This window comes from Kogia breviceps, chromosome 1, assembly GCF_026419965.1.
Source record: "Kogia breviceps isolate mKogBre1 chromosome 1, mKogBre1 haplotype 1, whole genome shotgun sequence".
Taxonomy (NCBI): Eukaryota; Metazoa; Chordata; class Mammalia; order Artiodactyla; family Physeteridae; genus Kogia; species Kogia breviceps.
This window is the reverse complement of record NC_081310.1, coordinates 120,863,836-121,102,686: the sequence shown is the minus strand read 5'-3', so window position 1 is coordinate 121,102,686 and position 238,851 is coordinate 120,863,836. Positions and strand designations below refer to the sequence as shown.

Sequence of the window (238,851 nt, the reverse complement as noted above, 5' to 3'; positions counted from 1 at the left end):
CGCTCTGCAGCATGTGGGATCTTCCTGGACTGGGGCACGAACCCGTGTCCCCTGCATCGGCAGGCGGATTCTCAACCACTGCGCCACCAGGGAAGCCCAGTATTTGACTATATTTGTTAGTGCTTAATAGGTACCAGACATTGTTCTAGGTGAAAGAGATTCATCAGCGAACAAAAGAGACAAAAATTCCTGCTCTTGTGGAGTTTACATCCCAGTGGGAGGAGAACAGCTATAAACAATAAACATAATAAGTACACACATTATATAGTATGTTAGAAGGTGACAAATGCTTTTAAAAAAACAGAGCAGGCTAAGAGAGATCAAGAGTGGTTCCAATTTTAAATGAGGAAGTCAGGGTGGGTGGGCTTTACTGGAAAGATGACAGCTAAGATTTGAAGAGGAGAGAGAGTGATTTATGAATATATCTCGGGGGAGAGCCCTTTAGACAGAAAAGCTGATGCAAAAGCCTTGAGGCAGGAGCATGCCTGGTGGGTATGAGAAGCAGGAAGGGGGTCAATGTAGCTGGAACAGTAGAAGCAGGTGAGAGAGAGTAGTAGAAAATGTTGGCTAGGTAATAGGGAAACTGGATCACATAGGGCCTTGCAGGTCATCATAAGGACTTTAGCTTTAATTCTGAGAAAGCTGAGAGCCATTAGAGGGTTTTAAGCAGAGAGGAGACAAAATCCATCTTCTGTTTTAAGAGGATTACGCTGGTTGCTATGTTGAAAAATACTTTAGGGAGCAAGGCATACATAAACAAGGAGACCTGTTAAGATGCTAATGCAGGGCTTCCCTGGTGGCGCAGTGGTTGAGAATCCGCCTGCCGATGCAGGAGACACGGGTTCGTGCCCTGGTCCGGGAAGATCCCACATGCCGCGGAGCAACTAAGCCCGTGAGCCATGGCCGCTGGGCCTGCGCGTCCGGAGCCTGTGCTCCGCAACGGGAGAGGCCACAACAGTGAGAGGCCCGCATACCGCAAAAAAAAAAAAAAAAAAAAAAAGATGCTAATGCAATAATCCAGGTGAGAGTTGATAGTGGTTAAGACAAGGGAGGTGGTCAGGCTCTGGATATATTTTGAAGGTACAGGCAACAAGATTTCCTGATGGGTGAGATGGGGTAAATGAGAGACAAGGTATTTAAATCTAACAATAGGAAAAATGTGAGTTATTAACAGAGATGGGGAAGACTCTGGGTGGTACAGCTTTGCAGGGTGGAAATTAAAAGTTGTCTTGCCATGTGAAATTTGAGATGTCTGTTAGTAGAAATATTAAATAGGCAGTTGTATATACCAATCTGGAGTTCAGGAGAAAAGTTAAGTCTGGAGATAGAAATATGGAATTTGTCAGCATACCGATTACATCTAAAGGCATTAGTTCATGAGATCACCACAAAGTGAATACAGTTGACCCTTGAACAACGCAGAGGTTAGGGGCACAATCAAAAATCTGTGTATAGGGAGACTCAAGAGGGAGGAGATAATGGGATATATGTATATGTGTAGCTGATTCACTTTGTTACAAAGCAGAAACTAACACACCATTGTAAAGCAATTATACTCCAATAAAGATATTAAAAATAAATAAATAAATATATAAAATATAGTAAAGAAAAAAAAAATCTGTGCATAACTTTTGACTCCTCCAAAACTTAACTACTAATAGCCTACTGTTGACAGGAAGCCTTACCAATAACATGAACAGTCGATTAACATATATTTTATATAATATATTGTATTCTTACAATAAAGTAAGCTAGAGAAAATATTATTTAGAAAATCATGAGAAACACATTTACAGTACTGTACAGTATTTATTGATACAGTAAGTTTCCATCATCTGTTTACAAGATGAGTCATCTGTCAGTACCTACATCAATATTGTCTTACATGATACAAAACACTGTGGATGTTATATGTATTACTAACACTAGACATCAAAACTGAAAAGATAATGTGAAAAATAAATTAATTTTTATTTATAGGTATAACAATTCATGCATTGGTAAAGAAGCAGCAATATGATTGTTCTATGGTAGCCTAATATTTTTGATACAATTGCTTCACGGTGACCTAGCCTATATAACACTAACGAATGAATCATTAAAAAATTTTTATGGCATACATTATTGCAGTTATATTCATAATACAATACTGGAAACATTGTTACTTAAAAAGACACACTTACCTGTGATAATAGGCTGATATGCAGTTTCTCCAACTATGAGAAAGAGGCATACTGTATGGTAATGTAACTCTTTGAAAGAAAAGTTATAGAACAGTAAGAAAACTAACACTATTAATTTTACACTAAATATCACTCATGTCTATTTAAAGATAGACTAATATTTACATATATTTTATGCATTCATGACATGCCTAATTTTTTAATTTTTTCAATATTTCTAGGCTAATGGTTTGTGAGTTTTTTCAAATTGTCACAAATCTCCAAAAAGATTTCCAATATATTTATTGAAAAAAGTTCATGTATAAATAAATGGACCCATGCAATTCAAGGGTCAACTATATAGCCAGAGAAGAAAAAAGGTCCAAGGATTGCACTTGGGGTGCTTCCAAGAGGTTGAGTGTTGAGGGAAAAACAATAACGGATGTTGCAAAGTAGCCTGTGAGGTTAGAGGAACACCATGACAGCATGGTGTGGGAAAGCCAAAGGAGAATGTGTTTCCAAGAGGAGGAAGTGATCAACTGCAACAAATGATACTGATTGACCAAGTAAAATTAGTACTGAAAACTGCTGAATTTAGCAAGGACCTTGACAAGAGCAATTTCTGCGGCATGGTGGAAATTTTAAAAAGCCTAATTGGCTTTTAAGAAAAAGCTGTAGAGGTAGGGATGTGGATGTAGGATGTTCAAATCTACAACTTAGGTTTGACCCCCAGCCCTTTTCTCACTAGCTATATCATCATGCCCAATAACTTAATCTCTATGCACTCCAGTTTTCTCATTTTTAAAACGAGAATAACATAAATTTTATAGCATCTATGGAGAATATTAATAGAATCATGTATGTAAAGCAGCTGGTATAGTACCTGGTACAGAGTAGGTTCTCAATAAGATTAGTTTTCCTCTCCCTCCCTATTCTGGTGAGTTGCCCAGAATTTCAGTACCCTCCCCAGAATGGACCCTTCTTTGCACTTGCCAGGTTCCCTACCACAACTGGAGTCTCTGCTCTCAACCCAGCCAAGTCTCCTTGTAATATCACAGTTGAAGAGGGAACTGCTGTCCTGCACTCAGCCCACTGAGACCCTCCGCTGCTTAATCTTGGATGTCTCCCCTACCCCTTTGCTATTAGCCTGCTCTGAAATGTGAGGACCTTCCAAGGAGAGTCCTCCGGCCCACACCAGCTGCTGACACAACTCCTTGAGCTCTCAAACCCAGAAGGTGTGGCTCCAGTCAGGTCCTGACTCTTGTAATAAGTCTTGCCGTGCCTTAACAAACTGTCCAGAGGCAGCAAAAGAGGGCACCGAATTTTAATATCAGTTATAGGAAACTCCACACTTAAAAAAGGGCTACCTCAGAATAATTAATCTGCATTACAAGTGTGCGCCAAAGGACTTGTTCCTGGAGCACTCTTCCCCATATTTTATAGAGTAAGACACAAATAGTTTTGCATTCTAGCCATTAGACTCTAGGCAAATGGTGGCTTTTCTTATTCTTTACTTTTGAATTTTTACAGTTGTGAGCACCAGTGCCTAATAACTTGCTGAGCTTCAGTTAGGTCTGAAAAAAATAGAGTCCCAAGAGGAAATACAAAGGCCTCTATAAGTTACATTTACGGCCATAAATGAAAATGTATTTTTTCCATAATTTGGGTAAACCAGAGGTCACCTTGATTTTATGTTCACAGTGCTACTACAAGAATTGAGCCTAAATTTAAGAAAACTGTGAAAAATCAACTGCAGGCAGTTCAATCTAACATGAAAAATCCCTCGGCTTTTTCTTAATCCCTTACCGCTTGGAGCAAATTTTACGCTCTAAAGAGCGGGGCCCGCTGGGCTGCGGTTCGCGGGGTCTGCGGCTGCGCAGAAGCCCTGCGAGCAGAGGGGGCTGAGGCGGCAGAGCGCAGAGAACACACCTGGGCTTCCTGTTCCGCCCGCGGAGCTTCTCGTGGAAGGTTCTGGAAGTGTGGGAGCAGCGGCGCTGTCCTGGACGCCGTGCTGATCAGGTGTGTTTGCAGGCTTGGGGCTGAGGGTGCCGAGAACGTGGTTCTTCGTGTTTTTCTTTCTTGGCTCTTTTCCAGTGTGGTTTTTCCTCACACGTGCCGAGATCAGATCTTTACCTCAGGGCTTTGGCGGGTGAGAAAGGATCCTCCCCAGCCTTTGCTTCCTTTGGGAATCGTGTGGAAAGGGGTTTTCTTGGGTTTTTCATGTAGGATTGTAGAACTTCCTCCTTTTCCGAAGCTCTGTCTTCCACCCCTTGGATTTATATTTGACTTCGCGCGGTGTTCGTAACCTCTTTCCTCCTCCCACTCCCGAGAGCTGGAGAAAGTCCTAAAAAGAATCGAAGGGGTCGTGAAAACCACTGTACGCCAGACTCTCACTTGACAACGGAGGAGACTGAGCGGGTTAGTGATGTACAGGAGGTTATTGTGCAATGTTGAATTTATTTAAATTTGAAAACTTGGGAAAGACAAAACCGTAATGACGGAAGCCCAGAATATTAGGGCCTTGGACCTGGCAAAGGCATTGGGTCCAACCTGATTTTCAGATGAGGGAACGGGCCACCTGGAGGTGTGGTGAGTGGCTCACAATCAGCGATGAGTGGGGCTTGGTTGCTGGTCTAGGAGCGTTTCCCCAGAGAGATTGAGGGAACCTTGCTGCCTCAGCCCTGTTTATCTGACGCGTTCTCAGTCGTTAATAGTATGCTTCTGGGGGGTTGCGACCCCAATTCCTTTCTCACTTATTAGTGCATGAAATTAGTTAACCTTCTAAGTTTAGTTAAATTAGTTAAAACTGTTTATTAAACCTGTATAGAAGGGTGTGAGGATTTAAATGACTGTACAGGTATCCCTCGGAGATATTGCAGGGTTTGGTTCCAGGCCTTAGCAATAAAGCGAGTCACATGAAGGTTTTTTTTGTTTCCTGGTGCATATTAAAGTTATTTCATACTATACTGTAGTCTATTAAATGTGCAGTAGCATTTTGTATCTAAAAAAATAATGTATGTACTTTAATTTTAAAGTAGTTTTTTAAAAGCTAATCATAGTCTGGGCTTCTCTGGTGGCACAGTGGTTAAGAATCTGCCTGCCAGTGCAGGGGACACGGGTTCGAGCCTGGTCCGGGAAAATTCCCACATGCCACGGAACAACTAAGCCTGTGCGCCACATCTACTGAGCCTGCGCTCTAGAGCCCGTGAGCCACAACTACTGAAGCCCGTGAGCCTAAAGCCCATGCTCCACAATAAGATAAGCCACCGCAATGAGAAGAACATGCACCACAATGAAGAGTAGTCCCCACTCACTGCAGCTAGAGAAAGCCCATGTGCAATAATGAAGACCCAAGGCAGCCAAAAATAAATAAATAAAATATATTTATTTTTTTAAAAAAGCTAATCATAGTCTGACAAGGCAGGGTTGCCACAAACCTTCAATTTGTCAAAAAAATCAAAACAAACAAAAAACACAATATCTGAGAATCACAATAAAGGGAAGCAAAATAAAACGAGGTTTGCTTGTATGTTTTGTGGATGTATTATCAGGTGGATTGTCATTAGCTAGACAATAAATTAAGTTGTATGGGAGAAAATAAAAATTTCAGTCCTTCCGCCAGACAGCCATTTACTCATTCAAAAACAAAGTTTGAGTATCTGCTTTGTGCCAGGTGTTAGAGGTACAGTATTGGATAAAACAGGTGTCTCTGCTCTCATAGAGCTATTAACTTGTCATTCATTCATTCATGCAATGAATGAGGAAATTATAGAGCAGCTGGTTTCAACCCAGCAGGGAGAACTTTCTAATTATTAGAATTGTTCAAAAGGAGAATAAAATTGCCTTAGGAAATATTAACTCACCATCATTGAAAGTTACTTTCACTTGGATTAATTGGTTTCTAAATTTTGCTTTAAACTAATTTTGTATTAAGTAACATGGAGATTATAAATTTGGTTGACATTAAGGAGATTATGATCTAGGGGAAATGAACTACGTTTATAAATAATTTTATTGGGCAAAATATGAGAGGTGCTTAACAGAAGTGTTGTAAGGTGGATTCTGAGGAAGGAGAGGTCTCATTTAGTTTGAGGGAGACAGAGATAGTTTCTTGCAGGAGGCAGAATTTCTAATGGGCCTTGAAGGTGAGGTAGGATTTTTTTTAAAATAAACTTTATTTTTTAGAACAGTTTTAGATTTCCAGAAAACTTGAGATTCCACTTCACATTCCACTGCACATTGCATTCCACTGCAATGTGAAGCCTGCGCACCACAATGAAGAGTAGCCCCTGCTCATTGCAACTAGAGAAAGACTGTGCGCAGCAACAAAGACCCAACGAAGCCAAAAATAAATAAATTAAATAAATAAATTTATTTAAAAAAAGAAAATGTAAACAAAAGTATGAGGAATAAAGTAAAAAAAAAAAAAGCTTCTATGAACATTCTTTTTTTTTTTTTTTTTTTCGGTACGTGGGCCTCTCACTGTTGTGGCCTCTCCTGTTGGGGAGCACAGGCTCTGGACGCACAGGCTCAGCGGCCATGGCTCACGGGCCCAGCCGCTTCGCGGCATGTGGGACCCTCCTAGACTGGGGCACGAACACATGTCCCCTGCATCGGCAGGCGCACTCTCAACCACTGCGCCACCAGGGAAGCCCCTGTGAACATTCTTATACAAGTCTCCTAGTACACATTGCATGCATTTCTTTTGAGTATATATTTAGGATTGGAATTGCTGGGTTATAATTTATGTGTATTTTCAACTTTAATAGATAATGCCTGTCAAGAACTGTGAAAGGTCTTTTTACTCTACTTGCAACCTAACAAGCTAACCTATTACTGTTTTATTAATGCTGGCAGAAGATAAAATATGCCTGGATCAGAAACAAAAGATTTTTAAAACTTTGTGACAAAAGCAGGAACCAAAGTTTCAGGTTCTTGTTGGTTCCTCTGGCCCCCAAATTCCACAGGGGTGTGGGAATAACATAAGTAAACCTAGGTGAATGTACATTCAATTGGTTATGTTAACAGAGAGAAACACTGAAGGGAAGAACACTTGTTAATTAGTAGTAACAAGCCTGCTTTCCCCATTCCTCAATGTTTATTGCAAGTGAAAAATGGCCTTGATAAAGAGTAACCAGGGGCTTATATTTACATACCCAGCAAAAACATGCAGACACTAAAGGCCCCTCACAGATTATCTACCCCAATAATGCCTAATCATCTTCCAAAATGGTTATATCAATTTGCACTCTATCCATGTGTAAGAGTCCTTGTTGCTTCATATCCTTACCAGTTTTTTTTTTTTAATTCTAAGTTTTGTCATTCTAATGCAGCCATTCTCAACAGGAGTTCTATGAGAGAATTAAACCTGTAGAACATGGTTTGAGTGATTATTTTCTCAATTCTACCAAAGTTGGTAGGTGACTAGTACCATTCTAGATGTGTAGAAGAAAAGTAAAGTCATATCTTGGATGTTTTAGGGAGGGCTTGGCAAACTACGGCACATGAGCCAAATCTGGCCCTCTACACTTGGATCCAAGAATAGTTCTGGTTCAAGTGACTAGAAAAAAATCAAAGAAGAATAATACTTGTGACACATGAACATTATATTAAATTTATATCTTAGTGTCAATAAATAAAGTTTTAAGAAATACAGCCATGTTCATTTGTTTACTTATTATCTGTAGCTGCTTTCACACTACAATTGCAGAGTTGAGTCACTGCAACAGAGACTGTATGGCCCACAAAGTCTAAAATATTTACTCTCCAGCCTTTTACAAAAAAGCTTGCTGACCCTGTCTTAGGGCATTAGAGTTTCATATCCCAGGACACTAATTAAGAAGGCTGTCATGCATACAAAATGATACCTCCTTGTAGTCTTAATTTGCATGTAATTTATGATTTTCAGTGTGATGTAAATAAAGTGAGTATTTAAAAGGTAAGTAGAATTTTGGCAGGCAGAGATCAGGGTGGTTGTTTCAGATGGAAGAAAATAGTATGGCATGGTAGTGAGGTGAGAAAGTATAGGGTTTCTTTGGTATAATGGACAGGACTGACTATATAATTTGCAGGCCCAGTGTGAAATGAAAACATCAGACCTCTTGTTTAAAAATTAACATTTTCAAGACAGCAATAGGAGGATAATAGCAATAAGCCAAGTATAGGATCCTTTTAAGTGTGGAGCCTTGTGTGACTCCACAGATTGCATGTCAGTGAAGCTGCCCATGTTAGTGGGAAGTAATTCTGGAAAGGAAATGTGGCATCAGTCTTTGGGGAGAGGAGCTTGAATGCTAGGCTAAAGAATTTGGATTTGATTTCTTAAGCCTTAGGGAGCCATTAAAGTTTTCTGAACAGAACAGTAATCTATGGGCTTCCCTGGTGGCGCAGTGGTTAAGAATCCGCCTGCCAATGCAAGACTTGTACACTGAAAACTACAAAACATTGATGAAAGAAGACACAAATAAATGGAAAGACATCCTGTGTCCATGGATTGGAAGACTTAATACTGTTAACATGTCCATTCTGCCCAAAGTGAACCCATTCATCTTCACTCTGTAGGTGTATATGACCTTTGCCACCATCCTCTGTCAGCCTGAATTTCCTAAAGTTTAAAATTATATAAATACTTTCTTTTCCTTTTCACATTTGTTGCTCAAAACCCAGCCAAAACTGAAGTTCAGTGCAAAATTTCTTGTGTTTTCCTTTGAGCATTCCTTGTAAGATATATATATTTAAATATGTGTATATACACATTCTCATTCCATTTTTTTTTTTTTTTTTTTTTTGGCGATACGCAGACCTCTCACTGTTGTGGCCCCTCCGGTTGCGGAGCACAGGCTCCGGACGCGCAGGCTCAGCGGCCATGGCCTACGGGCCCAGCCGCTCCGCAACATTTGGGATCTTCCCAGACCAGGGCATGAACCCGCGTCCCCTGCATCGGCAGGCGGACTCTCAACCACTGCACCACCAGGGAAGCCCTCTCATTCCATTTTTAACTGACTTTTTGTTTTGTGATAGTTATGTCTCTACTCTGAGCAGCCTTTAATTTTATTATCAAGTTTGAATCACTTCAGTTTCCTCTCTCTCATCTTGTCTCCACAAACTGCCTCTGATGGAAGGAAAAGCCTGGTTTGTGGATGCCAATTAATTCAAATAACAAAATGTTTATAAACTGTCTACTGTGGACTAGTTTGGAAGAAGATCAAAAATTGAAATATCATTAGAGAAGGCTTCATGGAAATGCTGAGGCATAATCTAAACTACAACATAACCATAGGATTTGAACATTCTAAGAGGTGTGAAAGTAACAGACATGAAATTCTGTTACTTATAAACATAGGCCAGCTTTCCTTTTACTGCTTTGAGCACCCAAACATTCTCTTTAAAAAAATTAAAATTAAGTTCAGACTTCTGGACTCTAGAACTTTAAAGGAACAAATTTCCATTGTTTTAAGCTGCTAAGTTTGTGGTAATTTGTTAGGAAATGAACATAAGTCTACTTCACAGTCTTGTGATTAATTTTTGCTGTTTTTTTAACTTGTTACTTGTTAATTGTTTTTGTTAGCTGTTTTTCTTTCAATGAATGTTTTGCAGACATCAGAGAAAAATTATATATTTAAAATGTGATAGGCAGAGTCAAGATGGCAGCTGGGAAGACAGGAGTTCGTGTCTCCCCACAACTAGGGTGACTGCCAGATGCTAGTGGGGGACCTCAATGCCCAAGGAGACAGGAGGAAACCCCAAGCGAACCAGTAGGACGTGGGGGGACTGAGGCAGAAGGAGAAGTGGCGGCCGGACAGGACCAGCACCCCTGAAGGGTGGCTGGGAGGGGGGAGGGGTTTCCGCGCCTGGAGGGACCCTTGGGGGCTCAGATCAGGGGTGGAGCATTTCCCCTGCCCAATCATCCCAGGAAGCCTGCTCGGCTCTTGGTCCTATGCCCTCAGAGGCCCCCTCCAGGCTGCATTGGCCCTGGGGGCATAGGAGGGAGGCCAGAAGAGAACAGGAGAGGCAGGTGGGAGGGACCCTCCAGGAGGAGCGGGAGAGGCTCAGAAGGCATTTGCCTAGCCCTAAAGCCCAGGAAGCCTTCCAGGCTCCCAGTCCAGATCCCTGCCCTCTGAGACCAGAGGCCTAGGCCCCTTCTGTTGAGCCTAAGCCCCACACCACCCCATCCCCAGGGCCTTTTCCAGCCCTGTGGATCCGAAGCATAGACCCTGTATGCCTAAACCCCACCCCTGCCTAAGCCCCGCCCTACAGCCAAGGCCTTTTCGGCTTTTTTTTTCCTCTTTTTTACTATTGTAGTTCTATTTTACCTTCTGGTTGTTATTTCATCTCTATTTTTATTTTTATATTCTTTCTAACATATCTGTTAGTTTCCTAGTCTAATTTTATTTTTTCTCTTTGTTATTGTTCTCCTGTTTTTCTTTTTTTTTTCTTTTTTTTGCCACCCTGCAGTTTGTGGGATCTTGGTTCATGAGCCAGGGGTCAGGTCAAAGCTCCTGCAGTGGGAGCTCTGAGTCCCAACCACTGGACTAACAGAGAACCTCAGACCCCAGGGAATATTCATCAGAATGAGGTCTCTTAGAGGTCCTCATCTCGGCACAAAGACCCAGCTCTACTCAAAAGCCTACAAATTCCAGTGTTGGAAGCCTCAGGCCAAACAACCAGTAAGAAAGGAACACAATCCCACTCATCAAAAAAAATGAGATGTCAAAAATATATGTCACAGATGAAGGAGCAAGGTAAAAACCTACAAGTCCAAATAAATGAAGAGGAAATAGGCAATCTACCTGAAAAAGAATTCAGAGTAATGATAGTAAAGATGATCCAGAATCTCGGAAATAGAATGGAGGCACGGATTCAGAAAATACAAGAAATGTTTAACAGAGATCTAGAGGAACTAAAGAACAAACAGAGATGAACAATACAATAACTAAAATGAAAAATACACTAGAAGGAATCAGTAACAGAGTAACTGAGGCAGAAGAACGAGTAAGTGAGCTGGAAGACAGAATGGTGGAAAAAATTGCCAAGGAGCAGAATAAGGAAAAAAAAGACACTCTCAGAGACCTCTGGAACAACACTAAATGCACCAACATTTGAATTAGAGGGGTCCCAGAAGAAGAAGAGAAAAAGAAAAGGTCTGAGAAAATATTTGAAGAGATTATAGTGGAAAACTTCCCTGACATGGGAAAGGAAATAGTCACCCAAGTCCAGGAAGTGCAGAGAGTCCCATACAGGATAAACCTTAGGATAAACACACCAATACACATATTAATCAAACTAACAAAAATTAAATTCAAAGGAGAAATATTAAAAGCAGTAAGGGAAAAGCAAAAAATAACATACAAAGGAATACCCATAAGGTTATCAGCAGATTTTTCAGCAGAAACTCTGCAGGACAAAAGGGAGTGGCAGGATATACTTAAAGTGATGAAAGAGAAAAACCTACAACCAAGACTACTCTACCTAGCAAGGATCTCATTCAGATTCAATGGAGAAATCAAAAGTCTTTCAGACAAGCAAAATCTAAGAGAATTCAGCACCACCAAACCAGCTTTACAACAAATGCTAAAGAAACTTCTCTTGGCAGGAAACACAAGAGAAGAAAAAAACCCACGAAAACAAACCCAAAACAATTAAGAAAATGGTAATAGGAACATACATATTGATAATAACTTTGAATGTAAATGGATTAAATGCCTCAACCAAAAGACACAACTGGCTGAATGGATAAAAAAACAAGACTCATATATATGCTGTCTGCAAGAGACCCACTTCACACCTAGGGATACATACAGACTGAAAGTGAAGGGATGGAAAAAGATATTCCATGCAAATGGAAAACAAGAAAGCTGGAGTAGCAATACTTGTATCCGATAAAATAAACTTTAAAATAAAGACTGTTACAAGAGATAAGGAAGGACACTACATAATGAACAAGGGATCAATCCAAGAAGAAGATATAACAATTATAAATGTTTATGCAACCAACATAGGAGCACCTCAATACATAAGGCAAACACTAACAACCATGAAAGGGGAAATTGACAGTAACACAGTAATAGTAGAGGACTTTAACACCCCACTTACACCAATGGACAGATCATCCAAACAGAAAATAAATAAGGAAACACAAGTTTTAAATGACACAATAGAGCAGATAGATTTAATTGATATTTATAGGACATTCCACTTGAAAACAGCAGATTACACTTTCTTCTCAAGTGTGCATGGAACATTCTCCAGGATAGATCACATCTTGGGTCACAAATCAAGCCTTGGAAAATTTAAGAAAATTGAAATCATATCAAGCATCTTATCTGACCACAACACTATGAGATTGGAAATCAATTACAGGAGAAAAACTGTAAAAACACAAATTCATGGAGGCTAAACAGTGAGCTACTAAATAACCAAGAGATCACTGAAGAAATCAAAGAAATTTTAAAACGCATAGAAACAAATGACAATGAAAACACGACATCTCAAAACCTATGGAACAGGGCTTCCAGGTGGTGCAGTGGTTGAGAATCTGCCTGCTAATGCAGGGGACACGGGTTCAAGCCCTGGTCTGGGAGGATCCCACATGCTGCGGAGCAACTAGGCCCATGAGCCACAACTACTGAGCCTGCGCATCTGGAGCCTGTGCTCCGCAACAAGAGAGGCCGCGATAGTGAGAGGCCCGCACACCGCGATGAAGAGTGGCCCCCGCTTGCCACACTAGAGAAAGCCCTCGCACAGAAATGAAGACCCAACACAGCAAAAATAAATTAATTAATAAACTCCTACCCCAATCATAAAAAAAAAAAAAACTTCAAAACCTATGGAACACAGCAAAAACAGTTCTAAGAAGGTAGTTTATAGCAATTCAGTCTCACCTCAAGAAACAAGAAAATCTCAAATAAACAATGTAACCCTACATCTAAAGCAACTAGAGAAAGAAGAACAAAGAAAACCAAAGTCAGTAGAAGGAAAGAAATCATAAAGATCAGAGCAGAAATAAATGAAATAGAAACAAAGAAAACAATAGCAAAGATCAATAAAACTAAAAGTCGGTTCTTTGAGAAGACAAACAAAATAGATAAACCCTTACCCAGACTCATCAAGAAAAAAAGGGAGAGGATGCAAATCAATAAAATTAGAAATGAAAAAGGAGGAATCACAACTGACACCACAGAAATACAGAGGATTGTAAGAGACTACTACAAACAACTGTATGCCAATAAAGTGGACAACCATGAAGAAATGGACAAGTTCTTGGAAAGGTACAATTTTCCAGACTGAACCAAAAATAATTAGAAAATATAAACAGACCTATCACAAGTAATGAAATTGAAATTATAATTAAAAATCTTCAAACAAACAAAAATCTAGGACCAGGTGGCTTCACACACAAATTCTATCAAACATTTAGAGAAGAGCTAACACTGATCCTTCTCAAACTCTTCCAAAAAATTGCAGAGGGAGGAATACTCCCAAGTTCGTTCTGTGAAACCACCATCACCCTGATACCAAAACCAGAAAAAGATATCACAAAAAAAGAAAATTATAGACCAATATCATTGATGAACATAAATGCAAAAATCCTGAACAAAATACTAGCAAATAGAATCCAACAACATTTTAAAAGGATCATACACTATGATCAAGTGGGATTTATCCCAGGAATGCAAGAATTCTTAAATATATGCAAATCAATCGATGTGATACACCAAATTAACAAATTAAGGAATAAAAACCATATGATCATCTCAATAGATGCAGAAAAAGCTTTTGACAAAATTCAACACCTATTTATGATTAAAAAAACTCTCCAGAAAATGGACATAGGGGGAACTTAGCTCAATATAATAAAGGCCATATATGACAAAACCACAGCCAACATCATACTCAATGGTGAAAAACTGAAAGCATTTCCACTAAGATCAGGAAGAAGACAAGGATGCCCACTCTTGCCACTCTTATTCAACATAGTTTTGGAAGCCCTAGCCACAGCAATCAGAGAAGAAAAAGAAATAAAAGGAATACAAATTGGAAAATAAGAAGTAAAACTGTCACTGTTTGCAGATGACATAATACTATACATAGAAAACCCTAATGATGACACCAGAAAACTACTAAAACTAATCAATGAATTCGGTAATGTTGCAGGATACAAAATTAATACACAGAAATCTCTGGCATTCCTATACACTGACAACGAAAAATCAGAAAGAGAAATTAAGAAAACAATCCCATTTACCATTGCAACAAAAAGAATAAAATACCTAGGAATAAACTTACTTAAGGAGGCGAAAGACTTGTACTCAGAAAATTATAAAACTCTGATGAAAGAAATCAAAGATGATATAAACAGATGGAGAAATATACCATGTTCTTGGACTGGAGGAATCAATATTATGAAAATGACTATACTACCCAAAGCAATCTACAGATTCAATGCAATCCCTATCAAACTACCATTGGCATTCTTCACAGAATTAGAACAAAAAATTTTACAATTTGTGTGGAAACACAAAAGACCCTGAATAGCCAAAGCAATCTTGAGAAAGAAAAATAGAGCTGGAGGAATCAGGCTCCCTGACTTCAGACTATACTACAAAGCCACAGTAATCAAGACAGTATGGTACTGGCACAAAAACAGAAATATAGATCAATGGTACAGGATAGAAAGCCCAGAGATGAACCTACGCACATATGGTCACCTAATTTACAACAAAGGAGGCAAGAACATACAATGGAGAAAAGAAAGCCTCTTCAATAAATGGTGTGGGGAAAACTGGACAGTTACATGTAAAAGAATGCAATTAGAACACTCGTTAATACCATACACAAAAATAAACTCAAAATGGATTAAAGACCTAAATGTAAGACTGACACTATAAAACTCTTAGAGAAAAACATAGGAAAAACATTCTATGACATAAACCACAGCAGTCTTTTTTGACCCACTTCCTAGAGTAATGAAAATAAAAACAAAAATAAACAAATGGGACCTAATGAAACAAAGCTTTTGCACAGCAAAGGAAACTGTAAACAAGATCAGAAGACAACCCTCAGAATGGGAGAAAATATTTGCAAATGAAACCACAGACAATGGATTAATCTCCAAAATATACAAACAGCTCATGGAGCTCAACATCACAAAAACGAACAACCCAATTAAAAAATGGGCAGGGGCTTCCCTGGTGGCGCAGTGGTTGAGAATCCGCCTGCCGATGCAGGGGTCACGGGTTCGTGCCCTGGTCCGGGAGGATCCCACATGCCGCGGAGCAACTAAGCCCGTGAGCCATGGCCGCTAGGCCTGCGTGTCCGGAGCCTGTGCTCCGCAACGGGAGAGGCCACGGCAGTGAGAGGCCCGCATACCACAAAAAATGGGCAGAAGACCTAAATAGACATTTCACCAAAGACATACAGATGGCCAAGAGACACATGAAAAGATGCTCAACATCATTAAGTATTAGAGAAATGCAAATCGAAAGTACAATGAGGTATCACCCCACACCGGTCAGAATGTCCATTATCAAAAAATCTAGAAACAATAAGTGCTGGAGAGGGTGTGATGAAAAGGGAACCCTTCTGCACTGTTGGTGGGAATGTAAATTGATACAACCACTATGGAGAACAGTATGGAGGTTCCTTAAAAAACTAAAAATAGAACTACCATACGACCCAGCAATCCCACTACTGGGCATATACCCTGAGAAAACCATAATTCAAAAAGAGACATGTACCACATTGTTCATTGCAGCACTGTTTACAATAGCCAGGACATGGAAGCAACCTAAATGTCCATCACAGATGAATGGATGAAGAGGATATGGCACATATGTACTATGTAATATTACTCAGCCAAAAAAGAAATAAAACTGAGTTATTTGTAGGGAGATGGATGGACCTAGAGACTGTCATACAGAGTGAAGTAAGTCAGAAAGAGAAAAACAAATACCGTATGCTAACGCATATATATGGAATTTTTTAAAAAAATGGTACTGATGAACCTAGTGGCAGGACAGGGGTAAAGATGCAGACATAGAGAATGGACTTGAGGACACAGTGGGGGAGGGGAATCATGGGGCGAAGTGAGAGAAGCACCGACATATATACACTACCAAATGTAAAATAGATAGCTAGTGGGAAGCAGCCGCATAGCACGGGGAGATCAGCTCGGTGCTTTGTGACGACCTAACAGGGTGGAGTAGGGGGAATGGGAGGGAGGCTCAAGACGGAGGGGATATGGGGACATATGTATGCATATGGCTGATTCACTTTGTTGTACAAGAGAAACTAACAGCATTGTGAAGCAATTATATTTCCAATAAAGATGTATAAAAAAAATAAAATGTGATGGAGAAATGAAAAAAATTAAACATTTAGGAATAACAATCTCGTGTGCATTGGGTTTGTGTTTACCAGTATTTAACATTTATTGAAGCTTACTATATTTAATTATTTATTAATGCAAAGTTCTTTTCAATAATGACTACTACTTCACTTACTAGGTGCTCCACTGTTTTATTTTAAGTGCTTTATGTATAAATCATTGATCTTCTTAATAGCCCTATGGGGCAAGAAGTATTATTACCCCCATTTTAAAGATGAGGAAACTGAGGCATGAAGAAGTTAAGTGATTTGACCAAGGTCAGATCATTTACAACTGGTAGGTAGCAGAGCCAAGGATTCAAATCAGGCAGCCTGGGTCCAGAGGCCACACTTTTAACCAGTATGCTATCTTGCTACTTTTTGATCTGATTTAATCCTCACAAAATTGTTGTAAAAGAGGGACTGTTCTCTGCATTTTAAAATGGAGACAGCTACGGTTTAAAGAAGTAAAGTAACTTGCCCGAGTGCATGTTAACTAGTAAGTGACAGAACCAGGATTTGAATCTGGGTACTCTAACCCCAGAATCTGCACTCTTGACCATTATGTTATACTGCTCTGAAGATGACTAAGGCAGTCGTTTTAAAAATAACCTTAAAAACTGCATATTTTAGCCTTTTAAAAATCTAAATACTCTCGATCCCATTTACTTTATGTTTTGATTTTATGTTTGAGAATTCCCAGTATCTGTAGCTCCCAAAGCCATACTGGGTAGATCTCCATGCTAGATTGAGCTCTCCTTAGTTTGTCTCAGTTTCCATTCCAGAAAGGTATACTTATCTGGGGCTTCCTTTCTTCTTTTAAGAACTCACCTAGTGCTGTCTTTTCCTTCCCTCCATGTACATAAAACTTATTATTGATATACCCTCACCGTGGTGATTTCTGTGTTTTAAGAACATGAAGAATAGCTGCTTCTTACAAAAATGTAGGAGATTCCTGTTTCAATAACTAGATCTCTGCCATTTCATACTATTGTAAAAGATCTTATCACTGAAAAGAGATGCTGTAGAAGCAAAGACTTTTTTCTAGCCATATAAGCAGTACAGGTTATTTTATCTAAAAGTTGAATGTGTTTTTCCTTTTGGAAAATAATTGGGATATGGTAACTTCGGGGACTTTTTCAGTGACTATCAAAGTGCAAAGTGCTTCAAAATGGTTATTTTTTTACTTTTCCTAACAAAAGATTAGTTTTGCTTTCTTTGCTTGATTTCAGCTGCATGGAATTAATTTTGGTTTGCATTGCTATGGAAAGAGTAAGCAATTGGTAATGGAGTAGCTAGAATTGCTGTAGATTTCAGAACCCCACCATTGGAAGTGTTTGGAATAGCTCCAGTGTTGAACACCTGTGCTTCTTCTTTTGACACAACAGAATTTGTTAATTAAAAAATGATACACTCATTATTATAAATATATATATAGCTATATTGAGGTATAATTGACGTGTAATAAATTGCAGTGTATGATACCATGTTTTGATACATTTATACACCTTTGAAATCACCACCAATCAATATAAGGAACATAGCCATCATTCCCAAAAGTTTCCTCCTACCCCTTCTAGTTCTCCCTTCTGTTCTCATTACTCCTCCATCCTAACCAGTCTGTTTTCCATCACTGTGAATTAGTTTGCATTTTCCAGAGCTTTATATAAAGGGAATCATACAGTATGTGGTTTTTCTTTTTTTTTTTTTTTTTTTTGCCTGCTTTTCATTGCTGAGTAATACCAGTGTATAGATGTATCCCAATATCCATTCATCTGTTGAGGGACATTTTAGCTGTTTCTAGTTTTTGGCTATTATGAATAAAGCCTTTGTGTTTAAGTCATTGTATAGACATATGCTTTCTTTTTGCTTTGGTAAAATACCTAGGAGTGGAATGGCTGGATTATATGGTAGGTGTATGATTAACTTTTAAAGAAATTGCCAAACTGTTTTCCAAAGTGATTGTACCACATATTTTACAAGTAGCAGTGTATGAGAGTTCCAGTTTCTCCACATACTTATCAACACTTGATATTCTTAGCCTTTTAAATTTTAGCCATTTTGTTAGGTGTGTAGTGGTATCATATTGCGGTTTTAATTTGCATTTCACTAATGACTAATGATGTTGAGTATATTTTCACATGCTTATTTGCCATTTATCTTCTTTGGTGATGTATTTGTTCAAATATTTTGCCTATGTTTTAATTGGGCAGTTAGGTTTCTTGTTAATGAGAGTCTACTTACAGAAATAACTCTTTTTTTAAAATTGAAGTATAGTTGATTTAGTTTGTGTTGGTTTCAGGTGTACCCCAGAGTGATTCAGTTATATATATGTATATATTTTCAGATTATTTTCCATTACAGGTTATTACAAAATATTGAATATTCTTCCCTGTGCTATACAGTAAATCCTTGTTGCTTATCTATTTTATGTGTAGTAGTTTGTATTTGTTCATCCCATACTCCTAATTTATCCTTCCCCCCTTCCTTTCCACTTAGGTGATTATAAATTTGTTTTCTATGTCTGAGAGTCTGTTTCTGTTTTGTATATAGATTCATTTGTATTATATTTTAGATTCCACGTATAAGTGGTATCATATATTTGTCTTTCTCTGTCTAACTTACTTCACTAAGTATAATGTTCTCTAGATCTATCCATATTGCTGCAAATAGCAATTTTCATTCTTTTTTATGGCTGAGTAATATTCCATTGTATATATACACCATGTCTTATTAACCCAGTCACCTGTTGATTGGCACTTGTGTTGTTTCCATGTCTTGGCTATTGTAAATAGTGCTGCTATGAACATTGGGGTACATGTATCTTTTTTAAAAAATAAATGTATTTATTTATTTTTGGCTGCATTGGATCTTTGTTGCTGGGTGTGGGCTTTCTCTAGTTGCGGCAAGTGGGGGTTACTCTTCATTGTAGTGCACAGGCTTCTCATTGTGGTGGCTTCTGTTGTTGCGGAGCATGGACTCTAGGCATGCGGGCTTCAGTAGCTGTGGTGCATGGGCTTAGTTGCTCCATAGCATGTGAGATCTTCCTGGACCAGGGCTCAAACCCATGTCCCCTGCATTGGCAGGAGGATTCTTAACCACTGTGCCACCAGGGAAGTCCCATGGGGTGCATATATCTTTTCAAATTAGAGTTCCCATCTTTTGCAGATATACGCCCAGGAATGGGATTGCTGGATCATATGGTAGCTCTATTTTTCATTTTTAAAGAACTTCCCTACTGTTTTCCATAGCGGCTGCACCAATTTACATCCCCACCAACAGTGTGGGAGGGTTCCCTTTTCTCCACACCTTCTCCAGCATCTATTATTTGTAGACTTTTTTTTTTCTTTTTGTAGTATGCAGGCCTCTCACTGTTGTGGCCTCTCCCGTTGCGGAGCACAGGCCCCAGACACGCAGGCTCAGCAGCCATGGCTCACAGGCCCAGCCGCTCCATGGCATGTGGGATCTTCCTGGACCGGGGCATGAACCCGTGTCCCCTGTATCGGCAGGCGGGCTCTCAACCACTGCGCCACTGGGGAAGCCCTGTAGACTTTTTGATGATAGCTATTCTGACAGGTGTGAGGGGATAACCTCATTGTGGTTTTGATTTGCATTTCTCTGATGATTAGCAAGTTGAGCAGTTTTTCATGTGCCTGTTGGCCATCTGTATGTCTTTGGAGAAATGTATATTTAGGTCTTCTGCCAATTTATTGATTAGGTTGTTTGGGTTTTTTATTATTGAGCCATATGAGCTGTTTGTATATTTGGGAGATTAAGCCCTTGTCAGGTGCATCATTTGCAAATATTTTCTCCCATTCTGTAGGTTGTCATTTCATTTTTGGTTGTTTTTTTTTTAATTTATTTATTTTTGGCTGCTTTGGGTCTTCGTTGCTGTGCATGGGCTTTCTCTAGTTGTGGCGAGCGGGGGCTACACTTCACTGTGGTGCGCGGGCTTCTCATTGTGGTGGCTTCTCTTATTGCAGAGCATGGGCTCTAGGCTCACGGGCTTCAGTAGTTGTGGCACGTGGGCTCAGTAGTTCTGGCATGCAGGCTGAGTAGTTGTGGCCTATGGGCTTAGTTGCTCCGAGGCATGTGGGATCTTCCCAGACCAGGGATCGAACCCGTATCCCCTGCATTGGCAGGCAGATTCTTAACCACTGCACCACGAGGGAAGTCCTGTCATTTTGTTTTGTTGATTTCCTTTCCTGTGGAAAAGCTCATAAGTTTGATTAGGTCCCATTTGTTTATTTTTTCTTTTATTTATTTTATTCCTTGGGAGACTGATCTAAGAAAATACTTCTCCTCTTTAGGTCAGTTAATGTTTTGCCTATGTTCTCTTCCAGGAGTTTTATGGTGTCATGTCTTATATTTAGGTCTTTAAAACCATTTTGAGTTTATTTTTGTGTATGGTGTGAAGGAGTGTTCTAATTTCATCAGTTTACATTGTAGCTGTCCAGCTTTCCCAACACCATTTGCTGAAGAGACTGTCTTTTCTCCATTGTTTATTCTTGCCTCCTTTGTCGTAGATTAATTTACCATAGTTGTGTGGGTTTATTTCTGGGCTCTCTATTCTGTTCCATTGATCTGTATGTCTGTCTGTGTGCCAGTACCACACTGTTTTGACTACTGTGTGTTACTTTGTGTTTTCATATAAATCTTAGGATTATTCTAGTTCTGTGAAAAATGTCATGAGTGTTTTGATCATCTTTTAGATGGTAGGTTAGGTTGTTTATTTGAGATTTTTTTTGTTTCTTGAGGAAAATCTATATCACTACAAACTTCCCTCTTAGAACTGCTTTTCCTGCATCCCATAGATTTTGTAAGGTTGTTTTCATTTTCATTTGCCTTGAGTTATTCTATGATTTCTTCTTTGATTTCATCATTGATTTGAGAGTCTTTAAATATATATTATGTATACATAATATATACAACTGATATATCTTATAAACAACTGATAAATTTCAGTTGTTTACAAGATATACATTTTTCAAGTGTTTTCTTCCATTCAGTGGCTTGTATTTTTACTCTCTGGTGTCTTTTGAAGGGGAGAAGTTTTTAATTTTGATGAAGCCCAATTTATCAATTTTTTTCTTTTATAGATTGTAATTTTCATTTCATATCTAAACATTCTTTGCCTAACCCAAGGTGACAAAGATGTCATTTTTTTTCTAGAAGATTTATAGTTTATGTTTTGCTCATAGACCTATGATCCATTCTGAATTAACTTTTGTGTATGATGTTACTTATATATCCAAGTTCTTTTTCTTTCTTTTTAATGTATTGACAATAAATGTTCCATCACACTTTGTTGAAAAGACTATCTTTCTCCATTCAGTTGCCTTGGTACCTTTGTCAAAAATCATTTAACCATAAGTGGAAGGATTTATGTCTTTATTCAGTTCCCATGATCTATATCTCTGTCCTCATGCCAATATCACAGTCTCTTGTTTGCTGTGGCTTCATAGTAAGTTTTGAAATCAGGTACTATAAGTCTTCCAGATTTGTTCTTCTTTTCCAAAATTGTTTTGACTATTCTAGATCATTTCCATATGAATTTTCGGATCAGCTTGACCAGTTCTACAAGACAAACAAACACCTACTAGAATTTTTTAAATAGGGATTGTATTTGTTGAATCTATAGATTGATTTGGGAAGAATTGCCCTTACTAATATTGAGTTTCCAATCCATGAACATTTATTTAGATCTTCTTTACTTTTTTTTTTCTCATTAGACTACCAGTTTATTATAAAAAGGATTTAACTCAGGAACAGCCAGATAGAAGAGATGCAGATGGGGAAAGGGCATGGAACTTCCATGCCCTCTCTAGGTATACCACTCTCCCTGCATCTCCACATGTTCACCAACCCAGAAGTTCTCTGAACCCCATCCTTTTGGGTTTTTATGGAGGCTTCATTATGTAGGCATAATTGATTAAATCATTGACCATTTGTTACTCAGATCTTCTGTAATTTCTTTCACAATGATTGGTTGTTCTCAAGATATCTTACACTTATTTTGTTAAATTTATTTTTAAGTATTTTATTCTTTTTCATATTATTGTGAATGAAATTGTTTTCTTAATTCCATTTTTAGGTTTTCATTGTTGGTATACATTGATCTTATATCCTGCAATCTTGTAAAACTTGCTTATTCATTTTAGTAGTTTGTGTATTCTTTAGGATTTTCTAAATCAGGATAATGCCATTTGTAAATACAGATAATTTTACTTCTTTCCTTTCCAAATTATATTCTAAATGCATATAAAGTGACCAGAGCAGGTATCTTTGCCTTATTTCAGATCCTAGGAAGAAAACATTTGGTATTTCACCATTAAGTATGATGTTGGCTGTAGCATTTTCGTATGTCCCCTTTATTAGGTTGAGGAAGTTTCTGTTCCTGGATTGTTGAGTTTTTGTTTGTTTGTTCGTTTTATAAATTTATTTATTTTTGGCTGCATTGGGTTTTCATTGCTGCATGCAGGCTTTCTCTAGTTGCAGTGAGCAGGGGCTACTCTTCGTTGTGGTGAGTGGGCTTCTCATTGCGGTGGCTTCTCTTGTTGAGGAGCACTAGCTCTAGGTGCACAGGCTTTGGTAGTTGTGGCACACGGACTCAGTAGTTGCGGCTTGCAGACTCTAGAGCACAGGCTCAGTAGTTGTGGCACACGGGCTTACTTGCTCTGTGGCATGTGAGATCTTCCCAGACCAGGGCTCGAACCCGTGTCCCTTGCATTGGCAGGTGAATTCTTAACCACTACGCCACCAGGGAAGGCCCTGTTGAGTGTTTTTATTATGAATGTATGTTGGATTTTATCAAATGCTTTTTCTGCTTTTAATGAGATGATCATGTAATTTTTGTCCTTTATTTTATTAACATTTTATATTACAATAATTTTTTGTAACATAAAACCAATCTTGCATGCCTAATGTAACAGTCTTGCATTCCTAACATAAATCCCACTTGGGTTAAAAGGTCTATCATTCTTTTCATATTAAATTTTATATTAAATTTCTGGATTCAGTATGCTAGTATTAAGGAGTTTTCAGTCTATTTCCATGAAGGAACATAGTCTCTAGTTCTCTTTTCTTGAGATGTATTTTTTGGCTTTGATATGGGAAATACTAACCTCAAAAAGTGAGTTGGAAACTGTTTCCTTCTCCTCTATTTTCTGAAATAATTATTTGATAGGATCCACTAGTGAAGCCATCTGGATCTCAACTTTTCTTTATGGGAAGGTTTTTCATTACTAACTTGATTTCTTTACTTGTTTGTAGACCTTTTTAGATTTCTATTTCCTTATTTCTATTTCTTCACTATTGGTAATTTATATCTTTCTATAAAAGTGTCCATTTCATGTAAGTCATTAAATTTGTTGACACAAAGTTGTTTACTTACTATAATCTTTTTAACTTCTGAAATGTTGGCAGTGATTATCCTTCCTTCATTCCAGTCTCTGTAGTGTATATCCTGTCTTTTTCTCTTGGTTATTTTAGCTAAATGTTTGTCAATTTTGTTGACCTTTTCAAAGAACCAACTTTTAATTTCATTAATTTTCTCTGCTGCTTTTCTGTTTTCTAGTTCATTAATTTCTGCTTTAATCTTTGTGACTTCCTTCTAATTGTTTTGGTTTAATTTGTTCTTCTAGTTTAAAAAAAAATGGAATAAGGTACTAACTTGAGACCTTTCTTCTTTCCTAATTTAGTATATTAAAGCTATACATTTCTCTCTGAGTACTGCTTGAGTTATATCCCATAAATTTTGATGTGTTTTGTTTTCATTCAGTTCAAAATATTATCTGATTTCCATTGTGTTTTCTTGTTTGACTCCTGAGTTATTTATAAGTGTGTGTTTAATTTCCAAGTATTTGGAAATTTCCCAATTTTTTCTTTATTTATATTGATCTCTAATTTAATTCTTCTGTGGATAGAGGACAGACATTTGTTTCACGTATTTTGTATTTCTGTTAGATGAACATACATTTATAGTTGTTACATATTCCTGATATGTTTGACCCTTTTATCATTATAAAGCATCTGTCTTTCTCTCTAGTGTTATTTCTCATCTTAAAGTCTGTTTGTTTTTTACTAATATAACCACTTCAACTCTCTTATGGTTACTGTTTGTATGGTGTGTCTTCTTCTGTTCTATTTCTTTCAATCTACTTATATCCTTGAATCTAAAGACAGCATATAATTGGATTTTGCTTTGACTGGAACATTTTCTTCATGTTAAATGTTCCTTTTTCTTTCTTTTGCCTTCTTTTGGATTTCCAAAGTTGTTTTCTTTGTGTATATCTATTTTTCTCTATTAGCTTCATCCTCTTTTACCATAATTGGATGGCTAACTCATATTTCAACATGCGTTATTGACTTATAAAGGTCCAACAAAATGACTACATTTACCACTTTATGAGCAACTTAAGAACCTAAAACACCTTAGATATATTTACTATTCTCCTGCCTTTTTTGCTATTATTGTCATATATTTCAGACCTACATCTGTTTTAAAATCCACTATATGTTATCATTCTTATTTATAAAGCCATTACTTATTTAGAGGTACCTATATATTTTATATTTACCCTTTCCATTACTCTTCATTTTTTATGGCATCTTTGTGCTTCCATGTGCTGCTTGCAGAAGAATTACCCTTAGTATCTCCTTTGAGTGTGGATCTACTAGTGACAAAGTCTCTGACTTTATTTTTGTCTTAATTTTTTTTCTTTCTTTCTCCCTCATTTTCAGAATATATACCAAATATAAAATACCATGTTGGCAATTATCTTCTTTCAGCACTCAGAAGTTATTATTCATTTATGTCCTAGCTTACATTGTTCCTACTGAGAGGTCAGCTTTCAGTTTTATTTTATTATTCCCCTTTCAAAGTAATATGCTTTTTGCACTGGCTTCTTTTTTTTATATATATACAGCAGGTTCTTTTTAGTCATCAGTTTTATACACATCAGTGTATACATGTCAATCACAATCACCCAATTCATCACACCACCACCACCACCACCACCACCCCTGCGGCTTTCCGCTGTTGGTGTCCATACGTTTGTTCTCTACATCTGTGTTTCAATTTCTGTCCTGCAAACCGGTTCATCTGTACCATTCTTCTAGGTTCCACATATATGCCTTAATATATGATACTTGTTTTTCTCTTTCTGACTTACTTCACTCTGTCTGACAGTCTCTAGATCCATCCACATCTCAACAAATGACCCAATTTCATTCCTTTTTAGGGCTGAGTAACATTCCATTGTATATATGTACCACATCTTCTTTATCCATTCATCTGTCGATGGGCATGTAGGTTGCTTCCATGACCTATTGTAAATAGTGCTGCAATGAACATTGGGGTGCATGTGTCTTTTTGAATTACGTTTTTCTCTGGGTATATGCCCAGTAGTGGGATTTCTGGATCATATGGTAATTCTAGTTTTAGTTTCTTAAAGAACCGCCATACTGTTCTACATAGCGGCCGTATCAATTTACATTTCCATGAACAGTGCAAGAAGGTTCCCTTTTCTCCAGACCCTCTCCAGCATTTGTTGTTTGTAGATTTTCTGATGATGCCCATTCTAACGGGTGTGAGGTAATACCTCATTGTCATTTTGATTTGCATTTCTCTAATAATTAGTAATGTTGAGCAGCTTTTCATGTGCTTTTTGGCCATCTGTATGTCTTCTTTGGAGAAATGTCTATTTAGGTCTTCTGCCCATTTTTGGATTGGGTTGTTTGTTTTTTTATATTGAGCAGTATGAGCTGTTTATATATTTTGGAGATTAATCCTTTGTCTGTTGATTCATTTGCAAATATTTTTTCCCATTGTGAGGGTTGTCTTTTTGCCTTGTTTATGGTTTCCTTTGCTGTGCAAAACCTTTTAAGTTTCATTAGGTCCCATTTGTTTATTTTTGTTTTTATTTCCATTACTCTAGGAGGTGGATCAAGAAAGATCTTGCTGTGATTTATGTCAAAGAGTGTTCTTCCTATGTTTTCCTCTAAGAGTTTTATAGTGTCTGGTCTTACATTTAGGTCTCTAATCCATTTTGAGTTTATTTTTGTGTATGGTGTTAGGGAGTGTTCTAATTTCATTCTTTGACATGTAGCTGTCCAGTTTTCCCAGCACCACTTATTAAAGAGACTGTCTTTTCTCCATTGTATATCCTTGACTCCTTTGTCATAGATTACTTGACTATAGGTGCATGGGTTTATCTCTGGGCTTTCTATCTTGTTCCGTTGATCTATATTTCTGTTTTTCTGCCAGTACCATATTGTCTTGATTACTGTAGCTTGGTAATATAGCCTGAAGTCAGGGAGTCTGATTCCTCCAGCTCCATTTTTTTCCCTTAAGACTGCTTTGGCTCTTCAGGCTCTTTTGTGTCTCCATACAAATTTTAAGATTTTTTTGTTCTAGTTCCATAAAAAATGCCATTGGTAACTTGTTAGGAATTGCATTGAATCTGTAGATTGCTTTGGGTAGTATAGTAATTTTCACAATATTGGTTCTTCCAATCCAAGAACATGGTGTATCTCTCCATCTGTTGGTATCATCTTTAATTTCTTTCATCAGTGTCTTATAGTATTCTGCATAAAGTTCTTTTGTCTCCCTAGGTAGGTTTATTCCTAGGTATTTTATTCTTTTTGTTGCAATGGTAAGTGGGAGTATTTCCTTAATTTCTCTTTCAGGTTTTTCATCATTAGTGTATAGGAATGCAAGAGATTTCTATGCATTAATTTTGTATCCTGCAACTTTACCAAATTCATTGATTCTCTATAGTAGCTTTCTGATGGCATCTTTAGGATTCTGTATGTATCATGTCATCTGCAAACAGTGACAGTTTTACTTCTTCTTTTCCAATTTGTATCCCTTTTATTTCTTTTTCTTTTCTGATTGCCATGGCTAGGACTTCCAAAACTATGTTGAATAATAGTGGTGAGAGTGGACATCCTTGTCTTGTTCCTGATCTTAGAGGAAATGCTTTCAATTTTTCTCCATTGAGAATGATGTTTGCTGTGGGTTTGTCATATATGGCCTTTATTATGTTGAGGAAGTTTCCCTCTATGCCCACTTTCTGGAGAGTTTTTATCATAGATGGGTGATGAATTTTGTCAAAAGCTTTTTCTGCATCTATTGAGATGATCATATGGTTTTTCTTCTTCAGTTTGTTAATATGGTGTATCACATTGATTGATTTGCGTATATTGAAGAATCCTTGCATCCCTGGGATAAATCCCACTAGATCATGGTGTGTGATCCTTTTAATGTGTTGTTGGATTCTGTTTGCTAGTATTTTGTTGAGGATTTTTGCATCTGTATTCATCAGTGATATTGGTCTGTCATTTTATTTTTTTATAGTATCTTTGTCTGGTTTGGGTATCAGGGTGATAGTGGCCTCATAGAATGAGTTTGGGAGTGTTCCTCCCTCTGCTATATTTTGGAAGAGTTTGAGAAGGATGGGTGTTAGCTCTTCTCTTAATGTTTGATAGAATTCCCCTGTGAAGCCATCTGGTCTTGGACTTTTGTTTGTTAGAAGATTTTTAATCACAATTTCAATTTCATTACTTGTGATTGGTTTGTTCATATTTTCTATTTCTTCCTGGTTCAGTCTTGGAAGGTTATACCTTTCTAAGAATTTGTCCATTTCTTCCAGGTTGTCCATTTTATTGGCATAGAGTGGCTTGTAGTAGTCTCTTAGGATGCTTTGCATTTCTGCGGTGTCTGTTGTAACTTCTTCTTTTTCATTTTTAGTTTTATTGATTTGACTCCTCTCCCTCTTTTTCTTGATGAGTCTGGCTAATGGTTTGTCAATTATGTTTATCTTCTCAAAGAACCAGTTTTTAGTTTTATTGATTTTTGCTATTGTTTACTTTGTTTCTATTTTTTTTTTCTTTACGGTATGCGGGCCTCTCACTGTTGTGGCCTCTCCCATTGCGGAGCACAGGCTCCGGACACACAGGCTCAGTGTCCATGACTTACGGACCTAGCTGCTCCACAGCATGTGGGATCTTCCTGGATCGGGGCATGAACCCGTGTCCCCTGCATTGGCAGGCGGACTCTCAACCACCGCTCCACCAGGGAAGCACCCTTTGTTTGTATTCATTTATTTCTGATCTGACCTTTATGATTTCTTTCCTTCTGGTAACTTTGGGTTTTGTTTTTTATTCTTTCTCTAGTTCCTTTAGGTGCAAGTTTAGACTGTTTCTTTGAGATTTTTCTTGTTTCTTGAGGTAGGCTTATATAGCTATAAACTTCCCTCTTAGAACGGCTTTTGCTGCATCCCATAGGTTTTGGATCATCGTGTTTTCATTGTCATTTGTCTCTAGGTATTTTTTCATTTCCTCTTTGATTTCTTCAGTGATCTCTTGGTTATTAATAACGTATTGTTTAGCCTCCATGTGTTTGTGGTTTTTTTCCCTGTAATTTATTTTTAATCTCATATCATTGTGGTCAGAAAAGATGCTTGATATGATTTCAATTTTCTAAAATTTACTGAGGCTTGATTTGTGACCCAAGATGTGACCTATCCTGGAGAATGTTCCATGCGCACTTGAGAAGAAAGTGTAATCTGCTGTTTTTGGATGGAATGTCCTATAAATATCAATTAAATCTATCTGGTCTATTGTGACATTTAAAGCTTCTGTTTCCTTATTTATTTTCATTTTGGATGATCTGTCCATTGGTGTAAGTGAGGTGTTAAAGTTCCCCACTCTTATTGTGTTACTGTTGATTTCCTCTTTTATAGCTGTTAGCAGTTGCCTTATGTATTGAGGTGCTCCTATATTGGGTGCATATATATTTATAATTGTTATATCTTCTTCTTGGATTGATCTCTTGATCATTATTTAGTGTCCTTCCTTGTCTCTTTTAACATTCTTTATTTTAAAGTCTATTTTATCTGATATGAGTATTGCTACTCCAGCTTTCTTTTGATTTCCATTTGCATGGAATATCTTTTTCCATCCCCTCACTTTCAGTCTGTATGTGTCCCTAGGTCTGAAGTGGGTCTCTTGTAGACAGCATAGAGATGGGTCTTGTTTTTGTATCCATTCAGCAAGCCTCTGTCTTTTGGTTGGAGCATTGAGTCCATGCATGTTTAAGGTAATTATCAATATATATGTTCCTATGACCATTTTCTTAATTGTTTTGGGTTTGTTTTTGTAGGTCCTTTTCTTCTCATGTGTTTCCCACTTAGACAAATTCCTTTAGCATTTGCTGTAGAATTGGTTTGGTGGTGCTAAATTCTCTTAGCTTTTGATTTCTCCATCGAATCTGAATGAGATCCTTGCCAGCTAGAGTAATCTTGGTTGTAGGTTCTTCCCTTTCATCACTTTAAGTATATCAGGCCAATCCCTCTGGCTTGTAGAGTTTCTGATGCGAAATCAGCTGTTAACCTTATGGGAGTTCCCTTGTATGTTATTTGTCATTTTTCTCTTGCTGCTTTCAATAATTTTTATTTGTCTCTAATTTTTGCCTATTTGATTACTATGTGTCTCAGCATGTTTCTCCTCGGGTTTATCCTGTATGGGACTCTCTGCGCTTCCTCGACTTGGGTGGTTATTTCCTTTCCCATGTTAGGGAAATTTTCAACTATAATCTCTTCAAGTATTTTATCTGGTCCTTTCTCTCTCTCTTCTCCTTCTAGGACCCGTATAATGTGAATGTTGCTGCATTTAATGTTGTCTCAGAGGTCTCTTAGGCTGTCTTCATTTCTTTTCATTCTTTTTTCTTTATTCTTTTCCGCAGCAGTGAATTCCACCATTCTGTCTTCCACGTCACTTATCCTTCCTTCTGCCTCAGCTATTCTGCTATTGATTCCTTCTAGTGTGGTTTTCATTTCAGTTATTGTATTGTTCATCTCTGTTTGTTCTTTAATTCTTCTAGGTCTTTGTTAAACATTTCTTGCATCTTCTCAATGTTTACCTCCATTCTTTTTCTGAGGTCCTGGATCATCTTCACTATCATTATTTTGAATTCTTTTTCTGGAAGGTTGCCTATCTCTGCTTCATTTAGTTGTTTTTCTGTTGTTTTATCTTGTTCCTTCATCTGGTACATAGCCCTCTGCTTTTCATCTTGTCTTTCTGTGAATGTGGTTTTTGTTCCACAGGCTGCAGGACTGTAGTTCTTGCTTCTGCTGTCTGCCCTCTGGTGGATGAGGCTATCTAAGAGGCTTGTTGCACTGGCTTCTTTTACCATTTTCTTCTTTGTCTTTGGTGTTCAGTAGTTTTACTTTGTTAATCCATTACTTTGTTTAATCTGTTTGGAATTTACTATGAATCTTGAACCTATGACTTGATGTCTTTAGTCATTTTTAGAAAAATTTTGGCCACTCTATTTTCGTATATTGGTCCTCTCTTATTCTCTTTTTCTCAGATTTCAGTTATTTCTGTTAGAGCATTTCATATTTTGTGCTAGTAATGTCATGTATATATATTTTTTCTGTATTCTCCATCCTTTTGTTTAACCTACTTTGTTCTGCATATTTTCTTCTGACCTATCTTCTTCATTTGTGTTTAATCTGCTACTTAACCCATCCACTGAGTTGTTTCCAATTTTTGTACTTTTCTTTTATAGAATATCCATTTGCTTCACTTCTGTGGTTTCAGATTCTCTGCCAAAATTGTCATATAATATCTTGAATATATCAGTCACAGTTACTTTATAGTCTGGGTAGGATAATACCAGTATTTTAATCTCTTGTCAGTCTCTTCTTTATAGTCAGCTTTTTCTCTAGGCTTTCAGTCTGTTCTTATCTTTTTGTATTCTTGGGTATTTTATATTATGTGTTTCATGTTATGATAGCAAAATTATAGTGTTAATTTGTAATTGGAGGCTCCAGATGATGTTATCTTCTTCTGTAGGGGATTTATTTTTTGCTCTGGCAGGAAATTTTGCTAGATAGTGTGATTAAGTGAGACTCTTCAAAGTCCTAAGTGAAAGCAAATCACCTCCCCACTTCCCACCTCTAACCACTTGAGACTGCTGAAAGGTCTCAGCTTCTCAGGCTCTCAGCCACAAATTTCAACCATAAAATGCCATCAGGGAAAAATGGCACCACATGTTATGTTTCTCTTTATGATTTAGTTCTCTCTAGGATCTTGGTTAGCAAGGTCTTGAGATCTAGGCTGGGCCATTTCATGAATATATTTGGTCTTATGGTTCTCAGTGGAGGCAGCCTACTAAACACTTGCTTTCAAAGTTCAGTATTTTAAATATCTATTGAGTGTCTACTATGTGCCAGTCATTGTGCTGAACCCTGAAGGTCAAATATGAAGACATAGTCTCTACCCTCAAGGAATTTACAGTTGGAAAGCAAAACAGGTGGATTAACAGGTGATCTCAATACAATGTGGTAAGTCACAAAACTATAAAATGAAAAGCTTGACCTGTAGAGAGTTGTTGTAAAAATGAGTAAGATATGTGACATGCCTAGGACAATACTTGGCAGTAGGAGGTGCCTTATCTCGCTGAGAGATGTTAGAATAAGTTATATGAGGTGTTGCCTACAGTTGAAATCATTTCCTTGGTTACTAAAAGCTTACTCTTAATATTAACAGTGTATCTTATCACTAATGTTGTAGGGGCATAATTCATTGACCAACTACTTAATAAACAGTGCTGTACTAAGTGTTAAGGAATTATAATAAGAAGGTAAATTCATATACCAATTAGAGGGCAGCTTTCTAATTATACCGGTTAAAGAAAAATACTTGTGGAATAATATTTGTCTGGGAAGGTTTTGTAGTTTGAGATATGAAATTTGGATTTGTAGAGATAAGGGGTGTTTTGAGAGAATTTTGGTAGAGTTTAGAATAGGGATGGTATATATAAGTGATAGCAAGGGAAGTAAAGAAATTAATCGAGATAACACATGTTTCTAGTTTAAAATGGCAGATTGACTCCATTTATTTATCTTCTCTGCTTCTCCAAACACTTCTGAAATGATAGTAAATAATTTAAAAAAAATTAACCTACATAGACAAAGATATTGTGAGGAGTAAAATAGCAAATGGGAGATTTATTTATTTATTTTCTTTTTGTGGTATGCGGGCCTCACTGTTGTGGCCTCTTCCGTTGCGGAGCACAGGCTCTGGACGCGCAGGCTCAGCGGCCATGGCTCACGGGCCCAGCCGCTCCGCGGCATGTGGGTTCTTCCTAGACTGGGGCACGAACCCGTGTCCCCTGCATCGGCAGGCGGATTCTCAACCACTGCGCCACCAGGGAAGCCCCCAAATGGGAGATTTAAATGAGTTTTGAGAAGCTGGAAACCAGAGAGGAGTGGTAATTGATTTGGTTATAAAAGAAAGTTATCTAAGTGCCTACAAAAGGAGAAATTAATGAGAAGAGAAGAGGTTTGCCTTATGAACCCCTTGAGAGGCTTAGTACTGTACTTAAGTATCAGGTATTTGTGCACATTGGGAGCAGGACATGGAAGGAGGGAAGATTAGTTGAAAGTTTATATACAAATGCATTAGAATCGCCCCAGGTTCTCTCCTCTATCCTAAATATCTAGGCAACCTTACCCCACAGTTTTCCTGTGGAGGAAGCTGGAGGTTTATTTTCTGGAGAAGCTGAACTGGGAAAATAGATTTGGGAATACCAGGCACAACAGAGGCTTGGGGTGAGGTCTGCGGCTGGAAACATAGGAATTAAGTGAAATATGTGCATTAAACTATTAAATCCTCAGAATCCTTGCTTTCCACCTTTCCCAGAAAGTTTATAATCCCTTAGGTAGGAGATTGGAAGATTATTCTCCAGAGAAACTAAACAACACTATTAAATAGAACTCTACACATTAACTTGGGGAAATTATCTGTGAAAAGGCTGATTTGCTGCCTAATCATTCTGTTGTATGCAGTAAACTCCAATTGATAAGGCATGGCCAAAAAATAAAAATCTAGGGCTTCCCTTGTGGCGCAGTGGTTGATAATCCACCTGCCTATGCAGGGGATGCGGGTTCATGCCCCGATCCGGGAAGATCCCACATGCCGCGGAGCGGCTGGGCCCGTGAGCCATGGCCGTTGTGCCTGCGGTCCGGAGCCTGTGCTCCGCAACCGGAGAGGCCCGCCTAGCACAAAAAAAAAAAAAAAAAAAATCTAGTTTCCTTTTTAATGGCTCAATTTAAAATTTTTTAATTTATTTTTTATATAATTTTTAAAGGTTATTTTCCATTTATAGGTATTACAAAATATTGGCTGTATAACCTATAAAAATTTTGAATCAATATGTTGTACATCTGTGACTAATATAATATTGCAAATCAACTAATATAATATTGTACCTCACTTTAAAAAAAGAAAGTATTTTGGATTGTTGTAAATGTATATTGCAAACTCTAGGGCAATCAGTAAAAAAGAAAGTTTTAAAAAATTTCTTAAGAGTTGATTAGGGAAAACACATGGAAGATGACCCCAAAAAATTGAAAACAGGAAGACTTTAAAGATCAAGATACGAGTCTAATACCCAACTAACAGCAGCTGCAAAAAAGAGAAAAAACAGAAGAGTGGGAATATCAAATAAATATTCTAAAACAGTTTCCTAGAAATGAAGAACAAGAGTATTCAGATTGAAAGGGCACACTGAGTACTCAGCGCAGTGTAGGTAAAAAATTCTACCCAAAGGCACATTTCTCTGAAATTTCAGAACAACAGACATTAAGAAAGACACCAAACATTAAGGTATAACTGTCAATTAAATATAGAGATAGGATAAAGACTTTTCAGACATGCAAGGGCTCAAAGTATATCTCTATATCTACAGATAAGTATATCTGCCATGCATCATTTTTTTTTTTCAGATAACAACTGAAGAATGGTTCAGCAAAACAAAAGAATAAATCAAGGAGAGGGAAACATGGCTCTAACATAGGAGAGAGGTGAAAGGAATTCCCAGGACCACAGCTAATGAATCAGGACCAGAGAAATATCCAGTTTATATCGAAGAGGGAAGACTAGAGTCTGCAGGAGTGAGAAGAGATCTCTAGGGGAGAAAAATGTAACTGAGACATAATTTGTGTTGGAGCATTTGAAAAAAGTACTGAAATTCTTATGAAAGTGGTTTATTGTTTTGGTTTGGTTTAAGGAGTTGACAAAAGTATATAATGATGGTAATAATACAATATATTTATGCTTTAATATGTGTTATATCATGTGATTTTCTTAACCATTCTCTGAGATAATGGCAAGCCCAGTATTATTATTCTCATTGTTTGTTATTGTATTCACGTGAAAATAGGCTCAAAGACATTGAGTGATCACAGTGGTAGATAAAAGACTAGATTCCTGGTCTTTCCACTACACCATGGATCTTCTACCAAAAGGTCTGAATGTGTGCCTTATGTTATTCTTCTAAACTAGCTTAATCCATCTCTGTACCACAGATCTCTAACACATAAGAAAGGCACATGACAAAAACCTCCCTCTTCTTAGCAATCAACGAGGAACCCCCTTAATTGCTCCCAGTTTGCTGTGACCTTTATTTTGCTTCTGACCTCTGGACTTATTGTTTGAACTTGGTAAAAGTGCCAGGCACTGTGCTAGGCATTGGGAATGCAAAGATGAATAATACATGGTCCCTCTCCTTGAGGAGCCTCCAATGAGAAGTCTTTTCATTGAGAATACAGCTATGTAAACAAATATTATAACTATATTAATGATTGATATAATAAAGATATGTTCGGACTACTGTATTTCCTAATTGCCTGTAGAGAATAGGAAAAGCACAAACTGCTCATTATTAAAATTAAGTAGGAATTGACAAGGAGAGGAGGGGAGTTTTAGTTAAAATATGTAAAGGGATGAGGTGTGAAAAAACATCTTGTTTTGGACTACAAGGTCTTCAGAATAGCTAGAGTATATGTAATATGTTGGGGAATGGCAGGATGTGAGGCTGAAAAGGAAAGAATTTGTATACCTTGAGTTTAGACTTTGTTCTATAGGCCACGGAGAGTTATTGAAGGATTTTAATTGGGGAGGAATATGATATTTGTGGTTTTGAAAGGTAATTCCATGTTATTTCAAAGTCAGTTATAATTAGAAAAATTTGGAAGCAGATCAAATGCCCAATTTAAATTACCAATGATAATTGAAGGGTAGCAGAATATGCCACCTTATAATATGCCTATTTGGCATAAGGATTATTCTGAGCTGATTATTTTTAAGAAACAGGCACAGAAGAAGTTCTGAAAACAGAGTAGAAGTTACTCTTTTGTGAGGGGCATTTACATTTATGAAGGAAACCTCCATTTGTAAGTGTCTCCTTCTCTTTGTCTAGAGGAGAAGGATGACTCTAAATCACAAGAAACTCCTATCAGTGGAAATAGCACCAACTTAAATCTGCATAACAAACCTTACCCTTGCTTACTGTGCTTTTCCTGATACCCTTCCATAACTGGCCTCCCTCACAACATCTTTCTTTTGTCCTTAACTGAAGATGGTATTTAAGGTGGTGGCTTGAGCCATCTCAGGGATTTACTCAATTTTTCTGGGTATCTCTCAGGTATACATGAGGTATACATGTTAACAAAATTCTGTTTGTTTTTCTCTTATCTGTCTTTTATCATAGGGGGTCTAAGCCAAGAACTCAGAAGGGTGGAGGAAAAATTATTTTTCCTTCCCTACATAATGGTCAAATAAAGTGTGGCATATCCATACAACAGAAAGTTACTCAGCCTTTACATATTTTTTTAAATATGTAAGGAATGTTCTGTGACACAATGTTAAGTGAAAACACTTGAGAATAAGTCCTAAATATATGGAGAGATATATTCATAGATGGAAAGTCTCAAGTTCATAAAATGTTTAGTTTTGGTACTTGACTGGCAGTCTAGTGGTTAAGACTCCACACTTCCACTGCAGGGGGCATGGGTTCGATCCCTGGTCAGGGAACTAAGATCCTGCATGCCATGAGGCACGGCCCCAAAAAAGAAAGAGTTTAGTTTTTTCCAAATTGTTTTATAGAGAAATGCACTTCTAATTTTAAAAAGTCCCCCAATAGGGTTTTTTGGTTTTGTTTTTATTCTTTGGAATTTTATTTATTTTTTTAAAATATTTATTTATTTGGCTGCGTTGGGTCTTAGCTGTGGCACACAGGCTCAGTAGTTGTGGCGCTTAGGCTTAGTTGCCTGGCAGCATGTGAGATCTTAGTTCCCTAACCGGGGATTGAACCCACATCCCCTGCACTGGAAGGCAGACTGCACCACCAGGGAAGTCCCTATTTTTTGACATTTTAAGTTTAGGTTGTTTAATGTTAAGTCCCTTTTAGGTTGTTTAATGTTAATGTGTTTCAAACAATACAGATTCTGCGTCTGTGCCTCCAGTCAGATAACCACTAGTACAAATTAGCTTCAAGATACACACACTGACAGATGGGGATTAATGACATCTGCGTGTTCTACTGTGTGAAAAATCCAGAATATATTAATTTAATTTTACCAAGAATTAAAAGAGGCTTTAAAAAATAAAATTAAAATGAAATAATTTTCCTTTATTAAAAAAAAAAAAGGATACACACACTGAACAAAAGAGGTTGAGGGAGCTAAGCAGGGGAGGGGGGAGCCAAGGGGAGAAGGAAGGAGAAGGAACAAACAATTGAACACATATGCAGTCTTTTCCATACCACCTTCAATGCTAACCTGCTTCACAGGGAAAGTAAAAGTAGGCAGGAGTGAGCAACCATGAACTGTTGAACTGTTACCAGTACCATGCTTTTCAGCAACATTTCAGCAGAGTGTGAAACACTTTTTACAGCAAAACCATTACAACAAACTCCCCAAACAACCTTTAACCAACAGGGTTTTTTAAAGCAACTGACATGGTGACTCAAAGTTTACAGGGAAGAAAAATGACCAAAGAATAGCTACAGCACAACTGAAAAAGAATAAGATGGAGAGACTTCCCATAAAGATATCAAGACTTTTTATAAAACTATGATAATTAAAAACAGTGTAAGTTTGATTTAGGAATAATCAAACTGAGCAGTTGAATAGAGAACCCAGAAATAGACCTATGTATATATGGAAATAATGTATGACTAAGGTGGTATTATAAATGACCAGGGGGAGTAAGGACGACTGAATAAATAGTATTGGGACAGCTAGAAAGCCATATTTTTAAAAAATGAAATTGGGTCCCTACTTCAAACTCTATACAAACATCCAGATGGACTAAAAAGACTTAAATTTGAAAGGCCAGACTAAAAATTTAGAAAGCAACGAAGGAGAATATTTATGACTTTGGAATAGGGAAGGAAAAGAAACAAAAAAGCACTAAGCATAAATTAAAAGATTGATAAATTTGACAATAATGAAAATTTTAACTTGTGTATATCAAATACTACCATAAAGAAGGGGGAAAGACAAGTACAAACTGGGAGAAACCACACATAGCTGATAAAGACTGATATCCAGAATACATAAAGAAATCCGACAAATGAATGAGAAAAGGAAATCTAATAGAAAAATAGGCAGAAGACATAAGCTTGTCACAGAAGTGGAAATATGGCTTAAGAGTGTTTAGTCTCAATAATCAGAAAAGTACCAAATTTAGACCACAGTGAAATTCAATTTAATGCTACTAGCTTTGCAGTAATTAATTTTTACCTTTCTTCCCACCCACCTACCTCAGACATGTATGCCTTCAACTTTAATGCACTGAACTTCTTAAAATTCTGGTATTACATCATTTTCTTTTATTGTCTGGTTGCCAGTGTACAGTGCTGTGTTGTTATTGCCGCCTAGAATGCTCTTTCTTCCCTTAGTGCAGTGGTTCTTAAAGTGTGGTCCCCAGACCAGCATCAAGCATCACCAATGTATTTGTTAGAAATGCCCCACCACTGAACTGTCTTTTCAAGGATGTTTGTATAGTGAATAACTATAAGTTAGAGATAGTATTTCACTCTAGAGCAGAGGGCAGGTTTCCTTGCAGCCCCATTAAAAAAGGTTGGGATTTCTGAGCTCAGGGTTCCTTTCCTATAATGCAACCCACTGTGTGTACTCAGTGTTACCTGGCTTTTGTCTCATCACCCGACGGAACTGCCCTTGGGGAACTGTTGGAAGAAAATGATGATACTCTTATTACTTTGAGTAGAAAGCTGTCCTTTGTCTCTAATCCAAGAGTCTTATGTCTTTTGTTATACCCATGAAACTCTGGCAGGCTAACTTTTTAATTTGCAAGTAGGATAAAATTTCAGACCTTTCATAGTCCTTGACACAAGTCTTCCTTCTTTAAGTTAATGCTCTGAAATGGGAACCATTGCTTTTAATAATTCTTAATAGGAAGCATAATATTGAATGAGCTTAATGTATAACAAGACAGATATTTTTTCAGTGTCAATTTTTTTTTTTTTGGCTCTGTTGGGTCTTCGTTACTGTGCGTGGGCTTCCTCTAGTTGTGGCAAGTGGGGGCTACTCTGTTGCGGTGCGCAGGCTTCTCATTGCAGTGGCTTCTCTTGTTGTGGAGCGCGGGCTTCAGTCGTTGTGGCACACGGGCTCAGTAGTTGCAACATGCGGGCTGTAGGGCATGCAGGCTTCAGTAGTTGTGGTGCACAGGCTTAGTTGCTCCGTGGTATGTGGGATCTTCCCAGACCAGGGATCGAACCCATGTCCCCAGCCTTGACAGGCGGATTCTTAACCACTGTGACACAAGGGAAGTCCCAATTTTTAAAATATATATATTTATTTATTTATTTGGCTGCACCAGATCTCAGTTGTGGCACACGGGATCTTCGCTGCCGCGTGTGGAAACTTCATTGCCGCATGCAGGCTCTTAGTTGCAGCATGCAGGATCTAGTTCCCAGACCAGGGATGGAACCCAGGCCCCCTGCATTGCGAGTGCGGAGTCTTAACCATTGGACCACCAGGGAAGTCCCATCAGTGTCAAATTTTGACTTTCAAATATTCTTTAGAATGTGTCCATTACCCTAATTTTATTTCTTTCTGTAATTTATTCATTCATCAAGCAAACATTTCTATGTGTTCTTTTTGTTATTTTTCTCAGATTGTTGGCACCACCAGAAGCTGGTTCGATACAGAGAGATGGCTGAAAGTGATGGAAAAGAAAAAATTAAATGGACAACCACCATTATTATTAGCTCATCTCTTAAGGTAAAAGAGGCATTTGGGCCATTGATCTTGAATTTAAAATTTAAAGCAATAGAACAATATTTTTAAATATCTTTAGCTTGATTATCCAAACTTGTGTGAGTCAGCAAGTACATAATCTAAAATGTATTTTAAATATAAATTACAAATGTCCCTGCATCCATTTTCCTACTTCTCTAAATATTTGAAGGTTGGAAATTTTCTAAGTTCCTTTTTTTTTCTCACTAAGCCTACTCTAATAGAGATGTTAAATGATTACAGAAACAATGCATATGCACATATATATTACTTAAGGTTTTTTGAAAGGTAAACAACAGAAACTGATCTGTCTAGACTTAGTGGCCTTGGGAGGAGGCTGTCTCCTTACAGTTTGGATGGGGAGGGAATGGGAGTTAAACGCCTGAGGACAGTTGGTCAGTCCACAACTGTTTTTAACTCCTCAGCCAACAGAATTTCTCCATTGCCCTGATGTTTATCTTATGGACACCACCTAATGTCTAGAATGAAGGGGCAAGAAATGATTATTCCATGGTAAAGAAGAGAGAGGCTAGAAAAAGACTCTGAATACTTTTTTTATTCACCCTATCCATTCACTGCTGCCTCAAGCTGCACTTTGCTCTGTTGGCTTTAGCCATCTAGCACCATACCAAATACCCATTTAAGACAGCCTCAAGGTTCATTGGAATTTTTCATGCTTCTTTTTGTTAGGTTTCTGGAATCCATTTTTCTCTCTTGTTTCTTTAGCTTTTCCAGACTGATTTTGAGAGAGGGAGACAGCAACCCATGCTAATGTGCTTGTTTTGTGCTTTCTATTTGTCCCACCTTTTCTTTTTTTATTATTTATTTGTTTATTTATTTGGCTGTGTCGGGTCTTCGTTGCGGCACGCGGGATCTTTCATTGTGGTGTGCAGGCTCTTCATTGTGGCAAGCAGGCTTCTTTCTAGTTGTGGCGCGTTCGCTCCAGAGCGTGCAGGCTCAGTAGTTGTGGTGTGTAAGGCTCTAGAGCACACAGGTTTAGTTGCCCTGCGGCATGTGGGATCTTAGTTCCCCAACCAGGGATCGAACCTGTGTCCCCTGCATTGGAAGGTGGATTCTTAACCACTGGACCACCAGGGAAGTCCCATGTCCCACCTTTTCTCTGTTTCTTTTTTCTCTTCTTTTTTGCCTCCTTTTGTATTGTTTGGTAATTTTTTCTCATTTTTTTTTTCTTAACTAGCTTTGAAACTAGCTAGTTTCTTAACTAGCTTTGAGGTAATTTTTTTCTCATTTTTTTTTTTAACTAGCTTTGAAAAGTTTTTGTCTTAACTAGCTTTAAACAGCTCTATTTCTGTTTTTTAATAGTTACCCTAGAAAATTTAACATGTATACTTAGCCCCACAAAATCCAAAGTAAATAATTATTTTTATCTACCTCTTAAATGACAAACAAATCTTAGAACACTAATTCCAATCACCCTTTTCTGTATTATATTTTGTTATCATATACAGTTTAATTCTATCAATTTTTTAACTCAACAAAGTGCTATTATTTTCTAAAGTTAGCATTTGTTTAGATTTACTCATGTCTTTGTTACTTTCTTTGCTCTTCTTTTCTTCTTTTGGCTCAGACCTTCCATTTTGGATCATTTTCTTTTTTATCTGAAGAATATAATTTAGAAATTATCTAAATGAGGATCTTCTCAGTCTTTGTTAGTATCAAAATACAGTTGACCCTTGAACAATGTGGGGTTATAGGCAGTGACTCCCTCACAGTCAAAACTTCACGTTTAACTTTACATTTGGCCCACTGTATCAGCAGTTCTGCATGCGAGGATTCAACCAACCTCAGATTGTATAGTACATATATTTATAGAAAAAAATCCACATAGAAGTGGATCCACACAGTTCAAACCTGTGTTGTACAAGGATCAATTATATTTTTATCTTCCCCTTGATCTTGAAAGATGTTTAAAAAATCAATTTAATTCAGGTATAACTTACATACAATAAAATACACACATTTAAAATGTACAGCTTAATGAATTTTGACAAATGTATATACCTGTGTAACCATAACCCCAATCAAAATATATAGAACATTTTCATCACTCCAGAAAGTTCCTTCATGCCCTTTTGTAGTCAGTCCTTTTCCAGTTCCCCACCTCAAGCAACCATTGGTCTGATTTATCACTATAATTAGTTTTGCCTGTTGAAATGGAATGATACAGTTTGTACTCTTGTGTCTGGCTTCTTGCATTAAGCATAATGCTTTTGAGATTCATCCATGTTGTTACATATAACAATAATTTGTTATCTTTTCTTTGTTGAGTAGTAGTGTGTTGTATGAATGTATGCCAGTGTACCTATTCACTAATAGATATTCGGGTTGTTTCCAGTTTTTGGCCATTATGAGTTAAGCTGCTCTGAACATTCATATATGTCTCTGTTAAGACAAGTTTGAATTTCTCTTATAAATACCTAATAATGGAACTGCTGGGTCGTATGATGAGTGTATGTTTATAAGAGATTACAAACTGTTTTTCAAAGTTCACTACAAATGAACACAGAATCCATTTAACTATATAGCTAAACTAAAACTAAATGCAGGGATTATGGTTCTATATTCCCATCAGCAATGTATAAGAGTTCAAGTTGCTCCAAACTGAAAGATATTTTCCACTAGATTTACAGTTATTTTCTCTCACTGTACTGAAAATATCTTCACTGGATTCAGGCTTCTATTGTTTTTTCTTTTGTTTGTTTTGTTTTAATTTTTATTTTTTAAAATATCTTTATTGGAGTATAATTGCTTTACATTGTTGTGTTAGTTGCTGCTATATAATAAAGTGAATCAGCTATACATATACATGTATCCCCATATCCCTTCCCTCTTGCCTCTCCCTCCCACTGTCCCTATCCCACCCCTCTAGGGGGTCACAAATTACCAAGCTGATCTCCCTGTGCTATGCAGCTTCTTCCCACTAGCTATCTATTTGACATTTGGTAGTGTATATATGTCAGTGCCACTCTCTCACTTCATCTCAGCTTCCCCTTCCCCATGTCCTCAAATCCATTCTCTACGTCTACATCTTTATTCCTGTCCTGACCCTAGGTTCTTCAGAACCTTTTTTTTTTTAGGTTGCATACATATGTGTCAGCATACAGTATTTGTTTTTCTCTTTCTGACTTACTTCACTCTGTATGACAGACTCTAGGTCCATCCACCTCGCTACAAATAACTCAATTTCGTTTCTTTTTATGGCTGATTAATATTCCATTGCATATATGTGCCACATCTTTATCCATTCATCTGTCCATGGACACTTAGGTTGCTTCCATGTCCTGGCTATTGTAGATAGAGCTGCAGTGAACATTGTGGTACATGACTCTTTTTTTTTTTTTTTTTTTTTTTTTTGCGCAGGCTCAGCGGCCATGGCTCACGGGCCCAGCCGCTCTGCGGCATGTGGGATCTTCCCGGACCGGGGCACAAACCCGTGTCCCCTGCATCGGCAGGCGGATTCTCAACCACTGCGCCACCAGGGAAGCCCCATGACTCTTTTTGAATTGTGTTTTTTTCAGGGTATATGCCCAGTAGTGGGATTGCTGGGTTGTATGGTAGTTCTATTTTTAGTTTTTAAAGGAACCTCAATACTGTTCTCCATAGTGGCTGTATCAATTTACATTCTCACCAACAATGCAAGAAGGTTCCCTTTTCTCCACACCCTCTCCAGCATTTATTGTTTGCAGATCTTTTGATGATGGCCGTTCTGACTGGTGTGAGGTGATACCTCATTGTAGTTTTGATTTGCATTTGTCTAATGATTAGTAATGTTGAGCAGCTTTTCATGTGCTTTTTGGCCATCTGTATGTCTTCTATGGAGAAATGTCTATTTAGGTTTTCTGTCCATTTTTGGATTGAGTTTTTTGTTTTTTTGATATTGAGCTGCATGAGCTCCTTGTATATTTTGGAGATTAATCCTTTGTCAGTTGCTTCGTTTGCAAATATTTTCTCCCATTCTGAGGGTTGCCTTTTCGTCTTGTTTATGGTTTCCTTTGCTGTGCAAAAGCTTTGAAGTTTCATTAGGTCCCATTTGTTTATTTTTGTTTTTATTTCCGTTTCTCTAGGAGGTGGGTCAAAAAGGATCTTGCTGTGATTTATGTCAAGGAGTGTTCTGCCTATGTTTTCCTCTAAGAGTTCCATAGTGTCTGGTCTTACATTTAGGTCTCTAATCCATTTTGAGTTTATTTTTGTGTATGGTGTTAGGGAGTGTTCTAATTTCATTCTTTGACATGTAGCTGTCCAGTTTTCCCAGCACCACTTATTGAAAAGGCTGTCTTTGCTCCATTGTATATTCTTGCCTCCTTTATCAAAGATAAGGTGACCATAGGTGTGTGGGTTTATCTCTGGGCTTTCTATCCTGTTCCATTGATCTGTATTTCTGTTTTTGTGCCAGTACCATACTGTCTTGATTACTGCAGTTTTGTAGTATAGTCTGAAGTCAGGGAGCCTGATTCCTCCAGCTCCATTTTTCATTCTCAAGATTGCTTTGGCTATTCGGGGTCTTTTGTGTTTCCATACAAATTGTGAAATTTTTTGTTCTAGGTCTGTGAAAAATGCCAGTGGTAGTTTGATAGGGATTGCATTGAATCTGTAGATTGCTTTGGGTAGTAGAGTCATTTTCACAATGTTGATTCTTCCAATCCAAAACATGCTATATCTCTCCATCTGTTGGTATCATCTTTAATTTCTTTCACCAGTGTCTTATAGTTTTCTGCATACAAGTCTTTTGTCTCCTTAGGTAGGTTTATTCCTAGATATTTTATTCTTTTTGTTGCAATGGTAAATGGGAGTGTTTCCTTAATTTCTCTTTCAGATTTTTCATCATAAGTGTGTAGGAATGCAAGAGATTTCTGTGCATTAATTTTGTATCATGCTACTTCACCAAATTCATTGATTAGCTCCAGTAGTTTTCTGGTAGCATCTTTAGGATTCTCTATGTATAGTATCATGTCATCTGCAAACAGTGACAGTTTTACTTCTTCTTTTCCGATTTGGGTTCCTTTTATTTCTTTTTTTTTTGTGTGTGTGTGTGTTTATTTTTTATTTTTTAACATCTTTATTTGAGTATAACTGTTTTACAATAGTGTGTTAGTTTCTCCTTTACAACAAAGTGAATCAGTTATACATATACATATGTTTCCATGTTCTTCCCTCTTGCGTCACCCTCCCTCCCACCCTCCCTATCCCACCCCTCTAGGTGGTCACAAAGCACAGAGGTGAACTCCCTGTGCTATGTGGCAGCTTCCCACTAGGTATCTAATTTACATTTGATAGTGTATATATGTCCCTGCCACTCTCTCACATCATCACAGCTTACCCTTCCCCCTCTCCATATCCTTTTATTTCTTTTTCTTTTCTGATTGCTGTGGCTAAAACTTCCAAAACTATGTTGAATAATAGTGGTGAGAGTGGTCAGCCTTGTCTTGTTCCTGATCTTAGTGGAAATGGTTTGAGGTTTTCACCATTGGGAACGATGTTGGCTGTGGGTTTATCATATATGGCCTTTATTCTGTTGTGGTAAGTTCCCTCTATGCCTATTTTCTGGAGGGTTTTTATGATAAATGGGTGTTGAATTTTGTAAAAAGCTTTTTCTGCATCTATTGAGATGATCTTATGGTTTTTATCCTTCAATTTGTTAATATGGTGTATCACATAGACTGATTTGTGTATATTGAAGAATCCTTGAATTCCTGGGATAAACCCCACTTGATCATGTTGTATGATCCTTTAATGTGCTGTTGGATTCTGTTTGCTAGTATTTTGTTGAGGATTTTGCATCTGTATTCATCAGTGATATTGGCCTGTAGTTTTCTTTTTTTGTAATATCTTTGTCTGGTTTTGGTATCAGGGTGATGGTTGCCTTGTAGAATGAGTTTGGGAGTGTTCCTCCCTCTGCTATATTTTGGAAGAGTTTGAGAAGGATAGGTGTTAGCTCTTCTCTAAATGTTTGATAGAATTCACCTGGGGATCCATCAGGTCCTGAGTTTTCTTTGCTGGAAGATTTTTAATCACAGTCTCAATTTCAGTGCTTGTGACTGGTCTGTTTATATTTTCCCTTTCTTCCTGGTTCAGTCTCAGAAGGTTCTGCTTTTCTAAGAATTTGTCCATTTCTTCCAGGTTGTCCATTTTATTGGCATATAGTTGCTTGTAGTAATCTCTCATGATCCTTTGTATTTCTGCAGTGTCAGTTGTTACTTCTCTTTTTTCATTTCTAATTCTATTTGAGTCTATTTGAGCCTTCTCCCTTTTTTCTTGATGAGTCTGGCTAATGGTTTATCAATTTTGTTTATCTTCTCAAAGAATCAGTTTTTAGTTTTATTGATCTTTGCTATAGTTTCCTTCATTTCTTTTTCATTTATTTCTGATCTGATCTTTATGATTTCTTTCCTTCTGCTAACTTTGGGGTATTTTTTGTTCTTCTTGCTCTAATTGCTTTAGGTGCAAAGTTAGGTTGTTTATTCGAGATGTTTCCTGTTTCTTAAGCTATGATTGTATTGCTATAAGCTTCCCTCTTAGAACTGCTTTTGCTGCATCCCATAGGTTTTCAGTCGTCATGTCTCCATTGGCATTTGTTTCTAGGTATTTTTTGATTTCCTCTTGATTTCTTCAGTGATCACTTCGTTATTAAGTAGTGTATTGTTTAGCCTCCATGTGTTTGTATTTTTTGCAGATCTTTTCCTGTAATTGATATCTAGTCTCATAGTGTTGTGGTCGGAAAAGATACTTGATATGTTTTCAATTTTCTTAAATTTACCAAGGCTTGATTTGTGACCCAAGATATGATCTATCTTGGAGAGTGTTCCACGAGCACTTGAGAAGAAAGTGTATTGTGTTGTTTTTGGATGGAATGTCCTATAATTATCAATTAGGTCCATCTTGTTTAATGTATCCTTTAAAGCTGTGTTTCCTTATTTATTTTCATTTTGGATGATCTGTCCCTTGGTGAAAGTTGGGTGTTAAAGTCCCCTACTATGATTGTGTTACTCTCGATTTCCCCTTTTATGGCTGTTAGCATTTGCCGTATGTATTGAGGTGCTCCTATGTTGGGTGCATAAATATTTACCATTGTTATATCTTCTTCTTGGATTGATCCCTTCATCATTATGTAGTGTCCTTCTTTGTCTCCTGTAATAGTCTTTATTTTAAAGTCTATTTTGTCTGATATGAGAATTGCTACTCCAGCTTTCTTTTGATTTCCATTTGCATGGAATGTCTTTTTCCATCCCCTTACTTTCAGTCTGTATGTGTCCCTAGGTCTGAAGTGTGTCTCTTGTAGACAGTATATATATGGGTTTTGTTTTTGTATCCATTCAGCCAGTCTACGTCTTTTGGTGGGAGCATTTAATCCATTTACATTTAAGGTAATTATCACTATGTATGTTCCTATTACCATTTTCTGAATTGTTTTGGGTTTCTTATTATAGGTCTTTCCTTGTCTTGTGTTTCCTGCCTAGAGAAGTTCCTTTAGCATTTGTTATAAAGCTGATTTGGTGGTGCTGAATTCTCTTAGCTTTTGCTTGTCTGTGAAGTTTTTAATTTCTCCATCAAATCTGAATGAGATCCTTGCTGGGTAGAATAATCTGGGTTTTAAGTTCTCCCCTTTCATCACTTCAATATGTCCTGCCACTCCCTTCTGGCTTGCAGAGTTTCTGCTGAAAGCTCAGCTGTTAACCTTGTGGGGCTTCCCTGGTATGTTATTTGTTGTTTTTCCCTTGCTGATTTTAATATTTTTTCATTGTGTTTAATTTTTGATAGTTTGATTAATATGTGTCTTGGCGTGTTTCTCCTTGGATTTATCCTGTATGGGACTCTCTGCACTTCCTGGACTTGATTGACTATTTCCTTTCCCATATTAGGGGAGTTTTCAACTATAATCTCTTGAAATATTTTCTCAGTCCCTTTCTTTTTCTCTTCATCTTCTGGGACCCCTATAATTCAAATGTTGGTTTGTTTAATGTTGTCCCAGAAGTCTCTGAGACTGTCCTCAATTCTTTTCATTCTTTTTTCTTTATTCTGCTCTGCAGTAGTTATTTCCACTATTTTATCTTCCAGGAAACGTATCCATTCCTCTTCCTCAGTTATTGTGCTATTGCTTCCTTCTAGAGAATTTTTAATATCATTTATTGTGATGTTTATCATAGTTTGTTTGCTCTTCCGTTCTTCTGTGTCCTTGTTGAACATTTCTTGTATTTTCTCCATTCTATTTCCAAGATTTTGGATCATCTTTACTATCATTACTCTGAATTCTTTGTCAGGTAGACTGCCTATTTCCTCTTCATTTTTTTGGTCTGGTGGGTTTTTACCTTGATCCTTCATCTGCTCTGTTTCTGTGTCTTTTCACTTTGCTTAACTTACTGTGTTTGGGGTCTCCTTTTCGCAGGCCTCAGGTTCGTAGTTCCCGTTGTTTTTGGTGTCTACCCCCAGTGGGTAAGGTTGGTTCAGTGGGTTGTGTAGCCTTCCTGGTGCAGGTGACTGGTGCCTGTGTTCTGGAGGATGAGGCTGGATCTTGTCTTTCTGGTGAGCAGGACCGCGTCCATGGTGTGTTTTGGGGTGTCTGTGACCTTATTATGATTTTAGGCAGCCTCTCTGCTAATGGGTGGGGTTGTGTTCCTGTCTTGCTAGTTGTTTGGCATAGGGTGTCCAGCACTGTAGCTTGCTGCTCTTTGAGTGGAGCTGGGTCTTAGTGTTTAGATGGAGATCTCTCGCCATTTGATATTACGTGGAGCCAAGAGGTCTCTGGTGGAGCAGTGTCCTGATCTTGGCTCTCCCACCTCAGAGGCACAGGCCTGACACCCGGCCAGAGCACCAACACCCTGTCAGTCATACTGCTCAGAAGAAAAGGGAGAAAAAAAGAAGGAAAGAAAAATAAAATAAAGTTATTAAAATAAAAATTATTAAAAATAAAAGAATTAGAAAGTAGTAGTAAAAAGAAAAATAGAAAAAAAGAAGAGAGCAACCAAACCAAAAAAGCAAATCCACCAATGATAAGAAGGGCTAAAACTATGCTAAAAAAACCCCAAAACAAAACCAAAAAACAAAAAGCGGACTGAGAGACCCCTAGGACAAATGGTAAAAGCAAAGCTATACAGACAAAATCACACAAAGAAGCATACATATACACACTCACAAAAAGAGAAAAAGGAAAAATATATATATATCATTGCCCCTGAAGTCCACCGTCTCAATTTTGGGATGATTCGTTGTCTATTCAGGTATTCCACAGATGCAGCGTACATCAAGTTGATTGTGGAGATTTAATCCTCTGCTCCTGAGGCTGCTGAGAGATTTCCCTTTCTCTCCTTTGTTCGCACAGCTCCTGGGGTTCAGCTTTGGATTTGGTCCCGCCTCTGTGTGTAGGTCGCCTGAGGGCGTCTGTTCTTCACTCAGACAGGATGGTGTTAAAGGAGCAGCTGATTCGGGGGCTCTGGCTCACTCAGGAGGTGGGGAGGGAGGGGTGCGGAATGCAAGGCGAGTCTGCAGCGGCAGAGGCCAGCGCCAGCGTGACAGTTGCACCAGCCTGAGGCGCACCATGTGTTCTCTTGAGGAAGTTGTCCCTAGATCACGGGACTCTGGCAGTGACGGGCTGCACAGGCTCCCTGGAGGGGAGGTGTGGCTACTGACCTGTACTTGCACACAGGCTTCTTGGTGGCTGCAGCAGCCTTAGCATCTCATGCCTGTCTCTGGTATCCGCGCTGATAGTGCCCATCTTTGCAGCTTGTTTAGGTGGTGCTCTGAATCTCCTCTCCTCGTGCACCCCGAAACAATGGTCTCTTGCCTCTTAGGCAGCTCCAGACTTTTTCCCGGACTCCCTCCCTGCTAGCTATGGCACACTAGCACCCTTCAGGCTATGTTCATGCAGCCAACCCCAGTCCTCTCCCTGAGAGCTGACCTCCGAAGCTTGAGCCTCGGCTCCCAGCCCCCACCCTCCCTGGTGGGTGAGCAGACAAGCCTCTTGGGCTGGTGAGTTCTGGTTGGCACTGATCCTCTGTGCGGGAATCTCTCTGCTTTGCCCTCTGTACCCCTGTTGCTGCGCTCTCCTCCATGGCTCCGAAGCTTCCCCCCTCCAACACTCGCAGTCTCCACCGGCGAAGGGGCTTCCTAGTGTGTGGAAACTTTTCCTCCTTCACAGCTCCCTCCCAGTGTGCAGGTCCCATCCTTATTCTTTTGTCTTTTTCTTTTTTCTTTTGCCCTCCCCAGGTACATGGGGAGTTTCTTGCCTTTTGGGAAGTCTGAGGTCTTCTACCAGCATTCAGTAGCTGTTCTGTAGGAGTTGTTCCACATGTAGATGTATTTCTGATGTACTTGTGGGGAGGAAGGCAATCTCCACTTCTCACTCCTCCACCATCTTGAAGGTCTCCCTCAATGTTTCCCAGTCTTATTTTAATAAGGAACACCTTGTAATATCTCATGGGACTAATATTTAATTAAACATAATTTGGAAAATCTAGTCTTAGCTCCTTGTTATTTTGAAAACTTAACTCTTGAACTTACATATTTTTTCGTAATTCAATACTAATTTCATCTTTATTATTTTCTTCTACTATTTTCTTTATACTTCTCTTAGGTGGCTCCTGGATAGGATAGAATTGAAATTCATCAGCGTGGCATACATGGTCCTAATGATCTGCCATCAGTTATTCCTAACACTGTCTCCAAATTAACTGACTCATACACAACTAACACACTTAAAAGAATCATACTTTCAGGTCTGAATGCCTTTGTCTGTGTTTTCTGTCTACGTTCTTCTTACATTTGTCGTCTTCCTTCACTTGTCTGCTTAATAAACTGTTTTCCATTTAAAAGATTTGTCTCAAATTCTATGAAACTTTCCTGACTCTTTCATATCTGTTACATCCTTTATATAGTTTCTGGTTCTTTGCCAAAATTCTCAACCTTGCCTTTCATCTCCTTGAACATAGTAAACAGCTATTTTAAGGTATATACATGATAAAACTTTATTATATGTATCCCCTATGACTCTGCTTCTATTACCTGTTATTTTTCATAGTTCTCTTTCATGTAATTTTGTTTCTGTATGTCTGATTATTTTTAACTGTGTTGGAATTTGTATTTGAAAAATTGTTTGTAGAAATAATTTGAGGCCTAGAATAGTGTTATATTCCTCTAGAGAAAACTTAATTCTGTGAGAGAATTAAACCTCTAATGTCCTAAGCAGGGTTGCCAGATAAAATACTGGACACTCAGTTAAATTTGAGTTTCAGATAAACAATGAATTTAGTGTAAGTTCATCCCAAATATTACACAGGACATACTTATACCAAAAAATTATGTTGTTTATATGAAATTCAAATTTAACTGGATGTTCTATTTTTTATTTGCTAATCTGGCAACCGAAGCCCTAAGGCTTCTATTGTATGTAATAAAGGAGCTTATTTCCTGTTCATTTAGATATTAGTTATGTGAGAATTGAGAAAACAGTCATTCAGATAATTTTCTTTGTTCTGTAGTTGAAATGAGGAGACCTAATTGCGAAGGGTTGCTCTAGGGAGTGCTTCTGCAAGGTACTTGGAAGCACTAGTAATACAGTATCACTTTAATACAATTTTAAGGATTGAAATGGTTTGAAGCTAGGCTGCAGCCCGTGAGAGCTGTTCTACTTTCGTCAAAAGCTCTGTTCAGCCTCTCATCTATCTCTTCCTGAATTGACAGATGCCCTCAGGAAAAAAATCACCTAAGTGCTGATCTCTTATCTTTGAATTCTTTGAATTTCTGTATAGGTCTTGGTCTTGTAATTTTTCACTATCCTGCTAACTCTCTGATGCATTCAAGCAGATTTTTAAAAATTTCCAGCTTTTCTAGTTGCGTTCAGCAGGAGGGTTGGCCTAAATTACTTAATCTGCCATCACTGGAAGCAATGTGTAATTTTAAAACAGAAGAAAACTCATGTGAAGAGTCTTAATTGAACTCTAGGTCAGGATCTGTTTGAGTACCATAAAATACTTTTTAGGAAAAAAGGAAATCAAGTATTCTGTGTCTAATTCCGACCTGTGTGCTTAAAATATACATGTTCTGAGGCTAAATATAAAGTTTATGTAAGGGATTTTTATCTACTTGGAAACTAACAAGCTTGAGTTTTAACCAATCCATAAATAGTATAAACCACTTATATTTTAGTGCTTTGGGTAATATCTAATTACGTGGGTAGAATAGGAAATGAGATGAATTTTGAAACGCTTAGTATTTAAACCAAAAGTCCTATTGCTGTCTTCATGTTTTCTAACTCACCTAAGGCTTAAAACATTTGAAAAGTACACTAAAAGTAACTGTAATATAAACATGAATTGGAAAATTGGTTGTCTCCTTGTGGTACTCTGTATGGCACTTCATGGTTCTGTCAACCATCTAAGAAACACACCACCATACACCTTCTATTTATACATTAATGCATGTCAGAATCTATCTTCAAGTTGTTTTTCAAAGAGAAGTTTGTATGCTCTTATAGTTTAATTCTTTAATACTGTCCTTATTTTCTTCCCTAAGTAACATAACTAGTACACAACTCATTTCCAAACCACAGCGTGTTTCAAAACTAAATATTTTTACCTTTTTTTTTTAAGTTTATTTCTCCATAGAGAGAGAGCACATTTGGTATCTCTGTTGATGATCAAATCTTTAAGTGGTATAGTTATAAAAGAAGCTATTAAACTTATTTTAATTTTTTTATTAGCTTTAATTAAACTCTTTAAAACATGTCTTAAGTTTGTATTTCTGAAAATTTTTTTAAGAGTTATGAAGTTGCAACTGCCCTAGAAAATCGAAGCCATAAGGTTCGGTATTCAGATTCAGTGGAAAATGGATCAATTATATTTTCTCTTTCTGGTACAGTATATTTGCTAACTTCCTTGATTTAAGTTTCTTAATAAATAAGTATAAATTCTAATAATTTGGTAGTTCAGTAACTAAGTAATAAGCTTAAGGTGTTACCTTTTGGGAGAGATAAATGTATAAAACTTTGTTACTGCCGCAAAAACAGCACATATGGCCAATTACAAAATATATTCCTTTTTAGATTACAATTGTTGAACTAAAGCTGAACCAGTGGAGTCTGGTAGAGGATGGTACAAACTACTTGCTTTGGAACGAAGTTGAAAATAGAACAAAGCCACCCTCCCCAACAGTCAATACTTAAAATATTACCCATATTAACAGAGGCCAACATCATGATATTGGTCAAAATCCATATACAAAAACAATATAGAAGAATGTTTTTTATGATTTTGTACAAGAGTTTGCTGAACATAATATTGATATAAACAAATACTAACTAAAGGAAACAAATGGGGACAAATGTTCCTGAAATCATAAAACTGTACAACTGTGAGTCATGGGCAAAATACAGGAAGGAATAAGATTAGGATATGAGAAACCTGGTGACATGGGAAGGAGGCAGCTTCACTTGTGCTTGAAAAATGACAGAAGTGATTAAAAACATGGAGGTGAAGGATTTTATTAGGATGGTTACCAACAGACCTGTATTCTTGCAGAGATTTTGGAAGACAGGCACTTTCCAAAGCTCCTAGAAACAGACTTCCAGGCTGAAAATGGTCCAACCTCAAATTCATCTTCCCCGGTTGAATAGAGAGCCCTATATGCATTCTCTTATTTAATCCTTTCAAAAAACGTATCAAAGAACTATTATTCCAACCTTACAGATGAAGAAATTTAGGTTCAGAGATGTTATATAAATTTTTAGTTCACATTGATTCAATTAGTATAATCACATAGTTGCTTTCCTCAGATTGTGTCTTCCTCTCATTTTTTAAAGAGCTAAGTAGATTGTTTCCCTTCTGGACCATTCTTATAGGCCTCATACTGTTTCAGAGATCCTAGATATCTGCTTACTGTTTTAATTTATATAATAGTTTATGTTCTGATATAATAGATTCTCCAAGAAATAACTAAAGGCTTGCTTAAAACGACTTTTCTTTAGTTGATTTCCAGCTTTTAAAAATCGTTAACATGAAAAATTAACATGTAACTAAAATTAGGCATTACTTTCATTGTGGACAGTGCCTTAGAGTAAAAAAAAAGGTTACTGACCAAGGGTTTTTCCCTTAAATATTTAGATTGTCATCCTTTTATACATAGCACTTCAAAGAACTACCTAATTATTTTGTCATGTAAGACTTTCATTATGGTAATTTCCATTTGTTATGGTAAACGTTTAGGGCCTGGACACTTACAGCTATGTTTTACTTATAGTCATTTTTGTTGATTTTACTGAGTTTACAAAAAAAAATTTTATCAGTATGACGAAGTGACATTTTATATTACACTCACTTTTCCTAGGAGTTGCATTTTTATTGATGGATGCTAAAAAATGCTTTATGTCTGCTGAAGAAACATTTCTAGCCAAAATTGAGAAGTTTATTAACATTCACCGAAATAGTTTTTTGGTTCTGTCTGCTGCCCTGCATGGTCCTGAGGAATGGAAACTGATGTTCAGGATTCAGCAGAGGTATGGACAACAGCACTACAGACCTATTTTCCTGAAATTTTACTTACTTCAGTTCTGAATTATTTTAGGCAAGCGAATTATGTTTTGCCAAAAGGTAAACTTTATAATGTTAACCTGTCATATTTAATAAAATTCAGGCCAAATAGCTAGTCTATGAATCAGTGAGACAAGTTTCAGAGTGCATGCTGATTTATGGGATTCTCCAGCAAGACTAAATCAGAAGTGAACACTTTTTAGTCAATTAAGTGGCTGTAAAGCCATATCAAATCCTCTGTGAAATAAGGCAGGCATGAATGAATAAACAAATGACAAACAATAAGAGGTTTGTCTCTTCTTTCCACTTAAGATAACAGATGTAAGTCATATGAACTATTTAACTTTTGAATTTTTTTTTCCAGATTCCTGGGTAGTAACCTACGGATACTTCCAGTACACAACACAATAAATGCTATTAATCTTATGTGCACCATAGCTAAGGTAAGTCACCTGAGGAAAATGACATACATACATACACACTGATACACTTTAAGGTTCTTGACTTCAAAATGCACACCCTCTTCGGTAGAACTGACTAATATTCTACTTCTGTTCCCCTCAGAGAAGTTGCTATTTCCGAACACACGCACTCTTTCCCAAGCCTGAGCTTAGCCTCTCAAGTCTTCTCGAATTACTTCCAGTACCAACTACCAGGATCACTCATTTAGGGCCAAAAGAGCATTTGGCCATATATACAGTGTTGGCCCTGTTGGTTACTTAAATCTTTCAAATTCTAAAGTTATAAATATTGGTAGTCATGCACTGTCAGAGTGCATACATACTATTTTATAACTTCACTGGTTATCCACTTTCTTTTCATACTTATTCTCCTCTGTAAAGTGTGCTCCCCACTCCCATAGGCAGAGTTAGGTGTTCCTTACTCTTATACTTGGAACAGATCCCTGTTGAAACAATTCTTAATAGTATTCTATTTTTGGCTTGCACGTCTGAAATCTCTTAAAGACAGAGATCAGGTATTTTTCTATTACTCTAATAACCCATACACAGTACTGATTGACGCTTGTTGAATAAATAATGTTAGGTATTTTATGATGTGACCCTGTAAAAATACCTTATTTCTCAAATAATGTTGCATGTTTATATCTTCTTCCAGATCACCTCCAAACCACACACAGATAGCATCTGCTACAGAATGATAACAACTAAAGCTTACATCATTGAGCAAAGTCCAGTTTGGAAAACACTTCAAAAGATAAAACTGAGTAGTGATACATTTAACCCAAATTAGATTATCAATTACAAATGTTCTTTTGGAAGAATATTAAAATAAAATACATACATTACAAATGATTTTATTTTTAGGAGTTCTGTTACTTCCTTTAATAATGTTCAGAAAAGGGACTTCCCTGGTGGCACAGTGGTTGGGCATCCGTCTGCCAATGCAGGGGACACAGGTTCAATCCCTGGTCCAGGAAGATCCCACATGCCATGGAGCAACTAAGCCCATATGCCACAACTACTGAAGCCTGCACGCCCTAGAGCCCATGCACCACAACTACTGAGCCCACGCACCACAAATACTGAAGCCCACGTGCTCTACGGCCCACGTGCCGCAACTGCTGAGTTCATGTGCCGCAACTACTGAAGCCTGTGTGCACCCAGACCCCATGCTCTGCAACAAGAGAAGCCACCACAATGAGAAGCCCACACATCGCAATGAAGAGTAGCCCCTACTCGCTGCAACTAGAGAAAGCCCGCGTGCAGCAATGAAGACCCAATGCAGCCAAAAAAAAAAAAAAAATGCAGTATCTGCAAAATGCAATAAAAAATGAGGTATAAAAAATTTTTTTCTAAAAAATTGGTACATATATTATAAAACCCAGATGCAGTTTCTTTCTTTCATTTTTTTTTTTTCTAATTTTTTTTTTTTTTTTTTTTTTTTTTTTGCAGTATGCGGGCCTCTCACTGTTGTGGCTTCTGCCGTTGCGGAGCACAGGCTCCAGACGCTCAGGCTCAGCGGACATGGCTCACGGGCCCAGCTGCTCCACAGCATATGGGATCTTCCTGGACCAGGGCACGAGCCCGTGTCCCCTGCATCGGTAGGCGGACTCTCAACCACTGCGCCATCCGGGAAGCCCTGAGATGCAGTTTCTTAATGATACAAATTAAGTTGGATGAACAAATATTTAATTGCAAATAAATATACAGCATTTTCTAATTAGCCCCTTAGGGTAAAGGAAAAGTCATATATACTTTTTTATAATACAAGCCACCCAGTAATTCTAAAATTAATCTTCACAGATGCTTTCACATTGTAACTACTGCTGGAGAGCTGGTGATAGGACTCTGCCCCCTAAGACTCCTGAGGCAGGGAAAAAGGAAATTAAGAGAAGTAGTCAGCTGGTCCAAAGTCAAAATTTCTCTCTAAGCTGTCTTAGCTCTTAGTGGTGTGATAGCCAATTTGATACTAGGAGTTCTAAAATGTAACACAGCATCTAACTGGAACATAAAGTATATCAGTATTTTTATAAACTCACTACAACTGTATGAATGAATAAAGGCAATTCCAGTACAGAAGTCATAATATAAAATTATTGATTTGTATTGGATTTGTATTGATTTGTAGTATTTAAAATACACATGGGCATTATTTACCATTTAGATATCTTTTTAAAACCAAACAATACTACTGATCCATAATGTGTCACTGCTGAAACGGATAAATGAGAAAAGCTACATTTATTTTCTATCAGTGTGTTTTACAGAAACGCTTTTATAAAGGTATTAAATAAACATAATGGAAAATATAGTATATTACTAGATTTTATTTAGGGGATGGAGCTTTCACTTTATCCCATATTTTCCTCAGAGATAGACTTTGTTTTTATTTCAATGAGTTCTTCTACTCGAGCCAGAACACTTTCAATCAAATCGAATGTGAAAAGAGCTGAATGTAGGACCTACAATGCCAAGAAAAATTAGTGTTATTAAGGCTGCCTTTAAAGCAAAACAAAGCAAAAAAGAGAAAAGACTTCAGCTGTATGTAGCTTAGGAAAATTTCATATCTACCTTAAGCTGCATTTCAGGAGGCATATTTGGGATCTCTTCTCTACCTACAGTTACAGAACAAAGATCTTTAGATTTCTGGACTTCTGTTAAGAGAAAAAAAAATTGTGTCACACTTAATCATTACAACAACTCTCAGATTTCAATAATAAATTTATAAGCTACTTTAATCATTTACTAACTTAAAAAAATGCCAGTTATTTGTATAAATTAAGCCTTATTGTTTAATAACTCAGGGATGCTAAAATCAAGCTATCAACAAACAAAAAGATTAAAATTCTGCAACATGTGAATTAATGTTTTTTTAGGTGAGTAGTATTTTGGCATGTATAGGATGAGTGAAAATTTTAAAACTTTTTTCTTCAATATAAAATCAGAAATATACCTGTCACACTAAAAAAGACCCATTTTTAGTAATGCCTACAGAAATACCACCATAGTGAAGTGGAAAAGACCACAAGATTATTATAATAGAATTGCTGACTTTAAAAAGTAATTCTGGATCTAAGATTCTTTTTCATAATTTGTACAAACTAAGTAGAGGGTGAAGTGGGGGATGGACCCCACAATACTAAAGGAAGTAAAATGATATCCAAACAGAAATACTTGTGATACAATTAGATTCTTAATCAGACCTTGAGGTTTGAAAACAGAATATGCTTCAGTTTGGTTTAAATCTTTGTTAACCCAATTTCAGTGTTAACTGGCATATAGATTTGCCAAGAAACATTTTAATTATAAATAAAATGACTTAGCTATCACAGTTCCCTGTTTGCTCTAAGTTAGACAAGGACAAGATAAAGCTCTTTATTTTGAATATAAATGACAGTTCAAAAAAATATGACTAATTTTTAGACCTAACTGAAAATGAAACTTCACATTACCAACCTTGGCTATTTTTAATTTCTGCTTCATAATGTGCTTTTGACATATTAAGACCTGTATGGAGTGGTTTTAAGAAATTATTCTCAATCTTTTCGAGTTCTGTCCATAATCCAGTCTGTTTGGAAGAATTAATGAAACAATTAGTTATTTGGTTCAAGATGTATTGATTGCCTACAAGTATTAAACATGTGCTGACAGTTGGAGAAAGAGAAATGAGTAAGACATGATCCTTGCCTTTCAAGGTAGAGTTGACTGTTTAATAATACATTCATTACTACATCTAGTTATTTTTATCTATACCAATGAAAACAAAAATGAACTTGTTCATACACTCATTACTGTGCCATTTGGATAGCTCCTGGTTTTGAGATTTGTAACTTAGAAGTTTTATCCATGAGAAAATTATTTGAGAATAATCCACACGGTCTGAGACATTTATCTTTCCTTATAAACCATCCCCACAATGACTCTACCTTATAAGTCCCTTCAACTCTTTATCTTTCAAATGATATTCCTGTCACATATCTAGTTCCAAGGGATTCTCCTCCTCCTCTATTGATGGAAACTTTTCTAACACAAAGCTGATACAGACTTTCTTGGGGACCAATATACATGGAGATTTTACCTACCTAGGACAGCTTAGGGTTATTCTGTCATTTGTATTAGAGGTTTTTATTCCAAGAGCATTTCCTCCTATAGTACTAAAGGAAGGGAATCATAAAGTCTTAATTTTAAAAAAAAAAGAAAGGAAGGAAGACAAAGAAAATTCATTGGTATTGCTAAGTTTCCAGGTACTTATTACAAAGGAAAGTATCTTAGGCAAAAAAGGGAAACTTAGGAATCCAGTTATCCTTAACTAGAACTGGATCACATGAAAATCTATATTGTAATGAACTTATTTTGATCCAGGTAGTATATAACATTTAACATATATAGCCCTCCAAAATAAAATCTACACATGTCTGTGTTGAATAATTTATAATTTCACTGTCACATACATTCTTTTAATTTAAATCTGTCCTTTCTCATTATTCCTATATTGCTAGGAAAAGTGGAGTTCTTGAGAGGAACTATCAAGAATCCAAAACCTAAAAAATATGCATACTTTTTCACTCAATCTATGAACTTAACTTGGGGAAGAATTAAATATGTATGTTATAATGATTCCACTGAAGAGATGTTTATAAAAATATGTTTAAGTAGTGAAAAATTGTAAGTAATGACAATTTTTCACAACAGGAGCAGGGTAAATTGTGGTATATCCACACAATGGAAAACTACACAGCCGTTAAAATAGTGTTCTTCAATACATATTGGTGAGTGGAAAAAAGGTTACAGCATGACTCGTATAATATGATCTTTTTTAAAAAAGAAGTATGTACAGATTTGCTGGTATAAAGCCTAAAAGGGCATACACTATAATGTCAAAAATAAATGGTGAGATTTTGATTATTACTTTTCTTTTTGCTTATTTATCCTGACTTTTAAACAATGAACCTGTTTTAATTGTATACTTTAAAAAACATTTTTTAATGTTTTTAAACTTCCATTGAAATTGTAAGTTTTCTTGTCCTCACATGGAAACATGGGTTACGCATTAGTACAGCAAAAACTTCAACCAGTAGTCACACAGGATGTCAAGCATGTTACTCTACCACATGCACCCACTGCTCTCATTTCTCTTATGTTCCTCCCTCTCTCACCAGCGTTTTCTTTACCTTTCTCTATCCCGCCCCCACTTTTTAAAACCTTGTTTCCCTTTACCTCTAAGCTGAAAAGTAGAACCCACTACTACTGGCCAATATCACGGATGGCTTTCAAGGCTACAGAGGTTACTGATGACCCTCTACAGATAAAAACACATTCAGACATAAAGAATATAGAGAAAACACCTTTTTACTCATACCTAGCTTTGTCAAATGTAAACATCCTACCATATTTACTTTACAAAATACATTAGATATGGTTGAAGTTCTCTTTATCCAAGAGAAAGCCATTAACTAAGCTATGTAACATTTTCTAAAACTTGAGGTTTTAGCATTCTTAATTTATACAATATATCACAATTTTGCATGTTTAAAACTTATACAAATGATATCACAGTGTACATATCCTGCATTAGCTCCCTTTTGTTCAATCCTATGTTTTTGAGGGTTATTTGTGTTATAGTTCTAATTCTTTCATTTTAATTGGTATATAGGCATCCCATTATACTATACCTTTTATCCTGTTACTAGTTTTTTTAGTACTTAAAACAATGCTCACTGAAATTGCTGCATATGTTTTCCTATTCACATGGAATAAAAGTTTTTCTAGGGTAGCATCTTTCAAAATATTTTAACCATGGCCCACAGTAAGAAATATAATTTACATCACAAATCACATTTATTTATATAGTTGAAACAAAAGTTTCACAGAATGTCCTTTCTATTTATAACATCAAATATAGCCTGGTCCTTTCCTTTTTATATATTATTTTTTAATGTCAGGTGTATTGAGGTATCATTTACATACAGTAAAATAAACATTTTTTAGCTGTACAGTTCTGAGTTTTGACAAAGATATATAGTTGTATAACCACCACCACTATAGTTTCATGACCCCAGAAGTTCCCTTGTGCCCCTTCGTAGTCAGTTTTCTTCCCCCACCCCCAGAGAATCACTGGTCTGATTTTTGTTTATATAATTTTTGCCTTTTCCAGAATGTCATATAAATGGAATCACTACTGTGTAGCTCTTCATAATAGAGTGATATTGTGATTTATAGCAAATATTCGGTCTCCATCCTGTTCCTGGCAAAGAGTTCCTAAAACTCTTGAATTTCCTAAGTGAAGAACAGTAAAACTGTCTTTTGTTATTTATAACAAGCCCTTTCAGCCATGAATATGACTTTTGGAAAGCCCCTAATAAGAATGGGGGCTGGTTGCCAGAGGAATCAACCATGTGATTAGAGGGTTCCAACTTTCAGCTCCTCTCACCACAAACTCCTGGTAGGAGAGAGGGGCTGGAGACTGAGCTCAATCACCAATGGCCAGTGATTTAATCAATCATGCCTATGTATTGAAGCTTCCATAAAAACTCAGAAGGATGGGGTTCAGAGAGCTTCTGGGTTGGTGAACACGTAGAGCTGCTGGGACAGTAGTTCAGGAGAGGGCATGAAAACTCAGCACCCCTTCCCTCATACCTTGTCCATGCATCTCTTCCATCTGGCTGTTCCTGAATTACATCCTTCTATAATAAACCGGTAATCTAGTAAGTAAAATGTTTTCTTGAAGTTCTGTGAACAGCTTTAGCAAATTAATCGAACCTGAGGAAGGGGTCGTGGGAACCTCTGACTGATAGCCAGTCTGTCAGCAGCACAGATCGATACCTGGACTTATGATTCGTACCGGAAGGGGGCTAATGTTGTGGGACTGAGCCCTTAGCCTGTGTAATCTGATGCTATCTCCAGGTAGAGTGTCAGAAGGGGACTGAATTGTAAGACATCTACTTGGTGTCAAAAAAAATTGCTCGCTATGGGAAAATCGCTACACATTTGGTGACCAGAAGTGTAAAAAATGAAGTGAAGTACTGAGAGTACAGCAGAAACACCGGAATGTTTTTCCTCTACAGGTAGAAACAGACAAAATTATTCTAAAATTCATATGGAGAAGCAAAGGATCTAGAACAGCCAAACATTTTTTTAAAGAAAAAAGTTGGCAGACTCACAATACTTGAGTGTAAGACTTAACTATAAAGCTACAGTAATCAAGATAGTGTGGTACTGGTGAAAGAAGAGACATAGGTCAATGGAACAGAACAGAATACAAAAGTATACCCATACTTATATGAGAGACTGATTTTTGACAAAGGTGCCAAGACAATTCAAGTTAAGTACAGCCTTTTCAACAAATAGAGCTGGAGTTGAAACAAAACCTTAAACCATAGTTCTTCACCATATAAAAAATTTACTTGAAGTGGATCATAAATATAAAATCTAAAACTATAAAACTTCTATTAGAAAATTTGTGACCTTAGGTTAAGCAAAGATTTCTTAGAACCCAAAAAAGCATAAATCATTTAAAAGATCAAAACTGATATGCTGGACTTCATCAGAATTTAAAATTTCTGCTCTTTGAAAAATTCTATTAAGATAATGAAAATACACGCCACAGACTAGAAGAAAATATTTACAAAAACCATACCTAATAAAGGACTTATATCCAGAATACAGGAAAAAGTTTCCTTTAAAAAAAGTTGGTCTAAGTTGAAAAAATTTTCTTTCACTCTTACTTAGTAATAGAAATTATTTGAAATCTTATTCCCAAAATGATAAATTTAATCTTATATTCATTCTTTGGTGTAAATGAAGAACTAAGCTTCACTAATTCTCTTCAGCCAACAGGTTTAACCTAACTACTGATTCAGGATTTTTAAAAGGAAATGTATCTTTTAACAAACATTTTTCTTGAATGTTTTAAATTTCTCCTTTAGAAAGTAATGATTAAAAGTTTACAACAGAGAAATGAGATGTAACAATATATCTAACTTTATATTCAGACTGAATTCATTAATAAATTCTATTCAGTAATGTCAGAAACATATACTAGTTAAAGCAATTACATTTAAGCCTTCCTTCTATAACAGTAATGTCTTCTGCAACCGATAGATAAGTTTAACATACTGAAATATATAATCGTGTCTTCCTGCAGTTTCAGATTTCATTTCTTAGGCATGCCAGAAAATCAGACACATAATGTCAATTTTGCCACTCAATATTATTTTTGAAAATATCTTCCACATAAGATTGCTTTCCAACTAGAAAAACATGAATATTATTCCTGAGTTCTTATGCCCTACATAGAACTTTCCATAGGAACAATAAATGAATTTTGATATGATGCAGTGGTCATGCTTAGCTCTAATCACTGAAAAAAGTTTCAAGAGTTTGGTTAATCAGTGAACCTTAAAAATTAACAATTTTCACCACTTTCACAAGATATTTATAATATCCAGAGGGATTTCCTTGGATACCAAAGCTTTCCAAAATAAAATACACTGACTTCAAACAACTTTGGTAGTGCTTCTGACTATTTAAAAAGATAATTGCCCATAGTTCTGCTCTGTTACTTGTCATTCCTGTAAAAAATTTTCTACTTTAAGTTTTAATGACCCGCAGTGTGTTTCCAATTCAGTAAATGTAGGTAATCTTTAGGTGTGTGTAAGGTTGAGCTGAAACAATACAACATCATATTGTTTTGCAAATACCAGATATCAATTTAAGTGTTGCACAATTTATAAGTCTCATCAAGAAGCATCATAACCTTTGCATACGTTTTGCAATACAGATTTGATAAAACATCAAGTTACCATTAAAACATACTTCTAAATAAATCTAGACAATTAAACACTGTATATGTTGGGAAAATAATCTTTCCAGGTCCAAATGAGCCATTTTCTCATTTGCCAAATAATATGCAATTATATACACTGATAATAAGGTTTCTTTTCTACCTCTATGGAGACTAAAAGAATGTTGGTAACTTTTCATCTTTCAAAACATTAAGGGGCCTCATTCACAAGTTCAGCATGTTGTTTCTAGCTGTCTCTAATTTTGAAGGTATTAAGCTTTCATTTGCAAGAAAAATTATACTTTAGACTATCATTTTCATTGGGTATTTACTTTTGATGAAACTATCTTAAATAGTCTTAGCTTTAAAGTCTTACACTCATTTTCTTTCTTTTTAGAATGTGGCTCAAATTAAGGCTAAGTTTACTAATTATAGAGTCAATACTTTTTTGAATATTGTCACTCTTTACAATTTCAGATACAGTTGAATGTGAACATGTTTCTGTATTTTTCACTTATTTTTGTTATTGTCATGAATTTGAAAAAAAATATATCTCCCTCAATAAAAGTTCATTCTGAAAATACAGATTAAAATAATTTGCTTGTAAAACTTCACAATTTTACTGACAGCAGGTACAATTTATTTCCCAATTAACTACATACTATGTTATATGTTACTATAAAGTTAAACTGTACAGTATCATAGCCTTTCTGCTAACTGACCACTAAATACATAAGAGATATTGGTAAGCAACATGCATCTTATTCCTAGCCAATCTGTCATATCCCCTCCACTTTCAAACACTGTTCTTTGCAACTGACCACAAAATTTGCTGCAATATCCATAACTGTTACTAAGAATCTGTGCAAGCAACCTGATGTTTCAATTATATTCTATTTCATTTTGTAAAAATCGCCAGTCTGAACCACTAAAATGATTTAATGACTCTCTAATATGCTTGGTTATGACCAGCAGTTTGAAGAACACTGCTCTAATTATATAGCTTAGAGAGAAGTTGCTGAGTTAAGAGTATTTATTCTTCAACTCCACTGGATAATGCCAAATTGCCCAAAAAGGATTATCCACTTTGTTTCATCACTGTGCTGGATCCTAACCTATGCTACCCACCTTTTTTAACATTCACCATTTTGATGGGTGTGCAGTGGTATCTTACTGCAGTTTTAAGTTACACTTCCATAAACACTAGTGATACTGGGAATCTTGTCTTGTGGTTATTGGCCATTTGGGTTTCCTCTTCTGTGAGCTGCCTTACAATATGTGTATCCTTTACCTATTTTGCTGATTTGTGGTCTTTTTCTTCTTGCTTTGTAGTTATTTTTTCAATACTAACTATTGGATGGAGAAAGGAAGACTTTTTTTTTCTCTTTTTGTGGCTTTTTCAGTTTGTACACATTTTCTTTTCTTTAGGTTTTAGTTTCAATGTTATTAGGTTTATCAATCTACTTTTTTGTGGTTGGTGCTTTTTTACTTAAGAAACCCTTAGGTCATACAGATCTTCTCTTATAATGTGTTCTAAAAATTTCTAAGTGTCTTTTCAATGTTAAGTCTGTTTGGAATTTTGTTTTGTATATGTGAAATAGGCATCTAATCCCCCCTTCCCCATACATATGACAAATTACCCAGCATCATCTATTGAAGAGTCCTATTCTTCCTTTCCAATTTGTAATGGCATCTCCATTTCAGACAGGAAGTTCAGTGCAATGGTGTAATTAAGAATGTTAGCTCTTGGAGATTGCCCAAGTCCAAAAACTGGCTCCTTCACTAGCTATGTGACTTTGAGCAAGTTCTACTTACCCTCACTACGCCTCAATTTCCTCATCAGTAAAATGAAGAAAAAAGTAATACTTACCTTGCACAGGATTAAATGAGTTAATACGTGCTTAAAGCACAACTTGGCAAATGGTTCTTAATAAATATAAGCTACCATTAGCAGCAGCATCATATATATCTATTATATATATTTTCCACAGATATCTATTTTTAGGTTCTCTACTGTTTTCTACTAGTCAATCTATCCAGTCCCATGGCAATACTACTCTAAACGACTGTGGCTTTATAATAAATTATGATATCTTGCAAGTTCCTGTCCACACACCTTGCTCCTCAAAGTTGCTGTGGCTATTCTCGGCCCTTAACTGTTCCATATGAAACTTACAATCATCAGATTCCATTTTAAAAAACTAATGGGTATTTTGAATTATACTGAATTTTTAGATTAATTTGAGAAGAACTGACAACTTTAAGATACAAAATCTTTCCATCCACATACATATTCAAATCTCTACTTAAATCTATTTTTATATCTCTCTATAAAGTATTATAATTTTCCTCAAGAAGTTTTACACATATTTTTACATGTTTTCCTAAGCATCTCATATTTTTGTTGCAATTATAATAAAAATATTTTCTGGTTGACTAAGAATTTTTATCACGATTATGTATTAAATGTATCAAATGCTTTATTTTTTCCTGTAACTATGTATTTCCTCTACTTTAACCTATGAATTACATTACCTTGCATTACTGGAATAAAACCAACTTAGTCCAATGACTTAAAAAAATTTTTTTTTGCTAGATCTGGTTTGGAAATATTAGTATCTATATTCATAAGTGAGATGAGCCTGTAACTTTACTTCAGCATACTATCCTAGTCTGTTTTGGTATTAAGGTCATATCTTACTAAACAGATGCATAACATTAAGCACAACTATTCTTTTTCTAGTCTTTTGAACATTTTATATAAGACTTGAGTATCTGTTTCTTGAAATTATGGTAAAAATTATCTGACCTTGTGATTTCTCTTAGTAGATTGTGGCAGTTTTGTTAGATTATATTTTCTAACAAATTCCATTTTATTGAAGTTTCCAAATTTACTGGTATATTTTCATGTAATTTTCTTCCTGTTTTTCAATCTGTGCTGTATTTATACTTCCTTTTTAATTAACATATTATGTCTTCATGCATTTTAAAAATCAATCTAAACAAGTATGTATCAGGAATTTTTACAAATCAAATTATATATAAGATACCCAGCTGATTTTGATTAGGATCATATGCTGAGAAACAGTAATCTAGAATGGCCCTGTCCAATGCCAAGAAGGAACTGAATTTTTAATTAAAAATTTTAAAAAATTAAAATTTAAATAGTCACATGTGGCTACTGCCTATTGGACAGTGTAACACTAGGAGGTCTTTATTAAGACTTTAGTTGTTCTTAATGGCAATAGTTTAATACACAGCCCATAATCTAAAACCTATAATAAGGTAATAAAATGTGCCAAAATTAGGCTAAAGAAAATTTGTGCACATTCTTTTCAGCATAATTCCACAAATTTTTCATGTGACGAACAACAGTAATATTTTTAGAAGCACGTAGGAGTGAAGAAGCTATGGAAATAAGAATATTTTCTCTCTCCTACAGTAAGACTAATAGATCTTTAAAAAAAACACTACAAAGAAAATCATCTTAACATTTGTTTTATCTTCAGTGTCTAGAAAGTAATAAGATGTTAAAAAATAGTACTAAGGATAAAAATTTGAAATGTTCATAAATGCTTACTTTAAAATTTTATACCCAAGTAACTCACTGGTGGAGTAGTTCTGAGATCTTTTCAGTTCTAGAGCTTAACTATACATTTCAAATTTCACTGCAGCCTGTCTCACAAAAGAGAGAAGGCAGTTTTATATCACAGTGAAATTTATTGCCAGAACATACAGGGACCTTGCAAAGGACACAGTCAACCATGATAATGAAGAAATAAAAAGAAGGAAATGAATAAGACCCAGTTTTCCCTTTTCTAATTTGTGTATCACTTCTTATTTATGAAGTAATATCGTAGAACTTCTATCACTTGTAATATTAAGGAATGTGCATAACCTTCAGTCACTTGGATCTGCAAATAACACACAAGGGATACGTTTTAATCTTGGAGAAAGAAACAATTTAAATGAGAACCTAAAATGTGGATTATATAGGACTATAAGTATGTGTTTGTATGCCAGATATTTGTTGTGTTTTCCTAAATGAAAAGCATATATGCATACATTACATAATTCAATTTTTAAAAATTCTTGATACATGATTCTGGCCTTTACAATCTTTTTTTGCTTCCCTTGACCCTGCTCCTATTCTACATATTACAATCACAAATTATTTAGGAAAAGAATAGGTAAGCAGGTAGACAGGAAAGGATATGAGTAGATGGGACAGAAGGTGAGGGATAAATTATTATGGGCTATGTATTAGAATAAATTACTATAATTAAACAATTAACACTTACTTAAAGATACCTACCAAATAGTAGGGAACACTAGGTCTAAAAATTAAGTTGGTTTTACCAGTACAGATAGATGGAGGTTCAAGGTCCAAGAAGTTATGTCAAACTGAAGTGCGGGAGAAAGTGCCTTCAACTTATGCAAAGAGATAAAGAGACATGAAATAGTAAAGTAAGGAGGGGAATGATTTATGAAAAGAATAAGTCAGTTGACAGTAACCCAATATAGCAGGGAAAGAAGTGGATTATTATTCAATTATGAATCACTTTTTTTTTGTATTTTAATGATTCTGTTCTTATTTAATTTTTCTATACACCTTTCTGATTGCTTTTCAGCTTTTCATCTGACTAGTTACCACCTCAGCACACTTAACTGCTCAAAAATAGGTACTGGTAGGAATCCTTTTGAATAAAACTACCCACAATTCAGCATCACTAGAGTATCATTTTGTTTCTCCTTTAATCACAATTTCTAAAACTCAGAAGGCGCTTATTTTTTGATTAACCACAGCAGACAGATTTGCCTCTCATTTATATACATGACTTACTGTGACTGCACTTGGAAGAAATGCTTCCATAATAAACAAGCTGCCTCAAAGATGTTAGGTTGCCATCTTGGACTGATTTTTTGGCCAATTTCCTTGGTATAATTCTTACAGTAACTTGTATGGCAATACTATGGAAAATTTATTCCCTAAGAAAAAATTTTAAATAAGAAAGCAATCTTATAAGCTGGTTATATCCTTTTCTTCACTGTACAATGTTCAAGCCAAATAAATGTGAGGCATTATCTGTGGATATCATAGTAGACATTGCACAATGCTAAAACTGCTTTGCCTTCCCTCTCTAGGCAGAGGCCTGTTTGCTGCCCCTGTGCTCAATCTTAATCAAAAAGATTCTTTTTCGTCCTGTCAGGCAAATCAGATCATTTCTAGGTATGGCCTCATCCTGATGAAAGTAACAACTCATACCATACTCTAAGGACATCTTCCTGAAGCCTCAGGGATTCCACTGCCACTGAATTTACTTGTTATCTTTCTCTTTTTATCACAAAAAAGGAGTCAGGATTTAGTTTGTGATTCAAAGGTTCTGGTCACTGCCTGGGGTCATAGCTATTTCTGCCACTTAGTATGCCCTTGTGCAAGTTAAAGATCCTTCCTGTGCTAACACTGTCTATGAAAAATAAAAACTAAAGAGCACTTATAGCATAGTGAAGAATAAATGATAGCACCTGGCCAGAATAGAGCTGCCACTGGCAGGGGCTAGGGATGGGTGTGGAATGATGATGTCAGAATTAACTGGGAGGAAAAAAGGGAACTTATTGTGATGATAGTAATGTTCTATATTTGGATAACAGATCTAAGCATTTGTTAAACCTCAGTGAATGTACAATTTGGGCATTTCACTTTATGTAAACTTTAACTCAAAGAAAAACTATAGATAAATATTTAACTCTTCCTAATGATATACATGCTGAAATATATATGGTAAAGTATGCTGATGTTTGCAGTTTACCTTGAAATGCAACAAAAAATAAGAGACTAATGGATGGATAGAGGGTGGAGAGATGGATAAGTGATAAAAGCAGAGTAAAATGTTAACGGTAGAATGCTGGTGGTGGGTAAATCAGTGATCGCTGTAAAATTTTTTCAACTTGGCTTTATGTTTGAGGGAAGGAAACTACTACTTTTTCCATAAACTTTTGATCCCAAATTATGATTTACTTAAATTAAAAAAGAAAAAAAAAACCCTCTGGCATTCATATATAAAAATCAATTACTTCGGGGCTTCCGTGGTGGCGCAGTGGTTGAGAGTCCTCCTGCCGATTCAGGGGACGCGGGTTCGTGCCCCGGTTCGGGAGGATCCCATGTGCCGCGGAGCGGCTGGGCCCGTGAGCCATGGCCGCTGAGCCTGCGCGTCCGGAGCCTGTGCTCCGCAACGGAGAGGCCACAGCAGTGAGAGGCCCGCGTACCACAGAAAAAAAAAAAAAAAAAAAAAATCAATTACTTGGGCTTCCCTGGTGGCGCAGTGGTTGAGAGTCCACCTGCCGATGCAGGGGACACAGGTTCGTGCCCCAGCCCGGGAAGATCCCACATGCCACGGAGCGGCTAGGCCCGTGAGCCATGGCTGCTAAGCCTGCGTGTCCAGAGCCTGTGCTCCACAATAGGAGAAGCCACAACAGTGAGAGGCCAGCGTACCACAAAAAAAAAAAAAAAAAAAAAAAAACAATTACTTGCATTTCATTTATTACTTTCTAAAAAGTTTAATCACGCATGTAATTCAGGTAGTTACAGTTAATAAGATGACACATATACAGAAAGCAACTATTAGAATAGAGTAGGTAGGGACTTCCCTGGTGGCACAGTGGTTAAGAATCTGCATGCCAATGCAGGGGACACGGGTTCGAACCCTGTTCCAGGGAAGAGCCCACATGCCGCACAGCAACTAAGCCCGTGTGCCACAACTACTGAGCCTGCGCTCTAGAGCCCAAGAGCCACAACTACTGAGCCCGCGTGCCGCAACTACTGAGCCTGCGCTCTAGAGCCCCAAAGCCACAACTACTGAAGCCCGAGCACCTAGAGCCTGTGCTCCGCAACAAGAGAAGCCACTGCAATGAGAAGCCTACTTGCCACAATGAAGAGTAGCCCCCACTCTCCGCAATTAGAGAAAGCCCAAGCACAGCAACGAAGACCAAATGCAGCCAAAAAAAAAAAAAGAATAGAGTAGGTAGAAAGAGAGAAGATAAAAAGCAAGTGTAATTTTACTGTATGACAAATCTCCCTCAAATAGTTTTCTACTTATTGAATACCTCTAATGGTGCACTATTTCAAAAAATTTCAACTGCCTACACATTATTCAAAAGGTGCTGTTAATGGCTTTAGTGCTGAAAATGCTTCAATTTGTCATTTCTGATGAGGGGATATCAAATGATCAGATAATTTTATTTTATATAGCTCAGACTTAAATCATGAGCGATAGGTGGAGGTTAATAAACAAGATACGCAAATATATGTTGAGTTTCAAAAGGTTAATTAAGTTAGGAGCTGCAACTTATCTACCTAACAAGGTTAAGCAATGTTTATAGCAAGAGAGCAGAGGTACAACAGGAAAAGAAAAGGGAAAGCTGGATGTGGGGTGGTTAAGTGCTCCTGGGAATTAACTTCAAGTTGAAAGAATAATTGTTGGCACTTATCGGAGCTTTACAGCTGGGTAAATATTAATTATGGCTTAAGTAGGTATTGATAAGAAAATACAAAATGCTCCTTATGCATTTGAATAAGTTTCTTTTTCAAAAAATTCACTTACTTGATTGTCATTTTCATTATCTTTGATAACCAAATACCTCAGTAAGTTTAATGAAGCCATTATCCTGTTAATTAAAAATATATAATTTGTTACATACAGTACAGTTTCATATAATCAACAACTTCAATGAATAAGTTAAAATATAACTTAAAAATAAGTTAAAACCTTGGGTATATTTCTACAATTATGTTTGCCATTAGAAACTTCTCCCTTTAAAATATCTTATCACACATCTCACCCCCTTAACATAACGTATTACTTTTGTTCTCCAAATTCACAAAATATAATTGTGAAAATTACTATTCGTTTTTCCCCCAAGGGAGACTTGTTATCTTTAATGTTCGAGAGTACTGTCTTTTGTTTCCTGAATTTTAAGATTCCTTTTAAAAATGCTTACAACCATTTCTCAACGTTCATTCGAGTATACTGAAAGTAAAATTACACGTTGTATATGAAAAAAGTTGATGTTTGTTCTGGAAATAAAACAATAAAATCCAAATGTATAAGCCTTTTATAAGTTATATACACGAAATTCTTAGTGTTTAGTCACCAGTGCTATAGTCCCAAATCTCTATGAGCTAGGTACATCAAAGGTACAAAATCAGGGGCTTCCCTGGTGGCGCAGTGATTGAGAGTCCGCCTGCCGATGCAGGGGACACGGGTTCGTGCCCTGGTCCGGGAGGATCCCGCATGCCGCGGAGCACCTGGGCTAGTGAGCCGTGGCCGTTGGGCCTGCGCGTCCGGAGCCTGTGCTCCGCAACGGAGAGGCCACAGCAGTGAGAGGCCCGCGTACCACAAAAAAAAAACAAAATAAAAAGGTACAAAATCATACTGTTAGTCATAGTTCTGGAAAGAAGAATTTTTTATATAATATCTAATTACTTAAATGTGAAAATCTTTATGTAATTTGATGAACTAACCATTGATTATAAAATCACAGGAAAATACGTTTTATTTTAGTTTAGGTTCCCAAAGCAGGGGTTTCACATTTTATTCTGAACTTACTATGTGAACCTTAGTAATAGTCACCTCACCTATCTGAGTTTTGCAGTAGATCTGTTTCGGCACCCTCTGGGAGAAAAAGTACCAAATCTAGAAGGGAAATCAGCTGCGGTCCTGTAAACCATTTGTTATATGTTCTCTGGGAAGCAAAAGAAAAATTGAGAAAGGCTTTAAATAATAGGTTGTTAGATATATGTGGTTTTTTAATACCTTGATACTACAAAAATAAGCTATTACACGTTTAAAATATGTATTTTTAACTTTAATTTCCATTCTTTCATTCACTGTTTCTGGACACCTAGAACAAACCCTGCTAGTTTGAAAGCACTGGTATACTCTTTCTCTGTTCTCTATATGGAATTACTGAGTATTCACAAATAGACTTCAGTTTCCATTAACGTTTCACAAGTATACAGCAAAACAAAAAAGTCATATTATCAGTTTAAAAAAATTAATACAATTTAAATCTATAGTTAACAAATTTCAAAATCCAGGTTTTTAAAAAAGAGTAGAAATGGAGAAAAAAATATACAGGCATACCTCATTTTACTGCACTTCCCTTTACTGCATTTTTTACATATTGAAGGTTTATGGCAACTCTGTGTCAAGCAACTCTATCAGCACCATTTTTCCAACAGCATTTACTACTCACTTCACACCTGTGTCACATTTTGATAATTCTCAAAATTTTCAAACTTTCATTAATATATATTTGTCATGGTGATCTGTGATCAGTGATCTCTGATATTACAATCATTAACTCCTTTGGGGCACCAGGAACCACGCTCACATAAGACGATGAACTTAATCAAAACGTGCTGTGTGTGTGTGTGTTCCAACTGCTCCAATGACTGGCCATTCCCCCATCTCTCTCCTTCTCCTTGGGCCTCCCTATTCCCTGAGACACAATATTGAAATTAGGCCAATTAATAACCCTACAAAGTATTCAAGTGAAAGGAAGAGTCATATATGTCTCATTTTAAATCAAAAGCTAGAAATGATTAAGCTTAGTGAGGAAGAATGTCAAAGGCCAAGACAGGCCTCTTGTGCCAAACAGTTAAGCCAAGTTGTGAAGGCAAAGGAAAAGTTCTTGAAGGAAATTAAAAGTGCTGCTCCAGGGAACACATGAATGATAAGAAAGTTGAAACAGCCTTATTGCTGATATGGAGACAGTTTTAGTGGTCTGGATAGAAGATCAAACCAGCCACAACATTCTCTTAAGCCAAAACGTAATCCAGAGCAAGGTCCTAACTCTTCAATTTTATGAAGGCTAAGAGAGGTGAGAAAGCTGCAGAAGAAAAGTTTGAAGCTAGCAGAGGTTGGTTCATGAGATTTAAGGAAAGTAGCCATCTCCAGAACATAAAAGTGCAAGGTGAAGTAGCAAGTGCTGACATAGAAGCTGCAGTAAGTTATCCAGAAAATCTAGCTAAAGTAATTAATGAAGGTAGCTATACTAACCAAAAGATTTTCAATGTAGATGAAAACAGTCTTACACTGAAACAAGATGCCATCTAGGCTTTCACAGCTAGAGGAGAAAATTCCTGACTTCAAAGCTTCAAAGGACAGGCTGACTCTGAGTAATATAGCTGGTGGCTTGAAGTTGAAGCCAATGCTTAATTTTTACCATTCAAAAATTTCTAGGGCCTGTAAGAATCATGCCAAATCTACTCTGCCTTTGCTGTATAAATGGAACAGCAAAACCTTGATGACCGCACATACGTTTATAACATGGTTTACTGAATATCTTAACCCTACTGTTGAGACCTACTGCTCAGAAAAAAGACTACTTTCAAAATACTACTGCTCACTGACAATGTACCTCATCCCCCAAAAGCTCTAATGGAGATGTAAAATGAAATTAATGTTGTCTTCATGCCTGCTAACACAGTATCCATTCTGCAGCCCACGGAAAAAAGGAGTAATTTCAATTTCAACTTTAAAGTCTTATTCTTTAAGAAATACATTTCATAAAGCTATAGCTGCCATAGACAGTGATTCTTTTGATGGATTTGCACAGAGCAAATTGAAAACCTTCCGGAATCATTCCTGATTCATGGGGAAAAGGTCAAAATATCAACCTTCACAGGAGTTGATTCCAACCCTCAAAGATGACTAGGAAGAGTTCAAGACTTCAGTGGAGGAAGTAACTACAAATGTGGTGGAAATAGCAAGAGAACTAGAATTAGAAGTGGAGCCTGAAGAAGTGACTGAATTGCTGCAATCTCAATGATAACATCTGAACGGATGAAGAGTTGCTTCTCATGGGCGGGCAAAGAAAATTGTTTCTTGACACGGAATGGACTCCTGGTGAAGATGCTATGAAGACTGCTGAAATAACAACAAATGATTTAGAATATTACATAAACTTAGTTGATACAGCGGTCGCAGAGTTTGAGAGGATTGGCTCCAATTTTCAAAGAAGTTCTACTGTAGGTAAAATGCTGTCAAACAGCATTGCATGTTACAGAGAAATCATTCGTGAAAGGAAGAGTCAATCTGTGTGGCAATCTTCATTGTTGTCTTATGTTAAGAAATTGCCTCAGGCACCCCAACCTTCAGCAACCACCGCCTTGATCAGTCAGCTGCCATCAACATTGAGGCAAGACCCTCCACCAGCAAAAAGATTACAAGTCACTGAAAGCTCAGATGATGGTTAGCATTTTTTAGAAATAAAGTATTTTAAAATTAAGGTAAGTACATTGAATTTTTAGACATAATATTGCACTTAACAGACTAAAATATAGTGTAATTAACTTTGATATGCACTGGGGAAACCAAAAAGTTTGTGTGACTCGCTTTACTGAGATTTTTGCTGTATTGTGGTGGTCTGGAACTAAACCCACACCATCTCTGAGGTATGCCTGTACCCTAATACTAGAGATATATAACGTCCATAGAGCAAAATTCCACATTAATATATTCCACAAATGAATAAATATATCCTACAAAATAAATTGATAAATGACACCTTAGTTATGCTCTTACCTTTAATGACATGTCAATTTGATTTTTGATATTTTGAATAATAAAGGCCTCCACACCTGAGTGATTACTTGTATTCAATAAGCACCTTTAAAGGAAAATTACAATACATTTGAAATTATCTAGACTGCATTATAATTAAACGATGATGAAAGTTTTACAAATTCAAATGGGGCATGTGCTATTTCTAGGAATACAAAAACCAGCGCAGACAATTAGCAAGGTGATCAACCAATTACAAAGTCACCTATTATGATTTCTGCCCTCACTAGCTAGCAAATTCTATTTTAACTGGGTCTTTCCAACACGAAATTTCTATTAAACCAAATTTGAATCTTTTTATGCATATAGTTGCAATGATTTAATATGGCAAGGATGGTCACTAGTGTAATAGCCTAAAAACTCCCCAAATTATTCCCTGTTAGACTAGTCTGGTTAGACTAACTTAATTGCAAAGAAAGGAAACTCAGTAATGAGCTTAAGAAGAAGGGAGAGATTTTTGGGTAGGAATACAGGTAGATCAGAATAGGAAGCTGGTATAAGACATAAGCATTAAACTGAGGTTTCATAAACCTGCTCTATCACTAGAAATGAAAAAAAGACAGAATCAAGACTGCTAGTATTGGCCAATCCCAAAGAACACTTCTTAGCACTCTGACATTGCCCCAATTTGGTTTTAACTCATTTTATTACCTAGGTATCAACAAACTAAGGTCTGCAGGCCAAATCCAGCCTACTGCCTGTTTTGTTTTATTGGAACACACTTACCCCCACTACAAAGTTGAGCAGCTGCAACAGAGACTATGTGGCCCACAAAGACTATACTTACTTATGGCCCTTTAACAAAGTTTGCAACTCAGAGAGTTGCTAGAATCTTTTCCTCCTCAAACAGTACTATTAATAAGCTCCACTGTTAAAGTGTATATAGCCTGTCAAAAGTTATAACTCCAGAGCCATTAATTTCAACTGTGAATAATGGACATTATTGACATATGTAAAGCTCTAGCAGGAGCCCCACCAATCTCAGATTAATCTTCTAAGTCTATTTTAAGTTTAGTGTATTTCAATGAAACTGAAATATATACTATTATATATTTATATATGTATCCATAATTTTTGATTAACCCTTCACTACCTATCAAAGAGAAGAGAATTTATTATGATATGGCTTCCAAGTAGAGAAGAATTACATGTAAAACATACCGAAATACAGTAACCTAGAATAATCAATGGCATTAATTTGGTTTTTAATCAACCACACATTTTGCAATTAACCATTGATACATACCTAAATAAAGTATATTTGCCTTGTGGATCCAACTTGTTAATATACAGCTGAAGCATAGCTAAACCCTTTTTCCTCTAAAATGGAACAAAAATATTGTTACATAAACTAAAGATTAAATTATTTATTAAAATTTCTCACTGCAACTTATTTAGTTCCAGACATTTACATACCAATGTCTCAGTGGGGCAGAGTGTCATTATTTTGACTAAGCCCTGCAAATAAAAAAAAAATTGAATTCAAACGTTAGATTATATTGACTACAAAAAAACAACTATATTATCAATGGACACTAAAAATTCAGAGAAATGAGGGTAAGAGATTTAAAGATGAAGTAAATTTTTCCCTGAGCCTTTCATTCTACTGTTTTGTCTATAGGGAGCTTAGTACAATCCATTTTGTAAGTGCTATTAAGTGGGTGTTACAAAGTATATAGTTAGAAGTAATTTTCAATTATGTCTAGAGTGGCAAAAAAAATGAAACTGAATATACAGAAATATAATCCATTAATTTAAAATAATCAGGCTTATTATACTAACAAAAGCCGTCTTTTTCTATTTAAATAGTGGAAAAACAATTTTCTACATTGACATCTAAGACCTATTTGGCTATGATAACTAACAAACAGTGTAACTAATAAACAGGTAAAATAAATCACAGGAGGGAAAAAAAAATGTCTTTGTAGTAATGAGTTATACACGCCTTGATGGAGTCCTGAGGACTTGAGTTATGATAGAAGTAAAGGAGCTTCATTTTCCAGGGTTTCTACAGAACCAAAGTGTTGAGGATGCAAGTTATATTTTTCCACTAGATGCTATACTGTCAACTATAGTAGCCAATAGCCACATATAGCTATTTAAGTTTAAATTAATTTAAATTAAACAAAATTTAGAATTCCGTTCCACATTTCAAGTGAACATCTCAAGTGTTCAATGTGACTAGTGGCTTTCAAACTGTATGGCACAGATAATAGGGCAATTTTATCATCACTAAAAGTTCTATTGGACAGCAAGGCACTACAGTTTTCAAAGGATATGGAGAAGAAAGTGGGAGAGGAGTATGAAAAGACCTTTACTTAAGTTCAGAATAGGAAAGGCGCTTTATTCAAGATTAGAATACATACTTTACTTACCTGAGGTACAGTAAGAAAACTCTTGATTTCTAAGTACTGGTGAAGTAGACTGTTGTCCTCTATTCTCAGTAAACCATTCTCCAACAGATCCTACAAATGAAAATATATGCAGAGATACATATATGGTAAAGTCAACAGCTGTATCTGCTAACATGACTATGTATTTAAGTTATAATGGGTGCAAACAAATCTTACCAATCCTTTGGAGAAAACAGACTCCTCTGTTCTGGAAGAGAATATTAAAATTTATCAACATGGTTTTCTAAACTGCTTTAGAATTATTCCTCATTTTAGGAAAAATAAAGCAAAAATTGAAATTTAAATACTTAAAAAATACATATTAAGGAGAAATTCTTAACCCACCTTTGATCTGTCTTTTGATTTGGCTACTGATATCCAAATCTAACCAAAAGCAGCCCACTCAGGGCTTATTTCCTGGTATCAGATCAGTAGATCTTCAACAGCAAGTGCTAAGAAATCAATTATACCTGATATAATACTAAGTATTCTAATCGATTAATCAGTAAAATCTTCTCAATTCTTTACATATATATATATATATATATATATACACATAAATTAGTGCTTTCTATTTGTGATTATCAAGTTTTACAATCATTGTTAACTAAATATTTAAGATCTGTGGCAAAAAATATTATCTCAGGCTCCAGGTTCTTATTCTAACCATACAAGGAATTAAAAATGTTATGTTTTTTGGCTCAATGACTAAACAGTTTGGAAATCTTAAGACTATAGAACTTAAGATTGAAATCAATACATATTCTCATTTTATGACTATAACAGAAGCTAAGTAAAAATGTAAAATCATTAAGACATATGCAGTAAATTTACAGAGTTAATAACTACTTGTGCCAGGAGACCCTTGGAAATTCCTGCCTTGTAGGCCGAGGCTTTGGACATATGCCATGTTACAAATCTTCCTTCACCTGGGAAGAGATGGGATTAATAAACTGTCACTAGTATTCTTAGAGGATAGTACTGAAAGGCCCTGACTGATCTCAAGAGATAATTTAAACATGTTATAGAAAAATAAAACAAAGCATATAGAGTTCTGCAAAATTCTTAAATATCTGTCTGGGAAAACTATGCATACCTGTTACTTGGTAATTTTTTTTTTTAAAGAGAAAGTCTTCCTTCTTATTTGTGCCTCAAATGAGAAAAGCTATTGAATAATATCACTATCAATAATCTAAGTTATAAAAGGTGGAGTTAAGACACTTCCTTTTGATGCAGTTCACAGATTGTGTCCATGAAGCAAAACCAAGGATGAACTTCTTTTATTGACCACCCCTCCTTAGATCGGTCGAGGCTGCAGTGGGATAGAGGTGGTTTAATTTATCAACTTCTGAAATACGCACAGAAACCTTAGAAGCAGATGACTGGAAACCTCCTTAAAAGACAATATTTTAAAATTATCTTTAGTTTAAAACAAGAGATTTTTTTTTTTTTTTTTTTTTTTTTTTTTTTTTTTTTTTTTTTGCGTTACGCGGGCCTCTCACTGTTGTGGCCTCTCCTGTTGCGGAGCACAGGCTCAGTGGCCATGGCTTACGGGCCTAGCCACTCTGCGGCATGTGGGATCTTCCCGGACCGGGGCACGAACCCGTGTCCCCTGCATCGGCAGGCGGATTCTCAACCACTGCACCACTAGGGAAGCCCCTAAAATAAGAGATTTTGTTGTAAAAACCTCTTTGGTTCATTTCTATCTCTGCTGTGAATATCCGCTTCACTATTTTATAAAATAATTAATTAACTAGGGTCCGGCAAAGAGAAAGTAGTCTCCCCTGATCTTGACAAGGACTATTTTAACATTACTATTTAATTCTGAGATGCCATCTAAATGATCTTACCTTTGTAAAAGGACTTCAATATGCCCCATATTAAACTGCAAAAGGTATGATGGGCTAAAATAGAAAAAAAATGTATATATTAACACACACACATACACATGCACTTTTAGAAGTTTTACATACATAAATACTGTTATGGGTTGAACTGTGTCCCCTCAAAAAAGATATGCTGGAGTCCTAACTGCCAGTACCTCAGCATATGACCTTATTTGAAGAAAAAGTCTCTCTTTTTTAAAAAGTTGGGATAGTGATGGGCAGGGACAGAGCAGGAACCCCCCCACCCTGGGGACAGGATCTTTACAGAGGTAATCAGGATAAACTGAGGTCATTAATATGAGTCTTAATCCAATATGACTGGTATCCTTATAAAAAAGGGAAATGTGGACAGAGACAAGCACACAGGGAGAATTCTATATGAACATGAAGGCAGAGACTGGAGTGATGCATCTACAAGCCAAGGAACGTCAAGGAATGCCAGTAAACCACCAGAAGCTAGGAAAGAAGCATGGAACAGATTCTCCTTCACAGCCCTCAGAAGGAACCAATCCTGACCACACCTTGACCTCAGACTTCTAACCTCTAGAATGATAAGATAATAAATTTCTGTTATTTTAAGCTATCCACAGTTTGTGGTACTTTGTTATGGCAGCTCTAGCAAACTAATATACATACCTAAGTCATTTTGGTGGTAGAGTGTGATTAAGGGTATATGCTCTGGGGTCAGACAGAACTATGTTTGAATTCCACCTATCCTACTAACTAGTCGTATGATCTTGGGTGGTATGTATCGTAACTTGTCTAAGCTAGTTACTTTCATCTGTAAAATGAGATAGTGCTCTATTTAGAAGGGTTATTATAAAGATTAGATAATGTATACAAAGCTGTTATAGTGTTTAATACATGGTAAACATGCAAGTGGTAGCTATTATTGCTATATTTACATACAACTATATCTCCAGGTATATTCATACCTAAATATACAAATTACACAAATACACCCAAGGCCTGCAACACAAATACACAATCCTTATTATCATGGACCTTAAAGTCTAAAAGGTGTTACATTATAGAAATATATATTTATTTTTTAAAGTTTTGATTAAACTTTATGGGAAATGAAACACAAGGTCAAGCTCATTATAACAGGAAGATTCAGCCTAAATTGGGTGGTAAAGAAGGCTTTCCTCAAAAAGCTATATTTAGGATATAGATGGTTCTAAGCATGTACAAAGGTCTTATATCAGGAAGGTTCATGACATATGTGAACAAGAAACCAAAAGAAGACCTGTGTTACTGGAGCACAGTAAACAAGAGGAAAGGTGGTAGGAGATCAATCAGGACAATAAAGCAAGGACCAGATCATGCATAAGCTTGTCTCATGGGAAGGCATTTAAGACTTTATTCTTAGAGTCATTTAGGAAGCCACTGAAGGGTTTTCATTAAGGGATGACTCTTAAAAGCTTCACTTTCTATGTGTTGAGAATAAATTGGATTAAAAGGGATTGAGAGCAGATATATAAATATCCACTCAGGATTACATTAATAATCCAGTGAAAAGATGATGGCAATTTAGACCACCCTATTGGTAACTGGCCCAACAGCTTCAAAACCAAGCTCAGTTTAACACTTTGTGACTCTTGTCCCAATCATTCCTTATGTCTATTTCAACCCACCCACCCAACCACTTTCACTACTTGATGACTATTGGCTTTAACAGATTATATGCAGTAATATTTAGCATAAAAATAGGTTTTGTTTATACTTCATTGAAAATGTACTAGTACATTAATAAACACATATTGGACATTAGATAAATAAGTTTGATGCTATTCCTTTCAGAATACATAAATAAACAATAACTCCTACCTTAAGACCATTGGAAGCTGATCAATACTGATGCCCTGTACAAATACTAGATATGCCAGAGAAGCCATAGAGTCTGATAACTGTTTGTCTTCTTCTTCCTCAAATTCAAGATAATTCCAAGTCTTCTTTTTCCTTCCATGATTAAAAATCATTTTGAGGAAAGGGTGTCCAATTGCTGATAAAAATCCCTGTGAAATGGATAAAAAAGGAAGCTATAGCAGACACTCTACTGTGCCCTCTCCCACCCCATATTCACATCTTATAAAATCCCCATCCTATAAAATTCCCTCCTCTTGAGTGTGGGTGGGACCTGTGAGACTTGCTTCTAACCAACAGAATACATATGCCACCCCTATGATTAGATTATATGACAAAAGTGAAGGGATTTTTGCAGATGTAATTAAAGTCCCAAGTCAGCTGATCTGAGTTGAGAAGAGACACTATTCTCCATGGGCCTGACTTAACAGGAAGAATGTTTTTAAACAGGATCCAGGCCCTAGTTAAGAGTCAGAAACTCACCCCTGCTGGCTTTAAAGAACTAAGCCACCAAGTTATGAGAGGGCCTATGAAGAGGGCTGTCTGTCAGGAACCACAGGCAGCTTCTAGAAACTGAAAGTGGTCCCTGGCCAGCAAGAAAATGGGGACCTCAATCCTACAGCTTCAAGAAGATAAGTTTTTGCCAACAACCTGAAGGAACTAAGTGGGTGGGAAGATGAAACAGTTCTGGAGATGGATGGTGGTGATCGTTACACAACAATGTGAATGTACTTAATGCCACTGAACTATACAATTAATGGGTAAAATGGTAAATTTTATATATATTTTATCACAATTTAAAAAATGCTTCAGAGATATTTGAGAACAATCTAAAAGTGTGAGACATACAAGTATCATGAAATGACAGTAAACTACTCAAATGAAGAATACTCTATGAATGCTCTACTGACCACTGTCTGCCTGGATATGGAGTGGGCAGGAGGAACACTGGCCAGTGGCTGAAGAGACAGAGGAAACAGTACTGATACCTCAGGTCATATGGGCTTTTGTGTTGTAAGAGAAAGAGAAGCATCCCTGCCTGAGTTAACTGACTACAGTTTTATGTTTGTTCATTTGTTTTAAGGGGGGAAGGAAAGAGAAAAAGAGAGACTTAAGAAATACAAGGTCACTCCTATGCCTCTTATACCATTTCCAATTCTAGTGTGCTGGAAAGCACCTGACCTTCAGTATCCAATGAAATTAATCTGAGTTTTGGCTCTACCACCTATTAGCTGTTAGATACTGGCTTAGTTACCTAACCTCCTTAAAGCCTCAGTTTCCTTATCTAGAAAACGACATAATATGTATGTCAATATTTATTGAGAAGCTCCACAAAAAATGTTTAAGAAAGTTAAGGTCACAACAAACTACTATATAGAAGTCAAGGGAATGACAGAAACAGCTAAGGTAAAGCTGACCTTCCAGAGGTTGCAACAGCAGAGCCTCGGGCCTGAGTTCACGGTTCCGTGAGCTGCCTGTGGTGCTTGCAGAACCCCAGCCCATCCTCTCCTGGACACTCGCCACACACCCGAGGCCACGTAGCACCCCCCAAAGCTCCAGCCGTGCCCTGTTTGCCCTCCTGGGGAACCCCGCTCCACGTGCCCAGGCCAAGCCCTATCTGGGGCCTGCCTACGACCTGGCGGAAAAGGAATCAATAAATGCTTTTGCTGGTTTCCAGGAGAAGTGGGCTGGATGTCAGAGAGTTGTTATCATCGGTTCTCTGCAGTTTGGGAACTTCTGACCTGTATTCAAGCTTACTGACTCAGCTGTGACCAGTCTATGGTTGAGCTCGTCCAAGGTGTTTACAACCACAAATTTCCCTCTGAGCACTGCTTTCACTGTAACCAATAAATTCTGCGAGGACTTCCAATACTATATTAAATAGAAGTTGCAAGAGTGGGCATCCTTATCTTGTTGCTCATTTTAGAGCCGTGTGGATAAAATGCTCTTGGTGCTCCAGCCAGGCATCAGGGCTGTGCCTCTGAGGTGGGAGAGCCAACTTCAGGACACTGGTCCACAAGAGAACTCCCAGCTCCACATAATATCAAACAGTGACAATCCCCCAGAGATCTCCATCTCAACACAAAGACCCAGCTTCACTCAACAACCAGCAAGCTACAGTGCTGGACACCCTATGCCAAACAACTAGCAAGACAGGAACACAACCCATTAGCAGAGAGGCTGCCTAAAATCATAATAAGGCCACAGACAACCCCCAAACACACCACCAGACGTGGACCTGCCCTCCAGAAAGACAAGATCAGCCTCATCCACCAGAACACAGGCATCAGTCCTCTCCACCAGGAAGCCTACACAAGCCACTGATCCAACCGTAGCCACTGGGGGCAGACACCAAAACCAACGGGAACTACGAACCTGCAGCCTGCAAAAATGAGATCTCAAACAGTAAGTTAAGCAAAATGAGAAGAGAGAAAAACACACAGCAGATGAAGGAGCAAGGTAGAAACCCACCAGACTTAACAACTGAAGAGGAAATAGTCAATCTACATGAAAAGGAATTCAGAATAACGATAGTAAAGATGATCCAAAGTCTTGGAAATAGAACAGACAAAATGCAAGAAACATTTAACAAGGACCTAGAAGAACTAAAGAGGAAACAAGCAACAATGAACAACACAATAAATGAAATTAAAAATACTCTAGAAGGGATCAATAGCAGAATAACTGAGGCAGAAGAACAGATAAGTGACCTGGAAGATAAAATAGTGGAAATAACTACTGCAGAGCAGAATAAAGAAAAAAGAATGAAAAGAACTGAGGACAGTCTCAGGGACCTCTGGGACAACATTAAACGCACCAACATTCGAATTATAGGGGTCCCAGAAGAAGAAGAGAAAAAAAAGGGACTGAGAAAATATTTGAAGAAATTATAGTTGAAAACTTCCCTAATATGGGAAAGGAAATAATTAATCAAGTCCAGGAAGCAGAGAGAGTCCCATACAGGACAAATCCAAGGAGAAACACGCCAAGACACATATTAATCAAACTATCAAAAATTAAATAAAAGAAAACATATTAATAGCAGCAAGGGAAAAACAACAAATAACACACAAGGGAATCCCCATAAGGTTAACAGCTGATCTTTCAGCAGAAACTCTGCAAGCCAGAAAGGAGTGGCAGGACATATGTGATGAAGGAGAAAAACCTACAACAAAGATTACTCTACTCAGCAAGGATCTCATTCAGATTTGATGGAGAAATTAAAACCTTTACAGACAAGCAAAAGCTGAAAGAGTTCAGCACCACCAAACGAGCTTTACAACAAATGCTAAAGGAACTTCTCTAGGCAAGAAATGCAAGAGAAGGAAAAGACCTACGATAACAAACCCAAAACAATTAAGTAAATGGTAATAGGAACATACATATCGATAATTACCTTAAATGTAAATGGATTAAATGTTCCCACCAGAAGACACAGACTGGCTGAATGGATACAAAAACAAGACCCATATATATGCTATCTACAAGAGACCCACTTCAGACCTAGGGACACATACAGACTGAAAGTGAGGGGATGGAAAAACATATTCCATGCAAATGGAAATCAAAAGAAAGCTGGAGTAGCAATTTTCATGACACACAAAATAGACTTTAAAATAGAGACTATTACAAGAGACAAAGAAGGACACTACATAATGATCAAGGAATCGATCCAAGAAGAAGATATAACAATTGTAAAAATTTATGCACCCAATATAGGAGCACCTCAATACATAAGGCAAATACTAACAACCATAAAAAGGGAAAACGACAGTAACACAATCATAGTAGGGGACTTTAATAGCCCACTTTAACAAATGGACATATCATCCAAAATGAAAATAAATAAGGAAACACAAGCTTTAAATGATACATTAAACAAGATGGACTTAATTGATATTTATAGAACATTCCATCCAAAAACAACAGAATACACGTTTTTCTCAAGTGCTCACGGAACATTCTCCATGATAGATTATATCTTGGGTCACAAATCTAGCCTTGGTAAATTTAAGAAAATTAAAATTGTATCAGGTATCTTTTCCGACCACAACGCTATGAGACTAGATATCAATTATAGGAAAAGATCTGTAAAAAATAAAAACACATGGAGGCTAAACAATACACTACTTAATAACGAAGTGATCACTGAAGAAATCAAAGACGAAATCAAAAAATACCTAGAAACAAATGACAATGGAGACATGACGACCCAAAACCTGTGGGATACAGCAAAAGCAGTTCTAAGAGGGAAGTTTATAGCAATACAATCTTACCTTAAGAAACAAGAAACATCTCAAATAGACAACCTAAACTTATACCTAAAGCAATTAGAGAAAGAAGAACAAAAAAACCCCAAAGTTAGCAGAGAAAGAAATCATAAAGATCAGATCAGAAATAAATGAAGGAAACAATAGCAAAGATCAATAAAACTAAAAGCTGTTTCTTTGAGAAGATAAACAAAATTGATAAACCATTAGCCAGACTCATCAAGAAAAAAAGGGAGAAGACTCAAATCAATTGTATTAGAAATGAAAATGGAGAAGTAACAACTGACACTGCAGAAATACAAAGGATCATGAGCGATTACTACAAGCAACTCTATGCCAATAAAATGGACAACCTGGAAGAAATGGACAAATTGTTAGAAATGTACAACCTTCCGAGAATGAACCAAGAAGAAATAGAAAATATGAACAGACCAATCACAAGCACTGAAATTGAAACTGTGATTAAAAATCTTCCAACAAACAAAAGCCCAGGACCAGATGGCTTCACAGGTGAATTCTATCAAACATTTAGAGAAGAACTAACACCTATCCTTCTCAAACTCTTCCAAAATATAGCAGAGGGAGAAACACTCCCAAACTCATTCTATGAGGCCACCATCACCCTGATACCAAAACCAGACAAAGATGTCACAAAGAAAGAAAACTACAGGCCAATATCACTGATGAACACAGATGCAAAAATCCTCAACAAAATACTAGCAAACAGAATCCAACAGCACATTAAAAGGGTGATACACCATGATCAAGTGGGGTTTACTCCAGGAATGCAAGGATTCTTCAATGTATGCAAATCAATCAACGTGACACACCATATTAACAAATTGAAGGAGAAAAACCACATGATCATCTCAATAGATGCAGAGAAAGCCTTCAACAAAACTCAACATGCATTTATGATAAAAACCCTGCTGAAAGTAGGCATACAGGGAATTTTCCTCAACATAATAAAGGCCATATATGACAAACCAATAGCCAACATCATCCTCAATGGTGAAAAACTGAAATCATTTCCACTAAGATCAGGAACAAGACAAGGTTGCCCACTCTCACCACTACTATTCAATATAGTTTTGGAAGTTTTAGCCACAGCAATCAGAAAAGAAAAAGAAATAAAAGGAATCCAAATCGGAAAAGAAGAAGTAAAGCTGTCACTGTTTGCAGATGACATGATACTATACATAGAGAATCCTAAAGATGCTACCAGAAAACTACTGGAGCTAATCAATGAATTTGGTAAAGTAGCAGGATACAAAATCAACGCACAGAAATCTCTGGCATTCCTACATAATAATGATGAAAAATCTGAAAGTGAAATTAAGAAAACACTCCCACTTACCATTGCAACAAAAAGAATAAAATATCTAGGAATGAACCTACCTAAAGAGACAAAAGACCTGTATGCAGAAAATTATAAGATACTGATGAAAGAAATTAAAGATGATACAAATAGACGGAGAGATATACCATGTCCTTGGATTGGAAGAATCAACATTGTGAAAATGACTCTACTACCCAAAGCAATCTACAGATTCAATGCAATCCCTATCAAACTACCACTGGCATTTTTCACAGACCTAGAACAAAAAATTTCAAAATTTGTATGGAAACACAAAAGACCCCGAATAGCCAAAGCAATCTTGAGAACGAAAAATGGAGCTGGAGGAATCAGGCTCCCTGACATCAGACTATACTACAAAGCTATAGTAATCAAGACAGTATGGTACTGGCACAAAAACAGAAATACAGATCAATGGAACAGGATAGAAAGCCCAGAGATAAACCCACACACTCCTTTATCTTTGATAAAGGAGGCAAGAATATACAATGGAGAAAAGACAGCCTCTTCAATAAGTGGTGCTGGGAAAACTGGACAGCTACATGTCAAAGAATGAAATTAGAATACTCCCTAACACCATACACAAAACTAAACTCAAAATGGATTAAAGAGCTAAATGTAAGGCCAGACAGTATAAAACTCTTAGAGGAAAACATAGGCAGAACACTCTGTGACATAAATCACAGCAACATTCTTTTTGCCCCACCTCCTAAAGAAATGGAAATAAAAACAAAAATAAACAAATGGGACCTAATGGAACTTAAAAGCTTTTGCACAGCAAAGGAAACCATAAACAAAACCAAAGGACAACCCTCAGGATGGGAGAAAATATTTGCAAATGAAGCAACTGACAAAGATTAATTTCCAAAATTTACAAGCAGCTCATGCAGCTCAATAACAAAAAACAAACAACCCAATCCAAAAAATGGGCAGAAGACCTAGACACTTCTCCAAAGAAGATATACAGATTACCAACAAACACATGAAAGAATGCTCAACATCCCTAAACATTAGAGAAATGCAAATCAAAACTACAATGAGGTATCACCTCAGACCGGTCAGAATGGCCATCATCAAAAAATATAGAAACAATAAATGCTGGAGAGGGTGTGGAGGAAAGGGAACACTCTTGCACTGTTGGTGGGAATGTAAATTGATACAGCCACTATGGAGAACAGTATGGAGGTTCCTTAAAAAACTACAAATAGAACTACCATATGACCCACAATCCCACTACTGGGCATATACCCTGAGCAAACCATAATTCAAAAACAGTCATGTACCAATATGTTCATTGCAGCTCTATTTACAATGGCCAGGACATGGAAGCAACCTAAGTGTCCATCAACAGATGAATGGATAAAGAAGATGTGGCACATATATACAATGGAATATTACTCAGCCAGAAAAAGAAACAAAATTGAGTTATTTGTAGTGAGGTGGATGGACCTAGAGTCTGTCATACAGAGTGAAGTAAGTCAGAAAGAGAAAAAGAAATACCGTATGCTAACACATATATATGGAATCTATGAAAAAAGGGAAAAAAAAGGTCATGAAGAACCTAGGGGTAAGACGGGAATAAAGACACAGACCTGGGCTTCCCTGGTGGCGCAGTGGTTGAGAGTCCGCCTGCCAATGCAGGGGACATGGGTTCGTGCCCCGGTCTGGGAAGATCCCACATGCCGCGGAGCAGCTAGGCCCGTGAGCCATGGCCGCTGGGCTTGCGTGTCTGGAGCCTGTGCTCCGCAACGGGAGAGGCCACAACAGTGAGATGCCCATGTACCGCAATAAAACAAAAAAAAAAGAAAGACACAGACGTACTAGAGAATGGACTTAAGGATATGGGGAGGGGGAAAGGTAAGCTGTGACAAAGTAAGAGAGTGGCATGGACATATATACACTACCAAACGTAAAATAGATAGCTAGTGGGAAGCAGCCGCATAGCACAGGGAGATCAGCTCGGTGCTTTGTGACTGCCTAGAGGGGTGGGATAGAGAGGGTGGGAGGGAGGGAGACGCAAGAGGGAAGAGATATGGAAACATATGTATATGTATAACTGATTCACTTTGTTATAAGGCAGAAACTAACACACCATTGTAAAGCAATTATACTCCAAAATAGATGGTAAAAAAAAAAAAGCTGACCTTCCACATATTCCACTCATTTTGAGTGCCAGGCACTGGGCCTGCCATTGTAGAGAATTAGAAAGCCAAATAACACTTTTCTGATCTTCAGGGAGTTAAAACCTGCCTACTCCAGATGGCTCCATTAGTCATTTCAGAACACAAAATATAAACCACAGAAAATAATCCTCAGTCACTAGAGACTGCTATTCAGCCACCAGATGCTAAATACTGATTTTCGAAGCCCTGCATTCTTGTTATATCCATAACAAAAATTTACTGTATTCAGATTCCAAATGTCCTCTTAATCATGAAGCTCCATTTCTGCATTCAGCCAATGCTAGATGTGTTTTGGGTTTTTTTTTTTCCAGAGTAAGGTTACTAGCCTTTTAAAAAATCATTATATGTAACTAGATCCTACAGTGCTGCTGTAGGTATTTGGGGTCCACCTGTGTCCAATTAGGGTCTTCACTATCTATCCACACACCATCCAGCAGCCTTGCTCAGACCCAACATACCTGCTCCTCTACAATTTTTCATGGCAGTCTTTGCCCTTTCATGAAATGTTCCTACGCTGCTGCCCCTTGGACATTCAAGCAGTTCTATACCAAAACAACTTGTGCCAGAGGGATGGCTGAGGCATGCCACATTTACCTATACTTCTTCAGCATAGAACAGAAGGCACCTCCTTCACTTCACTTCCTACCCTAATTTCACTTCTATTTCTTAACTGCTTTGTGCTTCCTCACTGCTGGCTTTACTTGTAATGTGCCTTCCACTGACTGAGACCTTAGAACCTCTTCCCTATACCCTCAACCTCTTCATAGGATGCTTACTCTATCTCACTGTTCTCATTAAACCTGACTGGTTTCTGGTGGGAGCTGCTCATACTCTCACACCTCTTACATTGCACAGCCAGGAAGGCAGCAGTAGGAAAGGGTGGTATGGGTAGAGGCTTAGTATTATCTTGGTTCTTCCTGCACTCTCAGGCAAAAGCACATTTTCCTTTGAGGCAAGTGCCATACTGCCCTTTACCTGTCCTCATCTCTGTCATACGCTGACTTCCTGGTCATTTCCCCATGTTCACGGAAGACTGGTACCTGCTCACATCCTTTTTCTCTATCCAACTCCTGCTATGATCCTAGAAAAATCGAATGTGCATGTAGATAACTCCTGTAACAGGCCAGCCTCATAGTTTTTCTGACCACTAAATTCTAATGACCTTAATTTCTAATCCGTTTTGGCACCTAATTCCATCCTGGATCTCTATCAAAATTTGCAGCTATTCCATATTAGATACCTAAACTCCAGCATCTCATTTTCTGACCACAATTTCTTATTTTACTTCCCATGCCAACCTACTCATCTACCTCTAACTTCTCTAGTCTTGTTATGCCTTCATTTTAACCTACCTATCTGTCCCCTCTTAAACCCCTTCTTTCCCTAACCAACCAATGCACTATTAGTTATTTGAACTATCTGTACCCTATATGTCCGTTAGCTACCAATAAAATGCCAGCCTTGGAAAAACAGCTACAAACCACCTTCTCTACTTCTACACCCAGGTAGCTGAGTACTGCTCGAGAAAAGCACACAAAAATAGTATTATCACTATAGTTGTGGTCTCCAACCACAGTCGCCAAGTGCTTAGCACTACTAACTAATGTTTTCTTCGTCTTCTACCTCTCTTTTCTTTTCTTTCCACTCAATATTCCAAACCTTTACCAGTTTCCTGAAGCCCCTTGTTCAGTCCTCATTTCCACCTCTCATTCTTAAGGAATCTGAGGACAGTGGGTCTGATTCCCTCAATTATAATATTAATAATTATATAATAATAATAATATAATTCCCTCAATTATAATACTCCATTTCTGCTACAAATTTTTCTACCTGCATACCAGTTCTTGCCTCTTCCTCTCCAGGTGTCCTCAATCCCATGCCCAGCTGTCTGCTCTCCTTGAGCCACATTATTTCAGTTATCCCATAACACTTCTCTTTTCCTCTGTGATGGTTCCCACCCCTTCAGTCTATAAACATGCTCACACCTCCTGTCTCCCCAAATTACCTTCCTGTCTAAGGCCGTGTCTTCTCTATTGCCTCTCTTCTTCCTTATTCATCCAAACTCTTAAAGAATAGCTTATACTAGTCATTTCCTTTTTCTCATTTTTCATGCACTCCTTTATCTAGTCTTTCACACTCCACTCAAACTGCTCTTGCTAAGATTATCAATGCCATCTTACTTCCTAAATCCAACGGATGCTTTTCAACTCCTACTCTACAGACTATCTCTGCTGCATTTAACAGTAGCAATCATTTCCTTCTTCCTGAACTCTACTACCCCAGTTTCTGTGATATTTTCATCACCTCTTTGACTCTCCTTTCTTGGTCTCTTTGGTGGGCTCATCTTAAGTGCTGGTACCCTACAGGATTCAGTCCTGAACGTTTTCCTTTTCTCACATTGATCTACTGCTTTGGGTAATCTCATTTACTCTTTTCCAAAATTTGCTCCTTAAAAACCTGTTCTCTCTGGGTATTAGAGATACATATATTAGAAATTATTGTTAATCTTGTTAGGTGTCATAATGGCATTGTGGTTATGTTTTTTAAAAAGTCTTTACCAAGTAGAGAAGCATACATAAAGAAAGACTCACAGATGAAATTATTTATCTAGACTTTTTATAAAATACTACAGCAAAAAAAGAGGGAGGCTGGGGGTGGGGGGAGGGATGAACTGGGAGATTGGGACTGACATACATGCACTACTGTATATAAAATAGATCACTAACAAGGACCTACTGTATAGCACAGGGACTCTACTCAGTACTCTGTAATGGCCTATTACAGAGTAAGAATAAGAGTGGATATGTGTATATATATAACTGAATCACTTTGCTGTACACCTAAAACTAACACAACATTGTGTATCATATCATTGTGTATACTCCATAAAAATTAATTTTAAAAAATAAAAAAAAAATAAACAAACTAACTTTACATTGCTTATCAACTCAAAAAAAAAGAGGGAGGCTAGATAAGACTGGCAAAAAGGTTGATAATTGTTAAAGTGGGGTAGGAGGTACATGAGAGTATATTATATTGTTCTCTTTATTTTTATGAATGTCTTAAATTTCCATAATAAAAAAAAATTTTTTTAAGTACAAAACCCCCTACTGCTTGCTGTGTATTCTCTATCTTAATTATTGGCAACGTCACCTGTCCTGTTAACTAAGCAAAAAAACCTTGTCCATAACTCAACCTTTTTACTATTCTTCTAAATCCAATCCATTACCAAACTTTGCTAATTTTATCTACCTATGAAGTTCTGAAATCTGCCTTCTCTTCTTTCCATACTCAGGCTCGCATCATTATCACTTAATTCCCAAAAGACACCTAACCCATCTCCCTACTTCCACTCTTAACTAAGTTCATCCTCCAATAAAGTGATGAACTCAAAACAGTTTGATTACATCACTCCCAGGCTTAAAATCCTTAACAGTTTCCAACTTTCATAGACATTTTGGGGTACATATATCACATATGGTGCTGTTTATATTGGATCCAGAGGTTCACACTGTACTCTAGCATTGGCAACAATGAAGAGGCCCCAGGCTCTTATGTGCTCCTGGGAAAATCCCTTCCCCCATCCCTCTTCATCACTCATAACCTCTTTACTGCTACCTTGACCATCAGCATTAACCCCATTAAACTATGTATCTGCTTATATCAGTTACCAAATCATCACTCATCCTCAGAAGCTTATTTCCCCTAAAGTTCTGGCATCTCCTCTCCTAACTCCTCCTATCCCTCCTCAAATTTCAAATTCAGGGTACAGAGGGCTGACTGTAAGTTATACACAGATTTCTGACCGAGCAGAGTTGTGGTGCCCCTACCCCCTAAGCATTGTTCAAGGGTCAACTATATAATATGATAGGATCTTTATGTATATATTTATTTATAAGTATTAGAGCAGAAAAAAGTCTGGAAGGTGTTGTGAGATAACAGAAAATATATATATATTGGTCTCTGCTACTGGTTGCTGGCATGGGGCCCCTGAAACCCTTTTTTTTCCTGAAACCCTTGTAACTTCCTAAGTGATAAGAGCACTAGGAACATCTCTTGTTCTAATGTTTGTCTTTAACCCTGTCCCTGACAAAGAGCTCTAAAACCTCTGTAAACTCTTAAGTGATAAGACACTAGGAGCATCTTTTGTTCTATTAAAGTGACTCTGAGTCACTTTAATAGTGGGTACTAAGATGGTTCCTAGATGGGGGGTGGTAATGAGAAAGACCAACCATGATTAGAAGCTTGGAATTTTGAGCCCCATCCCCCAGTTCTGTAGAGAGGAGAGAGAGACTGGAAACAGAGTTAATATCTTATCATGCCTAAATGAGGAAGCCTCCATAAAATCCCCAAAGCATGGGTTTCAGAGAGCTTCCAGGTTAGTGAACACATCCACATACTGGGAGCGTGATGCACTCCAACATCATGAAAACAGAAGCTCACGCACTTGGGACACTCCCAGACCTTGACCTATGTATAATTACCTCTTGATTTGGTTGTTCTATCTCTTCATTTGGCTGTTCATCTGCATCCTTTATCATATCCTTTAATAAACTAGTAAACATAAGTAAGGGTTTCCTTTAATTCTGTGAGCTGTTTTAGGAAATAATCAAACCCAAAGGGGAGGAGGTCATGGAACCTCTGATTTGTAGCCAAGTCAAACAGAAGTTGTGGGTAACCTGGGGACCTAACACGAGCAATTGGCATCTGAAATAGGGAGCAGTCTCATGGGACTGAGCCCTTAACCTGCAGAATCTGATACTAACTCCAGGTAGTTAGTGTCAAAATTGAGTTTAACTGCAGGACACCCAGCTAGTGCTACAGAATTGTTTCGTGTGGGAAAGAAACCCAATGGGACTTCCCTGGTGGCTGCATTGGTAGGCTGATTCCCTCAGCAGTTAGGAATCCGTCTACCAATGCAGGGGACATGGGTTCGAGCACTGGTCCAGGAAGATCCCACATACAGTGCAGCAACTAAGCCCGTGCGCCACAACTATTCTAGAGCCCATGAGCCACAACTACTGAAGCCTGAGCGCCTAGAGCCGGTGCTTTGCAACAAGAGAAGCCACCGCAATGAGTAGCACACACACCACAATGAAGAGTAGCCCCCGCTCACCACAACTAGAGAAAGCCCATGTGCAGCTATGAAGACCCAACACAGCCAAAAATAAATAAATTAATTAATTAATTTTTTTAAAAAGAAAGAAAAGATTAAAAACCCCACACATTTTGTGACCAGAAATGTCAGAAGTGAAGTGTTCTGAGTGAAAGTAAAGGAAAAAGACACAGAAGGAGAACTGTAGATTTTTCCAATACAGGTGTTAATATTATTTATATCTAGTTATTGAAATTATTGCTGTTTGTTTTTCATCTTTTTGTTTATCTATATTCTATAAAAAATACACATTGCTTTATTAATAAATGTATCAATTTACATGCCCATGTGCAGTATATGAGAATACAGCCGGTAATATTTTAGATTACAGCAGGTTTTATAACATTAAATTAGCTGTACTTACTATTATTTCAGATGCAAAACACCTTAAAGGATCATCTCCAGTGTCATCAGACTGCTCAAAGAATTGTGCTGTCAGCAAAGGGCATTTCAAGCTTCTGAAACAACTAAAATTTAAGAAATGGGTAACGAATACAGCACTTCCTAAGTACAAAATAACTGATTTTCACATGAAAAATAATATAAGCACCAATAACCCAATGGCCTGTAAAACTGGTGATATAAGATCCTTCTTACTAGTAATGGGGAGAGCATGAGAATACCTAGCTAGATTCAATGTAGAGAAAGTCACTTCCATGTCTGGACTATACCAATGGATACTGAATATTTGTCTTAGGACCAGTTCTAGTGTATACGTAGTTTTCATTAGTTTAAGGAAAATCAGGACAATGCAGTAATTTTTTCATAAAGCTATATTTGTTTTATTTAGAAAATCAAGTTTATTCTGTGATTAAGCCTTACCTATTTTAGTTAAAATATGTTTTCTTTCATGAAATAATGGGTTTTATAAATGGTAAAAAATGCTTTAATGTCCTAACCTGACAAAATAGAAAGCTAACAGTGGTTTTAGTCTCAAAATTTTAAAAATAAAATTACTGGTCCATGTTGTTCAATATAATCCAGTCCAGCACTATTCAAGAGTCCCATATATAATTAAAGCCCTATATATAGGGCTTCCCTGGTGGCGCAGTGGTTGAGAGTCCGCCTGCCGATGGAGGGGACACAGGTTCGTGCCCCGGTCTGGGAAGATCCCACATGCCGCGGAGCAGCTAGGCCCATCAGCCATGGCCGCTGAACCTGCGCGTCCAGAGCCTGTGCTCCGCAACGGGAGAGGCCACGGCAATGAGAGGCACGCGTACCGCAAAAAAAAAAAAAAAAGCCCCATATATAATTAAAAATTTTTTAGGTGTAAGACGGGAATAAAGACACAGACCTACTAGAGAATGGACTTGAGGATATGGGGAGGGGGAAAGGTAAGCTGTGACAAAGTGAGAGAGTGGCATGGACATATATACACTACCAAACGTAAAACAGATAGCTAGTGGGAAGCAGCCACATAGCACAGGGAGATCAGCTCGGTGGTTTGTGACCACCTAGAGGGGTGGGATAGGGAGGGTGGGAGGGAGGGAAACGCAAGAGGGAAGAGATATGGAAACATATGTATATGTATAACTGATTCACTTTGTTATTAAGCAGAAACTAACACACCATTGTAAAGCAATTATACACCAATAAAGATGTTAAAAAAATTTTTTTTAGTAGTCACAATAAAAAAGTAGTAAGAGACAAGAAAAATTAATTTAAATATTTATCTTATTAACCCATATATCAGAAACATTATTTCAATATGTTACCAGTATAAAAATTATTGAGGTATTTTGGTATTTCTTTTAATAACAAGTCTTCGAAATACAGGGAGGATTTTACACTTAGAGCACTAAATTTGGACTAACCATATGTCAAGTGCTTGACAGCCATACTGAACAGTGCATACATAGTCTACAGCAGGGGTCCCCAACCCCCAGGCCAGGGACTGGTACTGGTCCTCGGCCTGTTAGGAACCGGCCTGTTAGGAACCGGGCCACACAGCAAGAGGCGAGCGGCGGGCAAGCAAGCGAAGCTTGTCTGCCACTCCCCATCACCCCCCATGGCTCCCCATCGTTAGCATTACCGCCTGAACCAACCCCCACCTCCCGCCCCTCCCATCCATGGAAAAATTGTCTTCCATGAAACTGGTCCCTGGTACCAAAAAGGTTGGGGACTGCTGGTCTACAGTACCCCTGGAGTGAATGCTACTGGGTTCTCTGCTACTGTTTTTGTTGTCAAATTGGAAGTTCAACTGTCTGGTGCATCTTCTGCTGCTTTCAAAGGGAGAGTAAAAACATAATTCCCCTGCAGAAATCCAGATTCTTTGAGCTACACCTATCTATTCCCTTCACTGCTAGTATTCACTTACCATGATGAGTAAAGGCAATCCATAGAAGAATATAAGTAAACTAAACAAATGGATTTTGGTTTCCTTTTTTTAAAAAATATCAATGCTTCATTAAATGCCCATGTTATATCAACTGAACCCCATATTCTTCTAAAATTCAAAATTAGAAACTAGATTTAAATTTCCATTGCAAACAAATAAAACAAAGAAACATAAAATAACTGAATTATCACTTAAGTCCATTATGAATTATTCTTAAAAATATACTTACAATTTCAGTATTTCATCCTTTAATTTTTCATTTTCCATTGAGTTTTCCTTGTTATCACTGACGTCTTCCACAAAAGGCTTAGTGAACTCTATTAAGGCCTTGCAGCACTGACAAAGGCCATAGTCATCTGCTTGTATTTGTTCTTTTGAGTATGGAACAGGAAGGAGAGATAGCTGACTCCAAAGCGTAGACAATGCTAATCCAACTGAATATGCCTTGTTGTTACGAAGTTTCTGAATCACTAAAACAGAGACCAAGTTGTTACTTGAGGCAGCCTCATCAAGTATGCTAAACATGGGAGAAGTCCAATAAATGCAGAAGTACAACACATATTTCCCTCCCATATTTTGACAACTCTGATATCAGGATGACATATAGCTTAACTGACAGTATTTTTTTCCTTCTTAGGGGTTCATAAAATAATGGAGCATCTTACAATTGTGGCACTTTACAACAGATGCCATGAAATTTTGTTTAGGTATGTTTATACCACAGGTTACATACTTAAAACGAAAACACTTCTTTCCATATTTTTTGGTTGTTATAAGTATAAAATAGGAACAAGTTTCTTGTAAACTATAAAGCACTGTAAAAATGAAAGGTAGTAGTATTAGATTTTTTTTCTAGAAGACTTTAAAGATTTCAAGTTATACAAAGCTGTTGGGCATTCACATTTAAAATAAGTTTACTCTAGCTTCTGCTTTTGGGTCCTTCTGCCAGACTCTGAGTTATATGTACGTTATAAAATGAAAAAGTGGTCTCTTCCTATGCATAAATACTGTCTGCCTTGGTTGCCAAAGCCCATTACTTACCAATACTGTTTTTGCACTAAGTTATGGAAACTTTTCTTCCCACACTTGTTTCATTGTTCAGTTGTACCTTTGTTATTCCCAATCCCAACTTCCTAAAGCAAAGGCTAAGCAATGCCTTGCCCAATACTGTTCTTAATTAACATACATGACTACCACAATACTATCAAACTGAGCACTGCAGAGGCAATGCTTTAAATATGTCTACGGGAAAAATTCTAAATATAAGTTGCAGATAGGAAGGTTAAGCAAAAAGCTATAGGTCACAACAAAGCACATGAAAAAGAGCATGACATTCAACAAAATATTTACTGGGTACCATCTCTGTGCCAGGTATTGCCATCTTTCTAAGAGCAGCAGGATTCAAACTGGCATTGCTATTACTAGTTTAAGCAGAGTACTAAATAATTAGGCATAAATTATGGGACTTCCCTCGTGGCACAGTGGTTAAGAATCCACCTGCCAATGCAGGGGACACAGATTCAAGCCCTGGTCCAGGAAGATCCCACATGCCACGGAGGAAGTAAGCCCATGCACCACAACTACTGAGCCTGTACTCTAGAACCCACGAGCCACAACTACTGAGCCTGCGAGCCACAATTACTGAAGCCTGCACACCTAGAGCCCGTGCTCCTCAACAAGAGAAACCACTGCAATAAGAAGCCGGCGCACGCAATGAAGAGTAGTCCCCGCTCGCTGCAACTAGAGAAAGCCCACGCACAGCAACGAAGACCCAACGCAGCCAAAAATAAAAAAATTCATTTATATATAAAAAAAAAATTAGGCATAAACTTTGCTATAGTGCTGACATCTTGGAGTAATATCAAGGCACTTACGCAAATAAAACAAGAAACACTTAGATGTCAATATACTCATTACCTGTTTGTAATGGCCGAAGTAAAAGAAGAATAATTTGGGATATCTGTTTTCCAGAGGGCTCTTCAATCAGCTCAAGCAAACCCAACAATAATTCCTTTGGATTACATAACTATAAAAATATTCACAATTGAACCTGTTTAATACAAGTTGTATTTAAAGCCACATGATTATTATTTTTAAAAGGCATATACTGAGATAGTATAATTATTTTTGTTTAACAGTAAAACACCTCATAAAGATGTTTTTAAAAAATACACTAGCAGGGAGAATGGATACATGTATATGTATGGCTCAGTTCTTTTGCTGTGCACTCGAAACTATCACATTATTAACCGGCTATACTCCAATATAAAATAAAAAGTTAAAAAAAATTAAATTAAAAAAAATACACTAGCAAAACACAGAGTCTGAGATTCTGTGAAAGCAAGAAGTCAAGGGTCTCCCAATGGACAACTACATTTAAGAGACTTAAATTCCTGACTAATGGAAAGGTTAGAGAAATAGGGGAAGGGAGAGCCTGAACACCAGAGCTGAGGTTTCCTTTGGGCTTTGCCTGTCTACTCTGAAGGCTGCCTTTGTCTCCCAGGGCTTCCAGCAGGTGGGATCTTTCTGTCTCATACTGCCAGGGTAGTTAGATGAGTACAGAGTCTCTTTTGTTTTTCCTGAACAAAACTTTGCGTTGCTTTCTGACTGGTCATATCTTATTGCCTTACTTGCCTTGTTTTTCTAAAAGCTCTCATAGTTAATAACTAATATCTAGGGAGTTCCCTCTTTTCAAGTACGTATTTGTGTCTATTTACAGCGATTTCTAAGTGGCTTCTTATAATGTCCTTTTTCTTAGAATTTCTCTCTTGTAACCATCATTTTTGGCTTATAACTCTATTAACCTTTTACTCAGAGTCTCTATCTAAGGCTGACAGTCACAAGTAATCTATTTCCTACTCTTATTTCCTCTGTTATCACTGGCATTCTAGGATTTTCATATTCTTTTAGGGAACATACCATAGAAGAACGAACACTCAGATTTGATTTTAGTTCCAGCGTTGCCAAAACACCAGTGTGGCCTGAAACTACCTCTTTAAAGCATGAATTTCACATCTGAACAATAAGCTACTTTTTAAAAAATAGAGCTTTTTAGGTCTCTCTATGAAGATTCTGAATCAGTGGGTCTAAGATGAGGTCAGATAATTCTTACATCCACAAAATTTGGGAAAAATGAAATGGACTGGCCCATCCAATAAATAAGGATGCGCCTTTTCTCCAAAGAGTTCCCACCTATACTTTCATGAACTAAAAGCTTTCTCACCAAAAACATTAAAGGGAACTATAAAATACTGCTGTGTACTATGACAAAGAGAATCTAGTTGTGTTAACTTACCTTTACCAATAAATCAAGCATCAGAAAATAATACTTTCTTTTATCATGTTCCTTATCATTCCATAAAAGGCATCGAACAACAGGACCAACAAGATTCCAGCCCATATTCTTAATGATGACCTGTAAAAAACATTTTCAGAGTACAATAAAGCAAATACTGCCATCTACAGGACTCTTACAGTGAGCTTTCTTAACCTGGAGGAGCTGACAATTTCCTCTAAAACAGGAAAGATGAGGCAAGTGAATCCACGGACATCTCACCATGGATTCCTAGGGTTGGCTGTTAACAGGTAACAGCATTCTAAAATAGTTTTTTATACTTTCACTGAGGAAAGGCAAATGGATCTTTACTTTTAACCAGGTAATTTGGTCTTTCCCAGGATTTAAATAGTTCCTCTAGGGCTTCCCTAGAGGCGCACTACTTTCCTAGTGGCGCAATGGTTGAGAATCCTCCTGCCAATGCAGGGGACATGGGTTTGTGCCCTGGTCCGGGAAGATCCCACATGCCGCGGAGCAACTAAGCCTGTGCGCCACAACTACTGAGCCTGCGCTCTAGAGCCCGCGAGCCACAGCTACGGAGTCCGAGGGCTGCAACTACTGAAGCCCGTGCTCCGCAGCAAGAGAAGCCATCGCAATGAGAAGCTCGCGCACCGCAACGAAGAGTAGCCCCCACTCGCCGCAACTAGAGGAAGCCCGTGCTCAGCAATGGAGACCCAACACAGCCAAAACATAAATAAAATAAAATAAATTTTAAAAATAAATAAATTAAATAAATAAATAGTTCCTCTATTTCCAACAAGGGAGATAATTTGCTTAATATGAGCAATACTTAATTTTCATGGAGAATTTTGCTCCCGATTCATAAAGAAATCCAGCCAACATTCACAAACCTTTTAAAGTTCACTGGAGAATCTCTAAATACAGTATAATCATGTAACTTATGTAAAAGAAGGGGACACCACTTCATTAATTTTCTATTCTACAAACAAGTAGCTTCTATTTTCAAAGATATTTCAGAATGCTTACACAAGTAAAAGTCTATCTTTACAATTAGTGATTCACATTCATTTTCAAAGCCACTGATTTTCTTTTTCTTTTTTTCCAAAGCAATTATTTAATAAGATGTATTATAGGGATTTCCCTGGTAGCACAGTGGTTAAGAATCTACCTGCCAATGCTGGGGACACGGGTTCTATCCCTGGTCCGGGAAGATCCCACATACCGCAGAGCAACTAAGCCCATGTGCCACAACTACTGAGCCTGCGCTCTAGCGCCCACGAGCCACAACTACTGAGCCCACATGCCACAAATATTGAAGCCCACGCGCCTACAGCCCATGCTCCCCAACAAGAGAAGCCACCACAAGGAGGAGCCTGTGCACCACAATGAAGAGTAGCCCCCACTAGTAGCCCTACAAGTAGAGAAAGCCCACGCGCAGCAATGAAGACCCAACGCAGTGAAAAATAAATTTTTTTAAAAATATGTATTATAGGCTGCCAATTGTTTGGAGCAAAGGGAAAGGCTTCACCCCAATTTCTCAACATCTGGCTTTTGGATGACTTAAAAGATAAAAGGAGATACCGGAACATTTTTATGACTGAGTAACAATTTCTAGAAATTTTCCATTAAGTAGAAAAACTTTTTCAGTCATTTGCTTCTCGTGATTAGAACTTGGTGACATGTTTTACTGTAAGTGTTCAGCTTATTGAAATCCAATGCAAAATAGAAAATGTTGCAATGCAAAATGAAATGTCGGTGTCATTCTCTTTTTAAGGCAGGAAAGTCAGTTTTCTAGCCAAACTCTTTTTTCCCTTCAAGTGTATTCGTTTTCCATTTTCCCCTGGCCTATTTTTTAAAGTTCTCTTTCTTAATTTAGGCTTTTTCAAAATCAACTTTAATAAACAGAAATTCCCTACTACCCATTGTAAACTTAGAAATCTAAGTTATAGTTCATAAAGAACTTTTCAAAGGAAAAAATACAAGCCACTCCAGAGCAAAACCACTGATTTTCAAAACCATAACAATATACTCGATTTCTCTGGCCTGCATTCTACTTCAACTCATTAGTATTTATCAAGCATATATGTCAGGTCCCTAGAATATTCTAGATGCAGGAAATAAAGCAAGAAACACATCAGATAAGAAATCTATCCTCAGGACTTCCCTGGTGGCGCAGTGGTTAAGATTAAGACTCCATGCTCCCAATGCAGGGGGCCCGCGTTTGATCCATGGTCGGGGAACTAGATCTCACATGCATGCCGCAACTAAGGAGCATGCCTGCTGCAACTAAGACCCAGGGCAACCAAATAAATAAAATAAATAAATTATAAAAAGAAAAAAAAAATAAGTGCTGCTTTAAAAAAAAAAATCGATCCTCATAGAGTTTACATTCTAGGTTCGTTTGAAAGAAAATACATCTAGGAAGAAGACAAATAGGTACAATACCCACTCTGTGACCCCAGTCTTATAAGGTAGTAAAGGTAGAGTATAAACTATAGCAGGAGGGACTTCCCTGGTGGCACAGTGGTTAAGAATCCACCTGCCAATGCCAGGGACATGGGCTTGAACCCTGGTCCGGGAAGATCCCACATGCCAAGGAGCAACTAAGCCCGTGTGCCACAACTACTGAGCCTGCGCTCTAGAGCCCATGAGCCACACATACTGAGCCTGCATGCCACAACTACTGAAGCCCACGCGCCTAGTGCCTGTGCTCTGCATCAACAGAAGCCACCACAATGAGAAGCCCACGCACTGCAATGAAGAGCAGCCCCCACTTGCTGCAACTAGAGAAAGCCCACGCGCAGCAACAAAGACCCAATGCAGCCAAAAATTAATTAATTAATTAATTAATTTAAAAATGCTAAAGTATAGCAGGAGAACAGTCACTTCTACCTGGGGAAGGCAAAAAAGGCTTCCCAGAATAGGTGATAGCTATGCCAAGGCTTGTTAAAGAAACAGAAGTTTATCAGGCATAGATAGGTGGGAAATACATTCAAGGCTCTGAAACAGCATTGTGCTATGACATAACATGTCCTAGAGGACTAGCAACAGAAAAATGTCAGGGTATGTGGATACATAGTTCGGAAAAGAGGAGATGCTATCTGTTTACATCTTTATTTATCAACTGGAAGTTTTAGTGTTTGTCTTATCAACCTGCATGAGGTCCCTATATGTTAATATTCACTTCACTGTATTTACAACAAATTGTCATTTGGTTTTTTGATTGTCCTAATTTTTGTGTGTGTGTGTGTGTGGTATGCGGGCCTCTCACTGTTGTGGCCTCTCCCGTTGTGGAGCACAGGCTCCGGACGCACAGGCTCAGTGGCCATGGCTCATGGGCCCAGCCGCTCCGCAGCATGTGGGATCTTCCCGGACCGGGGCATGAACCCGTGTCCCCTGCATCGGCAAGCGGATGTGCCACCAGGGAAGCCCTGTCCTAATTTTTTATACAGCAAAATACGGTGATTTTTTTTCTTTGGTCCCTTTTCTAGTGCTTTAAGGTCTAAAACAGTTTTCCCCTTGAGATATATAAACAATCATTTAAATTAGAAAAGAAATATATATATATATATATATATATATACACATATACTTACATATATATACACTTATATATACATATATATACTTATACACACACATATATATATTGCCGTTCTTTTTATTCAGTAAGATTTACATTGGAAACATGGCATAAAATGAAGCCTTAAATTGATTTTTTAAAAATAAATAGCAAAACAATCATGTTTTTTATCTAATGGGATAGTCAGTTCCGTTGATCACTCTGAATATTCTTTTTGCACTAGTTTTTTCTTCTGCCTGGCACACTCTTACCCAGACAGTCCCATAGTTTACTGTGGGACTGTCTCTGCTTCCTTCAAATTTCTGTGCAATTTCACCCAATACAACCCATCCCCCTAACCATGCTGCATTATTCTCTATAGAATTTATCACTTTCTAACCTACTAAATGATTTATCTGTCTTTACTAGAATTTAAGATCCATATGGGCACTGATTTTTGTTCATTACTGTATCTATTCCCAGAATCTAGAGTAGGGCCTGTTACAAAACAGATGTTCCACAAATACAGGTTGAATGATGTCTATTACTTCTAAGCATGACAAATTATCCTCTCCAAAGATTTGATATTATGTCTTGTTTTCTTCTATCTTTTGTGTGGCCTGACTTTTAATATTTAGGTCTTTATTAATCGGGAATTTATGTTATATGTTATTATAACACATATAATTTTTCCAAATTACTAAATATCAACAGTGCTGATGTTGAAAACCCCTGCACTGTAGTGTTTTAGGACAAACTACCATTCCTGTGACTTAAAAAAAATTTTTTTTACACAAAGGAGATTAATAGTAAATCTTGATCAATCTTGATTGTGTCATCTGCAAGTAAACTAAGGTGCAGTTTTAAACTCTGCCTTATCAATATCTGAACCTTTGAATTTAGAAGACCACATTGCAAAGGTGATCCTCAAGCTATCAAGGCTAAGCCTCACTATGCTTAAGTCTATCACAATCACCTAATCTCAAAGAGTGACACACAAATCTACATCTTAATCTTGTATTTCTCTACTGAGCTCTAAACATTACTTTTTGATTGCCTGCTGCATCTTAAACTCAACGTCGGCAAACAATGCCAACTTATTTGTCTTCTGCCAGGGAACTTTCTCTCCCACTTAAGTTGCCTGTTTCTGTTCAGGGTGTATTGTCTTCTCAGAGGCTAGAAACCCCATCATCTTTGTCACCTCACTCTCTCTCACCCTCACAATCAGTCCTCTCTCTTCTACTCTAAAACTTCCTTGCAAGTGCTACACTGTGCTAACCAGAGGCAGAGCAGAATTGTTAAGAGCTCTGGAAACAGGATGCACAGGTCTGAATGCCCGATGCCACATAAAAGCTGATACTTTTGTGCATATCACTTATCATTCAGTGACTCTTCCCTTATCTAGAAAATCCTATCTCACGGGATTCAGGAGAGACTAAGTGAGTTAAAAGATGTAAAGCACCTAAGATAGCACCTGGCACATAGTAGATCTCAATAAATATTATTAGCTTTTATTAATTTTATTATTAGCTAAAAGTAAGGTACTCTCAAAGATAATCTTCTGAGAATGCAATTGGGAAAAATCAAGGAGTTAAAGAAAACATTAAATTTATTTTATTTGGGGCTACAAAGGTATTATAAACACATATCAAAAACAAATGTACTGGGTTGCCCTGGTGGCACAGTGGTTGAGAGTCTGCCTGCCGACGCAGGGGACACGGGTTCGTGCCCCGGTCCGGGAAGATCCCACATGCTGTGGAGCGGCTAGGACCGTGAGCCATGGCCGCTGAGCCTGCGCATCCGGAGCCTGTGCTCCACAACGGGAGAGGCCACAACAGTGAGAGGCCCACGTACCGGAAAAAAAAAAAAAACCAAAACACAAATGTACTGGGGGCTTCCCTGGTGGCGCAGTGGTTGGGAGTCTGCCTGCCAATACAGGGGACATGGGTTCGAGCCCTGGTTTGGGAAGATCCCACACGCCACGGAGCAACTGGGCCCATGAGCCACAGCTACTGAGCCTGCGCCTCTGGACCCTGTGCTCCATAACAGGAGAGGCCGTGACAGTGAGAGGCCCGCGCATGGCGATGAAGAGTGGCCCCAGCTCGCCCCAACTAGGGAGGGCCCTCGCACAGAAATGAAGACCGAACACAGCCAAACAATTAATTAATTAATTAATTAAATTTTTAAAAAAAATTTTAAAAACCCAAATGTACTCAATAAAATGTGCTAATTTTTATTTTAAAAAATTATAAATAAAAAGAGATAAGACCTTTGAACTAGTAAGAGATTCTGTAACAATGTATGACTTAAAAGTTTTAGTAATCTCCTAAGTACAATCAAGGTGCCCTGGATATAATCCTAGGCCAGCATGACTAGATTGTGATATCAACAAAGAAAGAAAAAAATTTTTTTTTTTGGCCATGCCACATACCATGCGGGATCTGAGTTCCCTGAGCAGGATCAAACCTGCGACCCCTGCAGTGGAACTGCAGTCTTAACCACTGGACCGCCAGAGAAGTCCCTACAAAGAAAACTTCTGTATAAATAAATAGGACTATAAATGAAGAAGGATTATGTTCCTGGAAAGAAGATGATCTTCCCTTATATAAGAAGAGGGGTGGGGATGGGGGAGGGGTTCAAAGACACAAAATTAGGCAGTGTTGTCAACACTGTGTCCCAGCTATTCCTGATCCAAAAAACATCCTTTCTCATTGTGCAGAATGATTTCTCAATCGTAGCTGGATGATATTGGCCAGTAAGGTCATCCAGCTCTCCCCAAATATGATCTTACTTAATATTTGATTTCCCATATACACCTGGCTGAAGGAAAAGAATTTGCTGATGACCAAAAATGAATATGTAGCCTGCCTGATACTTATATTTCTTAATGTAAATTGCTAATTCAAATACCACTTTGATCTCTAAACCAGAAGTAATCCCCACTCCTCTAAAGCATTTTACTTATATTTCAACTATAACACTTATTCTGGAGAAGCTAAAGGAGTTAACAGATGTAAAGTATCTGTTTATTCTGCCTCCTTATTGCTAGTTCTTTACATGTTTATCTCTTCCACCAGACTGTAAGCACCTTAAAGTATGTAATTAGTCCTAATTCCTTTTTATTTTCCACAGTTTTCTACTGTGGAAATTTAAGTTGATTCTTAAATGTTTGCTGAAAAAAATAAATGGATGAATAACAGCATCATGTGGCTATTCTCCTCCTAGTGAAGACTGAAAAGTACATACAAAGATTATACTTACCTTATTCTTTTCATTTTGAGTAATTTCTAATAGCTGATCTATGTGCCCTTCATCTATGCATCTTTGGCCTGCTAACTGAAACAGGCCAAAATCTTCCTCTTTAAAGTCTTGCTCTTCTAGAATTTGCTGGTAAAAACAAAATAACAAAAAAACCAGTAATTTTAGGCAAATGGAAATTCAATAACTACTTGACTTATTTTCTCTCTCTCTAAAAAAAGAAATGTTTAAATTCTAGATAAGGTGCACATAAGCGTATATATGAAAATTAGGATTAGCCTAAAAATACGTTAATAAATTATCTTGAAATCCACTGTACCAAAGAAATCTATGAGAAGGATCAGTACTAAAATTATAAAGATTATTTCTCCAAGTGACATACTCCAATGTCTTCCTGCCTTCATGCTATTTATTCATAGGTCAAAAAAAAGCAAGGGGGCTTCCCTGGTGGCACAGTGGTTAAGAGTCCGCCTGCCGATGTAGGGGACACGGGTTCGCACCCCGGTCCGGAAAGATCCCACATTGCCGGCTGGGCCCGTGAGCCATGGCCGCTGAGCCTGCGCGTCCGAAGCCTGTGCTCCGCAACGGGAGAGGCCACAACAGTGAGAAGCCCGTGTACCGCAAAAAAAATAAAAAAATAAAAAAATAAAGGATTAAAGAAGATTAATAATTTGAGTGACCGCAGATGTAATTAAAAGTAATCTGTGCTCTGCCCATATTTTGAAAGATTATTTAACTTCATAAAAAGAAAGAAAAAATTACTTACACATCTCTTTATTATGGAATGAAGTTCCTCCACAGCCATTCCTTCTTATTTTTCCTAGTTTTGATGCTGAAATGTACTAACATAAGACAAACTGTTAACTATCAGTAATACTATATTGAAATATTAATAAGCTGTTTCATTCTGATTAATAAATCCAATAAAGAAAATGGAAAGTTTTAAACCTGAAATGGTTTTACTGAAAGTTAGCATGTTAGCCTAAGAAAATTTTTTTTTAAAAGCCTCCTGTTTCATCTTTTAAGTTTCCTTGGAGCATAATTTTGAAAGATAAACTCAAGGAAAAAAAAATCCTCTAGTGTACTCCCAAGAGGCAGCGCAAATTTGGACTACAAGGGCTTATTTTTCTCCGAAAGGTGGGCCTGAAATCAGTTCTAATCATCAGGGAATTTTTTATTTTTTAACGTCCCACTTGACAGAAAGTGGAGTGCAACACAGCTCACCCGGAGGGGGTGAAAGCTGAGATGTCCTCCACCTCAAGTGTAACCGGGGCATTTGTACGAGATGTAGTCCCCCCAATATAATCAATCGAGCTAGTGAAATCACTGTATCGCACGGAGGCTAGGCAACAGGCCGCCCTCAGGACAACACCGTTGTGTTTCCACAGCCCATCGTTTCCCCCGGAGGGAAGGCCCGTTCCACGCCCCGGCAGGAGGGGTGGGGGTCTGCCGTATCCTCACAGCAGCGCGCTCCAGGGCGGATAAAACCCCAGCGCGCGTGCAGGCGGCATCCAATGGAAGCCATTTCTCCTGGTTCCCGCCTGCGTCCGCCTTCGGGCCCCAGACCTCGCGGGGGCGATCGGCCCGCGGCGCCGGGTCCTCTGAAACTCACCGTCCACCGCGAGCCCCGGCCGCCCGGGACCCCCGGTACGCCCACTTACCCGCCAGGCCTCTCGCCCCTCTCGCCGCGCTCCTCCTCTTCCTCCTCCTCCTCCTCCTCCTGCGGCAGAGCAGGCCCCTTTCCCGGCCCCGCCCTGCCCCAGCTGGCCCCGCCCTGCCCCAGCTGGCCCCGCCCTGCCCCAGCTGGCCCCGCCCTGCCCCAGCTGGCCCCGCCCTGCCCCAGCTGGCCCCGCCCCGCGCTACGCGACGGGAGGCGGAGTCTTGGGGGATAGGCTCCTGGGCCGGTTCCGACGTCGACAACGCTCCCCATGGCTGACTGGGTTGGGATGTGCTCTGCCGGCCGCGAGGCCCGGGGTCCTCGCGCCTCCCGAAACGTCGCAGGTAGGAAGAAGAGCCTGTTCCCACGTTTGGAACTGAGAACTGGTCCCCAACAGAATTCCAGACTGAGGCGTGCGGGGCGCTCCCGAAAGGTTGCCGCAGGGGAGGAGGTCTTCGCGGCAGAGAAGGCCGAGAGATTACCACCGCCGAACTCTGGCCTTCTGGGAAAGACCTTCGGCCAGACCCCCACCTCTTTACACTAGTGTTCCGAGATTTCCCCCAGAATGGGCTGTGCTCCTGGCTCTGAGGGAATAAGCAGTAGAGGTCCTGGGAGCCCGCAGCTGGAGTCGCCAGAGTGGGCAAGTGACCAGGGCAGCGTCGGTAGGGCTAGTGCAGCTGACCTCGACTCAGGCACTCGTCGTCCTTCCTCCAGATGTGCTGCTGCTTTGGTGCCCTGTTTCTCTGAGGTGTCAGACCCCTCTTTACCCGGGAGCGAACATTTAGGGGGACGGAGAGCGGTTACCCCTAGAAGTGCCCAGATCTCGGACTTTCAGGAGTGCTTAGCTATGCAACTGTGATACAAGAAAAAATTCAATCCTGAGAGAGATACATTTTAACCAAGAAAAATAATTAGTTTGCAAAACCAAATTGGATTCCCTTCCCATTTCATTTGATTTTCACACAGGATTGGAAGTGAAATGTGTGGAAAAGAAAAGATGGTATACAGTTTATTTGGGCAAGAATCTGTCCTGTAACCTGGTGTGTTTGTGTAGACTTGACCTACTGTTTTTTGTTTCTTTTAATTGTAGGTACTAAGCAGACAAGTGCCTTGAAACAAGAAGACGCTGTTAAAAGGTATGAGAACTACTCAGACAGCTGCTTTCACTTATCTGTTAATCACATATTAATTGAACCATTTTTAAAAACAATAATGGGTGCTCCCTCAGAGAAAATTATTTTGAGAGAAGGGGAAGCTCTGGGAAGTACGATAAATTCTCACATAGATTGTTATTTTCCCTACTCCATGCCTTAAGAAAGTCCAATGGACACTTTTAGATTGCTGGTGAAGGTATGAGTATCTGTAGAAGATGTCAATGGGAATAAACATTTCTGAATTAACCAGGTACTTATTTTCATCTCTTCACATAGTCTTCTTTTTTTGCATTATATGCCAGAGACTCCAAGAAACCTTTTTTGTTGTTGTTGTTTGTTTACATCATGTCCATATTTTCAGCAAAAAGTCCTGTACTGTTTATAGGCATCTCCTAAAAAGGCTTTATCTCATGTCACAAAAGGTTTTTAGAATAGATATAGTCTATGAGGATGATTGAAGTATACATATCTATAAGGTATCATTTTATAAAGTATTGGCTTTGGCCTTAATTTACTCATTCTTTGAAAAATTATTTACTGAATGTAAGACATGCCAGATGTGTGTTAGGCCCTGAGGATATGATTTTTAAATTTTTAAAATTGAACTATAGTTGATTTATAATATTATATTAGTTTCAGATGTACAACATAGAGTAAATATTTTTGTAGATTACACTCCATGTAAAGTTATTACAAAATAATAGCTAAATTTCCCTGTACTGTACAATACCTTCTTGTTGCTTATTTATTTTATACATAGTTTATATCTCAATCGCATACCCCACTCTTGCCCCTCCCCCTGCTGTCTCCCCACTGGTGACCACTAGTTTGTCCTCTTTATAAGAGATCTCATATAATATTTGTCCTTCTCTGTCTGACTTACTCCACTAAGCATGATACCCTCTGGGTACATCCACATTGTTGCCAATTGCAGAATTTCATTCTTTTTTATGGCTGAGTAGTATTCCATGGCATGTATAAACCATGTCTTCTTTATCCATTCATCTGTTTACAGACACTTAGGGTGCATCTGTATCTTGGCTATTGTAAATAATGCTGCTATGAACTTGGGGGGCATGTATCTTTTCAAACTAGTGTTGTAATTTTCTTCAGATATATACCCAGGAGTGGAGTTGCTGGGTCATATGGTAGTTCTAGTTCCAGTTTTTTAGGGAACCTCTGTACTGTTTTCCATAGTGGCTGTACCAATTTACTCCCACCAACAGTATAGGAGGGATTCCTTTCCTCCACATCCTCGCCAGCATTTGTTATTTGTAGACTTTTTGATGATAGCCATTCTGATAGGTGTGAGGTGATATCTCATTGTGGTTTTGATTTGCATTTCTCTGATGATTAGCAGTGTTGAACAGTTTTTCATGTTTCTGTTGGCCATGTATATATCCTTGGGAAAGTGTCTATTCAGGTCTTCTGACCATTTTTTAATTGGGTTGTTTGTTTTTATATTGAGTTGTATCAGCTGTTTATATATTTTGGGTATTAATTGGTCATATCATTTGCAAATATTTTCTCCCATTCAGTAGGTTGTCTTTTTGTTTTGTGGATGGCTTCCTTTGCTGTGCAAAAGCTTTTAAGTTTAATTAGGTCCTGTTTGTTTATTTTTGCTTTTGCTTCCTTAGTGGTAGGAGACAGATACAAAAAAATATTGCTGAGTTGTATGTCAATGAGCATTCTGACTATGTTCTCTTCTGGGAGTTGTATGGTTTCAGAGGCTCTGAGGATATGATTTTGAACAGAATACACACAGTTCCTGTCTAGTGGAACAGAGAAATACCAATTAAATTATCACAAATAAATACATAATTACAAATTATGATAAGTGCTATAAAGGAAAAGACTGTGATGGAGGAACTAAAAACAGGGTCCAGTAAAGCTGGAGGTTGGCAGGAAGGGTGATAGATTTTCAGGGAAAGGCTTCTCCAAGAAAGTAATAATTAAACTAAGACCTGAAGGCTAAGTAGGCATTTACCAGACCAAGAGTAGTGAGGAGAGACCTCTGGCCAGAAGTGGCAATATGTGTGACAAGAAAAAGCTTAGTCATTTAAAAAAAAGGAGAGATGCTGAGGGTGGTATGCAGCATTCTGAGCAAAGGAAGAAAGCAACATAGGAAAAGGTTAGAGGCGGGTTCCATTCAAACAGTACCTGGTAGGCCATGGTGAGAAATTCATATTTTCTAAGTGCAGATGGGAAAACTTTACTAAAGTAGTAGAATTTAAGTTTTAAAAGTTGTAAGATGTTAGGGATAGTGATCATTTGGGAGTGGAGAAATCAGATGAATTTGAGATCTGTTTTGAACAGTATTCTCCTGTGGAGCAGCATGATTATACTGACTTGGCTTTAGGAAATATTATTGGGTGGCCCAAAAAGTGCCTTCAGTTTTTTAAGGAAAAATAAAAGACACATTTTTCATTTTCACCAAGAACTTTATTGAACATCGTATTTTTTTTTTTTGTTCCACTACCTTCTGCCATTTTTTAGGCAACTTCATAATTCCATCTTACCAAAACTTTTTATCTTTTTGAGCAAAGAACTGTTCCAGGTGCCTTTTACAGTCTTCCAGGGAATTGAAATTTTTTCCATTAAGAGAATTTTGTAAAGACCGAAATAAATGGAAATCCAAAGGTGTAATGTCTGGTGAATTGGGTGGATGAATCAGAACTTCCCAGCCAAGCTGTAACAGTTTTTGCCTGGTCATCAAAGAAACATGCTGTCTTGTGTTATCCTGATGAAAGATGATGAGTTTCCTGTTGGCTAATTCCGGACACTTTTCATTGAATGCTGCTTTCAGCTGGTCTAATTGGGAGCAGTACTTGTTGGAATTAATTGTTTGGTTTTCTGGAAGGAGCTCATAATAGATGACTCCCTTCCAATCCCACCATATACACAACATCATCTTCTTTGGATGAAGACCGGCCTTTGGTATGGTTGGTGGTGGTTTCATTTCACTTGTCCCATGATCTCTTCCATTCCACGTTGTTGTACAGTATCCACTTTTCATTGCTCGTCACAGTTTGTTTTAAAAACAGAATGTTTTCATTACGTTTCAGTTGAGAATCTCATGCGGAAATACAGTCAAGAAGGGGTTTTTTTTGTTTTTTTGAAGGGTTTTTTATGTGTTTTTTAAAAAATTATTTATTTTTGGCTGCTTTGGGTCTTCATTGCTGTGCGCGGCCTTTCTCTAACTGCCGTGAGCAGAGGCTACTCTTCTCTGTGGTGCACGGACTGCTCGTTGCAGTGGCTTCTCTTGTTGTGGAGCATGGGCTCTCGGTGCACAGGCTTCGATAGTTGTGACTTGCAGGCTGTAGAGCGCAGGCTCAGTAGTTGTGGTGCACAGGCTTGGTTGCTGCGCAGCATGTGGGATCTTCCTGGACCAAGGGCTTGAACCTGTGTCTCCTGCATTGGCAGGTAGATTCTTAACCACTGTGCCACCAGGGAAGTTCTGGTCAGGAAGGTTTTTTTCACTTAACTTATGTGGAACCCGAACATCAAAGCAATTCACATAACCAAGCTGGTGCAAATGATTTTCAAGACTTGATTTGGATATTTTGAGTGTATCTTCTATCTCCCGCGTGGTATAATGTTGATTGTTCTCAGTTATTGTTTCGATTTGATTGTTGTCAACTTCAACTGGTCCACCCAACTGTGGAGCATAATCCAGTGAGAAATCTCTACCATGAAACTTCTCAAACCACTTTTGACATGTTCGATCAGTCTCAGCACCTTCTCCATACACTGCACAAATCTTTTTTTGCGTTTCAGTTGTGTTTTTACCTTTCTTGAAATAATAAAACATAATATGCCAAAAATGTTGCTTTTTTCTTCCATCTTCAATGTTACAATGGCTACACAAAAATTCACCAATTTTGATAAGTTTTATGTATGCTGATATGACAGCTGTCACATACAATCTAACAAAATTGTTTCGAATGAAGTTAAAGACAGCTAAGTGCTACTAGAGCCATCTTATGGAAAAAACCTAACAAACCTTTTGGCCAACCAAATACAAAAGTAAAGTTTAGTTAATAATGATAATGTAATTTGCAACCCTCTTCAACATGGATCTGACCACAAGGTTGAGGAGATTATATTTTATTCTAAACACTACGATTTGAAGAATACAGATAAGCTGAAATGTATTTTGAGCAGATCACCCAGGATGATGAAACAATTAAAAATCCTTGGGGTAGCCAACTAGTTGTTGAAAGGAGTGATCCTTCATAAATTTATTCCAACTGAAAAATACTTCTACATTCAATCCAGGTGAATAATATTAAGCCAGAAATTAAAGAGCTTTGCAAAAATATAAAATAATTCCGCTCTTCACAATAAATTTTTCATTTAAAAATATGTTAAGCACTTCCTTGGTGGCTCAGTGGTTAAGAACCCACCTGCCAATGCAGGGGACACGGGTTCAAGCCCTGGTCCGGGAAGATCTCACATGCCGCGGAGCAGCTAAGCCCGTGCACCACAACTACTGAGCCTGTGCTCTAGAGCCTGCAAGCCACAACTACTAAGCCCATGTGCCACAACTACGGAAGCCTGTGCACCTAGAGCCTGTGCTCCGCAACAAGAGAAGCCACCGCAATGAGAAGCTCATGCACCGCAATGAACAGTAGCCCCCGCTCATGGCAACTGGAGAAAGCCCACGCACAGCAACAAAGGCCCAGTGCAGCCAAAAATAAATAATATTCTAAAAAATATGTTAACATCTAATGGGTGCATTCCTATTAAATGAATGCTTGAAATTTTTCTCACCTTTAATCCTAGCATGGTAAATATCAACAGCTATAATCTATAAAAGCGAAAGCTAAGAGTATAAAGGAGCACTGAAACCAAAAAGTTTGAGAACCACTGACATATACAACACTACCTGTCATTTGGGTTAGAGGGCAGCAGTGAGACAGGGCTATCCATGGGAAACAGCTGTAGGTATCCATCAGTTAAGAGGAGTGCAGCTGTTCCTGCTGGTTGAGGTAATTAACTGCTTAAGTTAGCAACTCCTAATGTATCTTCTGTTTTGATCTTAGTATATGACATAGCTTTTAGTGGTAGGCAGCACAATGAGAAAAATAAAATAATGTTTGTCATAAAGCTGAATATATATATTCAATACAAAGAACTGTCTTTTAATCTCTGTCCATGTCTTTTTTACATATTTGACGTAAGATTGGTCTTTATGAAGTGGTGGGAGAACAGGTGTTAATTGCAAGTTTCTTCTTGTTTTAATGTCCCTATTTGTCCCCAGCTGGCAATCTTGTATCATTTCTCCAAATTGTTTTTGTAAGACATATTGCTCCAGGCCAGGAACTAGGGTCTAAAGTCTTGGAAGTCAGTGAAGGAAGGGAGAAAAGGTGAGTACATTCTAGGTCCAGGTATGAGAGCCTAGTCAGTGTCCAAGAGGGCAGCAAAGGTTGTTCTGGTAGGCAAGTAGAAACTAGTGTAGGAAAGGAGCAAATAAGTCACCAAGATAGTTGATATCTTCAGTCCCATGGCAGTGGTTCTCAACCCTGTTACCTCTAAGATTATCTGGAACACTTAAGAAAACACCAGTAACCAGGCCCCATCCTCAAAGATTGTGATTTAATTAGCCTGCAGTGGGAGCTAAGCATGGTATCTTTTTAAAAAATCTCATCAGATGATCCTAAAGTGCAGCTAGACTTGAGAACCACTGTCCTAGGGCCATTGTTTGATCAGATAGCCTCTGCTTTTATATTCATGATGTGTATTCATGGGGCCAGCAAAGGCTGACAGAGTCCCGCTGGTGCCAGCATAAGGTCCAGCCCTCCTAGGAAGATTGTTGTTTTCCTAAACTATATAGTCATATCAATATAGTTATTTAATAAGACTTTACAACAAAAGTAAGTAAATACTTCTTTGCAAATATGACTCTGTCCTGTCAAACTGGGCCAGCCACTACTTAACTTTTGAGAATTAGCGCAGAGAAATTTTTACTTATAAGAACAGCCGAAATCCTCTTTTACCTCTGCAGTCACTTCTGATTTCTAACGACTTCAGGGGGAAAACCTCCATTTTTAGGTACATACAGGAGTGATAGAGTATAAACCCTAACTGGCAAAAAGATTTCCCCTCATTTTCTTTTCTGTAGGAGACTCTAAGTTCTTCCTTGTCCTCTGAGCTCTGGAAGTCAAATAATCCTGTTGTTATGGCAGATATCAATGTGTGCAGTGTAACAAGTAGCTTGTTTCCTTTTTGAAAAGTATTGGATCAAAAGAAACAGCATTTAAAAATATACATTTAGGGCTTCCCTGGTGGCGCAGTGGTTGAGAGTCTGCCTGCCGATGCAGGGGACACGGGTTTGTGCCCCGGTCCAGGAAGATCCCACATGCTGTGGAGCGGCTGGGCCGTGAGCCATGGCTGCTGGGCCTGCGTGGCTGGAGCCTGTGCTCCACAATGGGAGAGGCCACAACAGTGAGAGGCCCGCGTACCGCAAAAAAATAAATAAAAATAAAAATATACATTTAACTTAAATAGCAAAATAGTAAGTTGTTAGTGTTGTATTTTAAAATATAGAAAATTAGCTGTGCTAAAACTTATAGGTAGAATAACCTTTAAATTAAAAATATATATTTTTAATTTTAGGAAAGCCGAACTAGAAGCAGTTGTCAGAAAGAAGATTGAGTTTGAGAGAAAAGCTCTACGTATGGTTGAACAGCTTTTAGAAGAGAATATTACAGAAGAATTCCTAAGGGAGTGTGTATGTGTTGATAAATTATTACTTTTGTAGTATAAGATCTTTAAATATGTGTAATGTGAAACTTCTTTGCATTATTGAAATCTTTGAATCTATTGTCAGCTACATGCTATAGAATTTATGCATTTAAAAATAATCAACTATTATGCATTCCTTATTTTATAGTGACTTTAAAAATGCACTAAAGAGAGGTAACATGCATATTTTACCCCTTCATGCTAGTTCTTTTAACCAGTCTGCTAATCTCACCTGATTTTCATTGCTTTGCACTGCTGATCCCCATGTCACTTTTCATATTCTGTATGTTATCCTGTTTTAGTAATGGAAGATCATTATTTTTGTTAATGTAATTTTATTAATTTTGATATTTTAAAAACCTGAAATATAGACCATTTATAGTTTAACACATAACAAGAGAATTATCATCTGCATTAAAAAACTTTTTTTTGTTTTCTTTAATGGCTTATTGCATTAAAAACTTGAATGGAAATATCTGTTATATCCTCATAATCCTTAAGAGAAAAAAGAAATGGAAAATTAAAGCTCAGCATTTTTATTGCAGAAACAACTCTTAGTGTGGCTTAGAGATTTTCCTAAACAAGAGGAATATAAATATGACAATATTTAAATTCATATAGGTAACTGCATCAGGATCTCCATACTTGATGACTTTAAAGGCAAAGACAGACCAGAAATGTTGGTTTGTCTCAAGAACTGAGATTATTTGAACATGAAAATGTCAAAGGAAAATATTTGGTATTAGCTGATAACTATCACCTCACTGTTCCGTACAGTTTTTTCAGAAGATAGAAGATTTTGCACAAAAATTTGTTTAGGAGTCACAATGACACTTTTAGTATACTTTGTTTTTCAGATTGTGCTTTTAGAAATAGGTAAAATTATATCTTATTATTTTATTTGGTTTATTTTTGAGTAATACTTTTTATTATTATTATTTAATTGTTTTTGGCTGCATTGGGTCTTCGTTGCTGCACACGGGCTTTGTCTAGTTGCAGCGAGCGGGGGGCTGCTCTTCGTTATGGTGCGCTGGCTTCTCTTGTTGCAGAGCACGGGCTCTAGGTGCGCGGGCTTCAGTAGTTGTGGCTCATGGGCTTACTTGCTCCGTGGCATGTGGGATCTTCCTGGGCCAGGGCTCAAACTGGTGTCCCCTGCATTGGCAGGCAGATTCTTAACCACTGTGCCACCAGAGAAGTCCCAAGTAATACTTTTTAAAAATAAAATATACTATCAATATTTTCCTTTGGTATAGCAGTCACTATAGCATTACTTCTTCCTCCTGCCTCAGAACTATTTCATGAATTGTATAAACTACAAGGATGCATAGTCTACCATGGCAGAAATTTTGGGGGCTTTGTGGGTTGTTTTGGGGTTTTTTTTGTTTTTTTTTTTTAATAATAGCTAACATTTTCTGAGTACTTAGTATGTGTCAAGAAGCACTTTTTTTTTAGTACTTTTCCTTTATTTTCTCTTCTGACTCTAACATCAAACTTATGAGATAGGTACTGTTATGATCCCTGTGTTTTCAAATGAGATCGGTAAGGCTTAAAGAGCTGATAAATAAGCTTTTCCAATAATCTGGTGGGGGAAATGCCCCTCTCATTTCTTTATAGGGGAAGTTCATCACACCTGCTCATTATAGTGATGTCGTGGATGAGCGTTCTATTATCAAACTCTGCGGCTATCCCTTATGTGAGAAGAAGCTAGGAATTGTAAGTAACTACTTTTTTTTTAACATGTAGACTTTTAATTTTTATATTTAGCAAAATACTGTGTAGAAAGAACAATAAGTGAAACTGAGGTCTTGAACTAATGATGTGGGTTAGCCAAAGATATGATATGTAGATGACTTAGTCTTGTTAACTGTAAAGTTCATGTTTATTATTTGAATTCTTCTGTAAGCTATACATTCTTTTCTTTAGGTACCAAAACAGAAGTATAAAATTTCTACCAAAACCAATAAAGTCTATGATATTACTGAAAGAAAGGTAAGTTTAAAGGCTATTTTCAATGTGGCAGTTAATTTTTAATATTATACTAAATGGAATTCTAAAAATATCTGTTTAAAATCTTGCCTTTTAGAAAATAGCCATGTTAAAAGTTTTTCATTTATAAATATTTCATTCAAGGTGTAAAAAAAAAACTCTGCTTACACTTTACTTAATATATGAACTTTTAAAAATTAAAAGTGGATATTGGCACAAATTCAGGCGAGTGAATCATAGGACAGAATAGAGAGCCAGAAACTGATCTAAAATAATCCTGATGTCATATGTCCAGTAGTGATACTGGACATATGACATCAGGATTATTTTAGATCAGTGGAGAAAGGATGGATTTAAAAAAATTTTTTTTTTTATTTATTCATTTATGGCTCTGTTGGGTCTTCATTTCTGTGCAAGGACTTTCTCTAGTTGTGGCGAGCGAGGGCAACTCTTCATTGCGGTGCGTGGGCTTCTCACTATCGCGGCCTCTCTTGCTGTGGAGCACAGGCTCCAGACACGCAGGCTCAGTAGTTGTGGCTCACAGGCCCAGCTGCTCCACGGCCTGTGGGATCTTCCCAGACCAGGGCTGGAACGTGTGTCCCCTGCATTGGCAGGCAGATTCTCAACCACTGCACCACCAAGGAAGCCCAAGGATGGATTTTTTAAAAAATAAATTGTACTGGCGTGATTAATTATCCCTATGGAAATAATGAAAACTGACACCTATTTCAGTGTACATACAAAGATCAATTTTAGGTAGATTAAGGACCTAAATGTAAAAGAGATACCTTTTCAAAGAGAGTATGAGAGAGTATCTTTATAAACTTGGACTAGAGAGAATTTCTTAAATAGGATAGAAAATTTTAGACCATAGAGGAAAAATTGGTACATGTTTTTTACATTAAAATAGAAAACATTTGCTCATTAAAAGTTTCTTTAAAAAGAGAGTGAAGGGCTTCCCTGGTGGCGCAGTGGTTGAGAGTCCACCTGCCGATGCAGGGGACATGGATTCGTGCCCCGGTCCAGGAAGATCCCACATGCCACAGAGCGGCTAGGCCTGTGAGCCATGGCCGCTGAGCCTGCGCGTCCAGAGCCTGTCCTCCGCAACAGGAGAGGCCACAACAGTGAGAGGCCCGCATACCGCAAAAAAAAAAAAGAGAGAGAGAGAGAGTGAAAAGATAAGCTACAAATCAGAAGAAGTTATGTTTCTCACATGTAACTGACCATAGATTCCTAACCAGAGTACATCATCTATAAGAAAAAGACAAAAACTTAATTAAAAAAATTTTACGGACGGAACTTGAATGGCTAATGAATATATGAAATGATGCTCAGCCTTGGGCTTCCCTGGTGGCGCAGTGGTTGGGGGCCTGCCTGCCAATGCAGGGGACACAGGTTCGAGCCCTTGTCCGGGAGGATCCCACGTGCCGTGAGTGGCTGGGCCCGTGTGCCACAACTACTGAGCCTGTGCTCTGGAGCCCACAAGCCACGGCTGCTGAGCCCGTGTGCCGCAACTGCTGGTGCCCGCGTGCCTGGAGCCCGTGCTCCACAGCAGGAGAGGCCACCGCAGCAAGGAATGGCCCCCGCTCACCACAACTAGAGAAAACCTGCGCTCAGCATAAGACCCAATGCAGCCAAAAATAAATAATAAATAAATAAATATTTTAAAAAAGAAAAAAAAGCTCAGCCTTTTCAGTAATCAGGAAAATAGCAAATGAAAACACATTGAGTTAAATTTTTACAGTCCCCAGATTAGCAAAATTTTTAAAATCTGACAGCATTAGTAACTCTTTATACTGCTAGTCAAATAAAAATTGGTACAACCTTTTTGAGCAGCTGTTTGGCAAAGTCAAATTTACACATTCTTTGTGACCATTCTTTCTATTCTTTGGTATAAATCCTTGCCCATATGCACAAGTATGTATGTGTATAAATGTTCCTAGTAAGATAAACAAAATGTGGTACATAAATAGAATGGAATAATTATTTGACCTTAAAAAGGAAGGAAATTCAGGCACAAGCTACAACTGAATGTACTTTGAAGACGTTATCCTAAGTGAGATAAGACAGCACAAAAAGAAAAATATTGTATGGTTCTACTTATATGAGGTAATTAGAATAGTCAAATTTATAGAGACAGAAAGTAGAATGGTTTTTGTCAGAAGAGGTGGAAATGGGGAGTTATGGTTTAATGGGTGTGGAGTTTCAGTTTTGCAAGATGAAAAGAGTTCTGGAGCTGGATGATGGTGATGGTTGCAAAACAGTAAGAAGGTACTTAATGCCACTGAACTATATACTTAAAAATGCTTAAGATGGTAAATTTTGTGTATTATACCACAATTTTTTAAATTTAAAAAATGGTTATTAAAAAAGGTTCATAGTAACATTGTAACGATACAAAAAATTACAAACAACTCAACTGTCCTTAAATAGTAACTAAAAGGCAGTATACTTAGGCAATGGAATATAATACACAGTGTAAATGAATAAGCTATAGCTACACAAATGAGTCTTAAAAATATAATGTGGAACAAAAGAATACAAGAATACATAACAATATGATTCCATTTAGACAAAGTTTAAAAATAGGCAAAACCGGGCTCCCCTGGTGGCGTGGTGGAAAAGAATCCGCCTGCCATTCCAGGGGACATGGGTTCGATCCCTGGTCCAGGAAGATCCCACATGCTGCAGAGCAGCTAAGCCTGTGTGCCACAACTACTGAGCCTGTGCTCTAGGGCCCACGAGCTGCAACTACTGAACCCCTCGTGCCTAGAGCCCGTGCTCCGCAACAAGAGAAGCCACTGCAATGAGAAGCCCGTGCACCGCAATGAAGAGTAGCCCCCGCTCACCACGACTAGAGAAAGCCCCCACACAGCAACAAGGACCCAATACAGCCAAAAAATAAAAAAATTTTAAAAAATAGGCAAAACCGAATGATATATTTTATAGGATATGTATGTAAGTAGCAACACTAAAAGAAAGCAAAAGGATGAATAACACAAAATTTATAATAGTGGTTACCTCTGGGGAATGTGGAGAGTGATACCATCTGGGAGGGATACATAGAAGCCTTCAATGGTACTAAATCTTACTTCTTACCTTGGGTGGTAGATGCGTGGGTTTTCGTTTTTTTCTGTGAACTACATATTTATGTTTTATATTCTCTTTGTACATAAGTTGTATTTCACAATAAGAAAAAAATAATTTGCTAGTTTTAAAATGTTCTTTTCAGTGTTTTTGCAGCAATTTTTGTTATAAAGCATCTAAGTTTTTCGAAGCACAAATTCCTAAAACTCCAGTGTGGGTTCGAGAAGAAGAAAGGTAATTTAAATCATTATGTATACATTTGTTTATAAATTCTAATAATTTCTTTCTATTTTTTGAGATATGTAAAAAGGTATAGTTTTCTTTGGAATGCATTTACTGTACACATTTTAATTTGGGGGAAATGGTTATATTTCAAGCAGAGCTTTTGAGGATTTTACACTTAAAATCAGAAAATTAATACATACAAATGTTATGTGTTTGCTGTTTTAGCTTTAAGCACAAAATCTGAACTTTGCTTCAGATTGTGATGGTTATTTCTATTAATTGTGATGGTTATTTCTATTAATTCTATTAATATAATCCTGGGATAAGAATTATAAATTTTTTCAGAAGGTACTGGATTTTGGGATCCAACTGAACTCACTTTTTTGTTAGGAAACTATATACTAACATTAAAAATTCAGGTTACTAATTCATTTAATCTGTATTAAAAATAGGTACAATATAAATTTAAAGAAAGCCAATTTAAAGAGTCATTTTTAGTAAAAAAGTTTATAGATATTCCTGGGATTTTGCCTTTTGAGAAATGTTTAAACATTTATAACATTTTATTAGTTGCTGAATTTGAAAGAGAATTTATTACTGAGGGGAAATTTACATAATATTAAGAAGGTAACAATTATTGTTATGTAACTGAACTGTACTGTCTAGAAATTCCAAACAAAGGCTTAAATTAATGAGATAATGTCTCAAGTAATTCATGTTTGATAGAGAATATTATAACAACACAAGGCAGTGTTATTTGGGATAAAATAGGATCTATGCTAAATAAACTTAAAGTCTTATTTGATACACAAGTAACATGACACTACTGTATGTTCAACTAGCATTAATTTTACTGATGACAGTACCTTTGTTTGCAGACACCTTTGCCTGCTGCTCCAATTCTGTGTGGTTCAGAATATGTAAAATATACTACAGTATGGCCTTTGTTAATTGAATTCAACATAAGGAAGACTAAATTGCTCATCATTTCTCTACCAGCCTATCCACCTTTCTTGTTTGGAGGATAAAAGATTGTAGCATTGTCCAAAGTGACTGGGAAGCTAAGAGCACCTTTCTAACTATCACTTTTTCTCTTTTCTTAACATTTCTTTCTCCAGTGCTGCCCATTACCTCCTCAGTCCTAATGACAGTGACATATTCCATTTCCCAGTGTTAAGACCGGTGTTTCCTTGAGTTGTTCTTAACTTTGCTTCCAGAGATCTCTACTTCTTGAAGTTAGCTCTCTCATTTAGCCCATACTCATATCTGCTTCAAAACCATTTATCAAAGTACCTTTGCTGTCATCTCTATTTTCTTCAGATATAGTTATTGGTACTTCCTTCAGCTAATTTAAAACAGTTCTTCCCTCTAACTTTTTCCCAAAATCTTACCATGCTGTCTTCAGAAAGCCCACTTTTCCCCCAAACATGAAGCTCTGTCATTTTATATTTGTGATTCTTGAAATTCTCCCTTGTCTATATGCCCTTTCTTACCTCACTTAAAAAAGAAAGATGAAAATGACCTTGGTTTCCCTAAACTAATCAATTTAATTTACATTTAAAGTGTATAGCATGCTCTTACTACCCAGCAGGCTACACGTGTAAAAACCAACCTGTGAATTTAAATTTAAATCTCATTGGGATGACAAAACAAATACACATGAGTGAAACAAGTTTGTACTTATTCTAATGGGGACCTATAATGTAAGTTAGTGAGGATAAAGCAGTGCATAATGAAAAACTGTAAGCAGAGGTGAGAAAATAAACTCATAGAAATAGGTTGGTATTGGAAGTAGATAGTGAGAACATTAGCTCACTTGAAATAAGGGATATGTTTGGGGAAAATAATAGAAAATAATGATACGTATTGAGGAGCCAAACTAAGTTTGGTATATCCTCAAGTGCTGGGGAGATATCAAGTGTTTTTGAATAGAATTTAGTCTGGCATTGGTGTGCAAGATGAATTAAAGAGAGGATCATAATGAAAGAACTGAAAGGGTCCTTAGAGAAAATTTAATCCAACCTTATTATCAAACAAGCTCAGAAAGATTAAGTGTATTTCTTAAGCTAGTGATAGATTCTGAACAAGGCTAGGATTCTTTCGTCATATTCCTCTTGATTGGAAGTAACCAGTGAGTAATCTATAAATATACAATTGTCACATTGTACATAGTGTAACTATAGCCCTTATTTATGTATAATACTTGTCTGTATATAATAACCATGTCAGTATTTTTCATATCTGGATGCGTCAGTGTTACCTTAATTTCTGAATTCTTAGGGGCAAGGATTATGTCAGTTTATCTAATCCACTAGAGGTCACTGTGTTTTCACAGAGAATGTTTGATATTTTTATGTGTGCTAATGATCAGAATTCTGGAATTCAGTATTCGTTTAAAAAGCTTGTCTAGCTATTGTACATATAAACTCTACAGAAATGTGGTATTTTTAAAAAAGTCTGTTCACATATAGTATGGGGTATAACATAACCTATCTTCTTTTAAAGGGGAAAAATGGCTTTTTTTTAGATGGCAGCATTAAGTATTTAATGCAGAGATATTTTTATTAGCTTAGAGTGAGGTGTAATAAATAATCTATATCACCATCATAATTTTAAGTTATAATTTTATTAATATTAAGTACTATTTTTATTATAATTTTTTTTTTTTTTTTTTTTGCGGGCCTCTCACTGTTGTGGCCTCTCCCATTGCGGAGCACAGGCTCCGGACGCCCAGGCTCAGCGGCCATGGCTCACGGGCCCAGCCGCTCAGCGGCACGTGGGATCCTCCCGGACCGGGGCACGAACCCGTGTCACCTGCATCAGCAGGCGGATTCTCAACCACTGCGCCACCAGGGAAGCCCTATTATAATTTTAAAATAAGAAAAAATTTTAAAATTCACTCAAAGAATGTTATTTTATTGTAATGACTTCCAAAATCTTTCTTGAATTGAAATATAGTTGACATATAGTATTATATTCGTTTCAGGTATACTACATGGTGATTTGACATTTCCATATGTTATGGAATGATCACCACAATAAGTCTATTAACCATCTGTCCCCATACAAAGTTATTACAATATTATTGAACATATTCCTCATGCTGTACTTTACATCTCTGTGGCTTCTTTATTTTATAACTGGAGGTTTGTACCTCTTAATCTACCCTTCACCCATTTCATCGACATTTGTTTGTTCTCTGTATCCATGAATGATTTCCAAAATTTTTGACCACTGTAATAAATGCATTTTACATTATCCAACACATACATAGAACTGAAGCAGAAGTTTTAGGAAACAATTTTTATCCTCACTACATGAAAAGCCTCTGATATTTTCTACTCTGTTGCTTTTGTAAAATGCTGGTAACAACCCCCTTAATTGGTTGGTCCTAGTCTGTAGTTTTTGTTTGTTTGTTTTCATAAATTTATTTTATTTATTTTATGTTTGGCTGCATTTGTTCTTTGCTGCACGTGGGCTTTCTCTAGTTGTGGCAAGTGGGGGATGCTCTTCATTGAAGTGTGAGGGCTTCTTATTGTGGAGCACAAGCTCTAGGCACACCGGCTTCAGTGGTTGTGGCATGCAGGCTCAGTAGTTGTGGCTTGCAGGCTCTAGAGCACAGGCTCAGTAGCTGTGGCACATTGGCTTAGTTGCTCCACAGCATGTGGGATCTTCCCAGACCAGGGTTAGAACCCATGTCCCCTGCATTGGCAGGCGGATTCTTAACCAATGTACCACCAGGGAAGCCCCTGATCTGTAGTTTTAAGAGCACTGTTTTGTTGGATCTAGCTTAGATTTTTAGTTGTTTTACTGTCAGAAAGTCTGTTACCAGCGCTGAATCTTATTTTCCTCATTTGTAAGTAGAAAGTTGCATTTAACCTTAGTTCCCTTTAGTTCTAATGTTTTACAGTTCTAAGTCAGTCAGTGCTGCTATAGTGAAAGTTTTCTAGATAAGGAAATGTCTCATTGATAAAAATGATGAAAATTAAAATGATCAGTATAAGCCTAGGGAAATTTATACTACCTTGTAGAGAAGTCTGTCTCATTTAAGAGTACAGAATACAGTATTAGAATACAAATTACTGACTAAATAAATTTGAACTTTTCAGTCTGTAAAAGATAAAGACTGATAAAGGATTGAATTAAAGTTTTTAAATTATGAAGAAAAACCAAGAATATTTTACATTTTATAGTATGTCCAAAACAACTTGAAGTTTACATCTTTAGGGCCACCATGGTCTTACATACCATTTGGAAATAGAATATTCAATTTGACAATTGGACTCAATTTGTTTTTTCTTACATTATTGTGAAAGCTAATATAAATTTATTCACCAGATTATAAAATACTAAAACCTATAGTAAAATTTACTATAAGACAAATTTATAAGATACTATTTTATACCATAATAAACTCAGTACCTCATTGGTGAAAACATATAAATCAATTTAAGAAAAACGTAGACAAATTCATGAATTCTAGCTCCATACTTCTGTTGAGGCTTTGGAGTCAAAAAGGGTCTTAGAGGTTTTATAGTCCTTCGTTTTCATTATTAAGGTAAAAATATCTGGAGTATATCTTTAATGTCGTGAATAACAGCAGTGCTTTACACAAAATGTCTCCTGATGCTCTGTCAGAGACAAAACATTGACCGTGACGCAGTATGATGCTTCTCATGTTGTGAATTAGAAATTTTTCACCCACTCGGTGGCCAGAAACAGACCACATACAGTTTTGTTCCTCTGAGACAGTATCCTCGTTTAGGTAGTCATATAGTTACGTTTATAAATCCTGTTTGGTTGACTGTAGGCTCTGATGTCGTTGAAGGAGGGAAATTTCTAGAGTTGTAACATTAAAAAATCAGGAGTTAAAGCTGAGAAGGAAGGACAAATGTTTAGAATCGAATTTTGATTTAAAAGATGAAATTGGGGTGAATGGTTAATGCTGACAGAGCTAAAAGCGCCATCATGTGGCCCAGAGTAGGGGATTTTCACACATGCTTCTTAGCAATAAACAGTATAATCTCAGAGGTGCGGAAGCCAAAAACCTCTGCAGAACAACTTCTATTACCTCTTCCTGAATAGTGTTGCTTGGTAGACAGAATAAAAACTTTCTGAAACAGGTTTTAACATGTTTCATATTGTATTTGAAAAATTCCCACCACGGGGGAATTGTAGCCTGCTGCTTCTGTTGGTTTATATATAATACACATATTCTAAGTGATACACACACACCAAGGTCTTTTGGTATGCTACTTCTAGTTTTAGATGTACTTTGCTAAAGTTACAGTTAATCATCTAATGTGTACTTTAGTGAAAATAATGTGAAAATGTTTATGAAGAATGAGCTTGAAGGTATTCTTTAACTAAGATAGTTACTTATTTTTTAAATTGTGCTTATCTGAATTAAATGTCTCAGGACAACGTAAACTTTGAAAGGAATGGAAGATACTTAGAGTGACGAGAAATGGTACTTTTAACAAAGAAAATCTTTTGAATTTCATCTAAAAAAGGATAGAAAAGAAAAAGCAATGTAACTTTGTGTCTTGTTTCTAAAACAACTCATAGCAAAAACAAACTGAATTTTATATTGAAACTTTTGTCGAGTACTTCATTAAACTCAACTTTGGTTTATCTTAGTGTCAGGTACCATTCTCCCTTTTATAGATTGGGAATCAGAGTATTAAAGTCACTCATAAAGCATCTAGAAGCAATGTTCAGCGTAGTTTCCTTTATGTGAAGTCAGAAAACTGAAACAAAGGAGGGGAAAATAGTAAAGTATATTGAATTCCTTTGGGAGGGGATAAGTAAAGATGGTATCGCAACATTTGGGGTTCCTTTTTCTGGCTTTAATTAGAGGCATCATGTTAGAAAGAGAGAACTTAGACTTTGAAAGACCTAAATTCAAATCCTAGATTTACTACTCGATATGTATAGGGATCTTAGGAACTCAGTTAACCCCTCAGAGCTTCAGTCTCCTCATCCCTAAAAATAAAGTTGTTAGTTATGTGAAGATTAAATGAAATAATATATATAACCATGTAGCAGAAAGCGTGGGAAGATGAAAAAGTCCTGGAGATGGTGATAGTTGCACAACAGTGTGAATGTACTTGATATCACTGAACTGTAGCTAAAAATGGTTTAAATGATCAATTTTATGTAATGTATATTTTACCACAATTTTTTAAAAAAATCACTTACCATATAAAGCAATCAATATGTGCTAATTTTCCCCTTCATTAGAGATTGACTTTTCTTTTAATTCTTAGTGTTTTTCTCAAAAAATATCAAGTTGTATTGCTGGAGATTTCTCACAAAACTACTTAAATTGTATTCATGATTTAGAATAATGTTTACATTTTTATTACACCTTGATTCAGCCATGCTTGGACCTCATTCTTATTTGGAACCATTCTGCCTCCAAGATCTTGAAATAAGAGCTTCCCGTCTCTGACCACAACCTCTATCTCATCTACATCTGTCACTCCTGAGTGTGCTTTGTGACCTCGTTTTGACCTCCTGTCTCTACCTCAGCTCTATTTTTCTAGGTTGGCAGACCCTCATTAAATTTGTTTTCTTGAGTTCCACTGTCAGCAGTTGTAATATCATCCTCTCAAACGATCCCAGATTCTTTCTCCCTTAACTTCTATCATGTCCACCTTCCCAAGCTTCAGTCATCCTTTTCTGTTGCTGAAGATTATTGGGTAAAGTTCTCAGATAAGATCATTAGCACTTTTGATATGCTGTCTCATTTAATTCAATCCTCACAACATCCCTGGGGAAGTACCGTTACCAATTTTATGGATGGTGAAACTGAGGCTTAGAGAGGTTTAGTGACTCTCTCAAGAACACTTAACTTATATATATACATTTGGGATTTAAACGCAGATTTGTCTGGCACCAAAGCCTGCACTCTTTGCATTCCTGTGGCCCTGTTCCAGTTCATTCTGTCTCATCTCAACAGTGTCCTCACGTGTTTATTCTTTGTTTCTTAATGACTATGATACATTCAGACCTTTTCTCCTCTCCTTAAACTTTGAACCCCACCCCCAACTCATAGTAGATATAACCTACTACTTAACTGAAATGATTGAGGGCATCCACCAGAAGCTCCTTCAACATTATTTTCTTCATATGCTCTCTCATTTCTCTGCCTCCTCATATAATACCTCTGTGTTACCGATTCTGTTCTCCTCTCACCAAGGCCTTGCTTTATGGTTTATTCCTATTTTCTTACTCTTTCAAACTCTCCTTTCATTCTAATTCTTTTTCCTGTACTTTAAAAAGGAAAAGAAAAATCCTGAAAAATATCCTTTAGATTTAGCAGTCCTATGGTAATTGGTGATCTTAGCAAGAGCCATTTCAGTAGACTAATGCATACAGATTCCAGGAGGCAGAGGGTTGAGGACTGAGTAGGAGATGTGGAATTGGAAATGATGAGTGCAGACTTCTTTAAAGAAGTCTGACGATGAAAGGGGGAGGGATTGTATGGCTCAAGGACAGGGTTGTTTTGTGTGTTTGTTTGTGTAAGAGATGGGCTAAGTTTAAGCATGGTAGTTTACGGAAAGAGAAAAAAGGGAGAGAGGTTGGTGGAGTAAAACCTCAGAGTAAAATCCATAGGATTAACCTCAAATGCCTTTATATACAAACTATATTGATCTTTATAGGCCCAGCTGAATCTGAAGCTTTTCTTCATTGGCTCAGCCAGAAGTTTTTCTTCTCTAATTTTCTGGAGCAGCTCATCTCTCATGAATTATATGATGCAAGAGTGTAGTTCTTATGAGCCATGCTGGCTGGCTATGATTCCTCACTTTACCACTTACTTACTAGCTGTGTGACTTTCGGCACAGTCGGTCTTTCAGTACTCGGTCTTTTTATCTGTAACATGGGATGGTAGTAGTAGCTATATCATTCTTATGAGGATTATTATTTATAAATCTCTTGGAACACGTGCTTTCCTTCTACTAAATTGTAATGTCCTTAAAAATAGGAACCTATTCTTTGTATTACTTAACATACCCAACATAGTCCATACATATAATAGTTCAGAATTTTATTTTTGAGGGAATTTGTTGAATGATGGAATATACCCTGCATTTGCATGTTAGCCATTTAGTTAGTGTAGGAATCCAATTGAGAGTCACTGTGCCTACAGCTGCATGGTACTGAACCTTGATATTTTAGCCAGGAAGACTTGGGCGGGGAAGTGGGATAGGAAGAGTGAGAGAACTACAAATGGAAGTGGGAGGAAGTAGTCAACAGGCAACAAAACACTCTGTTGTAAACGTTAGCATATTATTTAGTATGCTAAAAAAGCTCTTAATGGGAGTTATAAATATCCCCTGGAGTAGTCAAGGCTAGTCACCATCCAAGCAGTGTCATTTGTTTTCTTTGAGTAACACCAAACCAAGGTAGCTTCTGTGACTAGAGTTTTCATGAGTGGGAAGAAGGAGGGTAAACAGGATAATTTGGATGATTGGGAAAGGACACACCTCGATTGGCTGAAGGACTAAGGAAGAAGAAAAAATAGATTAAATTTTTACTGTCAGGGAACTTACTGCCTATTGCCTTATTTTATCTTTTTCTTCTGAATTTTTTATTATTGGTCTTGGGGGAATTCCTGAACTCTGCAGGGAAATCTCTAGAGCAGGGATGTACACCTCCTGATGTGTGGTACTTAGATGTTTAATGGGAAAGAATGCCTTGATCAGTTAGCAGTGCCTCCCATAGCTAAGGAGAGGATTGGCAACAAATCCATTCCCTGCAGTGCCTTGTATGCTTGCGACTGAACAAAAGATGAATGGATTATCTAGGCAGTAATTATATGATTGATGCTGTGATGTTTAATTATATAGAAAAATACTTGCAACTGATATTTTTGATTGGTAGCCTTTAAATGTCATAACTCAAATGACTTCTGGTTCCATCTATCCATTTAGCTTGACTTTTTTAAAAAAATTTTTATTGGAGTATAGTTGCTTTATAATATTGTGTTATTTCTACTGCACAGCAAAGTGAATCAGCTATATGTATACATATATCCCCTCTCTTTTGGATTTCCTTCCCATTTAGGTCACCACAGAGCACTGAGTAGAGTTCCCTGTGCATAGGTTCTCATTAGTTATCTGTTTTATACATAGTGTATGTATATCAATCCCAATGTCCCAAATCATCCCACCCCTTCTCCCCCCTTTGTGTCCATATGTTTGTTCTTTACGTCTGTGTCTCTATTTCTGCTTTGCAAGTAAGATTATCTATACCGTTTTTCTAGATTCCACATATATGCATTAATATACGATATTTATTTTTCTCTCTCTGACTTACTCTGTATGACGGTCTCTAGGTCCATCCACATTTCTGCAAATGACACAATTTTGTTCCTTTTTATGGCTGAGTAGTATTCTACTGTATATATATATACCACATCCTCTTTATCCATTCCTCTGTTGATGGACATTTAGGTTGCTTCCATGTCCTGGTTATTGTAAGTAGTGCTGCACTGAACATTGGGATGCATGTATCTTTTTGAATTATGGTTTTCTCTGGGTATATGCCCAATAGTGGGATTGCTGGGTCATATGGTAGTTCTATTTTTAGTTTTTTAAGGAACCTCCATACTGTTCTCCATAGTGGCTGTATCAGTTTACATTCCCACCCACAGTACAGGAGGGTTCCCTTTTTTCCACACCCTCTCCAGCATTTAATGTTTGTAACTTGACTTTTATTAATCTTTTTTTTTTTTTTTTTTTTTTTTTTTGCGGTACGCAGGCCTCTCACCGCCGTGGCCTCTCCCGTTGCGGACCACAGGCTCCGGGCGCGCAGGCTTAGCGGCCATGGCTCACGGGCCCAGCCGCTCCGCGGCACGTGGGATCCTCCCGGACCGGGGCACGAACCCGTGTCCCCCGCATCGGCAGGCGGACTCTCAACCACTGCGCCATCAGGGAAGCCCTCTTTTTTTAATAATTGCAATATGACCTTCATTACAGCCCTATTTTGCCCTTTAAATGGGATTTATGTTCAGTGCCTTAGCTTCTCTTTAGTGCACACCTATGTTCTTGTGGTTTTTTTCTATTAATTGACTTTGTTTTTTACTTTTATTAATTTTTTTTAAATTAATTTATTTGGTTGCGCTGGGTCTTAGTTGCGGCAGGCGGGCTCCTTAGTTGCAGCTCACCGGCTCCTTAGTTGTGGCTCACCAGTGCCTTAGTTGCGGCATGGGAACTCTCAGTTGTGGCACACATGTGGGATCTAGTTCCTTGACCAGGGATCAAACCTGGGCCCTCTGCATTGGGAGCTCAGAGTCTTAACCACTGCACCACCAGGGAAGTCCCAATTGACTTTGTTTTTTGAGCAATTTTAGGTTCACAGCAAAATGGAGAGGAAGGTTCAGAGATTTCCCATAACCCTCCTGCCCACACACATGCATAACCTCCCCCATTATCAGCATTCCCCATCAATATGGTACATTTCTTACAATTGATGAGCCTACATTGACACATCATTACCACCCACATCCATGGTTTACATTAGGTTCACTCTTAGTGTACAGTTTTGGGTTTGGACAAATGTATAATGACTTGAATCTACCATTACAGTGTCACACAGAGTAGTTTTATAGCCCTAAAAATCCTCTATGCTCTACCTATTCATCTCCTACCCCCAAACCTCTGTAACCCCTTATCTTTTTACTGTCTCCATAGTTTTACCTTTTCCAGAATGTCATATAGTTGGAGTCCTATAGTATGTAGGCTTTTCAAACTGGATTCTGTCACTTAGTAAAAAGCATTTAAGTTTCTCCGTGTCTTTTCATAGCTTGATATCTAATTGCTTTTTAGCACTGAATATTTCATTGTCTGAATGTACCATAGTATTTATCCCTTTACTAGTGAAGAACATCTTGGTTGCTTCCAAGTTTTGGCAAATATGAATAGAGCTGCTGTAAACATAGCATACAGGTTTTTGTATAGACATGTTTTCATTTCCTTTGGGTAAATACCAAGCGGTATGATTTCTAGATTATATGGTTAGAGTATGTTTAGTTTTGTAAGACGTCTCTAAGATGTCTTCCAAAGTGATTGTACCATTTTGCATTCCCACCAGCAGTAAATGAGAGCTTCTGTTGCTTCACATCCTCACCAACATTTGATGGTGTCAGTGCTCTGGATTTTGGCTGTTCTAATAGGTGTGTAGTAATGTCTCATTATTATTTTAATATGCATTTCTCTGATGATATATGAGGTGGAGCATCTTTTCATATGCTTGTTTGCCAGCTGTATATCTTCTTTGGTGAGGTCTTCTGTGCATATCTTAGTCTGTTCAGGCTTTTATAACAAAATAGCATGGATTGGGTAGCTTAAAAACGAGGAATTTCTTCTCACAGCTGTAGAGGTTTTAAATCTGAGGTCAGGGTGAAAGTATGGTTGAGTGAGCACCTCTTCTGGGTTGAAGACTTCTGGTTATGTCCTCACATGGTAAAATGGGAAGGGATCTCTCTGGCCTCTCTTATAAAGACACTAATCCCATTTAGGAAAGATTTGCCCTCATGACCTAATCACCTCCCAAAGGCCCCATCTCCTAATAGTATCACATTGGGTTAGGATATATATATATTTTTTTATGGCTGCATTGGGTCTTCATTGCTGCGCGCGGCTTTCTCTAGTTGTGGCGAGGGGGAGCTGCTCTTCATTGCGGTGCGCACGCTTCTCGTTGCAGTGGCTTCTCATTGCAGAGCATGGGCTCTAGGCGCACAGGCTTCAGTAGTTGTGGCACACAAGCTCAGTAGTTGTGGCTCACCTGCTCTAGAGTGCAGGCTCAGTAGTTGTGGCACATGGGCTTAGTTGCTCCGTGGCATGTGGGATCTTCCTGGACCAGGGCTGGAACCTGTGTCCCCTGCATTGCAGGCAGTATCTTGTTGTATTAATTTGCATTTCCCTGATGACTTACGTAGAGCAGGGGTCCCCAACCCCCGGACCACAGACCAGTACTGGTCCATGGCCTGTTAGGACCTGGGCCACACAGCAGGAGGTGAGCAGCGGGTGGGCGAGCGAGCAAAGCTTCGTGTGTATTTACAGCTGCTCCTCATTGCTCACGTTACTGCCTGAGCTCTGCCTCCTGTCAGATCAGCAGCGGCATTAGATTCTCATAGGAGCTGGAACCCTACTGTGAACTACACACACAAGGGATCTAGGTTGCACACTCCTTATGAGAATCTAATGCCTGATGATCTGAGGGGGAGCTGAGGTGGTGATGCTAGTGCTGGGGGGCAGCTGCAGATACAGATTATCATTAGCAGAGCGGTTTGACTGCACAGAGACCATAATAAATCAATTGCTTGCAGACTCATATCAAAACCCTATTAGTGGGAAAAAAAAAAAAAACACTATCAGTGAGTGGCAAGTGAAAACAAGCTCAGGGCTCCCACTGATTCTGCATTATGGTGAGTTGTATAATTATTTTAATATATATTACAATGTAATAATAGAAATAAAGTACATATTAAATGTAATGTGCTTGAATCATCCCAAAACCATCCCCCAATCCTGGTCCGTGGAAAAATTAACTTCCAGGAAACCAGTCCCTGGTGCCAAAAAGGTTGGGGACTGCTGTTGTAGGGCATCTTTTCATATGCTTATTTACCATCTGTTTATCTTCTTTGGTGAGATATCTGTTAAGGTCTTGGGCCCACTTTTTTATTGAGTTGCTTGTTTTCGTACTGTTGAGTTTTAAGTGTGCTTTGATATTTGGGATAACAGTCCTTTATCAGATATGTGTTTTGCAAATGTTTTCTCTTAGTCTGTCTTATCTTTTTATTCTGTTGACAGTGTTTTTCATAGAACAGAAACTTTTAATGAAGTCTGACTTATCAATTCTTTTTTCATGGATCATGCCTTTGGTGTGTATCTAAAAAGTCATCAAGGTTTTCTTCTGTATTCTAGGAGTTTTGTTGTTGTGTTTTGTTGTTGATGTTTTTAAATTTTATTTATTTATTTATTGGCCACACCAAGCAACACTCAGGGTCTTAGTTCCCCAACCAGGGATCAAACCTGGGCCCCCTGCAGTGCTGTAGTGAAAGCATGGAGTCCTAACCACTGGACCACCAGGGAAGTCCTTCTTCTAGGAGTTTTATAGTTTTGCATTTTACTTTTCAAGTCTGTGATCCCATTTTTTTTTTTTTTTTTAATTTATTTTTGGCTGCGTTGCGTCTTTGTTGCTGCGTGCAGGCTTTCTCTAGTTGCTGCGAGCAGGGGCTACTCTTCCTTGCAGTGTGCGGGCTTCTCATTGCAGTAGCTTCTTTTGTTGCGGAGCACGGGCTCTAGGCCACGTGAGCTTCAGTAGTTGTGGCGCAGGGCTTAGTTGCTCCGCACCATGTGGGATCTTCCCAGACCAGGGCTCGAACCCGTGTCCCCTGCATTGGCAGGCAGATTCTTAACCACTGTGCCACCAGGGAAGCCCTGTGATCCATTTTGAGTTAATTTTTGTGAAGAGTGTAAGGTCTGTGTCTAGATTAATTTTTTTGCATGTGGAACATCACTTGTTGAAAAGACTATATTTTCTCAATTGTGTTGCCTTTGTTCTGTTGTCAGAGATCATGACTGTATTCCTGTGGGTCTATTCTGTTCTCTCTGTTTTGTTCCTATGATCTTTTTTGTCTCTTCTTTCACCAGTGCCACACTGCACTGTCTTGATTACTGTAGCTTTATAGTAAGTCTTAAAGTCAGGTAGTGTCAATTCTCCAACTTTGTCCTTCTCCTTCAATATTGTGTTAACTATTTTGAGTCTTTGCCTCTCCATAAAAACTTTAGAATGAATTTGTCAATATCCATAAAATAATTTGCTGGTATTTTGATTGGGATTGCATTGAATCACAGATCAATTTGAGAAGAACTAACCTCTTGACAATATTGAATCTTTCTATCAGTGCACATAGAATATTGATCCATTTATTTAGTTCTTTGAATATTTACTTTTATTTAACATGTTTTGTAGTCTTTAGAAGCCACTTTTTCTGAGTACTTCAGAAGCACTTTACAGAGTTTTCCTGTCCTCTTGGATTCATTTGCTATTATATTTGTTCCTCTTTGTATTTGGCTTTTTAAGAGCTTTTTCCTCCCCCTTTTTAATGCCCCGCCATATGTGATTTCTGGTATTGCATAGCAGAATTGTCCCTAGAGTTAAATCACCTGACCTACATACCTCACGTCCATGCTACAGTACAACTGCTTTCTCAAAATTAGGGCAAAAAGTCTTATTGATCATATAAAGGAAATACAGGAGAATTATAATATTGAATAATCTCTGACCTCAACAAGCTTGTAGTCTAGTTAAAAAACTAGATTTAAACATACAAAAAGTAAGATATTTAGATAAAATTTCTGTGTTAGGTCATAGAAGAGCACATGATTAATGTGTATTAACTCTACAGACAATGATGACTCTGGAATTTAGAGAAGGGAGAGATTTACTTTAGCAGGTTAGTCAAGGAAAACTTAATTGGGCTAGTGGAAGTTGAACTTAGTCCTGAAATATAAGTAAATTTTGGATTAGAAAGATTAATTCATATTTCTTGTGGATGAGTTTTATAATATGTTGTAGTTTAATGTTTTTCTTAAAAAATCTTTATGTGAACTATTTCCTTTTAATTATATTTTCTATCCAAAGTGGTTATAATAAACACTTGAAAGTGTTTGACATATCAATTGCTTTCAATTTTTTACTTCTGTGTTTTTGTCACAGATGTCCTGATTTTCAGCTGCTACAGGAAGGACAAAGGTATGGTTGAATCAGTATCACTTACCTTCTATGTATTCTTGTTAATAGAAGCAATAAGAGTAAACCAGGTGATATGAACTCTTGGACTTCCTGTGCTGATGCATTACGTAAGTGCCCATTCTAGCCCACAAAAAGAAATATTTGCCTTGTACAGCTTTTTTTTTCTTTTGTGATGGTAAGATGATGTGTTTGATCTGTATGATTTACTGTACAGCTGTTCCTACCAAGGAAGTCTAATTGAACCTGTTGAAATATGACACAAATACAGCTTCCATCTGAGATATTATGCTTCTTTGTCAACTAGATTGTGCCAATTACATTTGTTGAAAGGTTTTTATAGTTTTATAGAATTTCAAAACATTAATATATCAGTTATTTAATTATTTGAAAGAGTGTCTAAAGCATTAATAGAAATTCCAAGTTGTGATTTTTTTTTTTCTAAACTTTCCTCATGGTATTGCTTGCCCAACCATGATCATCTCTCAAAACATATCCTTTTATCTTCCAGAATAAATTTTCCTAGTTATTAGTCACTACCTTAGTTAGATGAAATTGAACACAAGTGAGAGATATTTATTATTTGCTATAATCTTTAACTTATAGCTTCAAAATAGTATAGAAAAATATAATTACCTACCATACAATTCTAAGAGAAAATATACATGAAAATTGAGTTGTTCTAAGTTTTTTGAAATTGTACAGACTTCAGATACAAGAGACAGTCTGTGGCTATGTAGGCTAGACTCTAACTAAAAAATGTTATAAAATACTGAATGAACTTGTTCTTTTTTTCTCCATTCCCATCTACAACCTTATTTTCAACTGTTTTTCTTCTTTTACACTTCTGCCAAGCATGCTTTTTTGTTTATTGCTGAATTATTTTATTTCATTTTATTTTTAAAAATTGTAATAGGCTTTTGGGGGAATAGGTTTATAGAAAATACCAAAAAAAAATAGGTTTACAGAAAAATTGTGTGAGAAGTAGAGACTTCCCATATACCCTTTCACCACCCTCCAAGTGCTTCTTGACCTAGAATCCTTGCCATCCTGATCTTTTAAAGTTATTATATGTGCATTTGGTTAAGGGTAATTGCTCTCCTATCCTTATTTATCTCAAGTTTGTATAGACAAAGCTCTCTTTGCCTCTGCTCTTTCATATTTTTTAATCTTTTATAAACTTTATCTGAAAATTAAAGGAACATAGTCAAAGGGAAAACTGTTGTCTTACTATTATCATTGTGATTTAACTCTGGGATTTTCAAGTATAAGTATCTTTCATTGATAAATGTTGACTTTCCAACTTTATTTTCTGCTATGGCTTTCTTGAATTTTTCATTCAATGGAATTTTTCTGTGTAACTATCAACCAGAATTGGAAAATGCGTAAACGTCTCTTCTTATTTTTATGTTTCAAAATCTAAACAGTTCCTCTCATTTTTTTTTTGAGAAACCAGTAATGAAGTTTTCAAAAGAATTCTTTTTTAAAAAAAGATATATAAAGCAGTTACAGAAATGGAGAAAGCAAAAGTCAAAGTAATTCAGTAAAATGGAATTATCAAATGTTGGTTTGTGCAGTTTTTGTTTTTGTGTGTATGTGGTTTTGTTTTTGTTTTTTTTTTTATTTTTGCTATACTCTTATAACACTTTTAAAATAATTGGAGAGAAAATAAAAGAGAAGAAAATGGAAAGAGAATTATATCAAATAAATAAGATGTAGAGAAATTATAGAATTATAACTTTCATCTGAAATGTGTATGTGTGTGTGTATATAGGCCTAGGTAAATATAAGCCTATAAATAAGGCCTGCCTAAGGAATAAAAGTTTCTACCTTGAAAGTTACAAAGTATAAATACTGTGGGACATGTTGCTTTTCTGTTAACAGTTGTTTTGTTTCTTTCCCTCAACAGTGGTCATTCTGGAGAAGAAATACAGTTATGCAGTAAGGCCATAAAAACATCAGATGTTGACAGTCCTGGCCATTTTGAGAAGCATGATGAATCTAGTTCTTCTGGCACTCATAGTGATAGTAGCAGTGATAATGAGCAAGACTTTGTTTCCTCCATTCTACAAGGAAACAGACCAAATGCAACCGGTGTAAGGCCACAGCTGCACAAAAAAAGCATAATGAAAAAGAAAGCTGGTCAAAAGGTTAACTCCAAACATGAAAGCAAAGAACAGACAGTAATAGATGTCACTGAGCAGTTAGACAATTGCAGATTAGATAGTGAGGAGAAAGCTGCTGCTTGTGAACTTCCTTTACAGAATGTAAATACTCAGATTTCTTCAAATAGGTCTCTGCAAGAAAAATTAGAAGCTTCAAAAATTTCTGAAAATAAATACAATAGTTCAAAAATAACTCTTGTAGGCATAAGTAAGAAAAGTGCTGAGCATTTTAAGAGGAAATTTGCCAAATCAAACCAAGTTTCTAGGTCAGATTCTAGTTCAGTGCAGGTGTGCCCTGAAGTTGCAAAGGCAAACTTACTTAAAGCCCTGAAGGAGACTTTAATTGAGTGGAAGACAGAAGAAACTTTGAGGTTTTTGTATGGCCAGAATTATGCTTCTGTATGTCTGAAACCCTCTTCAGCCCCTCTGGTTAAGGAAGAAGAACTTGATGAAGATGATGTGAACTGTGACCCAGACAGTCATTCCCCTGCCTTGCAGGAATCTCAGAACAGCTTGGATGAGTCTTTACCATTTAGAGCCTCAGATACAGCCATTAAACCACTGCCAAGTTATGAGAACTTGAAAAAAGAAACTGAAACATTAAATCTAAGGATCAGGGAGTTTTATAGAGGACGATATGTTTTAAATGAAGAAACCACCAAATCACAAGACTGGGAAGAGGTATGTCTTAATGATAATGATTTTTCCATACTGCTAACATGTGGAACACTCACCATAGTAAATCTTGGAGCAGGAAGAAAAGTACTGAAGGAATAATTTTTTTAATTTTCAGAAGACTTCTTTAATCTTTCAGTCTTTTGGTTTAAAATGCCATCTCCAGTATTGACATTATTATTTTCCAAATAAGTTAAAAGTTTGCCCCAGGAAATTTTCATCAATATTTAACATTTTTCTCTAATGTAGGAATAGCCTACAATTGTGGGACAAAATTTTCTTTAAAACCTAATTCTTCATATATCTAGACTCTCTGAAAAGGTTTGTTTTTTCTTCATTGGTATATATGCTTTCAGATTTCTACAGAGGGTGTGTATCTTTGTGTTTTATTTCCAATGGGACTATATGCAGTGGAGTAGACTTACTAATTGAATAGTAAAATATTTGTCTGGATAATATTTGGCAAGCATGCTCACTTAAAATATTATGAATGAAAATTATTTAGTAAAGGAGACTTATTGGGGAAATAGTGGACATAGGAGAAAATGGAAAGAGCACATTCAGGTAACGTAAATTTGATTATCTGCTCTGTCATTTAATAGCTGTATGAAAACTTAGCCTCTTGAGTCTGCTTATCTGTAAATGGGATTATAAATGGCTTCCCTTACTCAATTTTTATGAGTTTTAAAGATAATGCATATAAAGCATTTATCCCAGTGCCTGACATATAATTGGTACTCAGTTATATGTAAATAGTTATATGTAGAAACTGATGTTATGCTGCTGAGATTTAATGATGTTCTTTCATTATTTCCATTACCCATTTTTGGTTGATGTGTAGTTTGGGAAAGGAAGTCATTTGGCATGAAGAGGAAACTCCATAGGAGTTTGTTTTCTGAGTAAATATAGCTCTAAATTTAAGAACATATTTGGAGATTTTAAAAGAGTGTGAAAGTGGAAATACAGTAAAACTTTAGAAATTTCTTATATTTCTACAGAATGTTACTTAGCCCAACACTATATTTGAAATCACTTCAACTGGATTATTAGACAGCATCCATAACTTTATATGAAGCCTAGAGCAACATTATTCTCTGTCACTAAGCTGCATAACTTTAGTATATCACTTGTTTTATTGTTTTTATGCTAATAAGCCTTAAGAAGGAAAAAGTAATCCCTGAAATTTGACTGCTTCTCTGTTGCTAAAACTTTTTCATTGCAGAAACTAACACAACATTGTAAAGCAATTATACTCCAATAAAGATGTTAAAAAATTTTTTTTTAATATATATTAGAAGAAAAAACTTTTTCATTGAAGTGTAACACAAATAGTAAGGGTACCGCTCATTGCATTATCACAAGTGAACACACCAATGTAATCACTACGCAGGGCAAGAAATTTGAGTAAACCAGAAGCCCCACTATGTCTCCTCCAAATCACTACCTCTTTCCCAAATTAATGACTATAATAGCATAGATTAATTTTCCCAATTTTGAACTGAATGTAAATGGATTCACTCAGTATATGTTCTTTGGTATCCAGTTTATTTTGTGCAGCATTATGTTCGTGAGTCACTTGTGTTGCAGATAGTTGTAGTTTATTCTTTCATTGCTGCATAGTATTCCATTATATAAATATATCACAATTTATTAATGTTAATAAGCATTTAGGCTGTTTCCAGTTTGGGGCTATTATGAACTATGCTGTTATGAACTTTTCTTGTATATGTCTCTCTTTTAATGTGTATGCATTTCTTTTTTTTTTTTTTTTAATCGTATGCATTTTTGGTGGGTATATACCTAGGGCTAGAATTTCTGGGTCAGAGTGTACGCATATATGCAACTCTACTAGATAGTGCCAGTTTTCCAAAATGGTTCCGCCATTTTATATTCTACTATCACTGTATGAGAGTTCACATGACTCCACATTCTCACCAATACTTGATATTGTTACTTTTCACTATTCCGATGGTACTGATTTTAGGTTATAATACATTTCTCTGATGATTAATGAGTTGAGCACTGTTTCATCTGCTTATGAACCATTTGGATAGTCTGTTTTGTCAAGTGCCTGTTCAAGTCTTTTTTCCATTTATCTATTGGAATATCAGGAATTCTTTATGTATTCAGGATTCAAGCCCATTTTTGTGTATTACAAATATCTTCCACTCTGAGACTTGCCTTTTCGCTCTCATTAATGGTGTCTTGAGTCCAGTTTACTAATGGTTCCCTTTAGTGACTTCTTTAAGAAATCTTTACTTAGCCCAGGTTATTTCATCTTCTAGAAGCCTTGTTTTTCCTTTAACATTTAGATCTGTAATTCATCTGGAATTGATTATTGTTTAAGGTAAGGAGTATGGGTTAGATTTCATTGTTTCTCTCTGGGGAAATGTGTGCACATTAAAGCACTGTTGATTTTTCTTTTTCTTTTCTTCTCTTTCTTTTTTACCTTCTTTCTTTTTTGTTTTGTTTGTTTCTTTGCTCATTCCTTAAGTTACTGAGAGAGATGGGCAAGGTGGGTCAAAAATCTCTCAGCATAATTATAAATTGATTATTTTTCCTTTTAGTTTTGTGAATTTTACTTTTAATATTTTGAGACTGATCTTGGGTGCAAATGTGAGATTATTATCCCTTCCTGGTAAATCTAACCTCTTAGTATATGTATTGACTTTGCTCTCCATTGATTTTATTTATTTATTTATTTATTTTTGGCTTTACAAGATCTACTTTCCTGACACATTCTTTTCTTGGTATTTTCAAGGACTATCTTTTTTTTAAAATCTAGGTTGATAATCTTTTTCCTTTATGTGGAGAATTTAGTCCATTTAAATTTAGTGTCATAATTGATATATTTGGGTTTAAATCTAGCATTTCACTTGTTGCTTTCTGCATGTCCCACCTGTTCTGTGTTCTTCTCTCCTTTCTTGCTTTCTTTGGATCAGATATTACTCCATTTTTTGCCCTCTGTTAGCTAGTTTTTATACATTCTTTTACTGATCATTAATTGGTTTCCCTAAAGATTAAAAACTGAATCTGTGTCTTATTAAAATCTAATATAAGTTAATACTTTTATTGCTTCCTGGACAATTAGTACCTTAGAAACTTTAATTCCATTTACCCCATCTTGACTTAACGTGCTCTGTTGTTGTGTACTTTTATTCTCTCTGTATTTTTAAATCCTACAAGATTGTTTATAGTTAGTATTAAGTTGGATTTATCCAATTAATTACTCTTTTACTGTTCTTCATGCCTTCCTGCATCTCCATTCTTTCATCTGGGATTGTTTGCCTTGGGCCTGAAGAATATCCTTTATTTCCATTAGTGCCAGTTTGCTAATGATGAATCTTTGCAGTTTTGTCAGGACATTCTTTATTTTACTTTCACTTTTGAAAGATGTTTTCCTAGACATTGAATTCTAAATTAATTCTAAATTAGTAGTAATTTTCTTGCAGCCCATTGAAAATATATATTCATTGTCTTTTGGCTTCCATTTATTTCTCTTATTTGAAAATACTGTTTCTTCCTTTAGCTACTTTTAAGATTTTTTTTTTGTCTTTGGTTACCATCAATTTTAGAATGCTTTGCCTAGGTGTGATTATATTTGTATTTATTCTTTGGGATGTTGTATACTTAAATCTGCAACTTGATTTCTTTTATCAGTTTTGGAATATTCTCAGTTATTATCTCTTCAGGTATTGCTTCTGTCCCATTCTCCCTTTCCTCTCTATATGGTACTCCAATTGCAGATATGTTAGTCTTTTTCACTGGATGTTCTGTGTTTTATATTCTCTTGTGCTTTGCATTACACCAAGCCCGGGGGGTGGGAGGAGAGGGGTATGTGTCTGTGCTTCATTCTGTATATTTTCCAAATCAATATCCTCTCTTCAGTCTTTTCTACTGTGTTATTAAATCTGTCCATTGAGTGCTTTTAAATACTATATTTTTTCAGTTACTAGGAGTTTTGTTTGGTTCTTTTATATAGCTTCTAGTTCTCTGCTAAAATTTTCCATCTTGTTATTTTTCTTTGAATATATTCAGCATAGTTATTCTAAATAAGGTTGATAACTTCATTACATGGATTTCCTAGGGGTTGATTTCTATGAGCTAATGTTTGATTTTGATCATATTGTCTTGTTTTCTTATGGTTTTATTATGTGGCAAACACTGCATAATAAAAATTAGAGATAACTTGAAACCCAGGCTGATGTTATCTTCCTCTAGAACAGATTTGTGTTGGCTTCTGGCAGATGATATGCTGGTCTAGTTCCCTGACCAGGGATTGAATCTGGGCCCCCTTCATTGGGAGTGCAGAGTCTTACCCACTGGACCACCAGGGAAGTCCCCCCCCCCCCAAATCACTTTAATCCAATCAGTGATTAAGGTGATTTGAAGCTGGGCTTCAGTCCCTGCAAGAGCCAGTCTGTTTCCTCTTCATTCTTACTCCTGGACCTTATTCTTTACTACCTTATTAGCTCTCTGATGCTTTCAAACAATCGTGGGTTTTTTCCCAGTTTTTTTCAGTTTTTCAGCAGAAGTGGTTTGAAATATCTTGTCTGCCATTTCTAGAAGTGGAATTTCCCATAATACATTTATAGTATTTGATAATTTTAGTCCTTTAATCTCCTACATTTATATAATATTTAGCATTTTACAAAGTGTTTTTATATACATTTTCTCGTTTAATAAAGAAGGTATTAGTATCCCTATTATACATATGAGAAAATGCTCTCAAAAGAGGGTAGATGACTCAAGCAAGTTCATACCAGCCTACTGACTGAGCCGATACTCAAATTTAAATATTCTAATTCTGAAGTCTAATTTTTATTCTACCATACCACAGGTATGAAGTTTTTGTGTTTTAATGTTTGTTGTTCTTATCAAAGAAAGAATGTAAATTTATGATTTTATTTTACTTTGTTTGAAAATGTGATTCAGCATGATCCCACCTTTCCACTGATAGATTCAAGTTCTCAGAACCAGATTAGAAAACGCATCGTACTTGAAAAATTGAATAAAATGTAAGTATGTAATTATCATTCCATGTTTATAATATTTAAATTAATTTGGTATTTGTGGGTTCATAACTTATTGGTGTAATCCTTGAATTTTGAACAGAAGAATAATGTGTAAAGTTTACATGGATTTTGTCACCTGAGAAATTTAGATTTTTAAGGTGTCCTACCAAAGAATATTGAAATTGTTTTGTGTAGAAGACATAGAGTCACGTAGTAAAGAGGAAGGTTGAAATTATGGGAGTTAGAAAACCAAACTACCTCACTCCCATTTAATAATCTAGTGAAGTCAGGGAAAAGATATCAGAGCTAGACCCATTTAAATACTGATTTGTGGTAAATGTGTCACATCAGTTTCACGTGTAAATAAGATTTTACAAAGGTTTAACGGTTTATTGACTTATTCTGTATACATATTCATAGAACCATTTCACACTCAACAACTTGAGTTTTGCACTTTAGTTTTAAGCTTCCCGTAGTGGAAGTTGTTGTTCTTGTAATTAGCCCAGTCATAAATGACACTTGAAATCTTGGTTTCTCTTTCAAAAGGAGCTTGAAAATCTTTTTTTCAGAGGTGTGACGGCTGTCTTGAACTTTTCAACCAGCATTTTTTTTCTTCAGCAGAAAAGTCACAAAGTGTTTTCAGTCATTATTTAAGGTGCTGTGCACGTGGAGAAGTCTTAATTTTGTAGTAGTTCAAAAATAAGAAAAGCCTATTTTCTAGAAGCCATAGTATTTTGAACAGCTTACTTCTCTAAATTTTACATGTTAAATAAGTGTTTAAATTAATATTTATTGAATGCCTGTTATGTGTTAGACTCTTCGTATATAATAAATTTGTTTTGTCATTTACCAAAATGATATTTTTGCATTTCAGTGCCTCATTCTGTAGCATAGGTTACAAAATAAGAGTGTGGAGTTATTTTGAAATATTGCTTTATGACTTCTTACCAGTTATAACCACTTAATTGTCTCCACCTCAGTGATTCCCTATGGAAAATCCAGACTTAGGCAAGACCCCCAGAAATGTATCTCTATAATTATATTTTAAAGGAAATATAATTTTTTATTTTCAGATTGCCTGGACTTTTGGGGCCTCTTCAGATTACATTAGGAGATATTTACACACAACTTAAAAATCTTGTCCAAACTTTCAGGTTAGTGTTAATATTAGGATTTTCCTTCTCAGTTATTTTGACTTTATGTAATTGCCTTGCAGAATCCGTAGTAGACTACGGCATGAAGAAAATAAATGAGTTACCTTCATTGTCCTAAATCTAAATACTGTTTTATTTTCTCTTCCACTAAACAACATTACTTATATCTTTTGCTTTTTTTAATTTTTATTGTAGTTGATTTACAGTGTTAGTTTCAAGTGTACAGCAAAGTGAATCAGTTATACGTATACACATATCTACTCTTTTTTAGATTCTTTTCCCATCCCTGTGCTATACAGTAGGGAGGTCCTTATTAGTTATCTGTTTTATATGTAGTAGTGTGTATATGTCAATACCAATCTCCCAAATTGCCCCTCCCCCTCCAGCTTATATCTTTTGTTAAATGCAACCCCTTATTTGCTCAAACCTTGATATGTTTAGTTTTGGATAGTTTATTTATGGAATAGCCTAAAATTAAGAAGGAGAATATCTGAGACACAAAGGTGGTTAGTCAGTGACATCTTGGATTTTAGTGAATTAGTAAATATATATCAGATGACCAGCACTGTGGACAATACAGAAGAAGACTAATGCCCAGCCTCGAGGAAGAACTCCTATGAGAAGACAAGGTGAGCACAGAGAGCAGTGCAAAACAGTGGATAATTTAGCTTTGAGTAGTGTGGAACAGACTTAGAGTGATAAGACAAGGACAGGAAGAATAGAGAGTATCAATTATGAAGTGGAGCGGTTGGGATTTTTCTGCAACTATCAAGGTAAAAATATTCAACAGGCTAAGACGAGGTTCTCCACTAAGAAGCATAGAGATAGGCCTCTAAATACGTTATTAGTAGAGGTGTACCAAATACACATTTTGGCCCAGTGCCAGTGACCCAAAGTTAAATTAATATTTGTCTGTGGCTAAAGCCAGATAGCACCAACATAGAATCAATTTCTAGGGTAAAAGAATCATTTCATCCAAAAAATCAATTATTATTATAGTTTATTGCCAACAATTATAGTAAGATTTTTAAAGTTTACAATTATAATACAGGAACAATTTCTTGGCACTGTCAGCAATTAGATTTCTCTTGTAGTCCCTGTATTGTACATAGGTAATACCAAATAGATATACACTTTCAACCAGCACATTTGAAAACATCACTAACCTTTCTGTGTGCCACAAAGTAATTCAGGAAAATGTTTTCCAATAAATTATTTAATAGGAACTAGGATTCAAAGTTTAGACATGTCTCAAAAATTCTTCATCTTCAACTACTACGTGATGGAAATGTTAATTAGCTTGATTGTGGTGGTCATTTCACATCGGATACATATATCAAAACATCAACTTGTGTACCTTATATATATATAATTACTATGTGTCAATTATACCTCAGTAAAGCTGAAAAAAATTTTTTTTTATTATTTTATTTATTTATTTTTGGCTGCATTGGGTCTTCATTGCTGGGTGTGGGCTTTCTCTAGTTGTGGCAAGCGGGGGCTACACTTTATTGCAGTGCACAGGCTTCTCATTGTGGTGGCTTCTCTTGTTGCGGAGCACGGGCTGTAGGCGTGTGGGCTCAGTAGTTGTGGCTCGTGGGCTCTAGAGCACAGGCTCAGTAGTTGGGGCACACAGGCTTAGTAGCTTCGTGGAATGTGGGATCTTTCTGGACCAGGGCTCAAACCCGTGTCCCCTGCATTGGCAGGTGGATTCTTAATCACTGCACCACCAGGGAAGCCCCTGAAAAAAAATTTTTAAAGGAATCTATTGGTTGTCTCGGTAATTATTAGTATTAAAGATTTTTTTTAAGTAATTTCATTTATCACCACTCTAGACCCCAAGTAAGAACTCTACTTGAGAGGGTTCTGTTACCTGTGCCTTCTGTGACACATAAGCCAGCCAAGACAAGAGGCACAGTGTTCTTCAGTTTAGTAAGAGGTAGCCAACAGACTGCAGAAATGAGAAGACTCAAATGTCATTTTCCTTTTATATTTATAAACTTATTTTATCACCTTTTTCTGTCATTCTTATTATGTAAGTATAAGTTTTTTCAAGTTACTTTCTGCATTATTTACACTAAATTAAAATAAAGCCTAGATAAAACAATATGATGTGTGGGATTTGCTTCATAATTATCCAGGGTAGGGTGATGTTGAATATGAGGTTGTATAGATGAAACATGATTGACCAGGAGTTGATAATTGTCCTGTTGCGGAGCACAGGCTCCAGACGCGCAAGCTGAGCAGCCATGGCTCACAGGCCCAGCCACTCCACGGCATGTGGGATCCTCCCGGACCGGGGCACAAACTGTGTCCTCTGAATCGGCAGGCAGACTCTCAACCACTGCGCCACCAGGGAAGCCCTGTTCTATTTTTATATATGTTTGAAATTCAACAAGTTCTGCAGAAATAAGCCAAAAAATGCTTCTTTGTTTTGGTGTAGGGGATGCTATATATAAAAACGTTGTTAAGTTATTTTTGAAAATATTTACTCTTTATTACCTGCAAGTCAAAGTCTATAGCTTCAATAAAAATTGCTTAAATTGACTTTGCTGCTTTTTAGCAAAGTGTCACTTACTTACAATACAGAAAGACCTCTGGTAACATAATGCGTTTTGGGGTCTTCAGATGTGGCAGGACAGTTTTAACAGATATGTGACCATAGGCTAGGTCTTCTAGGTGAAGTCTCTGGGAAAATGCCATGTTGATGACAGTGACTAGTGTTGGGAGATCTTTTCAGTCAATACTGGTGGTGGGAGAGTTGACATAAATAACCATATCTTTCTCTTTGAAATGATAATCAATAATAGGAACTTGTAGAAAGTGATTCTTAAACCAGTTGTGCATCAGAATTACCTGGGGAGCTTTTAACAACTGCAGGTGCCTGGCTCCACCCTTAGAGATTGAGTTTCATTTGGCTGGGGTTGGGCTCAGACATTAGTGTTTTTCAGAAGACCCCCACATGATCCTAATATTCAGCCAGAGTTGAGAGCCTGTTAGAAGTAAACATGAAGCAGCTTTTTCAGCTCTTTGAAGAATCTTTCCCCAGTGAATAGAGCTGTGCTTTCCACTGAATTGCATCATAGTCATTTATCTGGAATGTTACATTGACTTACCTGTCATAGTGGTTCCATCAGAAGCTGCTTGGTAATGATTCACTGTTGTCACTGTTGAAGCAAGATATTTTTCTAAATATGATTTGAATTAAAATTGTATTTTGACACACAATCCTTTTTAAATTTCATCAGTGATGACTATTTTTTCTAAATCTGTATTGAATTTCCAATTATATTTTGAAACTGTGCTTTTAAAATGTTTTCTATGAAATATTACTGTTTTAAGTTTTGAATTATCACTCAGAAAATAGTTAAGTATGATAATTTAGCATCTGTGCTTGAAATTATTTTGGCTCAGCAAAAGGGGAAATATGATAGCAGGTAAAAATTTTGCTGTTCTGCCACTTAAAGTACTTTGAAGTGAAAGCAGAGACCTTGTATTTTCCCCAATGCCTGAAATGGTAGCATAGAGCAGGCACTCACTAGATTTTTTTCTGAACGAGTAAATAAATTCATGAAATCTTAAATTTGTCTTGGCTTTGGGAGATTTGAATACAATAGAAAAGGAAATTCTATTTAACTGTTTTTGACGGGTTTTTTTCTTACATGCTTACCCTTTGGCCTTTTTTGGTTATGTGCTATATTCTGTTTTAGTTGCTACAGATAAAACAGTGAACAAAATGAAAAAAATTCCTTCTCTCATTAACTATTCTAATGGAGAGGATATGTAAAATTTTAAAGACAATATGTCTGTCTGTTATTATTATGTGGTGATATACCTTTTTCTCTTTCCCAGTTCATCCCCCTCCTTTTCTCTAGAAGCAGGGAAAAAGGGATGGTACTAAGGAGGAAGTTGTGATTTTTAAATAGGCTGGTCAGGAAAGACCTCATTGAGAAGGTGCCATCTGTATAAAGACCTAACAGTTGGTGAGGGAACAAGCCATGTTGCTATCTGTGAAAATATATCAGACAGGGAACAACAGGTGCAAATGCCCTAAAGCAGAAGCAGGCCTGGTATGTTCACAGAATATTAAGGATGCTGGTGAGGCTGGAGAAATGAGCAGAGGCAAAGGTACAAAGAGATATGGTCAGAGAAGTAAAGGGCAGGGAATGGCTATAGTATAGTTATATAGTCCTTGGAGCCATGGTCATTCTTTGACTTTTATTCTGAGTGAGATGGAGAGCAGTTTGTGGATTCTGAATAGGGGAAGGATGTGATCTGACCTATATTTTTAGCAGTATCACTCTGTCTGCTGATTTGAGAATTATAGTAGATGGTCAGAGGCAGGAAGACCATTTAGATGTTGTTTAGGATGTTGTTTCAGTAATCTAGGCAAGAAATGATGTTGACCAAGGTGAAAGTAGTGGGAGTAATAAAAAGCGATTTTATTTTGAAAATAGAACCATCAGGATTTGATGACTGATTTGATATGGGATATGAAGAGAGTCGAGGTTACCCACAACATTTTTGGCTTGAGCAGCTGGATTCTAGAAGGATTGGGTAGCCATTTACTGAGATGGAGATACCTGCAAGAGGACCCAGTTTGCAGGGGAAGATAAGGAAATCAATTTTGGCTATACTAAAGTTTTGAGATGCCTATTAGACATTCAAGTGGAAATGAAGGTAGATCATTAGATATAGAAGTCTGTAATTCAAGGAAGAGGTACGGCTAGAGATAATAAATTTAAGAGTTGTGAGCACATAGTTATCTAATATTTAAAACTATGAGATTGGATGACATCACCAAGGGAATGAGCACATATAGAGGAGAGGAGAGACACAAGGGCAGAGGCCCTGGGGTGATCCAAAAATCTCAGAAGGAGTGCCAGTGAGAGGGGAGGGGAATCAGGCAAGGGGAAACCAAGTGAAGAAAGTGTTCCAAGGAGAAGGGAGTGATCAATTGTGTCAAATGTTCCTGGTAGATTAAGGTGGGAACTGAGAAATGTCCATTGGATTTGTCAACATGGACATCGTTTGTACGTTTAATCCTCACAAGAACCCTGTGAGGTAGGTAGTACTATTGTCCCCATTTTACTAAATTTTAAAAAAAAGTTTTAAAGCCATTGAATGTGTCCAACATAAAACACTACTACTGACAGATCTGAATATTGAACCCACATCTGTCAGAGTGTTTAACCACTATACTGTACTTTTTATATCATACAGACTTTTAACTATGGAAACATTTGTAGACATTTTAACTATGGAAAAAATTCAGAGTAATGTAGCAAAGATACACATATTCTCCACTCAGAATTAATAGATTTTAATATTTTATTAGATTTGATTAAGACATTTTTAAATAAAATAAATAAAATGTTATAAGTTAATTCATTCATTCAGAAAAATATAATTGAATCTCTTCTGACTCTTATTCTGGGCACTTGGAATAAATATGTGAAGAACACAAAGATTCCTGCCCTCAGCCCAGGCAAAACAGAAAATAAACAATAACTGTATGTTAGAAGGTGGTAAGTGGTATGAGGATAAAGAAAAATATATAGCAGGATAAGGAAAGTCAAGAGTTTGGGGCTGGGAGGTAGAGGGAGTTGCATTTACTAATAGTGTGGCCCAGGTAGACCCTACTGCAAAGATGACAGAAGAAAACTTATCTATCATTCAGGCAGATGGAATCACCAATGCAAAAGACCTAAAACATGAAGTTCTCTTTGTCCTCTTCCCCAATCCATTCTCCTTTCCTCCCAGAAGCAACCAGTACTGTGAGTTTCATGTATATCTTTCCAGTCTTTGTTTTTATACTTTTAGTACATATATTTGTGTCCATAAATATGAATATTGTCTGTTCTTGATTTGTATAAATAATGTCATACCATACTTGCTTTCATTCCAATTATGATGAGCAAAATGTGTAAGTTTAGTTCATTCATTTTAACAGCTATTTAGTATTCTATAAAAATGCCACAATTATTTTTTCTGTTGTAAGCAGTGTCACATCAAACATCTTCATATACATTTCCTTATGCATAGTGAGAGCTCAAGGTTTATATTTAGAAGTTATTCATATGCATTTTCAGTATTATTAGATATTGCTAAATTGATTACTCACATCAACAGTGTGTTAAAAGTAATATTTCTTCATGTCCTCACCAACCCTTAGTATTGTTAATCTTTTATTTTTGCCAGTGTAATGGAGTGAATTATTTTTATATTTCCCGGATTAATAGTGAGATTGAGCTCCTTTTCAAATGTTTCCTGGCCATTCAACTTTCCTCCTCTGTAAATTGCCTGCTCATGTCCTTTGCTGATTTATTTATTGGCTGTTTTTTTTGCCAAAGACTTTATTTAAAATCAGTTTTAGGTCCATAGCAAAATTGGGAGAAAGGTACAGAGATTTTCCTTATGCCCCCTTCCCCCACACACATAGCCTTCCCCGTTAAAACCATCCCCCACCAGAGTCATACTTGTGCTATAATTGATGCATCTATGTTAATGACATCATTATCACCCAGAGTCCATAGTTCACTCTTGGTGTTTTGCGTTCTATGGGTTTGGACAAATGTATAATGACATCTATCCATTATTATAGTAACAGTATTTTCACTGATCTAAAAATCCTCTGCACTCCACCTATTCATCCATCCTCCTTCACCCTACAACTCCTGGCAACCACTGATCTCTTTAAATATTTATTTATTTAGCTAGCTAGCTAGCTATTTGGCTGCGCCGGGTCTTAGTTGCCGCATTCAGGATCTTCGTTGCAGCATGCGGGATCTTTAGTTGCAGCATGCGGGATCTTTTAGTTGAGGCATGAGGGCTCTTAGTTGCAGCATGCCAGTTCTAGTTCCTTGACCATGGATCAAACCTGGGCCCCCTGCTCTGGGAGCTCAGAATCTTAACCACTGGACCACTAGGGAAGTCCCTGATCTTTTTACTATCTCCATAATTTTACCTTTTCCATAATGTCATATACTTGGAATCATACAGTTTGTAGCCTTTTCAGACTGGCTTTAAATAATATGCATTTAAATTTCAGTTAAATAATATGCATTTAAAATACCTCTATGTCTTTTCATGGCTTGATAGCTCTTTCTTATGGTGTTATTTATTTATTTATTTGGCTGCATCGAGTCTTAGTTTTGGCACTCAGAATCTTCGTTGCAGCATGCGGGATCTTTCGTTGCAGCACATGGGCTTCTCTCTAGTTGTGGTGCGCGGGATCAGTAGTTGCGGCGCATGGGCTTAGTTGCCCCACAACATGTGGGATCTTAGTTTCCCAACCAGGGATCAAACTCACGTCCCCTGCATCGGAAGGCAGATTCTTAACTGCTAGACCACCAGGGAAGTCCCACTAGCTCATTTCTTTTTAGGGCTGAATAATATTCTAGTGTCCATATGTACCACAGTTCATTCATTTACCTACTGAAGAGTATCTTGGTTGTTTCCCAGTTTTTGACAGTTATATTAGTAGAGCTGCTATAAAACATTCATGTGCAGGTTTTTGTGTAGGCATTAAGTTTTCGACTCCTTTTGGTAAATAAATACCAAGGAGTGTGATTGCTGGATTATATGATAGGAGTATGTTTAGTTTTGTGAGAAATAGCAGACTGTCATTCAAAATTGCTGTGCCATTTTTTTTTTCCACCAGCAATGAATGAGTGTTCCTCTTACTTCACTTTCTTGCCAGCATTTGGTTTTGTTGATGGTCAGGATATTGGCCATTCTAATAGTGTGGTATATCTCATTGTTTTAATTTCCATCTCCTTGATGACATATGATGTGGAGCATCTTTTCATATGCTTATTTGCCATCTGTATATCTTCTCTAATGAGGTGTCTGTTGAAGTCTTGGACCCAGTTTTTAATTGGGCAGTTTGTTTTCCCATTGTTAAGTTTTAAGATTTCTTTGATATTTTGGATAACAGTCCTTTATCAGATGTTGTTGGCTGTTTTTTTTATTGATTTATAAATGATATTTTTAAAATGCTTTCTGAGAAATAAGATGACTACAATGTATTTTATTGTCATCAACTGCTAAGTGATAGAATTTACTTCTGATTTTTTAGAACTTAAGTTTTCTTGAATAAAGACCTAGTATTACAATTTATTAAGTCAACTCTCATTTCTGTAAATTATGGATTATGACATCCCTTAATTGCCTGCTGCCAACCTAGCACAAGGTAGAAAGGTACAAAAGGTGAATTAAAATTAAAATCAGAAATTTAATAAAACATTTGATTAGGGAAAAACGTAGAGGATATGGTTACAGGGAAGTGTATGTGTTTGTGTATTTTAATAAACCATGCAATTCAGTTTCCCATATTGTTCCTATATCACCATCTTGTCTAATAGTAGTATTGTTATAAATATATAAAAGTGGGGCTAGAACACTTCCTTTTGAGATGGCCATTATTAGATACTGAATATCAAGCCACATTATTACACTATTGACTCTGTTCTATCAAATATAACAAGAATTTTAAAATATTGCTCTTTAACACATGATATCATAAATCTGATTATATCTAAAAATGGAAAGGTTATGTATTTAACAAGCTTTGGGTAAATTTTATCTCACTCTCTTTCAGGTTAACAAACAGAAATATTATACATAAGCCTGCAGAGTGGACCTTAATTGCTTTGGTGTTGCTGTCATTGTAAGTACTCTTTCATATTTTTAACTCTAAATACTAAATATGAAGAATTTTGATTAGGGGAAAACAAAGTTACTCATTGATTTTCTAAACTTTCTTGGAAAATATTGTACCTCTATTTTGTGCCTATTTTCCTTTCCTATATGATAAAATAACTTTCATGTAAAGTGATATGCTATATTTTAATGAGTTGTAATCATTCTCTTTATATTTTTTTACTATCTTTTCTTCTAAGGGCATTTTTCTTCTCAAATATTATTTGTAATCATTTGAAAGAGAAGAACATCTCCATGTGGGATATGATATATACAGGCTAGTCCCTTAATTTCATTTTTAACAGTACATTTTATTAATGTTGAATGGCCTCATTATTTTACATCTGTATTTTTACCCATATAGCTAATGCTGTTTCATTTTTCATCAGCATTTTTATCAGTGATATCATCAGAAAAGTTTTGTTTTCCAAATTAATGTACATCTTTAAAATCAGACAGATTTAAAGGAACTAAAGTAGATACTACACAAGCATATATAAAACATTTAATATTCATTCACTTTTTAAGAAATCACTAGTGATGTCTAAGGCTGTCTTTCAATAGAGTTAAAACCATCTAGTAAGTATAGTGTTTTTCAGCTTGAATTGCAGAAGTCTTCTTTTGAAGACCATTCATTACTGCATTACTGTTGCTACTTGGTACTTGTTAGGTCATTGAAGCCCATAGGACATTGAATACTTACTGGACACTCACAGGTCAAGAAGTGTTATGAGCCAACCTCATAGCATCTCCAGCCCTACTTTTCTTTCTTTGATGTTACTTCAGTCTGACATGTTATTCTGGCCTCACTGTCCCACGGAAGGCTGTGCTGGGAGGCATTAGAGTAGGCTTCAGTGAGCCAGCATCCGTGTCACCCAACGAGATACAGCTCACATGATTTGTTAAATCAGAACACAGAAAATAACTTTACTTGAATGCCCTGACATAAATTTTTTATCAACCATAAGAACAAATCTTTTGTCATTTCTGCTATTCAGTGTTCCAGCTGAATTGGTAATTTGTGAAACAGATCTTAATTTTTTAGAAAGTTCTTTCCAGTTTATGAAATTTGTAAATATTTTGGTCACTGGCAAAAAAAATATCAGTATCTCTGCTCACCCACCATATCCTATGCCTGCTAATAAACCCTCATAGATAACTGTTTAACTGTACTTCTGTAGTTCATTGTACTAAAGGGGAAGTAGCTTTTTTGGTTGACAAGTCAGAGGCCCAGGCTCAGCAGTAATCTCAGAATCTTGCTTTCTAAGCCAGTAACTGGAAGTATTATCTTAATGAGCAGCTGCTTACTGAGGACACATTAGGTCCTACTTCTTTTTGTATCAAACTATTGCCTCATCTTCTCCAAAATTTATAGCAAGGAACAACAACAGAAAAAAGTATGGAAAATGAAATTTAAAAGTCTACCATCAAAATTTCCTAAGTTTATTCCATATAAAAGTATACCTCTAGTATTTGATTTTAATAGAGGCACCAATGTGGCCCAAAATACCGAAAGCTTTGCTAGTCCTTTTATTTGACTTGCCTAACTTTGGATGTAGTGTAGGTATTTCAAGGGTCAGTGACCCATAAAAATAGTAACTTAATTGAATTCAAGAAACGAAACTGCACACATCTTAGACATATTGCATATTTCACATTGTGCAGTCAGTCTTAAGGTTGTAGCAGTAAACACTGTTTCCTTTTGTCATTCACCTTGAATCCTTCTCTTTCATTATTCCCTAAGCCCTACAGTTAGATCTACCCATTTTTCTCCTAGTCTTTGGTCCTTTTGATCCCTTGACAACTAAAAACCTTTCCAGTTAGGGCCCTTTTGGCTTCTTTTAAAATCTTTGGTCACTGTAGACAAAAAGTTAGCTGGTACCTCTTGGGTTTTGCCTTTCAAATCTTGTTTTCTCATAATTTTCTGTAACTTTTGCTATAGGCCCTCTTTGAACATTCTTTATCTTCCCTAGTTGAATCTCCTTATTGTTTGGTCATCTGATCCTAAGACTTCTGTCTCCTGTCTTCATATTATTTTATTTCTTATTTCCTCATTTCTCAGAAAATCCCCTTTAGCTTTTCATATTTCTGCCCCCCAGGGAATCTGTGACTCAACTGATAGCCCCTTTCCTTCTCAGCCTGTCCTTTTTTCATCCTTTTAGAATAAATATTACTATATGACATGGGAATAAAATTAAAATACATATCCATTATGTTAAAACTAATCCCATTGGCTTCTGTAAAGTATAATTATACTTTAATTTATATTTGCACCCCTCTTTCCTCCCACTTAAGAGTTCACAGTTACTTTTTAGGGAAGATATTTTGTTACTGGGGAAAGAAAAAGTAGGCATGAGGGCCAGCATTAGATAAAGAACCTTAAACCCAGTGAAAAATATGGAGACTTTAGACACTCAAAGAGTTATGTGCATATGAAGAGAAAGGAGGTAAACACTCACATGTATTTGTAGAACAGTAACCCCTCATTCAGCCTTTTGATTTATCGCCACTAAGATGAACGTAGGCATACATGGGATTACCTTTTTTTAAAATAATTATCCTATGATTCAGAAAATCTTTATATCTACTCTCAAATTGCCAGTGGAATTTTTTTAGTCATTGTAGACATTTCTGGAATTCATATTAAAAAGTGAACTTCTTATAAATCTTTATAGCTAGGAAAAAGGTTCTGAATGGCAGTTGTAGACACTGAAGGTGAATACAGTAAGATAATATGTTCAGTATTATAACAATGGTACTGTTCTTTGTATATGAATATTGCAAAGTTTTGTTATTACCATTTGTTTAATGCATGAAAGGTGTTTTCAAAATTCCTCATGAGAACCACTTAGAAAAGGATACATATACACATATATAATTTTATTAGTAAAATAAATAGCTCAAGTCAAGCTCTTGTTAGAGGGAAAAATCAACATTCTGAGCAAAACATGATAGTCCAGATGAAAGAAATCTGGGTCTTGAATTTTCACATCTGTATTCTTAAAAGTAGATAAGGTGTCTCTGTAGCAAATGATCTTTTCCTAGTAACTTCCCTTGCACTTTCACAGATGTATTAACATTTTAAAAATTTGAACCACAATGTGTAATTTATCAGTGTATACTGATGGGAATTTTATACCCATATAATCTCAGAAAGAAATTCATCAAATCAAATTGATTCACTTGATCTTTCCACACTCAATGCATCTATATAAAAATGCAATATGACCCATTCACACTTCATTTAGATTTCTCACTAATTCCATAGGACTTGGATGGCCAGTATGACTGCAACATTTATTGATATTTGTACTATGTATTCAGACCCTAAATAGTTACCAAGAGCACACTGAAAGACCTTTCAAAGCTTAAGCAGTATACATTTATTTATTTTTTTTTAGCTGCGTTGGGTCGTCATTGCTGTACACGGGCTTTCTCTAGTTGCAGCACGCGGGGGCTCCTCTTCATTGCGGTGCACGGGCTTCTCGTTGCAGTGGCTTCTCTTGTTGCGGAGCACAGGCTCTAGGTGCACAGACTTCAGCAGTTGTGGCTCACAGGCTTCGGTAGTTGTGGCACACAGGCTCTAGATCACAAGCTCAGTAGTTGTGGCGCATGGGCTTAGTCCAGAAGACTAAGACTAAGACTAAGACTTGGTCCAGAAGACCCCACATGCTGCTAAACAATAAGACCAGGGCTGGAACCCATGTCCCCTGCATTGGCAGGCGGATTCTTAACCACTGCGCCACCAGGGAAGTCCCAGTATACATTTATTTAACAGTGAAGGAATTAATGTTCCTTTACTCCTCTCATTTTTATTTAATAAATGTTATAATTAACAAAGGTAAGTTCTCAAGAACTCTTTACACATAGAAGGACATCTATGACAGTGATAATGCTGTTATTGTTTGTTTTTGCTTTTAATAACTGATTAGAAATGCAATAAAGTAACCTGGTAGTTGGTGTTATTGCTTAAACTCCTGGCTATAGTAATTTTTTGTTTTTGTTGAACCTTATCATACTTTATGATTATATACTATATGTTGAAATAATACAAAATCAAATCTGATTTTCTCACATAAATATGCTCTAATAAAGATATTAGGCTCTTTCCACAGTCTTGATGCATGATTTTTCATAAAAATGTATTTGAATATATATAGATAGTCTGCTGTAAATATTTTAGTACCTGTATGCTCTACTGTGTAAAGCTTTTAATGTATTTATATATTTTGATGTGTTTATACATCAAATAAGAAAGCACAATAAATTACATTAAAGTGTGTTTTCTGATGCCGCCTCATAGTATATCATATATTTGTTTTTATATTCCTCATAATTTTCATCTACCCTCACCTTACCCTTCTGTATAAGAAAACAGAAACTGAAGGATCACTTTTTATCATGGTCATGGTTTTCAGAGTAGTTTCTCTGAGAAGATTTTGACTGGTTTTTTGAGATTTTATAGCTGTAGGACACCTGCCTCAGCTCGGTCCTTATCCTCCTGTCCCTCTTCCCTTTGCCCTTAGTCTTCCCGGTGTTCTTTGACCTCTGTCATTTTACTTGAGCCTGTAACACGAGTGGGGACTCTGAGATGTTGACCTAAAGCTGAGAAATCTAGGGAAGGGTCCAGACCAAGGCTGGCAGCCAAAGAGAAGCCATACAGAAGGCTATGGAGAAGCAAATTGACTGGCCTGAGTTCTATGTGCAGCACACATGCCAGAAACACAATAACTTCTTGTATTTAAAATGTAACTTTTTCACCCAACTTTAATGTGGAACCTTTGTAAAAAGCCCACTGCTTATGTATTGTGATGATCTTTGGTTAATTTTAGCATAGGAGTCCAGAGTCTCTTTGTGGATAGCCAGGGGAGTGGTGTGTATTGTGTTCCATGGGAATGATTTGGTTATCTAATGAAGGAGTAAGTAGGTAAATACTTACTTACTTTGTGCTACTTAGAAAGAATGGAGGGTAGAAAGTGACTTGTGGTAGTCTAACATGGATACATGCTATTCCTAGTTTTATGCCCTTGATGTTCTCTAATGGAAAGCTTTCAAGATCATCTCCAAAAATGTCTGCTTTCATTTTATTTATCTGAACTGTCTGTTTTCAGTGAACTGTGGCCCACTTCCTAGACAGAGACCATGCAATAGTTTATTCCCCCTAAAAGCTTTGAGTATTCCTGTCGTTCTGGGAGTAGCATGTAAGTCCTGGGAAATGGTATTTAAATAAGCTCAACTTGACCATGATCACTAAACAAAAGCCTTCACTGGACGTGGGCAGCCACTTTAGGTAACCATCATAAAGATAGACACTCAGGAGAGTCACTTCCCTAGGGCACTAGGCATGAATGGAAAGATGTGACCAAGGCTTTTTGCCTCAGCAGATTGTTTTTTATAGCACGCCCATCACTAATTTCCTTAGAGAAATATGTGAGCACACCATGAAAATGAAGAGATGGTTCCTTAGAAATCTGTTGGTTCTCAGAAGTATTCCAAAGCCTTTCTCTTACATTCCCAATTTAGTTCTCAGTATTTGCAACCATAATAGATCACTGAAATAATTTTTTTTCCCTTATAATTATGGAATTTTTATACTTAATTGAATTTTATTGAGATATAATTCCTATAACTTAAAATTCACCTTTTTAAAATGTATAATTCACTGGTTTTTAGTATATTCACTATTTTGTGCAACTATCACCACTGTCTGATTCCAGAATATTTTCATCACCCCAAAAAGAAACCTCATATCTATTAGCTTAGTCCCTGTTTCCCCTTCCTCCATCCCCTGGCAACTGCTAATCTACTTTCTGTCTCTATGGATTTACCTATTCTGAACATTTCATATAAATGGAATCATATAATACATGGCCTTTTGTATCTGGCTCCTCTCACTTAATGTATTCAAGGTTCATTCATGTTGTAGCATGTAACTACTTAATTCCTTTTTATGGTTGAGTTATATTCCATTGTATGGATATACCACATTTCATTTATCCATTCATCATTTGATGGACATCTGGGTTGTTTCCACTCTTTGGCTCTTATGAACATTTGTTTACAAGTTTTTATGTGAATGTAAGTTTTCGGTTCTCTTAGGTATATGCCTAGGAGTGGAATTAGTGGGTCATGTGCTAACTCTGTTTAACCTTTTGAGGAACTGCCAGACTGTTTTCCACAGTGCCTGCACTGTTTTAAATTTCCACTGGCACTCCATAGATTGAACTTCAAAGGTCATCTCTTCTTGCTTTACACCCAGTAGTCCCACCAGGCTTATGTTTGCAGTTTTTCCAAACTTTAAATATGCTTGTTCGTATTAAATTTAGACCTTCATGGACCTGTAACATCAGTTTTTTATGTTCTAGGAATTTCTGCTACGTATGCAAAATGAGTACCTATGAGCCCCCTCACAAAAAGAAAAAAAAAAGATCATAGTGTTGAATATGAGACCATATAAATTAAATGTCTGAACCATAACTAGTGGTATTTATTTTGGATTCCTCAATATCCATAAAATTCCTGTTTTGGTTTGTTTTTTGCTTGTGTAAACCTTGGATTTGTTTATCTTATGATATTTACTATCACAATACCTTTGTCATTGTGAAGTTTAAGTAAAGTACTTATTTACTGAGGGTTAAATAATAATTAGATTATTTCTAAGCCCCCTATACTTATTGCTGAGAGTTTCTCTAAGAAAAATAAAATATTTTTTAATTGAAGTAACTTGATCCTCAGCCAGCAGGCTGTGTGGGAACCCAGATATTTTCTAAAGGAAAAATAATACTTGTGTAAATTTTTAACCAAAGACTGCTTTCTTCAGTGATTTTTTTCCCTCAGAATTCCTCATATTTTTGGCGATTTTATAATGTTGGTTTTTTAATCCATAGGTAGCTAAGAGTCCCCAACCTCGGGCCAGAATACATATTAAAAGTCATCAAGGATCCTCAGCAAAAAGATGTGCTCCCCAGCTTCCCCTTCCCAAGCAGCGCAGTAACAGCAATGGTGACAGCTAGTATCAGGCAGCACTTAGCCCTTACCAGTCACAGCCTTGACTTGAGGAGTCAGGCTCCCTAGGTTCTCTTGATATCTTCACATCCTGACTGAGCTCACTGAGAGCACAGGTCAGGAGAAGCCAGGAAGCATGAGGCGTAAGGGCACTGTTATCCCTAGCTTCAGGGTTCTGCACCATAAGAGTGTGATAATCATTGTGTGGACACCACTGGTTGGTCCCATTTCTGTCTTAGAGCACTGAAAAAGTTGGAGCCACTATGCTGAGAGAATTATTACATAGCAGTAGTTATGAAGAAAAGTTTTTCCAACACACATTTCCAAAGCTGCTCTATAGAGACGTCACAAACAGGATCTAGATATAAAGTTTAAAGTCACTACAGCCCAGCCCTTTAAACAAACCTATGTGTAATATATCACTACTAAGTGAATTACAAAGAACTTGTTTCTTTTCAATTAGAAATATCAATGGAAAGCATCCCTGCTTCCTTATTAATAGGTAATCCTACAGCATTAAACACAAACGTTATCAGGACATAAACCATCTGTTATAAGAAAAACATTTTATTTTATTTGGCTGTCATGGTCTTTTATAATAATCAAAGTTTTTATCAAAGTTTTTATCTCAGTTTTTTAGACAATAGTTCTGAAATAGAAAGCTCATGATGACATACTTCTTCATGGTATGTTCTTGTCTACTTTATTTTTCTTTAGAAGTCCTTAATAGTAATAGCCTCACATGCCTCTTGGTTTTTTCAAATTTGGGGACTTTAGATTTGTGCCTAGGATAAAATTAAATTTCTGTAAATTATTATTAAGCATTGTTATGATATTTTTAGTAAGTGTAATTCCCTTACCCCAAAGACCACCTTTAACTATGCAAGTTTTAACTATTTTAAAACCCTAAGTTGAGTCTGGATTTTCCCTTGCACTAGCAGTGTAGCCTTGCACAAGTTTCTTAACCTCATTGTGCATTTTTTGTCTTGTTGGCAATAAGAGGGGACTAAATCCTGGTTAAATCAACTTGGCAGTGTGAATTCAACTGTGAGATGTTGTAAGTAAGAAACAGTTTTAATGCAGTATGTCAGAGGCTACTGAAGGAGACAATGGAGATGAGTATATTTAGCATAGGAAACAATGTAATTGTGCTGATAGCCATGGTGGCACTGCCCAAATGTTTTAGTCCTTAAAGCTTGGCAAAGAAATAGTTGAATAATATTGCTAGCCATTCTTTCTGTGGAAAGATTAGAGTACTCATTTAGGTAAATGGGATGAACACCCCCCCAAGATTCCTTAACTGTCTTTCTACTACAGACATAGCTGACATTATATTGCTCTCCACATCAAAGATGAGGGACCTGCCCTGGATATTTAAGGAAACAGTGAAGTGATTTAGTACCTCAGCAATATAAATACTAAAGGTGGTGAAGAGCAAAGTAAAATGTGTAAGTTGATTTTTTTAATGTAAAACTATTTTTTAGAACTCATTTTCTTACAGAATCCTCACTATAACCATGGACCTTTTCTCCCCCACTTCTATATTATTCTTTTTTCTTTTTCTTTTTTTTTCCATATTATTCTTTACATTTTATTCTGGGAATAAGTCTTATCAACAAATAGGGACATTTAGAAACCTGATATTTTATGTCAGAATTTCTGATTCTTTGTTCAGATCACATTTAAGGAAATTTTTTAAAATTTATTTTATTTATTTTTGGCTGCATTGGGTCCTCGTTGCTGCACATGGGCTTTCTCTAGTTGTGGTGAATGGGGGCTACTCTTCGTTGCAGCACGCAGGCTTCTCATTGCGGTGGCTTCTCGTCGCGGAGCATGGGAATGCAGGCATGCAGGCTTCAGTACTTGTAGCACACGGGCTCTAGAGCGCAGGCTCAGCAGGTGTGGCACACGGGCTTAGTTGCTCTGCAGCATGTGGGATCTTCCCGGACCAGGGCTCAAACCTGTGTCCCCTGCATTGGCAGGTGGATTTTTTTTTTTTTTTTTTTTTTTTGCCGTACACGGGCCTCTCACTGCTATGGCCTCTCCCATTGGAGAACACAGGCTCCGGACGCACAGGCCCAGAGGCCATGGCTCACGGGCCCAGCCGCTCTGCGGCATGTGGAATCTTCCCAGACCGGGGCACAAACCCGTGTCCCCTGCATCAGCAGGCGGACTCTCAACCACTGCACCACCAGGGAAGCCCAGCAGGCAGATTCTTAACCACTGCACCACCAGGGAAACCCCAAGAAAAATTTTTAAAGTAGCTCTAGAATAACTTTTTTTTCCCTTTATTGATGAAAAGATCCCAACCATTCATTGATATAACTTCTCTGAACTAGGTTGGAGTAATCTGAGTTTCATCTTGGAGATAATAGATTGTTAGCTATAGGAATGATAAGCTACCTTGCCTGTAGCCCTGATTTTCCTTCTTAAGAGTTTATTTGCACTTTTTAAAAAAAGGTTTTTAATATCATGCCACTAAAACCAGCATAAGTAGAGCCCACATTATACCAGGAAAGGATGAGACTCACACTTTGTTGTAGCATCATAACTGTAAATCAGTGTAGAGGCTGACTATACAATAATGGAAAAATTTTCAAATATTAGAAATCTGACTTTAAAATAACCAACAAATGTTTATTGAGCAGCTGCTATGGGTAAGACTGTATCTTAGACCTTGTGGGGGATACAGAGATTAAACAAAGATCCTGCCCTAGAAGACTACCAGAGATTGAGGAAAGGGGAGATAGATATGTGCACAGGTGACTACAGTAAAAAGTTGAATGTATTATTAAATGGCAAGAAAGAAACACAAACTGTTTGCGGGTTCAGAGAAGCAAAAGAGCTCTACTAGGGAGATCAAAAAAGGTTTCACAAAAGTGGGATTTGTGATGGGCCCAAAAGATAGAAAGCATTTCAAGAAATAGAAATGAAAGGATGCGAGCATTCTAGGAAGTACCTGTGTAATGAAAAAAGCAAAAAGAAGAGATGTAGTGAAGAGTATAAGATAACTGGAAAGAGTGGTTGGGAAGTTGGGTGTATTGTAGAGATAGAACCTTTTAATGGCAAGGAAAGTTATTTTAGTGGACAGTGAAAGTCATTTAAGTTTTGAGCAGAGAGTTCCATCATGAAGCCAGTGTTTTCGGAAGATCAGTCTTGCTGGAGTCACATCTGATCCTGTCTTCCACCTTGTGCCAGTCCTGCGAAGGCTTCCAGTTGCTCTTATTGTGGCCTACATGGTCCTGCATCATCCAGCCCCTTCTTCTCCAGCCTCATCTCACATCACCCTACCTTGTTCTCCCATTCCTACCATTCTGACCTTCTTTCTAGCCCTTCTCATCATACTCTCCCTCAGCATAGGACACAGGCTATTCCCTATATCCAAAGTGTTCTTCCCTCCCCTCTTCCTTTGGTTAATTCCCCTTCATCTCTCAGAACTTGAGGAAGTGTTTCTTCCTCAAGAAACGTTTCGTGGACTTCCCTGACTAGATCAAGTATCTTTATAGTATGCTTTATAGTACACTATCATAGCACCATGTACGTATCTTTCCTAGCACTTGCCCTGTTTTCAGTTTTATATTTAATTGTATGATTACTTGATTAATGTCTGTCTCACTCAACTTGAAGATTTTAGGGGCAGGTTCTATGTCTGATTTTACTCACCATTATATACCCAGCACTTTAGCATCGTGCCTAGAACATCATAGATTTACAATAAATACCTGGCAATGAATGAATGAATGAATGATTATTTAGGAAGCTATCATTTCTAGCTTTTTGTTGACTCCTTCCCTTCTGCCTTCAAGGGCTTATTCATCTTTAAAGTTTAAAAAACAAAACAGGGCTTCCCTGGTGGCGCAGTGGTTGAGAGTCTGCCTGCCGATGCAGGGGACACGGGTTTGTGCCCTGGTCCAGGAAGATCCCACATGCTGCAGAGCAGCTGGGCCCGTGAGCCATGGCCGCTGGGCCTGCGCGTCTGGAGCTGTGCTCCGCGGCAGGAGAAGCCACAGCAGTGAGAGGCCCGCGTACCACACACACACAAAAAAAAACCCTATCCTTTGTCCATAACTTCATTGACCCCCCCAGACTATCATCCTTTCATTTGCCAAACTTCTTAAAGAGCTAGTCTGCTGTCAGTGATTCCCATGCTTTTCATTAATCCCTTGCATTCTGGCTCCTGCCCACAGCATTTATGAAATTGATTTTCTCAAGGCCTCCACTAGTAAAAGCCTAGTTAACCAGTGAGCACTGAGGCAGTGAACTAAAATGTTTACAATGAAAATGAAATGGGAGAGACAGACGATGAGAGACATTACAGCACCAGAATCTACAAAGTTTAGCAGTGGCGGGTAAGGGGAGCCAAACGTGATTTCACAAAATTAAGACAGATAACTGGGAAAAATAGTGGTTCTTTTAGGGAAGAGAGTATGAGGAACTAATTGAAGGAGATACTGCATTTGGTTTAATACCTGTTCTCCAAGCACTGAGACTGTTCCTGTTCAGGGAGATTTAAGGTTAAGGCAGATTGTCCAGTTGGGCGGTTCCCCAGTAGGAGTTGAAAATGTGGAATTGAAGCTAAAGAATGGTAAGAAAAATCATAGACTCAGATTTTAGAGTCATTATTGAGATGGGTGAGAGGCAGAGGTAGAGGGTATTAAGTGCAGAGGAAAGAGAAAATCTGTGGAACAGCTGCATCTATCCCAAGGTTGCCTGAGGAATACAGAAAAAGGCAGAAAGAGGGGAGGAACAAACATGTGTTTTTTGGAACACCAACTCAAACATGCTAGACTCTTTACCTACATTATTTCATTTGTTCCTCACAATTCAATGAGGTCAGTGGTAGTGTCCAACTTCCCAGAGAAAGAAACAGACCATGGGAAGACAGCACTTTGTCCAAGGTCACAGCTGGGATTTTGATTTCAAAATGTGTGCACTTGCCACTGCCCAGTGTGCCTTAGAAAGGTATGTGTACAATCAGAACACTGTCAAGGAATCCAAAGCTGGTTTGAGTTTCAAGAAAGAGGTGGTAACGACCTTCCTGAGAACCAGGAAGTTATCCTCTGCTGAACAAAGACGAGGACTGAACAAAGGCTATGGTTTGGGCAACCACAGTTGTCGGTGACCTTCAAGGAAGCAGTTTCCATAGAATGATAGTGGAGACCAGATTGCAAAGGCTGCTCTAGTAGACAGTTATGAAGATACTAGACATAGCAAGTGTTGACCACTCTTCATATGGTTGGCATAAGAGGGAAGAAGAGAGGGATTATAATCCAATAGGACATGGTAAATCTTCAGAAGACCTCTCAGGATAGTGGAGGCTTGAGCATGTTGGCAGCAAAGGAGAAGGACGTGTCAGACAAGCAGGGTTGGGAGTACTGAAAAGATAGTGTAACTGATGAGATGTGTTCCATGAAGAAACTGGGAATGTCATCAAAGGCATATTTGCCGATTATTTTTTCTTCCCTGATCCCTGTCACCCACCTCCCACTTTCCCCAACATGTTTCTCTCTCCTTGCCTCAAACGTCAGTGTTGTTTGGTAACATTTTGCCTCCTGTACTTAATTTCAAAAGTGAATGGACCAAATCTTGTATGTTTTTCCTTCCAGAAACTCATATTAGTGTTATCATTTCATTACTTGTTCTAGTTTATCCCCCTCCACCACAGGTTAGTGATCTGCTTTAGAATTAATTTAGGGCAGCATTTCTAAGTTTGACCTTTATAGCAACTGTGTTTAATTCTGGTGTCTAACTTTTATTTTTTCAGATTTATGATTTTTGCCTGCCTTCTCATCTTTTATAATCCACAAATCAGTCTCAGGGACATATACATGTACTTCACAAAAAAATACACATATACACACACATACACACACACACAAACACACACACACACACACACACACAGTTTCTACATGAGAGTAAGAGACTTTCCATTCATCCAAAAATTGTGTTTGGGGCTTCCCTGGTGGCGCAGTGGTTGAGAGTTTGCCTGCCGATGCAGGGGACACGGGTTCGTGCCCCTGTCCGGGAGGATCCCACATGCCGCGGAGCAGCTGGGCCCATGAGCCATGGCTGCTGAGCCTGCGCTCCGCAACGGGAGAGGCCACAACAGTGAGAGGCCCGCGTACCAAAATAAATAAATAAATAAATTGTGTTTGGACAGTGTGTAAACAATACTAAACCAGGAAAGATGTCTACAGTAAGTGAGGCAAATTTGAAACTGTTTTCTTACCAAAAAACATAATCTCCATGCAGCCAAGGACATTGTCTAGATTACTTTTGTCTCCCTAAATCTGGCACTCAATCTGGCATTTAGTAAGCACTAAGTGAATATTTGTAGAATAAATCAAATGAATGAATGGACAGGAAAAACTTGGATTAATTATTGTTGGTGTTATGAACTTCAAAATAGAATTGGTAGCACTGGTAAAATTGCACAGGAAAAAACAAATAGTTGCTTACTATCAGGAGTAAAAAGAAGGGCAGTAACCTTTGTCTTGGTAATGATTCATATTTTCCAGGGTGGATATTGTCTATTAAGGATGTGACTAGCCTAAAAAGAATTGCTGCTTTTAACCAAATCTAGCATTGCTATTTTGCAAATAGATATTTATAAAATCTTTAATAAAATTAATGAAAAAACTGGGAAATTATCTTTTAATTCATATAATTATAAAATTAGTAAGCATTTTAATTTTTTTAAATGTGTCTTTGATTTTAAAACTGTATTTCAAATACTGCTTTTCTCTGATTTCCATGGACTTACTCTTTCATATTCTATGGACTGATAAATAGAAGAATTGGTTATAGAGCAGTTAATCACCAAGTATGTAGATATGGCACTAAATCTTTTATTTATCTGATGCATCACAGACACAATTCTGGAGAATTCTTTAAATGTTTTACATGTTGGTATTTGTTCGTTGAATTGGAAGCATTTATCAAATATTAATGGGTCTTAATGGAAAATTTCACTCTAGAGGCAAACTCTTCCTTTAACTAGTCTTACTGAATGTATTTTATTAACTAGTCTTGCAAACTTGCATGAAAATTATAAGGAAAAACAATTATTATTCCTAGGCATATTGAGTGCTTGTTAAATTCAAGAACCAAATCACCTAGTGTGTTTTTTCTCTGTTGTCTTTAAACACTTCCGTTTAGATTGTGTATTATAGAGACTTAACACCTTTTTAATATTTTTCCTGCCTCTGACTTTTCTCATTCTGATAGTTCTAGATAACAGTAAAGTCATATGGTTCCTGAAGGCAAAACTAAAATACTTCTGATTTACTCCTGGTTTAAATATTTTTACAAAGTTTTAGAGCAGATTATAAAGGCCAAAGGGTAAAATGAGGCTTGCTGTTATCTAGTTCTCACTATTGCTGTTTGTGTCGTCCCATATCCACTTTCAGTGAGCAGTCTGAGAGTTGGCTCTTTGTCATTTTAGTACAGCTCAGGTATACTCTGCCTTAAAAGACACAACATATCAAAATACATAAAGCTTAATACTGAAAATTCCATTGGAGCAAAAGTACTCAGGAAACTGCTACAAACTGCTTGAATACTTGTAATTTCTGTGGAGGTGAAATCACATTATAGTAACTGAATTGTCTGTACAATTCAGCAGTTTTATTTATTTACTGATTTTCTTTCCAATGAGTGTTTCAGGCCCCACATTATGATGTTGTTTGTCACATAGAGGTTTTTAATTTCAGTGAGTGACAAATCAGCCACACTGCAAAAATGTTTTTTAAGAATAATGCAACTGCCAGGTTATAACTAGTATTCCTATGGTTTCAGTGCAGAGAAGTATGTTGCTCATCCAAAACACTAACACTTATACAACTTTCACATGCTCCAGAATTCCTCAAACTGTGTAAATCTAAATGCCACTAATCCTCTACATCTTACATTACAGATTGAGAGATATGGTTATACGTTGAAAGTAGGAATAAAGTTATATTTTCTTTCCCCAAAGGAAAAAACAATACACATTTGGAAGAAAAAACCCAAAAAAACCTTTTTATATAATTTGAAGGACTATATGAACCCCAGTATCCCAGGTTAACATGAGGAAGTGGAGTCAGCAAATGTAGGTTTCTCTTTTGAGAAAACTGATGATAAGAGTAGGAAAGAAATTGAACTGCAACAATTTGTTTTGGAGAAAAGAGACTTAGGCATGTTTGTAGGGTATGGAGAAGGAGCCAGTTAAAAAAAGAATCTGAAGCTCTGGGCAGGGTTGGGGGGTAGACATGCATGGTGGAACACGGTCCCAGAGGAGGTACAAAGAAGTGGGATCATGGTTACAAGCAGCAGTAGCTTGAACAGGAGAGAGATGCATCTTCTGGGGCAGGAAGAAAATAAGTGAAGAGTAATGTGGCTGTAGGTAAGTGTGTAAGTAGAAGGGAGATATTTATTTATGTATGTATGTATGGCTGTGTTGGGTCTTCGTTGCTACGCATGGGCTTTCTCTAGTTGCAGCGAGCGGGGGCTACTCTTCGTTGTGGTGAGCAGGCTTCTCATTGTGGTGGCTTCTCTTGTTTCTGGAGCATGGGCTCTAGAGCACAGGTTCAGTAGTTGTGGCGCACAGGCTTAGTTGCTCCATAGCATGTGGGATCTTCCCGGACCAGGGCTCAAATCTGTGTCCCCTGCATTGGCAGGCGGATTCTGACCCACTGCACCACCAGGGAAGTCCCTAGAAGGGAGATTTTTAAATTACACCTGACAACTTCAAGTAAGATATGATGTGTTCTAAGAGTGAAGAGATGATGGTTGAGTAGGGCGTGAAAAAAAGAGGTAACAGTCATTGAGAGTATCCGGAAAAGGACCTAACCAAGTGCCAGAGAAAATTGACAAGTTACCCAGCTGAAGCCAGAGATCATGGATTTGTAGTTGTATCAATCTTCGAAGTTTCCTTCTTCCTGCCATTTTCCTATCCTCCAGTAGTTTTCAGCCATCCTGTTGTAGGTGTGGAGAAAGCAGGTTGTAGCACTACTTAGTTGTAGTTTTGACGAATAGGAAAGCTAAGACAAGGATGCAAGAGATTCAGAAGAGTGCTGATGAAAGATTAGTTCAAGAAATCAGGACAGATATAATTGGTAAAGGGTAATGGAGTTATCTTAGGAAGAAAATTGGTGGTCCTAATGAAATGTTTTTGTCCCTCCCCGCAAAGTTGTGTCTTCAGCTCTAACATCTCTCCTAGGTTGCAAACCAAAATTTTATGGGGGTGGGGGAGCATCTCCATTTGATATCCCTCAAGCAATTCACACTCAGAAGTCTGAGACTGAGCTGATCTTCCCTTTCTTTTCTTTTGGTGGCATTTCCATCTTCCTAATTACCCAGAATTGAAGTTTGACTTGGCTTTGGTGCTTCCTTTGCTCTTATCTCCCATATCTAATCAATTGCTAAAGGCTTCCATCCTAACTTCTCTTACCCAATTGTTTTTCTCCTTTCCCACTGCTACCAACCCACATCAGGCTTTCATTACTTGCCTAGACTGCTGCAATTATAGCCTTCTTAAACACATCTCTTGCAATGTGTCTCTTCCCTCAACTAGTCCATCCTTCCTCCAGCTACCAGAGTAATCTCACTAAAGCTCAGTTCTGATCAGGCCAGGCCTTTGTTCAGAAACCTTCTAATACCCCATTTCCTATCATGTAATTTTGCTTGAAATTCAAGGCCTTCCTAAAGTGGCCCCAACCTGCCTACCCAACTTATTTCTCTTTTGTGTCCTTACATTGTATCCACTGACTCTTTTCCCTACAAGCATCTCTGTTAGCTTGTATCTTTGTGGACTCTGCTTAAAATGCCTTTCCTTTTCATGTTCGTGGGTCCTAGCATTCAAGACCCACTTCAAATGTCACTACCTCATAAGTCTTTCTTAACCCCCCAGAGGTACAAATAATATCTTTCTTGTACAAATTTCTATAGGTGAGACCTTTCTTTTGGACTGTATTACCTTTTGCTTTGTTACATAGGTATTTATATAGAGATCTCATTTCCTTTGCTATTCAGTTTTGTCCAGCAGTATAGTTAACAAGTATAACAAATGATCAGAACTGCACAGATTATCTCAATTCAAAAATTTAACAGTGGTTCTAAACACTGGTTGTCCATTAGAATCACATAGGGAACTTTTAAAAATTACTAACACTTGGGAATTCCCTGCCGGTCCAGTGGTTAGGACCCCACTCTTTCACTGCCAAGGGCGTGGGTTCAGTCCCCGGTTGGGGAACTAACAACCCACAAGCCTTGCCGTGTGGCCAAAAATAAACAAATAAAATAAAAATTACAAATACCTGATCCAAAGGTTTTGATTGACTGTTCTAGGGTGAAGGCTGGACATATGTATTTTTAAGTTCCCCAACTGTAATTTGTGCAGACAGAATTGACAACCACTATCCTTAATTCTAGTGCAGTTATTAGTGTGCTAGATAAAGATATGCTAAATCAGTTAATTTAACTATGTCTGCCAGGATTTGCTTGCTGAGAGGCATGTCTTAGCCTTCTTCTAAAGTCTTCATTAGTTGATGATGTTGGAAGATGCTTCTTGGCTGTCACAGAAAGGATGAATTAATTAGAAACAATAGAATTGTCTGTTTTCATTAGCATGTTTTATTTTGTAATGACAGATTTCAAAAATTATTTGAAGAGCATATACAAGTGGGCCTTTGAAATCATAAGGTCTACTCAGTTCTTAAAATGAATCAGACATGTGAGCTTGTGTGGTATAGTGGTTAGAAGTGTAGACCCGTGGGAGTACTTCTGGGGTTATTTGCTCATCTCTTACTAGGTGACCTTAAGAAAGTCACTGGAGTCTCACCTTGGAGTTAACACTTGCTGTAACTTCACAGAAAGGTTGAAGATCAACAAGTTAGTTTCATAAAGAAAAATTTCTTTTTACGAACTTGGAAATCACTGTAGCTTCTTATGTTTGACTCAGTGGTTGAGATCCTGCCACAAAAGGAGTAACTGGGAAAAAGAACTGGTGTTCTTCAAAGGAAACAATTTGCTCTAATTTAGAAAGCCACCCATCACCCATTTTAAAGTATCTGAATTTTAAACTGAGCTCTGACCTCTTGGCATTTGTTTCCTTGTCAAACTGTTTACTGAAAAACAACATCAAGAGCAGCTTAGGAAACTGCCATGAAGGAGTTATCTCTGCACGTGGCCCAGTCCATGTTATTTTATGAAAAAGGAAAAGCTCTTCCACAGGTTGACTTTTTGGGTTCTTTCCCTGTGCCCCCGGGGCTATTGTGTTACTTCAGGGAGGAGGCCAGGGGCCACAGATTAGACAAATATTTTTAGAGAATCACTGACAGAGTTGAATCTTCTTCTGCCTTCTTCCCAGTAAGAAGCACGCAAGGTGGGAAAAGTTATATTAAATATGAGCCCTGAATATACAGATAAAATCCCTTTTGAAAGTTTACACTAAATTTTTTTTTTATATATATCTGAAAGAGACATTTTAGAAAATGCCTTGGGTTTGTGTGAGCCCTCAAATTTCTGAAAATAGATGACATTTTGACCCTTTGGGTTACTTACTGGTCACAGCTCTCCTTTGTTTCAGTTTTGAGTGTATGTTTTCACAGACAGAGCTTATCATTTAGCACTTCTTCATGTAGAGAAGGAGGGAAAATCCCAACTCATTTTTTTGAAGAATACAAAGTATGGGTAAAGTGGCAATTGTTACTGCAGTGCATGAAGGAATATTGAGACTTCATAGATAAGCAAGATACCCTTGTGATAAAGGTGTCCATTTTTAGCACTGTTCTTAACCAGTGTGATCCTGGATAAATCCCTTACCGTGTCCAAAGCCTCTGATAATTCAGCTGTCAAAAGGAAGCTAGCTGGGTTGTTGAGACTAAATCACACTTGAGGAAATTAAGTGGTATATAGCCTCATCAAAGAAGACTGTGCAGTTAAACCTCATCTTTCAGATTTTTCAGTTACTCAGGCCAATATTAATAAAGATGCCTCATCTATCCCAGAAGACTTTTGGTTTTGTTTGATTCTAAGCCCCTAAAGTGTCAGGTATTGTAATATCTCTTCTGTTATCACTGATAAAATAACAAGCATAGTGCCTGTACATGTAAACATTGAAAGTACTTCTTTTTTGTTGTTTTTTTGCGGTACTCGGGCCTCTCACTGTTGTGGCCTCTCCCGTTGCGGAGCGCAGGCTTAGCGGCCATGGCTCACGGGCCTAGCAGCTCCGCGGCATGTGGCATCTTCCCGGACCGGGGCACGAACCCATATCCCCTGCATCGGCAGGCGGACTCTCAACCACTGCGCCACCAGGGAAGCCTGAAAGTACTTCTTTTTAACAGAAATACTCCTCCTTCCCAGTCCTAACTTCTGAAGGATGAGAGTGAGTGTTAAAAAAAACTTCTTTTAAGCCTAGCATTATCTTTTAGCGGTCTGCATATTCATCACCTTTATGTGTGGTAATCAGCAGAACAGGTTTCCCTACTGCAACAGAACACTGTAGGAACCCAGTAATTTCTCAGATCTGATAGGTACAGAAAAGTGTGGCTTTTCACTTCCTATCCTTTCCTCCAATCCCAAACCATAGAGAAGCATGCTTTCTGGTGACATTTATTCACATAGACATTCTCACAGCATTTTCTTCACTTAAGATTATATTGAATATGAGGAGTGTTGTTCATTGTCCTTTTACAGCAGCCTACCAGTTTGATTGTGCAAGTTTGGAAATCAGTAATAAAACCTTAGGAGACTCTAAGAGTTACTGCTTCTTAGTGTTGACGGTCAGGTTAAGGGATGTCTGTGCTATATCATTTAAGGCAAATGCCTGATGTGATCTTCACCCATATTACCCAGATTATTCATGAAAGGATAAATCAGACCATGGTGTGATTTCCAGTGTTCCAAGAGTCGCACTGTATATTCCCCAATGGGAATGAATGCAGTGATCAAAGCAATGCGGACCACAATGGGAAGACCATTTAAATATCCAAGTTCATTACTGACTTTTAATGCACTACAGGAGGTGGATAACCTAAGAGACCCATCAGTTGTTTAGCTCCTCCACTTCTTCAGTAAACCACAACTTTAACTCTTTATATAGCTTTCTCTGTTGATGTGAAACAAACCAGTGACTCACAAAATCATAGGTAACTTTCTTCTGAGCCTTAATCAAGAGATTGTACAGCTCTAAATCCTTGGATATAAAGATTTATAAAAAGTCCACTTTTAATTAAAAATCTCGTTTCAGTTGTCAAACTTTGAAACTCCTCTTAATTCTGTGTATAATAATTCCTGTTAACCAGATGTTGTTTGATAGCTCAGTAATAACAAATGGAGGGTACCTGTCCTAACCTGACTTCCAGTCTCTCCTTTTGATGTGTAGCATATGTGCAGCAGTCAGCTAAATAAAGGTCTTATCAATAAGATGCAGTTTGACACTTGGCTTTTTTTGCTTTTGTCATCATGCCATTTACCATATGGTAAAGAACTGGTTATAGAAGGCTGCCTTTCTTTTCAGAATAGAGATTTGAATCAGTGGAGTTATCATGAGAAGTTTCCTCTCTTGTTTGTGATTTATACATTTGCAAGTTATGTCATTTTTGTCAAATTATATTCTCCAGCATACAGACTTATTGTGGTAAACCATCCTTTCAGGGTCACCTTTAGAGGTTTTTATTCATATTTAAAAGTACACGAAGGAAATAAACTGAAACATAAAAATATTTTGTTCTTACTCACTGCCAACCACAATTTCTGTTGATTATTTTAAACGTATTTCCTACATAAAGCATATTATTAAATACCAACTGTGGTATATTACTATATTATTTAAGTAGAGTAGTTATTTGGGCCCAGTTTACTGTAGCTTTCTTTGATATTTACTATTAGAAGTTGTAGGACTGGAACAGAGGTTTGAGTCCCTTTCAATATATAATAGGGTGGAAATTGTTCTTTAATTAAAAGGTTAAACAGATAAGTGATTAGCATACACAGATAAAGGATTAAAAGGAAAGGAGGAGCCTAGGGACTCTAACAAAAAAGGGGAGAAGGTTGATAAGATTCTGAGATTGTACTTCAAAGATACCTTAGATGTGAAAGATGTTACATTATGATATCTTTCTCTGAAGGTATACTGTTCTATGTTTTGAAGTAATGAATTTGAAAAATATTTATATTCTGGGACATTGTATTTTAGGAAAATGAGAAGCTATAAGTGGGGGACATAGGGAATAACACCAATCTGAATAAGGAGCAGTTAGATGGCATCTATTAGGAAAGATTAAAAGAACTTGGAATTGAGAACCATTTTCAAGAATATGAAGGAATAACTTTTAAGAGCTGGCCCCCCAAAATTCTGCAAGGGCCATTTAGATTATATATGAGGAACAATGTCCAGGATTTTAAATGCGTTAACCGTTGCAGCATGCTACACATAGAAGTATAGAATCTCCCTCCTTCACGATTATAGAGGTAGTTTTTTAACTGTCTTGTGTAAAGGGTCCCAATCACTACATCAAGAAAGGATCTTGAGTCTCTTTTCTTAGAGCTTTTAACTCTTAATGGGAGGAGACTAAAAGGGAGTATAGATTCCAAAAACAACTGAGGACTTCATTTTGTGGCCACATTCTGTTACTTTCATTGATCGAGAAAGAATAAGAACACACCCAATTCAAAAAGAGTAGTAACAGCCAGAAATACACAGAAATTTTAAAGATCTGTATTAGTTGGATTGTAGAAATCCTGAAGTGCTCTTCCTTTTGGCCAAGTGTCATCTCCTTTAGAGTGAAAGGAATTTCCTTTCCTTTCACATTTAACCTGTGAGGCTAAAGTACTTTTGCTCCAGAGGAAGGCACCAAGCAACCACTCAAGGGCCAGCCCCTGGCTCCACAGTTTCCTCTACAGGACTGAATTAAACGACAAACCAAGCCCGCTCAGTGACACTTAGCCCTACTCACTCTTGGCCAACACTGAGTTTCAGGACACATGGAAGGGAGGAGGGGAAATGCAGGAACAAGTGATAGGTCTTGATTTAATGCTTGGCCTACCTGATGAATTTAAAGCTCATCTTACCACATTGATAGATATTCTGAAATATTCTAGCAGGAAGATGCCACTACGTGTGAGCAGGAGGAGTCAAGAAAATGTTTCCTCCCTTCCTCTAAAGTGAAAGGAGGAACATTTTATGAAGAAGAAAAATTATTTCAGTAAGCACAATAAATTAGTGACCTATTAAGCTATTTCTTCATTCAACAAGTAATTAGTGATCATTTACAATGTGCCTGGCGTGAGGGATACAGTGAATGCAGTGAATACACGAGTCATTGCGCTCGTGACATTCACCTTCTTCTGAGAGATAGATGGTAGACAAGCAAACAAATAATAGAACTAAACAAGAGTAAGACTCTGAGACAAATAAAACAGTAGGTAGGTAGAGAGGGCGAAAGTAAGGATAGATTTCAGGTGGGAGAGGTGACAAACAAAACTGAATTACATGAAGGAGTCCACCATGTAGAGACCTGGGGGAAGAGCACCCCCAAGAAAGAAAACAGCCAGCCCTTAAGTGAGGACAAACTAAACCTTGGCATAATTGAGGCAAGGTTGGTCAGCTTGGCTGGAGTGGAGTGAGCCAGGGAAAGTTCTCTCTCCACCTGTTAGATTTTATGAGATACTGTTGGTTTTGTTAAGCTTCTTCCATACTGAAGTGATTCAGTGTACAGGAGATCTTTCACAGACCAGACCTTGAATATCCTAGAGCCAAGTGGTTGCTTTGGATTTCTCAACTCCCATCATCAGACTTATAGCATATAAAACATTATATTAGTGACTGAGTTATTCACTTTAAATTAAAATTGGTACCTAATAATCGTCTAGTATAAGAGTTGGCAAACTTTCTGTAAAGGGCCAAATTATAAATATTTTCACCTTTGCTGGCCCTATAGTCCCAACTACTCAACTCTGCTGTTGTAGCACAAAAGCAGCTATAGAATACATAAATAAATGCACATGGCTGTTTTTCAGTTTATTTACATAAGTAAATTATTTACAGAAGCAGCAAGCCAGATTTGGCCCACAGACCATAGTTTGTCCAGAACCTGTTGTAGTACACTGAGAAGTGCTAGTATGGGGTAGCAGCAGTTTCAGTTCTATAATCATTCACCAAATTATGTATTAAGAGAACAAGCCTGTGAGGAATACAAGGTGGATGAGTAAAATGTGATCCCAGTCTTCCACCTTTCTGCTTGGTGTGAAAAATATATAACTAACAATATATACTTTAATATTATTTGAAATATTTATGAAAATATTCATGTGATAGAAACAAGGAAAATAAAAGACCCAGAGAAATTTGATTCCTCCTATAAGTAGTTATTAAAGCAAGAGAATGACTTAATCAGATCTGTGAGAGAGGATTGTGGTGGCAATGTGGAGACTGGACTGGAGTGGGAGACCACTTAGGCTATAGCTGTAGTCCAAGCAGGAGATGATGCATCTGAATTAGGACAGGGACGGTGAGAGTGGGGGAGATGAAATGGATTCAAGAAGCACCTCAGAGGAGAATCAGCAGGACTTGGTAATTGACTGAACAAAGAACATTAAGGGTTAAGATTTAAAGATGACAGAGGTTTCTAATACTAGAAGGTTTTGATGAAATTGAGAGCTCAGAATTTCAGGTTTGAACATAATGTATTTGAGGTACCTTCTGGACGTCCAAGTGGAGAAAAATCCCGAGAGAAGTTAAAGATTTAAATCATTGATAATCAGAGCCATGAGATGGGATATAGTGCAGAAGAGGGTCAACATGAAACCATAGGTAGGACTATCATTATTAATGGGCTGATAAAAAAAAGAAATGCCAACAAGAGAGATCATAAAGATTCAGTAGGAGGAGGAGAACTGTGACAGAGAGTTCCTGAAAAGCCAAAGAAGGAGAATTCTAGGAAAGGAGGAAGTGATTGAGGACATCAAATACTGCAGTCAGCCGGAAAAAGAACTAAGAAGAGGCTTTCAGAGTGGCAATTAAGAGACCATAATTGACCATGTAAAGAATAGTTCCAGTAATAAGTCTTTGTTCATTTGTCCTTGGGCCTGGTTCTAAGCACACGTAGACTGTGTTGCTTAGTGCTTTGTGCTTTCCAAAGCCCTCTTCCATGGTCACCGCTAACAAAAGCAGATTCTGCACAGAACCCTGTCTCCAAGCTCAGTGCAGTGCTCCTCACACCCCAGATAGGTCCTCACACCCCATTCAGCCAATGATAACCTATCATTAAGGTGGCATGTACCCTAAAAAGAATCCTTGCAGTTTATTAGTAGCATCTTTGGCAGTGGCAACAGCCAACTCTTATCATTGACAAAAACCATAACAGTCTGATAAAAAGTTATGATCTTGCCTCAGATTCATCTGTGCAAATAGGCACAGAAGCCTCTTGCTACAGAGATGACATGGAAATTCAGCAGATGTCCAGTAAGCAGTCAATCTGGTAGAGTGGGCAGGTAGCCAGTTGCTATTAAGTAATAAAACATGTTAAAGTAGATGAGTCAAGGAATCTGGAAAACATAAAGATTATATATAGCCCTTATTCAACTTTAAATGTAAATTACTTTGGAGATAGAAGCAAATCATAATTCTTTTGAAAGAATCATTCATAAAATTATTATATTTTCAGGGTTTAGCATCTTTCTTGACATATTATTATGACTTTATAGTTTGTCAAAACCATCCTTTTTTGTGTGTATTAGCCTAGTTTCTAGGGAGGATATGTTAAAAGGAAAAACACAATTTTTACATGACTCCCCAAAAGTAATCCACTGGATTACTAATGTTTAGAGGTGCACAGGAACTATTAGAGTATTTATTTATTTATACCTCAGCTTATTCCGAAAAGGATTTAAGTCAACTTAAAATTTTTAGAAAGCTAACATATTTCTTATGATCATTACATTCTGTGTTAGGGACTGGGGGGTGGGGAAGAAGTCTTTTCAGTTAAAGATTGAAGAAGAAACACAAGGGAATAAATAAGGTTAAAGGAAATCTCATTGGCTAACTTTCCAGGAGTATAATTATACAACAGCTCTTAGGGCTCAAGTGTTAAGAGAAGTCAGGAAATCCTGGCTCCAGATGCCTAAGGATTGCTATGTATCTGCTTGATGACTTGCTGCAGAAATCCCCAGGTCCCAAACTGCTATTCCTGTCTCCTAACAGACACCAGACCTTGCGTGATTTCTCTGTTAGCATTTCCTTCTGCCTGCCAGCTACTAACCATTTTTATATTTGTAGTCCTCTAGTTCTTGAAAGCAAATTTAAAACATTCTGTTACTTCTGCATGTTCATTGAGGGCACAGTACACATCAATCAGGCAAGATTATATAGTGTTCTATAACCTGCAAAGAATGAAAGCTATAGCCTACAAAGGATGAAAGCTTGCATATTACCCAAGAGCATGGGCTTTTTGAGATAAGTTGCCTGGGTTCAAAGGCCTGACTGGCTGCTTACTATCTTTGTGACCTTGGGGAAGCACTTCCATTTTTTGTGCCTTTCTTTCCTCACTCATAAAATGGGAACAGTACTATATCTCCGAGCATCATTGTGCAGTTAAAGGAGATAATTCCTGCTTAGAACAAGTACATAGTAAAACTCCAAGGTAGCACATGGTAAATGGTATTATAATCATTATTATAATTAATTTTTTAAAAACATGTTTATCTACAGTATCCTACTTGACTTTTGTTATAATAACTTCTAAGGAACTTAAGTATTATTAGTCCTATTTTATAGATAGACCCTAAGGCTTTGATATTCAACTTGCCAGAAATCATAACAAGTGGTTGCTCAGAGCCCTATTTTGAGGAGTCTCAAAACAGGTCCAAGCTCATTAAGAAAAGAATGATTGATTCACAGTATTTGTCATGGGCTCAGGAGCAAGATTGCATTGTTGCTTTCCTTTTTCTTTTCACTGCTAGCTAAAGTTTCTTGTTAACTCTAATTTTTCTTTATGAACAAAACTTTTAGGTAAATTTGAACACATCTTACAATAAAGTTATTATAGAATAATGTTAGCTTTATAAGTTTGCTAGAGAAGTATCACTATTCCCAAACCATTTTTTCTTTTCTTTTTTTTTAAATGAATTTATTTATTTATTTTCAGCTCTGTTGGGTCTTTGTTGCTGCACGTGGGCTTTTCTCTAGTTGTGGGGAGCGGAGGCTACTCTTTGTTGCAGTGCACGTGCTTCTCATTGCAGTGGCTTCTCTTGTTTCGGAGCACAGGCTCCAGGTACACGGGCTTCAGTAGTTGCAGCATGCAGGCTCAGTAGTCATGGCTCACGGGCTCTAGAGTGCAGGCTCAGTAGTTGTGGTGCATGGGCTTAGTTGCTCCACCGCATGTGGGATCTTCCCGGACCAGGGTTCAAACCCATGTCCCCTGTATTGGCAGGTGGATTCTTAACCACTGCGCCACCAGGGAAGTCCCACAAAATATTTTCTACCTAGGGTAATTGATAGAACAACTCTCTTACAAACTTTTTATCTATAATGCTTTTAATTTTCTGCTTTCATGTAGGCACACAGGTTGAGAAGTCTAGTGGTCACCATTTATTTCTAATTTGAGGGTTAAGTTTTAAACATGTTAATGGCACTTTGAGAAGTAATTGAGAAAACTTTGTTTTCATATATGAGCCAAACAGTAGTCTCCTTGATAATCGGAGAAATTGTTTTGGCTATGTCATATAATTACCATTTTTAAAAAACACTAAAACTAGGTTTCTATGGAGCTGACAGCTGATCTGAAGAAAAAGAAATAAAAGAAATACAAATTGGAAAAAAAGAAGTAAAACTGTCACTGTTTGCAGATGACATGATACTGTATATAGAGAGAATCCTAAAGATGCCACCAGAAAACTACTAGAGCTAATCAATGAATTTGGTAAAGTTGCAGGATACAAAATTAATGCACAGAAATCTCTTGCATTGCTATACACAATGAAGAATCTGAAAGAGAAATTAAGGAAACACTCCCATTTACCATTGCAACAAAAAGAATAAAATACCTAGGAATAAACCTACTTAGGGAGACAAAGACCTGTATGCAGAAAACTATAAAACACCGATGAAAGAAATTAAAGATGATATCAACAGATGAAGAGATATACCATGTTCTTGGATTGGAAGAATCAACATTGTGAAAGTGACTCTACTACCCAAAGCAATCTACAGATTCAACGCAATCCCTATCAAATTACCAATGGCATTTTTTACAGAACTAGAATAAAAAATCTTAAAATTTGTATGGAGACACAAAAGATCCCAAATAGCCAGAGCAGTCTTGAGGGAGAAAAATGGAGCTGGAGAAATCAGACTCCCTGACTTCAGACTATACTATAAAGCTACAGTAATCAAGACAATATGGTACTGGCACAAACAAAGAAACATAGATCAATGGAACAAGATAGAAAGCCCAGAGATAAACCCATGCACCTGTGGTCAACTAATCTATAACAAAGGAGGCAAAGATATACAATAGAGAAAAGACAGTTTCTTTAATAAGTGGTGCTGGGAAAACTGGACAGCTACATGTAAAAGAATGAAATTAGAACACTCCCTAACACCATACACAAAAATAAACTCAAAATGGATTAGAGACCTAAATTTAAGACCGGACACTATAAAACTTTTAGAGGAAAACATGGGAAGAACACTCTTTGACATAAATTACAGTGAGATCTTTTTTGATCCACCTCCTAGAGTAATGGAAATAAAAACAAAAATAAACAAATGGGAACTAATGAAACTTAAAAGCTTTTGCACAGCAAAGGAAACCATAAACAAGATGAAAAGACAACCCTCAGAATGGGAGAAAATATTTGCAAATGAATCAACAGACAAAGGATTAATCTCCAAAATATATAAACAGCTCATGCAGCTTAATATTAAAAAAACAACCCAATCCAAAAATGGGCAGAAGACCTAAATAGACATTTCTCCAAAGAAGACATACAGATGGCCAAGAAGCACATGAAAAGTTGCTCAACATCACTAATTATTAGAGAAATGCAAATCAAAATTACAATGAGGTATCACCTCACACCAGTTAGAATGGGCATCATCAGAAAATCTGCAAACAACAAATGCTGGAGAGGGTGTGGAGAAAAGGGAACCTTCTTGCACTGTTGGTGGGAAGGTAAGTTGATGCAGCCACTATGGAAAACAGTATGGAGGTTCTTTAAAAAGCTAAAAATAGAATTACCATATGATCCAGCAATCCCACTACTGGGCATATACCCAGAGAAAGCCATAATTCAAAAAGACACATGCGCCTCAATGTTCATTGCAGCATTTTTTACAGTAGTAGCCAGGTCAAGGAAGCAACCTAAATGCCCATTGACAGACGAACGGATAAAGAAGATGTGGTACATATATACAATGGAATATTACTCAGCCATAAAAAGGAACGAAATTGAGTCATTTGTTGAGACATGGATGGATCTAGAGACTGTCATACAGAGTCTGACAGTTGTTTTTCTCTTTCTGAAGTAAGTCAGAAAGAGAAAAACAAATACGTATATTAATGCATGTAGGTGGAACCTAGAAAAATGGTACAGAAGAACCAGTTTGCAGGGCAGAAATTGAGACACAGAAGTAGAGAACAAACGTATGGACACCAAGGGGGGAAAGTGGTGGGGGGGGGTGGTAGTGTGCTGAATTGGGTGATTGGGATTGACATGTATACACTGATGTGTATAAAATGGATGACTTAATAAGAACCTGCTGTATAAAATTCAAAAACTTAAAAAAAAAAAAAAAAAACACAAAAACTAGATTTCTGTGGAGCTGACAGCTGATCTGACTGCTCTGACTTCTTGTTTTTAGCCAGTGCTATCCCATCCCCAGTATCTTTGGTCTTACTGTGGGGAAGCAGCAACTTGATATTTTAATGTTGACATCACCTAAGTATGAGAAAAGCCAACAGACTTGACTTCTGAGTTCCACTTCCTCCGCAGGAAAATGCCTCAGGAGAAGGTGGCCACAACTGCCTATAAGTTCACCCAAGTACCTAGCTTGAGCTTGACATTAGAAGACTCGGGTAGTCCTATTTTCAAGTATAAACTACCTTTGGAGAATACCTGCAGACAAAGCTCATATGAGAACCTGTTACTCCATCCACTAGCTGTAAAGAAATAAAGGAGAGGTGGGGAAGGAATAAGTGGTTTTCTTGGGTAGAACTCTAGATTTCACTGGACTATTAGAGTTAGCTAGTCTCCAATTCTTGCTAAAATACCTTCAGGAATATAGAGAATCTACCACCCCCTCAGAGTCTAGGTCATCTTTGGACAATTCTAACAAAATTTTCCTTTTATTTCTGCTTTCTGTATGAGGTGGCTAATAAGCAAGGAAGAACTCTGTCTCAGAAAATAACATTTCTCATTCCACACTCACTACTGTGGAATTGTTCTGCACTGATTTTCTTGAGCATTATTGATTTAAATCAGAGTTATTTTATTTATATTTGATGTGCCCACTGGCAACGACCAAGGTTAAATAAGCATCTGTAAGAGGTTTGCGTGGGAAGTATAGACTATTTAGGGAAAAAAGAATTTTCTTCCAAAAAACATTCCAGAATGTTCTTGCAAAGGCTCTGTGAAGCATGCTCTCTGGAGATACAAAAACTTATGAAAAGGAATGGTCTGCACAGTTTGTGATTAGATATCGTTCACTTTAAAAAAATCATGTCAGGGGCTTCCCTGGTGGCGCAGTGGTTGAGAATCCGCCTGCCGATGCAGGGGACACGGGTTCGTGCCCCGGTCCGGGAAGATCCCACACGCCGCAGAGCAGCTGGGCCCGTGAGCCATGGCCACTGAGCCTGTGCGTCCGGAGCCTGTGCTCCGCAATGGGAGAGGCCACAACAGTGAGAGGCCCGCGTACCACAAAAAAAAAAAAAAAAAAAAAAAATCATGTCGGGCTTCCCTGGTGGCGCAGTGGTTGAGAATCCACCTGCCGATGCAGGGGACACGGGTTCGTGCCCCGGTCTGGGAAGATCCCACATGCCGTGGAGCGGCTGGGCCCGTGAGCCACGGCCGCTGAGCCTGCACGTCCGGAGCCTGTGCTCCACAACGGGAGAGGCCACAACAGTGAGAGGCCTGCCTAGCACAAAAAAAAAAAATCATGTTTACTAATCATATTCAGTGAACATTACTTTTAAGAATCTATTATAGGACTTCTCTGGTGGCATGGTGCTTAAGAATCCACCGGCCAATGAAGCGGACATGGGTTCGAGTCCCGGTCCAGGAAGATCCCACATGCAGCAGAGCAGCTAAACCTGTGCGCCACAACTACTGAGCCTGTGCTCTAGAGCCCATGGGCCACAACTACTGAGCCCATGGGCCACAACTACTGAAGCCCATGTGCCTACAGCCCATACTCCACAACGAGAAGCCACCGCAATGAGAAGCCTGCATACCACAGCAAAGAGTAGGCCCCGCTCACCACAACTAGAGAAAGCCCGTGCGCAGCAATGAAGACCAAACAGCCAAAAATAAATAAATATTTTTTTAAAAAAGAATCTATTATATGTAATCAGTCTTTAGGGATATTTACTAGAAATGGTTAGAGAAGAAAGCATTGTGTTCCTTGTGAAGTTTGTATTAAGTGGCTTTTTTTTTTTTTTTGCGGTTCGTGGGCCTCTCACTGTTGTGGCCTCTCCCGCGGAGCACAGGCTCCAGACGCGCAGGCTCAGCGGCCATGGCTCATGGGCCCAGCCGCTCCGCAGCATGTGAGATCTTCCGGGACCTGGGCACGAACCCGCGTCCTCTGCATCAGCAGGCGGACTCTCAACCACTGTGCCACCAGGGAAGCCCTTAAGTGCCTTTTAAGATGTAATTCATCTGTTTAGTGTTACAAAAATAAAAATGTTAAGGTTTCATCCAAAAGGTAATCTTGTTCATTGTCTTTTTTTTCAGGTGATATAATCTAAACAATTGATATAAATTATGTTTTTTAAAGCAGTTCTCTCCTCTAAGCTTCTCTATACAACCTCCTTTCACCATGTGGAAAGACTTCATTACATGTTTTGGATTAAGGCTTTTAGGCTTCTTTCCTTATGTAACAATATGTTTGATTTTTCAGTCTTTTCCTGAGATTTCTCTTCAGCTTTAGTAAAGCCTTCTGTCTCTGGGAATTTTGTTAAATCAGAGAGTTCATTATCCTCACAAAAATCCCCTCTGCCATGTTAGAGACTGGAGCCCCTTAGTCCTTCCAATTTCATGGACATGCATTTAATATTTTTGGTGTTTCAGACTGACCTCAATTCTTGGCATTCAGAAGCATTCTCAGGAAAAGGTAACGTTTACACAGTTTTTGACCACCCTGCTTGAAGAATTACACTTAAAGAATGAAGACCTTGAAAGTTTAACCATCATATTTAGAACCAGCTGTTAACCACAGTGGTGAGTTGAATTGTGTTTTACTTTAGTTCGTTGTTGTTGGTTTTTGTTTTTTTTCATTAGTTGCCTGTTTGGATTCTATTTTCAAATTGGAAATTTTAAAAATCAAGTAGAAAAAAAAAATTAAGTAGAGACCTCCAGATGACTTCAGCTTGCTGTGGTAGAACACAATATCCCTTAGTTCTCAGCTGCTCCAGTCATTTCCTGTCCACTCTTGTTACTTCATGCCCCATCTTTGTTGTTATTTTTCCTTTATAGGCTACCACAGTTAGTTCTGTTTCTTGCAATCCAGGAAACTCCCTCCTATCAGCTTCACTCAAATCTAGACCATCCCATCCTTCATGTCCCATCTGATGTTTCTTCCCAGCAAGTAGCAGTTTACTTCAACCAAACTACTGCAGTGATCTTTGAGAGTATCCTCATCCTGCTTCCCTCCTCAGCCCAGCCAATACCTTAGTCATCTCATGTGCAGATAAGCAGGTGAATTTTCAAGTCTGGCTTTGTCGAATCCTGACCTTGCTCCCAGATACATAAGCCCTCTTCTACCATCCCAAGTTTTTGCCTCTTTTTAAGAACTACCCCCCCCTCAAAAAAAAACTTCCCATCAGAATGTCCCCTCCCTGATTCTGCCTTAATGCCACTTTGCATCTCTTCCTCCCTTTACTTCTTACTTCACGTACTCTCAAGTGCTCAGATGGGTATTGATTTAATGTTATGATTAACAAAATTCATTCTGAACTACAAATGAGATCCTCTTAAGGAGGATTTCCTCTTTTTTAACTTTCAATTGTTTTTTAAATTATAAAAGCAATACAAGCTTGTTGTAAAAATTAAACAGTACAGAATTGCATGTATAATTTTAAAAAGCAAAATTCCCCCCTCATTTCTGCCTCCAGTCCTGTCTCCTTCCCAGAAGTACACTACTGATCTATATCATTTTACATTTTATTAATTGAATATTTGTTTTAAAAAAACAGCTCTTCAGGTAAATTTGTAAATATATGACAAGGATATTTGAGAGCCATATTTGGAAGGCAAGAAAGAATGCCATCATCACTTTATTGAACCTGCTAGAAAATAGAAAATAAGGAATTAGCACTGTAACTGCCTCCAGACTTATACCTAGTGACCTTTTCATGCAACCCTGCTCCCCTGAGGACCCTGTAAAATAAAGGCTTTTACTGAGGCAGTGAGCTCAGGTTGGCCTGTGGAAGCACCAGTTCAAAGGCCCTTCTAAGAATACAGTAAGTTTGGAGTTTTTGTGTTTTATTGAGCTTCAGGTACAGAAGACTGAATTAATCATACCCCTCAGGGTTCATGACACCCTATCTCCATTGGTTGAAAGGTTGCTTTTCCAGATAGACTGAGAACAAAGAGTGCCTAACCAGAGGTCCTTCCAGACCTGCTTTAATGAATAGGTACTAATTAAGAAACATTTTTAATTAGCATAGTTAATGCTTGTATCTAAACAAATGGTGTTACTTTTTTTTTAAGCTGAAACTTCAAATTAGTCTTTTTTATGTAGTTCATCATTTTTTTAACATATTTTTTGGAGTATAAATGCTTTACAATGGTATGTTAGTTTCTGCGCTATACATATACATATATCCCCCTATCTCTTCCCTCTTGCATCTCCCTCCCACCCTCCCTATCCCACCCCTCTAGTGGATCACAAAGCACTGAGCTAATCTCCCTGTGCCATGCGGCTGCTTCCCACTAGCTATCTATTTCACATTTGGTAGTGTATATATGTCCATGCCACTCTCTCACTTCGTCCCATCTTATCCTTCCCCCTCCCAAATCCATTCTCTACATCTGTGTCTTTATTCCTGTCCTGCCCCTAGGTTCTTCAGAACCTTTTTTTTTTTTTTTTTTTTAGATTCCATATATATGTGTTAGCATATGGTATTTGTTTTTCTCTTTTTTACTTACTTCACTCTGTATGACAGTCTCTAGGTCCATCCACCGCACTACAAATAACTCAATTTCATTTCTTTAATGTACCTTTAAGGATCAAACCCAGGCCACAGCAGTGAAAGCACCGAGTCCTAACCACTGGACTGCCAGGGAATTCCCTAAACAATAGATATTTTAAGTGGACTTAACAGTTGCCCTGTGATCATTGTTTTTTTTACATTGTTTATTTGTGTAAGTAATCAAAGGTAGATCTTTGCCCAGACTTTGTCAGTATTAAAAGGGACACTGAATGAATGAGGCCTTATTACATAATTTTCCATGTGAGAAATGGAGATGGTTGTGAATAGGTAGATGGGGGTTTTTTTGTTGTTTGTATGATATTTGTAAACCATAAGTTCACAAAATTATTTGTGTATAATATGGCATACCCTTTTCAAGATTAGATTACTACTAGCTAGTATGTTACTATGCTTTCAGTTACAAATAATAGGGAAGAAAAAAAAACAGCTCAAACTAGCTTTTCTTATGGTAGTATATTATTTTTTGCAGCTTAACAAATTACTGTAAAATTTAGTGGCTTAAAACAAACTTTTTTTTAAATCTCAGTTTCTGTGAGTCGGGAATCTGGGCAAAATTTGGCTTAGGGCCTCTGCCTCAGAGTCTCCCATGAGGTTGCAGTTAAGCTCTCTGACAGGGCTGAAATGTCATCTGAAGGCTCAGCTGGAGGAAGATTCCCTTCCAAGCTCACTCATGTGGTTATTGGCAGAATTTAGTTCCTCACAGGCTGTTGAATTTGGGGCCTCAATTTCTCACTCTGTTGTCTAGAGACCTCTCCCAGTTCTTTGCCATGTGGGCCACTGCATAGTGTGCCTCACAGCTTGGCATGTGGCTTCCCTCAGAATGAGCAAGTGAGATGAAACCCAAGATGAAAGCCACAGTCTTTTTGTAACTAATCTCAGAAGTAACATCGATCACTTTTTCTGTATTCCATGACTAGTTAGAAACTAATCACTGGACTCAGCCCACATTGAAGGTGAGTGGATTATATAAGGGGATGAATACCAGAAGTCAGAGTTCATTGGGGTTCATTTTAGAAGCTGTCTACTACAGGTGGCAGAATCATTCAGTAGTTCCCAGCTTTACAGCATACCTCACTGTCCTACTGAGAGTCTTAAACTTTTCACACTAATTGAGGGCACTTCTGAACTAATCCATGTCATTCTAGCAAGGAATGGAGGAGAGAGAAGAGGATTTTCTAATTGACCTAGACCTATCAGGGCCTACCCCTCAAGCTGAATATGAAGCTGGGTTTATTCTACACAGCCCACTTTTTTTTTTTTTTTTTTTTTTTTTTTTTTTTTTTTTGTGGTATGCGGGCCTCACTGTTGTGGCCTCTCCCGTTGCGGAGCACAGGCTCCGGACGCGCAGGCTCAGCGGCCATGGCTCACGGGCCCAGCCGCTCCGCGGCATGTGGGATCCTCCCAGACTGGGGCACGAACCCATGTTCCCTGCATCGGCAGGCGGACTCTCAACCACTGCGCCACCAGGGAAGCCCTACACAGCCCACTATTGCTACATAATAGGGGAAAATGGAATGTATATTGGGGAGACAACACAGGGTTCCCAAAAACTGGTTAAAATATTTTAGGTGTCTTATTCAGCTGTCCTTTTTTACTTCACAGGTAATCCGTGAAGACCAAATAGATGAACTTACATTGACCATTTCTGGAATTCTAGCCACAATAATTGTACAGTTGGAGCTACTTATCAGTCACCACCGGACAGAGTGACGTCCCCAGATAGAGGAGAACCATTATCCCAACAAGGATAACCAAGTCCTTGCATCCTAGATACAAGACATACTATTTCTACTTATTTGAAAATGAAAGCTGAAATTTTAAGTTGAAACTTCAAGAAAATATAATGATGTATTTCTTTTGGGTTATTACAGCCATCATATCAGTTGACCAGAAAATTGAGACAAGTCCCATTTTAGCCTCATAGTCGAACTCTAGATTCTAAAGAACAGTAAAGAATTAGGTCAGTAAATACAATTTAGGGCTTCCCTGGTGATGTAGTGGTTAAGAATCCACCTGCCAATGCAGGGGACACGGGTTCAAGCCCTGGCCCAGGAAGATCCCACATGGAGCAACTGCGGAGCAACTAAGCCCATGCACCACAACTACTGAGCCTGTGCTCTAGAGCCCGCATGCCACAACTACTGAAGCCCGAGTGCCTAGAACCCGTGCTCCACAACAGAAAAAGCCACTGCAATAAGCACATGCACCACAGAGAAGAGTAGCCCCTGCTCACCACAACTGGAGAAAGCCCACAGGCAGCAATGAAGCCCCAACACAGCCAAAAATAAATAATTTATAAAAATAAATAAATACAATTTAAGATGAAACCTTTTGGAAGTCTAGTCTTTATTCTTTTAAAGAAGCTGGCTATGCTGTAAAGTGGTCCTGAGCAATGTACACCTGAAACTTACATAACAGGAAAAAAAGAAAAACATTAAGAAAACAAACTGACAAACCATAGACTGGGATAAAATATTTTCAAATCATACTTGATAAATGACATCCAGATTACATATTCTTAAAACTCAAAAATACAGCAACTCAATTTTTAAGAGGGCAAAAATTTGAATAGACATTTCAGAAAGAAGATATCCAAATGGGTTTGGCATATGAAAAGATGCTCAACATCACTAGTCATTAGGGAAATGCAAATTAAAACCAAAATTAGATACCACTTCACAGCCACTAGGATGACTATAATAAAGACAAAGATAGTGTTCATTAGGATGTAGAGAAACTGGAGCCCTAATACATTGCTGGTGGAAATGTAAAATGATTCAGCCACTTTGGAAGGTGATCTGGCAGTTTCTTAAAAAGTTAAGAAGTTTACCATATGACCCAGCAATTCCATTCAATTTTCCATCCTAAGAGAAATGAAAACTGTTCACAAAGACTTGTAGGTGCATGTTCATAACATGATCATACTAGTGAAAAAGTGGAAACAATCCAAATGGCCATCAACTGCAAATGGGTAAACAAAAAATTCATAAAATAGAATACTGATATATGCTACTACATGGATGAACCTCAGAAACATCATGCTAGGTAAAAGAAGTCTGACACATAAGCCATATAAGGTATGATTCCATTTCAGATGAAATGACAGAAAAGGAAAATATGTAAAACAGATGATACTAAATTGGTGGTTACATGGGAGTGGTGATCATCTGCAGATGGCCACAGGGATCTCTCTGGGGTGATGAAACTGTTCTACAATTGTGATTTTTGCACAATTTTATAAACTTTAAAAATATTTGTGTACTTAAAACAAGTTGAATGCAATGTATATAAATTTCACCTTAATAAAGCTATTAGAAATAATAATGTCCATACTACCAAAGCAATCTACAGATTTGGTGCACTCCATATCAAAATTCCAATGGCATTTTTCATAGAACTAATAATCCTAAAATTTCTGTGGAACTACAGAAGACCCCAAATAGCAAAATCAATCTTGAAAAAGAAGAACAAAGCCAGAGACATTACACCCCTGATATCAAACTACATTATAAAGCTATAGTAATCAAAACAGTGTGGTACTGGCACAAAAGAAGACATGTAGATCAATGCAACAGAACAGAAAGCCTAGATATAAACCCATGCATATATGTGGTCAGTTAATTTACAACAAATGAGCCAAGAATATACAAATGGGGAAAGAACTCTCTCTTCAGTAAATGGTTTTGGGAAAACTGGAGCACTAGCTACACCTTACACAAAAACTCAAAATGGATTAAAGACTTGGACATAAGATCTGAAACCATAAAACTCCTAGAAGAAAACACAGGAAGTGAGCCCCTGACATCAGTCTTGGTAATATTTTGGATTTGACAAACCAAAAATAAATGGGACTACATCAAACTAAAAAGCTTCTGTGCAGAAAAGAAAACCATCAACAAAATGAAAATGCAACCTACTGACTGAATGGGAGAAAATATTTGCAAATCATATATCTGATAAGGGGTTAATATCCAAAATATATAAAGTCATACAACTCAACAGCAAAAAAAAAAAAAAAAAAAACAACCCATTTAAAAATGGGCAGAGGATCTAAAGAGACAATTTTTACAAAGAAGACATACAGATGGCCAGCCAACAGGCACATGGAAAGACGCTCATCACTAATCAGAGAAATGCAAATCAATACCATCTCATACCTGTTAGAATGGCAGTTATCAAAAAGACAAATGTAGGCAAGAATGTGGAGAGAAGGGAACCCTTGTGGTTTGGTGGGAATGTAAATTGGTGCAGCCACTATGAAAACAGTATGGGAGTTCCTCAAAAAATTAAAAGTAGAACTACCATATGATCCAGCAAATCCACTTCTGGCTATTTATCCCCCAAAATGAAAACACTAATTCAAAAAGATATATGCACCTCTATGTTCATTGTAGCATTATTTATAATAGCCAAAATATGGAAACAACCAAAGTGCCCATTGATGGATGAATGGGTAAAGAAGATCTAGTATATATTTATGCAATGGAATATTATTCAGCCATGAAAAAGAAGAAAATCTTGCTATTAGTGACAATATGGATGGAACTTGTGAGCTTTATGCTAAGTAAAATAAGTCAGATAGAGAAAGACAAATACTGTACGATAAATGGAATCTGTTTCTTTAAAAAAGGTCATAGATGGAATCTATTTTAAAAAATAAGCTCATAGGTATAGAGAACAGATTGGTGGTTGCCAGAGGCAGGGTGTTAGGGGTGGGCAAAATGGGTGAGAGGGATTGAAAGGTACAAATTTCCAGTTATAAAATGTCATGGAGATGCAATGTAAAGCATGGTGACTACAGTTAATACTTTATTGCATATTTGAAAGTTGTTAAGAGTAGATCTTGAAAGCTCTCATTAGAAAAAAATGTGATATGGTAATGGATGTTAACTATACTTACTGTGATGACCATTTTGCAACATATGCAAATATCAAATCATGTTATACACCTGAAACTAATATAATTTTTTTTTAAATAAATTTTATTTATTTATTTATTTATGGCTGTGTTGGGTCTTCGTTTCTGTGCAAGGGCTTTTTCTCTAGTTGTGGCAAGCGGGGGCCACTCTTCATCGCTGTGCGCGGGGCCTCTCACTATCGCGGCCTCTCTTGTTGCAGAGCACGGGCTCCAGACGCGCAGGCTCAATAATTGTGGCTCACGGGCCCAGTTGCTCCGTGGCATGTGGGATCTTCCCAGACCGGGGCTCGAACCCATGTCCCCTGCATTGGCAGGCGGATTCTCAACCACTGCACCACCAGGGAAGCCCAACTAATATAATTTTAAATGTCAATTTTACCTCACATACTACAATTATATCCCAATAAATTGGACAAACCAGAAGAAATGGACAAATTTTGAGAAACATACACCCTTCCAAAACTGAATCATAAAGAAATAGACAGTATGAACAGAACAATCACTACTAGTGAAGTTGAATTTGTAACCAAAAAGAACTTGCACCAAACTAAAATCCAGGACCAGACAGCTTCACAGGGGAATTCTACCAAACATAAAAAGAAAAGCTAATACCTATCCTCAAACTATTCCAAAAATTGAAGGAGAGGGAACACTTCCAATTTCATTCTATAAGACCACCATTACCCTGATGCCAAAACCAAAGACACTAAACAAAAGGAAAATTACAGGCCAGTATCTCTGATGAATATAGATGCAAAAATCCTCAACAAAATATTCGCAAACTAAATCCAACAATATATAAAAAGGATCATACTCCATGATCAAGTGGGATTTATCCCAGAGATGAAAGGATGGTCAGTATCCACAATCAGTGTGATACACCACATTAACAAAAGGAAGGATAAAAACCACACGGTCATCTCAATAGATGCAGAAAAAGCATTTGACAAAATTCAACATCCATTAATGATCAATTCTCTCATCATAGTTGATACAGAGAGAATACATCTCAATATAAGAAAGGCCATTTGTGACAAACCCACAGCTAACAGCATACTCAACGGTGAAAAACTAACTTTTCCTGAAAATCAAGAACAAGACAAGGATACCTACTCTCACCACTTCTATTTAACACAGTATTGAAAGTCCAACTGACAAGAAAAAGAAATAAAAGGCATCCAGATTGTAAGGGTAGAAGTAAAACTGCCACTGTTTGTAGATGGTGTGATACTATATACAGAAAACCCTAAAGTACCCACCAAAAAACTATAAGAACTAATAAATGAATTCAGTAAAGTTGCAGGATACAAGTTTAACATACAGAAATCTGTTACCTTTCTGTACACTAATAATGAACTGTCAGAGAAGTCCAGAAAACAGTTTCATTTACAAGTGTATCAAAAAAAATAAAATACTTATGAATAAACTTAACCAAGGAGGTGAACGACCTATACTCTGGAAACCGTAAGATACTGATGAAGGAAATTGAGGACAATACAAATAAGTGAAAAGATATCCCATGTTCATGGATCGGAAGGATTAATAGTTAAAATCTCCATTCTACCCAAATTAATCTACAAATTTAATGCAATTATCAAAACACCCATGACAGTTTTCACACAACTAGAACAATCCTAAAATTTATACAAAACCACAGAAGACCCCAAATAGCCAAAGTAATTTTGAGAAAAAGGAACAAAGCTGGAAGTATCACACTCCCTGACTGCAGACTATACTACAAAGCTACAGTAATCAAAAAGAGTATGGTAGACCTTCAAGAGGGCAGAGGAGTAAGACATGGAGATCACCTTCCTCCCCACAAATACATCAGAAATACGTCTACATGTGGAACAACTCCTAAAGAACACCTACTGAACACTAGCAGAAGACCCCAGACTTCCCAAAAGCCATGTGGCTGACAGGGTCTTGGTGCTCCAGATGGGTGTCAGGCCTGTGCCTCTGAGGTGGGAGAGCCAAGTTCAGGACATTGGTCCACCAGAGACCTCCCAGCTCCTCATAATATCAAACAGCGAAAGCTCAGCCAGAGACCTCCATCTCAACACTAAGACCCGCTCCACTCACCAACCAGCAACCTACACTGCTGGACACCCTATGCCAAACAACTAACAAGACAGGAACACAACCCCACCCATTAGCACAGGCTGCCTAAAATCATAATAAGGTCACAGATACCCCAAAACACACCACTGGACGCGGTCCTGCCCACCAGAAAGACAAGATCCAGCCTCATCCACCAGAACACAGGCATAAGTCCCCTCCACCAGGAAGCCTACACAAGCCACTGAACCAACCTTACCCACTGGGGGCAGACACCAAAAACAACAGGAACTACGAACCTGCAGCCTGTGAAAAGGAGACCCCTAACCCCTAAAATGAGAAGATTCAGAAACACAGAGCAGATAAAGGATCAAGGTAAAAACCCACCAGACCAAACAAATGAAGAGGAAATAGAAATAGGCAGTCTACCTGAAAAAGAATTCAGAGTAATGATAGTAAAGATGATCTAAAATCTTGGAAACAGAATGTAGAAAATACAAGAAACGTTTAACAAGGACCCAAAAGAACTAAAGAAGAAACAAATGAACAACACAATAAATGAAATTTAAAATTCTCTAGAAGGAATCAACAGCAGGATAACTGAGGCAGAAGAATGGATAACAGAGCGGGAAGATAAAATAGTGGAAATAACTACCACAGAGCAGAATAAAGGAAAAAGAATGAAAAGAATTGAGGACACTCTCAGAGACCTCTGGGACATTAAATGCACCAACATTCAAATTATAAGGGTTCCAGAAGAAGAAGAGAAAAAGAAAGGGACTGAGAAAATACTTGAAGAGATTATAGTTGAAAACTTCTCTAATATGGGAAATAGTCAAGTCCAGGAAGCGCAGAGAGTCCCATACAGGATAAATCCAAGGAGAAACACGCCAAAACACATATTAATCAAACTATCAAAAATTAAATACAAAGAAAAAATATTAAAAGCAGCAAGGGAAAAACAACAAAAAACGTACAAGGGAATCCCCATAAAGTTAACAGCTGATCTTTCAGCAGAAACTCTGCAAGCCAGAAGGGAGTGGCAGGACATATTTAAAGTGATAAAAGGGAAAAACTAAAAACCAAGATTACTATACACAGCAAGGATCTCATTCAGATTTGACACAAATTAAAACCTTTACAGACAAGCAAAAGCTACGAATTCAGCAGCACCATACCAGCTTTATAACAAATGCTAAAGGAACTTCTCTAGGCAGGAAACACAGAGAAGGAAAAGACTTACAATAACAAACCCAAAACAATTAAGAAAATGGTAATAGGAACATACATATCGATAATTACCTTAAATGTAAATGGATTAAATGCTCCAACCAAAAGACATAGACTGGCTGAATGGATACAAAAACAAGACGTGTATATATGCTGTCTACAAGAGACCCACTTCAGACCTAGGGAAACACACAGACTGAAAGTGAGGGGATGGAAAAAGATATTCCACGCAAATGGAAATCGAAAGCTGGAGTAGCAATTCTCAGACAAAATAGACTTTAAAATAAAGACTATTACAAGAGACAAAGAAGGACACTACATAATGACGAAGGGATCAATCCAAGAAGAAGATACAACAATGGTAAATATTTATACACCCAACATAGGAGCACCTCAATGCACAAGGCAAATGCTAACATCCATAAGAGGGGAAATCAATAGTAACACAATCATAGTAGGGAACTTTAAGACCCCACTTTCACCAATGGACAGATCATCCAAACTGGAAATAAATAAGGAAACACAAGCTTTAAAGGACACATTAAACAAGATGGACTTAATTGATATTTATAGGACATTCCCAAAAACAACAGAATACACTTTCTTCTCAAGTGCTCATGGAACATTCTCCAGGATAGATCATATCTTGGGTCACAAATCTAGCCTTGGTAAATTTAAGAAAAGTGAAATCATATCAAGTATCTTTTACGACCAAAACACTATGAGACTACATATCAATTACAGGAAAAAAATCTGTAAAAAATAAAAACACATGGAGGCTAAACAATACACTACTTAATAACCAAGACATCAGTGAAGAAATCAAAGAGGAAATCAAAAATACCTAGAAACAAATGACAATGAAAATATGACAACCCAAAACCTATGGGATGCAGCAAAAGCAGTTCTAAGAGGGAAGTTTATAGGAATATAATCCTACCTAAAGAAACACCTTACACCTAAAGCAATTAGAGAAAGAACAAAAAAAACCCAAAGCTAGCAGAAGGAAAGAAATCATAAAGAAATAAAAAGGAATGAAGGAAACGATAGCAAAGATCAATAAAACTAAAAGCTGGTTCTTTGAGAAGATAAATAAAATTGATAAACCATTAGCCAGGCTCATCAAGAAAAAAAGGGAGAAGACTCAAATCAATAGAATTAGAAATGAAAAGGGGGACGTAACAACTGACACTACAGAAATACAAAAGATTATTAGAGATTACTACAAGCAACTGTATGCCAATAAAATGGACAACCTGGAAGAAATGGACAAATTCTTAGAAATGCACAACCTGCCGAGACTGAACCAGGAAGAAACAGAAATATGAACAGACCAATCACAAGCACTGAAATTGAAACTGTGATTAAAAATCTTCCAACAAACAAAAGCCCAGGAACAGATGGATTCACAGGCCAATTCTATCAAACATTTAGAGAAGAGCTAACACCTATCCTTCTCAAACTCTTCCAAAAGATAGCAGAGGGAGGACAGCAGAGGGAGGAACACTCCCAAATTCATTCTATGAGGCCACCATCACCCTGATACCAAAACCAGACAAAGACGTCACAAAGAAAGACATCACAAAGAAAGACGTGACAAAGAAAGACGTCACAGGCCAATATCACTGATGAACATAGATGCAAAAATCCTCAACGAAATACTAGCAAACAGAATAAACAGCACATTAAAAGGATCATACACCATGATCAAGTGGGGTTTATCCCAGGAATGCAAGAATTCGTCAATATACGCAAATCAATCAACGTGATATACCATATCAACAAGCTGAAGGAGAAAAACCATATGATCATCTCAATAGATGCAGAGAAAGCTTTTGACAAAATTCAACACCCATTTATGACTAAAAAAAAACCTGCAGAAAGGCATAGAGGGAACTTTCCTCAACACAATAAAGACCATATATGACAAATCCACAGCCAACATCGTCCTCAATGTGAAAAACTGAAACCATTTCCACTAAGATCAGGAACAAGACAAGGTTGCCCACTCTCACCACTCTTATTCAACATAGTTTTGGAAGTTCTAGCCACAGCAATCAGAGAAGAAAAAGAAATAAAAGGAATCCAAGTCAGAAAAGAAGAAGTGAAGCTGCCACTGTTTGCAGATAACATGATACTATACATAGAGATTCCTAAGGATGCTACCAGAAAACTATTAGAGCTAATCAATGAATTTGGTAAAGTAGCAGGATACAAAATTAATGCACAGGAATCTCTGGCATTCTTATACACTAATGATGAAAAATCTGAGAGTGAAATTAAGAAAACACTCCCATTTACCACTGCAACAAAAAGAATAAAATATCTAGGAATAAACCTACCTAAGGAGACAAAAGATCTGTATGCAGAAAACTATAAGACACTGATGAAAGAAATTAAAGATGATACAAATAGATGGAGAGATATACCATGTTCTTGGATTGGAAGAATCAACATTGTGAAAATGACTCTACTACCCAAAGCAATCTACAGATTCAATGCAATTCCTATCAAACTACCACTGGCATTTTTACAGAACTAGAAGAAAAAATTTCACAATTTGTATGGAAACACAAAAGACCCCGAATAGCCAAAGCAATCTTGAGAATGAAAAATGGAGCTGGAGGAATCAGGCTCCCTGACTTCAGACTACTACAAAGCTACAGTAATCAAGACATTATGGTACTGGCACAAAAACAGAAATATAGATCAATGGAACAGGATAGAAATCCCAGAGATAAACCCACACACATATGGTCACCTTATCTTTCACAAAGGAGGGAAGGTTATACAGTGGAAAAAAGACAGCCTCTTCAATAAGTGGTGCTGGGAAAACTGGACAGCTACATGTAAAAGTATGAAATTAGAACACTACCCAACACCATACACAAAAATAAACTCAAAATGGATTAAAGACCTACATGTAAGGCCAGACACTATAAAACTCTTAGAGGAAAACAGGCAGAACACTCTATAACGTAAATCACAGCAAGATCCTTTTTGACCCACCTCCTGGAGAAATGGAAATTTTAAAAAAATAAACAAATTGGATCTAATGAAACTTAAAAGCTTTTGCACAGCAAAGGATACCATAAACAAGACCAAAAGCCAATCCTCAGAATGGGAGAAAATATTTTCAAATGAAGCAACTGACAAAAGATTAATATCCAAAATTTATAAGCAACTCAGGCAGCTCAATAACAAAAAAACCAGCAACCCAATCAAAAAATGGGCAGAAGAACTAAACAGACATTTCTCCAAAGAAGATATACAGATTGCTAACAAACACATGAAAGAATGCTCAACATCATTAATCATTAGAGAAATGCAAATCAAAACTACAATGAGATATCATCTCACACCGGTCAGATTGGCCATCATCAAAAACTCTAGAAACAATAAATGCTGGAGAGGGTGCAGAGAAAAGGGAACACTCTTGCACTGCTGGTGGGAATGTAAATTGATACAGCCACTATGGAGAACAGTATGGAGGTTCCTTAAAAAACTACAAATAGAACTACCATATGACCCCGCAATCCCACTACTAGGCATATACCCTGAGAAAACCATAATTCAAAAAGAGCCATGTACCAAAATGTTTATTGCAGCTCTATTTACGATAGCCAGGACATGGAAGCTACCTAAATGTCCATCAACAGATGATGTGGCCAAAAACTCTAGAAACAATAAATGCTGGAGAGGGTGTGGAGAAAAGGGAACCCTCTTGCACTGCTGGTGGGAATGTAAATTGATACAGCCGCTATGGAGAACAGTATGGAGGTTCCTTAAAAAACTACAAATAGAACTACCATATGACCCAGCAATCCCACTACTGGGCATATACCCTGAGAAAACCATAATTCAAAAAGAGCCATGTACCAAAATGTTTATTGCAGCTCTATTTACGATAGCCAGGACATGGAAGCAACCTAAATGTCCATCAACAGATGATGTGGCCAAAAACTCTAGAAACAATAAATGCTGGAGAGGGTGTGGAGAAAAGGGAACCCTCTTGCACTGCTGGTGGGAATGTAAATTGATACAGCCGCTATGGAGAACAGTATGGAGGTTCCTTAAAAAACTACAAATAGAACTACCATACGACCCAGCAATCCCACTACTGGGCATATACCCTGAGAAAACCATAATTCAGAAAGACTCATGTACCAAAATGTTCATTGCAGCTCTATTTACAATAGCCAGGACATGAAAGCAACCTAAGTGTCCATCAACAGATGAATGGATAAAGAAGATGTGGCACATATATACAATGGAATATTACTCAACGATAAAAAGAAATGAAACTGAGTTATTTGTAATGATGTGGATAGACCTGGAGTCTGTCATACAGAGTGAAGTAAGAGGAGAAAAACAAATACCGTATGCTAACACATATATATGGAATCTAAGAAAAAAAATGTCATGAAGAGACTAGGGGTAGGAGAGGAATAAAACACAGACCTACTAGAGCATGGACTTGAGGATATGGGGAGGGGGAAGGGTAAGCTGTGACGAAGTGAGAAAGTGGCATGGACATATATACACTACCAAATGTAAAATAGATGGCTAGTGGGAAGCAGCTATATAGCACAGGGAGATCAGCTCGGTGCTTGGTGACCACCTAGAGGGGTGGGATAGGGAGGGTGGGAGGGAGGGAGACACAAGAGGGAAGAGATATGGGAACGTGTATATGTATAACTGATTCACTTTGTTATAAGCAGAAACTAACACATCATTGTAAAATAGTTATACTCCAATAAAGATGTTTAAAAAAAAGAAAGAAATGAGAAAGAAATTAAGGAAACAATAGCAAAGATCAATAAAACTAAAAGCTGGTTCTTTGTGAAGATAAACAAACTTGATAAACCATTAGCCAGACTCATCAAGAAAAGAAGAAGACTCAAATCAATAGAATTAGAAATGAAAAAGGAGAAGTAACAACTGACACTGCCAAAAAACAAAGGATCATGAGCGATTACTACAAGCAACTGTATGCCAATAAAATGGACAACCTGGAAGAAATGGACAAATTGTTAGAAATGCACAACCTGCCGAGACTGAACCAGGAAGAAATAGAAAATATAAACAGACCAATCACAAGCACTGAAATTGAAACTATGATTGAAAATCTTCCAACAAACAAAAGCCCAGGACCAGATGGATTCACAGGCGAATTCTATCAAACATTTAGAGAAGAGCTAACACCTATCCTTCTCAAACTCTTCCAAAAGATAGCAGAGGGAGGAACACTCCCAAACTCATTCTACGAGGCCACCATCACCCTGATACCAAAATCAGACAAAGATGTCACAAAGAAAAAAAAACCTACAGGCCAATATCACTGATGAACATAGATGCAACAATTCTCAAGAAAATACTAGCAAACAGAATCCAACAGCACATTAAAAGGATCATACACCATGATCAGGCAGGGTTTATCCCAGGAACGCAAGGATTCTTCAATATACGCAAATCAATCAATGTGATAAACCATCTTAACAAATTGAAGGAGAAAAACCATATGATCATCTCAATAGATTCCGAAAAAGCTTTTGACAAAATTCAACACCCATTTATGATAAAAACCCTGCAGAAAGTAGGCACAGAAGGAACTTACCTCAACATAATAAAGGCCATATATGACAAACCCACAGCCAACATGGTTCTCAATGGTGAAAAACTGAAACCATTTCATCTAAGATCAGGAACAAGACAAGGTTGTCCATTCTCACCACTATTATTCAACAACGTTTTGGAAGTTTTAGCCACAGCAATCAGAAAAGAAAAAGGGAATAAAGGAATAAATAAATAAATAAATAATAAAAGGAATCCAAATTGGAGAAGAAGCAGTAAACCTGTCACTGTTTGCAGATGACATGATACTATACATGGAGAATCCTAAAGATGCCAACAGAAAACTACTAGAGCTAATCAATGAATTTGGTAAAGTAGCAGGATACAAAGTTAATGCACAGAAATCTCTTGCATTCCTATACACTAATGATGAAAAATCTGAAAGAGAAATTAAGGAAACACTCCCATTTACCACTGCAACAAAAAGAATAAAATACCTAGGAATAAACCTACCTAAGGAGACAAAAGACCTGTATGCAGAAAAACTGTAAGACACTGATGAAAGAAATTGAAGATGACACAAATAGATGGAGAGATATACCATGTTCTTGGATTGGAAGAACCAATATTGTGAAAATGACTCTACTACCCAAAGCAATCCACAGATTCAATGTAATCCCTATCAAACTACCAATGGCATTTTTCACAGAACTAGAACAAAAAATGTCACAATTTGTATGGAAACACAAAAGACTCGGAAGAGCCAAAGCAATCTTGAGAAAGAAAAAAGGAGCTGGAGGAATCAGGCTCCTTCACTTCAGACCACACTACGAAGCTACAGTAATCAAGACAGTACGGTACTGGCACAAAAACAGAAATAGAGATCAATGGAACAGGATAGAAAGCCCAGAGATAAACCCACACACATATGGTCACCTTATTTTTTGATAAAGGAGGCAAGAATATACAATAGAGAAAAGACAGCCTCTTCAATAAGTGGTGCTGGGAAAACTGGACAGCTACATGTCAAAGAATGAAATTAGAACACTCCCTAACACCATACACAAACATAAACTCAAAATGGATTAAAGACCTAAATGTAAGGCCAGACACTATAAAACTCTTAGAGGAAAACATAGGCACAACACTCTATGACCTAAATCACAGCAAGATCCTTTTTGACCCACCTCCTACAGAAATGGAAATAAAAACAAATGGGACCTAATGAAACTTCAAAACTTTTGCACAGCAAAGGAAACCATAAACAAGACAAAAAGACAACCCTCAGAATGGGAGGAAATATTTGCAAATGAAGCAACTGACAAAGGATTAATCTCCAAAATTTACAAGCAACTCATGCAGCTCAATATCAAAAGAAGACCCAATCCAAAAATGGGCAGAAGACCTAAATAGACATTTCTGCAAAGAAGATATACAGATTGCCAACAAACACATGAAAGGATGCTCAACATCCCTAATCATTAGAGAAATGCAAATCAAAACTACAATGAGGTATCACCTCATAACGGCCATCATCAAAAAATCTACAAACAATAAGTGCTGGAGAGGGTGTGGAGAAAAGGCAACCCTCTTGCACTGTTGGTGGGAATGTATATTGATACAGCACTATGGAGAACAGTATGCAAGTTCCTTAAAAAGCTAAAAACAGAACTACAATATGACCCAGCAATCCCACTACTGGATATATACCCTGAGAAAATCATAATTCAAAAAGGGTCATGTACCACAGTGTTCATTGCAGCTCTATTTACAGCAGCCAGGACATGGAAGCAACCTAAGTGTCCATCGACAGATGAATGGATAAAGAAGATGTGGCACATATATACAATGGAATATTACTCAGCCATAAAAAGAAATGAAATTGAGTTATCTGTAGTGAGGTGGATGGACCTAGAGTCTGTCATACAGAGTGAAGTCAGAAAGAGAAAAACAAATACCTTATGCTAACACATATATATGGAATCTAAAAAAAAAAAAAAAAAAAAAAATGGTTCTGAAGAACCTAGGGGCAGCACAGGAATAAAGACGCAGACATAGAGAATGGACTTGAGGACATGAGAAGTGGGAAGGATAAACTGGGACAAAGTGAGAGAGTGGCAGGTACATATGTACACTACCAAATGTAAATTAGATAGCTAGTGGGATGCAGCCGCATGGCACAGAGAGATTAGCTTGGTGCTTTGTGTCCACCTAGAGAGGTGGATAGAGAGGGTGGGAGGGAGACGCAAGACGGAGGAGATATGGGGATATATGTATATGTATAGCTGATTCACTTTGTTATAAAGCAGGAACTAACACACCATTGTAAAGCAATTATACTCCAATAAAGATGTTAAAAAAAGAAAAACACAGTATGGTACTGGCACAGAAACAGACACATAGATCAATGGAACAGCATAGAGATCCAGGAATAAACCTATGTACCTATGTTCAGTTAATCTACAACAAAGGAGGCAAGAATATACAATGGAGAAAAGACAAAAGACAATGTCTTCAATAAGTGGTGCTGGGAAAACTGGACAGCTACGTGTAAAAGAATGAAATTAGAACATTTTCTCACACCATATACAAAAATAAGCTCAACATCGGTTAAAGTCCTAAATGTGAGACCTGAAACCATAAAGCTCCTAGAAGAAATCATAGGCAGACACTCTGACATAAATCATAGCAATTTTTTTGGGGGGATGTGTTTCATGAGGCAAAGGAAACAAAAGCAAAAATAAACAAATGGGACCTAATTAAACTTAAAAGCTTTGGCACAACAAAGGAAACGATCAACAAAATGAAAAGACAACCTACTGAATGGGAGAAAATATTTGCAAATCATATATCAGATATGGGGTTAATATCCAAAATATATTAAGTCGTCATACAACTCAATAGCAAAAAAAAATTATTTTAAAATGGGTAGAGGATCTGAAGAGACATTTTTACAGAGACATACAGATGGCCAACAAGCACATGAAAGGATACTCAACGTCATTAATAATCAGAGAAATGCAAACCAAAACCACAATAAGGTATCACCTCACACCTGTCAGAATGGCTATCATCAAAAAGTCTACAAATAACAAATGTTGGTGAGGATGTTCAGAAAAGGGAACCCTTGTACATTGTTGGTGGGAATGTAAATTGATGCAGCCGCTATGGAAAACAGTGTGGAGGTTTCCAAAAAAACTGAAAATAGAAATGCCATATGATCCTGTAATTCCACTCCTGAGTATATATCCGAGGAGAATGGAAACACTAATTTGAAAAGATACACGCACCCCAATGTTCACAGGAGCATCATTTACAATAGCCAAGCAACCTAAGTGTTCATCAACAGATGAACGCAAAAAAAAGATATAGTGTGTATATATACAATGGAATATTACTCATCCATAAAATAGAATGAAATTCTTCAATTTGCAACAAAGTGGATGGACCTATAGAGTATTATGCTTAGTGAAATAAGTCAGAGAAATACAAATACTGTATGTTATCACTTACATGTGGAATCTAAAAAATAAAACAAATGTATATAACAAAAGAGAAACAGACCCACAGATATAGAGAACAAACTAGTGGTTACCAGTGGGGAGAGGGAAGGCAGGAGGGGCAAGGTAAGGGCAGGGGATTAGCTGGTACAAACTACTATTATGTATAAAATAAGCTACAAGGACTTATTGTACAGCACCAGGAAATACAGCCATTATTTTATAATAACTTTAAATGGAGTATAATTAATCTATAAAAATATTGAATCACTATGTTGTACACCTGAAACCAATATTGTAAATAAACTACAATTTAAAATAAAGTGAATTAACATTTCACATTACTAAATAATATAATTTGCTCTCTATATTATTTATGAGAACTTACTCTATACTGTGCAAAATAATTATAACTCCACTGGAATACTATGATTTATGAACACATTTTCCTATGCATTTAAACGCAACTATTTTTATAAGTGTGTTAACTCAAATAAACCTCAAATTGCAAAATAAACATCATATGTACCTCAATATTTTAAATTAATAATAAATTTTTTAAAAATTACAGATGACAGGGAGGTCCCCTCCCTCTGACCTGTTACTGACAACTCTCCAGGATAAAGAGGGGAAGAAGCTGCAGTATCCCACTGCTCCCCTCCCTGTGCCCAGAAACACCGCTTTAGTTATCTCCCACACCCTGCAGGTCTAGGACCTCAAGTGAAGGGCCAGTAGCTCACTAGAAACATTAGGAAGCCAAATGGACTGATGCCCAAGTGGACCACTATTGCTTCTGCCACAAGGTCACTGTGGGGCCAGCAGCTTTTCTGGGTGCTGCATCTGCCTCCCTCACACTCCTGCCAGGTTTATGTTAACTTGAGAGGACTTGAGCAGACTTCAGTTTAGCTCAGAGAACTGTGCTAGATCTTGATTTCTAAATGTCGTTAAAGGAACTAAATGTCGTTAAAGGAACTAAATGTCATAAAAGGAACCAGAGATCCTTGGGAAAATAGCTAGTTCTAGGGCTGGGGCAGAGAAGATACAAGATAAGTCTGGAGCACCTTATAGTACCATAAGGTTAAGCAAGTGCTCAAAAAACAAAATGAACTATGTCAAAGGGACACAGGAACCAACCTGAAAGCATCCACTGGCCAAGGCCGTGACAATTTCAGCAATAAAATAAATAACAATATAGTATGGAATTATGACCCAAAGTATAAAATAAATACACATACTGATATAAGTGATTGAAAAATAAATTAGGTAGAAGAGACACATCTTCCTTACAGAAGCACTCCAAGTGATATATGTAGAGCCCTTCTGCACTACCCAGAGAGGGATCCATATGGCATTGTCCTCCGTTCCCGTAACAAAGGGGAATTTTCATGATGTCCACAGTTCTTGATGTCCTGCAAATGAAAGGAGGATGTCCTCAAATTCCTTGCAGCGGGAACCCACTTAGGTGGGACCAACCTTGAGTTCCAAGTGGAACATTTCATCTACAAAAGGAAAAATGATGGCATCTGTATCATAAATCTAAAGAGGACTCAGGAGAAGCTTCCACTGGCAGTTCATGCCATTGTTGCCATGAAAAACCTGGTTGATGTCAGTGTCATCCTCCAGGGATACTGGCCAGCAGCCTCTGCTGAAGTTTGCTGCTGCCACTGGAACAACTCCTGTTGCTTGGTGCTTCACTCCTGGAACCTTCCCTAATCAGATCCAGACAGCCTTCCAGAAGCCTCATTCTGGTGGATATCACCCCAGGGCTGACAGGCAGCCTCTATGTTAGCCTGTCTCCCATCACTCTGTGTAACTCAGAGTCTCGCTTTTTGCTATGTGGACACTGTCATCCCCTGCAGTGACAAGGAAGCTCACTCAGTGGGTCTGATGTGGTGGAGGCTGGTCCAGGAAGTTCTGTGCAGGCTTCTATGAACACCCATGAGAGGTCATGTGTGATTCTACTTATACAGAGATCCTGAAAGGACTGAAAAGGAAGAGCAGGGCGTGCTAAAAAGGCTGTGACCGTGGAGGATTTCCAAGCGAATGAACTGCTTCAGCTTCTGACTTTACTGCTGCTCAACCTGAGATTACAGGCTGGCCTGAAGGCAAGCATGTGCCCTCTGTGCCTATCTGAAGAACACTGGAGTGCTCAGCCTGCCACTGATGGCTGGCCTGCAGCTCCCACTGCTCAGGACACTGAATGGGTGGGAACCACTGGGTGGTCTTAAGCTGTTCTTCCACAGGCTGTTCAACAGAAAACAGAGATAAGGTTGCCAGAAAATAATCAGTTTCGAAATAAATAAATGAATGAAACTATATGTAGATACTATCCCTTCCAGAAGGTAGAGTTAGAGGTTCTTCCACCCTTTGAGAGGAGAGTAAACTTAGTGACTTGTTCACAGTGAACAGAATAGGGAAAGGAAAAACACATTCCCCAAGTGATGCAGGTTCACATCCCCAGTGATGTCATGTGCGTAACGTGTGTCTCCTGATACGTATGATGAAAAGGGCACTTCACCTCTGTGGTATATTTCCCCCAAACCCATAACCTCAGCCTAACCATGAGAAAACAGACAAGTCAAGTTTGGGGGACATTTCTGCAGGAAACTTTGCCAGTACCCCTCAAGACTATCATGAAAAGGGAAGGCTGAAAAATTGTCACAGACTAGGGGAGACATGTAAACCAAATGCAGTATGGTATCCTGGTCTGGACCAGAACAGAAAGAGGACATTAATGGAAAAACTGGTGAAATCCAAATAAAGTCTGAAGTTTAATTAACAGTAATAAACCAATGCAGTTTCTTAGTTTTAACAAATGTATCATGGAAATGCAAAATGTAAACGATGGGGGGAAATTGGGTGAGGGATATACAGAACTCTATACTACCTTTGCCACTTTCTGTAAATCTAAAATTATAAAGTTTATTTTTTAAAAAGTATACTAACAGGGCTTCCCTGGTGGCACAGTGGTTAAGAATCCGCCTGCTAACGCAGGGGACAAGGGTTCAAGCCCTGGACCGAGAAGATCCCCCATGCCGAGGAGCAACTAAGCCCATGCCGAGGAGCAACTAAGCCCATGCACCACAACTACCGAGCCTGCGCTCTAGAGCCCACAAGCCATAACTACTGAGCCCACATGCCACAACTACTGAAGCCCATGTGCATAGAGCCCATGCTCTGCAACAAGAGAAGCCACCGCAATGAGAAGCCCACGCACCGCAACAAAGAGTAACGCCCATTCACCACAACTAGAAAAAGCCCACACGCAGCAACGAAGACCCAATGCAGCCAAAAATAAATAAATTTAATAAATTTAAAATATATATATACATATACTAATAACTGGACATGAGAAGGGATGCAAAGACGAGACAGTCATTACCCTCAGAATCTTCAGCCTGCCTATGGGAGAGGCAAGACTACAGTAAATGCCCTGAAATGGAACATCCATCCTGGTTTGCCTGAGAGGGTCCCTAGTATATAACTGTAAGCTCGGCATCATTATTAATTACAAGTACCCCCTTTTACTTCCAAAAGTATTCTGATTTAGACATTAAATTATATGCTCATACTGCCTAAAAAGCACAGGGTATGCTGTGGTGGTCAGAGATAGGAGGGGACATTTGTGAAGGCATGGAATGATGGATGGGGAGCTATGAAGTGGAGATAGAAGTCAGAGAGATAGGAAGGGGGAGGAATGGCCCAGGTAGGGGCAGCTTCAAGAAGAAAGTCCCAGAGACAGGGTAAGACCCAGGGTGTGTTCTTTTTAAGACACAGATATCTGAATTTGGAGAAAACTCTGATTAAGAAGAGGGGGTCAACTGGGGTTTGGAGCAGGCTAAATGGACTAGAACTTTATTGGGGCAGTAATGTATTTTCAAGCACATAGGAGGGAAAGTGACCAAACCACCCTACAAATGAAAAACCTACAAAATTAATTTTCTTGAGAAAGATACTTTTTTTTTCCCCCTTATGTATCCATTCTTTCCCTAACTTTTCCTATAATCTCTCTAGGCCCTTGATACACACTGAGCTCCAGCTCACCTAAACTAACTCCCAAAGGTATCGTGAGATCCCTCTAAACACTGATATTGCCATTTACTAAGCTCTCAACCTATACAAGATTAAGCAGCTGCTTCCCTAGGCCTCTGGTGTCTGACCCAATCTGTGGTTCAGTCATGTGCTCTGCCACCTCAGAGCCTACACTGTCTTCTCTCCAGGACACCACTCCCTGACCACGTGGCATTCTTCATTATTGAAGTAAAGTGTTGCCTTCAATAAAGCATAACCCCCAGGTTTTCATATGAACTCCAAATTTCAAAGAATGGGAAGAAATATTTTACAAAAACCCTGTTGCTCTTTCAGGGAAGAAGATTTGAATTCTCAATAGCTTTTACTCTGAAAAGTAAACAGTATGATTCAGTTTCACTTTCTATTTAAATACTTCAGGAACTAACTCATATGCTGTTATACTCAGAGAATGGTGACTTTTTAAAAATCTTGCCCTTTGAATAATTCCATTCCCTTCAGATTCTCAAACACTTAAAATCCCCACCAGGCTTAGTATATTTAGTGGAGTCCCTTTAAGGTATTAGTTAGCATCTTCTGCTTATGGTCATGTCCAAAAGCCAGGTAATCTTCCTACTCATTAGGGAACAGGGTCAATTCTTTAAAGATTTACCTAGACTCAAGGAAGGTGATACCACTGTGAAGTTTGAAAATGTTTAATAGCTTTACATTATAAGCCCTGGTAGAAAAAGAAGAAGGATATCTGGAAGTCCACCTCTGCTGGGCTGAGGGTGGGGTAGAGAGCAGGGGTGACTGTCATCTGAAATGTGCCTAGAAAAGCCTGAGTGAGGTTGGGACTGGCTCCCGGGGCCTCTGATGTCCAGGTTCTCCTCTCACTGCAGCACAACCTGGAGCTAAGGGATACGGGGCAATGACTGTATAGGGATGCCCAGTGTGACTGCTGATGAAATACCCTGATGAAATTTGTTCTTCTGCAATAAAGCTCGTTTTCTTTGGGAATTCATGTGTCCTTTTCCAAATTAAACTAGCAAAATAGGAACTTTTGTAACATCTTAGCCATCTAGCTCTCTTCTAAATTTTCAAGCTTTGCGTCTCTTACCTTCAGCAAAAATACTTGTGTTTTGGAAAACTGATTAACAGTGAAGGAACCAGGAGGTGGAATTGGATCACAGTACCTTTAGTTGGAAGAAGTGGCACCAAGCCCTTCCCTCTAAATGGGCTGGCCTCGCCTCTGGGGGGGCCTTGGGGGGGCCTGTGGAGAAAAGCCCACTCCAAGGTGCTAGTTTTCAGTTTGTTTTTCAGCACCCATGCAGTCATAACTAAAGCAAAGGAGAATATTGCATGACTTCAGAAGAAAGCCAGCCACCTTGCAACATCTTCAGGAAATTCTGCACTCCCCTAGGTCTTGCAAAACTCCCTATGTCTTGCAGACCAAAGGCAAGATCTCAGTCACCTAGCTCTAGTTTGCATAATTAAAGAAAGTGGAAGCTGGTTTTTTTCTGGGTGACCCTTGACCCAGCCAAACTCACAGGGCCTATCACAGAAATAAGATAGCATAAAATGAAGTGTTGTAGTAATGAAAGCTGTTATCATTTAGATGAGCAGGAAAAGCCAGGTCCCTGGATGACCATCCGAGCCCTGACTTACTAGGGTCATACAGCCAAGACAGTGTCCACTTAAGGTACTATAATGTTATTCTTTTGAGTTGGCATACGTACAACAATATAATTTCATGTCATAATTTGTAAGATATTTCAGAGAAACCATGTACTAATATATTCTCTAATGCCTATTATCGGGACTTCCCTGGTGGCACAGTGGTTAAGAATCCGCCTGCCAACGCAGGGGACACGGCTTCGAGCCCTGGTCCAGGAAGATCCCACATGCCGTAGAGCAACTAGGCCCATGTGCCATAACTACTGAGCCTGTTCTCTGGAGGCCACGAGCCACAACTACTGAGCCCATGTGCCACAACTACTGAAGCCCACACTTAGAGCCCGTGCTCCGCAACAAGAGAAGCCACTGCAATGAGAAACCCGTGCACTGCAACAAAGAGTACCTCTCACTCTCTGCAACTAGAGAAAGCCCGTGCGCAGCAATGAAGACCCAATGCAGCCAAAAATAAATAAATAAATTTATAAAATGCTATTGTTCATTGGCGGCAAGGATGTGGGAAACCTCTGTACTCATGTTTGTGGTAAATAGCCCCTTGTGAAATATTAACATTTATCCATAGTCATTACCATTTGTGTCCATGCGTGGAAATTTATCATAAGTCACTAATTCAATAAAGGAAAAATCTGTATGCTTGAGGCTGTCTATTGAATGAAAAAAATCTAATGTCCAAAAATAAAATTATTTTAAAAAACAAACCTTTTATCTCCATTTTTTATATGGTAGCATAGCCAATGATCTGTTAACTCCCTCCCTCCCTCATCATTACCTCTTTCTTGTCTTTCTCCCATTGTCCTATTAACATATTATCCATCTTCGGGGAAAAAAATTAAAACAATTTTAAAACCACATGCAGTATGGTCACATGATGGGGGAGAGAGTCCACCTTCAGGTCAAGCAGTTCTACCTCTTTTCCGTATTGGGCATCCAGACAGATTTCCTTTGTACAAAGAGGCTTGCAACTAGGGGAAAGAGTTTGAAAATCACTGGGCTGGTCTAAATCCCTTACTGTAAAAAAGCACAAACTAAGACCTGACATGAGTTCAAGCAACTTTTAGCAGAGTGATTGCTAGAAACCAGGTCTCAAACTCCTAGTCTATGGCAACAAAAAAGCCCAATGAGCTTTGAAGAGAGAGAGGAACTCAAAACTCTTTCGATCAAAACCCACCTGGTATCAGGGCAGCCACCCTGTCTGGGTGAGCTAAACTGAGATTCCTCCACCTCCGCCCCCACTTCCGTTGTAGAACAAGGGTCATTACCACAGGAGAGCTGAACTTGTGGACTGGGTTTGGGTTTGAGTCAGAACAATTTGGTTTTAAGGCTCAGAAATTTTTGTTTGAAGCCTCCAAGCTTGATTAGAGGTAAAAGATCATGGCGCCACTGAGCAGCCCTTGGCTTTTTAGAGTTTGGGAAAACTACTCAGTTGCATTAGAAGTTTCTCAGGAGGGTCTTCCCTGGTGGCGCAGTGGTTAAGAACCCGCCTGCCAGTGCAGGGACCAGGGGTTTGATCCCTGGTCCAGGAAGATCCCACATGTCTCAGAGCAACTAAGCCCGTGCACCACAACTACTGAAGCCCACGCGCCTGGAGCCCACGTGCCACAACTACTGAAGCCTGTGCTCCACAAGAGAAGCCACTGCAATGAGAAGCCCGGGCATCGCAATGAAGAGTAGCCCCTGCTCGCCGCAACTAGAGACAGCCCTCGCACAGAAACGAAGACCCAACACAGCCAAAAGTAAATAAATAAATTTAAAATATGTACAGCTTTAAAAATAAAAGAAGTTTCTCAGGGTAAGAACTCTAGAACAGAGAAGGAATATTCACTAAGTGGGAGAGGAAGCTAGTACTTAAGACCTTTCTAACCCATTTCTGTGAGGTTCAACTCAATAAAACCAACAAACACACCTATCACAACTTTGTTTTCTCCGTGATTAAAGCCTTGAGTTGTTTTGTGGAAAGTGACACACCAAGAAAGCCAGCTTGCTCATGTTGGTGACAGAAGCAAGGATATCTACATAAGTAGGGTTCTGGGTCATTTGGCGGGGGAGAAATAAGTTAGCATTAATACGAGGATCTGTGAGGGTTTCTGGGTTAATTTTTTAGGAATGTATGGAAATCACTGGCTGGGTAAATGCAGTCACACTCAGTCTTCAGCTTGTTCAGCTCCAGGCCCTGGGATGGGGGTGGGCAGGCCTTACAAAGCAGCGTGGAGCTTCTAGAGTCTCCCCTGAAGCTGTTTCCTCATTTCCCACCCACCCTCCTCAGTCTGCATTCCTGGGGAGCATCTTAACATCTGCCCAGGGCTTCAGAACCCTGCACACTCATTCATTCATTCAACAAATATTTGTTCAGCACTTACCATGGGCCAGGCCTTCCCATCAGGTACTCACTGAGTCTCTTCCATGATGCCCTGTGCAATTTCTCCACTAGGCATGTAGGACTACACCCTGCTCACTCCCTCACTCCCCACAGGAGCTTATGATCTAGCTTGGGCTGTGAAACATTCAGTAAACCATGAGCACAGGAGGCAAATGGGAAAAGGCTGGGATCTGTGGCCAGACTGGCCCAGCTGAAATCTTGACATTAAGGCAATTGGCAATAACTAGCTGGTTGATCTTGGGCAGATGTTTAACTTCCCTGAGCCTCAACTTATTTAAAAAGGGAGACTAGGGGCTTCCCTGGTGGCGCAGTGGTTGAGAGTCCACCTGCTGATGCAGGGGTCACGGGTTCGTGCCCCGGTCCGGGAGGATCCCACGTGCTGCGGAGTGGCTGGGCCCGTGAGCCATGGCCGCTGAGCCTGTGCGTCGGGAGCCTGTGCCCCACAGCGGGAGAGGCCACAGCAGTGAGAGGCCCGCGTACCACAAAAAAAAAAAAAAAAAAAAAATGGAGACTAGGGACTTCCCTGTTGGTCCAGTGGGTAAGACTCCGTGCTCCCAATGCAGGGGGCCCGGGTTCTAATCCCTGGTCAGGGAACTAAATCCCACGTGCCACAACTAAGGGTCTGCGTGCCACAACTAAGACCTGGCACGGCCTAAATAAATAAATAAATTTTTAATGGAGAATAATAAAATATATTCCTTACAGGGTTATTGATTTAATGGGACATAAAGACACAGAGACCACCAATATTAGGTAAATACATAAAGGCCACCAATATTAGGTAAAACCTTTTAAGATTCAGCACAGTTTTTGTTTTTATTTTCATTTTAATACTTTTCAAATGCCTATACATAAGTATAACAGTAACTCACAGCAGTTACTTTGTACTGGACACTAGTCCAAGTATTTTACATGGATTAAATTAGTTCACTCTAAAAACAGCTTTCTGAGGAAAGTACATTATTACACCAATTTGCAACAAAATATGTAACCGAGCAACACAGAGGTTAAGTGACTTGCCAAGGTCACACAGCTAGTAAGTGGCAATACCAGGCTTCAAATCATGTTCATATGCACATAGTTCAACAACTCAAAAAACTCTACAAGACTTATTATGAAAAACAGCCACCCTCTTCATTCCCTTCCCTGCCCTTCCTACTCTATATATTCAACTAATATGCTTATAGAAGATAAGGACTTAAGTCTCTTTTACCACTACTGGAAACCACCACATACCTGTGACACTCCACATTTTCCCTCTTCCATCCTTTCAATATCATTTCTAATTAGATTAATATTCAATGTTTACATTATTATCATCTGTAATGCTATTACAGGCAAGCCCTTCAGTATGCTATATTTCTCTTTCCTTCTTATACAACTAGTAACAAGAATTAATACTGGTCTTATTACTTTTCTTAGTTTCTATGCCTCTCCACTAATCTATCACCAAACTCTCCATCCTGTTCATCTCCACTCCTTCTACTTAAACACATCAAAAGTTTATCAATCCCTTGAACTCACCTTTCCCAGAGCCTTTCTGCTCCAATCTAGACTGGATGACTCTAGTTCTGCTGCACAGCCATATCTTAGGAGCTCCTTTCATCATCTCTGTAATTACATTTGCTTCTTCCTTGGGCTAGTTCACCTGGGTTCTTTAAATTTTGATGAAGTTAAATTTCAATTTTCTTTTCATTTGTGGTTTTTGTGTCCTATTGAAGAAATCCTTGCCTACTCCAAAGTTGTGAAATTTTTCTAAGTTTTCTTCTAGAAGCTTTATAATTTTAGCTTTTCTGTTTAGGTCTGGGATCCATTTCAGTTACTTTTTGTGCATGGTGTGAGGTAAGGGATGAGGTTCTTTATTTCCATATAGCTATCCAGTTGATCCAGTATCATTTCTTGAAAAGATTTTCCTTTTCCCCATTGAAATACCTCAGATGCTTTGTCAAAAATCAATTGACTATATGTGTTTGGGTCTATATCTGGACTCTCTATTATCTTCTGTTAACCAATATATCTATCCTTATGCCAATACCTAGAATGTCTTGATAACTGTAACTTTATAGTAAGTCTTCAAATTAAGTAGTGTAAGACTTCCTTCTAACTTTGCTCTTTTCAAAATTGTTTTGGCCATTCTAGGTCTTCTGCATTACCCTATAAATTTTATTTTTTATTTTTTTTTTATTTTTTTGCGGTACGCGGGCCTCTCACTGTTGTGGCCTCTCCCGTTGCGGAGCACAGGCTCCGGATGCGCAGGCTCAGCGGCCATGGCTCACGGGCCTAAGGCTCAGCGGCCATGGCTCACGGGCCTAGCCGCTCCGCGGCATGTGGGATCTTCCCAGACCGGGGCACGAACCCGTGTCCCCTGCATCGGCAGGCGGAGTCTCAACCACTGCGCCACCAGGGAAGCCCCCTTATAAATTTTAGAATCAGCTTGATTGTGATTGCATTGAATCTACAGGTCAATTTGGAGAAACTGATATCTTAACAATATTAAGTCTTCCAGTTCATGAACATGGCATACCTCTCCATTTATTTAGGTCTCCTTTCATTTATCTTAGCAATGTTTTGTACTTTTTAGTGTACAAGTCTCACATAAATCTTGTAAAATATGTCCCTGAGTACTTCACGTGTGTTTTTTAAAACATAAACTTTATTTTTTAGAGCAGTTTTAGGTTCATGGCAAAATCCAAGTACAGAGAGTTCCCATATGCCTCCCCACCCCCACATACACACAACTGCCCCCACCTCAGGTGTTTTTTATGTTATTATAGTAAGCAGTATTTTTTAAATTGCATTTCCAATTGTTCATTGCTGGTATAGAGAAAAAAAATTTTATATATATTGCCCTTGTATCCTGTGAACTTGCCAACCTACTTATTAGTTCTAGTAGCTTTTCTGTAGAATTTTAGGATTTTCCACATACCCAATCATGTCATCTGCAAATAAATATTATTTTACTTCTTCTTTGCCAACCTGTATGTCTTGCCTTATTGCCCTAGCTAGGACCTTCGCAACAATATTAAAAATAAGTGGTGAAAGAAAAAGTGGTGAAAGCAGACATCCTTAGATCTTAGAGGGAAAATAGTCTTTCCCCGTTAAGAATAAGATGTAGGTTTTCAGATGGGAGGGATTGGGGAGGTGGGATTGACACATATACACTACTGATACTGTGCATAAAACAGACAACTGAGGGAAACATACTGTATAGCACAGGGAACTCTACTTAATGCACTGTGGTGTCCTAAATGGGAGGGAGATCCAAAAGGGAGGGGATATGTGTATGTATATGGCTGATTCATTTTGCTGTGCAGTAGAAGCTAACACAACATTGTGAAGCAACTATCCTCCAATAAAAATTAATTAAAAATAAATTTAAAAAATTTTTTTAAACTGAAAAAAAAATGTAGGTTTTCATGGAAGGCCTTTATCAAGTTGAAGAAGTTCCCTGGTACTCATAGTTTACTGGAAGGTTTTCAAAAGTGGGTGTTGAATTTTGCCAAAGGCTTTCAATGCATATCTATAAAGATATCTTTTCTTCACTTCTAATGTTTTAAATTACACTTACTGATTTTTTAAAATTTTTTTTAAAATTTATTTATTTTATTTATTTATTTTTGGATCTGTTGGGTCTTCCTTGCTGTGCATGGGTTTCCTCTAGTTGCGGCAAGCGAGGGCTACTCTTTGTTGTGGTGCGTGGGCTTCTCATTGTGGTGGCTTCTCTTGTTGTGGAGCGTAGGCTCTAGGTGCGTGGGCTTCAGTTGTTGCAGGATGCAGTCTTGGTAGTTGTGGCTCGCAGGCTCTAGAGCCAGGCTCAGTAGTTGTAGCGCACGGGCTTAGTTGCTCTGTGGCATGTGGGATCTTCCCGGAGCAGGGATCGAACCCGTGTCCCCTGCATTGGCAGGTGGATTCTTAACCACTGTGCCACCAGGGAAGCCCCCAATTTTTGATATTTAAATGTTAAATTAACCTTGCATTCCTGGGATAAGCCCTACTGAATCATGACATATTTACCTGTTAGTATATTGCTGCATTCATTTTGCTAATAGTTTAAGGATATTTCCCTGTTCCTGATGGATATTGGTTTATAATTTTTTTCTTGTAATGTCTTTGTCTGGTTTAATATCAACCTCATAAAATGAACTGGAAAGTATACTATCCAATTCTATTTCCTGAAAGTTCTTCAGGGCTAAAGGATCGGTATTATCTCTTCCTTAAATGTTTGACATAATTCACCAATAATACCATCTGGGCCCAGGAATTTTCTTTGTGAAAACATTTCTTAATATGACTTTATTTTATTTTATTTTATTTTTTTTTATTTTTTTTATTTTATTTTATTTTATTTTTTTTGCTGTACACGGGAATCTCACTGTTGTGGCCTCTCCCGTTGCAGAGCACAGGCTCCGGACGCACAGGTTCAGCGGCCATGGCTCGGGGGCCCAGCTGCTCCGCAGCATGTGGGATCCTCCTGGACCGGGGCACGAACCTGTGTCCCCTGCATCGGCAGGCGGACTCTCAACCACTGTGCCACCAGGGAAGCCCCCAATTTTTGATATTTAAATGTTAAATTAACCTTGCATTCCTGGGATAAGCCCTACTGAATCATGACATATTTACCTGTTAGTATATTGCTGCATTCATTTTGCTAATAGTTTAAGGATATTTCCCTGTTCCTGATGGATATTGGTTTATAATTTTTTTCTTGTAATGTCTTTGTCTGGTTTAATATCAGCCTCATAAAATGAACTGGAAAGTATACTATCCAATTCTATTTCCTGAAAGTTCTTCAGGGCTAAAGGATCGGTATTATCTCTTCCTTAAATGTTTGACATAATTCACCAATAATACCATCTGGGCCCAGGAATTTTCTTTGTGAAAACATTTCTTAATATGACTTTAATCACTTTTATTGACATATGGATATTCAGAAATGTTTCTTCTTGAGTCACTATTGGAAAATTGTGTCTTGCAAGGAATTTTTCCATTTCATCTAAGTTTTCAAATGTATTTGCAGTTATTCATAATATCTTTTTATTATCCCCTTAATTAATGTAGGATTTTAGTAGTGTTTTCTTTTCCCAGATACTGACAATTTATGTCTTTTTTTTCTTGATCTTTCTATTCAGATGTTGTCAACTTTATTGATTTAAAAAATCTAAATCTTTCATTTCATTGATTTTCTCTATTTTACTTTTTTTTAAATTTTTGGTTGCCTTGGGTCTTCATCGCTGCGTGCGGGCTTTCTCTAGTTGCAGCAAGCATTGCAGTGTGCAGGCTTCTCATTGTGGTGGCTTCTCTTGTTGCAGAGCACAGGCTCCAGGAGCGTGGGCTTCAGTAGTTGCAGCACATGGGCTCAGTAGTTGTGGCTCATGGACTCCAGAGCGCAGGCTCAGTTGTTGTGGCGCATGGGCTTAGTTGCTCCACAGCATGTGGGATCTTCCCAGACCAGGGCTTGAACCCATGTCCCCTGCATTGGCAGGCGGTTTCTTAACCACTGCACCATGAGGGAAGCCCTCTATTTTTCTGTTTTCTGATCTTTATTATTTCCTTCCTTCTACTTCCTTTGGACTCAAATTGCTCCTCTTCTGCTAGCTTCTTAAGGTAAAAGCCTCAATCACTGATAAGAGAACTTTCTTCTTTTCTAAGCTATTAATTAGCTTCTGAGCACTGCCTGAGCTGTATCCCATGAATTCTGAAAAGTTTCTTCACCTTTATTCAAAATATTTTAAAGTTTCCTTTATGATTTCTAATTTGACCATTATGTTATTTAGAGGTGCACTGTTTTTACCAAATATCTTTGTTATTGATTTTTAATTTCATTTCATTCTTATTAGAAAACATACTCTATATGATTTTAATTGTTTTACATTTATTGAGACTTGTTCTGACTCATAATATGGCCTAATGCTACTGTTGGCTAGAGTGTTCTATAAATGTCAATTAGGTCATGTTGGTTGATAGTATTATTATCTTCCATATCCCTACTGATATTGTCAGTTTGTCCTGTTAGTTACTGAAGAAGGAATGCTGAAATCTCTAACAATAATAGTGGGTTTGTTAATTTCTTTATTAGTTTTTGTTGCCATGTATTTTGAAGCTCTGTTATTGGATGTACACACATTTAGAATTTTTATGTCCTCCTGATGAATTGTACTCTCAACTACTATGAAATGACCTTCTTTATCCCATATGAAATTTCTTGTTCTAAGACACCCTTTGATATTAATATAGTCATGCCAGCTTTTTTATGATTGGTATTTGCATGGTATTACTTTTCCATCCTTTTACTTTTAATCTGTGTATTTATATTTAGATTCCCTCTAGAAAGTGCATAGTTGGGTTTTGCTTTTTTATCCAGTTGGTCTGACTATCTTTGCTTTATAATTGGGGTGTTTAGAACCTTTATATTTGATAACAATTATTAATATGGTTGGGCTTAAGTCTACCATCTTCATATTTTGTCCTATCTCTTTTCCCTTTTTGCTTGTCTAATTTTGTATTGAGTATTTTTAGTACTCCAATTTATCTCCAATACTGACTTATTAGCTATAGCTCTCTGGGTTTTTGTCTTTGGGTTTTTTGTTTTTTGTGTTTTTTGTGTGCATGTGGTTGCTCTGGGGTTTATAATATGCACACTTTACTTGATCCAGAATGTACTTCCAAGTAAAAGCCTAAGTGATGATAGAGCTCACCTCATTTGTCTCTCTTCCCTTAAAGATCACAGTCCTGTACTACGTCTAGTCCAACATCAGAAAACAGGTGTTTCATACATTTTGTACAGTTTCTAGTTGTTTCCAGTGGCAGGGTAAATGTGGCCCCTATTACTCCATCATAGATTAAAGCAGAAGTCCACTTATGCTTTTTTAAAAATCCATTTACTAACAATTTTGAGGAAGTAGTGGAAAGTAAACACATGTGTTCAGTCTACCACATTTAGTTGGAAACCCACTTCAATATTTAAAATTATAAACAAAACATAATACTTTTCAAATTAATAATTATCCCCAAACAGTGAGAAAGATAAAAATTTTCAACTTTTCACCAAAGTGTCTATATAGTCAGATCAGTGAGGACTGACTTGAGCCGTAAGTCAGGTTCCACATCTAACTGTTTTCTTTACTTACTTTCAGAAGGATCTCTTGATAAAAAAAATTGTGCCCAAAGCTTGTTCTGCTTTCTCTCCAAGCCCAATACTTATCATTAGCTCAGCTTCAGCTGGTTATTCAGGTGTCTTCACAGCAATATGACTTGTATATGATTTTGCTCTAAGAAGTACAACTTTGAACAATATTTTTGTAGTTTTGGTCTCCTCCCTACCTTTACTGACAAAATTAATCAGTTTCTTATACTTACTCAGGAAAATATAATTTGCTTTGCCAGAGACATAACCATACTTTGTTTAAAAATTGTGGGGAGTTCCCTGGCGGCCTAGCAGTTAGGATTCCGGGCTTTCACTGCCATGGTCCAGGTTCAGTCTCTGGGTGGGGAACTGAGATCCTGCAAGGCACGTGGAGTAGCCAAAAAAAAAAAAAAAACTGTCAAAATTTGATGGCTTTGTGCCACTATAGGACAAAGTCCTATAGGAACAATATCCTTAGGGACCATTATAATAAAGTCCACTTCTCAAACATTCAGCACTATATTTCTTATTTGAACTTCTCATTTTCAGCTACTGTGCCAAATCAACACTCCTATAAATTATTTTGTCCTAGCTCATACAGATTCATGGTATATATTCATACTAGGGCCATATTCAATATTTACACTTACAGAGTTATCCTGTATTGCACTGTTGATAATATTATCTTAATCATTCATTTTATTCTTCAATGAACTATTTTGGAATCATGAGAAATTTAATGCAACACAAGAGTAACAACAAAAATGTAGATTTTTTCAATTAAGAATTTTAACACTGTCCTGATATGAAACACATTATCTAAAATAATCTATAATTGATAACTGAAATTAGCTATGATGAACTGACCAATGCAGTCCTTACAGTGAATATGATGAAACAATTATTAAGAAAGTAATAGGGCTTCCCTGGTGGTGCAGTGGTTGAGAAGCCGCCTGCCAATGCAGGGGACACAGGTTCAAGCCCTGGTCTGGGAAGATACCACATGCCGCGGAGCAACTGGGCCCGTGAGCCACAATTACTGAGCCTGCACGTCTGGAGCCTGTGAAGTGAGGCCGTGACAGTGAGAGGCCCGTGCACCGCGATGAAGAGTGGCCCCCGCTTGCCACAACTAGAGAAAGCCCTCACACAGAAACGAAGACGCAACACAGCCATAAATAAATTAATTATTTTTTTTAAAGTAATAGAATTTCTGTGGAAATCTTAACTAATCTTTCATTTTAGATTAGTTAAGTGTATGTGAACAAAATTGTTCCATCAGTTTTTCCTCTAAAACCATCAAATCACTTGCAAACTCCTTGATAGATCACCAGTTTGTGGACCACCCTTGAGAAACCCTGTTTTAAGGATAGGCATTTGTACCTCTGATCAATGGTAGTAATTATTGATTTTCAGTGCTTCACACAAAGAAGATATTTAATACCCACATAATAAATTTTTAAACACTATTTTTTGGTTTTGTACGTGTTAAGCACTATTCTAAACTCTTGAGGATAGAGCAGTGAACAAGACAGGTATTGTCTTCCTCTCTACTGGTAAGAAGCAGACAATATAAAGAAAACAGGTAAGTTCAGAAAATGTTAATGATATAAAGGAAATAGTGTAATGAGATAAAGTGTGACTTGAGGAGGGCAGGAACTACTTTAGATAGGGTGGTCAGGAAATATCTCACTAAGGAGACCACAGTCAAACAGAATGCTGAGAGATGAGAAGCAGGTAGACATTGAGGAACTGAGAACATTCTAGACAAAAGGCCCAGAAAGTGCAAAGATCTTGAGGGAGTGGTAGTGGTTTGGCCTTTTGGGGGAACAGAGAGAAGGCTGAGGTGCCCGAAGCAGAATGAGCAAGAGGAATGACAGGATGAGAAAAGGCTGGGAAGGCACTCAAGTGCCAGATTAGCAGAGCCTTGTGGGCTGTGGTGAGGAGTTTGGGTAGCTACTAGAAGATTGTAAGCAGGGGAGTGACAGGAGCTAATTTACCTTTACAAAAGATCGCTGGATGCTCCACAGAGTATGGAAAGGTTGGAGAGAAGCAGAGCAAGAGCAAGGAGACCAGTTACAAGGGTTATTTAATAATCCAAGCAAGAGGTGACTAGGGTGGGAGCAGTAGAGAAGGAGAGAACTAGATGGATTGGGGAAGTATTTTTCATAGAGAATGGGCAAGACTTGCCAATACACTGAATAAATTAATGAACGAGATAATTAATGAATAGTCACTAAAATGGGGAGGTCCACAAGGAGAAAGGTCAGCATGTGCTGTAGAAGAAGTTAAGGAAAGCTTTCTGGAGGAGGGAGAATGAGAGCTGGGCTTGAGAGATGATCTAGCTATGGCTAAAAAGCGAAGCAGTAGGGATCCAACTGCAAACAAATCAATGAAGTGGGACTGACTTTCTATGCGCTTGGAGACTCATGAGTTGCTAGCTTGGTGTAGGTGTTGGCTGTTGAGGAACAAGCAGGATAATGGGGTTGAATGGGATGGGAAGGGGCTGAATCATGGAAGATCCTGGAAAGCCCAGAGGGGTGAACTCTGTGCCTACACCCTACCTAATCCCCAGGACAGCTGTACCTTAGACTTCCTACCAAGCAGATTAGCAATGAGCCCTTTCGCCAAGTTCCATGCCTAGACCCAGGCACCCATCTTACTGCCTCCCAGGAAAGGCCCAGAGCACTCACTGATCCGCCCAACATCAAGGTGACCTGTGAGTCAGTGGGCTGGGAGCTGGAACAGGTCCCTGGTACATTTACTATCCCTGGCACATTTACTATCCCTGGCAAATATGGCAACTCCTAACACTAATGTCTCAGATAACAAATAAATTATACTTTTTTTTTTTTTGGCATTGGTCTGTCTCTGCCAAAGGTTTTTGCCAACACCAGATAGGAAGCTCCCCCAGGTCCACCTTGGAGACCCCCCAACTCCCTCCTCTCAGCAGTCTGGCAGCCCAGCCTTTACTGTCTCCACCAAGGAAGGGGTGTGCTCCACCACTCCATAATAAGAATCTGTTACACCTGGAGAGGAGGCCTGACTCTGACAGACCCCACTGGTGAGGATTAGATTCCCAGATTCTGCCCCCTCTATGACTGTACTAGATATTTCTCTGCCACATGGTTCCAGCCCAACTGTGAGCTCCATATGGGCAAGGACACTGCCTGTCTTGTATATGTTTGCCCCAGCCACTGACACAGTGAGTGTTTGGAAGACATTTTCTGAACAAATGAATAAATGATTGACTTTGTTGTGGATTTGGGGGAGGGGACACAAAAACTACTCAATGCAGAAACAGCTCTCCTGGAGGTCTGCTCACTCCCCTCATGGAGACAACAGCTGCCTTTTACTCGGTTGTGTACAATGTACAACACAGGTGCTAGGCACACATTTCCCACATTAGCTCACTTAATAGTCACAACAACATCCCCCCTTCAGTGCGCTCTTACCCACATTTTACTGATGAGGAAACTGAAGGTCAGACAACTTAAGGTGATACTGTTAGCAAGAGGCAGAGCCAGGACTCCTACCTAGAGCTGAACAACCCCAAAGCCCTCATCCTTTCAGATCATAGTCCTAGAGCGATTCCATGGGCAAAGGCACCGGAGTCTCCCACCTGCCACTCTGTAGGGCAATTCAGCAGATCTTCAGCTCACCCTACCACCTTAGCAGGAAGCCGTTTATCAGATTAACAACCCACCTGCTCCCACAGCAGAGAGCAGGGCCCTGAGGAAATAGAACTCGGATTGCCTGGAACTTCTGTGAGGACAAAAGACACAGGGACACTTCAAGCCTTGGAGCAGGGAAGCAATCTTGTGCTTTTCCCCTTCCCAGGGGGAGACTGGAATGTGTCCTTTGACTTAAGTGTCAGCATGAAGTAATGAGCAGAACACAGGATTTGGAGCCAGACAGATGTGGGTTTGAGTTCTGACATGCTAAGTGACCTTGGACAAACCACTTAGCCTTTCCATGTCTCAGTTCCTTCAGCTGAAGAATGGTTTAATGCCTCCTCCTTCATGGGATTGTCTTGGGTATTAAGTGAAATGGCATATTTAAGGTGCTCACTCCACAACTCAAGCAAGAGCTGTCCTTTCCTCTCTCAACTGGATAGGGTACCCATTACTGGTCCCACTTGTCAGATGAGCAAACTGAGGCTCCAAGATATTGAGTGGCCTACATTAGGAATAGAGGCCATCTCCTAAATCACAAAATGAGGCTCTTTCTACTGTTGTTTTTTTTTTTTTTTTTTGGCTTGCTCCTCAAAAGCAAAAACAGTAAACCCCCTAAAACTGGTAGTTTCACCTTAAATATGTAACTGTCTGGATCCTCCTCCTCTTCTTGCTCCCCTTCCATGAATTCTTATCTCACCAGTCTCTGTGCACACAAATCAGACTTATCATCATAAAGCAATAGAGAGGTTCATGGGCAGGATGGGAGGTAAACACAATTCTCTCCATAAGCAAGACAAGCCTTCTCTGTTGGTGCAAAATCATGACTCACTCAAGGCCTTTTATGAGGGCCAGATGCTGAGCACATCTAAATTGCTTCAAATTGCTTCTATGCTGTGTGTTGGTGGTGGGGAGGGGAACAGCCAACATCTATATATATTTATACATTTACCAGGAAATGTGTTGATATTGTTTTCCAATCAGGATTTACCATAAGCCAGAAGTCCCACACCTATTGAATAGGCCAAACCCAGCCCACTGTCAACAGAGAAAAGTTTATCTCAAACATAAAAGATTTTAAATCAAAATGGATGTTAGAAGAGCAGGATTCCCAGCATTGTTGGGCAGCCAGGGCTGTCTCTAGCAGCTGACCGGGTGAGTGATGGTTGTTTCTGAGCTCAGACTTCATCCTGGGAGCCCTAGAAGCTAGGCAAGGGAACCTTCCAAGGAAGGAAAGGACCTCTTTTTGGACTGCAACTGCTCTACATGTAGGTCTTTGGAAATTCCTGGTATGGCCTCTGTCCACCCAGAGCCTATCTGTGGGTTGGCCCACTGTCAGCAGCCCCACACCAGCCCGAGTCTCTATGGAACCACAGCTTGGGTGTTCCCCAAGGAAACCTGACCCCAAAGATCTGTGTGGAACCCCCATGCCCAGATGTTACATCTTGTAGACTTAAGTCACTGTCCAACATGTAAGTTTTCTCCTTTTTTCTCTCTGGCATTCTCAACCTCACACTCTTCTAGGTCTCTTCTCCCAAATGCCAGCCGCTCCTCTTCCCTGCAAAGCTTTCCTCTATGCCCACTGGACTCCTTATTCCATGGCAAATCAATACCCTTCATCCTTCACCTCCTCACAGAAGGCTCTCTTCTCTTCTTGGACCTCACTGAGACCTGGTCACAGGCACCTCCTGCAGCCATCCTCAGTGATGACTTTTTGCTCTCTCACACATGTTTATCTGCCTGAGTCAGCAGATGAAGCCAGATGGTGGGGCCAGTGTCCTCACACCTCCGTGTACAAGACCACTGCTCCACACCAGCGTAACTCCCTTGGGGCTCACACTGTCTGGCTACACCAGCTTGCCTGTGTTCCTCTGTCTCCCTGCTCTGACCATCGTCCTGGAGTAGTTCAGTGTGCAGGGGGAGGACTCTCCCATGCCATGCCTTACCCCTTGCATCGAGTCATCCTGGTCTCCCACGCCCATCACCTGCTGCCACAGACACACTGTTCATCTCGTCACTGCCAGATATGCCATTCGCTGGCTCAGGCTCCCAACCCTCTAGCTGTATATCTGTTTGATACCTCCTCTTTCTCCCAGTCCATCATCCTCAAAACAGCCTTCTCTCCTTTCAAACCAAGCTTAAACTATTCTCTCGCCCACACCCTCCATGCCTGGCACCCCTATTCTTCTGCTGTCCCCCCACCACAGCCCAGAACTCTGCACCACGTGCCATTCACCTTCTCTTTCTCCTTCTGTGCCGACAGCTGAGAGCTACAGAAGAAAATCACATGCCCCACATCCCCACAAATATGCCTGCACCAGACACAGCTAGTTGTCAATTCCAATATGTCTATTATCACCATCTTAGAATCTTGATTTAGATAAAAATCTTTATAATCTTTAGAATTTTGATCTTGAATAAAAATATTCCCCAACAGTCCTTGGAGCTAGACATGGCTATATATAACTCAGTTCTGACCAATAGGATTAGCAAAATTATTGTTTAGCAGCTTCTGGGAAATTTCTTTAAGATACACCTGGGATGTGCCCTTTGTCTCTTCCTCCTCTTCCGTCATCTTCCTGCTTGGAACATTGATGCGATGCCTGGAGTTCATCTTGGACCATAATGATGAGGGCCATATCTGAAGGACAGCAGAAAGCCGTCTGGGTTTCTGAGTACTGTAGAGCTTTAATTGCCTACAGTAGACTTATTTTATGTAAGAGAGAAATAAATGTTACTCTGCTTAATCCACTGTTTTTTAGATCTCCATTACTCACAGCTGCTCACAGTAGAACTGAACTTAACACAGTGCCCTGAACACACAATCAATTCTTCTTCTTGTCCTTGGTCTGCTTTCTTTGCCAAGCTAGCCCAATGAAGTAAATGTATTGGAATATATAAAATGAGATCTGGATAATGGAAAATTATACTATGTTTTTGGAGCAGAAGACCTAAGTAAAAATTTCAGTTTCCTCAAATTATTAATATATACATTGAATTCGTTCCAATTAGAATATAAACAATATATTTAATGGAATTTTATAAAATTATCTTCAAATTCATGTGAAGAATGACTGAAAATAGCTAAGAAAATTGTGAAAAGAAGAAAAGTTAAAGGGTTTTGCCTTACCAGAACATATTATAGAGTCAAACAGAAATAAAAAAACAGGTCAGTTAAAAAAAAAAAAAGAAAATCCACAATCAATAGCAGTATTTATGAAAAGTTAACATGGGAATTCCCTGGCGGTCCAGTGGTTAGGACTCCTCACTTTCACCACTGAGGGCCAGGGATCAATCCCTGGTCAGGGAACTAAGATCCCACAAGCCATGCGGAGGGGAAAAAAAAAAAAGTTAGCACATGATACACGTGGAAGTTCAATTTGGTAGGAAGAGAACAGACTATTTAATAAATGATGCTGGCACAACTGATTATCCATGTGGGAGGAAGTAAAAAGGGATTCTAATCTTATACATTATACAAAAAAAAAAAAAGAATTCTAGACAGATAAAAAAATAAAGAGTAAAACAGTGAAAAAAATATTGCAAGAAAACTTTGGAGACTATATTATAAACTGAAGATAGGGGAGACCTTCCTAACAAAAACTGGAAACCTGGAGACTCTAAAACAGATGAAAGATTATTTTAACCATATAAATGTTTACAACTTTCATACCATAAACAAAAGCCACAGAGAAATAAAGTATCTGGGAAAATATTAATTTGTATTTTTTTTTAAAAGTAAGCAACTATGATGCAAAGAGTACATTAAAACGACCCCAAGATCATGTGTATATATGTGTCTATATGTGTGTCTGCAAAGATTATATTGGGGCTCCAAGAATTTCTCTATGAATAGCACCCCTCTTTCTTGCTCAAGGTTCTGAAAAAGTTGAAAGTAAACAAAGACTAAAAATGGGGACCAAAATATCCAACTTTTAATGATTGAGGTTAAGTCCCCTTCGCTGTATTCCACCCAGACCCTTAAGCCTCTCCTCTATTAAACTCTAGGTTGCTCACAGTCAGGCTGAAAACTTACATCCTTCCTCATTCAATCACATAGAAAAGGTGACTCTTCTGGTAGCTCTTAAAATTTCTAGTTTCTCTTTGATTCCTTATTTCTGAGTATACCCCCATTCCTGAACTGATCACAGTGTCAGAATGAGACATATTGATTGGCTTTAACAATCAGACCCTGGAGTTGGCGGGGGAGGGGTGTCAGTCATACTAACTGGGAGACTAACTATGAGGGAGCTGTGATTTTCCCCAACAAGTCCAAGAACTTCCTGTAAGAGAAGAGGGGAAATGGAAGTGCAAACGCCCCCTACCCAGCAGAAGTGTGAGGTCCATAGCCTTGGAGAGCCCCAGGTGACAGGCAAGCTGAGACCTGAAGAATGAAAAGGAGTTAGCAGGAGAAAAGAAGGGTGGAAGGCATTCCAGGCAGAGCAAACAGCATGTACAAAGCTCTGGAGATAAGAGATAATATGAAGGACGCAGAAACTGCTAGTATTTCAATATGTCTGGAGTGCAGGGTGAGATGGGCATTGACAAGAGACAATATTGAACTGGTGGGCAGAGAGCAAAGATTGTGTGCTCTTTGATGATGAGGATGGAATTTATATTTCCTAGGCAGTTTAGTACAGGCTTGAGATAAACAGATATGGGGTTGAGTTCAATCCCAAATCTCTCTCAATAGTTATGAGCAACCTCTCTGAGCTTCGGGTTTCTTTTTCTTTCTTTCTTTCTTTTTTCTTTAAACTATCTAATCTTGGGCTTCCTTGGTGGCGCAGTGGTTAAGAATCTGTCTGCCAATGCAAGGGACACGGGTTCGAGCCCTGGCCCAGGAAGATCCCACATGCCGCAGAGCAACTAAGCCCATGCTCCGCAACTACTGAGCCTGCATTCTAGAGCCCACAAGCCACAACTACTGAGTCCACGTGCCACAACTACTGAAGCCTGTGTGCTTAGAACCCATGCTCCACAACAAGAGATGCCACGACAATGAGAAGCCCACGCATCGCAACAGAGTAGCCCCCACTCACCGCAACTAGAGAAAGCCCACACACAGCAACGAAGACCCAACACAGCCAAAAATAAATAAATAAATAAATAAACTATCTAATCTATAAAATGCAACTATTAATAGCTCCCTCACAAAGTTGCTGGAGGATTAAATGACAACGTGTATGTATGGCCTCTGACATATAGATGGTCTGGATAAAAAGTAGCTGTTATTATTACTATCAGTACCTCTCGCAGGCCTGGCATTCCTGCCCTCAAAGACCAAACAATGCCTAGGTAGCATGAGTGAACACTTGTGGGCTGAAGGACTAGCACCCCATGAATTTGCCCCTGGACACGGCTCCTTACTGAAGCAGTCCCTTAGCACTCCCAACCCTACGGTGCCCTCCCCAATCTCAAGGTGCTCACAACTGCCAAAAAGCACCTAAAACTCAGATATCAAAGGGCTGGGGCCCCAGACTCCTGAGCCTCCAGAGATAACTCTGCCCCATAGATGTGCTCTGGCTGGCAGGTCCTGAAATGACAAAGTAATCAGGGCTAATCTGGACTGGGGAGGGGCCAGGAGGAGCCCAAGGAGAGTCATAGCTGCCTGAAGGAGATCTGGGGAGGGCTGGGCTGGGTGAGACTTCTCAAAGCCTTTGTTGGCCTCCTCTGGGAAGCCTGGGAGACTAACTCCCTCTAGCAGGAACTGTAGAGCCTTAGCACCCCTTTCAGGGCCTTTGCAAGTAAAAAGGCTTACCAAGTCTGAATATCTGGACACTAGGTCTGTCACTCACATCTCCCCGGAGGCTGAAGGCCTTTAGGTGTCTCTGTTCAGAAGCTGTTGGACACAGACTTTTTCCAGGTACTTGTGAAGGGTCTAGGGAAATGGCAGGTATTGACTATACGATATCTACTTGATCACAGATATGTACAGTCTGTAAAAGCTTCAACTTTGAAGTCACACAGAACTGGGTTTGAACCGCAGCTCTGCTCCTCACTCACTGTGTGACCTTTGGGAAGGTTCTTTACACCCTAATCCTCAATTTTCTCATCTGTAAAATAGGGAATAGTACTGTTGAGAAGATTAAATAAGATAACATATGTGAGGTACTAGTTATGATCCTTCATAAATCAGTTCCTATCCTTCCTTTGATGCCACCAGGCTCCTTTTCCCACTCTTGGATCCTTTCTCTTATTCTTTAGCCCCTATCTTGTCTCCTATCCAAGTGGAGCTACCCAGCTGGTGACCTGAATATACGGGTCTGACATTTACAGAAAGACAGGTAGGAGAAATGATGTTGAGAAACACCAGCATGTAAATCATTAAAACTATAGGGACAGATGATGGCTATCTATCCCCAGGAAGAGTACAGCAAGGGAGAAAAAGAGAGGGTCTGGGGTGGACACCAGCCTTAAAATCAGGTGGAGAAAGAACTCATGAAGGTGTCAGAGATGGAACAGCTAGAAGAGTAGGAAGAAAATCAAGAGGTCATGGTGCCTTAGAGGAAAAACAGTTTGGAAGAGGGAATGAATAATGGTGTCAAACAGTTCTGAGAAGTCAAGGAAGATGAAGACTCAAAAGTGACCCTGACATGCACATCAAGATATCTCGGTTTCCTGGGAGGTGCCACTCAGAATGATCCTAGATACGAAGGGCAGGCAATGGAGCCTCTGTCCTGCTTATGGCTGTATCTGAGCTGACCTTTGCCCTTTGCTTTCTAGTTCCAACAGTGCAGGACCCAAACCTTGTCACTACACTCTCTCAGCCTGGCCTGTTACATTTTGAGTTCTACAAAGTCTCCTCAGATGGAAAGGGCTATAAACCATGAATACAGCACACATAACACACCTGGGAAAGGCACCAGTCCTGGTGCATCTCTAATTTTCTCTTTGATCCTGAGCAAGCCATAGTTCCTCAATGGACCTCAGTTTTCCCATCAGTAACTTAGAGGATCAGAGGGGATTACCTTTAAGGGCTCCTTCCAACTCTCATATTTCATGATCCAATAAGCCACATGAAGAGACAGACTCTTGCTTAGCTTTTTCTGAGCAGGGACCATTTTCTGATGTAAAAAGCTTGCTCAGAAATCACAGGCTGTGTGTTAATTAGCCATGGGCAAGAAAGCATAAGCGCGCCCGAGTGACTCCCTCACTCTGCATCCAACTGCAGGACCTACAGTCATGTAGATTTCAAACACAATGAAGAAAGGATATCACACTTAATAGATGTTTGACTTCAGAGAAAGCCCTGCTCTTTAATCCCTTCTTTGGTGCTTGTGTCCAATGAGGGATAGCATAAGATTGGTGACTAAACCCAGCTTCAAATCCCTACTTGTGAGTTGTGTTACCTCAGGCAAATTATTCTAGCCTTTCTGTATATTGTTTTTCTCTACCGTTAAATAAGGATAATAATATACCTATTTCGTAAAACTGGCATGCTGATTAAATGAGTTAATATTTATAAAGCATGTAGAACAGCACCTGGCACGTAAGAAACATAACACACATGATTGTTAAATTAAATAATAATCATAAAACATACATGCATGCGTATGCTGACTCACTCTGTGTCTCTGCTCTGTCTTCCAGGATGCCAGCTTCATCTTCCACACAGCCTGCAGGCAGCTCCAGGCACCCCTTCATGCTAGCAAAATGGGTAAACAATTCTACCTTAAATCTTTATGATACAACATGTAGAGGAAGAGAAACACATCTTCTAGCAGCTGCTACAGAAATAAAAGAAAGCTTTTCTTTTCAAAAAAAAAAAAGTTTTCTTGTCATTTGCTATAATTGGGTAATATGGCCAATAAGGACTTACCCCTTCAATAGGGAATAGGTCAGTCCCACCCAAACCCATGGCTCAAGAGTAAGGCAGTGGAGAGGTCCCCAGAGGAAGATCAGAGTATGATTTGATTAAGGGATGGAAGATGCTTCCTACAAGTCTCTACTCGATGACAAGTACCGTGCTAAGCTCTGGGGATACAATTCTCAAAGTCACAATTCCTGCCCTCCAGGAGCTCACAGCTTAAAGGAGGAGACAGGCAGTTATAACGCAGTACAAGGAAGGAAACACAAACATGAGAGTATAGAGAAGGGTCACCTAGTCAGCCAGGCCAAGGGGCAAAGAGGCATAAAAGAGTGGAAGTGGGGGGTTGTCAAAGAGCTTCCTAAAAGAGGTGAATTTTGAAGGATAAGTAGAACTTCATCAAGTGAAGAAGGGGAGAAGGAATTTCTAAGCACAGCAGGATCAAAGGCATAGTAAATGCAATTAGTTCAGAACGACTGGGGCATATATGGATGGGGAGAGGAAGCTGTCAGGGAAGAGTGGTGAGATGTGAGGATGGAGAGGCCAGCAGACCCCAAATCAGGTCAAACTTATGGTGAGATCTATGTGGCAGTGGCATGAACTCTACAGTTGAAAATCTAGAGCAAGAGGAGAGAATACATAAAAGATGAGGCAGAAGAAAAGGAACCAGGAGAGAGTCTGAAAATGTGTTAACAGAGAAGTCAAAGGACTCAGATAAAATAGTAGGAAAAAACATTTTTAAAAGAAAAGCACAGAAAGTGGCAGTTGCTGCAGAGATTAGGCCAGATAAAGCCTGGAAAGACGTGTGATTAGTAATCGATGTTGACCTTAACCTCTGACAGCAGCTTCAGTGATGGTGGAAGGGCCAAGACTGCTTGGAATTTAGTGAATGGGAGTTAAACGTTGAAGGGATGATAGTAGGCTACTCTTTCAAAAATACATTTTTGCAATAAAATATGCACTCAGGAACTTCCCTTCAGAATTTATACTAAAGAAATAATCGGGAATATGTGAAAAGATTTATTTGCAAAGGTTGTACTATAATGTTAATTATAGCAAACAGTTGGAAATAACCCTATGATTGTGGTTTAAAATGGCTAAATTACAATGCATCCATACAATGGAAATTTTAATGCAATAATTAAAAATCATGTAGAAGAATATTTATTGACAAAAGAAAAGTGTCAACTTACAAAATAGAATATCCAGAATGCTCTCTATGTTGAAATAAATGAATATTATAAGTGCATAGAAATAATATTGGAAGGATAGAAACCCAAATGTTAACACTGGTGATTACTTCCAGAACTCTGATTATGAGTGTTCAAAATATGTTCCATTATTTGTACTTCCCAATTTTTCTACTACTATGTTACTTTTATAATGAGGGGAAAAGTTAAGAACTTGCCAGTAATGAAAGGAGAAATAAATTAACTCCAAGGGAAATATGGTTAGGCTTCTATAGGTTGAGGAATATTTGAGCTTGTTCATGAGTGGAAAAAGAAGAGGAGAGATTGAAGCTAGGAGAGAGGAAGTAAATGAAGGAGCCAGGCCCTGAAAGATAAGGCAGGGACTTGGGGATAAGAGCCCCAAGGAGACGAGAGGATGACAGAGGACCCAAAGGCAGTGGGAAAGAGAACTGATCACAGAGGCACATCACCTGCTACTCAGTGTACGGAGAGCAGGGAGAAGATTAAGGGGATGGAGGAGAGTGGAAGAGGTTTACTTGTAACAGCTGCTGTGGGGAATTAGGAAATCAATTAGCAATAAGTGAAAGGATTGTAAAGAGGCTCCAAGGGAGGGCCCAGCTGCCACTGAGGAGCAGGAATTGACCCCACTGTCAGTTAATTTATTAGCTACAGCTAAAGAGAAATCCAATGAATGTCCAAATAATATCCAGAAAATCTGACCCAGAATAAGTATACTCACTAAGGACTATACTAATGTATTGCCTTATATAAGCCCTGCTTGCCTCTTCTAGTTTGGTCTCAGGCAGTCTCTTCACTGTAATCATTATTTTAAAAAATAAATAAAGGAAATGAGTAAAGGTAATAAAATGAAAAAAGGGTTTAAGGAAATGGCACTTTATCAGCCAAAATGATGAAGTGTTAAAAGATCACTAACACACTGGACCAAAATACATAGCCAGCTGTTTCCAAGACTGCTGGTGCTTGTTCACTTCCTAGATGAGTGACTGCAGAAGTTGTCCTAGTGTCTGATAATAAATAGTCTCTGCTTTGGCCTTACAGGTAGGTGATTACAAGATATCCCTGTCTCATAAATAAATGGTATCAGACTTTCCTATCTGACAGTATAATCATTACTATTCCCCTCAAGGAGCAGTATCAGGAAATTCAAGATTGTTAGAAACCAAGCAGAATCCTCATATTATGTAGTTTGTGTTTACTGGAGTCACTTCCTGGACTGAAGGAAAAGAGCTACCATCCGTTAAGCGTCTACTATGTACATAGTCTTTGCTAGGCCCCTTACATTTACTATTCTCATTTAATACAACAGTTCTGCAAGGTAGATATAATTTTCTTCATTTTATAGACAACAAAAGAAGCTCAGGGATGGTTAAAGTGGTGAAAATGATAGCACCTACTTCATAAGACTGTTTTGAGTATTAAGTGAGATAATACATGTAAAACATTTAACACACAGCAGTACTTAGTACTCTCCTCATAAACATTAACCACAATAATGACTATAGCCATAATAATATTCCAGCATTTATGCCACTGTTTGGATTCTTCTTCTCATCATCCCCATTTCACAACAAATTAAACTGGCTTAACTGAGGTTCCAGCAAGGCTCTCTATAGCCAATATTTGAACAATTGCTTTCACTAGGCTCTGTTGAACCACCATGATTCAGTACTAGATTTGAGTTCATCATGTCTTCATTGTGTTCACAGTTAAATAACTTTACAATCCCTTGAGCACATACCTGTAAGGGTGAGGAAACCCCAGAGAAGCAGTGTGGCCTCCAGCCAGAATAAGTCTGGCATCAAAAAAGCACTACTCATAGGGAAAGGAAAGTCTTTTCAACAAATGGTGCCCATAAAACTGGATATCCACATGCAAAAGATTGAAACTGGACTCCTACGTTACACCATACACAAAAATTAACTCAAAATGGATCAAAGATCTAATGGTGAGACCTGAAAAACTATAAAACTCATAGAAGAAAACATAGGGAAAAGTTTCATGACATTGGATTTTCTTGGATATGACACCAAAAGCATAGACAACAAAAGAAAAAAATAGATAAACTGGACTTCTTCAAAAGTAAAAACTTTTGTGCAAAGCACACTATCAATAGAAAGAAAAGGCACATTACAGAATGGGAGAAAACATTTGCAAATCATATATCTGATAAGGGATTGATATTGAGTATACAAAAACTCCTACAATGCAACTACAAATATAACCCAATTAAAAAGTGGACAAAGGATGGGAATAGACATTTCTCCAAAGAACATATACTAATGGGCAACAGACACACGAAAAGGTGCTCAATATCACTAGGGAAATGCAAATCAAAACCACAGTGAGATTTCACTTCACTCCCATTAGGATGGAGATTTTTTTTTTTAAGGTAATAACAAGTGTTGGCAAGGATATGAAGAAATTTGGAATCTTGTGCTAGTGGGAATGTAAAATGGTGCAGCTGCTGTGAAAAACAGTGTAGTGGTCCGCAAGAAATTAATCATAGAATTAGCATATGATCCAGCAATGCCATTTCTGGGTATAAACCCAAAATAATTGAAATCAGGAATTCAAACAGGTATTTTTACACCAATGTTCATAGTAACATTATTCACAATAGCCAAAAGGTAGAAATAACCCTAATGTCCCTTGATGGATGAATGAATAAACAAAATGTACATATATACAATGGGTTTTTGTTCAGCCTTAAAATAATAAAGTTCTGATATATGCTACAACATGGATGAACCTTAAAAACACAGTGCTGGGCTTCCCTGGTGGCGCAGTGGTTAAGAGTCCGCCTGCCAGTGCAGGGGACACAGGTTCATGGCCCGGTCCAGGAAGATCCCACATGCCGCGGAGTGGGTAGGCCCGTGAGCCACAACTACTGAGCCTGTGCGTCTGGAGCCTGTGCTCCTCAACGGGAGAGGCGGCGACAGTGAGAGGCCCGTGCACCGTGATGAAGAGTGCCCCCCACCCTGCTCGCCATAACTGGAGAAAGCCCATGCACAAAAAGGAAGACCCAACGCAGCCAAAAATAAATAAATTAAATTAAATTTAAAAAAACACATAGTGCTAAGTGAAATAAGCCAGAAACAAAAGGACAAATATTGCATGATTTCACTTATATGAGGTAACTATAGTAGTTCTATTCACAGAGACAGAAGGTAGACAAATGGTTGTCAGGATCTGGGGGAAAGAAGAATGGGGAGTTATTGTTTAATAGATATAGAGTTTCAGTTTGGGATGATGAAAAAGTTCTGGTGTTGGAAAGTCATGATGGATGCACAATAATTTGAATGTACTTAATACTACTGAATTGTACACTTAAAAATGGTTAAAATGGTATATTTTATGTTATATATATATATTTTATCACAGTAAAAATTCTATTTTAAAAAGTGCTGAACATACAAAAAAGATGGGAAAGTTACATTTAAAGGTTCATAGCAGTTACCTTTAGGGTTTGGGATTACAGGTTCTGTGTTTTCTTCTTTACACTTTTTTCTTATTTTCCACATAATGAACTTCTGAAATGAGAAAAAGGTGTTTATTTTTTTAGACTGCTGTACCTCCACTGGGATAACAGTGAAGGTGATAAAATATTTCATCAAGCACCAATTTTTAAAATGTCAATAATGATTTTCTCCAGAGCAAATACGGAGTTTACTTTAACACTATGCATAAAATAGTTAAAAGCAGTCTGAATAGCAGAGAAGCAATTTTGATACTTTTTTGGCAGAGGCTGATTTGGAAATTTTTTTTTCAGATGATTATTTATTGTGTCAGCAATAAACTTTAAACTACCAATATATATTGAAGATAAGATGCAGCTTCTTAGTCAATTCAACAAACATTAGTTGAACACTCAGGGTGTGCTGGACCTGAGCCATGGTGCTCAAAAAACCCTTGCCTTTTGAGCCTAAATCCTATCACTACTTCTACCGCTGGGGGTAACCATGGTTAATAATCTGGAGTATATGTCTCCAAACCTTTTTCAATGCACACCATATAAAAATATTCTTTTTACAAATATAGTTTTTAAAATTACTTTTTAAATTCCACACTTACTAACATCTTTCCTTGTTAGTACATGAAGAACTACCTTTTATTTTAAGTTACAAAGTATTTCAAAGTAAAGATACTTCATTATTTATTATTTATTTAGTCATTTCCTCACTAATGTACATTTAAATCACCTACAATTTTTTGCACAATTACAAAAATGATACAACAAAAACCCTTGAATATTTATCCTTGTAAGCTCCTGTAATTATTTCTGAAGCAAGAATACCTAAAAGTGAAATTGCTGGATCATGTCATACACTTAATTTATGCTACTTAATTGTATTTTATAATCCATGTGAGTCACCTTAAATCTTTCCTGAAACAATGTATAAACACATAGGGTGGGGATTTACTTTCAAAAGACACAAAACTGAAAATATTTGCAAACGAAGCAACTGACAAAAGATTAACCTCCAAAATATACATGCAGCTCGATATCACAAAAACAACCAACCCAATCCAAAAATGGGCAGAAGACTTAAATAGACATTTCTCCAAAGAAGACATACAGATGGTCAACAAATACATGGAAAGATGCTCAAGATCACTGATCATTAGAGAAATGCAAATCAAAACCACAATGAGGTATCATCTCACACCAGTCAGAATGGCCATCATCAAAAAAATCTAAAACAATAAATGCTGGAGAGGGTGTGGAGAAAAGGGAACCCTCCTGCACTGTTGGTGGGAATGTAAACTGATACAGCCACTATGGAGAACAGTATAGAGGTTCCTTAAAAAACTAAAAATAGAACTACCATGTGACCCAGCAGTCCCACTACTGGGCATATACCCTGAGAAAACCCATAACTCAAAAACATAACATGTACCGCAATGTTCACTGCAACACTATTTACTATAGCCAGGACATGGAAGCAACCTAAATGTCCATCAACAGATGAATGGATAAAGAAGATGTGGCACATATATATAATGGAATATTACTCAGCCATAAAAAAGGAACAAAATTGAGTTATTTGTGGTGAGGTGGATGGACCCAGAATCTGTCATATAGAGTAAAGTAAGTCAGAAAGAGAAAAACAAATACCATATGCTAACGCATATATATGGAATTTTAAAAAGCGGTACTGATGAACCTAGTGGCAGGGCAGGAATAAAGACACAGACATAGACAATGGACTTGAGGGCACAGGTGAGGTGGAGGGAAGCTGGGATGAAGTGAGAGAGTAGCACTGACATATATACACTACCAAATGTAAAACAGATAGCTAACGGGAAGCAGCAGCATAGCACAGGGAGATCAGCTCGGTACTTTGTGACCACCTAGAGGGGTGGGATAGGAAGGGTGGGAAGGTGGCAAGAGGGAGGGGATATGAGGATATATGCATACATATAACTGATTCACTTTGTTGTACAGCAGAAATTAACACAACATTGTAAAGCATTTATACTCCAATAAAGATGTGAAAAAAAAAAACCCACAAAACTGAAAGAGGGAACTTTGTGTCTTTTTAGGAAGCCCACAGAACTGGAAGTGGGTCAGGAATGTTTGGTGGAAGTAGGGTAGACTGAGGGATTTTATTCTTCATGGTCCTCACTCTCCTTTTTACCTTTCTTCTTATTTCGACAATAGAAAACCATTTTGGACAACTGCCTATAGCTTATACCAACAAATAAAAAGAAGACATTCTAGGGGACTTCCCTGGTGGCACAGTGGTTAAGACTCTGCGCTCCCAATGCAGCGGGCCTGGGTTCAATCCCTGGCCAGGGAACTAGATCCCACATGCGTGCTGCAACTAAGGAGACTGCCTGCTGCAACTAAGACCTGGAACAACCAAATAAATGAATATTTTTTAAAAAAGAAGAAGACATTCTAACTAATGAAGCTGCCCACCAACAGACTGGAGATCCCCAAGAAGCTTCCCATTACAGGAACTGTTCAACCTGAGGTGAAATGGTCTACAAGAGAGGCCACACACTGTGCTGTTTAAAAGCACAGACCCTGGAGTCAGGATGCCTGGACTTGAGTCCTGGTTCTGTTACTTAGCTGGGAGACACTGGGCAAGTTACTGAAACTTTTTGTGCCCCAGTGTCTTCATAAGTAAAATAGGAATAATAACAGTACCTACCTGATAGAGTTGTTATACATCACTTGTTCTCTCCATGTTTAAAAATATCTTTCAAAAGAAACAAGGAGGAAATTCACTTTCGAAGATTATATACCTTGTGGCAGTTAAAAAAAACTCCCCATAGAAGTTAAATCATCCAAGATGGGGTTGGGAGAGGGAAGAT

At 37.9% G+C, this 238,851-nt stretch overlaps 3 protein-coding genes and 1 pseudogene across 7 annotated transcripts; 3 read left to right on the top strand and 1 right to left on the bottom strand.

The window, feature by feature from the left end:
- The first annotated feature begins 34,824 nt into the window (after positions 1-34,824).
- Positions 34,825-55,425, top strand: C1H1orf146 (chromosome 1 C1orf146 homolog). Its single transcript, XM_059082485.2, has 6 exons — positions 34,825-34,843; positions 39,519-39,625; positions 52,408-52,501; positions 53,972-54,140; positions 54,539-54,617; positions 55,291-55,425. The coding sequence occupies exons 1-6, from the start codon at positions 34,825-34,827 to the stop codon at positions 55,423-55,425; spliced, it is 603 nt and encodes a 200-aa protein (XP_058938468.2).
- A 1,433-nt stretch (positions 55,426-56,858) lies between these two features.
- Positions 56,859-108,393, bottom strand: GLMN (glomulin, FKBP associated protein). Of its 3 annotated transcripts, none has more exons than XM_059082446.2 (19): positions 108,270-108,393; positions 107,375-107,450; positions 106,612-106,737; positions 99,789-99,908; positions 98,411-98,519; positions 96,723-96,963; positions 94,520-94,622; positions 81,154-81,341; positions 79,288-79,341; positions 77,615-77,645; positions 77,420-77,509; positions 76,461-76,502; positions 76,291-76,364; positions 75,006-75,090; positions 72,053-72,159; positions 71,019-71,082; positions 58,092-58,203; positions 57,207-57,289; positions 56,859-57,097 (listed from the first exon to the last, which is right to left on the bottom strand). In XM_059082446.2, exons 2-19 carry the CDS (start codon positions 107,411-107,413, stop codon positions 56,987-56,989), a joined length of 1,779 nt encoding a protein of 592 aa, XP_058938429.1. In that variant the 5' UTR covers positions 107,414-107,450; positions 108,270-108,393; the 3' UTR covers positions 56,859-56,986. The 3 variants fall into 3 exon arrangements, 2 of the variants coding, with proteins under 2 accessions (XP_058938429.1, XP_066898705.1); XM_067042604.1 differs by having other exon boundaries at positions 108,221-108,276; XR_010842253.1 differs by lacking the exon at positions 58,092-58,203 and having other exon boundaries at positions 108,270-108,384.
- A 67-nt stretch (positions 108,394-108,460) lies between these two features.
- RPAP2 (RNA polymerase II associated protein 2) lies at positions 108,461-189,685 on the top strand. 3 transcript variants are annotated; one of them, XM_059082392.2, is made up of 13 exons: positions 108,461-108,609; positions 109,356-109,401; positions 116,038-116,152; positions 117,781-117,879; positions 118,090-118,155; positions 121,385-121,473; positions 136,198-136,233; positions 138,140-139,076; positions 144,006-144,088; positions 145,159-145,239; positions 153,842-153,910; positions 185,215-185,364; positions 188,961-189,685. In XM_059082392.2, the coding sequence occupies exons 1-12, from the start codon at positions 108,537-108,539 to the stop codon at positions 185,354-185,356; spliced, it is 1,836 nt and encodes a 611-aa protein (XP_058938375.1). In that variant the 5' UTR covers positions 108,461-108,536; the 3' UTR covers positions 185,357-185,364; positions 188,961-189,685. The 3 variants fall into 3 exon arrangements, 1 of the variants encoding a protein (XP_058938375.1); XR_010842252.1 differs by having other exon boundaries at positions 108,519-108,609; positions 144,031-144,088; XR_010842251.1 differs by having other exon boundaries at positions 108,519-108,609; positions 145,159-145,868; positions 188,961-189,426.
- A 16,341-nt stretch (positions 189,686-206,026) lies between these two features.
- Positions 206,027-206,866, top strand: LOC131767267 (small ribosomal subunit protein uS2 pseudogene; annotated as a pseudogene).
- Positions 206,867-238,851: the final 31,985 nt, after the last annotated feature.

Excerpts from the sequence above, each read along its gene's own strand:
- C1H1orf146 (XM_059082485.2), top strand. Across the intron at positions 39,626-52,407 it reads TTATTAGCTCATCTCTTAAG|AGTTATGAAGTTGCAACTGC; the intron begins GTAAAAGAGGCA and ends AATTTTTTTAAG. Across the intron at positions 54,618-55,290 it reads TTATGTGCACCATAGCTAAG|ATCACCTCCAAACCACACAC; the intron begins GTAAGTCACCTG and ends ATCTTCTTCCAG.
- GLMN (XM_059082446.2), bottom strand. The coding sequence starts at position 107,413 with ATGGCTGTGGAGGAACTTCATTCCATAATAAAGAGATGT. Across the intron at positions 57,290-58,091 it reads AGAAATTAAAAATAGCCAAG|AAGTCCAGAAATCTAAAGAT; the intron begins GTTGGTAATGTG and ends TTCTCTTAACAG. Across the intron at positions 57,098-57,206 it reads CTCCTGAAATGCAGCTTAAG|GTCCTACATTCAGCTCTTTT; the intron begins GTAGATATGAAA and ends TTGGCATTGTAG.
- RPAP2 (XM_059082392.2), top strand. The coding sequence starts at position 108,537 with ATGGCTGACTGGGTTGGGATGTGCTCTGCCGGCCGCGAGGCCCGGGGT. Across the intron at positions 121,474-136,197 it reads TGGGTTCGAGAAGAAGAAAG|ATGTCCTGATTTTCAGCTGC; the intron begins GTAATTTAAATC and ends TTTTTGTCACAG. Across the intron at positions 139,077-144,005 it reads AATCACAAGACTGGGAAGAG|CATGATCCCACCTTTCCACT; the intron begins GTATGTCTTAAT and ends AATGTGATTCAG.